General features: G+C 43.6%; 2 protein-coding genes across 2 annotated transcripts; one reads left to right on the plus strand and one right to left on the minus strand.

The window, feature by feature from the left end:
• Window positions 1-38,714: 38,714 nt before the first annotated feature.
• On the plus strand, window positions 38,715-194,500 carry ARHGAP32 (Rho GTPase activating protein 32; the record flags this gene model as incomplete). The annotated part of the gene is made up of 24 exons (XM_082009980.1): window positions 38,715-38,823; window positions 56,988-57,079; window positions 58,135-58,176; window positions 58,551-58,635; window positions 96,814-96,900; window positions 114,694-114,831; window positions 116,954-117,046; window positions 118,728-118,850; window positions 121,038-121,115; window positions 130,004-130,085; window positions 136,382-136,432; window positions 139,073-139,147; window positions 159,680-159,829; window positions 176,494-176,596; window positions 179,790-179,934; window positions 180,633-180,715; window positions 182,677-182,784; window positions 183,765-183,910; window positions 186,181-186,382; window positions 187,201-187,346; window positions 188,245-188,319; window positions 188,884-189,741; window positions 190,395-191,302; window positions 192,248-194,500. Exons 1-24 carry the CDS (start codon window positions 38,716-38,718, stop codon window positions 194,498-194,500), a joined length of 6,231 nt encoding a protein of 2,076 aa, XP_081866106.1. The 5' UTR covers window position 38,715.
• Window positions 194,501-242,827: 48,327 nt separating this feature from the next.
• KCNJ5 (potassium inwardly rectifying channel subfamily J member 5) lies at window positions 242,828-254,422 on the minus strand (the record flags this gene model as incomplete). The annotated part of the gene is made up of 2 exons (XM_082009864.1): window positions 252,622-254,422; window positions 242,828-243,168 (listed from the first exon to the last, which is right to left on the minus strand). The coding sequence occupies exons 1-2, from the start codon at window positions 253,559-253,561 to the stop codon at window positions 242,828-242,830; spliced, it is 1,281 nt and encodes a 426-aa protein (XP_081865990.1). The 5' UTR covers window positions 253,562-254,422.
• Window positions 254,423-288,358: the final 33,936 nt, after the last annotated feature.

Here is a 288,358-nt window from a genome sequence, read left to right on the forward strand (position 1 = left end):
CTTGGTGGTGGTGGTGGTGGATTGAGTCGCTTGTTGTAAGCAGCAAGCCTGGTGGGAGATCAAATCCTCTATTTTTTTTTTTCAAGCATTCTTTGTGAGGTTCTGGTATCAAGGAGAAAAAGCTTGTGTTAAGACCACTGGAAACTTGATTTAACTTTGGCTGGATTTTGTTAGCATTTCATTTGTCTGTAAAAGCTATTGGCATAAAATGTTGATTTAGGGACAGCAGAAGGATGTTGTTAAAACTAAAGCCAGACAGCACTCCTCAACTTTCTCAAACCTCTCTAAGTTTAACAATTGCAAGACTCACTTGAAAAGAAGAGATTGGGGTGGGTTGGTTTGGTTTGTTTTTTTTTTTAATTGTATCAGGGTAAAGGAGTTTCTTACAAAGTGACACCTGGGAAAGGGGAAACAGGACATTTTATGATAATGAAAGGATGAAAGAATGAAAAGAAGAACATGGATGGGGGTTGTGGAATAACTGAAATAACAGCAGGAGAGTGACAGATGCAAGTGGGAAAGCAGGGGGTAATAAGGCGGAGAGCAGGAAATAAGAAAGGCTGGGAACTTGAAAGAGAGAATGCAGTTGAGTAAGAACCTGGTAAAGTAAAGCAATGAAAAGAGATGTTGAATAGCAGGGTAAAGTGAAAGTTAGGTGAGCTTCACGGTTTGACTCATTTGATGTGGCTTAAGGCACACTCGTAACTCTAGTGGAGGAGGAACAATTCTGAAAATGGTGTTTTACAATCTGAGAGCAAGGAAGAGGTCACGAAGAGTCATTGAAGGACATGCTGCAGTACTGTTCAGGCAGAATCCAGCTTCAGTCAATGAAGCTTCATGGTGACCTGACTTAATTATCAGTCCTTAATCTCTAATCTCTAAAGCAGCAGCACACATTGTTTTCTGGTTACATGTGAAGAACCTGGCATGACACTCAATCCAAGCTCTGAGAGGTTACACAGCCATCTTTGCTAATTTTTGAGTAATCATTCATCTTCTGTCTTTTCCAGTTCTCTGCTTTTCACAATGAGGACGTCAGCAATTACTAGCAAGGTGCTTGGATGGAGTACTTGGATGTTGAGTGTGGAAAACAAAGGTGTAACTGCCTTCACATGATTAGAAAGAGTAGAACTGGGAGAACATACTGACGGGGATACCCAAACCACAGTATTTGCAGACTTTGAAGTCTGACAGGCAAAACTGTAGGCCTGTTTCAAAGAGGATCAGTCAGAATGAAAGGAGGATCATGACTGTGGTAAGAACAGGCGGTGACAGACAAGACAAAAATTCTCCTCTCTTTCTCTCCTTGCAGCTGTCTTGGGCGATATTTTAATTGAAAGCTTTCACCCAGGAAGGTACTGAGGTGAGATAGAGGCAGAAGTATTACAATGTATTCCTGTGAGTCAAATCGTGGTTGGGTAATACAAGAAACAAAGCAGCGTATTGCTAGCTGTATGTCTGGGGAAAAAAGAAAACTGGAGTCCTTTGTATGATTGTGTATTTAGATACTGGGTGCACGACAGCTACATGATAGGTGCTTAGTGGAATTCTCACCTTTCCAAGGGGGGAAGCTTGCTGGTGTGCAGGCATGGAGTTAGATCACTCCTGCTGCAGAGGACGGACTGCGCGATTCCATTAGATACTTTTATGGAGCCTTTAGGTGAACTGGCCTGATGGCCTGGGCTACCAACAGTGCTAACAGTTGACATGCATTTTTCAGCTCATATGACAAAAGAGAGGATCAGCTTGTATGTGAAGAGCAGCTGGTTGAGCAGTGACCTCAGGAAATGGGGAATGATGCTCAGAAATGAGAGGGATGGACAGATGGGGGAAGCATTTGAAATTTTTTGACTGCAGTCTCTTCTGGTTATAGATACATGCATGCTCGAGTTGCTTTCAGGATGTTCTTTCTGCTTCCTTGTTACTGCTAACCTCTTGCACTGGAGAAAAAGTTGTTCTCCTAGGTGCTATTCTTCAGGGGCCAAGAAGCTGTTACCTTTGAGGCCTTTGACCCGGTTGCAGTGAAATGTGCCTGTGCTGATTGCCACTTGATCTGTTCCCCTACTACTCAAACCCTTTGATTCCAAACTGGGCCACCTTCTACCACAGAATGACTCAAACGGTGGCTCTCCTTCGCAGGCTAGGCAGTCCAGTTGCATCAACAAACTTTAATGAAAAGGCAGTGCTGTTCTCTTCCCCACGAGTTTTAAAGGTGGCAAAGTTCTTCATGGTAGCATCAGGTGCCTGACCACCTTCTCTTTTTTCCCTGAGCTGGTCTCTGCTTCTCTCCACTACTGAACCTGCTTCTGTTTTCTCTGAGTCTGGAGAAACCCAGAACTTCTGTGTGATAATTACTGTGCTTGCTTTCCTCCCTCATGCCTCTGTTCCACATCCCTCAGGACTTTTTTTGTCCTAGTAGCTTATCTTGCATTTTTTCTAGGCTCAGGAAAAACAGGTTTTCAAGTCCTGATCCAAAAAAATGAAGTGGAAACAAGTCCAAGCCATGAACTACACCTGAGCAGCTGTGAAGCTGATGACCTAGTTCTACATGGCTAACTTCTGAAGATGTAAATATTTAACAAAGTTAGCTGTTTCTTTTGTAATGCAAAGTTTTCTCTTTTTCTGTGTCCAAGACACTTTTGAGGGGAATATGTTTCAAGGACGTGCTCCCTCCCCTGCCATGTTCCTCATTCCCTGGAGGGCAGGTGGCTGAGGTATTGACAGTGCGAGCAGGTGGATTGCACAGACACACCTTGGACACAGCATTGCAAAGCATCTATGCAAGCATAAACTTGTACTGAGCGGCGGCTTGCTCAGACTGCTTGACGGAGGAAGAAAAGCCATGTGGGAATGCTGAAATTAGTCATCTAGCGTAGTGTCTGCTTCACAAGGCTGGTTCCTCTTTACTTCGGAATAAGGTTTCGCTAACAATTAAGTTGCAGGAGTACCTATTTCTTCTACTCCTGGCAGGGGTTCCACCAGTGAAGATTATGGTTTGTGTCTTAAAAACACACGCCACGTGTCCCATGCAGGTTTTAAAGCTGCTCCTTAGCTTCCTCTTCACATATTGTTTTTAGTCAAGCTGAAGTATAAGCATCCTATTGCAGTTTTTGTAGTACAAAATTTGGATAAGGAAGGACTTGAAAGTTTCCAGTGTGGGTTCGGCTGTGGATGTGTCAAAGTCTTTACTGCATTAGCGTTGGGCAGAAGTGCCAGAAAACATGTCACGCTGTGCAGATGCTACTGGTCTTTGCACAGGTACAGCTCTGTGATGGCTCAGCCTGGTCTTAGACTTAGGAGGAAGGTGGTAGGACACTGTCCATTCTGCGTGCTTGCTTGGCATCTCTAGCAATAGCTGTTTTATAGCCTGTGTTGTAACAAAAATTGTATTTGACACCTTTAAAAAAAAAAAAAAAAGTCTTGGTTGGGAGTTGGGGATGTTCCATGTTATGTACCCAGCATGAGAGGAGGTTTTCCTCCACAGCTCAATCTCCCGCTTGCAGTCCTGATCTGAGGTGTTTGCACAGCTGGGTATTTCATTGAGATCCTAAATTGTTTCTCATCTTCTCCTTCCCCTGTTACCACATAGACGTATACTCTGCAGTTTATTTACAGAGAAATCAGTAACATATCTGCAGTAGATTAGTTGGTCATCAAAAGAACAAGGTTATACCAAGGAATTCAGCATGGCAATAACTGTCATGGAGATGTACTAATACATAGCTGTATAAATGGCCTTTGAAGATGATTAATTGTGGAGGTGTGCTGTAGTGGCAATACCCTTGTATTTTAAATAGAGCCTTGAGCATAGTTCTTGTACAGGAGAATGTGCAGGAATGCAAACTCCCTTTTGGGCAGGGATTGGAAGGTGTCTGCTTGCAGCCTGCTCAGGATTTGTGTTGTCTTGATGGGGAAGGCATGGCTTACACCAGCCCTTGAGAAATTCATTTAACCATACAAAAGGAGCGTCTGATGTGGTGAGGGGTTGAAAGGCTTTTACATATGTTTTGTCAGTCAGAAATTGCAGTCTGGTTTTCTCTTTCTTGTGTTGTGATTCACCGAGTCCTTCCGGTATAAAGAACCATTTTTCATATAACATGAGATTGAACAGGCGATGAATGACTCTGCTCTGTGGCTGGGAGAATGCAAATGTCCTGTCATACGCTTCAGTAGAGAGCCGTTTGTGACCTATACCATCAATTAGCAATGAAATAGGTCTCATCTTGGGTTAGCAGCAAGATTTTGTTTTAAATATTTTAGTTTCTTGGTTCCAGCTGTCCAGTTGGTCTTCATGTTTCCTGAACTTGCTTCACGGCGTATTGAGCAATGCCTTAACTAAAACTGTGCTTGGAATGTACAGTATGAGAATGGCATTGCTTCAAGTAGTTTATTCAGAAAAATACATATCTCAACATTGAAATATTTTCTCACTAAATTCATTTGCTTTTGGAATCAAAAGCAGTCCTACTTTGTCTTGTCATGCATACATTATTAATTGCAATCCATTTTTAATTTAATGAAAAATTATGCTAAGAGCAAGGGAGGAAGCTGTCTTGCAGCATCCTTGCTCTTTCTTTGCCTAGATAACCTCAAGCAATCAGAGGTTAAATTTAAAATCCACTCGTGGCATTTTTATCTTTCTAAATGGAAAGGTGTTTAAACTCAGGGAGACTATCAAAGGAGGAGTGAACATATTGGCAGAGGTGACAAGTGGTATTCGAGTTGGATAATCTTTAAGTGGTTGACAGAGGTTTCTGTTAGGAGAGAATTGTCTGAAAGAGACAATTCTTGGTGTAGATTCCCAAAGTTTATTTAGGTAGTAGAAAGCTGAATTACTATCTAAATCTAATTATTGTTCTTGTGAGCTATATCAACCTGGAAGTTATAGTAAGTTGGTCATGAGTGCCACTGTTGCCTAAAGAAACTTTCCAGATTGGAGATTTGTTCTTAAATTTGATTCTGCACTACCTTCTGTTACCCCAAGGATTAAGAAAGAAAATGTTTCCAAGCCCATTGCTAATTTAACAGTAAATTGGAGCTTGCAGTTAGTGCTATCATTCTGCTCTGTTCTCTTAATTAAAAAAAAAAACACACCACAATTTGGGTCAAAATTTTAATTTTGTTTTGCTATTATTATGATAATTTAAGCTCCAAATAAGGATAAAATATAGCTGACTGGAGACTGGATCTTGATCTATGTTAGAAAAACAATCCGTTACTGTCGAAAGTTGTCTCTGAAATAATCAAGCTCATGTACAGTAAAGATGTGTTAGTTTACATCAGACTGTAGCACAGTTTTGAGCCTGGTCTTAGAATCACAGAATGGTTTGGGTTGGAAGGGACCTTTCCAGGCCATCTAGTCCAACGCCCTACCATGGGCAGGGACGTCTTCAAGTAGAGCAGGTTGCTCAGAGCCCCGTCCAGCCTGACCTGGGATGTTTCCAGGGATGGGGCATCTACCACCTCTCTGGGCAACCTGGGCCAGGGTTTCACCACCCTCATTGTCAAAAATTTCTTCCTTACATCCAGTCTAAATCTACCCTCTTTTAGTTTAAAACTGTTACCCCTTGTGCTATTGCAACAAGGTCCTGCTAAAAGAGATGCCTTAAACACCTTTTTAAAATGTGACACTTAGGTGCACAGCAGTGTTTCTTAGTAACTAGTGAATTCTTGTTAGCTGTGCAACAAAATACTTACTTTTGTTTAACTATAGAATCCAGAGTCCTGGTCTTGAATAAAGGCTGTACTGTACTGAAAAATGTACAAATAAGAAGCAAAAGAGTCTCTGGCCTTGGTGAATTTACAGTCAAGTGTAAGGCAACAGGTAGTATGGGACGAAGACAAACGAGCTGAAAGGAAGAGTTGGAGATGGTATCTCTTCGCATGGCTGGCAGTGATAATGTTGTAGAAGCATGAAAAGCAACAGCAGAGTATGATCTTCTGCTGTGCCCCAGACATCTGGATGCTGTTGGTAGTGGATAGGCTAAACTTCCGTGCACCAGTAAGTGTATCTACTCTGCAGTAGTAATTGGATCCACTTATTTGGCAAGAGCATCTTTTGGAGCTGTACAGTAAATATGTTTACTTAAATTTTTCCCCATAGCTACTTCTACTTGGCTGTTCAGCACCATAGGAGACCTTCAGCTATACCAGATGCAATGTAGACAAGATCTGTTGAGTATTTTTGCTTTATCACTTTATAAAATGACCGCTTTGTTTTTGCATTGTTTGTTACTATTTTGTTCAGCTTGGATTGAACATTTGGACTAGCAGCTATGGAGGTGGGTTTTAGCTTCCCTCTTGAGTAGTGGGATATATTCTCTGTGGTTACCTTAGGATGAAGTAGAGTATTTTATTGTGGTACAACTGGGTGGTGAATTTCCAGAGGTTTTCTCACCTTGTGTTCTCATTAATGTCAGTGCTTTGGGGTCCTGGACCACTGTGGAGTTTTGCTCCTGGCTCTGTCCCCATCACCTTATGCAAACACCGTCACACTTGCAGCATGCTTCTGTTTTCTCCTGTCATGAAGTTTGACTTCAGTTGAATTAACCTATCAACTCAAGTTGGAAGAGGTCAAAACCCCAAGTTGAGGGATATAGTCCCTGAGCTGAATCCATCCAGTATACTTTGGTCTCTGGTTGGTTTGGTCTCCACAGGGAACTGGTTGAGAAGGAAGGAAGAGTGTTGTAATAACAGCTGCTGGGCTTCAGGAACTGATGCAATGTCAGAATAGTTTTTTTTCTAAATGGGCATGTTGTTTCCTATTAGTTCTTCTATCTTTAGCTTGTCCCATTTGTGCATGTCTTTGTTTCACCAAAACAGAAAAATTAGCATTGGGAGAAAGGGATTTAGAAACAATCATTAGGCTTTCTAGGCACAGAACGGGTATAACCTGTTTGACTTTGCTCATGCTTTGCCAAGCTTGCATCTACCCCCTCTCCTGTAACTGCTGAACCAATGGTTGGCATGACTGTGTCCTTATATATTAGGTCTAATTAACAAGGTTGTTGTCACTCAGTTATACAAGATTCAGCAAACAACGTTTATCCAACCATATAAAACTAAGAGAAATAAAAAACAAGCCAGACTTGTACTGCCTGTTTTGCATAATTTGGGATTGTGTAGCCTCTTCTGTTGAATTTTAAACAACAAAAAAAGTGGTTTTATTTAGTAAATCTTTAGTCTTTCTAAACTGGGTATCTCACCAAGTCCGAAGAGCATACAGTATTTCACACACCTGAAACCTGCACTTACAGTTGATAACCAAGAACACTCTCGGCAATCCTACTGAGCTGAAAGGAGCTATGTGCAAAATTGGGTACCTTTAGGCTATATTTTGAGTTTCCATGGGCTGTGGTGGGACAGTATCTTAATATACAGCTTGCACATTTGAGCTAGGGCTAGTAGCACCAATAATGTTGGAGGTATATGAGAAATGAAACAAAGTAATAATAATAATAAAAAAAACCCCAACAAACGTGGGCCATTCCCCAGAGGCAAGAATACTTCTACATTTTGTTCCAATGCAGAAAGATTAAAACGACTTAATCAAGGTCAGGCAGCGAGCTAAAGGCGAAGCCAGGACTGAAAGCCAGTCATCCGTCACCCAAGCTTTCCTCGTTATTTGTTAGACCTTGCTGCCTCTTACGGATATCTAATCATCCAGACGGCTGCCGTGGTGGTCTGATGAAAGATTTCGGTCCTTTATGGGATTTGAAAGATGGGTAATAATACTTATTTCCTATCTGTGGTGTGGTGTATAAGGTAGGAAGTGTAATACCAGTTTTGCACCACTCCTTTTAAAAGAAGAACTGGCTGCATAAACACAGAAATAAATTAAGCCTTACGAGTCTCCTCTGGGCACCCAGTAAATATTACCCCCTTTTCAAAAAGGAGGAAGCAGAACAGCAAATACATTAGTGTGATATATCCAAGGCTACACGGTTGGCAGAACTTGGAATAGACTCCGGCTCTTAGGGCTCTTACTGGTCACTTGCCTCAGAGTTGCTTAAGTTTCATTTAGGGCTAAAAACATCCAGGGCAGGTGAGAACAGCCCCGTAGGGCCGGGCAGGGAAGGAGGTGCGCAGGACAAAGAAATCCCTTCCCTCCCTCGCCGCCTCCAGCTCGGGAAGGGTTACAACCGGAACGCCCGTACCAGCCCCGGGACAACGCGGATCGCTGCTGGAGAGGGAAGGCGGAACGGGAGCCCGGGACGGCGGGCTGCCCCGCGCCGCCCCCGCGCCCACAGGCGCCTTATTCCCGGGGAGCGGGGCGAAATCCCGCCTGCCGGCCGCTCTGGGCGCAGACGGCACTCGAGCCGCGTCGCGGCGGAGGCTCGGGGCGGCCGGAGAAGGGGGCACCGGCCTCGGCCCCGTCCCCTCGCTGCTGCCCCGCTCCCCTCCGGCAGGCTCCGAGTGCGCGCCGTGGGTGTGTGTGTGGGGGGGTGTGTGTGTGTGCGCGCAACATGGAGGGAGGGACCGGAGCCGCCGCCGCCTTCACCCGTATCTACGCGGCGGCTTTCACTGCGGGAGCGCTGGGGACCGGGAGCAATCTGGATGAATCGGGAAGGTCAGTGCTATGAGTAAGTCACCCGCGGGTAAATGCTCCTCGGAGGTGCTTTCTCCTCCTTTTTAGTTTTTTTTTTTTCTTTTAAAAACCCCCGTTTTCTCATAAATGGAGTATTAAAACCCTACCGCATGCAGTTGTTTCACAATTGGTCGTAGCTAGCGATGTCTAGTAACAAGGTAGCACATGATTTAAAAAGGCAAGCGTGCCATTTTCACTTAGCAAATGAACCTTCATTTTAATTTTTAGTGTAGTTTTGAGCATATGTATATGTCTGTGTATCTTTTAAGTGGTTGAGTATTTGAATGGAGAAAGGTTAATTCCCTCCTTCATTCAGATTACACTTTGCATGTAGAAAGCAGACAAAGTAAAATTTTGCATCCCGTTCTTCACGTGACAGTGGGCCTTGAGATGTTTTTGGGTAAAGTCTATAATATGCAGCTATTAGCATGACTGAAACTTGAATTTTTTTAATAAAAAATGGAACATATTGTCTCTGTAGCAGGGTAGAGCACATGCTCTGTACTTTGGCTATGTCAAAACAGCAATAGTCGTAAGAGTGCTGAGCGTTTTTTTTTTCCCCCTCTTTCTAATGGATAACTAAGTGCTGCTGATAGGGTATGGGTTTAGGAGCAATAGTTCTGGAGGGCCAGGTTATCATGTAGTTAAAATTCTTGTGGAATGAGACGGTGCTGATTGTCGTCATGGCAAATCATCTCCTTCACCCTAGGCTTGGATTTGTACTGTGGCTGATAGGAAATAAGCCTATCGCTCTTGCAGTTCAATTGGGATTTTCTACTTCAGGGCTGAGAGTGCAGACATATTTACCGGTGAAAAAAAGGAGGGAGTTGGGGAACTAGTATAATTTAAAACTTGCTGTCTTGGGCAGGCTGTTGCCACCTACCTGGTTTACAGATCAAGGCTGTTTCCACCAAACTAAAAGTTATTTATGAGCATAGCTGCTGGAAGCTGAAAACCACAGGTTCTTATTTCACTGTGTAATAGATTTATCAACAGTGTCTTGATAATTTATGCTAACTCCACCCACTTCAGCTTACACTGCTAGAAACCAAAGGGGAGTAGCTCCTACTAGCACTGCAAAATTTCTCTGAAATTACCCGCCTTTTCTTTCTTTCTTAAAGTATTTTGCCTTAGGAAAGCTGCTACTGAATATCTTCTCATTGTTTGTACTTCCCAGTGACTCAGGTACTGTGAGAAAGCTATTTAAGTAATTTTGGTTCCCCTTACTTACAAACAAAATTGTATTTAGAAATTGAACATGTAGAGTGTACTGATGCTGGAGCCCTTGCATTCCCCAACATCCTTGGTGAGAGAAGCAGCCCAATACACGATATATTAGCATCCATGTATACAGACGCACACGTGCTACAGAGGATTTTGTAAACAGGAACACCGTAGGATTTTTGTTTGGTGTGAGTTCCCTTGGGAATGTGTGGCAGTCTGAATGAAAACTCTGATGTGTGTAAGTAGCTGGCAAAGTCTGCGTCTGCAGTACCGGGTCTGTGGCTAAAGAAGAAAAAAGTTTAGTAACGATTCGATACAACCTATGGAATTTTCTTCCAAACGAGCGGCGTATTTCAGGGCAGTCTGCAGGTTAAATATGTTTTAGTTCTGGCTGTGACAGTCCCCCTTTTTTTCGCCTCTTGTGCAGATAGTCCAGAGCATGACAGAACTTCGTATTAGCTTGTTACGGTTGACTCTCTGAAGGGGAGACCTCCTGCCTGTCTACCCTCAGTGCCCCGCTTTTCAGCGTATAAATAAATATTTGTATTGTTTCTTAGAAGCAAGACTTGCATTTAATAGGATTATAGAAGTATTTTTAACTTTATACTCTCAGTCCAGTGCTTCTGACTGATACTTGGAGCACGGAGGAGGTTCTGATTGTTGGTGTAAAAGTAAATCTAGACAGAATGAACTGTGCGTGTTTTCTTCAGGGGGGAAAAAAAAAAATCATTTTCTGAGTGGTACATCTAAGGGTTGCAGAAGCCTTGCCCTACCTGTAGCAGTAGCTTTTTGGCTGGAGGGGAAGAGGGACAGAAAACAGCAGCTCTCCTGAACGTGTGAAAGAGCAGTTGTTCGGAGGGACAGCCGGATCGCAGCACAGAGAGCGGAGCGGCGTGTGTTTGGGTAGGTAGCATCATCCCTAGGCCAGTCTTTGGTGATTCACGTTATGCATAACTGGTTCTGGGTGACTTGGCATGTCACGACGTTACCCCTGCTAGAGCTGCCCAGGGACTGCTGAACCGCCTTTACTCCTGACCGCTGGGCGCCCTTGCTCCAGCGGCCAGGAGCGTGCTCTCTCCAGCCCCCCAGAATGCTTTCCATGGAAAAAATCCCTGAATTTTGTCTTTCAGAAGGAAGGAGCAATTTTATTGTAGCGTTAGTGAGTACGTCCTTCGCAAACCTTGTTCATCTTGCAATAACAAGCGTTATCAAATACACTGTGTGGCACATCTTCAGTATTTATGTCAAGAGTACAAAAAAAATCGTTTAATCCCCCTTTTACCCTTCTCTTCTTGTTGTTTGATACTTTCTGGAAACGTTAGGCCTTGGTATCGGGGACCAGAATGTAATGTTCTGCTTCTGACAGTGGTCAGTAAAGGAAAGTAAACCTCTCATTTTTCACTAATAGTCCTATGTCATAAATAAGCTTCCATTCAGTTATCAGCCTGGAGAAAAGGAGAAAAAACCCCAAAACAAAACAACCCACAGAATAGGTGGTGAAAGGGAGAAGTAAGGTGACTTCGAAATGGTGGATGTGGTGGACTGAAAGCAGAACTGGGACGAGGTCCGAGCTTTCCAGTTGTGAGGGTAACGACCAAAGCAGGCGGCTACTTAGCGGTTGAGTCAGAACAGGGTAGATTTCAATCTGTTTTCATGTAAAACGAAAAAAAAAAGGTAGATGTACACTTTTTGTGTGTTCCTCTGAATTTACTGTATATTGGAAGTAGTAACAGGAGGCAGTGGCAAGGGCTGAGAGCTAGAGCAGCCATCTCCTCAGTTTCCCTCCAATTCTGTTATAACCATATAATAATATATAACCATACTGTTATTACTTAACTGTTTGTTGTTCTTATTTATTTGTTGAAGGAGCTTTCTGTGTACTGTTTCTGGAGGAAAAAAAAAAAAAAGTTTGCAAACAGGGTTGAAGTGTATTTCCAGAAAGCAAATTAAGATATAAACCTCAGCACTTAGGTGCATTTCACACTCATGCCTGCCGCTTAGAGTGGGGATGATAGGAGGAAAAGGGGAGGAATTTGAAGTTTTTACCCTTGCTTTGAAGCACCATTTGCATTCTGGCTTCTCTTATGTCCTGTGATCATTCCTTCTGAAACTGCAAGTGCAAAATTTGTTACCCCAGCACCTCTGGGGCCACCTCAGAGGTGACGTAATACCTGAAGTTCTTCTGTCAGTTGCCTTTTCTTACACAATCCCTAACCTAATCTGGTGTTCTTCCTCCTTTGTGTAAAACAGCAGTAAAAGCTCAATACTCACTAAAATATCTGTTACAATTTTGTTTCAAAGCTGACAGCGAGCAGTGTCTAGTCTGAGATGCTTTGTGGTGGCAAAGACCACACTCGGTGACAAGAGGTGGTGGTCGTAATTTGCAGCACAAGGCTCGGCAGAGCCAAGCGTGACCTCCCTTTGGCGCTCTGCGCCAGGCGCCGCGTACGTGTGCTGGATCATCTGTGTTAGATTATTGTCCTGGCCTCCGCTTGAATTTAGAAAGGTTTGCTGGGCCTTCCGTTCCCTTGCAGTAAGTCCCATCGCTGAATAAACTTCTGAAGCCTCCAGAAGATGACAGTGCATTACTGCTTGTTGGGTTACAGATTTACAATTATTCCAGGTTCATTTTGAAGCTCCTCGGAGGTCTGAAATCTCTCGTTAATCAAACTTGGGGAAGGACTTTTAACCTGACACTTCTCATAATGTTAAAGACTAGAAAGCCCTTGTTACGTTAGCATGCCAAGAGTTCAGCACAGCTCTTTGTTTTTTAATTCAGAGAGTTCAAGCTGGGGGCAATTTTAGCTGGGTGATCACAAGCATCCTAGTGCTTTTCTGAAGTAGGATGATGGCTTCATTGGACATTGGGCTGATACACAGGCGGTGGTAATGGCTTGCTTTCTCTTGACAAATGACTTTAATGCAGTGTGTAGTCCTGATGGGATTTAACCACTCTTAGAGGGGGCAGTTCTGTTGTTATGATTCTCCACTTGATCTGAGTCTCTGGGTGCAACTCCTTGTTGTAAACCAAATGTGACACACTAATGAACTCCAGCAATGTGTGTTTTCTTCTTTTCATTATGTATTATATAGCAATTTTCCTATTTGCAGTGCTATTCAATAGTCAAGGATTTCTCAACTTTTTTTTCCCCAGGGTTTATAAATTAGTGCTTCAAACCTTGTTCAGGATTGGAATGTAGCAGATGAGGTTTCAGCCCTTAAGGAGTGTGTTAACCATGCAAACATGCTTTAATTTCTGGCCACATGTCTTCATTTGTGTATTTCAGAAGGTTTTGTCCTTTTAAAAAGCGAAACTTAACAAGATATTACACAAATGTTTTTCTGAAACATAAATACAAAATTTCCAAGCCTTTTCCATCTGTTGTTCTTTGTAAGTTTTCTCTTACTGGTACTGTAATGGAATAGCTTTACTTACTGTACTAGATAAATGTAATTTTTAAGCATAATACTGTATTTTTTTGCAGCTTGTTCAGTGTCACTGTGCTGAATTCTGTTTCAGGAGTGTAAGTGTGATGGACCAATGCATGTCATGCTTTTTAAAAAAATATTACATAAAGTATCCAACTATTTCAAGTGCATATGCCTACAGTGACCATGTGAAAATCTATTTGTTTTTTAAATAAAGATGTAGTGGGAGAAAAATTTTGGGAACCATATCAATATATACCATGAAATCAAGAGTCAAAAGGTAAATAAAAAGAGCACTAAATGACTTACTAATTTTTTTTCATGGTTTCTGAGCAAATCTCATACTTTGGAGCGGTGGGAAGAGGGGGCTTGATACAATATTTTCATGTTTTCCATTCGTGATATAACAGTAAGGTTGGAACTTAGTACGGCCTCAAACATACAGCAAGCCCCTTGGTACACTGGAAATAAGAGTGAGTTTTGACCTCGGGCATGTAGCCTAGCATATTTGTTCCTGTCTTTGAAACTTAAGACATTCTACTCTGGAAAGTAATGGCAGTAAGCCATCCCAGGTCTTGGAAGACTACCTGTAACATGCTTTCAAAGCAACTCTTGGTAGTGTTTGTCTAGGGGAACATCCAAAGTGTAGGAGCAAATTTGAAGGATTTTCTGAAGTCAGACTGATTTCATATGGTACTCCAGAAGAAAAGCAGACTAGATGGAGTACTTCCCTAAACAGAAACAAGGCATGTGTTGCAAAAAATAAAACAAGAAGAAACTATGACGATTTCTTAATTTGGCACAGATTCATCGGATGCACAGTGTTGACAGCTTCCCTTTAAAAGGGGACTTTCCCAGCTGCTTATGCAAGGGAGCTGCTTACGAGCACACATGAAAATACTTAGATTTCCATAGACTGAAATCTCCATTCCCTGTTAATGATTGAAGGAAACAAGCCTAGTGTAAGAGACCTATTTCAGAAGATGTTTGTTCTTAAATCCTAGTGTTTGTGGTTGCAGAGAGCCATTAAATTCATGCCCAGAAGGTTCACCAAAGCTGTGTTGACTTTTTTTTTTGCCTACAAACTAATTTGTTTAATACTGCCCCGGTTGCTCATAGCTTTTTGCAGGAGCAATATAATGAGATTAACAAGCCTGTGATCGCTTCCATATCTGATACTTAAATCCCCATGGGAAGCTGTGAAAGTGTCAGAGCTCTGCTGATCTTGTATGGGGGCTGCGCTGGCAAAGGTGGGAGTTGTTCTTCGTGTAAGATGTTGTAGATTGGGTTGCTGGGATGATGGAGTAGCTAAGCTTCAGTACGTAGCCTTGGAGCCAGCTTGATTTTAAGAAACAGAAGAGATGCTGAGGCTGCCAGCCAGGGTGTTCATTATTGGAAGGCAAAGACAAACACCCCCCTCCCTCCCCCCGTGATACTCTGAAGAGGGAAGCAAGTTTCATAGGGAGATAATTATGCTACTGGAAAAACTGCTGTGACAGCTCACAGTACCACAAGTGGAGTTCTTGTGGGGAAGAAGCCATGTTACAGACCCATTTCTTCCCTTTTTCTCCCAGTTAGGTATGGTGTACGTGCATGGTGTTGTCCTGAAGCACTTGGCACTTACCTCCTTGCCTTTGCTTTCTTCGCCTGCTTCATGGTAATAGGCAGTAAGTTTGTTTTCAAATGACACAGCCCATAGTCCGATTTGAGAATACAGCTTGACACCCCAGTTGTGTTTTCCCTTGCTTATAAAAGCATTCATGATTGCTTGATTATGAGTGCAAAATTAGAAGCTTTTTCTTAAAACCAAAATGAGGGAGAACTGTGCAAAGCTTTATTTAAAAATAAAAAGCAAAGCCACAGCTCAATATTAATTTTGAAGCAGTGTTGTGTTCCTGTGCTTTCTTTACGCAGTGCCTTTAGTGTTGTTGAGACGTTAATGGTTGCAGTACATGTTTTGTGGAAACCTCCACCAGTCTCCATGTTAGATCTCTCTTGTGTACGCCCATAGCTTACAGCCTTTTCTGTTTTAGTTGCATGTCTGATTTTTAATTATTTTTCCCCAATTTCCCAGTGGTGTCTCTCCACTTGACAAAAATGGCTTCTCTCCAGTTCTTGAGCAGTGGTTAGCTTGGTGGACATGCTGCTTTTTGGCTAGTGTGTAGGACTGATTACTGCTAGGAAAAATGCCTCTTTTCTCCACGCTTCATTGTATGTTAACAAACATTGGAGACACCCGGATCACACAGAAACCTTCTCTGCAGCAAATGTCTCTGGTTTTGAATACATTCCCCCTTTCAAGGGCCTTGACCACACATGGAACTTCTCAGGAACAGCTGCTCACAAATAATTCCAGATGTGGACAGACCCTGAATACAACGCTATGGTCTGTATTGGGCCTGTTTATGCTGACCTTTTCCAACCCCTTTTATTGCTCTTTAAGCTCAGGATTACCTCTTTGCTCATTTAAAATACAAATTCTAGATAACTTTTAAATCTCAAAATTCACACGTAAAAACTGAAGCTGCTTTTATTCATTCCTCTATTCTTTTCTCTATTTGCGGTTGACAAACTGAAGACGCTTTGCTGCTACTGAACTGTCCCACTAACAAGAGCTGTAGGATTTGCAGAGCCGCTGGGTGCGCAAGCCGTGGATACTGGTCTTTGCTGCTCTGCTTACGAATATCTCTGCTTATGAGAGAACCTTGGCCCCCTGAGAGCTAGTTACTCAGTGACACGCTTAGGTCAGAAATGCTGGTATGATACGGCAAGGGAAAATCTGAACTTCTTGGCCACGAGACTTTGTGAAGATAAAAGATTTCCCTTCAACGAATACTGAATTCAGTTTCTTGATTATGATTTTCCTTGTTTCTCATTTCTTTTTCTTTTTTGGTGAGGAAATGTCAGAGCAAAGATAATTATAAAGCCTCTAATTTATTTTCAGATGAGTCAACGTGCAGTCAGCTGAACAACAGAATGTATACTTGACCACATTTACACAGAAAACAGCCAGGAAAGCCACCAGAAAGAGTAGGGCTGGAATTGCTTGAACCTTCTTGGCTGCTTGCTGTACGAGGAAGAGCATGTAGCTATGCCAGCTGGAATGCAGCTGCTCCTTAAATCTGGCACCTAATGTTGAGTCTTGTCAAAGTACATAATGTTGAAGGATCCGGATCACTTTGTTTGCAGACAGCGAGGTATCAGTGAGGACTTGACTTGGAAGGGTGGAGGCAAGGTGCTGTTATGTCCCAGGTCTTTCAGACTCGCTACTTTGAAGATGAAATTTGTGTGGATTCAAAAAGCCACGATGGGTTGATCACGGGCCGAAAAGGAAAAGCAAGTATCCATGTAGACATCGAGTGGTTCCACAGGTTATCGGTGGCTCCGCTGCCATTCAAGCCTGTGCTCCCATCAGCAATCTGCAGCTCTCCAAAATGAGTCATGCTGTCTGGAGTACGATCCTTCCAGAGAATTTGATACCACTTAGTGATTTTGCTATGCACGTTTTCTCTGGATTCTTGTGGAGATAGCTTTAGTGACACAAGTGACATTACTGAAAAGGGCTATATAAATGCAACTTTCAATGTCATTGAGAACAACAGTGTAAGCACATGAATGCTAGTTCACGGGGCAGAAACATCCTTCCAGGCCTTTTCGGTACTTTCTGCTCCTTTAATCAATAGTAAAGATGTTAAAAATACTTGCTGTATTTGGGTGCTAACACAATGTAGCTGTGATGTTAAATTTCTGAAAAACATTACTAAAAGGAAAAAAGTTAAAGTTGATTTGGTAAGCTGTTTTTCTGGATTTTATTTGACTCTCTTCATACCTTGTAAATTATCATGGCAGAAATCAACAGCAGAAAAATTCAGTTTATTTTCAGTTACGCGTCTCCTTTTGTTTTCAGTCCTTGGATCTATGTACAGTGGGGTTAATGCCTTTATTCTTGTGGCAAATAGCACAACCAGGCATCCATCACAGAGTAAATGAGAAGGGGAAAAATATCTGTAAGATCATGAAGTAAATAATTACGTATTTTCTATTTTTCTTCCTTCACAATTGCTTTACTGGCAGGTCTGACTTGCTTTTTTTCACAAATGCTAGATTCAGGAAGGAGGTGAAGTTGGGTGAACGAGAAGGCCTGTCTTAAAACTGTCATGCAGCCATGTCAGGAGCTGCAGTACCTGTGGGAGATAGTAATGTTATTAAAATCACGTGTATACACAATAGTAGAGTGAAAAAGGTAATAGGTAATTACATATGTTATACTTTTTCTTTCCTGTTCTCTCTCTTAAGGGAATGGCAACTCAATTCATTAGTGGAAATGGTATTTTTTTTAATGTACCTATTTGGTGACCTAATGTAGCAGACTGACATTTCATAAGTTTGCAATTGAGTTTGGAATTTGTTTGGTTAAAACATCTCACTCTTGTCACACGTAGAGGGCTTTGACTTTTTCTCTGCCTATTGAAGTTACGTATCTTCTGCCTGTGCTCGAGGCTGGCCAGGGCACGTGGCAATCTCATACGTGACGCGCTTCTCTTTTACGCGTGAGAGGAGTGAAGAGTAACGTATGGTCCGGTGCTGACTCATAGTCCTGTGCTTGAACACAGTGAGTGTAACGCTTAATTTAGAGAATTATTAAGAATCGGAATGAAATCGCCAGGGCTGCCAGAAGGCTTTCTCCATCTTTTTAATTCTAGACCCTCTTACGGCTTCTTCCGGCCATTCATCTCTTCCGCTGTATGATAATACCTTATCCCAGTGCCGGCCTGTGCTAGTTTATACTGAAAACGGTGGGTTTTGCCATTCTTTGTTTTCTTATGGGAATCCCTACCTACATTAGGCTGTGCATATGCAGTCACACCAGAGACTGAAAGACTCATTTTAAAGAAATGCCGATCTACTCGAGTGGCTTTTCATCTACGGTATGACTGACTCTTCAAGCATGCGAAAAGCAGCAGCCAAGTTTCTGAAAAATCACAAGACTGATTTTAAAAATTACGCCTTTTAAGGTGCACTTTGATTTTTTTTTTTTTTTTTTTAATTTGCCCTCCAGTTTGAGTTTTTAAGTGCAAGATAGGTCATGTTGTTCATCTTTCCTCTGCAAGATGATTTAATAATTATAGTGAAAGCTGAGGGTATTTCTTCACTGTTTGCCTCCATGACTGGAGCTTTGAAAATATGAAATGCTGAGAGAATTGGAGTGAAATGACAAGAAATTCCAACACTAAGTCTTGCACATTGTATTCTGATGTGCTTATAATTCAAGGTCATGGCCAGTCCCAACGACATTTATGCAGGTCGTGTAAGTCCCAGTGGTTGGTCTGGCAACAAAAATACTTCTCCACTTCTCCTCAACTCCCTGAAAAACAGCAGGAAAGATATTTTTTCTACGTGTGTGTGTATAAATATGCACATGCTTTTTGTTCCCTCTGAAGGGGATCTTGAGGAGTGCAGCTTTGCACAGAATTGTGTTGCATTGTGGCAGCATCTCCTCTGTGTGGGGCTTTCTAAATAACACACAGAAGGTAGGCAGCTAACTTCATCTTCCCTTCTCGCTGCATAAAGGATGAGTTTCAGGTGCTGGAAGAGGCACTCAGGTAACACTGTCTTGCCCTGCAGAGTTGTTCTTTGTCTCCTACAGGGAAATGACAGCAACATGAATATAAATATTTTAATTATTTCTGTATATCATGTTGAAGCACTGTGAAATATTGCTTTGCCTTCAGAGTATGTACTGCATTTCAGGAACTCCATCTCCACAGGAGCAAGGGGAAGATGAAGTGTTAATCTCACTGATGCAGCAGACTTTGCAAATGAGATTTCCTATCTGATTCCAGCTAACAACTTATCGACACAGGATATGGCATTGGTAACAAATACCCATCGAGATGTAAAAATGTTGAACACCAGCTGATGCCCACACAGGCTTCTTAATTAGTACCTGGCCTCTTTTTAGATTAAGATGTGCCTCTGTATAGGAAAAGTTTTTGACAAATCTCCAGTGGCTCATAAAAACAGAAGGTAATTTTTTTTTTTTGCTTTTCTTCTTGTGTATATGCAAAGTTTTCTTGGTGCCTGCTAAGAAAAAGTATTACCAGGGAGTCTAGATGCACACAAACTGAAAGGCTTATAGGAAAGAGCTTCAAACTGCTTCTTACTGGAGAAAAGTACTTGGGCAATTATAGCTAAAATGTACGATGTGGCATTGCATGGAGTTTTGAGGATGATATATTTCTGGCAACTAACCTGGTGTTACCTGCTAGAAAAAAAAATGGTGATTGTTTGGCCTAAAAGAGATGACAGACATTTCGTACTCAAGGATGCTGTTGTCTGCGCCTGCCCGTTTAAAAACACTGGGACCTGTGCAAGACAATAGTATGCAGTAAAACTGCAGGATATGTAGTGTTCCAGTACACGTTTTTCTAAAATGAGTCCAAAAGTTGAAGAACACAAGCTGGTTACTAAATAATTTTGACCTAGAGCTGTGACGTAGTCAGGGGGGCCCAGGTTAATGCACCAGCTGTGACTTTCTGGAGAATAGATTTATTTAGACCCCGTCGTGTTAACGAAAGGTGCGGGGTTGCAATAATCCTGTGCATCTCCCATGGCTCGCTGCACGAGGGGGAGGAGAGTGCCAAGCGCAGGAGAGGAAAAAGGTACTGGCGGGGTCACTGCACTGAAAACTCCCAGGCAGCGAGTGAGCGTGGCTGCTGTGCGCCGCATTGGTGATCAGCACAACTGCGACGACGTTGCTGTCCTGCGCGGCGTGCTGATGAGCTCTCAGCTGACGTGCCAGTCCCTTTGGCTGCCAAGTCGTGCCTGGGGAGCTCCAGCCAGAGCGTTGAGATGCCTGGCAGCAGAGTGCTCCGAGAACCGTCTCTCTTTGGGGTTTTGAAGGTGTTTTATCACTCATCAGGTTATGGAAATGCTGATCAGCAGGAGTACAGTCATGGCTGCAGCACAGGTAGCAAACAAGAAATACTGGTTTTGGAAATAACTTTGATCATCTTCAGTGCCGTTTAAAGAGGGCAAATCTTGAAATAGAAACTGCAGGTACTTCTTGTTACTTGTTATCTGCCCACTCTTGATAATGACTTTACCTTTGCATGTGTATTTCATAAAAACTGGTAACTATCCTTGGAAAAATACGTATTAGGAATTCAAAGGAAGCCAATAGCCAATGAGTTTAGTATATAGTGCATTAGGATAAGTACAGCTGTAACCTCTGCTGATTCCAGAAATAAGTTATATGCCTATTGATGTCATGCCTCGTCTCTCAAATATCCTTTCCCAAACCCGGCTCACGTATTCCCCCTTGCCCAGCTGACCTAAAACACCCTTTAAGTTAGTTAAATCAGAGAAACAGTACCGATTAATGTTTGACGTTTTCTGATGCTATGTAGAGACAGAACAGGAAGAAAAAACATGCACATCAAGGGACACCTTTTGCCACTATCATAACCTCAGAACTTAATAAAAATGGCACTTCTTACTACCTCTGTAGGCATCTTGAGTGTGCTAAATTAATTGAACCTGACCATCTCTCTGCACAACAGCAAGTGTGTTGCAGCATGCTGGTGGAAAATAAGACATCAGATCTGAGAAAGGGTTTAGTTCAGCGTTTTCCATCACCATTTCTGACTGCATTGCTTTGTGTGTCAACCGTCGGAGCTCGTTGTTTACGGCAACTGAAGGAGTTGGAAGTGGTGTCATGGCGAGAGTGTGGCCTAGCAGGAAGTTTCACGCGCAAACACATTTTGTGTGGTAGGAAATCTGCTATTCTAACAGCGTATGACATCTGTTTGCACGTGCTGGGAAGAGAAAATGATGTCATTTTTAGAGAACGTATTCAGTTACTGCTGCTTTTACAATAAAACAAGAGTGTGCTGAAAGCCTTGGTTATATAATGGGAATACAAATGATACCTATCTCCATCCAAGAACAGAAAAGGTTGTCTTTTTTACTAACTGCTCCCTCCCATAGGTTTTCCAAAACTTAATTGGAGGCATCAGGTCTGGCTGGTATTGCCTATTCATTTCTACATGAAAAATAAAGCATAGCAAACTAGAAGAGGATGTTAATACAGTTTAGAGATCATTTAGTTTTTGCTTGAAGGACTTTTACAGTTAACTATGAGGATCTTAGGAAACTCATGGAAAATGAGTGCCAAGAGTTTTCTTGCAAAACGTGTTGCTAAGTCTTACATTAAATGTAAAAATCATTGGCTATTACCTGATTAATGTGATGTATTTCAGAGATAAGAACAGAGCAACTGATTCTTCTTTTATGTTCTGTTTGACATAAAGAGCAACTAATCACAAATGTTTTTCCAAACAAGGAAAGAACATTAAAAAAAAAAAAAAAAGAATTCCGAACAAAGTTTGCAAAAAAGCATTTCAATGAGCTCATTTGTCTCTGGGAAGGAAAAACCTACAGAGGAGGGAGGGAGCTCTGGCTTGGGCTGTCACATGAAATATGAGTATCTCACTCTGTGAACTGCCCGTGAGCGTTGGGCTGGGGATGAAATGAGAGTTGAGAGGGAGATTCAGGTAACCAAGTCATAACACCGTGGGATGCCACCAGCCTCCTTCTGTGTGAGAGTAGGGAGAGGAGCCTGGCTTGGAAATGACCTTTCTCATGAAACGAGAGAGTCTGAGCTCCTCTCTCTATCAGGCAGAAAGATTTCTAAAGCACAAAAAGTTGGCAGTAGAAAATCCGCTCTGTAAACAGGCCCTGAAACCGTGCTCCTAAGGGACCTCAGCTTTTCTGTCAAGCTGGTAGTTCAGTGCTGTTTCTTCTCCATTTTTATTCTATTTCAGACTCTCCATCTTTCCTCTCTCCCTCTAGGTGTGTTTTTTCCTCTTTGGTACGAAGATTTAGTGACGGTTACCATCTCGTGTTTGTGGCACTGGGGTTTTCCCTGGCCTGGTGACAAGATGAACTTTCTTTTCCGAGCGTTACGGGAGTGAGGCGCGGGCGACTAGCTTTCCAGGACGTTTCGTTAGCTGCTTCTGTAAGCCCAGTCCTCAACAGGAGTCTTTTGGAAGTGCTGTCTGTCGGGCTGCTCTATTCCCTGGAAGTTGGATTATATCTCACAATTTAATTCCTTTGTTCACTATATTCTTACCTTTTTTATTTTTAAACCTGTTCTCTCAGAGCCTTCTCTTTTTGCTGAGTTATTCATTATGCACTAAAAAGTCTCTCTTGCAGGTGCCAGTTCGAAAATCATCATGATTACTGAGACAAGGGGAAAAAAAAAAGCTTGAAGAGCACTGTTTACTGTCATTTTCCTGGGCACTGAAATTAATGTGCACTGGTTTCAACAATATCTCATTGCTTTGGGAAGGCTAATAGCCCGGTCACTTCATTATCCTGCCTTTCTGCACAAGCACTAATGTAATAGAAATGCTTTCATTTTCCAGACTACCCTTTGGGTGCTTGAGACAAATGCTTTCAAAAGCTGATCCACGCTTTTTTTATTTTCTTTGTCAAACTGAGAAAGCTATAAATCTGTTCATCACCTGTCCTTTTAGGTTGGTATATTGCACCTGCAACCCTTTTTAATGTCTTAAAAGTAATCAAACCATATGGTTTCACAGGTAGGTACTTGACCTAATCAGTTAAGGCTTTATTTGTCTATTTATTTATTTTCCCAAGAGGGCATTTTATTACTGACAGCATGAGTCAGGACAATTAAAGGTTGCAGTGAAAGATTCCAGCTTCTGATGTGACGCAGTATGAACTGGAATGAAATGTTACTTTAGTCATACTGAAAAAAAAAAAAACAAACCCGCCAATTAAAACAGCGTATGTGATGTTACCTGTGAGACAGAAGTCTGCCGGTTCTCTCTTCCCAGTAACTTCTTCCCCCCAGTGCACATCTGTGTGGGGAGTACTGGTGAGGAAAAATGTTGTTGTTCTGTGTTTGCATGCAAGCAGGTTGTCAGCATGGAGTTTAAAAGACGTGTGTTGTCCACGGTCACGTTTTATGGAGAGAAAGCTATTACAAAGGAAAGAAGGCAGCCAGGACTCTTGAGTTTTATTCCAGCTTCACTGACTCAGCCAGGGGTAAATTCTTCCTGTGCATTATTTACACTGCCTTTTAAGCAAGGGTAGCAAAAAATCGCTATTTTATAGGAACATGTTGACTTAATTGTGAAGAGCTGTACGGATTAAGTATAAAAATTACTTCAGGGCAAAATTGTATTTTATTCCTGTTGGCCTTTTGAAAGAGGACCAAAAGGTGGATTAGTGGCTGCGTGTCATTTTCAGCAGGCTGGTCCTTGTTTATGAGCTTTGACTCCCAGCCCCTTGGATTACAAGAATTCTGCCCCAGGCGCTGGGGAGGGGTGACTGTTGATACAGGTGTCGGGACGATGTTGCAGATGTTGAGATTCTCCTCACTATGACTTCCTGTTTTTAACTGATTTATTTTGACACAACAGCCCGGGGTCCATCTTGATCCCTCGTTGCCAGCCACTCAGCTGTACAAACACGTGTATTTTCATCCACTAGCCATAAATCCCAGCTTTCCTTGCCTCGGAACAGCAGGGTTTAATTTTTCCTACAGTGGGAATGGACAGTGCCTTGTGTTAGCCATAAAGGGTGGGACGATGGCAAAGCTTTTATAAAATCATTCTAAATACTGTTATCTGTTCAGCTGCCCTGGTCAGGTTTTGTGGCCTTTTCTCCCCTCAGACTTTATAGTTCCCGACTTCAGCCAACATAGCTACGCAGATATATTCTGTTGCATAGAGAAGGTGTTGGCATCCTCTCCTCTCTTATTACCCCGATGCATAAGCAAAATGGTGGCAGAGATACCATGTAGAATTTATCCTGGTGGAACCACGCCAGGGGTGGTTTCTAAAGGCAGAGGAGAAGGTTGCAATAAGGCATGGTGTTTTTTGAGTGATTGGGTTTGCAAGTGAAGAATGATGGAAAAGAATTACGGTTACCTGATACTTTTTTTTTCTATGCTAGCCTTGCAAAGCATGTAAGCAGCTGCTTAAATTTCACTGAGCTTTACCCACGCGGTTGAAGCCGGGCAGCTATCTGAATGCCTTGGTGCTTCACCTGCAGCCAGGTTCCAAGCTGAAGGGACAGTAATGCTTCGGTGGTAATTTAGGAGAGTAGAGGATTAAATGTTCTTGAAAAGCTATTTGCATAAAGGTTTGCAAAGGAGAGAATGAGAATGTGTTCAAACTGAGCAGGGAAATCTGCACAGCTTGACTTGCCTCATCCATCTGGTTGGACTACGTTTTCGATGTGTAACAGATTACATTTAATCTTACCATTTCGGGGAGAGCTGTTGAGCCTCAACAGACACGGGAGAGCCATCCTGTGAAGTTATGCGGGTTTCTCAGGAGAAAACAGAGGAGGTGCAGAAACACTATCTCACCTTCCTGTCCTGACCGCAGTTGTTGGCTTGGCGGGCTGGGAGTCGGGGGGTGACTCTCCTGCTTTGCCACACTCCTGCTCCTTTCCGAGTTTGTGTGGGATTCCCCAGGCTAGCGTTTTCTCTCTGCCAGGTGCTTATCTGACTTCTGGCCTGGCTTTAGCTTCCTGTCGTGTTGCTCATCAGGAAAAGCACATTATCAGCCCAGCTAGGCAGAGGTAGTGGTGAAGCAGGGGTTAAAGCCAGCTCAGTTTCCTGCTCCTCTGCTTGCTCAGGTGTGCTGCAAAGGGTAATAAAGAATGCTTGATTAGGAGAAACAACTTTGTGCGCAGAGCTTATGGGACTAGGCAAAATTCCAGGCTGGGACCTCTTTTTCTCTCTCTTTATTTTACTTTTTTTTTTTTATGGGAGCTGTCATTTCTTATGGAAAAGACTTTCCTATCTGCTGCTATATTTTTTCTATTTTTTTTTTTCCTGCTGAGTCATTGCACAACTCAACAGTCATTTGTGTGGCTTGCTTCCTGGAGTCTTGAATCGGTTTGTCACGTACCTTTCTTCTTTGCTTCTACATTTAATATAACTGCGCTCATTTCAAGCACTTCTGCACGCAGAACCCCTTTCAGACGGTCCCATGGTATCTCTCTGTGATCAGGGTGAGTGAGGCATGTACTAATGGCAGAATTTGTCCTGGGCTTGGTAAGCTGTTATTCCGGTGATAACGTTAACATTTTAAAACTACTCATTTTCCTTAAACAGAGGCAGCCAGTGAATGCAGACATGTTATCTTGTAACTGAGGGGACAGAAAACCTTGTTTGCTTTTGCTTTTTCATACATTGCACTGCTGGCATCTGCTTAGGCAATTAAACACCTTTCATATTTTTCATCTTCTATACTGCATTAGAAACGGGGTCCTCATTTTGTTCTTCTTTGAATAACTTTTCAATCTTGTCTATGAATATGTAGTTCACTTTTCTCCTCTTTCTTTGTCCCCCTTTCCTTATGACTTTCAAATTGGGTTGGTGTTTCAGGGACTTTCATGGCCTGTCTGATGTAAAATTAAAGAGGTTACCTAAAACCACAAAATTGCAAAGCAGTGCAGTTAGTATGTTTTGTTTTAAAAAGGTGAAAATTCCTTGCTGTCATTTTTCCAATTTTAAAACATCTTTGTACTTAGTCACAGGTTGTTTCTGTAACTCTTACGTTTTGTTGTTCATAGCTTGCTTTTAAAATAAAAAAACAAACAAACAAAAAACCAGCAGAAGCTTGACCTCTCCCCCCACCAAGTGTTTGTGTTTCAGATGCTTCCCCCCCAGTTAATTAGAAGTACCAACCACCAAAGCTATTTTTTTTCCTGAGCTCTGCCATTCCCAAAGGATTTGGGTAATGTTGCATGATGAAGCATTGCAGTACCCTTACAACCTCAGGTGCTCAGTTCTAGCATTTGCAAAGTGAAGATAAACGTCCAAATTCTCTTCACTCGGTAGGAGGAGACACACATACACAGCAAAATGGGATATGCAAAAGCCCACATGAAGCTTCACAGTTCAGGAGGTGGCCAAAGTCAAAAGAAGGTCTGAGAGGTCCTGTCTGCAGAGATGCAGACACTGCTGGCACAGGGAAGAGATGTCAGCAGATGGCTGGGAAAAGATGGGGAGCTGCCCCTTCTGGAAATAGCAGAGCCCTTGCACGGCATCTTAGGCTGTTACGGAAACTTTATCGCTGGATAAAAGTGCTGTCTTGAAGGTGGGCTGCATAAGCACGTTGGTAATATTGATCTCTGCAGCCCAGTACTTCTTTGCTTAGTGGTCCTAGTAAGTCTTTCTGTACATAGCTTATTGCTTTCTCTTCCTCTGTCTCTTTTTTGAAAGAAGTTCAGAAGAAGTTATAGGGGAAAGGAGAGGAGGAGATATTGCCTAAGACCTTAGTGGTCAGAGCCACAGATTGGGCAACAACAGACTTTCCTGAGCCGGTGCTCGGAGTGTGTTCTCGGAGAGGGTGCCCTAATTATCTGTTGGTAGGCTGGGCTGGGCTGGGCTGGGCTTCTCTTCTCCATCAGGCTACAACATCTTGTGGCAAGGATTGGATGAGGGGAGAGTGCGTGATCCTCTGGTCTGCACAGGAGGGTGGTGTTTCCCTCTGTCCTGATTTTTTTTCTCCAGGCCCTGATAAGGTGTTTGGTATTTACATGCCTTGGGATAAAAGCTGTGCTGCTGTAAATGGTCTCTGTGGTTAGGAACTGTGAAATTGAAGTCATTTCCTACTTTAGGCTCAGTCTTTCTGTGAAACACTGGACAATTTACTTGAGCTGTCAGTTATTTTGGGTTTTTGGAAAATGGATGGAGGTAGTATTCTCTTTGCTCACCTTTTGTCTGCTTTGATGTAGATAGTCCTTGCCTTGACATTTTATAGTCTTCTGACATATCCAAGCACAGCATTTAGCGTAATTGGGGTCACTAGGCAGTAGACAATAGTGCTTATTATAAGAAGTCCTTATAATATAGGTTACGCATAGTATTTCAGTATTGTGCTCCTCTGCGTAGCATTTAGAGTTAATGTTTTTGTTTTATGATGTACCATCTCTCAGTCTCTCCTCCAAAAAGAAAAATAAATCTAAATTAGGCTGAAGCCTTGGCTAATTGTTCTTTCTCTATTCATCTCCGTGGCAGCAGGAAACCTAGCAGCAGGGCTTCCATTCACAGCAGACATGCGTGCCAGCTCAGATGCTTTTGTACCAAAAATGCATGTGTGGGTGTTGAAGGTACAAATGATTGGACAGTAGTGGTTGCAGCTGTATCCTTGAGAACTCAAGGCAAGGGAGATCAATGATCTCTTTCCTGTATGTTGGTTTTGTGTTTTTTTATTCACTGAAAAAGGTATTTAACTATTGCAAATTATTCCAAACGGGCAAAGTAAAGGTTTTTTGGTTGTTAAAGACTGCATCAGCGCTGGGTCTCTTTGTAGTGCTGGCATCGATCCTGCACAAGGTAGGAATGGAAATGTACTCCGAACCACTGCGACACGTTTCAACCCCTGCAGCACCTTTATCTTCTGGTCTGCATCCAGCTCTCAGGTACTGCTTCCGCTTGTCACACCTACATCTGCTGCGGTGCTGCCACTTCCATTTCCTCACCCCGTGCATCAGCAATGCGAGTAGCAGATGGGTGGCCCAGGCAGAGTTGTCCTGGTTAGTGCTTTTCTTTTCCAGAAAAGAGCCTTGGAATGACACGTTTCTGTACTATATACATCTCTCCGCTGTCGAGAAATAATTACAGTGTGGCTTCACCCATATTCTGCCCGTATGACCCCCACCTAGTTAAATCTGTCCCTCATGACTTACTGTAGTTGTAGGCCTCCATTTAATTCCATTTAGCTGGTCAAGAACAATCCAGTAGCAATAATAACAGTGCAAAGTATTAGTAGTGATCTCTAGATGTAGAAGGGACTGAACAGCCTCCTTTTTGGTGTTGATACCATTGACGCGGAGTGATAGTAGCACAGGTTGGAGGAGTGCTGTTGTAAACACGGTGCAAGGGCCACCAGTCATTGAAGGCTAGTTATTTAAGTCAGAATAGCTGGAGCTACTCTTTATTTATTTGCTTATCCTTATCGTTCGTTATTTATTGGGCTGATCAGGTTCTGGTGTCCCAGGGTTCATTTCCCTTAATTTCCTTGCGAGTATTCAGTAGCAAGCCTACTTTGGATGTTTTTTCCCCTGACTTCTTCCACAGAGTGTGCCATGACCACGCTGCGCGGAGCGGTGTGCACAGCCATTTTGCTGCGTGTTGGATAGATAGGAAGCGTAGCTCTGGGTAGGCGACTGGCTCCGTATGAATTTTTTAGTTAGAGAAGGGATTTCCCTGCTAAGCAGCTAGCTGACTGGACAAGTTTTAAATGTTGTTTCATGTTATGAACAGTTCTCACTTAACAGCATGTGAGGCTAATTGTCACTGATTAGTTGATTGCACTTGATCATTCCATGTGCTGAAAGCATCATTTTTCCAGCATATGTTTCTATGAAGAAAGATTAAATTTACTGTAGCTTTGCATTGGCACTGAACTATGAGCAAATGAGATCAGCCCAGATGAATGTCCTTGGATCTAGGTTTAGGTCATGCTTTGCAATTTTGGGGTATACTTTGATCTTTACAGCATTTGGATTAGCTGTAAACAGATGGGTTTTATTACTGCGTTGCATTACGGTAAATGTTTGGAGACTCCAGCGAAGATCGGAACCGCTTTTGCTGGGCAGTGGGCAAGACATGAGATGAAGGGCTGGCCCAGAAGAAAGCATGATCTTAACAAAGACGACAAAAAAAGGAGGTTGCAAAGGAAGTGCAGGGATCAGGTTTTGCCTAAGAGCTTGGTGAAATGGTACCTGTCTGGCTGTTGTTTGGATGAGGAAAGAGAGTGGCAGCAGTCTGAGCCCTGTTATGCCAGGGCTGGAGCGTCGCTCATTCAGACCACGGCCAGTGGGAGGGAGACACACAGGCGTCCTGCTGCCACTGGCCCGCAAAAATTTCTTGTTGGTGATGCCCAAGTTTAGACTTCTAAGTGGAGTAAGAAGGGCAGGAGCAACCATCCTTTCCCATCTCTCTTCTATGTTGACACTTTAGAGCTGCTTTTAGCCATTTATTAATTGTAAATGAGAGGATAGTACTCTTTTTCCCTACAGGCATTTTCTTTAATACCTTTATATTTGTTCCTGAATCAAACAGAAATCCAAGCCAAGGCTCAGTGATTCTGATTGTGCAGTGATTTCCTAATTCCTTTTCTTATACTGGGCAAAAGTGATAAGAGAAACCTGTTCTTGAGGCTTTTTTTTTTTATTGACTGTCACCGTGTTCGTCTGAAAGAAAATGCTGAGCACCTACTAAAACAATGTCTTTTATGTGTTGCCAAATAAAAAAGCAGGTTTGTTCAGTAAAATATATATGCAAAAGCATGAGGATTCTGTGATTATTTTTATAAAGGTTTTTAATAACTAAGAACATGGCTCAGAGCTTGTAAAAGCTGAATATTCCAAGAACTTATTCTTTTCGTAAAGTGTTTAAAGAAATTTCAGTTATGCAAAACTTGAATGCAAATTATTACAGCCAAGTTCAACAAAGCTCTTGGGTACATGTTCCAGTCCCTTCCAGAGCGTGAAGTACATATCTGTGTACTTACTTACTTATGTACTTTGAGATGGGTGTTATTGAGTTGAGACATAAAACACAACTGGCTGAGACAAGAAAAGCAGTAAATGAAGCTGCCAAAACTATGGCAGAAGAGCAGAATAAAAAGATGCGTCCGTTGACCTCCGGATGCTCTTTGTCGCTTTCAAATTTAGAGAAGATTTATCGAAGGTGGTTTGGGGTTGGTCTTACAGTATACCTATGGAACCATATTTTGTTTTGAGGAAGAGAGACAATAACGGCTTTTGTTTTATAAGTATGGTGTTGGCTTCTCCTGTCCCAGAATCCCTCCTTACCCCTTGATGGATGTGAGAAACATCTCTTCGGTGGTTAGCTATTTGACACCTTGAAGATGCCTGCAGCCTGATGGGTGGTTTTCAAGGCCCTGCTGGCAGAACTACCATGGCTGGCTAAGGAGAGTAGGTCACCCTGAAAGCTGTCCCAAGTATGTCCGAGTGAGAACTACGCAGGGCCCTCAAACACTAGAATATTCACCTGTGGGCTTGAGGGGCTTTGCTTTTGCACCTGAGGGTCAGGTTGTGTGATGTACCATGTGCGTGTTGTGTTATGTCAGGGCTATTAAGAAATCAATTGAGGAAGAAAAAAGATGATTCTGAGATGAGACGGGCTGCCTGTGGTACCTGAAGATATATTTTTGCTGAAATGGGAACTGTCCTACCCAGACTTGCCCATTTGCCCACAGGTTTTATATTCCAGGTGATCTGATCTTGTCCATGCAACTTTTCTTTGGCTGCTCAGAAAATATGGTTCAAACGTTCTTAATAAACCAGACGGATATTTTGAAGGCTGAAAACTCAATTAAACCCTTGAGCAAAGATAGCTTAACTGTCTGACTGTGTTGGAGCTTGTATTAAAGCACGTCCAGAGAGTTGGACCAGGGCAAGAAACCAATATGTTAATCTCTGCAGTACTATTAGCCTTCTCTGCTTCCCTCTGTAGAGGTATATTAACAGTGGAAGAGCTAACATATCCGCTCTGGCATTTTTAAAAATTAATCAAGTGACACTGCTGATTTTAAAAAGATCTTTATTTAAAACTTCCTATCTTTCATTTTAAAAATACGTTTTTCTAGTGCCATATATTCTTAAAGGAAAAGTTAATGAAAAAAGAAGGTATTTTTTTTTCTTCAGAGAAAGAGATTTCTCTTCTGACAGACAGCTGAGAATCTAATTTAAGAGGTGGTGATGCACACCAAGTGATTTATTTTCTTAAAAAAAAAAAAAAAATTGTAAGACTAGAAACCCCAGAGCTAAAAATATGCATGAAGTAGTATTTTCTGACCATGTAAATTGCCTTCTAAAGTTGAATAACAACAGTTAGTACTAAGGATCACACGGTCCATTTGAGACTATCACAGTATGCTGGTGATCTCTATCTCAACTTCCCTGGGTGTAGGTATGGTTTTACCAGACTGAATTTGAAATTTGAAAATTGGAAAAGCTAGAAATTCTGATACTGTAAAGTATTGTAATGCTATCTTTGTAGCTGTAATTTACACAATTTGTTTTTGAAAACAATTATGACCAGTAAAATTGAATTAATCTGTCTTTGTAATAGTGATGATCCTGTTAAGACCTTTATTCCCATGGCTTGGCAAGTTCCAGCCTTTTTTCTTCGGGCACATGTACAAATTCGTGCCTGCAAAGCACGACATTCCTTGAAAGGTGCATATTTACTAAATCGCTGCATAGCAGCAATGAGTTTTTCTTTTTCAACTTCTGCTCACCTGTACTAGTAGTTCTCAGACCCTCGCAGATCCACAGACCACAAGCTGCAAACCACTGATCTAAACTTTTCAAGCCAGACAATGAATACTTCCTTCTTACCGCAGGTAGCGTGCAGAGTAATACAGGGAAATTGAGTTTGCTTTGTGCTTACTGATACTTGAATGGTATTTCATTCAAATGATTTTTTTAAATATTCTCTTATTATAATATACTGTTACTCTGTTAATTTTTCTTGTTCAATGCCTTCCCAAACAATTGAATTTGGCTCCCTAACTACGAGCTTCCATCAGAAGTAGCAATTACAGCTTTCAACTTTGTGGAATCAATCACAGTAAACCATTTAGTTATGCCAGGTTTTCATTTTGTGGTCAAGGATTAAATATAGTCCGTTTACCATTTGTTTATTTATGAGGTGTGTGTTAAGCTGACCTTGTAGTTCTTTTTCTATCTTCACTTTGTATGATCCTTGAGACAGACTTCAGAAATCTTGTTTTATATGATACAGATGGACATAATGTAATCAGTAAGGTGTTGACAAAGCTGATTTAAAACATGGGAAATTAAATCCTCTTTCAGGTCAGCACTGTCAGCCTTCAATTCCCATCTCTTGTTTCATTTTTCCTGCGGCTCTTGAGCTATCTCTGCTTTCCATATTGCACAATTATTTTCTTCCTTTCCGCTGTATTAGGCTTAATTTCATGGACACAGAGTTTACTTGGGAAATTGGATTCGGGGAGGGTATGTGTGTTTTGGTTTTTCTCCATCTCTCTCATGACATTTTTTTTTTTTTCTTTTTTGTATGTGTGTGGTATAAGTTTGAGGTCAGAAATGAGGATGTATCAGTGTTTCTCACTTGACTCCAACTTCTTGCCCAAGCGTTCAGAAGCTTTGGGCCAGATCTCCGTTCTCGTTTCCTAGTTTTTCTGCCTTTCCTCATGGTGATAAGAGTCAACCCATATGATGTCAGGAGTTGTCTTAATTCTGCTGTTGTATATTGTATGATGACATCTGCAGTTCTTTACGTGTATTTTCTTTGTAGCATTGTGACTCCTCATCTTGATCAAGTTACTTTAAAACCCTCTAAGGCAGAGTTTTCAAGGTACCTCTCTGTCGATTCACTGTTGGCTTACCTTTCCATGCCATGGTTGAGAGGTACGGGATGGAATCCTAGAAACTCTGTACTTGATTACATCGGGAGGGACAGGGATGCTGCATCCGGGCTGTTATGCTATGCCTTGAAGGGTTAATAGGCTCAGCATTAGTCTGAGGTTTCTGCACTGTGACTCACCTGTAGTGAAGTCCCGAAGCCTAAAGTAAACCCAGATCTCATTTGTCTACAAAATATGTTGTTCATTCTTGCGATGGTGCCCAGCGGCACTGCTTAATGCTGCTGACTCTTGGACTTGCAGGACTGCATTGCAATTCTGTTCTGATTGCGATCTGCTCGCTCTGCTCTTCTCCTCTTTCTCGAGCAGGATCTGTTAACAGTGGCAACCTGGAGGGTGCTTACTGAGGACAAACATGGTTGCTAGGAGCAAGGAAGATGAGCCAAGTGGATGTACAGTTCCCTGCACATCCCATTTGCAAAGCGGCGCAAAGCTTGATCTGTAGCTCCTTTTTAGTGCCCTGGTAAAGACTGTGTTATTTTGGCCTTTCGTGCAAATTATTTGAGTGGCATAAATACCAGTTTTTATCAGATAGTGTTTGACCCTCGTTGGTTTTCAGTATAGATTTGTGTCAGCACAGGCCTTATTTAAATTTGGCTTTTTGGGTAGGATTTACATCTCACAGAACATCACTTTCTGTGGAGCTCTAAATCTTCTTGAATCGTTGGTTCTGTAGGGCAGAGCTGTGCTTTTACGTTGGCCGAGAAATCTCCAGGCACAACAACAGTGCTATATAAATAATAAATAAACTAATAAATCAGTTACCATCAGCTCTCACCTCCTAAATTGAGGTCAGAAAGAAAAGTCATTTGAGGGAGGAGCAGCAAGGAAAGCTGAAATGCCTGATGTCCCCAGTGGGGAGCACAACCCAAAGATCATGCTTGGCATTTAATTTAAAAAATATATAGCCAGTCCAAAATGAGTATCTGTCAAGCAGACAATTAAGTATCTGATACGAGGAGTCTGACATTCAAAATGCTTCATGCTCCCATGCTAGCACTTAGCTTTCAAACCATCAGGCACCTCTGAAAGTAATTTGTCAACAGCTTCATGTCCTCCCAGAGAAGAGCTATTAATCTGCGTGTCATCAGCATCTAGATGACACCAAAGTCCATGACAATTGTGTTACTCTGACCGCTGGGGGTCTACCAGTGGGACATGGTATGTGCCAAAGAACCTAAATAAGGGGAACACACATACTTGTAGGAATGCCAGGATATATTAAAAGTTTCTGTCCTTTCTCCTCCCCTGTTTAATTTACGGAGTTTTTTCCACAAACCCACTTTTTATGATTCTTTCGCTCTTGTGCAAACAGAAGTGTAGAAACGCATCAAATTTGTGGATGTGGGACTCCTTCAAACCCACAGGGAAAGTTATCGTCTAGTGGAAGTAGTATTTAATATTTACAATATTCTAAACAAACAGTAACTGTAAAGTTTATGGAAACTATGCTGAATATCAATTTACTCATCCTATAAAGCACCTGTGCTTATTGATTCCGGGCGCTTTCTGCCTTGTGAGGCATCGCAATACGTTCCTTAGTGCGTGCAGGTAGGACTTCGTGCTCAACAGCGCAGGACCAGAGAGGAGCCCTGTCAGGAGAGCAGCACTGAAATGCTTTAATTCCTGATAAGCAGATATGGAAATACCATAAACGACGGGACCAGCAAATTGGATTTGAGAACATGGAAAAGGACATTAGCTGTTTTCTTGATATAACTGTATCATGTACAAATGTACAAGCTCTGACTTGAAATCCATCAACTTTTGACCTCACAGAGAACTTTAAAGAATGGGTGCAAGTGTGGGCTGTGCCTTTTGTGAAATGTCCTGTAAACATTTGTTCCAGTACATTTGATTCTCAATTTACAATGAAGAAGGATTCATTCATCTGAAGAGAGATTGCTTAATGGCCTCTATACAGCCAGAACTTTTATTAATATAATGGTGTCAGATTCCATTTGAAGGGCATTCAGAGCTGCTAAGCAGTTGAAGAAGTGGCATTTTAAATAAAACTGTATTTCTGTTCTTATGGCTAATATTAAATTTTGTAGTGGATTTTCAATTATTCACAATTCCCATGAAATAGCCAAATGTAGGCTTTATAGAACAGAGCAGCTTCTTATATTTATTTGGCCTTTAATGTTTACAAAATATATGAGTCAGTGTTTTGTGTGTTAGTGGGACACTAGGTATTTTCCCCTCCTGTGAAAAAGAATCCATGGCAGAAGTAAGATAATTAGTCTTATTACAGCTTGACATGTGTGGTGAATCAGGCATGTGTATGTTGTGCTATTTATTCGCTCTATAAATTAAAATAATACCAAATATACATAATATGCACACATATAAAAATGTGTGCATATGATTATACCTATATATGATATTCCAAGCTTGTCTTGGGTTGAGGCCAGGGAAAATCGCAATGTCTAACTGTTAGGAAAGCCCTTTTCCCCCAGCTGCTGGCTCTAAGGTTTTACGTGCCCAGAGGACCTTTTTCATGATCCCCTCAGTGACTGCAAGCAGCGCGGCTCTTTCCCGGTTACACTGTCAGTGGTTTCTCATTTGGGGGCTTGCAGTGGGGCTCTCAACAAAATACATCTTTGAAAATGAACGGCTGAGTTCCTGCAGAAGGTTCAGGAGATGAGTTGAGGGTGTATGAAGAAATAACGCTTGGAAGCGTTGTTGTAGGCGGACGCCAGTCCTGCAAGTCTTCTCATGACAGCTTTCCCAGGGACCCTGAGCTTTGGTTTCATTCTCCGTGCCATCCTTGAGAACACAGAGTTCCTGTGTGTGAAGTCTGTTGAAATAGCATAGCAACAGGAGAGTCTCAAGTAGCTGCTTTTCTTCCTCTTCTTGCCCCATTCTGGCCCTACTCCTGCCCATGTTTCAGTGCTGCTAATTCACAAGGTTATTTTCCTTCATCCAGGTCAGGGACAGGGAGGAAAAAGCCACTAGAGTTAATATATAAGGGTCTAATATTACCTATAGCATCTTCAGCCTTCCTTGGTCTCTTGTCTCAGATGGCATGGAATTAAATAGTTGCTATTAAAGATTAATAAGGGTTCACAGATGGTTATCAAGTGTTTATAATTGTGTTAGAAAATCTTCAGTATCGTTTCCAATATTTTTGTGGTACTGTGACGAAGTGCTTAATTTCCATCAATAGTAGAATATTGCATTGAACAAGTCTGGCAAATGCTTAAAGAATTGACTGTTTTAAATATGCAATTGTACACGCAGAGCTTTTCTTATTTCCAGTGAAAGTCCAGGACACCTTCAATAGGAAGAATAGTGGGACTGTGTTTCCGGATCTCAGTAGGAAGGGTTTGAGAAGAGTTTTATCATGGAGTTTTATAGCCATAATCAGATTAAACAGCTAATGTGAGTAAATGGATTGCAGTCTAGTAAAAAGGACTGGGTACTATGACATCCATGTTTGTCTACTGGACAAACTGGGTAGAGACCCAGAACGTGGGCCTGATTCCCAATGTTGTTTTAAAATAGAACATACTCTTCTCTGCACTCAGTCTTACCAACACCGGTATTTGAATCATCTTCCCAGGAGTAACTGAAATAATGTTCAGTGTAACCAGGCTAAGCACAGAGTTTGTGTAATCCATAGAGTGTGTTTGTGTACATCTATTTTATAATCTTCATTACCGATCTCTGCCCTCTCCTGTTTTGTAGGTTCTGTGCGGTAAACTTTCTAGAAAGTAAAGCCTGCCTTACACTGAACCTAAATGGCCTGTCAGGGACTTGGTGTGAATGAAGGTCAGTAGCTTTGAAGAAAGCATCGTCAAATCTTGTGGGTGTTACCCACCTAATGGCATGAGGAGTTGTGTCCTTGGGCAGCCCCGTGTTACTGGCAACATTTTAGACATTCAGCAAATTGGCTTCTTGAAAGGAAATCAGATTTCTGATGAGAAATCCAGGAGGAATTGCCATAAGCCTGAGAAGTTGTGTCGTGAGTTCAGTTGTAATCCAAAGCGCTGATAAAGATGTAAATTCAACCTCATTGTTTTCAAGTCTTTAAACTGAGAAAGCTTGCATTTTGATAAGCTGGATGTCTTAACTGTGGTGTAGAAAGCTGGGTCTTCATCATGTTACCCTTCCTTTCATTCCATCGCCCGACGGAATTAGACTAAATGAGGTTCGATGGCATTAGACTAAAGCTGCTGTGGAATAATTTGTTTAGAATCTTTTTGTACAACTGCAGTCTTGCCAAACCCAAACATCTAGAAATCCTGAGGAAAGCCTTATTGTGCCTTTTTAAAATCATGAGGTTGATGTAAAAAAACAAGGACTTCTTTAGTTTATCTCTTGTTTTTGAGTTGCATAATCTGGTTTTCTCAGCAACCAGCAAGTTTCAACGTTAACTTTCATTTAAAATAAGTTGAACCCCCCCGCCATGTGGTGGAGCTGGGGTTGTGAGAAACAGGCCAAATCTTCTTGCTCTATGTGAAGAATGAGACATGAAAGAGCCGCCACTCTTAGCAGCAAATTTTCAGATTTACAAAACTCAAATTCTTCTGAATGCATATGTTGCAAAGGTGCGAATCTCCGATCTGCTGGTGTTGCACCTCTACATTCTAAATAATGGTATTTTCATGCAAATTTTCCGGCAGATGTATACAGCTTTCACTATGTAGGCGTGGTTTTTCTTGCCTCATTTAGGAACAGCCTACTTTCACTTGGTGATGTTTGTGGTGGGAATGGCACATGGAACCATTTAGCAGCATTAGCCTGAGGGTTTATGACTTTTGGTTTTGAGTCCCATATTCTCTGGGATGTGTTTTTTATTAGAGCAGAAATGTGATCACAAAGTTAGGTATAAAATTATATGGGATATAATTTTGTAACTCAGCCATGCTATTACTGTGAGTGTTAATTACTTCATTCTTAACCCTCATCTAGAGTACAAAGGAGAGTTAAACACTTTGGCCCAGGCACTTACCTCGTTGTGGCAAACAGCATGTAGGGGTTTCAGAACTTCAGATCTTGATCTGAAGCAAAGGATTTTTCTTCAGTTGCCTTCTGGTAGATAAATCACTGCAGTTAACATTTAGCGAAACCAGCCCTGCTGTATGCAGTCTTGATTATCAAAATGGTTACCCTAGGTAAATAAATGGTGGTCTACTAATAAAACAAAAGCCTGCCTAAATCTCATATTTAATACAACGCATTTAATACCAGACTTTCAACAGGCCTTTGATACTTCAGGGTCTGCGCCGTAATCCCCGCAAAAGCACGTTTATACAGCCTGCAAGTGCAGTATATATTGGCTTGCTCTGGCTGTAACGACAGCGCTGTCGTAAGGGTAGGCTGAGAAGCTTTTATGAATACTTTTAAAATTTTGATTTTGAGCCTCTGACCTCTGTGCAGGCTTGAAATATACTTCCTAGGGTATTTGAAAGATGGCTCCTTATCTGAAGAAGAGTTTACCTTGATAAAATGAGACTGATTTGAGCACGCCCCTGCAGAATTGGGGCGGTTGAAAGTGCTGACGGGATCAGTAAGAACTATGAGAGCTGATGTTTCAGGCCTTCGGATGTGAATTCAGGCTAAGATGTGGAAAACTGTTTTAGGCAAAACATGCAGTGACAACTAAGGAATCACATGTGTGTATTTATTCTTATAAGGCTAATGTTGTTTGCCTGGGCAATATAAGCAATTTTTGTAAAACGACTGAAACTTAGTCCTCCATATTTTTCTGTATTTTAAGACTTGCAAATTGTGCAGTGATTATACAGAATTATCCATTGATTGGTTAGGAGGTGCGGATTTCTCTCCACCAGATTTATACTCTTGTCCTGCTTGTTTAATGAGAAAGTAAGAGAAACCTAGAAGTCTGTAAGATATCTGGATTTATAAAAGCATTTATATTGTCATGGGAACCACATAACTGAGCGCCATAACAGACTATATGTACAATTACCCAGAAGTTGTCACTGAGTATTAAACCTCTCGGACCTCTTTTCCAGAATGATGAAGTCCTCTGTACATACAGAAGAAGATGACTTTGTGCCAGAGCTTCAGAGAAGCATCCATCCTAGAGAGAGGCCAGACTGGGAGGAGACCCTCAGTGCTATGGTAAAACACCTTGTTGCGTTTCCTGTGTACCTTATTTTCTGTTCTGAACAATCTACTCTTATGTTCTGGTTACGCATTGATTTATATTCCCTGAGTTTCAGATTTTTAAATGGATTGCATACTACTTTTAACAAGACCAAAATACTTTCCTTCCTCTGGCAGTTTGTCTTTTGCAGTCTGCAGAGAGGAGCATGCATAATGCTTCTGCCCTATTAATGTGTGCCCCAAAGCAGGGCTAGTAACCAATTAAAAGGTCCATAACGTCACAATGATTTTCAGTCTGCATTAACCTCTTTTTCAGCAAGACTTTTGAGCATGAAGGGAGCTTTTTGCTAAAAAACATGCTCTTTGAAGCATGCAGCATTGTGGAAGAATAAGATTTTTGGCAAATTGCTCTCTAAGTCTACAGAAATAAAACCTCAGGCTGAAAGCTAACCTACCGTCAGAGGGAACAGAATTGCAGAACAGCCACCGCAAAGGTGCTGTTCTCGGGCTTACAGAAGGCACTACGAGCGAGCAGTGGGCCACAGACAACTGTGTTACCTTGGTGTATTTGTTTTCTGTTGAAATGAGTGAGTAAAGCACCTGCAGTTCCACTTTCCCAACTCCCTCTAGCATTTGCTGAGTTTGGAAGGTCGGATGTTATTTTATTAACAGCCGTATAGGGCAATCTGATTAGGTGGTTTAGTGTGGTTATCTTACCTCACAGAAGCTTGACCTGCCTTGTTTCAGTGTAGGAGTGTCTGGAAGTTGTATCTTGCTTGTTATTTTCAGACTTTCTAAATTGCCTCATTAGCTGAAGAGGAAATTGCCTTCTGTCACAGGCTTTGGGTGGGGGAAGGCCCAAATATTCCAGGACAGCAGTGGTGCTCCTGGGGGGGGCAGTCCAGCAGCACGACTAAGATTACTTGTGATGTGGCACCAGGGACAATTTTTCCCTCTCATCGGATCATGTGGCAGTGGCAGGGCTTCAGCCTGGACAAGCCGTATGTTCTCTGGACTGCCAGCACTGCAGCAGCAGCATGAGAGGTGGGCTAGATTTAGCTGTGCTGCAGGACAGTCAGGTTCATCTGATGTATGGGGCTGAGGGCTGTTCATCCCAGTGGATTATTTGAAGTTTAAGGCACCACTAATATCTGGCTGGGTGATGTGAAATAGATTTTGGATTAGCTGTTCTTTATTACAATGTTCAGAAAATGTGTAGGTAATTAACTCCCTAGGAGCCAGGTATTTATTTTACTTTTAAACAGGGGAACAAAGATAAGTACTATGTTTTACTCCTTTAAAAGCATCATCAAACCTCATACAATACAATGGCAATATTTTGTTCCGGACCCTATTTTCAAGCCAAAAAACCTGTCCCAAAACAGGTTTCACCACCGTTTTTGTCTGCTGGTGTTTTCTATTCTTGTCACTCTCTTTGACTCCTTGCTTATCCACTGCTAATTTTGACTTTTTGCAATTGTCACTTCCTAAGTATGTTTCTTCTCGTACATGGATGTTTTTTCCTTCTCTTCGCCTTGGCCAGCAGTTCATGCCGGTGCTGCCTGTCTAAGAGCACTGTCTGTTCCAATCACTGTTACACAGCCAGCGGTGCATGCTCCCAGCCTCAGCGCGTGGTGCTTCTTAACACCCTAGAGCCAGGAGTCTTGTATAAATCACTGTTTGACACCGTGCTGCCTGTAACCTCAAGGTGTGTCTCAGGAATGTGAGTGTGTAATTCGGTGTCTCCACCTGTAACACAAGTTAGCTGGCATACCTCATTTGTTATTGTTTTCTTCCATTGTTGATTTACAATGAAGGAAAGGTTCACCTGTTCTGGCTTGATACTTTCCCTGTTCTCACAGAATCACAGGATGGTTTGAGTTGGAAGGGACCTTTCCAGGCCGTCTAGTCCAACCCCCTGCCATGGGCAGGGACATCTTCAACTCGATCAGGTTGCTTAGAGCCCCGTCCAGCCTGACCTGGGATGTTTCCAGGGATGGGGCATCTACCACCTCTCTGGGCAACCTGGGCCAGGGTTTCACCATCCTCATTGTCAAAAATTTCTTCCTTAGATCTAGTCTAAATCTCCCCTCTTTTAGATTAAAATTGTTACTCCTTGTCCTATGGCCACAGGCCCTGCTAAAAAGCCTGTCCCCATCTTTCTTATCAGCCCCCTTTAAGTCCTGGCCGGATGCAATAAGGTCTCCCCAGAGTCTTCTCTGCTCCAGGCTGAACAACCCCAACACTCTCAGCCTGTCCTCACAGCAGAGGGGTTCCAGCCCTCTGAGCATTTTGGTGGTCTCCTCTGGCCCCGCTCCAACAGGTCCGTGTTTTTGCTCTGCTGAGGGCTCCAGAGCTGGACACAGCCCTGCAGGGGGGTCTCCCCAGAGCAGGGCAGAGGGGCAGAATCCCTCGCCCCATTCACCCCTCGCCCACGCTGGCCACCAGGACACAGTTGGTTTCTGGGCTGTGAGCACACGTTGCCGCCGCCTGTCCAGCTTTTCACCCCGCAGTACCACCAAGTCCACCTCGGCAGCGCTGCTCTCCGTCCCTTCACCCCCAGCCTGTGCTGATACAGGGGGTTGCCCTGACCCAGGGGCAGGACCCTGCACTTGGCCTCTTTGAACCTCATGAGGTTCACACAGGCCCATTCCTCAAGCTTGTCCAGGTCCCTCAGGGGACACAGCATAGCTTCTAGGAGGATCATCAAGGCTGTTGTGCTCATGGACATTGTTCAGTGTTCAGCTCTATGCTGCAACCTACATGTATGCATAATGTTCCTCTCACTGTGCTAACTATTAATTCACTTTTTAGAACTTGTCCTCTTGCACAGCTCTCTGCCAGCAATATAAAAACCGAATAGTCCAGGTAGCTATAAAAAAGAAATTTAGAGGACAATAAACAAGAAAATTCACCTCTAAGATTTGCTGCACAGTGATTTGGTATGATGAAGCACAGGGCTACATGTAAAGCTACTGAACCTGTATTAATAATGGCTTGGATTTGTGCTTACAGTGTTGTTTTGACCTCATGGTCCTTGGAATACATTGTAGATGGATAGAAAAACCTCACTTGATCATGTTTACTGTGTTGAGTGAATCAAAGTTTCACTTTCAACCTCTGCCTTATGACCAGTCAGAAGGTAATATTTACAAGATGTAAATATTTACAGGACAGTGTTCAACACTGTCAGTTCCTGTTCTCAGTTTAACCAGTGCATCTACTATAGTCTATCTTCCTCCTGACCATTTTAAGCCTCTGATTTTTTTTTTTTTTCCTTGCTCTTTTGCTTCATTTTGCATTTTTAGCAGCATCTGGCTTAGCCTTTTCCCAGACCATGCTCCTTACATGGTGTGTGAGTTTCTCATGGTGGCATAATACATTTAATTTCTGGTTAGTAGTTGTTTAAGTTGCAGACTTCAGGTTTTGGTGTTGCTTGCTATTTCAGCCTCTGGAATGGAGGCTTGCAGGGGCTTGGAGGAGTTGGACATAGCTGTGTTGCTTTCTACTCTCCGTTGCTTCCTGTGGCAGACAGCTGGAGACCCAACTGGGTGCAAGGCTTTGTCACTTGAAATGAATTTCACATTCTGCCAGGTGAGCAAATGCTGAGACTAGCATTTGGATGGAGCGCTTGGGAAATTCTGACAGAGTCGACAGACCTGTGATGCTTATTCATTGCTCTCTTGAACTTTGCGTTTCGACACGTTTTTGTACTTTGGGAAAAGGCGATCTATGCATTCGCAGTTAGATGAACACACGCAAGTCGTCCCTACTTTCCCTCCCCCCTTTAATCCGCAGTATGTTTCAAAGTGCTTATTATTAATTTATACAAGTGCTTTGTTTCCAGAGCATATTCTTAACAAGAAATAAATTAAAAGGGCTTTCTAAATGTATGGAGGTTGAATGTCCTCCCATACTGTAAGTATAAGGTAGGGCATAAAAACTCTGTTTTTAGTATTTCTGTCATTGTCAGTTAATGTGGCACCTGCGTAGCTTTCGTCCTTTGTTTGATACTACTTCTATGGTCTTTTTTACATTTATTATTTGTACTTTCGCTTGTTTTTTAAATCTGCGTTTCTTGTTTGTGTTTTAGCAGAAAAGTAAGTGATTTTCTTTGGACACCTGGTTTGTTTGAGTACTTCTGGTGATTCTTGAAACTTCACAGTAGTTACGAAATCCTGTGCTGTAAATTTTGAGAACCAGGCTGAATGAGAGGAGACACTAGATGGACAGACTTTACCAGAGTTAGATAGTAAGACAGCTGCCTGAGTAGTCTTCAAGGACTGCTGTATTTCGTATTCACCCCTCCAACACATGTTCTGTATTTTTAGAATTTGATCACATTAGGTACACCATTTTTCTCACTGGCTCAGCCTCCTATTCCCACTGCGTTGCTGGCCTGCTGGGTAACCTTCACATGTGCCATTTTTTTTCTTTTCTCCGCTCCAGTTTAGAAAATGCAGTTGATAATACTGACTTTCTTTGTAGAACACTTCTCAATTCTAGGGGTGAAAAGCTGTATTTGAGCCAAACAATATTGCATTATATGGGTTTTCTAACATTTCTAACACTTAAAAAGTGGTTTTTTCCTTGTGAGGTCCTGAGGAGCGCTCCATTTCTATGTTACAAGAAATGAAGCTGTGAAAGAGAGCCTTTATAAAGTATTTTTCATACGAGTCTACAAAAGAGCTGTCCCCAGCCTGTCATTAACTTTAGCATAAATTGATATTTGTACTTGATATTACGTTTACCTTATGTTGCTGACCATCTGACTTGCCCTCAGTACCTCTTTATGAGTTCAGTAAGTTGCAGTGTTTTAAAAGCAGTGTGCTAGCAGCATCTCTCCCCAGCAGGCTGGGGGGACACGCACGCACGCTCTACCCCCATTGCCACCTTCTTCCCTTTGTCTAAATTTTGTGGGGAAGCAGGATTAAAACAATGAGATAAAGATAAAAATCTTTATTTTTGCACCCTGTTGAAATTGTGCTGTCATGGGAAGATACCACCTGAAGCTGCATTAACCTGACAGGCACCGGAGGTAAGGTGAATATACTTGCTCCAAAGCTAGAAATAGGATTTCTTTTACGTGTGTATGTATATATGCGTATCTTAAAATGTAATTTTTGCTGCAGTGTCTGCCACTTCTGAAGCAGCTCTGGGAGCTTTCAAAATATGACTCCCTAAAGCTGTGGTAGGTTTATCTACTGTGAGATTTTTTTCCATCGTGCACTGAGCAAGAGAATACAGGGGATCATCCTGACACCTGGTCACATCCTATAGTCAATGTCTACAAGGATTCACTCATGAGTAGGTCATGGCTGGAGGTGACCAAGGGTTCTTCACCTTGAGGAAATCGGCCTTTCCCACCCCGGTGCACCTCTGAACGGTAGCTTGTAGGATCTAGAAGCATTATTGTCCGTAACGTGGTTATTGAGATGATAGCCATAGTATCCCCAGTGCTACTAGTTTATAACCAGGGTGCCTAGAAAAGCTGTGATGCAGGAACCTCTAAATTACTGATGGGAAACCATTGTGAATCCTTGAATTTGTCAAATGCCTAGGTGAAAAAGAAGGCAGGTAGTTGGCAGTTGGTACACATCGTCTTTTTCGGTTTATGCTGGTGGAATTTTCTTAGGAAAAATACAAGCCTACAAATGTTTTTGAAAGGCACAAAGGTTAGACCCTGTCCTATGAAGTCCCTGGAATAATCTTAGTTCTTACATCAGGCCAGATGGATTCTGAGATCTGTAATATTTTCGGCATTTAATTCTAGATAAGGTAACGTACCACAGCTTATGAAGGTAATAAGGGCTTTTTAATGAGACCTCAATATATCACTCTGTTAAATCTGGGACATGACTGAGGAGAAAACTATTTTTAAATGCACTTTATAAAAGTGTATAGAGATTAGTGAATTGTAAAGGTTTAAAGAAAGATTTCACTGTCCTTTGCAGGGTTTGTTTCTCATTCTTTGTACAGCACTTAGCCCAGTGCTGCCCCAGATCTTGATGGTGGCTTCTGCAAGAACAGATGCAAAAAATAGGAGTATGTAGGGTTTCTTTTAAAATTATTTTTGTTTGGCTTGTTGATTTTTAATCCAAAAAACAACAGGCATGTTTCTGAGTATGTCAGTCTGGACCCAAGCTAACATGAATGCTTCCAGGAACTGTGGCAAAATCTGAAGAACAAGGGAGTGTGTTGACTTGCTTGGCCCTGTTAACTATGGTGGTTTCCAAAAAAGTGGCTTACTGAAATGGTCTCATTTCAGCAACTGAGATATATAAATGTAATACCCTTTAACACATAAAAACTGACCATTTGGACTTTTTATTCCTGTGGCCTACAGCTTTTCATGCTTTGTATGCATATGAACCAACACCAGATTTTTACAGCTGGTATCTGGCTGTGCGCTCTTAAGTACGTGTGCAGACAGTTTTGTTAGGCTGATCCTGTCTTCAGATGGGTTATATGCCATAGACTTCTTTGGAAGAAAGAGCACTTTTGAACTCTGAATGCCTACTGGCAGGTTCTTTTTAATAGCGCAAACTTTCAAGCTCTCAAGTGCAAGGGGAAGTTTTAGTTCATAGGAAGCTGAAGTTCTGTTTTTGTCTGTTGCTTTTTGAACGACTTGGAAAAGTCTGTGGAAATGGACTTTAGATCTTTCTTCATCTAGGTGCTCCAGCAGTTGGCTTCTGGCTGTAAGTCCTAAGAGTCACTGTGTTTCTTAAATGCTATATTACCTTAAAGTTTGGAGGTTAGTTTTGTGCTGATGAAGCTCTCAGGTTAGTAAGTCTTCTGTTAATCTTGCAGAAACTGTAGTATGTCTTCTCTGTCCAGCACTCGGCAGTGTTTTTATGTGAATCGCTGAAGCTTAGTCTGTGGAGCCGACAGGTCACAGGTCACATTTGTTACAAAGATAAGGATGGGCCAGAAATGGGATTTCACATAGTGTGGATAATACAGGCGCTGATACCAGACGAATGTTCCATACAGCACACCAAGCAGTCATCAGGCTGGAATAATATTTTGGTCAAAACAGTTCTGGTCTGGCATTGCACCAGTAACCTATATTTCATTTTCAATTCACGCAACTTGTTTTCCTTGTTATTGCTGCATGAATCAAATATTTTTTTCCCTCGTTAAGCTTTTGGCACGGTATTATATTGTTGTGTATGGTTCTTGCACTCCCTCTCCCCCTTGCTTAGAGAGTCATTTTTGTTTCACAGACTAACTCCCAGCATGAAGCTTGTCCCTGAGAATCTTTGAAAATTGGGACAATCACTTAATTGGCACATTGGCTTACATTTGGGTTTGCCAATTAAATGAGTTCAATTAAACCAGAATGGATACTGTATTTTTAGCAGTAAGTATTAATTTATAATAATGATTTAATTTTCATTTGCTGTACTATAGAAGCAATTGTTTCTAGTTACATTTACTTTCTTTACAGTGTATTTAGTCTTGCCATATTGTGTTGATCCAGGAGCAAAAAAATTACTTTTTGTGGCTTAAAATCTGTGTATATGCAACATGTAGCAAATAGGAAGGATTTAGAATTTGCCAAGGCTGCATCAGTACAGTTTGTTGTACTGATCACCAGTTTTAATGCATCCTGATTTTGCATATCTATCTATTTCAAAGTGAATCCGAAGCACATCAGTAAATACAGCATCTTGCTAAGTGAGATGTTAGGGTCATGCTTTTACACACCACCACTAGTATTTCTTTTATGGGCGTAGGGGATAACGGCAATTAAAAAGATAAAGGTGGCACTGGAGTGTAAATGGCTGAATTTGTGAAAGTTCCCACTAGCCCTCTGCCAAATTACGTAAGTGTCGGTAGGCATAAACATGCATTAATGTACATTAGGCACCTAAGCCTGGGTTTACTAAGGCATTAGGGAGCCTGAGTGCCCGTTTATCATGCTGTGAGTAGACCACCGGGCTCAGTGGTGTACGTGGTACCCGCAGCAGCTGTGTGGCAACGAAGGCCAGCTTTGCTTGGGCTCTGCACGACCTGTCTGAATTTCCTGGATTTTAGGTAAGAGCATCTGAGGTTCAGTTTCAGACAGTTTCATATCCCAATACCTTTTATAATTATCACCCATTTTATACTGGACTGGGCTCAGTCAAGCTGCCTGTTGGTGACGGCACGATGGTGCTGTCCTGGTGGCTGGTGCCGGTAATGCTGTTGTAATTAGCCCAGGTCGTTCGCTGTTGTAAGTTCTGAGAGGCAGCACGAGACGGGCTCTGAAGAGAGGATTACATTGTCATGACCCTCCGCCTCTTCTCACCCTATTCCAAGGGTGATCTCTTTTTACGCATGTTTTGTTGTTGCAATACCAGAAGTGCCACATTTGTTTGAAATGTACTTATTTGGGAGATAAAACTTACAATTTATTTGTCAATCACTTTCCCCTAGTCCCAGCTGTTTAAAACCAAGGTGGAACATCCATGAAGGAAAAGGTGTCTCTTACTTATAAGTGTTTGTTTAAAAATAAAAAATCAATATTTATTGCTGCTTAGTTGCCACAATGCATAAAAAGATGGAGTAGTTTTTGAAGGATTGTCAATAGATTTCTCATCTATCCCCTTCCATTCCCCACCCCCACGTTAATCCCAAGAGGCAAACAAAACGTGTCGGAGTATTGCTTCAGTCTTGCTGAAGGTTTTAGGCATTAATTTTTTTTTTGCCGTTATTCAACCATCTCAATTACAAGGTGATGAACTATTCTCTGAAAATGTTGATAATTGTTAGCCTGTTTTTTTTTATTTAAATCATTCCATAAAGTTCTGCCTTGCTACATTTATATGCGTCACTGCTGTGTCAGCATAGGGCTGCGTGATGTCTACTAGTATTTGATCAAACGCGGAGGCTGCTAGGGCACAGATGATTCTGACTGCAAAACCCAATGTCATTGCACTAGTAATCTTAACGCTTCATCTTTGCTTTAGGGTTGTTCCAAGAAAGCTTGTAATGGATGCTGCAGGGGCTTGCTACCAGGGCTTTTTCCATCAAGTAAGGCTTGAAACTGTTTCTTGCCCTAGAAGCTGGCGTGTCTCAGTTAATTTTCCTCGGCTAGTGTAGGATCCATAGGCTTGTGGCTGTGACGGCGCATGACCTCCTATGAGTAGAAGTTAAGTGTTGGTTTGCACACTTTCAGACTGAAGATCTCTGCTGTTCTGTAGAACATCGGCAAGTTTATCGACTCCGTGGTATCCATGTGGGACTGGCTGTGGTCTTCAGTGCGTTCAAAGTATACCAGGCTTCTCTGCTGCAGAAATCTACTTTAAGAAAGTTTTGTCTTTCATAAGTCCTTCCCACCTCCCATGCTACAGAGGACTGTCTCAGGCCAGTTACGGTGAGAGAGTTGCTGGGATGAAGAGTTGGGAGTTGATTCACTGAGCTAATGTCATTTAAAAATAATCCCTCAGAAGAAGTTCAGCTTTCCTCTTTCTTTTTTTATCGGGATTGTTTCAGTACGTGTGCTGTAGCTGCTAAAACAGTTGCAGTTGCAACGAGAGGAGGTAGGAGAGAGTAACCTGGGCCTGAAGGATTGGGGTGGGAGTTTAAAAACTTGGCTTTACCTCTCCAAGCCAGGCTATCATGAAACTATGCCCTCAGGCTAACAGTGCTCCTGATGCGCCTTCTGTTCCAGAGACTGGAGAGGAAGTTCTAGGGTCTGCGTGTTCTTTATTTGCCCTGTGGCTTGTACCGCAAGCAGGTATGAGCTTGAAAACATCTGAAGGTGCTCTGTGGTATGGTTGCAGAATCAAAAGTTTTAACTTTGTGGCACAACAGTTTCCCCTGTGTTTGTACGCGGCTACCTGACTGCTCTTGGTTTCCCAGTGTGAATAGATAGTCTGGTGTGTTACAGCTGCACACGTGTGTGGGAATGTCATCTTGGTTCGGTTTGGGTTGGGTTTTTTCTCTGTGCATGTCTCTTTGGTTTTTATACCTCAGTGTCTGTTTTTTTCCTTAAGTATTGACCTTTAGGGGGAAAAGAAAAATCCCTCGGTTTTAACTAATAAATGTTATGAATGCAAGATAACATCCTTGGAGGAAGAATGTGCTCGCCATCAGTTCACATTTTTGGTGATGTGAGGAAGACGTCACCATTTACCTTCCTGGTGGAAAGACCTTGCTGCAGCTCTTGCAGCGTACGTCAGGCGTCCTGTTCTCGCCTCACCTGGGTGATGTGAAGTCCTTGCTAGAAAGCAATGTCACCTCAGCTTTGCCAACGAAAATGCCCGTGTTATCTTTCCTGACCTGGTTCAGAGAACCAGCTCATTGAGGCTGAAGAGGGTTTTTGAACAGCTGGTCAGGAATGCAGATTTAAGGAATCCTGCCTGGTTATTGTGACCAGCAGCTGGAGGCTGCTTCAGTGGCTCAGCCAGAGCAGGGTGTGTGATCACAGGCCAAGCTTTCCCAGATAACCCTTGAATACAGTTAATGAACTGACCCTTTTGTTCTGTTGTGCAGAAGTTTATGGACAACTTATGGTATAAATTGCATGTTACAAGTAGACGCATTCTTCACATTACTGTGTTATTGTAAGGGTTTGGAAAACGAGTGTATCATTTACCAGTTTTGTATTTTATGCCATTGGAAACTGCTCTTTATATAAACAAAAAGCTGAGCCCAGGTTGACTTTACGTGCATAAATACAAATTAATGTTAATTCTGCTAGCTGAGATGCTGGGGCTAAATGTCAGACTGCTGTTTTTTCCACCTTATGAGTCCTTTCTGGTATTTTCTACTTTCAGGCTGAATTCATCTCTGTAGGTTTTTGTGTGGTGAGAAATTGCTTTCTACCATAACAACTGAAAGCTCCACATGTCCTTTTATAACTAAGCCATGATTAGGACCCCTTCCTCCCTCTGTGAAACAATAGACTGTAGAAATTGTGCATCAAACAGGGTCTGGGATTTTTGGGGTCTTTTTTTTTTTTTTTTTTTTTTAAGCCAACAAGGAACTGGAATTGACGTATTGTGCTCATTGGCTGTTCTATTTTCTGTGTTTTTTTTCTAAAATTTATTTTGTAGGCTGGACAGAAGAAGGACTCTAACCCCAGCTGCCTTTCCCACGCATATTGTATGTGGGATTTTTGTTCTTAAAGAAAGTGCATTCCTTAGCCAGTATGCTATTATTTGAGGCTATGTACTGTACCGCTGCAGCTCCCTGGGCTGAGATCTTCGTGAATGGTAATAAGGCAGTCTCACTGCTGCTTCGCTATAGCAATGTGAAATCCAAACCTAATGCTGTCAGGTAGTTATCATGCTAATGTTGTCCTCAGTAGCTAACCATTCATTTTTGCTTGGTGCATCTGTTTTTGTCTCTAAAACAAGTGATGGCTGTGAAAGAAAACACGAGCGTGGGACTGTTCTGCTGTGACCACCATCCTTTGGGGGCCATTTGATTCACCGGCAGAGAATCAGTGCAAGTCCCTGCATCTCTTTAAGCCTCGCGTAGGAAATCTTGTAATGACATAAAATCAGCCTGCTTTACAGAGGTGAATTTTGCTCACGGTGACGGTAATACCGCCAGAATAGGTTCATATAGCTGCCACGCTGCTTACTCTGTGTCTCGGCTTCCATGTACTGGGTTAGGTGTTTTCACTTGTGAGCTGGAGATGGTTTTACCCACGTAGCTGTGAGCTAGCAAACTTTATTTGAAAACACAGTAGATGAATAGCTAAGAATTTGTTCTTTGTTCATTCCAGGCTGATCCTTTAAACTATGGATGCCCAGGACTAACTCTGTAATGCTAAGTCTCAGGAATGAGAGGTTTCCCTTAATTTGCCAGCTCATGGCAATGCTTGAAAGTGTTTTTTTTACTTTTTCTTATTTTTTCCCTCCTTTGGAGGGGAGAAGCTGGGAGAAGAAAAAACACATCCTGTGTGGTCTTTTGAAAGAGAAGAATTCACTGTTAACCATGCCATGCAATAAGTACTGGCTAGAACAATTCAGCATTGACAGGGAATGTGGAAAATGGAATTAAAGTCCTAAACTCCAAAAATGATACACATTAAAGTGTCGTCTTTATTGAATGCAGATTTCTTAGACTTGGGATTAAGAATGTGCATAGCCAGTATTCAGTTTCCCTACTGGAAGCACTTGACATTTTTTAACTGGTTTTCCTCTATCACATTTCTCATGTACCATGAGATTTTAAAGGCATCTCTGGCTGGGTAACTGTTTTTCCACATACCACAATCCCCAAACTGAGAGCTAAATTAAAAAGTCAGTACTATCGCTAATTACTCCAGCCGTTCTGGCCTTGAACTATGCCTGCACTTAAGCCAGTCCTACAGCTATCCTTTGGCATGTAGAAAGGATGTTTCTTTGATCTTTTCCACAGGGATCAAGATATTTGCACTAGGTAAGGAGCTAAGTGACAACTTCAATTTAAAAAAAAACCAAAAAACAAAAACCTTTTATAAAATTTAAAAGGTTCGACTGTTTCTCATTTGGAAAAACATCTTTGCGCTTTTCTGTTGGATCTCAAGGCTCTTTCTTTGCACACAGTGGCTTGGACTGCTGTAGTCAGAGGGTGCTAGACCCTTGCACTCTCAAGAGTAAAGTTTACCTAGTGCCTTGCTCCTTTCTGAGTGAGGGTGCATAGCTGAATTCTGCAAATACAGATGGGTACTCAGGCCTCTTGGGTATGAGAACAGGAGCTTGTCCTTGGTTTGCAGCTTTGCATACACTCCAGGTGGTTATTAAATGTGCCAGTGCTGCGCTCTGCCGATCAGAGGGTGAATAGCATGGATATTAATTCTTAAAACGGTCAATTGGGAAATGCAGAGCTGGAGCAGGAGTATTTATTTTTATTTTTTACTTCTTTGGTAAAGCTGCTGTAGTATAATGAGCAGATATTTTTGTTTAAGCTGAGCTCGTCGGACTTGGGTACGTAAACGAGTTGCAATCGCTTCTTCATTCTAAACGTGTCCAAATAACCTTCAGCAGCTCTGAAAAATGCAGCTGAAATGTGTTAAAGTGACACAAACATCCTGTAAGAAAATACTTTGGAAACTCATTTGCATCCACTAAATGAATCAGTGGAAAGTGGTACTATGAAGAACTTGGCAAATACTTGCATTTCCATCATGTTGCCACTGTGCCTCTGACATTTTTGGATGAATGTTTTATTTTTGTTAATTACCATACATTTCTGCATTTCTCACAAAAAAGTGACCCGGTTACAGCCTTCCCGTGCTCAGGTACATTGATTCTTTTTGGGGATAGCACTTGGGCAGATAAATGCTGCAGAACTGGGACCAGTCGCGTGGAGTTATTTGTAGCCACTTGGACATGGTGACTTTCAGTTCAGTTGAAACCATTTTTCCTTTGCTTTGTTGATTTATTTATTGTGGAGAACCAGGATAGCTGTTAGAACATACAAAGTGAGAGCAGAGAGCGCTTTCTTTCCCTGGAGTATGTTAGTGGAGTATGAAGCTGAGCTGAACCATATTTATTCCATCACTGTGCTTCAGGCTGGCTCTTGAGCAGTAATTGGTAAATGCCGAAGGGTGCTAATGGAGCTATCATCTTTTACCTTGTAGTGACCAAGGGATTTTTGTAGGACAGTTTCTTTTTAACGTTGCAAAGTAAGCTCCGCAAAGAAGTTGATGCTGAGCCAGCTTTGGTTAGCTGGTTGGTACCCAAGATTTGGCATAGCTGTTGATGTCCTCGTACATAAACACCCACTTCAGATATTGAACTGGGTATACTGGCCGCTTCAGCTCATCCTCTCGCTGAAGTTAAGTAGATCATTGCTCACCACAGAGTAATGACTTTTACTGAAACAACATTTCTGTTTCCTGCTGTTCTTCAGAGAAGAAGTAAAACTCTAACAAAGCTTGGTTTTTTGGTAAAGCTCTGGGAGGATTTGTCGTGGTTTTTTTTTTTTCCTCTTTCTTTTTTCTCCCCTCCCTCCAAGAACATTGAGGGGTAATGAAGATGATGTAAAGAAAAGACTGTCATGGAAACTAACTAGCATTTTGAATCAGCTCTGCCGTTTTTGGAAACAAGGCCATGTGCTGAAAGAATCCAGAGCAATCCGGTCCCTCCAAACTGGTTTTGGTGAGAGACTGGTGGTAGGAAGATGCAGAAATGTTACTGCCTGTCTAATAATTATTCTTGCTTGTGTTAGCCAGGAAGAGTAGATTTCTGCCTTCAGAAATCCCACTTGAATTCAGTAGCCTGGGTGCAATCCTGTATATGTTACCTTCTTACAGTCGTAGTGTGGAAAACCGGCTCACCAGGTATGGGATTGCTGGAGCTTGGTGGGATTCCACCCTTTCTTCTCGTCTTGTGCATCCCAGTGTAAGTCTGTGGCAGTAGGAGGAGGATCGTGGGGTTTTGCATAGGTTTGATATTCTCCCCTGTTGAGGATACCAAGGCGGAAACTTTATCACATCATGTCCCCTGGACAGTTTTCTTAAATTTTATGTGTATTTTCAAATGCTGCTGCATTTCCGGATATGAGGGAGACAGGTTGGCATGTTTTCTGATAAATGCAATGAGACTTCTTGGGAGAAAATCCTTTCATATTATGCAGTGGAGTTGTTAGAAATAAATTATTTATGACTAAGGTTTTGTGTGCTCGAGAACGTAAAGCTGAAGTTTTCCAAATCATGTCTATAAATAGAAGGACCAAAAATTTCAAGCTTGCAGCTTAAAGCTGGACACCCTGATGTGTAAAAGCTCTCAGATTCCCAGGGAGTTTAGCAACAAGAGTTGAAAACTGCACAAGTGATGTTGGTGCTTCAGGGGTCCTTCTGATACCCACCGAGCAAACGGCTGTGATGATTTAAAAATGGAACCGCTGTCCATGGAGGCGTGGGACAGGCAGGCAGGCGTTCTCCCAAAATCACTTAGAGCAAACATTCTAGTGGGATCTACCTGCCTTGCAACCCATGTAGGTATCGGTTGTAAAATACTGAAGTGCTCAAACATTGTCCCAACCGCTACTAATGCAAGTGTAGTCTTTAGTGGGATTGGGTAGGAGAGTATCTTAGTTCTGAGGAGACGGGTGAAGTGGATATATAGCTCAAAAGCCTTCCACTGAAATGTAAGAGGACTGAGGATCCCGATGAAAGTCACTTGAGTGCTCTGGATCGCGTCCTGATTTGTTTACCCAGTTGCGGACCATAGCAGATTGATGCAGCAGTGACATTAAGCTGTGAAAATTGGACTAAATACTTTGCATAAATAGATTTGCTATGCAATTACTAGGTTTTGACAGAGCAGTGATGCATAGAAAACGGGGAAGTGAGAAGCAACTGCTGATGCTGGCTAGCTAATTTTCAGATGTAAATAATCGAACTGTTTCAAAATGATTTTTAAAATAAACTACTGTGACACAAAGCACAAAAGATGACAAATCTCATTTGGAGTGTTTTGTTTGTATTTTGGGAGGAGGGGTAATCTAGGGTGATATTTTACATGCCAGGTTTTGGATCAAAACAAGTAATAACAAGAATAAAAGTAAAACAAGAATAACAAGTAAAAACAAGAATAAAATGTGCTTTTATGTAGCTATGTATCTTTGGTTTAAATGGAAAGTAGCTGCAGTTTGCTTTGGAGTAACATGGTTTCTAAAATTTCAGTAAGTTTCTTTTTTGCTTGTTATCTACCTATTCACCAAGTTTTTTCTGGCGTTAGTACCTCATACTGAAGATTTTAGCTTGCACAAGATCACCATTCTGCCCTTTTTCCTCAACTGTGAGACTTCTGAGAGATTGTTGTTCTGCAGCAGAGTCCAAGGAGCTCAGATCTAATTGGAAGAGCAACCGCAGTTAATTACTGTAGTGCATCCTTGTAGTCCATTTAAACGGATACATGCTATTGGAAATGGGAGAGGCAGATACCTCCTTCCAGCACCATTTGGACATAACTCAACTGGGAAGAAGAGGATAATGCAACTTTTTCAAAGAGAGATGCTGGCATTTAAGTCTCCTGGAGGTGTGAGTTTTGCCTACGCTGCTTTGAGTCAGATCCAGGGTAGTCTCCACCCACTGCTGCAAACTGGCTTGAAGCCCACGTTTTTCTGTCAGATTTGTTTATCCGTTTTTATATCCCACCAGCTTCTACTGCTGATGGAGAAGAAAATTTATTTTTCTTCCTACAGAAATTCTGTTCCTTAGAAAATTAAGGCAAGCACATCCAGCTTCGCCAAGGAGCAGCTTACAGGAATGGCACATTTATTTGTGTAATTAGTTATTTTCTTATGTAAAAGACCTGTAAGGTTTATTAAATTGATGATCCTCTTAATCTTAAAATTCACAGTGAGGCTCTCAAGTGTCCTATTACATACTGAAGTAATTGTGTGCTTAGTAGCAGTCAGTCAGCCAAGGATAGGTTTATTTAAGGGTATAAATATTGTCCTTGTTTTTTGTCGGCGGGTGGGTGTGCATGTTCTGTACAGCTGTGGGACAATGGAGTTAAAGCGTTGCTTATGTTCAGGGCTGTGAAAGGCGCAACTGTGAGAGTGAGTGTCCTGGCTTCAGATTTATTCAGTGATGTTGAAAGTGGGGAGCTCGCTGCTAATAGCTGCAGCATCCCTTTTCCATGGGCACTGCTGGAAATAACAGGAATTTCTCTGGGTGCAGAGGACGTGCTCTGCTCCAGTCCTGCGTAAGCCGCAGTGGTGTTGGTGGGATGAATGCAGCTCTCTATGGTGTACGTCTATGAGCCAGGGTCATCCTGGATGCCCTGTACGGAGGGAGAAATAGATACTCCTGCAACATGCTTGCTTTTATCCAAATCTAGTTTTCTGAAGTAGGTGAACCGGACCCAAAGTGCCTGTTTCTCTCTGGTGACTATAAAAGTAGCCTCGGGTAGAGAACACAGTTGTAGCTGCGTACCTCTTGCATGTCTGGAGTTGAATGAGATGAATCACCCCCTCGAGCTCTGTTGTTGTTAGTTAATGAATATAAGCGTGGTGAATGATTTTGTCTTATTTACTGCAGCTCTTTAAGATGTGGTGAAGCACATGTAAGTTTGACCCATGCCAAGCTAACAGCTTTTGGACTGATCATCTCTGTTCAGTTATCTTTTGACGGACCAGCTTAGAAGCATTGGTACTGGTCTGGATCAGGGAAGTCGTCTGTTTACTCATATCATTAGAAAATGGATTTGATTTAATACTTTTTTTGTTCCAGGCCTGTAAAAGGAGGAATACTGAAGTGCTTTTCTTCCTCTTGCTTGAGCATTCACTATTTTGGACCTTATTCATGTTTTGCAGTGCAAAAAAAAAAAAAAGCAGAGGGGAAAAAAAAGGCAGAAAAAAGCTCATTCAGCTGGTCTCACACACATCACTAATGAGCTATCTTTGGCCAACAGCAGGGACCATGTTTTTTTCCTTCTGCTCTGTGAAGTCTGTGCTGATCTTCCTGTTTGATCACTGCTCCCTTCACAAAAGCCTCACCTCAAACCCCTCATTCCTCTAGAGCTTAGGGCCTGGTACAGCTAACGGCAAGCGAAACGCATGGTACGGAGTGTTTGAGTCTCCTGTGATGGCGAGTGCTACCCCAGCAGAGCTCGTGGCTTATGAAAAGCAACTGGGGTGGGGAAGCACGACAGCACAAATTAAAAGAAGGGAGTGTGGAGTTCTGGCTTCACTAAAGTAATTGAATTTTAGTGATTAAGGAATTTTAATACGTTCATGCAGTTACACCAATAGCTTCAAACATCTTCTGTAAAAGCTCGCCTCCCACGAATAAGCAGCTCTGTCATTAACTTGATTTTCCACTGTCTGAGCTATCCAGCTTCTTCCAGTGCCTCTGCCTGAATCTAAGTGCACAGACATTTAGAAAATCAGGTACTTAATGAGGAGTATGGAGTTTAGGAATGTATGTTAGACTCCTGCCTCTGAAAATCTCTTTAGAAACCAGAAGCAGTAATGAATAAAATACTGGATCTCACAGTTATTACTAAGAATTAGCAAGGCTCTGCAGCATGGTTCAGGAGGAGATAATCATGGACTAGGTCATAATCCTGCGGTTCAGTTTTTTCCTTGTTAAAAAGGCAGAAGTACGACTTCTAGCACATACACAATCTCAGCTGTGTGTGTACGTATATGTAAACATATGTGCGCTACTGCTTAGCAGGCAGTAGTCCGTAGAACGCAGTCAAATTTTAAGTTCCTTGCTTTTTCTTTCTTCTTTTTTTCAGGCAAGAGGTGCAGATATCCCTGACATTCCAGGGGAGTTGCCGCTCCGGACCTGTGGCAGCACAGCAAGTATGAAAGTGAAGAATGTGAAAAAGTAAGATCAGTGTTCTTGATTCTCTTGTATTTGCTGGGCTCCTAGTTTTCATATCCTGGCATTTAGCTATTGTGCTGCAATCCAGCTAGGACATTCGACAACAATTTTTGATAGTATCTTAATCGGAGCAACCAAAATCCATGCAAAACAAAGTAAATCATAGCTAATGTAGTCTAAAACTGGGGGCATGAGGGGTTTTCTTGGCTCTCTCACCTGTTTCTGGCCAATTCAAGCAAAGCTTGTTAGAGTTTTAAACCTCACTTAGCGGTTTTTTAAAATTTTGTGATTTCTTCCTGAAAGTGTTTAATTTAAAAAAAAACAAATGAACAAACGAAAAACAGATACAAAGAAACCTGAAGAGAAGCCCAGGCAATGTATAAACGAGATAATTTTCCCTGTCTCCTTATGCTCTGGCAAGCTGAACCAGGACAAGTGGGTGGCCTAGATGTATTTTTATTTGATATTTTTTCTCTTTTCCTTTTTTTGCATTCCACCCTGTACCTCTTCATTTGAATGGGTTTTGCTCAATTTTTCTTTTTTAGGGGTATTTTTTTGTGGGCTTATACTACCTATCTCATTCTCTCCCAGAGAATGTAAACCAACTTATTATGCTTGCAGCTAAGATTTCAAACCTCTAACCTGCAAAGGGGATCAAAAGTAATCAATATTACTTGTCTTTGCTAAGAATGCTGACTTGAGGACCAGAACTCCCCAATATTGATTGATCTGTGCATTCAGATCACCTCTCTGTAGTGCTGCGATGCTGTGAGGGAAATAGCTCTTTGTTCTGCTGCTGAGCAGCCAGATGCTGCATCTCACTTCCCACTTATATTCCCGTGGGAAGAGAGAGCTAGATAATGACAATCTCATTGGCTCGCCACCAGAAATATCTATAGGAGTCTATAATAGCTTCAACAGAAGCAAGAGCATGTTGCAGAGCCAGAGGATGTCCCCGTCAGCCATCGTTGTAGCTGGAGACACTTGGGAATAATTATGCCTCACTTTTGAATTTTTGAAAAGGCAAAGGATAAATAGCGTTTGTTCTGCACCCTCAGATACATCAACCCGGGACTGATGGGCTGTGATGCCTTTCACAGGTAAAGTTCTACTTTCCTATGTGTCTCGCGTAAGGCTGTGTATCTGCACTGCAAAAATGCATTTGTAAAGGTAGAGCGGCTTGTCCCTGGACCGTTTCTGAAAGACGTGGGCTTTGGTGTTGATGAAATGCCGCGCGATTCTTTAAGGAGGCAATGATAAAAGCCACTTTGCGATTTAGTTTTTCTTTCTCGCTCAATTCCTTTCTCCACTATTTTGGTGCATCACACCAACAAATCCCTCTGTTCCCTTGGCTTTAGGATGAGAAAGTCGTTATTATTTTAGATCAGTAACTGCATTTTGTAACAGTACTTGATGCTGAGCATTGTTTCAGTGGTTTGCATCTCTCTTATGGTGTGCTTTTGGTGTGCTTCAGGTTATCCTTTACAAAGGGTCATTTCCCGAAGATGGCTGAATGCGCACATTTCCATTATGAAAACGTGGACTTTGGCAACATACAGGTGAGTTTGAGCTTTCTTTTACATACAAAACATCACTGTGTTTGGCTGCCAGCTAACCTTGTGGGGGAGGCAGTGGGAGGACTTCCAACTAAGGTTTGTTTAGTTTGTTGCAAAATGTTCAGTGATAAGAAGTTGAAGCAGTTGGGTCTCTTTATTTGGAAGTGCTTCCTTGTAGTGGGACAGAATCTGTACTCGCCCATGTGGCCATCCCTTTGAGGTTGGAGATGATTTTCTTTCCACTGGATTTGACTGATGTCACTGTTTTAAGACTGCATCAAACATTCATTACTGAGTCATCTGTAATCACTACATGCATATTTTTAGCTTGTGTGTGTGTCTATCCTTAAACAATTGTGTGAACATATTTATGTAAATATAAATAATTCAAATTTTTCCATTCTCGTCATGTTATCTTAGCTCTGCGTTGTGCATTGCAGCAGCTGTGTCATCAGAATACAAGAAATTGCTAGTCAGCCTGAGTTACATTTCTGGAAGTGTGCAGGCTTCACTCCTTTGTGATCCATCGGTCAGAAATATAGGCAGATGCGTTTGTCATTGAGTGGTGCTGGGGAGGGCTGAGAACCAAGAATCACTTCTAGTTTCTCATGAACAGAGCACATCTTGTTCTGTACTTAGAGAAGCAGGAATGCCTCCAGCATCTGCCAGCCTCGTAGCCAAAAAGAGGTTACAACCTTTTCATTTGTAAAACATTTCCTGTAATATAAAGTGAATTATTTACAGCCTTTCATGTTTCCGTACTTGACAGTTTTGCAAGCAGAATTACGCATCCCTTTTTTTCTGTCTCTCTAAAATTCCGACTGAGGAGGAGTTTGGGCCCTGTTCAGGGCTTGTATCTACTATTATTCACACTTAGTGTGAATAGGTCCATTCTGCTGCGCCTTGGCAGACACACACACGCGGGCACGCGAAGGCAGAGCGAGTTAGGCAAAATAGCGGGCTCGGGGACACCAGTGCAAAAAGTCAGTTCTTAAAAACGTCTCTGGAAGATGGGCTGCCACCACAAACAGGAGCAAATGTTTTTTTTGCTCAGGTCTTCTGAGGCAAAACTGTGTTTCTTCATTTTCGGTTTCTGTGTATACAAGTAATGTGACTAATTTGTGTCCCTATTTTTAGTCTCCTGGTAATTTTCTGATTTGACACCACTAACGTTTCAGTCATTTTGGAGAGAAGTTTTATTCTGGAGTAGGTGTGGAGCAGGTTTCTGTGTACACACAGATGTTTTCAGCATCGTGAGTTTTCCTTTCCACCATTCAGAGATACTCAGAACAACGTGCAAGCTAGAGAGAGGTTAGAACCTTTGCGTGGCACTAGTATTTAAAGCATTTTGAAGACAAGTAGTTTAATTCTTTTGTGGGTGTAAGCATTTCTTGGAGTCTTTTAAGGGTGGCAGGGTGTACTCGTAGAGTTGATAACGCTGAGACTTTTGTGTTCGTGAGAGGGAGAAGGAAAATCAGGTAATATATTCTTTCCAGGTTTTCTTCACCTTGTTCTGCCCGCAAACCCGAAGCATGTTCTGGTGGGGAGCTTCCACAAGCAGGAGCTGGTGCTGTCTAGCACTCATTTGTGTGGTGCCATTGCTGCACCTCCAGCTTTCCACGCTCCTGCGCAGTCGTCCTCTGTGTTGTGCTCTCTGGCACTAGCGGCACAGCAACTGCTGTAGCCGGAGGAGTGGTCTGCCTGAAAAACAATATCCGGGGAAGGGTATTGCCCAGGCAGAAAAAGGAACGTTGGTTCTTCGGCCGCGTCTGGCCCCTGAGCTGTTTTCTCTCACAGTGTCTGTGTTGTGAAGCCGGGAGGAGGACGGTGGGCAGCATGGGAGGCGCTGGCATAGAAGTGTGGTTGCGTGTGCGTTGCGGGGTCAGTTCTCTGTTTCCGCCACTGCTACCTCTAAAAAACTATTCACGTACCTAAAGCAAAACATGTGCGTAAATAAGGTGAATCAGGCCCTAAGTGCCTCATATCCCTTCCTTTTTCTAAGCAAGATTTCTGATAGATCCCCATGGTATAATGACTTTTTATATGGATAAAAATACCTTAAGAACAGAGCTTTGCTCCTGAAATACAAAAGGGTAGAGCATTACAGTATTTCCTTAGCAGAAGACCAGTATTAATGGTAAAATAAATGAAAGCTATTAATACAACAACAATTAATTTCCAGACTTAAAAATAGGTTCACACAGGGCTCGTGCATTTTAGTCGAGTGGCATTCATTGGTGGCTCCTTTGTGATGACAAGGTAGACTAGAGAATAGCAGTAGGCTGAAGTGACTGGTAAATGACAGTTTGGCACCTAATAATGAATTACCAAGTTGCATCTGAGGGGTAGTGGGTGTAAACTCCTTTCAAAATCTATTCACTGTTAAAAATTTGCATAGTAGAAATGCAGTATTAGCTGGCTGTGTCAGGAATTGTATAATGCTGTCTGTTAACAGCCTGGCTAAATTTCAGATTGTTTTGTAACGTTTATGTCACTTATAATATGGTCTCATGGTGTAATCGGTATTAATATCTTGGCATTTCACCTCATGAGATAGTTTTAAATTAACTTTCTGAAATCTATAAAAAAGGATTTGTTCTCTTCTTCTCCTAGCACCGTGCTAACAAAACTAGGGGCATTTTGCGATGCTTTTCTCTTCAGAAATGTTCTGCTATACTGCTTTCAAGAGCAATGTGTTTTAACCTTATCCGAGTCTGGCCAGCAAGACACACGTTGCATCAGCAGGAAACCGCTGGTTTACCAGGCAAAGGCAGTTGATGTCAAAACTGTAGTTACAGGATGGACTTTACAGATTGCATCACTGCCAGAAATTCACTGGTATTTTGCTCAAATACCTTACATTTATTAAGACATTTATTTTTTAAGGCTACATCATTGATTTTTAATTTTACAGTGAAAAGCTAGGTTCTGCAGAACAGATTTATTTTAGCCTAACATGGGATAAATATTTAGGAGTCTTGTCAGGAGGAGGAGAATGGTGGTTCAGCCTCGCTATGCTCTGTGTCTCCCAAAGGAGATGTTATTAGACCGTGGCTAGTTTGTGATTACTCAGCATCGGTTAGGTCGGTTCTGCTGGCTTCCTGCTCTCTTCAGCTGCCTTTTCACAGTTCTTGGCTAACATCTGCCTGTGATGCCTCTCCTCCTTTTAGAACATCAAAACTCAGTTCATTAATACACCAAGCAAACGTTGCTTGCATGCGTATTGCCGTACAGGGCATCTTAGTGTTCAGTTACGTGCTGAAGTCTGGATTTGGAAGTCCTCAGCATCTTTTTCAGGTCTTATGTTAAGAAGGGCTCACCACGGGTTTAACTTCTGAAGTGCCTACGTCATCCCAATGTAACTTAAAATAAGTTCACAATCGCTTTCTGAGGCAGCTTATTAAATTTAAGCATGATTTCAGGGTCTGCTAGTTGGAAAAGCTTCCTCCTTCAGGGGCGTGGGTTGTTCCAGCACCGTGTGGCGCGCTGCAGGGAGCTGAACTAACATGGAGTTGACGTGTACGTACTAAACAGTGCAGCGTCTTCCAGACACTCGTTTGAGTTGAAGTTCAGTGCGTGAGCATGGTGCTCAGCCCAGCTAATTTGATTGCACGTTCTAGGTTTTGTGTTTTAGCTGTAGAGCTGCTCAACTCCTTCACGCGTTACTTGAGGAGCTCAGTACAGCGGCTGTGTCACATAGTCTCACTGCCTTGTGAGCTTTAAGACTTGTTAATACATAGGAATTGAACTATTTCAACAAAACCTCTGTATCACGAAGTTATACAGAAGTAGAACTATTTGCCTCCTAACACGGTGCAAATGCGCTTTTTACTTTACTTAGTGCAACGTGCCATTAATATAAACAAGAGAAATCGTGATTAGGTATTCTGTAAATATCTTTACTTCCTGCCAGAAATAAAAATACTTCATCTTCACTTGAAAGAATTAAGAAATTATCGTTAGTTGAGTAGGTTTTAGTAATGGAATGATGTGTCTCTGCTTTCCAGATACTGTTCTTTGCTCCCTGAAAGACCCGTTGGTACAGGACAGAAAGTGCTGTGACACACGTTCGTACCGCTTCAGCAATCTTGCACTTGACACAGATTCACCCCTTCAAACAGCGTGATCTCTGCCTCTCTGTGTTCACGTTTCTGTAGCTCCCTTCTAAAAATAAAGCCCTGTCGGAACAGGATTGGATTACGGTGCATGGAAGATCTTCTCCTTATCTCTTAAGCTTTGGCATCGCAAGTGGTAGGAGCGTGTTATCAGTGGTAAAGGAAGTATTTGAACCAGAATCACTTCCGCCCGTGGAGGCATCAGCTGCCAGGAATTCCTGTTAGGAACTCAGCAATATTGTTTGCTCTTGGAATGCCTTTGGCAAGCTGCAGCCTTCCAGCCAAGATGATGGGCTGCGTTTCAATGGTCTGCGCCTCTAATTGTATTTTCCTGTTGTGTCTTAAGAGTTAGAAGCATTGCAAAGAACAGTTCGGTTCTTCTTCTGTCTTTTGTCAGCAAAGCCTGTCGAGAAGATATTTTTCAGGGTTGTCTTCTTTTGGTTTGCCTTTTTTCTTTTATTTAATAATACTCCAGGGAAAGGGGGTGCTGAGGGGAAGTGTGAACGTGAAGGTGTCTGTGTTAATCATACAGTAAAATTTTTTCCTGAGATGGATTGCAAAGGAAACAAAAATGGTAAAGCCTGGCCAGATGCCCTCCTCTGGAGTTAACCGGGGTAGTTTAAGATATTTCTGCCACACCTAAGAGCAGTCCTCTACATAGATCAGCCAGAAACAACAGGAATGGAGTTCTCCCTGATCTGTGTCGGACAGCTTAGCTCGAATCTCCTTTCACCAGTGATTTTAAACTAAGCCTGCTCACTGCCTTCAGTGTAAGCGGACTTGTTTGTTCCCCCAGCTCTTCCATGGGCATGATAATTTTCAGTATCTTGGCAGTCATGAGCAGGCTGTAATGTCTTTATTTATTCCACTCATTTGCAAAGTGTTTAAAATGAAAAAAATATTTAAGAAGCGAAACATGAAACAGCAGTCCCTGCCCCTCACCCCAATCCCTTTTAAAAGATGGAAATACATAGTAAAAATCAGAAAAAATGGCCTGAAATTTGCTGTGTATTGGTGCTATGAAAGACAATTTTGCTGGATTTTGCTTTGTCCTTACGAATGTATGAGTGGTTATGACATGCATACCCATATCGCATACGAAGTGGTGTTCCTTTTTAGCCTTTCATCTCTGGATGCTGTTAATCTCCCCACAAAATGACTGTGCCACATTCTGATAAATTATGTTCCCCTTCTTTAGACCAAAGCCCTTCCCTCCCATTCCCTGCCTTTTCCATACGGTTTCTTTACTATTGCCTTCTAAAGGGGTAGGGGGAGATGTTGCAAGGGCTGCTTTAAGGATGTGGGTATGTAAAAACAACTATGTTCATAGTGTAGGTGGAAACTGCTTCTATTAACTTAATAATTCCAGCCACAACTCCCTGAAAATTGGCACAGTCTGCTGCCAAGATCAACAGATTTTTTAAAATTTGGAATCTCTAGGCCAAGCTTCTCAATGCCAAAAAAGTTAGGAAAATATTCGAGTAAGTTCACCTCAGTTTTTAGATTCTTCGCTTTCCCAGTCTTGCATCCAACTTGCCACTAACTCCTCAGAAAAATTCTTCCCTGGAACAAGATCACACCTGTGAAATTCCAGCTTGCTTGGTTTTCTTCCAGTGAAATGGGGAGAAATCCAGCATGGCTTTTATAAGCGGAAGGGTAACTTCAAGTGTGGAAGTTCTCCATGAAACTTTACTATTGTTGCTCGCACATTTACTACTTGTTTTACAGTTGTTGCTTGCTGTAGAGAAAGCTAACAGCCTTGTTAGTGATCCAGCTTTAATGGGCAGGACTCGGGTAAATTGTCTACCAGTTATTAAAGCCTGCCTAAAAAACTGGCAGGATGTAATTCCAACTAAGCCGGTCCTTCCGCTGACCCCGTGGTCATCATTGTGCTGAAGGACTTTGCGATCCTCCGAAGGAAGAGGGGGATTGCTTGTGGCTTTAGCTGCTAAATCATTCTTAAAGCATACTATATGCTTTGCTCTCGCTTTCCTCCCCTTGACTGACAGTTGCTGGAATCAATAATTTATAAATCTGTTTTATCTTCTTTGATAAAGTTAAAGGTAATTTGTCTGACATTACTCAACTCCCTGGTTATTGAATTGCTTGTCATAGGGAGGAAAGTTGTTTTTTCTGTTAGCATTTATCTAGGTTAGCTCTCTGTCTGATTCCATGTACGTCCTTTATTTTAAGCTGATCATCTAGGTTTGTAAATGGAAGGGTAGGCTATAACCCACAAATAATTGTTAAAAGCAAATGAGATTTTACCTGTTGATTCAGTTGAACAGGTATTTCTGCTTTTTTTCTTCTCCCTTTGTCTTTGGATGTTTTTACAAGGTTTTGTAGGACGGTTCATTTCTCCACTAGGTGTGTGTCACGGGAGAACCCAGCGCAGTGCTGCTGGCAAATCTGGGGTGCTCTGTTTACGGGGGGATTGTGAGTATTCCCCACTTTGTGTGTTTCTTCTCTGCCTTATTAGTATGAGAAGGATCACTGTGCAAATTTGGATGAGCATTTTCTCAGACTTGGATATCTTGAGATAGGTAGCTTCTCTTAATCGCGCGCTGAGTACTGGCGGGCCAGAGTGATTTCAGGGAAATCGGAGCACACTTGGCTCTTCCTTGCGACTGGGGACTTGTGGCACTCCATTTGAAAATGTTGACCTCCTGCAGGAATCCAGCTTATTTTTTCTCCTCCTGCATTTAACACTGAAAATATAGCAGGCTTGTTTGTGGATTTTTAGTCTTTATTGGTGCATAGTGGCTATTTGATGGCATGAGTAAATCTTAAAAGTGACTGTAATAAGCCCAGCTGTTAACTTTGGCATTGGCCTCCTGCTGTTTGCCACCATCATAAATCATCTTTAGCAGCGTGTCACAGAAATGTATAAAAATTGTTTTAATTAGTAACTGGAACAGAGTTGTGTTGGAAAATTTTTTCTTCCCTGAGGTTTAATGACCTGAAAAAAACAGAAAGGAGTATTATATGATAATTAAAATATATTAAAAATCTGAAAAGAATCCATGGGCTCCAGAAAAATAATCCCTATTTCACTTGTTTCATAGTTTGAAAGAGGATTCAAACCCTCCTGTTTTTGTATATAGTAAGCCATACCGTTAACAGAAATGGTGTTAAAATGCAGCATAATATTGTACTTATAGATCTGCAAGCTTGCCAAGCTGGTGTGATTTTAATAACTAGCAAACTTCATATTGATATGATCCCTGAGATTTACAGAAGCAGGAGTGTGTTTTTATTCTCCATTGAAAGTTTGTCGTGCCAGTGGATGTATTAGCTGTTAAACCAAACATCACTGGGAACGTTTACATTTTGTGTTTGCTGTACCTGCTTACAAAAAGGGTAGTTTGTTTAGTTTGGGCTCATGTGCCAGAATTTTGAGGTTTGATGACAGAGTTGGCAGCTCAGGGGTAGCAAGTTAGGCTACAGATTTTTAAACTGTTCATTCATTACCTTAGCTTTGCAATGGTGTGTGTGTCCCTTTGTCCTGTAGTTATAAATGTTTTCCTTCATTCCCAGGTGAAGAAGCACGGATAGGCTATAGCCTGATTTTGCAAAATTTGTATTTTTGTATTTGCAAGACTCTCTTGGCTTTGAGATCTCGTGCTGGTTAAGGTGTGCCGGGTTGAGCGGACCAGATACGCTCCATCTGTATTGCCAGGCACGCTCTGTGTCCCGCAATCCTGCGGGGACCGTTTGCTCGCGATGGTTGTGTGATCTGGTTTCCAGGTAGTTTCCAGTCTTTGAAAATCAACCCTGCTTTCCCATCTGCTTCACTCAGTAATACCATCTTACGCAAGGGCATGTGGTGTGATGAACTCAAGATTTTTTCTCTCATTATAAAATCAGGGAAGAGTCACTTGTCGCTGTACTCGTGCTTTGATAATCTGTCCTGCAAGGCAAGAAAATGCAGAGGAAAGCACTTGAACTAATGGTATTTAGATACTACATGTTAAAAATGTTGCCTGCACTGTGACAGGATCCTTGATGCAATATGTATAGCTGCACCTGTATCAGATAGGATGTTTCTAGATCTGCTAAGCTGAGACCCAAGTTTTGTTGTTTGTTTTACTTGCAACAGAGATTTGCGCAGAAGATTTCCTGTGAACATAAACTTTCCCAAGGGTCTGGATTCAGACCTTCCTTTTAGAAGGAGAAGCATGCACACAGGCACATATTTTCACCCACACGTACTATTATAATGTCTAGAAGGCATTGGAACACGTTTGTAGACTTTGATGGTTTCGTTATTTTATCCCTTGCTGTGGTGTGTGAGCAGAAGATGGAGGCTTCTGCTTCCATGTCCTGCAGGCTGGGCTCTGACCTCCGGCTCTCCTGGGCGTCCATCCCAAAAAGCTGTTTGATCTCCACTGAGGATTCCAAAGATACCGATTACTTACTTCCTCTAACTTTTCATTTCTGGCCATTTTGTCAACAGAACTTGCAAATTCAGGTTGCTGTTTTCCTCATAAAGCAGTATGGAATTGCATGCTTCCATTATATGTCATGTGGATGTATGATTATGTTTTTTTTAAAGAAAATACTTACACGAAGAAGCACCTGATGCTCTCACTCTTCAAGACTCCCTCTCCTGAAGTATAACTTCTTTTATCTCTCTTGAAACTAACTGAACAAACTTTGATTCTACTCAGCAGTTCTTCTTTCCATCCCTCTACTGTATGACTGGGACATTAAGAAAAACTCAATTACTTGCTGTGGGACATATTTTTAAGGTGCAAGACCTCCACTACTACAATCCTAAATTTTTTCCTTTCAAATATTTAATTTGCCAGAAGGAGCTTTTATGAGAAGCTTGTTTAGGTCTGCATACATAGGTTTAAAGCCCCATCAAATGCTTTTTTGGACTATCGGGGATTGGTTTGTAAGCTGCAGTCAGATCTGACACCTCTAACTACAGAGTGAGCTTTTGGCACCATCACACTCAGAATTATGTCAGTAATAATTTAGAGGGGAGACTGTTGCTTGATAGATACCCACAAATCCAGTATTATAACAAGTTGGAAATAAAAATACACAGTGCCATGTACTTTATGTATGTTCAGGATCCATGAACCGTCTTAAAATTAATTCTGTTCTATTGAAAGACTGATGAAGCTTATAAATATGGTTATAAAACAAATTGCCTAGGAAAACTCACTTTTTGGGTAGGTGGTATTGTCTGGTCCTGACAGTTTATGTTTTGATACTCACAAAAATTCTTATAAGTTACCTTGAAACTCCATGCAGCTGTGTAGTTGCTCTTTATGGTGCTTCAGTGTTAACCTTATTTACTGCAAGTATGACATGTCAAAACATTCAGACTTTAAAATGACTGATTTTGGACCAAGTTCCCATTTACCAGCTTGAAGTAGTTCAAAAAAATCAAAACAACTTCTGTTAATGCTTACAGTGTGAGGCCAGGAATTTACTTTGAAATGGTGGGACATCCATTATTTAATAATTCCTTCTCTGCTACGTCCTGCAATAATTACAGGTGTAGCCACCCTGGAATGGGCAGGGAACCCACTAGGAGCTGGAACCTTGGGGCAGAAAGGATTTGGATGAAAGAAAGGGAAGTGTCGTATCAGGACAAGGGTGCTGCCTTGCTAAGGCGAGGGAAACTCAGGATTATTTAGGCGTAGCGAAGCTGTGAGACTGGAGAAGCATCAGTGCCTGATTGAGTCCCCTTCCCTGCAGTGGCTCAAAGTTTGATTTAGTGTCATGCTTTGCCATTTGTTTTAAAACTAAATAAAGGCTAGCTTGAGTTTGGAAACTCTTTTTGGAGAAGTGAGCTCTTAGGCTGGTGCGTGCGTTTTGAATTATTAATGCATTTTAGCAGTAACACTGGAGCTGTGATGTGCACTTTGCCTGCACCCCAGACAAGCTGCGTTGGTTTTTATTTCCCTTGGTATACGGTCCCTGCATTTCTTTGAACTCTTTTAAGCCTCCCTGTATCCCTCAACTTCTAGCTACTTTAAACTAAGTGGGGTTCAAAGTAAGCAGAAGATCTTTTTAGAGCTGTTGGTGTTGATGCTGAATCAGAGGGCACAGTGAAGCTTTTGTCCTGGAGTACTGCTTTCCTCTCACAAACTGGCTTTAACTTTTCGTGCCTGTCTGATGTCATAAAGATGCAGAACTGGGGCTGTTCGACTCTTTTAGAGACAGTCTGGAAAATAATGTTCCAGTTTTCTCTTTCATGATAAACGAGGAGAGAGAGAACACTTGTATTTTTAACAACAAAATATCCACGTACTCTTACAGTCCTTTGATGTGTATCATATCGATGAAGGTTTTATTTTCCCATTGAAAAACAAGATGAGGATGATGTGTTATGTTTTCTGTTAGGATTATGTGTGTATGTGTCTTGCAAGTTGCTATGATCAGATTAAGGATAAAACAGCCACCGCAAAACAAACTATATCTGCAACAGTGGCAATAATACTGAATCTTATTGCTACCATAACATGCCCTTGAATTAAAAAACCAGGCTGGACTGCAGCGTGGGTTTCAGATAGGCCCTGTGCTATGAGGTACGTACGCGCGTGTGGATACGCCAGTGTTCCGCAGACAGAGGTTCACGCATGTTGAAACGTGCTCGGTTCGATGGCTGAAGACAGTTTGAGTTATGGAAAAGCATTTTGCATCTTGCGTGTGCTCATTTAGAGAAGTTACTGCATCAGTGCTTGCTGTAGAGAAGCGTTTATTCTACACAGAATTGTTGGCAATTCATTGTTTTCTTTTGGAAGCCAGTAAGTTAACAGTACAAAACTTAATTGAAATACCAATATACGAAAGCACAATAAGAATTGAAGTTTTTCATTTGTCCACAATATGGAGCTGCTTGGGGCCTCTTCTGGAAGTGTTCTGCTTTTTGCTGTCATGTGTAAAGTAGTGCTTTCCTGTGTGAGGTCCCCAGTTTGTCATTGTAACCACTAATTCCTTACCTAGTGACTTAAGGACTTGGCCATTAAACTTGAGTTAATGAGCATCGTTTCACCTGCCCGGAGAGGAACGGGGTCCTACTCATTGCTGTGACAGCAGTGTCAGGCCAGGGTGACTTCAGGGCTGCTGCATTAGATTGGTTTGTACTATTACTCTTATCCTCATGGTTGTGTGTTAAACATTGGTAATAGTTGAATCATAAGACCCATTTCCCTTGAAGCCTGCAGAAATTTGGACCACGTGAGGGCTGCAGGTTTATGCCTCTCGGTGGAGAACACGTGTGTCAGAGGAACGAGGTTCTTGCAAGCTTCCGAAGGGTGCATTACAGGATTATACCAAAACCTTTTGTCTTTCGAGAGTGCAATTAAATGCTTAAAAACTAAAAGCCCAACTCTGTATTTGCAATGAGAAGTTCTCAGGTAGAGTCTGCAGGCTGTAGGCTTGTTGCCAGTGTGACATGAGTTGTTCAAAACCCTCTTTCCCTGAACTGTCATCTGGGAAATTGAAAGGTTAAAATACTCTTTACAGAACTTTACTATTTTATCTTCTGCCTCTGGCATCATAGCAGAATTTTATAAATTAAAAACCGGAACAGTTTCAGATCTGTCTGTGACCCTTTATGCTGTCTGCCTCTATTTTTAACTCTTGAAGTCCATACTCTGGAGACAACCAGTTAAGGTTTTGACGCCATTCATGAACTACTTCACGAAAGTAAAAGTCATTCTATTTATGAAGCCTTTCCAAGACAATTTCTTTAATACCTTGAATTTAAGGCATTTTGCTTTACTGTTCTTGCTGCTCTTCCCTGAGTCAACATACAGAAGCTGCATTCTTTTATCTGCGAAAGCATTTTTCTTCTTCCCCTGGGATTTTGGAAATATATATGATGTACTGGTTTTGCCACATGACATAAATAATCTGTGGCAGGCAAGTATTGGGGTAATTCCTGTGTGTACTTGTGTTCTGGAAAATACGGTTTCATGTTTTCCAGTTGGCCTTTCTGTGCCAGAGTTTGCAATACATTTACATCTAACTGCTGGAAAAAAAACAGTGTTAATGAAGTGCTCATGGTCTCGAGTGACACGAAATGTTGAAGGTTGGATGGCACACTGCTGTCGTGCTTCACGATACAGTGATTTTATGTGATCACATGCTATTTTTCAATTGGTGCTGTGTTGTGTAATTCCTGTCCCACTTGCCTGATCGTGGAGGTGCCTCAGCAGCACTGGGGGCAACCCCAGGACCCCAAGAGAATATTTCTTTTATTTTCCTGGCACCTCTCTCCTTCCTCAAGAAGATTGTTTGTTTGACCTCACTGACTAGCTGTAAGTAAGCCTTTTCTAGGGCTGGCTTACCTTACTAGGGCTTACTTAGTGAACTAAGAGTTTCACTTCTAGTCAAAATGTAGCAGGAATCCATCTTTAGTGTCTTGTGACTGACAAGGCCCAGAAAAGCTCTAAAAAACCCCCACCTCCCTTCGTTTTTTGGTAGTCATAAGGTTGCAGTTAATATTTAAGAGCATGGGATGGTTTGCAGCGCAATATAATGAGTTGGATTTTCCCGGTCTGACAGCTCCAGTCTTTCTAAGGTAATGTTGTCAAGAAATAATATCACTCAATTGTAGAATTAGGTTAAAAATTGTGGGAATTTCAAAATAAGTTTCACTTTTCATTAGGGGTTTTTCTGTGCCAGCCTTCAAGTGTACATGTGTCTTTAAGCCTTTCTCAACAAGAGTGAAGAAACTTTTTTGTTTAAAGTAACTTGAGTTTCTCACCTAATTGCTTAGGACTTAAGGTTTCAACATGGTTTTTTCAATCTTTTTTTCCAACTCGTTTCTTTTCCGAACTGAAAATTGGTGACAGTGGTGTCAACTGTTTCCTTCTTAATGGCTGCATTATAGCAGCTTTGTGTTTGCTGAGTAGTGCCTTTCACCAGAATTGTTGAGGCTGGAACCTTATATATCAACCATTATGCAATTTCTGAGTGTGGCTTATGGAGACCTCAGATGGAACATCTAATTTCCAGTCTCTTAAGAGATTTTTCCTCATTGATTTGATTGAGATAAAACTAGTTTTAGAGCTTCAGGGTGTGTTGCTGGAATAATGGTGTCTACGTATCGGTACCCGTATGGACCTCTGTCAAGGTTTTAGCATCTCTGTTTTGGTAGGAAGAATGTTAATACTAATGATAAAGACATAGATCCTTGAAGTTTCCCAGGATGTGGGAATGGGCCTTGTCTCTGTCGTTTGTGTTTCTCTTCTTCAGCACCCCCATCCCCAATTACTACACAGCGTGATCCTAATTGCTGTACATGTGCTAATGGGCATGAGTATAACCATGTGGTTGTATTCTGGAAAACTTTTTTCATGGGTTGAGGATAATTTCTTTAAATCATTTAACTCTTGTAAATGTCATAGAATGTTTTCATCATAAATACACTCAGTCCTTCCTACACAAGGTCTAATTGTGTCACGTAGCTGTATGATTATAACACAGTCTAAAATCTCGTATAAAAACATTGTATGCGTGTAGGAGGAGGGGCTTTTACAGTGCCTTGTCTTAACTGATTTATGCTTGTTCTGCAACTAGTATAAATGTTTCTCTTCAATTTGGGCAATATTTACTTTTCAGAGCAGGTAAGCACCTGCAGTATATAGTAAATTTTTTTTCAATACGTAGAAAATATTTAGTCCTTAGACCTATTATGACTGTTTAGTTACTTGTCAGCTCTGTTTTGAATTCTCTATGCTAGTATGAGTTGTATATTGCCTAAAGCCTGCAGGTACTTCAGGACACCCCTTCCTTCAAAGGAAAAACAGTTGGTGATAGATACTGCAGAAGTTGTTCAGGGCACAGCATTGTCCCCCAGAATACTTGCTGGGGCATCGTGACGTGGGAAGACAGTAGCTAGAGCTGTGAGAATACAGGACGGGTATGTGAGGAGCAGAGGACAAGAACCATGCATGTGTTTACGTACACGAAGAGGAGAAGACATGCAATAAATACAAGCACTGTGATATCCCCTTCGAGTTTCCTGTTAAAGCCAGGTATTTTTAGTTGGGCTGAAGTTTTTATGAAACATTTGGCTAACGGGGGAAGTTTTTGGTTTTACTCCTATAAAAACTTCTTTTTAGAAAATCAAGTTTGTCCATAGAATCTTTGGGTTGGAAGGGACCTTTCCAGGCCATCTAGTCCAACCCCCTGCCGTGAGCAGGGACATCTTCAACTAGAACAGGTTGCTCAGAGCCCCATCCAACCTGACCTGGGATGTTTCCAGGGATGGGGCATCTACCACCTCTCTGGGCAACCTGGGCCAGGGTTTGACCACCCTCGTTTTGAAAAACGTCTTCCTTATATCTGGTCTAAATCTCCTCTCTTTTAGATTAAAATTGTTACTCATTGTCCTATGGCCACAGGCCCTGCTAAAAAGTCTGTCCCCATCTTTCTTATCAGCCCCCTTTAAGTCCTGGCCGGCTGCACTAAGGTCTCCCCAGAGCCTTCTCTTCTCCAGGCTGAACAACCCCAACACTCTCAGCCTGTCCTCACAGCATTTTGGTGGTCTCCTCTGGCCCCGCTCCAACAGGTTCATGTACCTCTTCTGCTCATTTTCCAGCCCCCTTTTCCCAGAATGTTCCCAGAATGGAGTAGTTGAGGGGAAATGCTTCCATCTACCTTATTCCACGCTTTAGCTCTTGCTCGAGTTTTTGTATAAAAATGCATGTGGTGATATAAAACACATGTCAGTTTTGCAGTCTGCCTCTGAAGCCAGCTGTGGAACATGGCCTTTCATTTTTGTTGTTTAAAAAAATAGGGTGGGGGGTGGATTTGAGATGTGAAATTTTAAAACGTTCTTTCTCATGCATGTATGTGCATGTGTGCGTGCGCAAAATCGTGCTTGCACCTTCCCCCCCCCAGCTGAAGTTTGGCAAAGTAATTGGCAAGTAGCTGAAGGTCATAGGCTGTATTTGAAAGCACTGGGAGTCCTGTAGCTCTGTGCTGTGTCTGTATTATATTAAAATGCATTCAGTGGTCAGTTTAGTCATAGACTAACCTTTATGTAAAACTGAGGGATGTAAGCAGAGCTAAATGCCAAAAGCGCAGGGTTTCACACAACCGGGTTTGTACAGATGAGTGGTTGTTGATCTTTCCCACTTCTGGGGTCATGGGAGGAAATGGACTAAGCTTCCCCTCAGCTTTTATCGTTTCCTCCTGCCAGCTAAAGGGAGATTATTTTCCTTCATTTGCTGCTCCTCTTGTCAGCAAGAGAAGTTGGTATTTAGCCAGATAATAAATAACGCTTTTCCTGGGGAAGGAGTTCTCAGATGTGGTTGTAGTAACACTGATTTCCCCCCAACACTGCTTTCTGTCTTGAGCCTAATCCTGCAAATTTTTGCTCAGAACGATGTGGTTTGCATATATGTGATGTGCAAAGCTTGTTTGCTTTTGCTTACAGTCTCTTTCTGAAGCTTTTAAAAAAGTTTTAATGGTGGCTGCTTACCTACTGACTGCTGACGGGTTCACCTTTGTCGCATAAGGATTTTGAAGACCCTGCAGACCAGACTTGCAGTGGAAGTATATACTTGTGCAAATTGGGTCAGCATTATTTACTGTCGCTTATAGAGGCTGCTTCATCATTTGCAAAGGTAGACTTCGTCATCTTGTTGGGCTTACGCTTTTTATCCAAATCTACGGATCCCTCTATAGTTGGTGACAGAGGGGTAAAATGGGGAACGCGTGAAGTAAAGACCAAGTTTTCCAGCGCTCCTGGAAGGTGAGAAAGGCTGATTTGCAATCAGACTTCAGGAACACATCAGGACAAGCTGAAATGCTCTCCTGAGCCTATGGAATTACTGGACAGATGGGTGTGTGGAAAGGAGGCTGTTAGGAGGAGATTGTCTATCACCTATGGGGAGCATTGTTTTGCAGTTTCATGAGTGCTGCTTTTCCTACTTCCAGCCTCCCTTCCATGCTGAGCAACAGGTCCCGCTTGTTAGAAGGGGTAGGGACTGGGGCTGCATGCCAACAGAACTGCTCACATAAACGCCAAGAAGTACAGTTCCTAACGAGACTTCAGGTTTAGTCATGTCCTGCGACCTCCAGATATGATACGAGCAGGCTACTGCCTTCAAGGCTCTTCAGAGTATGTTTGTTTTTCCCTTGTGCATGTGCATTCTTAAGTTTTGTTTACTACTTTTGCTCCTAGGAGCTTGGTTCCTTGTTACTGGTTGTCTATAAATGCAAAATAAGAAATGTTACCCAGCTCAGCCCTTGATTTGGCCTGTGCATTAGAAATAACATGAATACCTCCCTTCGGGTGACGTGAAGGTGAGAAATCGTAGCATAAACCTATCTGCACTCTGGGTAAGAAAAAGTGCTTAGAAAATGTGATAGTGAGACAGGATCAATGACTACCTTAGGCAAATTAAGCTTCTCATTGCCACAATACTCTTCCCCTCATCAAAATTACTGGTTTTCAGGTTTTTTTGTTGTTGTTGTTTCTCCTCCCTTGGAACTCCTGCTGATATTTCAGGTATATAAGGCATTTTTTCCAGTGACTTTGATTCTTATCAGTGTAGGGAAAAAGAGTTAATATTGATTCAGAGGGAGAGAAGACAGAAAAAGTGAGTGAGTAAGAGACTAATAGGCTAGAATGACAGGACTGTATCAATTTTCAGTTCTCTCAGAGGAATAATATGCTTGTTTCCAGCAAATGGAAAAGTAGACTATGACTAAAACTGTCACTGACCTCCCACAGAATTTAATGGATTTTGGAACTCACAGAAGAAAAGGCAGTCGTAACTAACACAGTGATTTTAATGCACTTTTCTTGAAAGTCAGCAGTTTTATGAAATGCCCTATGCAGGAAGATCAAAAGTATATATATCTCCTATAGCTGAAAAAAATAATATTCAGTCTCTTTTTGACTATGGATGAATGCATTTCTCAATAAGGTTAAGCAATAACATATTACAGGTTCTAGGTGGTTTATAACCTTAACATATGTTGCCAGCATATAAAACGAACCTGTTTAAAAATGATGGACGAAAACTGTAAAGCGAGCTCATTCTTGGCCCGTTCAAGTGGCTTTTCTGTGTAAGTAGTTCCTGACTGTAAAAGTCCCTTTCGTACGATGAAGGGAACGTTGCAGTGGTGCACATTGATTGGCAGCAGCCAAAGTAAGTGTCCTGTGTTGTCGGGTGGTAGACAGCAAAAGAAAGGACGCTTTGTTTTATGGCAAAGCCACTTTTCTTTTAAACAAATAAATAGATAGATAAATAGATAAATCAGCTCCTTTAATTTAACTGCCTCTTTGTTTTTGCCTGAAACCACCAAGTGGCTGGTTCCTCTTACGGAGCCGTCTCCATTGTTTTGACACTGTAAATATTCACCCAGTGGTGCTGAGCCTTACTTTCCCGAAGGAACGGGACTACATGAGCAGGAAGATAATTTTGCTGGCGTTTTCCTTAGGAGCCAGAATCGGTGCCTGATCCCTGCGATAATTTGTGGTGCAATGCCATCTAGTGTGCAGAGGACTATCGGGCTTCTCGGACTCTGGAAATCCCTGAGAGCAGTGCTCTTCTCCTTGCACCTAATTCCAGGCTACTGGAACAGCTTTTGCTGGAGATGGTTGTAATAAAATTTTAGCGTCGTGAACTTCCACTTTTCAGAAACTCACCTTTGACGATTGCTCGAGGTTTTTTGGAGCGTGGATGGGCTGGGGAGCAGAAAAAGGCAGGAGAAACAGATCATTTGCCCAGCCTGAGGAGGAGTGAGTGGTTGTGGGCTGATTTTCTATTGTTTTATGTCAGAAATGAGTTTCTGGGGTTTAGAGTGTGTCCAGGCTCAGTAGGTGTTTATATCCAGTTTGCTGTTACTGTTGTGCTTTCAGGACTTACAAAACACAGTTAGGAATCCATGCTGAGTTCAAATCCCAAACGTTACCAAACGGGAGGCTATTCGGATCTGACTTTGCTGTTCTTAGGACCTGTTGTTGAATAGAGTCGGTGCAGGAGAAACGTTACTTCATCGCTCGCGTTGTCTGTCTTCGTTTGTGCTTTGATCTCTTAGTTCTCTCTCTTAAGTTCAGCACATGGAAGAATATAGGTTCTCCTGTCAGTCGGGCAGAAGAATCCTTCCCTCTCTTGTTGTGAATAGTGTGTAACATAAGGATTTGCTTGCAGGTTCGCGTCCTTCTCCAACACCGTTTTTGGTATCATTGCGTGATATCCAAACCGTTTAATTCTAAATACTGCCAGGAGGGGGGCTGTGTCTCCCCAGGTAGTGACTAGACCTCAGCGTGGCAAAGGAGGATTCATTTCTGAATAATCTCTTTTTGGTTTCAATTAATTGTGAAATCAGACTTTAATAGGGTGTGAAATGGAAATAGAGAGCGGTAACACCAGATGCCTTTATTTACATGTGTTAATCAACACAGACACAAACAACAAATTCAAGCTGAGCCATTCATAGAGTTTGAAATGCTCCCCAATTGGCTGGGAACTTTGAAAAATGTGCTACTTTGCAGAGAGGTGGAAGGTCAGTAGCATTAAAAAAAAAAAAAAAAAAACCCCCCCCCAAAAAAAAAAACCAAAGATGCCAGGATCCTATCAGAACCCTGAAGTTACTGTATTTCGGAAATACCAAATGTGGCTATGGAAACCCATCATTACATTGAATTAGCTTTGCTTTGAACAGTAACGTGGAAGATATTTACTTTTCCCTTTTTGAGCATAGCCTGTGGTGTAATGAATAACACACGAGAGTGGGCATGTGTACTTTGTATATCAAAGTGCCTATTTCCAAATGGCTGGTATTATATTCACCAGGGTCAATTAGCCAAGGTGGTTTCCTTTGGAGACAGCCTGGGTTTTTCTTTTTGGCTGCTAGTTCTGAAATGGTAGGCATCGCGATTTTATGGGAATTTGTGTCGGAAGCAAAATTCGGTTTGCAGTTGGAAAGATTTTTTAGTTAACTGTTTAATTCAGCGTGGTGGGGGGAAAGAACAAATACCTGGTGTTGTCTGTGCTGTAGAAAGTAGTAAGAGCAAAACACATCATGTCACTTGTGGCTAATTGTCTCTATTGTTCAACAGAGTGATTTGATTTGGGTTCCTGGGAAACGTGTGGATTTTGATGGTGTTGCTTGGGGATTGGTGTTGCTGGAATATGGAAGATGATTTCTCTAGGAAAGAGATGAGGCAGGTTCAAGGAAACTTCTGCATTCTTTCCCTGGAGAACTTTACAATGGAGAGATGCACATGGTGGGCTGTAAGGCACATTGACTGCTACGCTCACCAGAAAGTAGATTTACACCTGCCCGGGGCCAGGCATAGGGGTTCTGTCTGCGACAACAGGGGCAATATTTCTCTGGCTGTAGGTGTGCAGTAAAAGGAAAGAAGCAGCTTTCCTAGAAGCACAATTTCTTCTGGCAGTGACACGTGTTGACCCTTCTTTGAAACGCTGCTTATGAAAACAGGCCGGTGATGCAGACTGCCTGTAAGAGTAGAAGCAGCCTCCCTAGCTTGAGCTCACGTGACTTACCCATTCGTTCCATGGAAGGCTTCCCCCACCTCCCAAGCTGTTCCAGCTACGGCTGTTGCTCATCACTGATTCCGGTGATACCCCCATTACCAAGGAGGTGAAAGAGGGGAGCCCTATCCTGAGAATTGGCTGTACTTAACAGGTGCATTTGGATGCTTTCCTCACATCATTGCTCCTTGGGTTTTGCTCTTTCTCGGTGCAGTACAGGGCACTGCAGAGATCCTCAGCTCAGTCTGGTCGGGAACAGAAGGGTTCAGCATAATATCCTGTTAAAAGGAGCGGTAGATGGGGACAGGGAGAGTTGTGGCTACCTGGTGTAGGGCTCTCCGCGTACTCGTGGGTGTGCGTGCTCTATACCAGGCAGGTTGTAAAGAGATTCTTCAGAGTTCCTCTAGAGATGTGTGTAAACCTGAGATGTAGTTGAGTTTGTTTCAGCATCAGTATTCTCCATCAAAAACACAGATTTGATGTACCACAGTATATCAAATCCTGCTGTTGTTTCTTATAAAATGGAAAATTATTTCGGAGTTTGGAATACAACCAGGCATTTTATCTACGTCCTTGGCTTGTGCAGGCGATAACTGAACACTGCTGTTTGTAAGGATGCAAGCAATGATTTAATTTAATAAAGTCAATGTAGAGAATAGACAAAGTTGTAGCAGGTTAAAATGTGATTTGTCAGTTGAGGGAGTAAGAACTTTTTTGGTTATTTGCTGGTGTTTCTTTTCCCTGCTAGAAGGAAATTAGCTGCCTGATAGTAATAATGTGAGCAAGTAGCATAACTAGTTTAAAAGGGGGAGCAAAAATTATAATCGGCTTGTCTTACACGAGTAAGATCCTTTTCAGCTCCATGTGCTTATGATTAATAAATGCTAGTTAGCAAAATACATGCGAATCAGTGGTACGGACCACCATTCACACATTCCTCTTGCTTTTACGTGTCGTTTCAGAATGTTCTTTGCCTTAGCAAATCTGCTTCCATCCTCAGAAGAGCTTTTCTTCATTGTTGCTTTCTAGAATCTCTTTGTGCCAATTATACATCATTATAGACATCAATGTTGTGTCAAGAATGGCTTTCTAATTTTATCAGAGCAGACCAGGTGCAGGAGGGAATTGGGAACCAGCTTTCAGATGGGCAAAGAGAGCACGGGACTTGAAAGGCTACTGCTTACTGATTGCCACCCCGTTTTGCACAAAATAAGGCTGCTCTCGATGTGGTTGAGGCTTTACGTTTTAAAGGTGCTGGCTTCCTTCATTAGCTAATGTTTGTTTTCTTCGTGCCATTCAGCACCCCATAGCCTCATTTATTTAGGTGTATAAGAAGCAAATTTTGCCAACTTGTCATGCCTGAAAGTACAGCAGCCAGTGGCACCCTCTGATAAGTTTTTCAGACTTTAACAGAAAGGGAATTTTCCAAGATTTGGGAGAAGCAGAGTTTTGGGGAGTTGGTGGGGAGAGAAAACAGAGTTTCTTTTTTAAGAATGCTAATTTTCAATTTTTTAACAGCTTGCATTGAGCATTTCAAATTCTCTAGGGTGTTTTCACAGCAGAAATAACAAAGAGAAACTTGTAAGAGGGGGAAATTGCTATCAACTGATGAAGAAGAGTTTAAAAGTGTATGTTCCTATACTGTCCTGTGCTATACTTTACTATATTGTACACGTGTGAGACACAAAAACTGGTGAATTGTCTTCACAGCCACATGAAGATGCTTTTCAGGCATCAAGGATGTACGTGTTACGCTAGCACATAGGATATGGACATGTGAGCATGTAAAAGAGGTTAAAGTTTGTTGTCAGTGTAGGCAACAGACGGGGAAAATTGGGAGAATTGCACATGGGCAGGAGAACGGGTATCGGGACTGGAAGGAGAATGGTTCTCTGTCACCTCACTGCATCATAGACTCCACTTGTTAGAGAAATAAATATGAAGAGTGTGCAAGAAGAGACTTTGTTTAAAATCTGTCCTCTGCGGAGTTACACTTCAAATGCGCACTGTGGGAAATTGCTAATGCGTGATGTTAAGGGAACAAGTCACTTCGCTGACGCCGCCAGGCGCGTACGTGATAATTTGCTGTCAGTTTTTGTGCCGGCCAGCCCATCTCGGAGACTGACGGTAGCGTCCCAAGCAAAGTAGCTCCTTCAAACAGAGCACCATCTAGAGGAAAATAATAAAGAAGTCAAATACAAGACAGACTTCTGACATATTCGGGGTAAAAGCTCTTACTGGCTCCTGAAAGATGAAGGCACTGGCAGTAACTTGCACCTTCTGAGAACTGCCTTAATCCTGTCTTACGTGTTCTACAACTTCCCCAAGTTGGACTGCAGAATTAAACTAGAGTTTGGCCAAACGCTGTAATAAAGGCATGAGGTTGTTCTAAGGAACTGTCAGATATTAAGATTTCCATTTTAACCTGTGAGTTCAGAAACATAGATGTGAGAAGAGGGAGCTAATTGTGTTCCATCTCTTCAGTGGTGAAATAAATACCAGGCAAGGGTAGACTGGCTATAATTAGAACCACTTACTTGGTCAGTAATTTGCAAAATGCGTCTTTCTGAATAAAAATGACTAGACCTCGATATTCTGGACTGGCAGGAGTGCTGTGAAATTGCAGCAGCGGTGTTACACGGTGTGGTGTTCGTTCGAACTGACAGTTCTTTGAAAGCTTAAATTACCTTGTACGCTTAAAATTTTGGGCTGAGGGAAGGAGGTGATCTCCTTGTTAGCGGTCATCGGTGCTCAGGTGCTGAGTGATAAAATCCTGGCAGTGAATAATGATCTGCAAAATTTGATTTTGCAGATGCTTAAGTATCATTCACTCTATGGTCGTAGTACAGACCCCTTGGACAAGCTAAGATATTTCGGCTGTTAACAGAAGAGGGAAGATTTTGACAGCGAACTTTTCATCATTTAAATACTTGTTTTCTTTAGGGAATATGTACCGTGAACAGAGAACCGTTGTACCTAGGCATTAGGGCATACATCCTGCATTGATTTGCAGTTTGCACAGCACCAGGGACTGGAGAGGAATTTCATGGAGCTTTAGCTCTGAGCAGTTTGATACCAGTGGAAAAGAAAGAACGATGAGGAATCAGCTTGCCTTAAACTGTGCTGGGTTTCAGGCATGTGATGGCAGTTTGCTGTCTTTTTTTTTTTTCTTTTCTTTTCTTTTTTTTTTTCCTTTTGAGCTGTAGCAGCAGACTTCTATGCCGCGCCTGAGCACAATCCCTGCATGCATTCCCTCCCTCTCTGTTTCTCTTGGCTCTTGTTAAACTCTCCGGCTTGTCTTGTGGGACCTTTCCAATGAGAGAGCGAGCGCGAGAGAAAGGAACACCACTGATTTCTCTACAGTGCAAATTGAGCATGAAATGGGCAGTGTGGAAACGGCTAGCAGGGCTATGGAGGCAGGTCTTAAATGCTATTCATAGGCACGTTCATCTGAAGAAGCAGCGGCACCAGGAAGAGAGGAGTGCGAGTGAACCGAATGTGGGGAGTTTAATTTGATTTTGCTAGCCTGGAGTTCTTGCATTTCGGAGCTGATGCCTGGAAGGTTTTTTCAATTAGCTGCTGGGAAGCTACGGAGAGACCTGGAACTGTTAGGCCTTGGCTAAGGATCCCATCCATGGAAAGAATAGATCATTGTAGCAGGGGTAAGTAGTACACAGCCTTTCGGAGATCCTCTATGCTTGATGTAAGATCCTTTCTGTTTACTGGCACAATATAATAATAACAACGATAAAATAAAAGCAGCTGGACAAATGCCTTAAGGATGGCACCAAATGCTAATGTGACAAAGAATGAATCCGATTACAGTTTAACAGGCAGGCTTTTCTTTGCAGGATGATCAGATGTAGTTTAAAGGGGGAGTTTATTGTGGTTTTGTGTTGACTGTCTTACGTTACAGATTTTAAAGCTCAGGATAATGCAAACTGTGGCTCTCCTTCCGGAGATTAACCTGTGGCCTTTTGAAAGATTCCCCCCCCCCCCCACTGAGGAAGTCAGTCCAAAAGCCCTATTAAATGAGGTCTAAGGAATTAACTGGGAGTGGGACTGGGAAATGTCCCAGTAGGGGTTTCCTACCTCAGCTGAAGTGAATGGCTGTTCAGATACATGTCTTCAAATTTCTAGTGCATCTTCTACTAATTAGAGAAATGAGGGGCCAGTAAAAAAAGGAGTGTATTGCATTTTACGGTACTAGATGTGTTCCAAACTGTTGCTAATAACGCCTAGAACACTTCCTTTGTTATGAGGGTAGGTTTAGCAAAGGTTTCTTTTTAAAATGAGAAGATTTTATAACTCCTTTTGTTTGATCTTTCATGCTTCTTTCTTTAATCCTTGGGATATAAAGTAATATCTATTGATAAACTGAATGCACGTTGACTCTGAACTTTTAGCTGGATAACTTTGTAAACCTTTATTACGTGGTTCTTTTTGATGCAGGTGTGGATGTATGTGAAACATAGATTCGGATAAATCTTTAATCAGGTGCAGGGACACATAATACTCATCTTGGATGTCATGCTGACAGGAACCATATTAAAATATACAGCAGACAGATAAGTTCTACAAGATTACATGCATTTTTCCATTCATAGCCAGTAAATTATTAACCAGACAAAATCAGCATCTGGGCTTTCTAGGAACGACTTTGTCCATGTGCCTACCTCTGAAATTCCTGCCACAGGCAGCTCAGTGCCACTCCAAGCTCTCAGTAAAGTAAGTACATCGGTACAAAGCATCTACAAGACCCCTGCAAAATAAATATGAGAGTTACCATTGCTTCTTCATTTGGAAATCGTCACTGTAAGCTTTTAGGATGTGTTGTAACTTCTCCCTTTGTGCTGGCTCAGCTCCCCTTGCCTTTTGTGAGGAGAGTTGGACTTAAACCACTTCCTATTTCCTGCCTATCTTTGCTCATTGCTTTTCATATGGCCCACTAAGCCTTTTATCCCTTGCACCCAGATTTGCATATGTGAATAAAGGGAATCTCTTTACATACTTTTTTTTCCTCTGTTGGTTGCATCAGGCTGAGGGACGCCCTTCATTTGAGTTTTTGGTTAGCGTGGCAAGTAAGAGCTGGTGATACAGTACCCGTTACTCAAAAATCTTGAGTTTAATGTTTGCCACAAATCAAAGAAACTGAGAGCTTTTTTTTGCGTTTTATTTATGTGTTTGGCTGAGCAGTCAGAGTAAGGAGGACTGTTTGGACTAGCTGCTTTAAAAACACTACACTGTTTGCATGGCAGTGCTTCTTGCACACAAAATTCAGCAGCTGTGAGATTTAAATTAATTATTTGGAATCCATTTGTTTGACTTGGGGCTTTTTTCCTTATGCTGATTCCTTATGACACAATTCCCTCAGTAGCCGTGTTTTCTGTTTGTTTCTTTCTTTTTTATCTTTCACATTTTAAAAGTTAGGGATTTATAGGGAACAACTCGATATGCTCAGGAGATCTAGGGGACAAACTCCTAACAAGTTTATGGAGTTTAGGAAGAGTCAAATCTCAGGAGTTTGAAACAGAAGCAGCTCAAAATCCTCTGCCTGGTCCAGAAATGCTGTTTGCATGGTGTCCTCTAAAAGGCGCCTTCTGTAAAGACACTCAAATATGTGTTCAAACTCTTTTACATCAAAACCAAATCAAACTCCTCTGCTTGGAGCCTGGTTTATTGTACCTGGAGGTATCTGTGCCAGGAATTGCTGCAATGTTTGTAATTATATTTTTGTCAGCAGTATAATATTCATGGGAACCTATACCCTTAGTCATTTAACATGTCCCTGCGATTGCTTTTGTTAAGGAAGTGTTTCATTTATGCAATATTGTTTTATGGAAAACGAATTTGAAAGAGATAACTTGTGTACCTCAAATTTATTTTAATTTCCTGTTGCCTGCACTACACTTACTGCTTTCTCTCCTTTCCTTGTGAGCCTGTACAGCAAGCCACATGGGAGTATAGGCAATGCACTGATCATTGCTTTCCTGCAGCAAGGCTGGCCAGGTATGCTTGGACAGGGTGTCAGTGCTTCAGCATGCTCTACGAAAATACTGAGGCTGAGGAGCAAGACATCGCACATCCTCCTGTGCCTGTCAAAGTGGAATGCTCTGTTTTCTCCAAACAAGAAAACAATCATTTAATCAACAACATGCCATAATAGAGGCTCTGTATTTACTGAAACCAGATGCATTCATGCCTCTGGGGCTGGGCTTACCCTGCAAGCTTTCTTTGCAATAGCTGTGGTTTTGATTTCCATCATAGGTGTGCTAGCAAAACTGGTTTCTTCCTTTGTGTTTTATCCCACAGTGTATCTCTTGGTGGCCAGATGTAGTAGATGGAGTTAGTAACAGACTCTTCATTTATCTTCTAGTTCTTAATCCCCGAAGCACGTGTCTATGCAGCAGAATACATGCATGTTTATTATTCCTGTGCTTCAGGGCTGCTGGAGCCCAGTCAGCATGGTGTTGGATATGGCCTAATAACCTCTCTTGAGGATGACTTTGCAGAAGGAACATGATTGCCCTCACCCATCCATACTCTGACATACGCTCTGGCAGCGATTCCCCTACTGTGGCCACAGTTACTGAATGCAGGGACTTTCCGTGTTGTCACCATGTGTAACTCATTACCCCGTTATACGTCTGGCAAAGTACAGCCACTTTGTGTCCACAGCAAACATTTGTCTGAGAGCCACTGCTTAGTGTCGTGTTTCATTGTTGCCTTCTGAAACCCCAGGGTCTAGAAGTAGTTTCCCCCATGAGAAAAGGAGAAGAAAATGAGATCATCCTGGAAGCAAAAAATCATGCAGGAAAGAAATCTGTGAAGCAAATCTGGTAGTAGTTCTGTGTTTCTCCCACGTCTTCCCAAATGTCATGACAAGTGAGGCAGATTCTGCTTCATACGAAGGAGCCAGAAAATCCAGGTTTCACCCAGCTAAGGTGAAAAGCAGTCTTCAGCCTAGCGGCTTTAATCTAAAAAGTTCTAATAATGTATTGGGTCTAGTTTCTCAGATGGCCATTAGTTCTATAGCCTGGAATGCACAGAAGTTTCTTCATGGTCAGTTCATATAGAGCTTTAAAGGCAAAAGACAAACCCACTAAATTCCAACCAGAAAACCCACAGGTGGCAAATTCAACTTATGGTGCGTTCCAGGATATTATGTCCTCTTTGCCAGTCATCGAGTGCCCGAGGCACTGCTCTGCATGCAGCCGCGTGGAGGGGGTGTTCGTTAGTGTGTTTTTAATAACATCAGATATTTTAACTTCATGAAAACATTCTGTTTTCAGACCCTAAGAAGTTGGTTTTGCCTGATGGAGTCCCTAATAGCTGCATCTAAGAAGTTTTTATGAATATTTCATTGCTTATGAAGATTGACCTTCTTACACATTTAGAGGAAATAAAAGGGTGAGACCGCATGAGAAAATATTTGCAACCCAATACAGGAAAATCTGGGAAAAGTATCTCTGATATAACTCTCTGAGATTCTATGTCTCAAAAGGCTTAGGCATCAAATACACTTGGCTTAAGATTTAAAACAAACAAACTTCAGCAGCATATACATAAGCCACCTGTGTTGGCAGCTGAACCCGGAATCAATGATTGAAAGTGAGATCTTTCCAAGTTGCGCATTTCTGACTGCAGTAAGAGTCAAATTCTGTCAGGGTTACTCCTGATTTCATCTTCAGAGAGGCACGAACTAGATCCCACTGCGCTTCACGTCTGAGCGCAGCATTACAACGGTAGCCTAGCGTGGACAGCGTGACGTGGGGAGGATCCCTACCCCTGAGTGGGCTGGGAGATGTGCAAAAAGACTTCAGCCGTCGTCCAGGCGAGCACATTGTCACCTGGCTGCTCCGATGCTGGGATAACGGGGCCGGTAGCCTGGAATTAGAGGGTAGGGAGGCCCAGCAGCTGAGATCCCTGTCTAGGGAAGGCAGCATTGGAAAAGGAGCACGAGCCCTCAGTCCCTGGAGGTGACTCCTGTCTGGCGTGAAGGAAAGTTACCCTTCAAGGAAGATGTTATACGTCGCCCAGGCAAGTGGACCACCCTGGAGAGAGTTATCCAGGGCCTGAGGGAATTAGCCACGTTGGAGGTGACTTATGATGACCTGGACAACGAGCAGCTATCCAAAATGCAGATGAAGTCAAGTGCACACGACCCATGTGGCGGAAGTTTGTACGGAGCGCACCATCGTCATATGCCAACTCGTTGCCAGTAACGACCTGGAAAGAAGAAGGGGGACCAACGGTGGATGAATTGGCTGGCCAACTCCAGCAATACAAAGAAAATGTCTCCTCCCTCCTCTCCCAACCAGCATGTGAGATTGGAAAGGGTAGAAGTTACGAGGAATTGCTTTCCATCTCCTCTTGCTGTGTGCAACAGAAGTGTAGCACTGGGCAAGTGTTGTGCCTGGTTTCACATCTATTTTGTATTGCTGTTTTGTTGATTAATATTCCTTAACATGCCTTATCTTCTACCATTTGTCTAACTGACTACCTTTAATACTCACAGTGGAACTGTCCTGCACCAGTCACTGTGATAAACTTAAAAGCATCGGGTCAGAAGCTGCTGTATTTGCAGTAGAGTCTTTCCTGGCACGTGGTTATGTGAGCACCCCGTCCCCAGTACCGTGAATTGTTGCAGCTATGCAAATTCTTCCTGACAAGGGGATGCTTCTGGACCTGCGTATACACAAGCTCCTAGCGAGCAACATGTTGTAACCCACGGTGGTGTTCATCACCAAGAAAACAAAATCATCGTTCTCAGCTAGAGTAACGTCAGGGAAATCAACACCCGTCAGCCCGAAGCTGGTAACTTTAGTCAGTGCTAAACGCTGTTGTCGAATTTCAGTCTGAAGCGGGCTACTGCTTGCCACTGTCTGCCGGGGATATTCCTCTGCTTTGCCTGAGCGAGGGCAGTTGCCCGCTCCAAAGGCACGCCACCAGCAAAAACCTCTGGGCAGCGGTGGGAACAGCCTTGTCCAGCACTACATTCTGGAGTCAACCTCTGAATCAGATGCCAAATCCAGGAGTAATGAAATCTCATGAGACGCCCCTCTTTTCTGCCATTTTAAAGTGACGCCGCGTGCCAGCGTGCAAGACTTGAGGCGGAGGTGTGTTTAAAAAGCTGCAGCAGCTAGTCGCACCACAGGAGCTCTGTTTTTCACGTCTTCTAGCCAGCATGGGTGCCCAGCATACTCTCCTCTGTCCTTAAAGTTGTCCTCTGCAATAGTTTTGATTTGTGAAGGAGCTCAAGGAGTGTCACAGCTGCTCTAGCCTCTCTCAGAAGTACTGAGATGCGCAGCGTGCGTGCATGACCTCATTGGAAGCTTATATTAAAAACAATAACAAAATAACCCAAAGGAGACCCGATTTTGTGCATCTAAGGCGTATATGGAATTATTATTGCATCCAGTACGATTAAAGCACCTCGAGGATCCTGCTGTGGAGTTAGTATTTGCCCTTTTCTCTAGCTGAGCATATTTATAAATGACAATAGGATTTATTGGTCTTGAAGGTGAAGCTCAGATGAAGGGATGCTGACTGCTGAATAACCGTGCTTCCATAGGAAGAAATTGTCTGACGTTATTTGCAAGCTTAAAATAGTTCTGAAAGTAACTACAGGCAAAATACACATCCCACAACCTTTTAAATTTACTTAGTGCTTGTACTTGCATAAAATTTGGCCTTCTGAGTACGCCTGCCATTTGATGTGAACTTGTTTCTGCTAGGAAGAGGATTTAAGCCAGCATTTCAGTTCACCTTTATCGCTGGTGTCATCCTTGCATGTTGCAGTGATGTTTTCTGTTGTACTCTGCTCAATACATGGGGGGAAAGAGGATATCTTCATGGAACATCGTGCCTTTTTACTGCAGAGGTGCATTCGAGTTTAGTTTCAGCGTCCAAATACAAAGCTGAACTACGCAGCGAACCTCAACGCCAGTTCTGGCAAACTCATGTGGCCAAAACTAATCTCTGCGGTGCTTCTGCGCAGTTGTTACACACGCACTTCACAAAACCGACTGGAAATTCCGCCGCCCTGGGAACGCTGTGCTCGCGTGTCTCTCGCCCCGGCGCTGATTACGGTTGAGTGTACCGCTTTTGAATTTTCAAAGGGATGATTTCAAATAGCAGTGAAGAAATGGAGTTTCAGATATATTCTTTAAACATGTCTTTCTTGTCTTTCATCATTACTTCAGGATATTTATGTTTGGGTAAAGAAGCCACTCTGTGGGAAATGTTCTTTTCCTGCTCTCAAGCCACAGTTCAGTATGAAAAGGAGAAAGCGGGAGAAGATGAGGAACTGTGTGGGAGTATAATTAGTACATTTAGCAAGACAAATCTGGAGAGAGGAGAAAAAGGCCAGATAAAAACATTTATGCTGTCGGAGTAATTACTCAGAAAATGTTTGCCTGTGTAAAAAGATTTTCCAACCTAAAATTTCAAATCTAATAAAATAATATCTTCAAATATATCAAAAAACAGGTCTTGAAGGTGCCCCATTATAAGACAAACTGATGTAAGTAATGGGCTCAGCTAAATGAAGATGAAGTGATGTTTGAATCACCAGGGTAATTTAGGAGATAGTGGAAGTAATTGTCTATGAGGAAACTGGAGCTAAGAGAGGTAATAAGAGCTTTTTCTTATAATGAGACTGCATCTCTAAGTTTGATCCGTGTTAGGGCTTTTAATTTCTTCAGGATTTGTCCCGATGATATTTGGGCCCTAGAATTGGTTGCCTTTTTTTTTTTTTCTTTTTAAATAAAACACAGCAATATTTCACGGGAAAATTAGCCTCATATTTCTTGCTCTTGGCCATCAGACATACTTTTCACCCAATACATACATTCCAAAGTGATGCATAAAGGTGGCATTTGTCCTGTGGTTTTTCCCCCGTCTGATTTGCTAAATTGCACAAACATCGTAAATTAACGAGAGGACAGACATCAAGGAGACATTAGAAGTGTGGGGGTTTAGAAAGAAGAAAAACCCCTCCATTCCTAATACTGTCAGAAAAAATTATCAGATTTAATAGTGGTTTGGAAACTTAATGAGCTTTTGCTATGGCTGAGTATGAGCGGCAGAAATTTCAGTTGCACGTGTCTGGCTGCTTTCGCCAGGGAGTTAACCTTAAATTCCATCTTGGAAAAACGTAAAAAGATTACCAGGTTTCCTTGGAACAATGACACATCCTTTGCCAGGAAAAGCATCAGCCTTTCCACTGACTTAAAACTCCTGGCGAAAGACACTTCTTCAGCGTTCTTGCCATCTCTTCTCTCCTCGAGGTTTCTACAGATGCACGCAATGAAACCTGTTGAAGTTGGTGCTTGCCCGGGAGGCTGATTCATTGCCAGCTGCCCCATCCGTCCGTGCTGGGCAGCTTGAGCCCCCGTGACCTCTTTCTCCTGCCCGGACCACTGTGCCAGACGCTGCCGGTTGCTTGTGTGGGGTCACGGGTGGACAGGCTGTGGCATAAAGTGAAAGGGGGTGGGGGGTATCTGCTAATGAGGCTTACCTTGCTTGTGCTTTGTAGCAAACCTCTAATAATTTTAATATTATGAAGCATTGCAGTTTCTCTTAATCTGTAGAGAGCAGCTGGACTCTTCTTATGTACTTAATCACTCCGGCCACGAAATGCGGTTTTCGTATGATGAGCACGTGCGTTTGCATTACATTATGCATAGGTAGGTGCAGTTTGTCTGCTGCTTCATAGCACGTTTTGTGGCGATAATCACAGAATCATTAAGGTTGGAAAAGACCTTTTAAGATCATCACGTCCAACCGTCAACCCAGCACCACCATGCCCACTAAACCATGTCCCCTGGTACCACATCCACATGTTTTTTGAACACTTCCAGTGATGGTGACTCCACCACCTCCCTGGGCAGCCTGTTCCAATGCTTGGCCACTCTCTCCATAAAGAATTTTTTCCTAATATCCAATCTAAACCTCCCCTGGTGCAACTTGAGGCTGTTTCCTCTCGTCCTGTTGCTGGTTACCTGGGAGAAGAGACCAACCAAGAGACCTCACCACAACCCCCTTTCAGGCAGTTGTAGAGAGCGATGAGGGCTCCCCTCAGCCTCCTCTTCTCCAGACTGAACACCCCAGTTCCCTCAGCCGCTCCTCATCAGACTTGTGCTCCAGCCCCCTCCCCAGCTCCGCTGCCCTTCTCTGGACACGCTCCAGCACCTCAACGTCCTTCTTGTCTTGAGGGGCCCACAACTATTGCACTTGCATGCAGATCAAACCAAACCACAGGCAGGACTGTGTCTTCAGGAACACCTCGGTGGATTCACCTGCTGTTCAGAGTCAGGGACAGGCACGGTTCTGTCAGCACCTTGGTGTGAGATGTCAGAGGTGCGTCTGACGGCACAGGCTTCGTGATGGGTATGTGTGATTGTACTTACGTTTCGCTGGAAAAGCTAATAATTGCTCCCCGTGGCTTAATATTGTGTTGATTATGTACTAATAGCGTCACTAAAACTTCTTGCACGAGCCAGTCACCAGTGTGCAAATACAGTAATGCATAAGCTATAGACTTTTTGGCTTTCTGCTGGCTCCCAATCAGTGCATCGCTTTCAGAGGAGTTTAGGTAAGAGCTTGGGAGATGCGAAGTGGGATATTGAAATCAGCTCTAACAGGTTGTAAGCTATTCCGCAGGCTGTTGCTGCAGTCTTCCCTGGGGGTGTCCCAGGTTAACGTAGGCTCCGCACCTCTGACGTGAGATGGTTACTCAGTGGAGTAGTTTACGTAAAGCACAGGTAATGCAGGCAGGTTTGGAGTTTGGGAGGAATGGTTCTGCTCCTTTTCTTTGGAAACAGATAGGGAGAAGGTCTGAAGGGTGAAGGAATCAAGCATATTTTCGTCGCCTATAGTTTTCATTCTCTAATTAAGTATCATCTGATTATTTAATGTCTTTCACATTAAATTCTAACCTTAACTCTAATTCCCTTAGGGGTGGTGGGTTTTGGTTTTTTTTCTTTTATTTTCGGGGGGGGGGGTGTGTGTTTGTTTTTTTGTTTTAATTTTTAAGTTTTTTTAGCTGCAGATAAGATTTTAAGTTATAGATAACAACACTATGCAGAATGACTTCTGTCACTGTAAGCAAGGCAAGTTCACGATGTTGGTTATCAGACACACAGGATAGCTTTGCTAAAGCTCTTGTAACCTTTTCTTTAAGTATGTGCTGTTCTGCGCGCCGGCTCTCTGCCAACAGCTGTGTGTTACTTGCTGAGATATGTGTGTGCAAGCGAGGTCAAGAGCTGTTCATGGCTGTATGAAGCAGAAGTTGAAATAAGTTTCACAGGCAAATCAAGTGTATGCTTCGCCCACTTTTCAGACATTAACCTTTCTTCAGGAGAGCTGGCTGATGGAGGTAACATCACTTGGCAAACACGGGAAACAAGGAAATTAAAGCCAGAGGTATCTAGGTGGGCTTACCGTGACATCAGGGGGTCAGAGGCATGGCCAGGAGGAGCAGACACAGCCCCATTGACCTTGCAAAGCAAAGCCAGCTCTTACCTGGTGAGCATTTGGCACTGCAATTTAGTAGCCGACAGTCCTAGTCTTGGCAACAGATTTATGCAGTGTTTTTCCTTGAAATGTTTTTTTTAAAAGTTTTTGAGGCTTGTAAGAGGAGCACACACGAATGTGACTGTGGTATAGAGCATAAAAATGATTGTTTGAATCTCAAAAGTTGTCTTTTTCATTACTTTTCTGCCTGTGGTCACACTGACAAGTGAAACACGCTCATGAAACAGGGCCACTTAAAATCTGCCTCTGCTTTAATTCAGGTCCTCTCTGCGGTCGCTAGCCCTTGCTTTTTGGATCTCCGTGTGGGGAGCATGGCAGGTGCCGTGCGCCTTCCAGACAGGTTCACAGTAGGCTTGGGATTGTGGAGCTTTTAAAGACAAATGAGTCTCTGAGCGCAGATCTGCCAGAGTTTGGTGTGAGGATTATTCTTGGAGGGAGAGCAAAAGGGAGCTTCCAAAGCCACTTCGGAGAGGAGAGGGGAGTGTTTTGTTCTTGTTAACCCCTGTTCTGGAAGATAAATGCACACGCATGGAATTTCACTGTGTAAAACTACCAAACTTTTGAGGAAACTTCTCAATGTGCCATATCATAACTTACTGTCCTGTTTACTTTGTTCTGTTTATCTCTACAAGAGGAATAACCAGTAAATTGTCCTGCGCAGGAGGCTCCTGTAATCGCTGTCTTCCAGCTTAGTAGAGATGAGCTGCTTTTTCTCAGACAGTGGGAAGACCCATGAACTAGAAGCATTTTTAAGCTAGTCCTGCCTGTATGTACAATCAATAAAGCCTTGACTAGCAAGCGCCGCTCTTTTTGGCAAAATTGTACATGAACCAGGTCTGTAGCTTAATTTTGTCTTTCAAGTTACCAAGGTGAGACTGATGCTATTGGAGTGGCTGCCTGCTCCAGGATTTAATACACTCACCAGTTCTTTGTGGCTGTGTGGAGAGAGGCCAGCCTGGAGACTCACCAACTTGTCTCTAGCTGTGTAAAGACAAATTTGAACAATGCCTTGACGCATTTGTGTCAAACATTTGTGTTTCCAGCACTCTGTATTACCCATACACCTGTTAAAGTGCGATGTGTTCACAGGACCATCTTTAAGGCTTTCTTTGTGTATCGTAAAATGTGACCACTGAAAAGATTAGGATACCATAAACCTAATTTGTGCAGTCAGTCATATCTACTTGTGCTAGCTAAGCATACGTATTCCAATAATAAAGGAACCTAACAGAACCTAAGGCATCATAATTGTTTATCAGGTTCAGGAAGTTTGATAGCCATTCTGAATGGGAAAAATGAACATTTCAGCTTATAAATCAAGCCCTATTTAAAGCATGCTGCTCAACGCATTGATCAGTTACCATAAAAGCTATTTACAGATTATTTCAGCTATCTGCAGTGATACTACTCACTGAAACTCTTACAGGGGTATCCTCGAGATCCTGCTGTCTTTGGTCTGTCCTTGAAGAAGATGCAAAAGACTCCCAGTTTGGAGTCAACCGAATTCTGCCAGTGAGTCATGTTCAGAGTCTTCTCAGGTCAAGAGAAACCTTTGCTGGGCGCTCCCTGGATTTCAAATCAGGCCCGGGTGCACCAGTACTTTCTAGAATGTTTTGTTTATAAGGGATGCTGCCGGAGGAAAGGCTTTTAAACATCACATCCATGATTTTTGGAAGAACATTAATGCATGTCTCTCAACAGAACAAAACAAAAATTATGCCGCATGGGGAACAGGGAGCATGAACAAATATTCATCTTCAGGCTATTTTGCTACGAGGACAGCTACGTTACAGGATAAACCCAATAGATTTTCCTGAGTAAACAAGTCTACTCTCTCTGTCTCTCAGTAGGCACGAGACCGGCTGCGGGAAGAGGAACAGTCACTCAGTTAGCTTTTACAACTTTATTCTGCAATAAGACAGTTGCATATATGTAAGGCAATACAGTGGATTTAAAATGTCACTTCTCACTCCAGTGAGTTTGTCTAAATGGGGACGTTCGGAAGCATTGCAGTGGAAGGTAACTATGTGGGTGTAAAGATGATGAGTATAAATCAGTAGGTTAATCCTTGGGTAGGTATGCTCTTTCAAATCAAAAGTTTGCTGTAACTTAGTCGTCCTACACACATGGACCTCATGCCTACAGATGATTCACTTGCTATTTCTGGAGCATTCGTGTATAGACTTGGCTTGCCGTAAGTCCAGACCGGTGTAAATTACAGTATATGTGAGAGAAGATTTGATGCAATTCAACCTTTGTCTTAACTTGACGCGTACCTTTTTCTATCCCGCATTGTATTGCACAGAATCAGGCCTCCAATACGTGTAGGGAGCTGCCGCATTTGTATGTTGGCATTTTCATTGCCTGGCTGCCGGCTTTGCAGGTGAACGGAGTCTGCTGGAGTGAAGTGGAGCCTGCGGTGATGTCCTTCAGCACTGATACACTTAAGGGAGGCAACGCCCAAAATGTCATTGTGGGTTGATAGAGCAGGTATATGGACCCTAAATAAGCACAGATTGAAGGATGGAAACTCTTCTCCATGAGTAGGAAACCCACGTTTAATTGAACGTGGCACCTGACAAACATGGAAAATAATCTCCAGCCATGTCTTAGCTTTCCTTTACTGCATCCTTTGTTATTTTGTTTTTCTTTTCACTGTTAGTTAGTTTCAAACCTTAATAACACTTAAAATGTGAAATTTGATAGCAAAGAATGATGATAAAGTTGGGGGGAGCATGCAAGGCAGGAATAAATAATAGTCATACTTAATCATGTTAATAGCAGCAGGCTACACCCCGTTACACACATAGAAAAGTCACTCTTATGAATCTTAAAATTGCCTCTTTCTGGAATGCAGGGGTTTTCAGTGGAATTCAGCTCACCACGTGAAAGATCCTGTGCAGCAGTTAGAAGGATTTCTCTCTGGGACTGTATTGCACACCAGCCTTATGAGGATGTGTGTAAAAATCTTTAAAGTTCTCACTGGAAAGCTTTACAGAAGAAAGCTGGCTTTGAAGGGAGAATTTATAGGTGGAACGAGAGGCTGTCCAGAAGCCAAAAAAGAGAGTGTGCTGAGAAAGCGGCGCAGGAGAAGCTGCAGCAGTGGCCGAGGGAGACACTTCTTGGGTTTTCTAGAGAGCTGGTTTGTGACGGAGTAAGGACAGTAGCCAAAGGGAGGTGACGCTGGGTGGATTTCGCCTTCAAGAACTTGCACAATGTTTTAAGACTTTCTGTGTCCTTCTAGTTATGTAAAGAGCAGCCTCAGCGAAAGGCTCTTAGGTGTCCCCAGTTAGGTACCTTTTTTTTTTTTTTTTAAAAAAAAAACTGCTCTGCACTGTTAGGCAACAGTGAAGACCAAAAGTGCAAACTTGATTTCTGATACAGATCCTTTGATGGAAAATTTATATTTGCTTGCCAAAAAGGACTGCCACAAAGCAGGAGAAAGTTTTATTTGTGTAACCAGCAAATAAATACACTTAATGCTGTAAAAATATAAGAAATTATTGCTTTCTTTTGTCCAGAAATCTATTTAATTATCTGCAGTCCTGTATACAACCATCAGAAAAGAAATCAGTGTTCAGGAAGTTACGTCTGGTGAAGGAAGAGTGCTGACTTTGTGCGCTCTGCAACTTCCTTACGAAGGGGAGAGAGGGAGTGGCAAACTGCAAAGTTAAATTCACTCTGGGTATCAGTGGTCTCTGATATATCACTTGGGTGTATCAGTGGTCTATGTAAGTGAATTTTGCCTTCTGTCTCCCTCTTTCTCAGGAGGTACGTGCCTCTAACCATGTGGTTCTCAATTTCTCTTGCTTACATTCATGTAAATACAACAATTTGTGATTTTTTTTCTCCTCACTCTCATGTTTATTTCTGCTTTTATTTGTTGCTGGGTTTTTTTGGTCTTAGGTAATCCTAATTTTTTTTTACGGGCTTAAATTTTCATGTACACATTTTCCAAGAGAGAAAGTGTTGTTCCAAAAGATCTTTGTGGGAAAAGTCCTGGGCTCTTCTTCAGTGCTTTCTATTTTTAAGCTGACATCATTTCTGCTTAAGAAAGCAAGCCAGTAACTCTTCTGGCAAGTACAGCACTGTACAATTTAATGTCCATCATATGAGGAGTAAAGACGGCAATGATGGCTCTGTGTGTGCAGAGAGGTTGAGATACCTCATCCTCTTCCATGCACCTTTCAGGGAGTGTTTCATGGTTTTCTCTTCCCAGGGCTCTGCGCTGGATAAGGATCTCTCTTTCTTTTATAAAACAACTTTTTGGAAGACATTTCCTTTTTGTATTTGCTTTGCGAACAGTCTTAATTTGCTTATGATCACTTTTTAATTCCTGTTTTCAGAGAAGATCTTTAAATGTAAATACATTTGAAATAGCGATTATGAAGACTAGTGGGAGTAGCAGGACTAGTCAAGGTGGTTGGTCCGTATACAGGAACGACACAGTTAAATCACTCCTTGCTGCTCTGAAAAAAAGCACATCCTGATGTTGTATTTAATGACTCTCTATGTGATGAATGGTGCCATAAAAGCCTCTGTTGTGGTAAAGTGTTTGACAACACTGAAATTAGGAGATATGTTTTATTCTTTAATGTCTGCCTGCGTATATAAAATACAAAATGAATAGAGCTGGGGAAGGGAATCACTGTTATCTGATACATGAATATTTATAGAGATATTTTCAGTGAACAATTAATTTTGCAGAGTTCTAAGCTAAAGGTTTAATCCCTGGCTTGAACAGTTTACTATGATTGCTTTATTTTTGAACCATATTTTTATTTTTAAACTGTCAGGTGAAATGCCAAAATCCAATGGCATTCCAGGGTCTGCGTAAGCCATGAATGCTGGATATTTTCTCTCTGACACCACCAGACAGACAAGCATTTCCCTGATTCCCCGATACTCAGCATGTCTTGGAGCAAGTTGCTGTGAATGTTGTGCTTCATGCATTATTACATGCCTGGCTTATCCCTGCTCACTGACCTGGTCTTTCTCTCTCCTCTTTTCTCCACCCCTTCCCCGCTCCCTCGGTGTAGCTTTCGCTCCCGGAGGAACAGAATGAAGTAACGAGAAACGGCTGTGAATCCAAGGAACTGGTCTACCTTGTACAGATCTCTTGTCAGGTAAATGCCATGCTTTCTCCCCCCACCCCCTTTTGCAGACTGTATTGCATTATTTTTGGTAACACAGCCTCGTAATATGTCGATACGACACTTTCCTGCGGCGTGTGGGGTTTTTTGCACTTCTTCGCTAGCTCAGTCCTCAAAAGGATGCTGTCTGTGGTGCTGCGACCAGCTCACTCTCAGAAAAGAAAAGGAGCATCGAGGGGAGAAAGAGGAGGCTGTTAAGCACATCATCCTCGCTACAGTTTGTGCCGAGCTGCACAGTGAGTAGCCTGGAGACAGAAGCGTGCGTGCCTGTGCCCGTCAGTTGTGGGGAGCCTGCGTTGACACACGGACGCACCAGATGCACAGACAGAGGACGTACGTGAGGGAGAAAGCTGGCCAGCATTTTTGTTGATCGAGGCGTGCTGCTGGCAGCCAGGAGGTGGGGATTCTTGATCTGTTCCCAGTTACGTCTCCAGACATCTGGTATGAAATGCTTTCACTGCCTCTGCTACTGTGGTATCAAAATGCTTTGGGCAGATGAATCTGCCACTTCGTACCACCGTCAATACGGGGATAGTGATCTGTAAAATGCTACGTAATAGGTTAGCGTATTTTAATATCTTGAATGAAATTGTTGTTTGTAGCAGACATACTGCATTGGCAAATTCGATTGAGAGTTAATACCTGCGTTTGGTCATTTTTCTGGCCTTAACATAGCAGTTCTTTTCATGATTCATCTTGTCATTTCTTGAGTGTCCATCTTACCAGTTTATGCTGAACGTTAATGGGAATCACTGTAGCATCTGTCTCTCTTTTTAAAGCTCTCTATGTGATTCTGCTGACATTTCTCAGGTACTAAAAGGAAGTGTATGGAATAGGCACACCGGTGTTGCCTACAATTGAATCGTGTAGGGTAGGGAGCTCTTTGCTCTTGCGTTGTACCAGCGTAGTGGCATTGGTACACACAAGAGGGGTTGTGAATTTGCGGTGTAGTGGCTCTTCTGCCCGAACTCTGCGCGCACACCAGTGCAGTGTGTTCAGAGGCAGCTCAGGAGCAAAGCACCCTGCCCTGTTTTGAAGGTGGGGCTTGGCACAAGCTGAGCTACAGCAGTGTAGTTAGCGTGATAGAAACACACGAGTAATTCCTCTCTCTTGTGAGCTCTTACGGTGCAAGTACACACATTCACAATATCTATATATTCCCTCTTGGGAGAGGGAAGAGAAGAGGCTGAAAGTGAACATCTCTCAAAATTGCCTGTGTTTGGGCATTTTGCTAGTACAGTTCTAACTCAGCTGTAGCCAGTTTCATACAAAATAATCACTTTTCAGAAAAGCAATCCAAGCTAACAAACAGCACTGCAAAATTTAACGGTGGACGCATGTCCGTGTCCCAGCCAAGGCAGTGCGGCGACCGAGAGTGAGATTTTTTTTCAGGGGACTTTCCTCAGGAAAGAGGAATTTCGATACATTTTGAGTCCTCAGGTTTGGGACTGCATTGACAGTGCTTAATGCAGAGATGAACCTTGTATTCTTTCCTGCCTATTTCAGGTGGACCTATAGAAGTGCCGATATTTTATAGAACAGTTTTTCTCTAACCCTGAGGCATACCGCTTCTGATCTTTCTACCTAACTTTCTGACATCTCTAAAGATTAACGAGGCACCCTCAGGTATAATTGTGTCCTTAAACCCTGCAGAATATTTTCGTGCAGATGCTTGGCGGGGGTGTTTCTGAGCATACTGTGCGGGGATTTGATTTGTGTGGGGACAATGTGGTGGATTCTGTGCCTTGCCTAAGGAAGATGATGCTACTTTGCAGCGAGACTTAACTGAGCTGCTGTCCAGTAGATCCAGAGGCTGTGAACCATGCCCAACTGCTGAGAGGTTCTGTCACCTTCTTTTTTCAGTGTTTTACTAAACTAAAATGAAAACACTGGGAGTTGGCCTCATCTCTTCAAAGGATGGGCATAGAACCAGTCACCTTTTTTCTTTTTTTTTTTTAAGTAATTCTTCTGGCTAGCTAGAACTTCTCCCTGCCCCAAGACTGTGATTCACCTCTCGCGTGTTAGTCTATGTCCCTGTCTCTCCAGATAACTTAGCTGAGGAACTTGTGGCATCTGGATTCAATGAACGGAAAGGCATGGAAGGGACTGCACAGCTGAGCATCATTCTTACCATGAAGATACTTCAGCCCTGACATCTCATGGCCTCTCCTAATGTCCAGGGAAAGATTCCATTCTGTCATGCGTTGGATACCAGCGGTGTCTGGATGGATTTGGCTTCCTATTAGAATTGAATGGGAGGTGTGAAATACCTCATGGAATGATAATGCAGCGGGGAGAGATTTTGGCAGGACGCATCTGTATCAGGCCAAAAATTTGAAGGAGGGAAAAAAAAAAGGCTATGAAACAAATTTCACTTTGCGTGCCCTTTGGACATGCTGCTAGCCTTGGTGTTCAGCCTACTGCAGCAGCTTGCAAAAAGCTCCTTGATTTCTCAGATGGACACAGAGAAAACAAATTCTGTTAATTAAGAGTAAATTGATATAAATTCAAAAGCTTTAAGAAATCTGTGATTTGTTGCAAAAACAAATAGCATGGTGAAGAGCAAGAAGTGAACAGAAGCAAGGGTGTATGGCCATCCTGGCAATTTTAGATTACAGATCTTAGAGAAATAGGCAAAAGCCCTAGTTTGGGGGTTGAATGCATTATACTGCTGTGCCTTGCCCAGTTTGGACTCTGTAGATACAATCTGTGTGTTGTGTGGTCCATAAAAAGGCATTTTGTCATTTCACTCTGTAGCAGACAACAAACCAAAGCTTTTGAACTTTTAAAACATCCAGCTCAGTCTTAGCTGTGTTTGGCAGGCTACGGTTCAGCATTTACACTAAGGAAATTCTATCCCAGTCTTTCCCATCTGTAAGTATAATTTTAGTGGTGCAAAGAGAATTATTGTTTGATGCGTATTTTGCAAAACTTTCCCAGATAAGGTCTGAAAAAAAATTTTTTTTGGAGTTGTATTTGTGACACATTTCTGCTGCAAGTCAGCTTGTGAAATACAAGCTTTGTGTGAGGTTCAGAGGGGTTTTTTTAAAAGTCTCTATTCAGCTTTTCTTCTACTTAAAGACCTCAAAAAATGAATCCAGTTTATTAGCTCTTAAGAAGAAGTGGGAATATAGAGAGGGCTGTTCCAAGTGTTTCTGAAAAGTGGAAAGATAGGATTCTTTTGATTTCTGAATAAATTTGAACATGAAAACTCGGGAATGACAAAGGTAGGGTTTTAAATGTTATTGGAAAGAGCTGATAGTAGGGGGATTTAGTTTTGGTTTTTAGAGCGGTGTAAGTGGATTTTCCTCTTTTCCAAGTAAGATTGCACTGTTTAACTTTCATTTCTAGAAGATAGCTTTCAGGACAGGTACAGTTACTGCTGTTGAAATTTTGCTATTATTAAAATAATTGTAAACAAAATCCCTTTCTGTGATAAAAGAAGGGATGGATCGATGGATGAATGAATGGAAAGAAGAGTTTCAAACGATCTAAAAATGCTTGAAATCTGAGGTGAGGTTTTTGGGAAAAGGAATAATGTTTTGAGTTTGCACTTTTTTTTGAGTCTGAGTGCAGACAGTACGCCACGTGCATCTTCGCTCGGGAGGAAAATGTCTCTAAAGAATGTTAGAGACCTTTTTTTTTGCATAGGGAACAGAGAAACATAAAATCCTGAGAAGTGTGGTGTGAAGACTGTACCTGTGACTCTTCTGAACTCTGTAGACAGTAATTGCAAGCCTTTAACAATAACCACGGTCCTTAAAAGACCCCAGGGAATGTCTGAGACCTTCATGAGTTTATGCTGTACCTGTAGGCTGTGAAGGTCCATTGACAGTGTTTGAATCCTTGCCGAGTTCCGCGGGGATCAGCAAAGAATATGAAAGGTCTGCAACCCATTGGAAAGGGGTTACTCAATCGACAAAAGTAAGAGCCTGCAAAAACGTTGAAATAGGCTAATCCAGCCAGCACGTTTTGTCAAGTTGTAAAGCAGGCTGAAAATGTGCCTTCCTAATGTTTTTGGGTTTTTGTGTGACATTACAACAGCACCTTACCTGCATATGTATTTAAGTATTATAATATAAGAATTGCTAATCTAAGCTCTTATTCAAAAAAATGAAGAAAGAAAGGGGGGGGGGGAGAAAAAAAAGCATGCAGTACTAATTACAGTGTGAGATTTACACTATTTCTACACTACAAACATAATTTTTTGGGTGAAGTTTTAAATGGCAAGGAGAGAACAAGAGACTGGTTGTGAAAATGTTCAATTTCTAAGGGAGACCTTAAACTCCAGCCATCTCTTGTGTTTTTTATTGTTGATTTTCTTTATCACAGGTAGATTGTTGAAACACAAATGACAGGCAGTAGAAACCAGAAATGTCAGACCATGCATGAGTGATGTTTAAAAAAATCTTGGGACTAGATCTCGTGATAGACCCTTAAACACTGACTGGCGCGATCTCAGAACCGAGCCACGCTACCTTCTCTGTTTCCTGCTTTCCATGGGATGAGGCCAACGTCCTGCAAAGGAAGCCTCTTTCTGCTGCAGCCTGGGTAGATTTCTAAGGCTGTTCTCAAAGCAGGAAGCTCTCGTGGCCCAAGCATGGATTTTCTCAATTTTTCTGCTCACGTTTGCGGATCCTACGCTGGCAGTAAGTTAACGCTTCGTTGTTCAGGGTGCACAGTACTTTGCCCTGTTCCTGTGTTTTTGTTCAAGGCAGCCATCGCTCTCTGTGCTGTGTTCATTCTGATTGATAGAATAAGGTCTCTGATGTACTAGATGAAGGCATTTACACGAATACATGCCACTTGTACCTCCCAACTCTGCCTTGCGGGAGATTCAAGCTCGGTATCTTCTGTTTGAAGAACGGTATTTGCAAAACTCTGAAGGCAACCCCATCCAGCGTTCCACGGCTGGAAGCGTGGTTGAAATAATAAGTGGTTCAAGGGCAGTGGAGAGAATGCCAGGAAAAAATGGGATCCGAGCAGGAAGAACAGACAGGACTCCCCATCCTGGGTGGTTTGTGGGGAGAGGAGAGTGGAATATATTTTCACAGAAGCAAATATCTTACTCAGACTACTAACATCTAAAGTATGGTTTGCTGGTTCTGTCTGCCTGTGATAGTCCATACTAAAAACCACAAATTGCTTGCAGTAGGGTTTTTAAGTCAAACATTTGAAAATCTTTTCTATGACTGTTTTTTGTCTTAAAGGCTTGTTCTTTGATATATTAATAGTTTCGTCTCATGTGATTGAAGCTCAAACACCTAGAGAACAGTTACTGAGTAAGTGCTACTAGCATTCCTCCTGTGCAAAGCTACGGTTCTTTAAACAGGTAACCCTACGGGGCAAATCCTAACACACACATATACTTGTGTGTGTTTTATATACATATTAAAAAAAGAAAACCCAAACTCACAACCCAAGAGAAAAGCTTGTCTCATCTTTCATCTTTGTTAATGCTATATATCTATGTGGAGCATCCAAGCTGGATCCTACCCAATGCAAAAGCTGTTTTCAGAGCGTCTGTTAACCTGCATCTCCTTTCTTAACGTAGAATTTTCTGCCTTTGTTGTTTAAAGAAGATTTTTCTAAACACAAGCAGTTGCTGTGTCCTTTTAGCAAATAGTAAATTCAGGTGCAGTTTCACGTGATGCCTGTTGTGGTCTGGCTGCAGTGTCCAGGCATTCTCAGCCCCCTCTTCCACCTGAGCTCTAGTGTCCACGTAGCTGCTGGATGAGTCCTACCAAGGATGAAAACCAAATCCTCCCCGTGGGTGGTGGAATACTTCAGTGGCGGTGCAGCTAAACTGAAGCAGGTGCCAAACGAACAGGCACTGAACTACAAGGGCACGCTCTGATTTCAGAGCGCGCTGGCCGCTTTTTACAAACTGCGATGAGGGACCCGCAGTGTGTCCTAAAGCTTTGTCTGCTCAGAAGGGCTTGGGGACGTTACTCTGCTTTAAAATGCATTAAAATGCTGTTCACCATCATGGCCTTCCCCCCCTAGCTTGTCTTCTGTGCTTTTCTGACACTTGGTACCACTTGGCTGGAGATGACGGCGAACAAAAATGCCTGGAGAAATGTAACTTCCACCATCAGATTTCCCATGAGAGTTAGGTACGTCACGTGCTTGTGAGTTTTTGAAAATCTCTGTTGTGATCCTGGGTATTTATTTGTAAGTCCCTCAAAACTTTTTAAAACCTGACCATAGGCCTTTATGGATTTTTGTAGTCTACCCTTCCAGATGTTCACAAATGTTGAAACTTCTGTTCTAAGCACTTCTCGAGTGAGAAGGGCTGTTTTACATTAGTCAAAAGAAAGCAACTAAAATCCTTGTTTCCACAATGCTAATCCATCACTTGATATTCTGTGCTTGAACGGTTGATCTTAGGTCGTATACTGCATGCCTTCTGCTCTCAAGAGTGATAAATAAAAATGAAGTGACAATAGTAATGTGGATTAATAAAGGGTGTATGAAGCTGGCAAGCAGCCTGAAGAGTGCTGCTGGGCTGTGTTCAAAGCTCAGACGATGCCAAAGCGCTGCCAAGGTGTAGTGTCTTTGAAAAACTTGGGTCTGTTCCAGGCTTTTTGAAAGTAAACTAGCATCTGTAGGGAAGAGAGAAGGTATTGAATTGCATTAGAAGCCTTTCAGGACTGCAGAATTAACATCTATTACTCTGTAGCTGTTATGATAATACTAAAGGATAAATTCATTCATTAATTAGGATGATAATCGTTAAGGACAAGGATATGACTGACTCTTTTTTTGGAGTTTTGCTGCAGAACACTGATTTGGGTAGGGCAGCACTCGGCGTCAACCAGGATTAACGCTGTGGCGTGCTGTGCCCTTTTCCTTTGTTAAAAATACGTTGCACCATACCCTCGGTTCATCGTGGGATTTGTACGTAGCTCTGTGGTCGTTAATTCACACGAGCAGTTTAGACACCTAACAAGCGAAGTAGCGGTTCTGAGGTAAAGAGGATTTTTGTCCTGTTGTCTTTGCTGCCTTTTATCCTGAAGCATGCAGTCAGGTGGTCGGCAGGATGTCTGCATTGGGATCTAGGAGGAAGACTTCCAAGAGTTGTGCCGTTTGCTTGCTTTGGCCGCTTGCGGTGTATTTGTGCCCTGCGGGACTATGGAACGGGAACGCAGAAGCTAGCTGTCGTCTTCCGCGCCGCGCAGGCGCGTGTAATGAGTCCCAGAGCAGCATCACACTGGCCTACAGCGGCATCCGTGTGTCGTCGGGGCTCTGGGGCCTCGTTGCCCAGCTGATGGAACTTGTCCTTCGCTATTCCCAGCCACAGAGCAGATCCAGTACTCTTGTGTGTAAATCTGTTCAGTGGTAACAAGAGATGAAAAATGACTGTAGTTCTTAAACTTTGGTATTTAATTTCTCTATTCATGGCACACTCTGTTTTTTTCTCTATTTAAATATGTATTGTGAAGGAAACGGGGTCAGCATGGTCCTTTCTTGTTCTTGACTTGGGATGCTTGAGATGCAGTAACAGGGTTCTAGCTGTGCATGGATTTTGAACTGAGCGATTTATTTATTGAGCGACACTGCAGAGAGGAACGCTGTCATGGAACCGCTTGTGCTAAAGCACATTCCTGGTGCAAATTTAGGTGCGTTTCAAGCTGCCCCTATCCCCCAAGATAGAGGCTCGCTGTGCTCCGCGTTAATGGCTTGAGCTTTAAACTCCAATAGATAAATGGTCTGGTGAATTTATTGGAGGGTGCTTTTTACTGGGGAAAGAGGGTATCCGAAAATGATTGCCCCAACATAGCAGCCTGCCACTTCATCAGACTTGCATCGGACCGAGCTGCTGTGCAGTTCTTTGTGGAAGGGAATGGCGAGGGATACACGGCAACGGCCACGTTCATGTGCTCTTCAGGTGGTTTTCTGCGATGGAAACCTACCAGCCGAAGTGAACGGTGAGTGTAGCCCTGGTCTAGGAAGGGATGATGAACAAGAGAGAAAATTATTTCTCTAGACTATAATGCAGTATCACAGGAATGTGCTGCCATGAAAGTTTTTTTTGAAGCAACACAAGCTTTTACAATTACATGGTAGTTTGTTAATGTCGTGTTCTTTGGGCATTTTGCCTTCAGAAAGCAAGCTCTGAATTGGAGAAATCAATCTTCCTGTATCCAAATTGTATTCTGCTTAGCTCTGAAGCAGAAAGTGAAAATCACTGTTGAAATCTAAGAGGACAGGATAGTGATTATGGTTTCTTTCTGTAACTGATGCATTTTGGCAGGGCTTCTGATTGTCATGCGGTGCTTTGGAGACAAGGCTGGGCCCAGCCACAGATTGAAGAGGATGGTTGGCTTTATTCTGAAGAGACATTGAATCCTGCCCCATAACTAAGCAAGTGTAAATGCATTGCAGAGGAGCAGTTTGTCTGCAATTTTACTTGTTTTACAACTTCTCCAAGAGCTGGGCTTGGTTCAAATCCAAAACAAGAACAGGATTGTGGTGGATGTTCCTGTTTTTCTTTGCTGCCTTGATGTTTATTCCTTATAGAGAAGCTTAACATGCATGCATTTTTAATAGCAGTAGTACAGTGCCTGTTTACTTGGGAAAGTTGACAGCCCTTTGGGACAGATAGTGCAAAGCACTTTCATCCAGTATCATCCTCTGCAGGCTGCAAAGTTACTTTGATCAGCAAGGAATGTTAAATGACTAATTGAGCATCAGGAGAAAGACAAGGTGCGCAGATACGATGCCTCCGACCTGAAGGAATTGCCTTTAGATAAAGTTCATAGGCCTTGGATGGGCATCTACACTTCCAAATGTGTACAGATTTATTGGACATAAAACGTAGGACAAGCAGGTTAGGAGAGAATAAAAAGAAAAGGCCCCCTCAAGGCACAGAAACCACATCAAAATAAATAGCATGTGTGTAAAGATGCTTTAGCAATAAAGCAAACGTGTCATTTTCATTGTTTGTAGCAAATATTTACTGTCACTAAACGAAGTGGCAAAACTCTGAGTTTGGAAAGTTTTCAGAAGTTAACGTCCTACCAGTTACACTGAGCGCACCTTGTTTAGTTAAACTCTGATGTTCTAAAGCAAATTTGTAATTGAGTTGTTTTGGTAATAAAAACACTGAAGTGTTAAATGCCATTGTCTTCCTCAATAACTAGAGGTGCTTTGCCCAACTGGATTTATAACTGACTGTACATTAAATTAAAAGTAAGTTTTGTTTTAGAGGAATGGGTGACAGAATTCTCAGGGCGAACGTGCCTGAGCTTGCTCCTTAAATCTTTGCATTCAGTAGGACTTTCCTAGAGGTACAGAGCAGGTTTGTGCCCCAAGTTTGTTCAAAACCGTCAAGCAAGTGTTTCTTGTCGCTGTGTGTTGTGTAACCCGTGCTAACCTGACCTAGTTCGGCGAACACCCAGGTCCCACCTCATTCAGCAAGGTTTACGCTCGCAGCGTGAAGCAGCCCGGGCTCAGTTCATTGCAGACTTGCTGTGAATCCCCGAGCTCTCCGCTTGCTTGGCAGGGCCCGGTAGCCTCCAAACTTGAAAAGCTGCGGATGTGCAGACAGGCTGTGGGATATAGCCATCAAGAATAATTGCAAACTGATATTGCAAGAGACTGTAGAGCAAGTTTGCAATCGAAGGCTCCGGCTTTGACAGGTGAGAAGGAGCTGACTTCTTGTTTTCCTAACGATGCATATTTTTAACCAATCTATGGTTTTAAAATACTGTATTTATTTCAAACTTTGTGGTTTACCTTTTTAAAAGACCCCATTAGGGATATTAGATATTAAAGATGGCCTGTCTTAAATATTTCATCTCCTGGGTCTTGGCACTGCTTTTCAGTGTTTCTTCTTAAAACTGATGCACGCAGCTGCCAAAAAAGCAGCTCTTTTTCCATTTTGGCTCCAGCTCTGTTGGCAAAACTTCTCCAAAGCTGCTTCTGTTTCTTGCACTTTCTAAATAATGTTTCACCCTTTGAGCCTCTTTTCTTGAGTTTTGGTCAGCTACATCTTTAACATACCTGCTTGCTTACCTTTTTCCTTGCAGTGCCCATGTGTTTTGTCTCTATAACCCTACCCAAAGGCGTAGGAGCAGGCAGGGAGGTCCCCTCTGGCACCCTCTGATAAATTTGCCGGGGGGATGCGAGGAGGATGGACTCCAGGAGCAGCCAAGGTCATACATGTCCTCGGGCAAGGACATGTCTGCCTGCCACTCTGGGCGGGTAGGTAGGCCACGTAATTCCTTACGATCTTAGTGATATTTTCCAATGTTCACATTTTTTGCTTCATTCTGAGGTGTCAAGGTGAATGGGTTTGTAACAGAAGCCGTGTCAGTACGCCATGTTTTTAATTATTTCCATGCTTCTAATTTTGGGTTATTTTTTAAATGACGTGATAGATGTGTCTTCTGACACGTGGCAACCGTAACTGGGGCTATCAGGGGCGGGGTTCAAACAAAGTTTCTCACTTTTGGACCTACAAAATCTTTTCTTCCTGGCAATTAGTTTTCACAAAAACGTGTCTATGTGCTTTGATCACTGAAACAAAAATTAAAACAATTAAAAAATAAAAAAACCCAGCTGTTTGCTTCAGTGATGTGCCCAAGAAATGAGACTTAAGGAAATTGAGATCTATATCTGTCTAAGCTACTGTTGCTCCAGCTAACCTCAGGCAAGTAATTTTGAAAGTTTTTTTTGTTTTGTTTTACTAACCTCAGGCAAGTAATTTTCAAAGGGTTTTTTTGTTGGGTTTGTTTTAAAGGATAGTGGTGCTCGCTTGCTTTGATGAAACGTTGTTTATTCTCTGTGGTTAAGTGCCGAGTAGATTATAGCACGTTTGGGGCACAGGGTAAAGAGGGCGTTGTATTTAAATCTGCGCCCTGTCCCTATAATCATTGTAAATATGTATGTGAACTCATTGCCTTGCTACCTGTAGGATGGTAGAATTGTAGTTCCCGTTACTTAGCAGTTGGTCTGTTAGTGGCTTTGAAGTATTTCCTTTGTGGCTGCAAGCTCACGTTGGGGTATTACTTCAATTCTCTGAAGTGTAGCCCCATGCTGTGGCCACCCTCCCCTTCACCCCTGTGTGTCTCTGTGACCTGTTGCTCTTCCGGTGTAATTTTACTAAAGAGATGATTGATACTGAATTAAGTGATGACATGTCAGGAGAGCAGGGAATTTCATTCACGTGTTGGCAGTTGTAAATCCTGCTTCAAGTTCATGAGGTGTCTGCCAGACTGCCATTCAGAAACCGGCTTTCTTGTGGGAGAAAAAGTGGTGATTAGGATTTCTAATGCCCTGTGCATGGTATGTATGTCTTAGCCTGCCTTTACTTCGGTGTACCTTTACAAAACCAATTGCTACAAAAGCCTAAGCCAAATATTTGCTGCCGTCTGGATGCTTCTGGCAAAGCTGCTTTTCTGAGTGACAGAGAAACCACTGGAAGGTCGTGGCTTCTTTCAGCTTAGCACCCAGGAAGCCACATAGACCTGGTCGTGGCGAGTTTCCAAAATCGGTCGGAACAACAGGGTAATACTGCTGTCATTCAGACCAGGTCTTGGGCAGCCTTGTGTTCCCACGTGTGTTTTTAGTGTTCCTATCTGTAATTGGAATCGGGAAGCACAAAGAAGTATAATTTTTAAGGGAGAAGAGCTGCAGTGGTTTCCATTAAAATCTCTTTTTTTTCCTGCTGATTGCAATTAATTGATAATAAACTGATAATTAATGCTGAAAGATATTAATTTATTTTGTGGAATAAGGCTATTAAGGATTCACCACATAAAAGTTCTAAGCTTTCTCCTCTGCCTTCCACCTTGCGGTCTGTCCGTACGGACGTTCCCTTCATCTTGTGGTAGTTGGTGTCTCATGGGTCCGTTTCCTGCGATTCCGGCTGGAGCTCGGAAGTTTTAGTGTTTCCATCATTCACATCTTATTTAAAGCTCTCTCCTCCCCATGTTTTATTTTCTTCTAAACATAAGGGCAGCTGCCTGACAGCGGAAGGGGTATCACGCTGCAAGCTGTTGATACTATATTCTAAGCCAGGTCAACTCCAGAAGTGAACAGACATCTTCTCGATGTAGCTGTTACTGCGCCGAGCGCTCATCCCTGCCCAGCTCTGCCAGCTAAAAGGCTCACGGGAGCAAGTGCTAATGTTTGCTGAGATAAATTTATGCATTCATCAGTGGGGTTAAGCTAATGCAAATGTCTTCCAGCTTTAGGAAGAGCCATAACGCAAGTGTTCCCGACCCTATGGTGTGGGGAGGGAAGGAGTAAACTCCTGTTGACGAGTAGTACCAGGAGCAATGAAAGCGAGCATCCATCCGTGGCCACAAGGTGAGACCTGGAAGTGTGCTAGCCAAAAAGCCTTATGCTGCTGGGTGTACGCTTTCATTCAGAAATAAAGTAGCTTTATGTTGCCTTCGTGGAAACTGCCTTTAAGTTTTAAAGATTTATAATTTCCCTGAAGTTATACTAGTACACCAGAAGTCATGAAATCATCCAGGACATGTTGGTAAACAGACTCAAGCTTAGATAAGATAAAGCTTAGATAAAGATAAAGCTACCTACAGTACCAGCTAAAACCACTTCCTGAGCAAACTCTAGGTGGTGGATTTTATCAGTCTTGTCTTCTGTTTTAACTAAATTTCTCAGCCATTTTCCAGCGTGACTTGTAGTAGAAGAAGGGCCGAAGGGTCATGCTGGAATAACATACAGAACCCAAGACCCAGACAGCTGTAAAAGTCACCCACATGGCAGAGTTAAACTTTACTGGTGGATGCTGGCATTCTTCCAGCTATTTAATACATGGTGTTTTCTTACTACAGGGTCAAACTGAAGTGACTTTTGCCATATACTTTCATCTCATTTTCTGGTCTTGATCTCCATGTGGACTGGTAAGGTTCATGAGAGCATCCATGTGATTTCTCTCAGGAAATAAGCATTTGAACCAGAAAAGAAAGGTCTATCCCTGTCTTAAAATAAATACATCTTAGGTGCTACAGAGAAAACATACTCAGACCGTGGGACAGGAAAGTTGTGCGTGCTGGAACTCAGCAGTACCCTGTCTGGCTTGAAGAAGCATTGATGGACAAAAAGGAGTTCTATCTGCACAGATGTAGTCAGATTCAGCTGGAAACAGTCTTTTACACAATGGGGAGAGGAGATCTGTAAATCTTTATTATAAAACTTGTGTATATTTGCTTTCTGAATGGATGATATCACAGATACTGACAGAGATGAAGCCGTTCGCGTCTCTTGCGTTAGCTGCGTGCCTCCAGGTAAGCCACTGACTGTTCAGTGCACAACGGGGGAAGAACTGCTTCTTGCCAGATCCCAACAGTTAAGTCCACATAAAAGTACTCCTGCATGGAACTGGCCTTGAGCTTATGGGAGCCCCTCTTAGAAATGAGTAAGGTTTTTGTACTGGTCAGTTGAAGGGTGTAAGAGATGATGGAGCAAAGGTGGGGTTTCTTAACTACGGGAATGAAAATGCAAAGGATGTTTTAAGACGCCCTCCTCTTAAACTTGCTTTTCCCAGTCTGACAGTAACCAAGCAGTGCTGCAATAAGAAATGTCTTTCTGTTGGTGATGAAACGAACCATCACTGAGCTGCAGCTCTCACGCTGTGTGTTGGGCTCGGGAAGAAAGGGAAGAGGGAGGAATACTGCTGCTCGCTCAGAGCATCGCCACGTGGGGGAATATGTAAACTTCCCCGGCTGCGGCTGCATGTCGTCCTTTGGCCGTTTGACCAGTAGAGCTAAAAATATTCATTGTGGAGCTGTGGTTCTCAATCCTTGTCCTTCTGAATCTTGTCTCCTGTGATGTGAAGCCTGGGTAGCTTTTTATGATCTGCGATCTCGGTATAATGGTTTTACTAATGGAAGGTTCAAACCTCTGGGTCAGAGGAAATTAAATCGTCAGCTCAGTAATCTCTAATCATTTTTTTTAGCATGATATTTCTTCTTGCTTTGATAAGCAGGGAAAAAATAAGAAGCTCTATGCAGCGTTCTGAAATCTCACCAGTCTTTCATCATGCATTTAAGCCTATGCAGCATGCAGGAGTAAGGGAGAACAGATCAAACTGTAACAGGAGTAGGAATGGACCCAGATTTTCCATTTTGTGAGAATTTCCATAATTGTCATGATGCTTTTCATTGTGAACGTTTCTGTAAGATGAAATCCCAAATAATACTTCGATTTTCTTCAAGTCAATAGTCAATTTTTTCTTTTAAAGGCCTTGAAACTATTTTATGGCATTATTGAAATCTTCATTTGAGCCTTGATTCTTTATCTTTTTGAAACTTGCCATACTCAGGTTTGTAATTGAAGGTCTGGATCTGGGAAATCACTTGGCTGTGTGCTTGACTTCACCTCTATTCTTATGTCCCATCGAAATTAATGGGATTTAAGCATGTGCTTCTCTAAATCAGGACCATCAATAATTAAAGAACAGAAAAGTAATTATTGAATTGGAAAATGAGAGGGTGATCAAAAATTGATTTGAGCAACAATTTATGGAAATCGTTAAGAGTGTGAAGAAGGCATTTCTGCCTTATGGATATTATGTGCCTGAAGCACCAGTAATGTTTAGCTTTGCTATAAAACACAGTTGACAACATGAGACCGACTTAACAGTCACTTACTTGTTTCTACTATTTCATTAACTCTTTAAATTAAAAAAAAGAACCCGTTTTCAAAACCCTTCTGGCACTTCAGAATTTGCAGGAAATGGGAGCAAGATGTACAATTTTTATATTGATATAGTGAAACATTGTGGTATTTTTTATATTGAATGAGGTTGCTTGTTTCTGCTGCTTTGGCTCTGCGACTCTGGAAGTCTAGCTGAGAGAATTTAGACTTTACTTTCTTGTGACTTGTACTGGAGATCTCGGGGGAAGCACTAAATGTTGTTCAGTTCCTTCCCAGATTGCTGCAGTGACTCCTTCTTGTAAAGTTAATTGTACCCCTTGTAAACATGTCCGTCTTATTTTTGCTTAAAAATTTATCACTCGGGCTCCAAAGCTGCAAAAACCTTGCTTAATACAACTTTTAGAACAACCTAAAGCATGTATGCTTTTTGAATTTGATTATGGCAAACTTAAAACTGTAGGGTATTAGGAAATATTCACATTTAGGGGGTTGGAATAACTTTCTGCTGGGTGGGAATTTATATTATTGCTCCTGAAACTGTGTTCTGTACTAACACGTCGTATGCGCAGTCCTTCTGAATGTGATTGAAGAGCGGGCAGCCCCGTTCCCGCAAGAATCCTGTGATCCTTTTGCACAAGAGCCTGAAATCCAGGGCTGTGACTGCAGGCGTTGGGCTGACTTACCGAGGAGCGGCAATAGCGGTTCTGGCCTCCAGACGTGTGCCTCTTGCAGAGGAGGTTGCTGCTGCTTCGGCGGGGATAGCTCGGCCGGTTGCTTAGTGGCTGCCGAAGTGCTGCAGTTCTGAGGCGCGGGAGTGGTGGTTCTGGGTTACCTTTCTGCACCGCGCCCGGAGGTGGTTGTTGTGAGTTGTTGTGGAGTTGTTGTGCAGCGTGGGAAGAACCTCCCAGGGAGATGGTTGGGGCAAGAAGTACCACTGCTGTCCTGAGGTAAGCTGTCCCTGCTCGTTAATCCGCTTCCTTGCTAGCTATTAGTAGCCTCGTTACTGTGCTGGCGTAGAATGGGTCTCATCAGAAGCAAGGAGAACGCGTTCCGTGTAGTCCGTGCTCTCCACAGCTCATCCCGCACACCCTGTCACATGGACCGTTAGTTTGCTGACCCCAGCTATTCCCGTCTTGTAAATTTAACTCTTATTCATGGTAAAAAGAGACTGCAAATCTACAGTCCAACATTTAAAATTAGAGTATCGTGGAATTAATGACAGATTTACAATCGTTTGACAAGTAGGTTTGTTATTTGCGTGGGTAGCGTACAAGATTGTATTGAAATGTCCTGCTAAGTGCAGCGGGCAGAAGCAAATAAAGGATTGCAGTGATTCCTCTGTCCGTTGTTTCTTACGTTGGTGACTAAATCTTGCTCAGCTGAAGGTCATACTGGCAACTTAGCAGGAGAGCAAGAACCACTTAATTGCAAAAGACGGAGAAATTGGAAAGGCTATCATCATTCTGAAGATAATTAGACTTGCACGCCTGGTTTTGGTTTTTTCCTTTAGATTAAAAGTAAAGTGACATAACTTATGGCAATTATAAAGCAGCTGTGTCCTGTGTAGGTGTGCCCTCTTTGTAGGCTTGTGAAATATGGGTGATTTCTTGTGATATAAAAGCAGAGTTTATGGGCACAGTACGCAGTCTGGAGTTGTCTTAAATGAATTTGACAGAAACTAGCTAGTACTCTTGACTATCAGTTTTACATTTATAATTGCCTTGCAAGCTTTGGATATGAAAAGAAAAGTGATGCTTATAACTTTCCTAATAAACAAAGGAATATGGCAGAATCGTGATTGGGACGTCGGAGTAGGCCACGCTTTTTTGTAGCCCAGGTAGAGAGGCCGTCGGGTCCGGAACTCCACCCGGTGTAGTACAGCAGATTTGGGATCATGCTTTGCCGCTGCGTTCCCCATGGAAAAGTGAAATGATGCCGCGTCCCCTCTTACACCATGCATTTCCCTGCTTTCCGTACTGGTTGCCAGGCGCCTCTTTGTCACCCTTAATCCTTGGCCTTGGCTTCGAGTGGCCATGAAATCTGGAGCAATCTAATTCCTTCCTCTGACATCTTCTTCCAAGTCCTTGCAGGTCTGTAGGAGCACGTGGACTTGTACAGCACGGCTAACATCGCCTGCATGCTTTGTTGTTTTTCTCATCCCTTCCCTAGGGAGACAACTGCATGTGGAGTGTGAAGCAGAGTGTGTGATGCTGATAGAGATTTTTTTTTCTTTTTAAATATGGCCACGCTCTTGATTTGAGGAAAGACAGACTGAAGTAGCGTTTTACACTTGAAGGTGGGGAAGCTTTGGAGAGATCCGTGGTCACTGAGTGGGTGTCCACATCTGTAAAGCAGGAATAGTCTCATTTTAGCGGCTGCATGGGAGTGTTGAGAGGATTAATGACTGTCCATAAAGTGCTTTGACCTGTAAACTTCTGCATTATTACAACATTTTTTATTGATCATAATAGGCCACGAAGCATTTAGAAGTAGTCATTAGGTATTAAAAGCTTCACAAAGCAAATTATGCTGTGCTGCCACGGTCCCTTCCTTGTCCCCTGAAGCAGTATGCATCTTGTCAATTTTTTAATTGGGGAAATGGTATGCGCTCAGGAGTAAATCTTCAGCTAGTGTTATTCATCAAAGATTGGTTTTTTTTAGCTCAGCTGAAGATTTGCCTGGGGCGTCTGAGAGGAATTTCGCAAGCTTCAACTCTGCCTTCAGATCCCCGATTGTATATTCTTCTATCTGTGTAGAATCTAATTTCACACTATTTATACAACCGTTTTGTAATTGACATTTGTGCAGACACCTTGTGCATGAAAATGCTACAGAGGCCTTGTAAGACAGGTGGAAGTCAAGAGCTTTGGATTGGTCTCGTCATGCTGGGCCACATCCAAGCCCACTGTTGAGTAATTAAAACGGCAACACTGGCAGCTGGGTGGAACATGAATGGCTATCTACGAATCAAAACATGAAAATATTACTAAGGCGCTTTCATCCCTTTCAGATGTTTTGAGAAGAAAGATGGCCAGATCCGTCTGGTTTTTCTGCACTGCTTTTCCTTTTCCTCATCTAACGCGAATTAGTGAGGAGCTCGTAAAAGTGTGATTCTCTCTTCTGTCTCTGCAGGGGAGGAGCTGGATCGTGAAGCGGAGTTATGAAGATTTCAGAGTACTTGATAAGCATCTTCACCTATGTATTTATGACCGGCGCTTCTCCCAGCTCTCAGAGCTACCCCGCTCCGATGCCCTGAAGGACAGTCCGGAGGTAAATTACCGGCTCCGTGAGCATTCACAGCGCAGTCGCCAGCAAGGGCTTGGAAGATATTTTCAAGGATGTACAAAGTAGTTTGAATGCGGCCTGGGTTAGATTTGGAAATTGATGACTAGTAATATGATCAGTCTGGTTTTTCTACCCTTAATTTCCATGATTTAAAGGGAAATGCCCTGAATGAATGCGCTGCTAAATGCGGAATGGTTATTGAGAGTGTCAGGAAAGAAGCTGTCCTGTTAGTACCTTTGATAAGAATTTTTTTAATGTCTTTGGAAACTTTTTCAATGATGTGGCTATTTCCTGACTTAACGTTAGCACCTTGGCATTGCTAGGAAATCATGCTGTTCCAGGGCCACAGCACTGCAAGAGTAATACTGTTTGGAATGCTAGGCTTATATTTATAAAATAAAAATTAAGGAAGCTGGTTTTTAAGAGCATTTGCTTTAGTGCATTTTTTAAATGGCCTTTAAAAAGCTTAAAGAGTGTTTTTTTTCCTACATGAGTAAGAAGTATTTTTCATTTCTTGACTTACTGTCTTCACCTGGAATTTGGTGAGCAGGAATTCCTTTGGCTTCTTGCTTGTTGATAATTTAGGGATTTATTCATATCCCAAATAATCTTCTGGGAAGTAGCAGGTGCATCTCGGCTGCATCGTTTCAGAAGATGTGGAGAGGGAGGCAATGTAATGCATGGCCACGGAGGTTATTTGAGCCAGTAGAGCATAACAAAACTGTTTGGCCTCAGTCTTGTCTGGGGGAAGAGCGCGTATTACGGTGACGGGCAGTGCCCATTGCATCATTTCACAGGTCACGTATCTCTGCGACCTGTAGTTGTATGTTTGTCCCCTACCATCAAGCACAAGTGCAGAAAAATCTTGACAGGCTGCGTCGGAAAGCTGGTGTTGCCTGCCCACGAGATGCGTAGCTGAAAAGGGAAATGAGGAAATTGAGGCCATTCCAAGCAGAATCCATGCAGGATCTATAAAGCAGAATCTGTGTTCTTTCAGTGCCAAGCGGCTAAGGATTGATTGCTTTTGAGCAGCACACAGTGGCTGAAATCAGTACCCCACTGAAGTCTGCAGGGCGTTTGCCATTGCATATAGGAAGTTGATACCGTGGTCCCGTTGCTCATCAGAGACCCTGATTTATTTGTTGCTTTGGTTTAACGCAGGCTATTTCTGAAGAGAATTTAGAGATTCTAGTCTCTTAAAATCAGCAGAAGAAGCGATATTTAGGACAATGAATTCCTGGGTTTATTTTTGAAAATCATATTTTAGGAATTCCTGTCTCTTACATCTTTATTTGTACAACTGATTTAATACGTAGCACGAGGCTGAAAATCTGCACTATATCTGTAAGCACAGAAGACCTAAAGTCATTAAACAGCTCTACTGCTGTGAAACATAATTCTGCAGCTGTGTGGTGTCTTATACTATATGTTTTATTTTGAATTGACCACATTTGAACAGATATTTGAGGAGAACGGTGTTTTAAACAGGCCTACAAACTCTGAGCTACAATGCTGCTTTATAACACTGTCACTGTGAAGCTTTGGAAAGACCTCACTAGCTTCTCTTTAATAAAAGCAAGTTTACTATTCTAGACGGGACATTGCTAAGGTTATTCTTAAAACCCTCTTCTACTATTTGAAATAATAGTGTTTCATCAAAGGGTCAGTCTCAGTTGCCACGTTCTTAAGGATTTGCACTTGCGTGGCAATGGCAGCCGGTGTTTTGTTTTGCTAAATGGTTCTCAGATGTGTTTGATGGCCATAATACAAATGATTTGTTTGTATGTGAAATCCATGAGAGGAGGGCTTTAGATTTAAGGTATCTTAACAAGGGAAATTATGAAAATCTACATATCTTATAAAAGCAACATTACTACTTTGGCAGGGAGCTGCTGCTTTACAGATTTTTTTTGTGTGTAATCATTGTAACACCGTATATAGTTTTCTGCCCTCCTTCAAATGACAGCTTTCCTTGCAAAAGGGAATACATTTCTGTAACACTTGCCTATGGCAATGGATAACTTGTGGTCTCTCCAGGTCTGAAGAAGTCTCTCCAAACTATGGTGTATTAACAGAAAAACTGTGTGGCTGTTTGTTTCTGTTCCAGCTTGTCACCCAGATGCTGATGGCTTACCTGTCACGTCTCTCAACAATCGCAGGCAACAAGATAAACTGTGGGCCTGCTCTCACATGGATGGAGGTACAGTACGAAGCTCAGGTTCTTCTTCGTTTCCTGACCTCAGCAGCAGAGCAAGCCACAAATGTGCTCTCCTGCCTTTCCAGAAAGAGCTGTAAACCTTCCAGACCTATTGGTGTCACTGGAATGCTAGCCTAAAAGCTGTATTTCCCTGTTGCAGGCAGGTAGGTGGCCAGAAAAGTTATAGTACAAACAGAATCAGATCCAATGTTGAGAATATAGGAGCTTTTTTCTCCTCTTGCTCGGATTTTGTCACCCAAAGACATCTCATTCTGCTGATATTCGCAAATAAATGGAGGTAGCAATTCTAGCGAAGCAGTGATGGGTCAATGGACCACCTGCGAAAGTCCAGTTCATGGCTGAAGTCTCTGAGTAACAGGTTGCAGAAAGCACAGATGTTCTTACACTCCTTTTTGGCCAGGCAATACTGCAAGTGTAGCAAGTTTCTAAAATTACTGGAGCTGTCTCTGTTACGGTGTTTGCCTGCGCGCTTTTTTTTTTTTTTTCTTTTCTTTTCTTTTCTTTTTCCTTGCGATAGCTGCAGAAACAATAAATATTATCTGCTCCCGTTTGCCATCATTGGTTAAACAGCTCAACAGAGCCTGCGTTGTGCTTGCAGGGGCACTGTTTGTATACTGTGAATTGCAGCTGCAGCTTTGGTTTCTCTGCTAATGGTCTTCTACCATCTTAAACAATAGACATTATTGGGCAAGGAATGCAGGAAAGAATGGAGCTAAGTGGTCAAGGCCACCTGCCTGTGTCAGCCGTGCTGTTGCTGATGAGTCTGGGTAGAAATATGTGTGTCTTTCCATTGTCTGACGATACTGCTGCACACCAGGAATAGAAACAACTATTATTAGGCTGTTGCAATTCATTTTTAAATGGTTGTGATAAGGATTGAGTGCATTTTCCTGCAATTTTCCCCGCTGATATGCTCCTCACCCTGAAATCCTTTGGGATGAGAAAAATCTTGGAAACCTTCTCAGCATGAAGGGAGGAAGGAAGTTATAGAGAAAAACGAAACTGCAGAATTTACAGCAATCTCTGTGGCCCAAGAGATTGCATTTGCAATAGATTTGCTGGGATACTGAATAAACCTTTCTGATTAACTGAGAATCTTACAAAATTTTACGTGAGCGTGAAAATCGAGGAATTTTGAAAGTAGGTTGATCATTGTAGCAAGGGGTGGGAGCCATGTTTTCTGAGAAGAAATAAAAAGGTCGGAGAAAGTTGAAAAGTGACACTAGTTTTCGGTTTGAGGGCATTTCCTCTACCTCAGGGCCTCTTCTTGAGCATTAATTCCACTTTGCAGAGAATTTTTGTAGTCATTTTTGTATCGCCAGTTTACATACTTCAGGCAAAAGAATACAATTTGGTGTTAAAGGGAGGTGGAAACATTCACTCTCTTGTTACTGTTTGTACACAAAGATGCACAAATACAGCATTTTTCTCATTAGCTGGATGGGGACACACGACCTTCTGAAATACCCTGTGAATTGCTCTTCTGCTTCGTCTCGGTCTCTGCTGTGCCCCGCACGGTCTCTCCGCGCTGCTCTCCTCGGGGGGCCCCAAGCTGTACTGTCTCTGTGAATCAGCTTGAAGTCCCTGCCATGGATGAGCACCAAGAAAATGCCTCCTTGCTTGTCCCCAGCTGCCTCACGGTCTCCTGTGCTCTTTATTTCAGATTGATAACAAGGGGAATCACCTGCTAGTCCATGAGGAATCGTCCATTAACGTTCCTGCTATTGCTGCTGCCCATGTTATTAAGAGATATATTGCTCAAGCAGCAGACGAACTGTCCTTTGAGGTAAGCAATTAAAGGAGCTTGTAACGCCGTGTGTCTCTGTGTGCGTGCGCGCGCATCAACAATATCTTCAGACACTTTCAGAGTGTTTTGTGAGGTGAAGCTTAGAAGATTCATTAAATACTCAATTTGCAATGGGTTGGACACAGGCAGGAGTTCAGTCATCTTTAAAATATAGCTTTACTTGGCATTAGTATCTACTGATTAAGCAGATACTGCCAAGTACTCTAGCCTGGTCTCTGAGCAGCAGCAGAGCCCACAGTGTTTGTACTGTACAGTGTATTAAAAGTATGTTGTATCTGTTCAGGAAGACTGTCCACATATGTGAGTACGTGGACACATGCCAATTTAATTATTCATTGGCCAGTTTATGCAACCTGTGTTTCTGTTAGCAAGTCTCTGTCTAAAACCATTTTCAGAGTTTCTGCTCCCATGAAAAGACCCAGACTGTCAAAGAATTTGATACTTAAAGGGCAGGTAATAATCTAAAACCGTTCTGAAAGTCTTACTTGACGGAGAGTAGCATCTGCTGTGGAGCAAAGATCCGGAAGATCAGACCCTGGAAGTCTTTGGGTGTCTGGCTCTTGTCTGTTCTACTCAGAAAGCAGAGTAATCTTTTATGCTCTGATTGTTTACGTGCAGCGGTTCTATCGATGGAATATTCACAGCATTACACAAAAAAGCGTAAAGGAAAACAGTTAGTGCCCGAAGGAGTTTTTGAGATCGGCTTCTCAGCATGCAGCGCAGGAAGTAAAAATAATCGTGGTAGTCTAGTGCTGCCAGGGTTTTGTTCATATTCAAAATCGAAGCAATTATTAGTATACACCAAAGAACCGCGCTTATCAGAAAGACGTGTGGGTATGTCACCTTCCAGGTGAAAATGCACGTGGTACGGGATACAGGCTCTTTGTCAGTGTCTCAGTATTAATAAAAGCACTGCGATGGCACTCGCTGCTTGTAAATCTCACAGCTCTGTGCCAGCAGGCTAACTTGGCCTTGCAACTGTCACGCGGTCCGACGAGTTGTTATAAGAGATAATGTACAAGCAGGGAAACCAAGGCACGCATGGCTTTCCGAGCTTACGCGCTGAGAAACCTTGGCAGAACAGAAGTGGAATGGGATCGGTTGTTCTGCAGTGATGCATTCTGTTCCCTAACCCAAACTATCTCTTCATGTTTAGGCTGTTATTAAATTCTAATAGGCAGTTGCAAAAGCAGCTGACTGGCACTTGCTCCCCAATCCTGAGGAAAATACCTGGCTTCTCTGCTCGTTGTGGTGACAGCAGTTTCCTTAATGGAAATTTTACTTTGCTGTTGGTTTGCAACTCCCTTGAGGAGATCACTTCCCTATATCTCGGTTATCCCTATCTGAAAAATGGGGGGGTGTTATCTTCTTTGTAAAGCACTTTGAGATCCATCAGTGTAAAAGATCTGGTAAAAGTTGGGCATCACTGTTAACAAGTTGTGCTATGCCTAGCTGCAGTATTTATTTAGGTTCTGCCCCTTTTGCTCTGGCCTATCTCATGTTGTGGTATAGAGGCCACACAGATCTCGATTCCCACCAAGGCAAATTTAGTATTGCTTATACTGATTTCCTTTTGAACTATTGGAGTATTACATTTTTTATGGGAATGAGCAAAGCTTCAGAAAATCTGTTTGTTCTCCTTGATCATTTTCCTTCCTGTTGCCGTAACACCACACCACCACTCCTGTTCATTTTCTAATTAAGAAAAACATGTCATGGGCCAGTTTGTGAACAGCAAAGGGAGCTCTTAACTTTTTGCTGTGAAAGAAAAGAAAAAGACATATGTCAATGCCTACGTACACGTAATAGAGGGCATGTAGTAAAAATTAGTTCAGCTACTTGAAGATATTTTCTGAAGTGTTTCACACCATCACTGCTTACTTTTGTCTGCAGTTTAATCGGGACGTTCTCTACCCTTTGGCAGAGATCCTGCTGCTTTTGAGAATTGTTCCCTTATGAACAGCTGTATCCTGCATGTGGTATAATGCAGTAGCTCTCCTACCTCACTGTTGGATTTTACAAAGGCAAATGTCTCAAGATTGGCATTGGTGCAGTTGCTCACAAGTTTTACATTTTTTTTGCAGTGCTGAAGAATGCAGTTATTTGAGTTGTGCTTTCCTCCTAGCCACATGGCAAGCTGGGATTGATTCTGCCAATCTTTTGCAGGTGGGAGACATAGTGTCTGTTATTGATATGCCACCAAAGGAGCTGACCACATGGTGGAGAGGCAAACATGGATTTCAGGTAGGCACAAGCATCAGACATGAGAGTGCAACTTAAATAAAGGCAGGAAACTCAGCAGTGTGTTTATCGAACTGCTGTGCCTGCACAGTTTACATATGGATGTAAGCAGAGCGTCCCTGCGTTGGTGTAAGAGGACTTCCCCTGTCTCTCTGGACTTGGGCTACAAGCAGACGCGTGGTTGTCGTAGGAAGTCATCTCTCTACCTGACTGTGCGAGTTAGGGGTAGCCATGACCCGTTCATCGACAGCTGGCCTGATGTTAGCGGAAGCTTATGTCGCACCCCCTCCAAGGCAGCTGGCACCGTTATTCAAATCATCCCGTTCCTTCCGCTGTCTAAAACTAGATCGGGCAGAACATAGAGGGTTTGGAGAAAGCTAGTGGGTAAGACACTGCCACTGACTTGGACAAGCCACCCAACTGGCCTGGGCTTTCATGTCTGCATTTATTGTGTAGTGTCAATATTACCAGTCTCTGTAAATGTCATAGCAGAGAGATTTAGACTGAATTTTCAAAAGATGCTAAACATACCTGGGAACTGGGTACCAGAACTTTTGCGTCAAAATGGTACTTTCCCTCCAAAAGACTTGTTATTCCTTAGCTTGGAATTTCTCATTGGGCAATTTAATTAAAAAAAAAGTCTCTGTTTACAAAACAAAACCCAAAAGCTGCTGAGGGTTGGGGTAAATGACTTTCTACCTTCTCACACTGTAGTGTCTCACGCTTCAGCTCCTTTCAAGTAGGAGGGATTTTCATACTGCAGTTGCTGTCTGTGACTAAGGTGGAATTATGAGTTTGTTCTGGAAAGGGTCAGAACTGACCAGACACTTGGATATGTTGGCCTGCAAAGTCTTCTCAAAGTACCTCAGGTTTTCCCTAACAGACATTTCTGTCCCAGATCCAGATTGTGGTTCTGCTGTCGTTAATACCAGGACTGTGTGCAATTGGATCTCCACACACTACAAATCCCATCTGAACAGAGGGTTAGTTATACGATTACATTTCGGTCCGATTAGCCAGAGCACATGAGATACAGCTTTTGTTGGCTTTGTATCAGATGTGGGAATTCAGATAGTATCTCATTTGTAAAATCAGAGCAGCGTGGACATTTGACACCTGCTCTGAAATTAAATTTGTTTCTGGAGTTCACACATTGATATTTCGTGAACAAACTTGACCATTCCTCTAGTTTTGAACTGTGTTACATCTTTGCAGGACTTTTGTTCTGTTCTTAGGAGCCCTAAAGCTGTATTTGCCATACTATCAAAAATTAATGAAATGTTTTAGTACTATTTGGAACGATCAGGCTATGCTGCATTTGACTTCCAAGTGAATCAGTGAAACAAAACTACTTTGTGATCTGTGCAAGAGCGTGGACACTTTGCACAAAGCTGATTGATTACAAGTGTATGGTATCCCCATGCAGGATGTAGATCCCATTATTCAGTGCAAGCTCCCTGCTTGCCATCAGGCTGGCTGAAGCTGTGGCTAGATATGAAGAGCATCACCGGTGACTGAAGACACAAGAAGCAAGGGAGCTCTTTTGCAGTTTGTCACTGCCTTCTGTCTCTCAGATCAGAGCAATCCTATTGTGCTTTCCCAGCATAAAGATATGTTGATGAGCAAACAGCTTGAAAAGGGGTTTGTATCCATGCACAGTCAGTCTACTGACACAACAGATCTGAACAGCTGCAGAAATAGAGCACCGTATTTTGGCGTAACAGAAAATTAGGGGTGGAATAATCTTGGCGTCTTAAATTGTAAGCAAGAGTCTTTCACAATGTGAATGGGATCATGGCCACTGAACCACACTACTGGAAATGCTGCAGCCGTAATATATGTTTCAGTAGCTCTCAGGATGTGTTTGCACGAACGCAGAAAATGAAGTTAGTGTGTTTTAAGAAGTTACTGCCTGTCAGCTGGGACAGGGTAACAGACCATCTGTATGCTCTCCGCTCCTGCTGACTGCAGAGCAAAGCTGGTTAGCTCAGAGGTGGTTTTCAACAGCTGTATCGCAGTTGACAGGCAGTAATTTCATAAGCTATGCTAACTCAGTTATTTCTGCATAAACATATCTCTTCAGTGATTTGCAGAGAGGAGCATTTTTCCTGGGAATTGACAGTTTTTGTCATTTCTTTGAAATGTACTTATCAGAGCTTTTCATTTCCATGAAACACCATCAGCTACCAAGAAATGCAAATTCTAGTGTTGTACAAAGAGGGAGAGGGTTTTTCAACTTGTGTTTCAAGTTTAAGGCCCATAAGCTATGAGTGTACAGAAAAAGTACATTTCCTGTGGTAATGGAGTTTTTTGACCATACTAACTGCTGCAGTGAGAAGAGAATTCAGAGAAAGGAAATTTCTCTCTGATGTTGATACACCAGACCTAGAGCTGTGTTACAGTTCAGTAACTTGATGTTTTTAACATCAGTTAAACGAGAAGTTTACTTGATGAACACGTAAAAAGAGTGTATAGGTGAAAAATGTTGCTATAGTAATATTTATATATATAAGAACTGATGAAGCTGTGCAGCCTTTAAAGCATTTATTACAGGAAAACAATTCTGTTCCCATTTAGGAACGATAGCCATTGTAGACATGATAGCAATCTGTTGATCCAGTCATTTTAATTAATAAAATAAATCAGCAAAGACTGTCTTGCCAGGTAGTTGTGGTTCTGAGAGCAGATAAAAGCAGGAGGTCCAAAGGCCAAATGTTTGGATGGTTTATTTCTGTTACTTCTCAGGTTTTTGCTTTGTGCTAGGAAAGGACCAGGGTTTTATCAAATAGACCACAGCTTACATTGTACATCATGTCTCGATAGGAGAGCAAGGTTTTGCTGAATGTGGAAAAAAAAATTACCTCTCGACTTAAAAGAACTTACCTGGTTTTGTGCATTTAAACCAGCTGCGACTCGCGTATGTCCGGGCAGAAGTGCATCCGTTTCTGCGTGTCCCCCCATTATTAGAATGGGGGGTTCTCTGTGTTGTGCAAAGGAACGAGAGGCAGCTCTACAGGCATCAACAGAAGCGCAGATCTGGTAGGCTGCAAATACGTTCAGTTTCAACTGCAGCTTTGATTCAGCATGGAAGTCAATTTATTCTTTGCCAGCCGGAGCTATCCTTCGGGAATGAATCACCGTTTTTCTTATCCTTCAGATTTCCGCGCTGCAGTTGCGGGTGCCTTTCTACCAATACCCGATCTAACGACTGTGGCACAAGACACTTAATCCTATGCGGAACAAAACAACCCACTAGGCTTCTTATCATTTTTCTCTGGTTAAAGTTAAATGATTTCTAAGACATTTTTCCTCAAGCTTTTTTCTTTTCAAATGCCCTTCGTGAGTCACTGCTTTCATTGTGGGATGGTTGCCTAAATTACAGCCACCTCCACATTAACAGCCTTCCAGCCCTATTTGTTCTCTTCTTTTTCTTCATGCTTTGTCTTTTCAATCGGTAACTGTGTTTCAGACAGCTGAATCGCTAGGGACAGACCCGTTTTTGATGCACAACTGCCTTTTGATGTTCTGAATAATTCTGTCTTTTGGGTATAGTTTCATTAGTTGCGCTACTGCACAACAGCGAGCTACACAGCTGCTAGAGGTGACACAAAGCAACGCGCAGGAGCGTGCGTAACCAGAGCTGGACCAGACTTTTTTTTAACCAGCCTGTGCTTACTTGAGCTTGAACTGGTTGTGAAACTGCAGGCCCTTGCTTTCAAGCCGTGTTCCATGCTGAACTTGAATTTGAAGACTGAATGGATTTCCCAAAAAGGGACGTGTTCAGTCTTGGATTGGTCAGGAGTAAAACTGGCTCTTAGTTGAGAGCTTCTTTTTTTTCCTTGTGTGCATCATTTTCTAATAAATAACATGTATGTGATGTGAACGTAGGGTACCGATTAGTAAAAATGTCCCGGGAAGGCTGAGCACATTTTTGTGGCTAGTGTCACTTCGGAAAGACCAGTTCTTAAGAGAGAGGCCAAATTTCGATTTCTGGTTCACGTGCATTGATTTGGGAAGTCGGTGCAAGAGGCAGCCATCTGGCTGGTGAATGATATCACCTGCAAAACAGGCGATGTGCAAGAGCCCAGCGGACATGTCACCAGTGACGTCATTTCTCAGCCAGATGGCCACTTCCATTTGTAGAACGGCGCCAACTGCAGTAACAGCTTGGCCAAAATGATGTCTGAACTGATATGCCCTGAGTTTCCTACTCTGCACGCATCCGCTCTGCCCGTTTGCTGTAGGCACGCGGCAGAAGTTTGCGCGGGCAGTCGTACGCGTGTGCTGGCGTTTCCCTCGCCGTCCCCAGCCAGCGAGCACCGGAGGAGTGAATGCATTTCTCGAGCTGAGCAGCAGAGATTTCTCACACCTCGCCGTGTGTCGCCTTCGGTAGTGACGTTCAGCGTTCTGCTGCCTGCTAGCTCAGCCGCTCCGGCAGGCAGGAGTGTTAAAGGAAGAGCCTTCGACCAGCCTCACCTACTTGCCCGAAGTAGAGCTGACCCACCCGTCAGGAATGGATAATTAACATCTACCGTCCCGCACAGACTTCTTTTTTTTGTGAATAAAAGAAATTAGAAGAGTTTTGTGGCCAGGATGTTCTTTTTACAAGAGTTCAGGATACGAGGACTAACACTCCTATTCCTCCTATACCTGGTGCCCCTCTAAAATGGGTGGGTGCCTTCTTAACGGGAGCTGCACTGGTACGCCAGCTGTGTTTTGGGAAACGAGGTGAGGCTGCCCTGCTCTCTGCCCTAGCCACTACTATGTAGGTACTTGGCAAACAGCATAGTGAAAGTTCTGCTCATGAAAGCCAAACAAACAATAAAAAGTTGATGTTTCGCTCTTAGGTTTTTCTAGCCTATCATGATTTAAAAGTAAAAGAGAAAAAATTGTGAATGACATTTAACCCGTACTTTAGCCTATGTCAAAACCAAAGAACAATCAAAATGCCTCAAAGTTTCATTTGCCATTTATCTTACTGCTGCTTTCTCATTTGTTTTAATTCCCTCCTCATACACTGAAAATTATTACTGTTACTTTGACTTTTCCCCTTAAAGCCTCATGTACCTTCCAGTTTTAGCAGATACTGGCATAAAAGTGAAAAAAAGATGTAGTAGCTGTTGCAGAAATGTTTGCATATAATGGTAGCCTGTGTTTTCCTCCTTCGGTTAAGGTGTGTAGTGATTTTTTTAACCTTTAGATGACCTTGTATTTATCTAAATACATACAACCCTGGCTATTAATTTTTGTACGTTGCCAAATCCTTTAATCCTGGCTCAAGCTCTAATAGTGCCTTGCTACATCTGTTGAGATTAACTCTTGGACTAAACTCCTTTATTTATACAAAACCATGGAAAGCTTTCCATGGGAGGAAAAGCATCATCTTTTAAGTGGGTGGGAATGAGGCACAATGACCCTGGTTATGACCCTGAAGATGAGCTCTTGGGAATCTTGCAGGAAAAGTTAGAATAAATACGTCAGAAAATGTAAGCTATCAGAACTGTTACCAGTAAGTTAATGTCAGAGAGCTTGTCAACACTGGCCCAAGTAAAAATTTTCTTTCCCGAAAAAATCCCTTATAATTACTAGTTGTGAACATGGCAAAAATGATACATTGAGAACAGGCATAGTATTTTATTTGGGAAAGGTTCTGAGATGTCTAGGAGCAGAGCATAACCACCTTGGGACTTCTTTCATTTCTAAACTCATGTGTAGCATTGTACATTCAGCATCCAGAAAGAGGAGAAACATTATGTTAACAATCAAAGGCAAACGAGCTTTTGATTACAGTGTGGGATTTTGGGTTGGATTTAGATCCACCATTTTTCATTATGATTAATGGAAGGCTGGTGTCTAAGTACTTCAGGTTTCTTTACACATCTCAGACCTCGTGGGCAATTAGAAAAAGTTCTCAAAGCATTGAGAATGAAAGAAACTGTTTCACTTCAGCTATGGAGACTCCCAAATGTATAGTTTGTGTGATGGGGCTGAGACTTTTCACTGGATGTGGACGTTTTTCCTAACTTAAAAATTGTCTCCTGCATCCGTTGCACAGGAAATGTCCAAGAGAGACTCTTAGCTGTAGTGAAGTATTTTAAAACCATATAATGTATATTGTTTAAATACCAGTGCTTTTTGTGTATGTACCAGTCAGCCTGTTTCTCAACATCTAGCAAAGCGGCTTCACTGAGCTATGTGATGCTAGTACTCATGCCAGTTTTCTTGTGCTAACTGGCCTATTTCCGTTCATAAACTGCACAAAAATCACCGCTACGTTCTATAACTGCAGGATATCATCTCCTTGCAAAATTGGCACACCCGGCTGAGTGAGTGGTTGGGTGAAGCCATACGTTATCTTGGTTTTTGGATCGGTTCTTCAGTTGTGTGAGTCACGTGAGCAGAAGCGTAGTGCACGGGCCAGTCTCAATTACAGGGAGCCATAGAACAGAAGCAAGGTCTACTGATCCATAGTGCTGCTCTTATGAGTTCTGTTCCCGTGCTGTCATAGTCTTCACAACAAGCATATTCCAAGTCTTTAACGTTAAGTATGATGGATTACAGTTTGTCCTCTTACTCAGACAAAACGTTGCCTTGCTGGATTTTGGGGGTGTAGGGTGTGGGAAGGAGAAGTTATCTGCTATTACTATTAACTATTGCTTCCCTTAGGGAATTTGGAATAGTTTCAAAGTCTGGAGTGTCTACCTGGACACACTATGCATGCCACTGCTGCTAAGTTGCTTGGATGTTCATGAGTGAAAATCAACTTGGAGTAGAAAGGAGATTATTTTTTTTTTTTCTCCTTGGAGACAAAAGGAAATAGTGTAAGACAAATAAATAGAGAAGGGACTGTGCCAGACTCGCAGTGCTGACTGCCTGGTGGCTCCAGCGAATTTCATCAATGTGCTAACACGACTGGCAGTGGTCCTGGCCCGGTTCTTCTCTGGAGCCGAGCTCGGGGCCCATCGGCTGGCTCTCTGCCATGCACTGTTGCAGCACTTGACCAAGCTGTGGCTGCCTGCAGTGACTTGATGCTTTCAGCTGTCCAAATCACATGCCTGACAGGGGCAGGATATCCTGCTTCTGCCTTGGGGAGGTGTCTCAGAAGGGTGATGGTGCTTGAATTACATGTCACCATACAGAAGCTGTGTTGGGTGAGGAGGTAGGATACGAGACAGAAGGTCTGGAAATACGGACTAAGGATAAAAGTTGCCAGAGGCTCTGGTCTGGCTTGACTTTCGCCTGGGACGAGAGTAGGAAGGAAGACACTGTGAAGTGGAGAGAAGGTTGCGATGCTGGGAAGTGTAAAACTCCCATCTGGCCACATCTTAGCCTGAATCCTTAAACAGTGAAAGGGAAATAATTTCACTCCTCCCAAGATACGGAGACCTTTGAGTAGCGTATGAATTTCTGCAGGCACGTCCTATTTCCACAAGCCGTGAAAACACTCCCCGTACTCCAGTCTTTAACCCTTATGCCTGTTTAGATGATCTCTCCCGCATTCCCGAGTTAGGGGGGATGCAGGGAAAAACGCTGTGTTAAAAGGTCAGTGCAGGAACACTGCAAATTAGCGTTTGACAGTAATCAGTCGCAGGACCTTGGCCCTTGGAGATGTCTTCACTGTCAGTGATGCTGGCAGCAGAGAAGCTGCGTTCAGTGCTTGTCAAAATTTTTGGCATAGCGCTGCGATGTGGTAGCCCAGGGTGGGTCATTGCTTTTGAAGCACCTTCAAATACTTGCTAAGGAGAGTCTTGGCTCTGAGGTTTGTTTCTGGAATATTCTTTCTGTTTCGGCTTGGTTAGCAGATACACGGATAAATCGTAAGGGTTTAGCAGCTTGTGCAGTATGTTTGCCAGCTGTTCTCTCAAATCAGTTTTCAGTAATGGATATGTGGCACTATTTTCCCTTGACCTTTGCTGATAGGGAAACTGAGGCGCAGTGGTTGCTCTGGCTCGTCCATGTTCAGAAGCAGATACGAGAGTACACACCAGGAGCTCTGGCTCTCGCCAGATTTTTTTGCTACATCATGCTGTTTCTTCTAAAAATACTTGTGTATCTTTCTAGTCAAATTGCTGGGTTTTTCTTTAGAAATGTAGAACTCATTTTCCTCTATGTATATTTTATTAAACCTGTTCTCAGTTCTAAGACTGAATTGAATTCAGTCTAACTAAAACCACATTGAACTTTTTTGGCAAGATCTTTAAACACACTTAATTTGAATGCTTCAGGAGTATCACTTATCACCCATGCTCATCAGACCAAGAACACGCGGTAAGGCTAGGACACAGTAGAGAGCTTTGTGCATTCAAAGTGTCTTCTAACTTATCATATGAGAATATGCATTTTTCTTTAGTGGGACTAGACAGACATGCAAATACATTGACTCCTATTTGATTTCTAAAGGAATAAAATGTTAAAATGCTTGTGAACACGGTATTTTGACAGTGAAAAAAGGTCAAGTGTTGGTGAGATTTGAGTACAGATAGTTGAGATGCTAAGAAGACGTCTTGCTGTCTTCATTTATTTTCATGTTGCAGACATGCAGCCAGGTGCATGAAACCCAGCTCAAGTCTCTCTGTCTCTCTCTCGAGTTCCACTTAAGACTTAAGGGTGTGTAGCACACTTGTCCTCTCCCTCCCTGTTGCAAGCTGTGTCGTGTGTACTAAGCTTAGACTTACAACCGTATTTTACAGAACTAATTATTTGGTTTGTAGAAGTTTTGGCTGCATCACTTTGAAAAATTACCGCTCTTGTGCTGGTCATTTTATGTTGGGTAATGTTATGGAGCATCAGACAAGCAGAGTTCGAGGAAAATCTTTAACAGTTGCCACTTCAACAGTTCAGACCTTAAAAACACCATGCTCAGTATTCTGCCTCTCTCTCTTTTTTTACAGGTTGGATTTTTTCCTAGTGAGTGTGTTGAACTAATTAACGACAAAGTTCCTCAGTCCGTGACCAATTCTGTGCCAAAACCAGGTACGTATATTAAGTTTTATGATGCAGTGAAATAAAACAGCGTTATCGTTTTGATGTTCCATGTTTCATATCTCCTCTATACATACCATGTTATACTCTGTGTATTGATCATCCTTTATACATACCGTGTTCTCCTTTCTGTGTGTTGACCATCCACACGTTACCTCTCTCTGCGTAGTTGCCACTATTGAATGTCTTTTCATCGGCGGTGTTCTGTAAGCTAGTATCAAGGTCTATCCCTTGCATGATTTGAAAGACTTTAAGCTTGTAAGGATTTAAGGTTCCTTCAGCAACCTGTAACCAGTGATTCCATGCAACGTCCCAGTTCTTGGTGTCCAGAGAGTGTTGTGTGTCAGGTTTTTTTCATACAGAACATACAGGCGACCCAAAAATATTTATGCTGACTTAGATGGAATAGCTTAATTAGGTACTGGAAGGTTCTGTCAGTTTGGGGATTGATGGAGAAAGTCAGATATAACAGAACTTGGAATCCTAATTGCTTCTGCTCTGGGTATGTGACTCCATGTACTTTCTACTGCCTTCTGGACAGTTTTGTGTTGTGTGAAGCACAGGCAAATTAATACCAAGCTCTGCTGAGGAAGGGAAAAATAAATAGAAAATAAAATCTTGGATGTGATTCTGCTGTCATCCTAGTGGAAGTGATTGCAGTTAGGTGTGCTGGCATAACAGATCTCTGCAGAATCTACTGGTGGTGAACCTTTTCTTTTATTCTTCCAATTAAAAAAAAAAAGCTATATATTCATACCTATAAAGATAGATCTGTATAGATTCGATATCAAGAGATAGCAGTTTGCAGTTGCTTTCTTAAAACGTTATGCAGCTGGCAAGCTGAGTGGGAAAGCTGGTGAACTGGTGTTCTTTTCATCTATTTTCTCTATTTCAATGATGTTCCTTCTCTTGTAAGATTGCTGACCTGAGCATTTAAAACAAATAGATGTGATTCAAAAGTTTGACTTTTACAAAGGGAAATGCATTTTATCAGATCTTGTATTACAGCTTGGAACTTTTGGTTCAGTGGTAGAAAGTCATGAACACCCTAAGCTATCAGCGCACCGCATTAATCTGCGTGCTTCAAAGAGCTGACAGTTTAGGGAAATAAAAGCCCCATGTATCTCCAGCCTTTGTTATTCCTGGGAACAGGCAAATGCATTTGCTAGAATCAGTGTCACAGAGATCACTAGCAATTCAAAGCACTGCAGCAGGTGGTCATTCCACAAATTCAGTATCTGCCTTTTGTTGTTTGAAGTTGATCTCTAAATACTGTGATCGGTCACTTCTGTACTCTATCAGCTAAAACATGTAGACAAGGGCAACTTCAAATCTAAATACAGGCGAGGCTCATGGATACAATCATAAGCAAGTCTTTATTATTAAATATGGCTCAGGCAATTAAATGTCATGAGCTGCTAGCGAGTAGTTTCTTGCTATGCTTTAATGAGAGATAATGAAGCAGCATAGATCAATAGATTCTATTTGGCTTTAACAACACGCTAGGGGGTGGATTTCCTCCTTCAGTCCTGGCAAATGTTTGTTACCAAGTTGATACCAAAAGCCCAAGTCCTATTAAAAGTAGTAAGTTGAAAGATATTGCCAAGTCACGAGGCTGTCCCTGTTAACCTTCCCTGGTTGTTGTTCTGTGAGTACAACTAAAGGCAAAAGCCTACTCTAGAAGAACACTAACGAGCTTTCAGATGTAAGGATTGCTGTTTCTGTAATCCTTCCCTGCCCTTCCTCTGCACACAGAATTTATGATACCATTTCTTTGTAGCGTTATGCTTTCTATTTTTTACCCCTTGGGAAGTAACAGTACTTGCGTGGTGGAGGCAGAAGCCTGGAAGACTCTTCCTTGGTTGTTACAGAAGTTGTGACTTGGAGGGAACTAGAAGGAGTCAGGAAGAAGGTTCCCATAGTTAAGGCACCTTGAATGTGATGTTGGAGAACTCGAGGAGGCTCTCTGTCTGGAGGAGAAAATGATGTGTGAAGTACAGAAGGGGTGAGAAGATGAAGGGGGAGGAAGGCGTTTCAGTTGGCTGGGCTGGGTTACCGCACAGCTGCAGGAGCCGGGTGCCGTGTCAGCACAGTCCAGGAAGGTGGCACAGGGGCAGAAATGAGTTGCCGGAGCACCCTGCGTGGCTTAAGCAGCACGGCTGCGAAATGTGACATTGGATCCTTCCAAGTGGCCCCTCCAGAGCCTCGCTAGGAATTGCATTGCTGGGATAGTGCGGAAGAGCTTGCGTTTTCCTCGCCCATACTCCATGCATTTAGTGCATTCTAATCTATGGCTTAAACTTACAGGGTATTGCTCATACACGCAAATATCCACATCAGTTAATTTTCTCCCTTTACCTACGATTGAAACATCACATTGGCTTTTCCCAAGGAATAGAGACTTTTCTAAAAGGAACCACTTGGAGCTTTTGTCCTTACTCCACATTAGCAGGGTATTTCATCTAGAATTAATGTGACGTTTTAGATTTGGGCTTGATAATACAGTACTTATCAACATGCAAACTTTATGTAGGACCTTTTGTATCTGCAGCATAAAGCTCTTTTGCCATGAAGGAATTTACAAACATAGAACTCCCTGTGTTGTTTAATTGTCCATAGATTTGGCTGGGTTGAGTAGTTTAATGAAAAGCAGATGGAAAGCAAAGAATTTCCTGCCCTGCGTCTTTATGATTTGTAATTAGAGGTTTTGATATGCAGAAGTGATGGGGACAGCATTTTAATAGAACCATAAAATACTGCAGTGGTCTATAACGCAGTACAAATAATGACTGAAGTTCAAATGAAAATGAAGCACAGGGAACGGGAGAGGAGGGTTGGGTTTAAGTGCAAACTCTGTTTTTAGAAACAACATTTTCTTTGACTCTGGAAGTACATGCTTACAGCAGTGATAATGCAGCCGAGATAAACACAAGAAAAGGGACCATACATGAATACTGCCTATTTTATTCGGTTCTGAAAATTCAAAATAGTAAGACAGAATAGTGGTTTTGCCTTGAGTCACCTCTGAAATGTTTGGCAATGAAGCTTGGATGGTCAAAGCTATCATCTCCCAAAACAATGCTAGGGGTAGGTATGCTTGCAGAGACATATATATACGCGTGCGTGATGCACACACAAGCTATCACCTGAAAATTAAGTCCAGTTTCATTATTGCTTAACAAAATAGTTCAGCATTTTCCTTTTTCAGATTTCATACACATGAGAAAGTCACACAAGGAGAAGAAGGGGTTCTCGGGAGGTCTTAGAAGTGACCTGCTGAGTGGTATTTTCCCCTCAGTATTGTACTCTGCCCATGCCTCCATTTTTTTCATGTTCAGTACTGTAAGGAAATGCTTTTTTTTCAGGTGGGATGCAAACTGGTATCCTGAGTGTCTCTATTTACGTAAAAAACATTGTAAAGATTCAGGAAGGTTCATCAAACCCCAGATTTCTTGAGGACTTTCCTTTTCTCTAAGTTCTTCCTGTGTTCTTACTCAGATACAATACTCTTACGATAACTTTTTAGCCTAAATTATTATATTGACTTGATATCTAACATCCTGAGCTCTCAGATGTAAGGATTGCTGTTTCTGCAATCCTTCCCTGCCCTTCCTTTCCACACAGAATTTATGATACCATTTCTTCGTAGCTAATGGCATTTACTGACAATTTAGCTGAATTTCAGTACTACAGTAGGGTGGAATCAGCTTGTATTTATAAAGATTTTAAAGAGGTACAGGAGAAAGGTTGCATTTGAATTTCAGATATTTGGTGAGAAATGAATCTTTTAAATATTCATTGTGCTGCTTAGAAGAAAAAAAATGAATAGCTGTTTTGTTTTTTCCCTTCTAAGTGAACATTTGGGAGTTGCCGGTAGATTGTGGCTGTGTTTATTCTTCTCATTCACTTCTGTCCATCTCCGGTTGGTCTTTTCTGGGACTAGTGTGTGTGTTCATCTTGTCCCCGCTCGTCATTTTGGCATAGTTAACAGCAGCGTGTCTCAGCTATCTGTTTCAGTCCATTCTTTCTCATAATTCTGGATAGTTGTAGTTTAACTATGTTTAAAACCACGTATCACGCTTCACCTCGTACATGCAATTTGTTTCGTGTCTTTTGCTATCAAGTAGCATCTTGCTGTGTACCAAATCTTGACTGCAGTGTGCCTTGGCAGGATAATTTGCTTGAAGGTTTCTAAACATGGTTGCTGCTGGGGAGCATCTGATTTCTGTGGGGAAACAAAGAATAAAGATGCAGTTTGCAGTGGGACAGTTAGAGCTTAAGTGAAGAAATGGGGGATAAGAAGGTAACATTTCCCCCCTTTTTTTTTTTTCCCCCTTTCAAAAAAATAAGTGTTTTTAAAACTTTGGGGGTCATTATCACCAGTTCCTCAGTCTTGCTTAGGACAAAAGAATGAAGAGTCCCAGCAGCTCTGCCCAGCTTTATGGAGGATTTTTCAAATTCCTGTCTCATCCATTTAATTCAGATTTAACAGGAAAATGTACTCTTACGATATGCAACTAAGGACACAGTAAAGGGTACTTGTTAGTATTACAAGCTGTTGTAAACGACATAACTAATAGATTAATCTCGGTCAACACGCCAAATACAAATAATCCACTGAACTTCAGGAGGATTGAAATTTAGGTCTGGATCAAGCAACAGACTTTGTTCTGATCTCCTGAAGACTCTGGTACAACCCTGAATGAATTAATTTTAACTGCAAAAATGCAAACTGAGTTACATTCATTATGTTCGAGCTATTGCAATCATAACACTCTTAAGAGGTCATGCCTGGTTTGAAACAGGCTAGTTACTGGACAAAAAAGATTGGTTGGTTTGGGGTTTTTTTTTCCCCCCCAATACAAATAAAATCAGGAAGAATAAGGTGCAAACAGAATTTACATTCTGCAGATGCCTGGGTTGAACAGCCATTCAGCAATGATGAGGGCATAATGTGTTTATTCTTCTCATTCACTTCTGTCCATCTCTGGTTGGTCTTTTCAAAGTGTTTTTATAAGGAAAATATAGAAAGATGAAAGGTTTGTAATTAGTACCAGCCTTGTTAATCTTATGTAAACAAACCAGTTGTTTGGCGCTGAACATGCAACTGTCTCATTAAAACTAAATGAAAATGTTATTGAGCAAAGAGAGGTATCCATTTCCAGCGTGGAAGCAGACAGGGAATAAACACACTAACACGCTCAGGGCTGCCAGATCTAGTTCTTGATGCAGAAGACAGAAAACGTGCTTTGAATATTGACAGACCTAAGGACCAATCCTTCAAGAAATCATGTTCTCTTAGCTTCTGTGGAGCTTGCGCAGAGCAGTGAGCGGACAGAGATTTCAGGATGAAAGCTCAGCAATGTGAGTGTAAAAACTACTTCTTCAGGAGACTTGGCACACGTCTTTGAAATGTGCTGCGGATATTTCTCCCAGGCTCTGAAAGCCGCCGTGACTCAGCCTAGTGAGCTGAGTGCTCAACTGGAGGCTTCAGCAGGACAACGCCAACTTGCTTAAACCCAGATTTGAGCTGGTCTGATCTGTGGGGAGGTTATTTCCTGGACTTCACGTTTTCTCCTATCCGAAGAAAAAAGCTAACACTTGGGGCTGAGGCAGCAAGAGCTAAGTCTCTGCCTTCTCTGCAATTAGTGATTCTCGGGAAGAACACCTTTTGTCAATAGGAAAACATAGCTCCGAGACAATTTTTTCTTCCTTTTTGCGTAGAATGAAAAATAAGATAAAGCAGTTGTCTGCTTTAGCACCGTTAGAAATGGAGGAAAGCTAAATGCATAAGGAGCCAAATTACGCAAAATACAAATTTACAAATCTGGAAGTTTTCTTTTGTAAGGGGTTGACATTGTCCATCTATATCAAGAAATGTTACACCTTCCAGCCCTGTTTCTGACTCAACAAAGTGCTTGAACATGGGCTTAACCCTAAACACCTGCTTAGCAGACACTGGAAGTAACGCAAACGAATCCTGTGCTCCGCTGTGTTGCTCAGCAGGGACGGGCCTTGTGCTAAAAAGTTCAAACGTGCAGAATGTTTGGAGGTTTTTTGAGCTGGGACATACTGGCTGGGGAGTTGTTGGACCCTAATGAATTTCCAAAGTGTTTAAGGAATAAAGCACCAAACGACTTGAAGGATTGGGTCTGTGGTCCTGTTTTACGCTGTGTATAGCCTCGCTGAGCTTTATATGAAATTAACCCATTTTCTATGGGTGCGTGTTTTAACCAACTTTTTTTTGTTTGTTTGTTTGTTTTCTTTTTTTAATTACACCTTCCCAGTCTCCCCTGCCCACGGAGCCCGTCCAGCGTCCTGGAGCTACTTCCCCCCTTGTACGTTTTCATTTATTCCTTTTCTTCTTCTTTCACTCTTTCTCTCCCTGTCTCTCTGTGTCTCTCTCGGTTTTCTCCTTCTTCCGTACCTGCAACTCAGTAGCACTGATGCTTTGAAGGATATTGAGGGAACCAAAAGAAACCTTTAGTCTAACATGTCTTCTTTTTAAAAGCTCTTTGGACATAAAACAATACAGCAGGGAAACAAAGAAACTGGTTCTAACTCTTTTCTGTTGGAAATGATAGAATCATTCTGACTCAATAAAGCTATAACTGAAAGAAATTAAGTGCCAGGCAACCAAATATGCATGTCAGTTTGAGAGACAGAGAAGTTAAAAATAGGTGATGGAGAGGAATTAAACATGGCTCTGAAAGTCTTCAGAAGCAACGATGCTTTTTCTTTTTAAAGATCAGAAAATGCTGTTTCTGCTTAGCATCTCCCAAAGCGAAACCGTCAAGTTATGTGGGAGTGGCTTACTTATCCAGATGTTGCCATGGTCTTTTTTTAGATGCTGCTAGTGCTAATCTAAACCTCATAGCCATAACCTAACGTAGATAAAATTGCAGACTTGTTTCCATAGATTTAACAGTTTTTACAGTAAAGGTCTCATTTACACATACTGACTGTCCCCGGGATTTTGTTTGGATTTCATAAACCAGTCTTAAAACTGGATACGCAAATACTGTAGGTAGATAAATATATATATATAACAGAATAGATAATATATGTACATATACACATCTATGCTTTCCGCATGCACGTACCCAGTTGCAGCCTGTTGGCATGGAGGCCGTGCGCTGGTACCCAGGTAACGTGGGAAACTGTGTGTGGGTCCTATTCACAGTACTTCCTCCAGGAGAAGAATGTTTTTTGACAGCAAACTTCTCATTTCTGGTGTGAAGACTCAACATTCTGAGCACCTTCCTGAGCATGTGCCAATGTTATCAACTGCTCTCCAGACAGAAGAGAGAAAGGAAGGGGAGAACAGGGTTTGTATTTCAAATATGATCATGGCGAGTGCGTGTGGTGAGGCTTCTTCCACTGCACGTATCCAAACCAACAGCGAGAGCCAGGGAACATTTAAACTCGGTTAGAGTTTTTAAGTATGAAGGCAACATTTATTGCTATGACTGGCTATATCCACTGATAAATAACCTGCCAAAAAAGTTTGGGAGGAGTCAGAATAGTGATTGCTCATAAGATCCAAGGACTTTCCTTTGGGCATACAGGCATAGAAAAGTGATTTTTTTTTTTTTAGGTTTTTTCCTCTTTTATAGTCAAGTTCCTTGAATCCATGAGCCCTTCAAAGTTGCCATTCCTCCTAAGGATCAGTAGCAGTTAACTTCAGATAATAAAGGCAAAAATTTTTGCCCTTTTTAACATGAACACGAAGAATGGACAGATTTCTGGAGACTTGGTGCAACCTGGAAGGCTGGCATTCAGAGTCACTCTCCTTTTTAAGCTGTTTGTGAGGAGGAAGAGTTCAACACTAGAGCAGCTATAATACTTCTGCTCAAAGGTATAAGGCTTATTAGCGGTTCTGCTTGTTTTTCATGTGAAATTAATTTATTTTGACAGCCATGTCCCTTTGTGAGTCATGTAATTGCAACAGAGACTAGAAACTTGGCTGTTGCTGCACCCCGAGCACCACCATAGAGATCATGTGCCACGTCCCTCACATGCCTGAGCGCTCCTCTGTGGTCTGCACTGGTGGTTCTTGTTTATCGTGTTTCTGTGTACCAAAGATCATGGTTACACGTCTTCTGTTACCAGTAATTTAGGAAAAGACTTTATGTAATTTTTCAGTATGGAAGCTTTGAGGTCCTGTTCAGACTTTGCTGGTGTTAGGGGGAAGTTACTTTCTGGGCTCATGAAGCACTTTTTAGACACTGAAATTCTTTTTTGGCCCTTAGCTTCCCCAGATAAAACAAGCTGAGAACTGAACAGGGAGACAAGGGCTGAAATACGTTTTTGAAACTGGGACAGAGTGCCTCTGAAAATGAGCTCTACGTCTTTAGTCTCCCAGACCAGTATTGTGCAAGTTGCAGCTATGTTTAAAATCACTGATTCTTCCATTAGCATTTGCCAACCTAAATTGAGATCTATTTTATATCTTTTTTTTTTAACTCTTTTTACATTAAAAACTCTGTTTATGGTGATATGTGCACAGAATACGTGTGTTTGCACTGGAATGGGGAATTAGACTGCACACACTGTGGTCACACCTGAGCCAGCTTTAAGCCCGGTTGTTCAGGTACCGGTAGCATACACTGTCATCCTCAGCAGCTCCAGTTTTCTTGGGATTTGGGTGTTTACTCAGCTTACTTCATCTCGCCTCATCTTTTTTGCTATTCATCCTGTGAGCATGGCATATCGCTTCACTTAGACTTCTTTTTGCACATAGACATTGCTAGGAAGAATACTTCAGGTCTAGAACAGGCCAGAGAAGCAACACCTTAGAATGTGTAACGCTGAAATCTGGATTTCCTTAGCACTGTTTCTCTAATTGCTGTCTCTGCAAATTAAATTGTTAGTCTCCTGCAGTTTATTCTAGGAGATATTTTCATTTAACTTTGTCCTTTCTTTTGCCTTCTGTCTGTCCCTCTGCCCTCTTCCCACCTGACCTTAATTACGTGCAGATTTGGAGATGGATAGTGTAAAGCCAAGTTCTGCATATGTTACAGAGGCTCTGAACCAGTCCCAGCTGAGCTCAGGTAGAGCCCATTATGTACAATTAGTCTCTCAGTGTCCTAACCAAGTCTAACGCTGTACGTGATAGCAATAACCATTTACTAACAACCTAGGTTTGGTTACAGAAGGTAGATGTAGTTGAAATAGTTTAATAATAATTTTTTTATATTAATATCTGTTGGCTGGAAAAGGCAATGCCCGATTCGAAGAAATCCGCCTTCTCGCAGGTGATTTTCTGCAAGTGGTTTCATTCAGGCCAGTGAGTCTGAATCTTAAGAGTACTGCTTAACAAGACCGGGTCTTGCCGTGCGAATGCTCCGCAGTGCCGGTGGCTACGTGGCTATTAGCCTGTGTATCATAAGTCACCTCCTGGTTTTTTCCACCCGACTGCTGAATTTCTAAATATGTAAAGTGTTCTTCTTTTCCCAGGCTTTCAGTTTGTGCCTCAGAAAGATATATCCAAGGAGTGTGCCAAACCCTGTTTGACCATGTTCTGGAGGAAAGAACTTGCTTGAATAAGAGAGAAAAGAAATGTGGTTAAATACTATAGTTTTATGGCAATGTAATGACCCCAGTGTGTAGCCAGTTGCACAGTGATAGCAGAAAACAACTGTGTTGTGTTGTCATTGTCATGGCAACATCACTAGAGCTTTTCAGAACTAGCATTAGGTAAAATTAAAGTGTTCCAGGGGAACTAAGATGTCTCTGGTGCCTTTTACGTACTTAAATGATTTGATTGTCAGTTATTGAGAGGTATTTGATAACAGACATTTCAATTTTTTGCTTGTTTTGTTAAATCTTACCTGGACTTTTATTTTTCTGGATCTCCCAAGTGCTTTGAAAGAAAATGTAAGTGGAATTTTAGGAGGGACCGAGCAGCAAACTCTGTAGGTTTTGTTTTCCAACAGGCTAGAGCAGGGCTCTAGCATATTTCTGGCAAAGTGCGCAGACAACACGTTGTCCTCTATGTCCCTCTGTTTCATCTAGTCCCTTTGCATCGAGGTTGAAATGAATTTGCAGGGTATCTCTACCTTTCATAGAGATCACCCCAGTCTATCCTTTGGGTAAAATGAATAGGTTAATGGGTATCTGATATTGAAGTGATGCTAATAAATACAGCCAGTCAGAGCTGACTCGGGTCCTCCTGCCCACAACGCTGATGTTATGTTTCAGTTTATTAAGGAGGCTAATGTTTGTGCAATTTGGTGATTTTAAGTGCTTGGTAAGTGGCAGGCATCTTTTCTAATTGTATTTCAACTGATTGCCAATCTTCTCGTGGTTGCCTATGTGTAACGTTCTGCCTCTGCTGAAATCCTGGTCTGTATTTCCATTTTTACCTTCAAAAGTCACCAAAGGCGGATTAATTTTTTTATTCTGCTCCTGTAATAAGTGTTGGATGCTTGCTTTTAAAAAAAGAAATTTTTATTTTGCCAGTAGTTTGCCTCTTGGATACATTAGGAATGCCAGACTTAGTCTTCCATAACTATGTTGCCTTGCTTGCTTTCAGTGCAGTGAATTCTGATAAAGTGCTTATTTAATCTGAATTGCTCCAGTAATTACCTGTTTTTAGGAGAAGGGGATTTAATGCGGTGACTGCCCAGGACTGCGCACAGCTATAAGACATACTGTTGCAGTGCTTAGTCTTTTTAGGTCTTTAAATTCATGTACAGAATTGAAGTACAAATCAGAACTGCAGCAGCATTTTCCTGTTAATTTTTCATTTCCTTGGAGTCTTCCTTTCTCTTTGCTCTCCCTCCCTCGTTTCAAGTGATTCTTCCCCCTTCTTTTCCTTCCCATTTTTTGGCAGAAATAGAAAGGGACAAGAACTGTGGGCTGATCTGTGGAAATGCTGCTATATACAGGATTCATCTGGGCTGCTATGAAAGTCGCACCACAAAGTCTGTGATTCTGCTGGAAAAGTATGAGTTTGAGAGAACAGCTCCCTAGAGCCTGGGTGGTAGGAACAGATACTGGCAGAAACTCTAAATTACAGATCCTGTCTTCACTGGGCAAGTCTGCATGGGTATGTATGGTGAGCATCCCAACAGCAGCAACGTACGTCCTGCCCTGGGTGCTAAGGAGTCGCTCTGCAACCCTGCCTGGGGAGTGAATTTGGCTGAATTTTCCTTCAGCAAAGCCAAGCAGCATCGAGCCGTGTGTTTTCTTTTGCTTTTTCAGCGGTAGTTTGGGAAGAGGAACCAGGCAGGCCTCTACATCTGGGTCTGCTGCTCCAATGCTCCCTTCCCCATAGCAGGGCACGGTAGCCCCCATGGCTTTCCCCATAGCCAGCCATCGAGGCACAGCATTTCCAGTACGATTTGTACAGCTGAAGCTGTGAACTGTCTTCTAAATGCCTAGTTTCCCTTTTGCAAGAGGGCAGGTCTTTGATACGTTTTCATCTAGAGCTGCATGAAAAGCCACCTGAGGTCGCTCCATAATTTATTATTTTAGGAAGCTGCAAGAGAGTTGCAGGTACCTACAGATGCACGTGCCAGTGAACAGCAGTTTTGGGAGTCCTCTACCAAACTGGGACAAGTAGTGGACTTACATGGAGCATATAAACAGTTCTCAAAGTTAAATAGTGTCAAATATTTTTTCTGCACGCTGGAATGAACCTCTGAGTATGGGAACATCTTTTTAGATGTAGCTTGCTATTTTTTAGCCTTTGGTGGCAAATCTAAAATACTCTTCCTGTCCACCTAAATAAAGTCTATAAAACTCAACTAGCTCATAAGTGAGAGACGAAGAAGAATTTCCAGTATTTCAAGTAAGTTCCTAAGGATACATAGCATTAGGAAGTCAATGTATTTTTTTTTCTTCCTCCTTACCTTTAATCCTTTTACAGTGCAGATGTTTTCTGACAGTAGGAGTAAGAACCAAGCGTGTGTTTTGGCAGTATTTTTTAAGCAGCCATGGTTGTGTTTCTTACCCACAGGCTCTATGAGAGTTTTCGGTGATGTGTGCAGTTGATGCCGTATTTGCCATCTGAACAAATAGATATTTTTGTAACGTTTCCTCGGTGCTATGGAAACACGTCTTGATGGTTACCAGGTATTTGCGAGTAAATCGGTTGACATTGTCTTCAAGAGGCCTGGATTTGAAAGCATGTGGAGTTTTCCTGGTAGAGGGGAAGGGATTTGGGTATTCCTGCTGCGTCTGAAGGGCCCGGGGGCAGAGGCAGTGGCAGCTTGGCAGGGCAGGAGACTCCATAGTTTGGAGGAAGACCAGGAGAGAAGTCTGGACTAAACCAAAGGGGCATCTGCAGGCTCTAGGGACCCGGGATGAGGATACAGTTTGGTTCTGCTGTTTCGTTTACATCTTTTTTCTTTTTTAGCTGAAGTAAAAAAGAAGTTTTCTAATCTGTTACAAGACGTGCTTGTCTAAGGCCACCCAACCCCCAAGAAGGGGAGCCTTCGTAATTTCAGAAACAAATGTCATGTGTGCAAAGCAAGTCGTTTACGGGGAGAAGTTGTTGCACATGAGCTTTGCCTTGTACCCTGTGTAATCATTTGCACCAGTGCAAACTGGGTGAAAAAGATGATTGCCGGGTGACCTTTTGGCCTCTTTGTGCTGTATCAGTAACAGCACAGGTGCAGGGCATCAGTGAAGCAAAAAAACCCACAAAAAACCCAACAAAACTGCCCTAAACAGGCAGTCGGCGTGTTGGCACAGCTCTCTGGCAGAAGAGCCCTTTTGTCAACTTAGGTTAAGTCAAGGGGAGTAGCAGAGCTCTGCCAGTTGAGAAACATATCCTGCATCTCCACTGGGAGGCACTACCGGTGTAATTACGGCATTGGAAGTCATCCTCCAGTCTCCTGAAGTCACGGGGAAATGCCTGAAACACAGGTAAAAGGAAGAGACAGATTAATTTCTGTATTCCCTGTAGTGCAATTCCTTCCTTGTGTGTGGTCACTCACGGGCTCCGAGGCTTTCTGAAGAGGTTGAACCCATAGACAGTAGCTTCAGGCTTCCTGAACTTTGACAGGTAATTTTGTGGCAAGTCTTGGCCATGTTTCCTGGGAAATTTTAATTGCAAAAGAAAATGAACAAGCGTGGTGTATGAATCTGTGCACAGTCTGTCTGCATCAGCTCAGAAATGTTCATGTAGATCTTGTGTATTGTGTAGGTAAGAAAGAGATGCATTAGTGTTTCTGTTACAGAAGCATTCACGGTGTTTGAGGCTTGGCATGCTTAACCTTTCTTGAGAGGTTGAATCCACTGAAATAGGATGACTGCTTGTGAAGTAAAGCGGTAAAACTTGGCTGAGCGCAGGGGTGTTGGAGGCACCAATGTGCTATTAATAAGGCCAGCTTTCTTTTCACATGTTCTGTGCTTCTTTCTCACTCTGCCTGCTCTCCACTTATTCAGGTTGGGGGGTTTTGTTATTTTTAAACTAGATATTTTTTCCTTTCTCGCAAGATGTGTCAAAATGGGACTTAGCTCTAATAATAGTTGGCTTGAGCAAAACTCCACAGTTACGCTAAGAGCTTTGAAATCATGGGAAAAAGTAGTTTGTTCTGCTCTGCTTTTCCTCTTCTTTTCTCCTGGATAATTCTGTAAATTAGTCTGGGAGCCAAGTCCCGGCTTAGAAATATTTTCAGGCAGCTTTAACCTTAGATGATAGCACGTAGCTCTGGTCTCAAGAGCATACAGATTTATCAAGGGTCATGCCAGTGCATATCTCTAATCTCCAATTAATACCTGGTCTTGTTAAGTCCACAAAGGCTTGAGCCAGCTACACCATCACCTCTCTGTATGCCAGGGAGTGATGCCTGGCCTCTGACTCTGTCTGGTTATCGCTGTGATGCCCGTAGGGATCAGTGGTGTTGCTACATCTGCAAGAAAGTGTGCGAAACTATAAATTGTCAAAAGTGAGCGGAGCTGGAGAATATATGGTGGCAAATCCTTAATGTTTGTTTGGCTTTCTCAGAAGGTCTCGGTTTGGGCACAGCTGTGGTGTGTGTTTGGGAGGGTCCTTGAGTGAACACGTAGAAACACACGTTGTCTGCTGCTTGGACAAGATCTGTGGCATGTTTCCACCAGAAACCCTACACAAGCAGCCAAGGCAAGACAACTCTTCTGCCTCTCTCAGTCTCTCCATCTCTCTCTGTCCTCCCTCCTTTTTTCCCCCCCTCCCTGGTAGTGAATTTAACTGCTGCAAACTGCAGATCGTAACATTACTCTGGCCTTCAGGACTTGTTTCGCTAGCTCATGAACCAGACTGTGCCTGTGATTAATTCAGAAGACTTTACTGATCTGAAGTTTCATCTGCCGGATCTCATTTAAGAGCTTGTGTCGGTGCCACGCTCATTCTTCTTCAGCATTTAATCCTGTAACTGCAGTGGGAAGCTTGCATCAAATTCTTTGACTTGTTCTCATGGGAACTTGCTTTTGCTAAAGGAAGAGCAAGTCAAAGTGCTCTGTTACCCGCTTGCCTATGTATTGCATCATTCCTAACTCTTGTTTTTACCTTTGTAAATGGAATATTTGGAATATTTGTCTTGCAAACCTAGACAGCCATTGCAGACCATGGCTACGTCCACCAAAAGAGCAAGTCACCACATGATTGCCCGGGTACCCTGTGACATGAGATACTGTTACGTCAAACCTGTTTTCTGTGAGCTCTGTGAATCAAATCAGATTATTTTGAGGTTATCCCATGGCAGTCTATTGCATGGTGTGCTGTTCTCTTGGTTTGGTTTTTTTACCCTCCCACTCTGCTTTCACCTATAACCTTAGTTTCTCCCCAAAACCCTTTTAAAAAAAAAAAAAAAAATTGAGTTTTGTTTATTTGGAGTGATTCTTTTTTTGTGTTTTCAGAGTATTTGATTGCAGGATAAATCTAGCTGAGTAAGAAGCAGCACTGAAAAGTACTGGCTGCCTAACTTCTAATAATGGCTTGAAGCTTCCTTCAGTGGTTAAATTTGCAAAACCCGAAAGTGGACTAAGCTACGGGGTATATTAATAACATTTTTTAGGTTACTCTGCCTTCCCAGTACTTCTGTCTGAAATAACTTTTGGAGGCTAGGTTAAACTTCAGAATGCTTTAAGGACTGAATCTGTGACAAGCCTGTGGACAGAGCCTTTTTGTCTATGATTTCAAATGCTTGGGCTTGTTAGCTGTGTTTAAAAGACAGACATTCATTAGCTTCCTCTTCTGCTCCCCTGCAAGCCGAGGAACGCGTAAGTAGCGGAGGATGCATCTCTTTCACTTGCTTCTGTTCCTTACAATTGTCTGGCAAAGGAAATTAGGAGCAGAAGAGAAAACCCACAGGTTATTTCATTATTTTCAATCAAGCCACTCGGAAGGCAGGCAGAGGGCATCCCAGTATGCTCAGTACGGCGGAGGGCGAAGATCTCCTCTCGGGCAGAGCCCATAAGCTCCAGAGCCGGAGGACTTCTGTCCCTGCGGTGATGTGAACAAGCTCTTTAGCCGCGATGCAGTGCCATGCCAAACGCAGACTTCTTGTTTCCAGCTGCCGAAGAGCCACATCCCCGGTTGCTCAGGTTTCATTCCTATAAGAAAGGTGTTTTGTAACAAGCATTTTTAAGTATTTTTCTTTACAGGAAACAAAGTGCAGGTGGGGGAAGGGTGTGCCATTGTAAACCATGTAGTAAAATAAAACACCTCAAGCACTGTTGATCATCAGAGCAATAATTTTCACAGGTAATCCCCAAATCTACAGTTGAGGGAGCTCTGTATTGCTGGTGAGGCAGCTGCGATACTCCTGCTGTGATTAGCAAAACTAGGGTTGTGTGATCTCTGGCCTTAGTTTGAAACTGTGCACCAGCAAACTGCGTGAACCGGAACAGTTTGTCACAATGTGGTTTATCAGCCTTGTAGGATTCTGCCTGCCCAAGCCTGGCCTACATTAAAAAGCAAAAAAAAAAAAACCTGATGCAGGGACTGTGTGACACATCCTGGGCAATTTTGGCTAGCTGACAGTGTTACTACTCTGCAGTCCTGCATACTGTTTTGCTGTTTTGAATTTTTGCATGTGCATTTTGCATGTAAATTTTGAATAGCGTTGCTTCTGTTGTATTCATTCCCCATTTGTGCTGGGATTTTACCAACTGTTATCGGTGGGTTCAACAGGAAGAACATTCCTGGAATGGCGAGTTGGTAGGAGGAAGAAGTTTTTGTATTCGTAATTGTATGTAAGCACGTATAAAATGGGATTTAGGAGTCATGCTTGGCTGCTAGGGAAAAAAAAAAAAGTAATGTGATAGTGTGATCGTTGTCCGAGCAAAACAATTCCACTGATAAATACCAAGTGTAATAAGTAGCTGTGGAACAAGCCAGCAAAACAATTTTGAAAGTAACGCATTTGCTCGAGGAGAAACTGTGAACACCAAGAGAAATGAGTTTTACCTTCCTGATCTTCAAGATGCCTGCATAGATAGAAAGAGATTCCTCTTTAATCTTGCTGACCCTGAGGTTGTCCACCTTATCTAGTGAGCCCACACTTTAAAGTGTGTGACGGCAATTACCGAGGTTGACAAACTGCATTGCAGCCTGGTATGAACTGAGGAGCTTGGGGTCAGCATGGTTAAAGAGAACAGCAGCAGTCTTTGTTCCTCAAGCGTGCCGTGAATGCAGGTAAGGCCTCCAGCTTCTCTGGCACTAGAAAATGGCTGGAAGGCTTGGCTGAAGTTTCCTGAACCCGGTGGCCCCCGTGGCTTTTGTCCCTGCAGCCGGGTGCTGGCCTTGGCGTGGCTGAGCAGAGATGCCGGTGGCAAAGTCCAGCTACGGTGTGGTGTGCTGATGCAGTCTGGGTTTTTGGAGCTGGTCTGTAAACTAAGTCACTGTAAAATGATCCGTGTCGTTTTGCTTCGTTTTTAAATAGCGGAACTCCCGGAGAAATTTTACTTGAGTTTGTTTTCAGTGATCTGAGCAATGTGGCCACAAACTGCTGGTTAACAGCCACTCAGAGTGGGAGAGGGCATCATTTCTTTAGCACGGTCGTTAGATTAACAGAGCGGACACCGGAGGTGCAAAGCGTGGTGTCTCTGCTGTCCCCCGAGCTCGGGCAGACGGGCTCGCCGGTGCATGGCCCTGCCCTCGTCCAGTCTGCAAGTGTGGACGTGCTTCCATCGACGCGTTCAGGCGCGCTCGACGTCTCTCCCTTCCTGCTGGACATGCCGAGACGGCCGTTTAGCGCGGGCCCGAGGGTTTGCGGCGAGACCCGAACTGAAATGGCGGGGCAGACGTACCCCTAGGCGGGGCGATCTTTAGGAAAGCGGGCCTTGGCCCTTGCCGCGGTGTTCCGCTGTAGGTTGCGGGGCACGAAGGTGCGGTCCCGCGCTGCGTGAGGAGCGGCGGAGCTGCGGCTGAACCGGAGCGTAGCTCTGCCGGCCCTGCTCTGCGCGCCCGTTTTCCTGGAGGTTCTCGCGAGCCGGGGTCCGTCCTGATACCGGGGGTCACGGGTGAGAGGAGCCGGAGGTCCGATGCTCGCTCCCCGGGCCGAGCTGTGCTGTGCTTTCCCTCCCTTTCTGATGGAGCCCCGGCCGCGGTCGAAAGGGCCCGGGGAGGGTGGGCAGGGGCCCGGCGGCCGCTCCCGCCGCCGCTCAGCAGCGCTCCCGGGGAGCAGAACCGTCGCCGGGGAGGGAGCTGGCGCGGGCCGCCACCGGGCAGGGGCTGCGGGAGAAGGAGGCACCTGCGGGAGGTGGAGCCGGGGCGGCGGGGCTGGCCCGGCCGGGGAGGGGCCTGGCGGGAGCCGCGGCGGCGGCCGGCCTCCGCGCCCCTCCCCGGGCCGCGCCGCCGGCGGGGCCCAGCCTGCGGCTCGTCCCTCCGCGGGCGGAGCGGAGCCGAGAGACGGACCCCGGCCGCGCGCCTGGGCTCGGCGGCAGCCGCGGGAGAGCTTCGCTGGCTTGCGAGGCGCCGGGGAAGGTAAGAGAGGACTTCTCTTCTTTTTTCTTACCTTTTTTTTTTCCGCCCCCTCGCATTAGCGCCGTTCTTACGTAAGGCTCACAGAGTGTTTTTCGGTTCCTGAGCGCACTTGTTGCTTAGTAACTTGCCAGCTATTTAATTTGCCGTTGTGGAGAATTAACGTCTTTGAATGAAGATTTTGTTTCTTTCCCGGCAACGTTGCGTGGGGGAGGTGGCGGCTTGGCACCTACCGGGGTTGCGACCCCCCGGGTGGGCGCAGGGGTGCCGGGCTGCGCGGCGCGGCCGCCCGCACCTGCGTGGCACAGGACGTTGCGCCCGGAGCAGAACGGAGCCCGCAGCGGGGCGATGCAGTCCAGGCTCACAAATTACTTCTGCTGTGGAGGGCTAGCCTGGGATCATGTTTTTAGCCAGCTGAAACAATACCTGATACTCGGCCATTCCCAGTGAAGAGGGGATCCCTGGGGATCCGTGCCCTTGGGCAGGTCGCCTGGCTTGGTGTTGGGCTTCTCTTGCCAACCGAAGACTGACAAACGCCGCGTACTCCCCCCCACCCCCCGCTTTTTACTGATCTCTGACTTCAGGTTTCTATTGCACCTTTCTGCTCGCTAGGTCCGTAGTTGTAAACTGTTTTATTGGACTTAAGTCTAGGGTCATGGGCGTGTAGCAAGACGGTGCTGTTAAAGGGAGCCTCTTTCAGGTCTGGGGTGATTTCTGTGAGGATTCCCACGAAAATCCCAGGGGAAAAGAAATTTTGGCTTGCACAGGCCCCCTCCGGCGTGGTCAGGTACGCCCGTACGGTCCTTAGGGTTGCGCAGATGTGAGGTCAGTGTTTCCTGCTCAGATTTATGCCTAGCTCCTAAAGCGGCAGCTGACAGATGGGAATCTCTAGAATTTGAATTGCAATAGATTTTTACATATTGCTTTATCTTTTTGTTTTCTCTCCCTCCCCAGACTGGCGCTCGGAGGACATAGGATGCATTCCTAAGCATTAATGTTATTGATGCTGTTGTTCAGGAGAAGGGGGCTTCCTATTTAAAAATGCTAATCCTTTGTTTGCTGGAGCCCTAGGGCAGTGAGTGCACACTCTGAAAAATAAAATTCCCAGGGAGAGTAGTTACCGTGATTGTAGTAGACACTTTGCAAGTAGCCACGGCTCGTCTGTTCGTATTTGTTCAGAAAACCTCCTAGAAGCTATAGTCCATTTTAAGGACTAAATGCCCTGCAGGAACTTATTATTTATGACAGAGAAGACAGGAGGCCTTCCCTTTTTCCACTCTTCCCTGACCTCCTTTGTTCTGGGCACCACACAGGCATGATAAAAGAGGCTCATTTGAAATCAAAGCTCTGGACTGGTAAGATAAAGGAAAAGAATAAAGCAGGCAAAACAATGCAATATCTGCATTCCTAAGCCTTTGAAAGCAGATTTAGTTCACCGCAAATCCCCAAACGTATTGGGCCCAATTTTCATTTTCTGTAAAGCTTTTTTATACTTCTTTAGCTGTTGAAGGAGGATGTATGGGAAGATGTAATTTTCATCCTCTTTAAAGCTCTAGTATTCTGCCGGTGCTGTATACAGCGACTGTAATGTGAATGAGGCTCATGACCGTTGTCTTCAATATTGTTTTCACTGCAGGTGAGTGGGAATTTTGCTTCCAAAGGCAGAACCATCTCAGGGCTTAATGCAGGTGTTTATAGCTAAAGTAGAAAGAATTTAGGAAGTCAGGGTTGTAAAGAGAAAAAGAACCAGAACGATACCGATCTTGGAAGAGTAGGTCACTGTAATGTGAAAGTAGCTGGTCTGGGCCATAAAGAGCTGCCCTCCGGCTAGTGAAAATGGAGATAGACATCTTTTGTGAAGGGGTTGGGCGAGCAGCTGTGATGTTACTTGTCATACTGGGAGTACCGCATGCTTCAGAAGAGTCCGTGCGCCGAGGGTTGAAGTAACAGCTGTGCTGCGTGGCTTAAGAAAAGGGAGGTAGCCTTTGACCTGAGTCCCCCACTTATTCCAGATGGATTGCTCATGTCCCTTCCTGATGGAATATAAAGGTTCCTTCCCAGTGTCTTCCCAAGGCCTTGCATAAGAGCAAACACCCTCTTGCTCTGGGACTGGGCTCCATCTGCCCAACTCCTAATTATTCAACTTCTGCTGTTTGTTGATTCATGTCAGATCTTTCTTCATTCCTTGCCTCCTCCCACCACCCAGGCTGGAGCGTGCTGCCGTGCAAAACTGGAGTAACTTGACTGCCGCAGTCACTCCGGTTACCCTGGTTTAGCTGATGCCAGGATTGGGCTGAAGCATGATTTGTGTTTGAATGACTAGCAAAGGCTCTGGGCTACGTGCATGTGTCCAAAGTACTTGATGTTATTCAGGGTTGGCTGTCAAGGTTTTGCAAAATCTCCTGCAGCACCGCTACCATTTGTGGCAGAAATAGGAAAAGTGTGGGTGAGGCTCAAGCAGCTGCACTGCAAGTTCATTTAGGCTGTTTTGAAGCCTTTTGATGAAGGAAGGTTACTGCGTGCAGCATACAGCTGGTGTTTGAATAAGGGAGGGCAAAGGCAGTTTGCCCTCAAGTGAGTTTGAGAACAGTCGATTCTTGACTTCTCTGAAGCCATCGCCACTGTAGACGGGACAATAAACGCTTGGTTTAGATGGTATTAAAGGGAGGTTGAGGTCAGCCATTAAGAAACTCCATCTGTAAGGATAGCTAGCAGCTCGAGTAATTATCACCAGAGAATGTGTGGCATTGCCATCACTGCAGACTGTTGAGCTGGAGAAACTTCGGGCAGAGATGGCTGAGGTACAGTTGCACCTGTGCTGGTGTCACCTAACGGGTGAGATGGCATCTTGGCTCTTGATTGTTCTCCCCTCTGTTCTTTATTTGCGAGTAACTGAAGAGTATCTAACACACAATTGCCTGGTTGATGTTGATGCGTACTGGTTTGTTGATTGTCCTGGTTGTCCTTAAAGCCGCTGTACCACTTGAAGTTCAAGCTAAGAAACCTGCTAACACCTTTCATGGGACACAGTGCATCACCTTTGGGGGTTGTTCTAAAATAGGGTTTCTTGTCAAACTAAGGAACTGTGTAAGTACTGGAGACACGTTCAAGTTACAATGTCAAGTATGACATTCTTCAGTGCAAATTCAGGGGTACATGAAGACCTCGGTACATTATGGTGTAGCGTGTGCTTGGGCACGCAAGGTCAAATGATCATGATATCCCAAAGTGAACATGGGTGAAAGACTAACACCGTCTCCCTGATGGACAGGTCTGATGTTTGGTTGTGCTTGGTGATAGTTACCTGAGTCACAACATTATTTTTCAAGAGCATCATTAATCTCCAAGGTAAGTGAGATAAGCAAAAGGACTGCATTAAACTGCTAGAACACAGAGAGGTTTAGCAAAATGTCGTTGAATGGAAAGATACTGTCGGTGTCTCTATTGCTGTTTTTCTCCTAGCTCTACATTTCCCAGTTTGCTCCCCTTGTCTCCCAGTCACGCTGCTGGCCTTGTGACCTCTTTCGTGTCACCTGAGCTGCCGACACTCTGCCTTGTGTGCTAAATGTCCTCATCTTTATTGTTTTGTTTTAAACTCCCACTTGTTTTCCAGTTTTGGCCTCTGATAACTTGTTTCCTTTGAACTACAGCCCCATCTATTATTATTTCCTCACCTCCAGTTGCAAGCCCTCGTGTTACCTAACCAAAGCCCATCCCTGCTGCATTGTCACTAAGACTGTATTAGTCAGCGCTGCTTTTTTTCCCCAGATACAATTGAAACATATTAATAGAATTAATAGCTTGACCTTGTCAGCCCTTGTACCTTTGAAACCTCTCTCCCTTCTCAGTCAGCCTTCAGCTAACTGATTTATATCTCCTACCCATATACTGCTTCCCTCGGGGCAAGTGTGCTGTACTTCAGGGAATTAATTCAGAGATGTCCTGTGGTCTGTTTGTTCAGGAGGTCAGGTCGTATTATCTTAATGGTCCCTTATGGCCTTAGAGTCTACGAAAAGATCAGGCGTATCTTCTTGGTACCAAACTTTGCTATCTGTGGGTAGGTGACATGCTTACACATTTAGCTAACCTTGAGGTTATTGTTCTTATCCAGTTATAAAGAACAAATTTGGCAACAAAGAGCATGGAAACAATTTTTGTCATTGTAAATAGCTCATGGTTCTCATACCCATTTTCTCATTGGCATTAAGAAACCTTCTCCAGACAGTTCAAACTGTCAAAAGTTAGCTTTTGCATGTGCAGTCCTCTTTTTCTGGAAGAGGACTAAATACACCCAAATGCAGAAAAATCTGACAGAGGTTGGTGTATAATCTGGGCATGAAAATGCACCAAGTTGCCGAGCTGGTGGATCTCTGATGCCAGATGTTCCTATGCTAACCAAAATAAGCCAGTACTCCAAGCTGAGCCAAAGATTGAGGTTGGCGAGGACAAGGAAGAGTTGCAGTTTTGTTGAGACCGTTGCTTACAGACCCTGCCCGAAGGATGGCTCCAGAAGCTTGGGCAGATACACGAATAAGTGCAGCTTCCTTATTACCAGACTCTGTAAAGAAGAACAGCAACATCACTTACCAGTCTGAATGACCTACTTTACTCTCCATGGGTATGGTGCTCTTGTGATAACTGGAAATATGTACTTATTCTTGACTGGTTCTTGTCATCATAGTTAATTTTAATGGTTTTTATCTAATGACACTGAAATTAAACACCTTTAACGTATTTTGTGACTTCTTATAACACAGAGGCCAGCCTTAACTGATGTCAGTCTGGCACAAGATAAATGCTGCAGCATCAAAAAGCACGTAGCATGTTTATTTTATTTTTCTTTTCTTTGTAGAGCAAATCAGTAAGTACACATTTATGAAGTTTATTGGAGATAGAAGGGTATTTTTAAACTCTCACATCTATGGAATTTTAAAATCTCTTTCTGAAAATCTTTATCACCAGCGAGGGAGCCCGGTGTAGAGATCAGTGCAATTATTGATGTGATGTAGGTTGGTCCTTCTTCAAAACCAGCGTCCTATTCAAGGACTAAAGGACGGTGCTTGATGATGCGTGGTTCCAGATTCTGGTTGGGTTTTTAGGGCTGTATAAATTAGCTTCCAAAATAGAATCTGCTGTGGCAGGAGGAAAGGAGTAAAATGTCTTGTTGCTAAGGAACATGACAGAGAACTGGGAGATGTGACTCAGTTCTTGGCTTTGTATAATTTCTCTTCCATGTGGGTCCGCAGAGCATGTCTTTCTAAGTAGGAAGGGATGGATGTTAAACATACTGACTGAGGTTTTAAGGAGGGGCTGAGATAACTGATGCTGTTTGGGGAACCATTTGGGCTCTGTCCACTCAGACAGTTCAATGTATTCTGAGTGTTTGCAGAACCGGGAGCACAGGGTTGTGGCAAAACCAAACCCAGCTTCTTGTCTCCTGATTCCTGGTACTGCTCTTTCTTCAAAAGAGTCTGTTGTTGCTCTTTCTCTCCCTGCAGTAGAGTTTAATTTTAAAAGAGAATGGGTCTTGAGGGGCTAATAGCCTGGAAAATTTTTAGCTTGATTTGCTGTTAAATCTCTCTTCAGAGAGGGTGGATTTTGCTTTTGTTTTGTAATACCTAGCAGTGCTTTTTTTTTTTTTTTTTTTTTTTTTTACAACATTCCCACCCCTTTGTCCATGTCTGATTTTGTGCCTGGATATTGCAGTTTGTTCATATATTTTAAACTATGCAGTCGCACGTGTTCTTGCTTTTGACCTTAGCACCGCACTCTCCTTGCAGCGGGGGACGGCTGGGTTCTGTAGCGTGTAAAATCACGGTTAATAATAAAAGCAACAAACACGCCAGCCATGTGCTGGGAATGTGGGTCAGTGTACACCCCCTAAGATTTTCTCTCGGAGTCAAAGTTTACTAATCCTGTACTAGAAAACACGCTGCTGTCAACAATCTTGTGAAGAGGATTTTGTCTAGGCGCGAGTTCAAACACAAAATATTAGTGAGAGCAAGTATTCTTTATTTGTTTAGCAAGGGTTTGTTTTCCCTTGGCCAAAATGTAGTGGGCTGCAGGGGGACAGGCAGTGGGTTTCTGAGGACGTCCTCTAGGAAGCTGCCATTATCCTGTCCAACATACGTTGCTGGGTCAGCGTATGCCTGGACGTCCGCTGAGTGAGCGCTTCCCTTGGAAATGGTGGAATCTCAGGCTTGAAATTTGCTGTTTGCTGTTCTGCTGTTTGTTTCCCCTGGTCTTTGAAAAGAGGCAGGGTGGGTAAGATGGGAGATGCTGTCCAGGGCTGCAAGTGGCTCAACGTGTTGACTGTATTGTAATTTCTTCTCAGAGCCTTTGCATCATGGGGTTTTTCTTACTGAAAGGGGGAGGAGAATGCATACGCAAAATGCATTTATTAAAAGACTTCTCCTGTTTGGTCCCCATGTTCCAAAGCCAAGGAGTCAGGAGCCAGTGCTCTTTTCCATCCTACATTTCCCTTTGTTGCCAACAGTTTGGGCAATTAATTAAATAGTACGTTTTCGAAGCGGTCTCAGGAAGAGTTTTATGGCCCAGATGTGATACTTCTGCAGTTTGGGCTGAGACACGTGCTATGGTTGGACTGTGTTCTAATCTTACGGGTGTAAATCCAGAGTAATTGCATCCCTGCCAAATCTACAGCGGCACAGGAGGGATCAGAAGCTGGCGCTCCATGGCTTGGTCGTGCCGCAGCGAATTCAGCTCGTTTGCCAGCTGAGGGTATAGTTCTGCAGCGTGTTGGCTTTGGCAGGGGGCTTAGCGTAAGAAGGTCCGGTTCCCTGCGCTCTGCTCCGCCACCCCCTCGCTTGGGCTGCCAGAACTGCTCATGCTCTTCTGCTGTAAGAGCACCAAGTTCAGCAGGTTATTTTTAATCTGGGTCGCTGCAGTGATCTAGCTCGCAGTGCAACCCCACAGGCAGGTGTAGGAACGCAACAGGAGTGCCACGATGCGGGCAGCAGGGCTGAGGAAGATGCAGGAGACAGCAGCGTATCCCAGGAGTTCCCCATGAGCTTTTTGGTGGCTTCCCAACATAACCCAGGAAAAGCATGTTGTGCTGAACTACAGCCATGAAATCATCCCCAGCCAAAAATTTGACGCACTGTACCACCACCCCTGGAGGTATTTAAAAGACATATAGACATGGTGCTTAGGGACATGGCTTACTGGCGGACCTGGCAGTGCTAGGTGAACGGTTGGACTGGATGATCTTAAAGGTCTTTTCCAACCTAAATGATTCTATGATTCTGCTTTGAATCAGGACACATTTCTCCAGTAAACAAGCTGCGTAAAGTATATCCTGAAGTGCCTTTTCAGTCTGCGGCATTAGGGTGAACAAGCCCTGCTTTAATGAAGTATTGTTATTTAATAGTTTTTATCAAGGTCAGGGGAATTTCAGGCCTCACTTGTACTACAAAAGCTTGCTGGTGTAGCAACAATGGCATGGTTTGATTGATAAATGTTCCTCGGGGAGGTACAGTGTATGGCAGTTTCCCAAAACCACGATAAACTACCTGGCACAAGTATTCCTTTTTCTTCCCTTCCTTCCCACCGTACAAAGGCTTTGGCCAGCGTAGTTATGTCAGCTCAGGGTGTGATATTTTTTCTCACTCCTAATTGACACATTCAAAATTTCACAAGTAGCCCAACCTCAGGTGGGCTTTTTTTTGTGTTTTGATTTAAAAAAAAAATTAAAAATTTTTCTTTTTTCTTTTTTCTTTTTTTTTTTTTCAGCCAGTCTCACTACATAGGTGGAGAATTTGTCTTTGCTTGTTCAGGACAGGATATTTAGCTAAACCTGCCTTTCTGAGGAAAATTAGCCCCTGCTCCTTCTAGGAAAGCCTTTCTTTCTTGGTAGACAAATTGTTTTATAGCAGTTAAATCTGAGGTGGAAAGTAATATGGATAATTATCATGATTTTTGTTTAGTTTTGTTTGCCTTTAAGCTGGTAATTCAGCACCATCTCTGACTGTAGCAGCCATGTAAAATTGTCTGGTAGTAATGCAGCTTTATCGTCTGAATTTATGTCTATGTCCCATGTTAACCTGAGCTTCACTTGGAGACAGAAACTGTGAACGGTTCGGATTTGTCATATATCCCCACTCTGTTGGCAGGACAACAGAGGAAGGTAGAAAAGGGCTAGTTAGAATCAGAGAGTCATTAAGGTTGGAAAAGACCTTGAAGATCATCAAGTCCAATCGTCGACCCGACACCACCATGCCCACTAAACCATGTCCCAAAGTGCCACGTCTGCACGTTTTTTGAACACAGTTTATTCACATCTCCTTAGTTTGTAATAATTTTAGATTTCCCCCCCCCCCCCCCCCCGGTCTAAACCCTGTGCCTTGATTTCGTAACTTCCATCGTTCACTAATGCTGGGTTTTTCAAGATCAGCAGATGGGTGTAGGAGCACGGGACCACTACTGGTGCTGCAGCAGGAGAGCACTGCTTGCTGTTGCTGGTACTGTCACCGGTGGGACAGCAAAGGTCTAGGACCAGTGTTTTGGAGCAGAAAACATTTATTCTGCAGGATTCTTGGTGGCAACCTTGGCATTGCTGCTTATTCAGAAACTGGTGCTTGCTGTGCTAGCTTCATCTAAACCAAAATGCATCAGAAATCAAATCTCTCTTAGGATGCATCGCTGGTTTGGGGGTCAAACGATGCCAGAGGACTTGGAAGCAGATGGGAAGCATTTCACCTTTTGTTGCTGTTGGCAGAAAGACCACATACCTGACAGCTCCTGAGCTCTTACAGCTTATAAGGGTAGCTTATCCGTATCAGACACCTCTTGGCTTTTTTGTTCTTTTTTATAACCTGACAGCAAAGAGATGACTGCTTGGATTTTCTTGCTGTTCTCTTTTTCTTCCCCACCCAGGTGAAGCCTAACTCCTATCAGTGAATCATTCTTGCGTAGGTATAAAGCTCTGAAGCTGGTTTATCCTGAGAAGCTCTCCTACAGAGCAGGCAGTGATTCAGAGAAGAGCGGTGCAGGGAACTGTTTAACCAAGGAGCCATGAAAATGTTTCAACAGGCTGTTGATAAGTGAATTTCTGGTTACTGAACCTGCTCGGGCATTGCCCTGATGGTGCCTTGGACTGTTGGGCTGATACACTATGGGAGTGTGTTTGTAGGAGTCTACTTAATGATGCAGAAAACAAGATAATTATTTTAACCTGTACTGAGTGACTTAAAGACAGAGCATATTTTCTTGTGTTTTAGAAACTCAGGTCTCCATTCTGGTTAGTGATGCGAACATGTACCAAGCAGAGTACATCCTTGGGTCGTGGCAGTGTATCCATTGCACCTTTTTTGTTTTTAATGCCTGAGGTGTCACCCAAAAATCACTTGCTGACCTGGTCACCAGCATGAGTCGAATTTCTGCAGTACTGGAATTGGATGCATTTTTCTCCTTTTTAAATCTGTTATCTGATGGATTAATTTTTCATTAAGTCAAGCAAAATAACTTCCTGAAGAACTGCATACAGAGTCTGTGAAATGATTCAAAGGAATACCTACGTATTAGTAATTGCTTTATTTGTCTGTTTATTTGACTGTTGTAAAAGGGCGTGTCTTGGCTCTATCGCCTCCAAGAGCGTTATCACAGGAGCCTGAGGGTGCTAATCTCTGAAATTCCACACAAGCCAGGATGAGATTCTGCCTCCGTTTATTCTTGAGCGGGGCTGATCGGAGATGATAAATGAGCTGTTACTTTGATGATGAATACGACCAAAATCTATCCTAACTTTGTTTGGCATGTCAGCACAATCTGTTCATTTATTGTCTGTAATTAAAAAACCCCATCAAACTGAAAACGTTCCTTTAATTAAAGCCCCCACAGCCACAGTTTGTCATGCTCAATGCTTCTGCGTTTTGTTAAATGATTTGGATTTGATGGTTGAGAACGCAGGCATGGGTTTTGTTAGAGGTTTTAGTATGTCAGGTATTCAGATGTATTTGGCTGCTGCAGATCAGTGTGGTGTCACGCTGCTGAGAGGGACTTCATCCAAAAGCAAAACTCCTCTCTACTCACAAAGATAGAATTGTGTTAAGGTCATTGGAATCAGGTTTATCATAAATAGAGGGACTGCATCAGTACCTGGTAAAATAGAAGGTGAAATACTCTGCTGTTTAAAGGGATTAAAACATCATGAAGCATAGAGTGGTGTAACCTTGTTCTTGGGAGAAGGTCTTTCTGTTGGCTGGCTGAAGAATACCCTGTCTGCCTGTATGAAGCACAAATCTCTCTCTCTCCGCGTCCTAGCTTCCAAAGCCACTCACGGAATCAGGTTGTAGTGTAGTGGCACTGAAGAGATGCACCTTTATCACCTTCATTGCTGCTGTTGTTCGTTTGAAACAGCGTTGCTGTGCTGAAACGTGATGGCAGTGCTTAGGGTTTTAGTGCAGGTGAAAGTCAGGGTTGTCCTTCCTCCCTGGGATCCGAGACGGGAGCTGGTATTGCCTCGCGGTGCTGCGGGAGCCTTTACAGCTCCAGGAAGCTCACAAAGCACAACCTTTTATACCTAGTGATTTGTTCTGTTCAATAGAGCTCTTCTGGAGAAGTTAAACTGCTTTTAAATCATGTATACAATGGCACTTTTGTTGGGGAGGCCAGAGGCCTTTTGCTTTCAGAGTGGGCCTCAGGAAGGAAAGTAGACATTGCAGGGCATTGTTCTGCTTCCCGCTCAAACCTCTGCTCAGCCTCTCCTCCCGGTTTGTGTGAGTTTCTCTGTGTCACCCGCTTCTGCTCCATGTTCCTCTCTGTTTCGGTCGACTCTGGATTATGCCCCGTAGCGGGCCTGGGTGGTTTTGGCAAAGTTGACCAACTTCACCGGCATTAACACAGAGACCACGCAGCGTTGTGTAGGGCAATGGAGCAGAGGGTCCGGAGGGATGGCTCCAGAGCTGTGTTCTCCTCTCTTTGTAGACTTCTTTGATTTATTCTGGAGGAGATAAACTGCATCTCTTCAAATCAACTACCTTAGTTTTCTATTAAATAAAACAAAAACAGTAATGCTTTTATCTTGCAAAGACTTGAGAAGACTCGGGGAGCTCATCATGCCCTGGAACGGACTGTGCCTGTGCATCTGCAGCGAGGTTCATTAAAATCGCAGACTGGAAGGGCAGTCTGTAGCACCTAGAGCTAAACATCCTCTAACTTCAGATATTATTACTCATTTGTTTGTTCTGGAGGCACCTAAGACTGCTGGAATGAGAGCCAGTAACAAAGCATTTATTTCTGCTTGTGGATCATATATGATGTTTGTCAATGTACGTGGCATCACTGGTTTTGTAATTTTAGCCTTGTCCATTTTTCCAGAGATGAAAACGGTAGCTCTCAGGTGCTGCCCCTCAGCAGTGCGCCGGGACAGTCCTTTAGTAGACTCCCACCTGAAGCTGCTTTGCAGATAAATGTGTCTTTGTGTTAAATTTTTCCATTACAGCTGTCTCCTGTTATTTCTGCACTAGCCAAGAATTAGAACAAAAGCCAACTCTCTGTTTAGTATCAGACCTTGGAAAAATCTGTTTCTGTAAATAATCGATATTAATGTTACTACAGTTCTTACGTGCTCTATAGAACATGTGATGCTTGGCCTTACATAACTGAGCCAAATCTAAAATCAAGTGGATTTTTTTATTTTGTTGTGTAGTGTCAAAAAAACACGGCAAGCTCATCACCTTCCTTCGTACATTCATGAAGTCGCGCCCAACAAAACAGAAACTGAAACAGCGGGGGATCCTGAAGGAAAGGGTGTTTGGCTGTGACCTGGGAGAGCATCTTCTCAACTCTGGCCATGATGGTAAGAAACAATCCATTCTTGAGTTCTTCCTCTGTCGGGAATCCTGTTTCAGGGTGACGCTATCTAGCAAAGGGCTAGTTGGTACTAACGGAGCAATGTGCAACCAAAATCGATGGCTGAAAGATAAATCGAGGCTAATGCTAATAAGAGGCAAGCATTGTGGTTCGATGTGGGGACACTGAAGATGGATGGAACTACTGAAGATGAGTTTTCAACCTCCTGAAGTCTTCAAATAGGTATTAAATATTTTTTTGCAGGGCAATAAACTTTATTTATGTGTCAATGTCAGTGAAAAATTGACTGGTATGTTAAAGCCATAAGTTTCTCTAACTCGGTACCTTTGAGTGATTCTAGCACAATTTGCAGCGTAAATCCTTCATCTGCCTTTTCCCTTGATTTCAGAATTTTTACAGGAATTAACTGGGTATTATGTTGTGTCACAACTTACTTTTCTCTCCGTTTGTTACGGTGAGTTTTCTGTAGCTCTTGTCGGTCCCTTTTGCTTTCCCATCGGCGGTTTAGGGAGGTAGCAGAGAAGAGCCGTCCATTCCGAGAAAAAATTACATGACTGTTACTACTCCTTCTTGGCTGAACTTTTGTCGCGCGTGCTCTTTCCTACCCTCTCGCAGTGACGACTCCGAGCTGGGCTGCAAAGTCGGGGAGCTACCTGCGTTGCCGAATAGCAGACAGAAGACTCAGATTCTTTCACAGTTCACTAGCCAAGGTTGTTCCCAAAATTGGCCTATGCTGAGGGTTGTTTAGAAAAGCAGCATGGAGCAGCCGTGGGCTGCAGCCGGTTTGCCCAGGGGTTAGAGGCATCAGGAAGTTAGTGCTGGGCGTAGCATTGCTGCCTGGCTGTGTCAGTTTGTTGATCCGTTTTGTATTTTTGCTCCTTGCCTCCTGCAGTAGATTTTGCAGCAGACCTCTTAACGCCAGAGCTGTTAATTTGATTGTCTCCCAGCTTTTGCGTGCAGGCTGAAGAAGTGATGTGTGGGGCAGGAGAGGAGTTTCTCTGTGAAATTTATTTTCAGTGTTACCTCAGACTCCTTGTTCAGATGAGTGCCTTTTGGAAAAGGGACGGTAAAGGGTCGGGAGCCTTTTCGTGCACTTTTTCCAGCTGATTCGGTTGGTAACAGCAATGTGCCTCCCTTGCATGACATGAAGTGTTTTACTACCAGTTGGTGAAATACTATGAGCTTGTTCTTATGGAATCAGGACTGTGGCAAGGCTCATTGGCTTGGTAATTGGAACCAGTAAAGATCTTTATTGCTGGGGCTTGAAAAGCATCAGAGAGCCAGAAACTGGATGGTTTGGAGACAGAAACAGGCGGTAACCCATGTAAGAACTACATCAGGAGTAGGTAATTTACACCACTGGGTAGCTATAGAGCTGGTTTTATATTCTTGCTGTGGGAGCAGTCTTGGAGGTCAGGAGACATGCCAGCAGGGTGAGCTCATTAATGGGAAAGAGAGAATTCTCTTTTATCCCCAGCCCTCCTCCTGTCCGTTTTAGTTAGACACAAGTCAGCAATAATTAAAGCTTTTCCCTGCCCTCTGTGCTGACTTCTTCCTCTGGCTTTAAGGGGTGCGCATTTTATTTTGCAATAAAAGGCACATCCTGAGCTGAACCAAACTGTTCTTACTCCACTGGAGGCTCCTGTTTGACAGTCTCTAGGAGCTCGCTGCTTCTTCTGGTCACTCCTCTCCCATCACGTGCAACTGAGTGGCTGTGACTGAGCTGTGCTAATGAGGTCTCTTCATCTGAGAAGTTCCCAGTCGCTTTCACCCTTGATTTAATAACTCTTCCCTAACTCCCTGGAGTGAAGCAGATCCAATTGGAATGTTGCTAACAGGGGCATGTCTCCATTACGCACAGCAGGATTGTTTTTTTTCTGGGTGATTCAGCTCTCTGACCTGTATTCCAAGTGACGTAATCCCTGGGATTGGTTTTGTGGAGACGTTTCTGGGCTCCTGTGAATCAAGCTCTGTGCATGCACAGCATTTTAAGATGCCCTCATTCTGTAGCATTAACGTTCCGCAGTCTTGGAGCCCGCTGCAGTGCTGATCTGCTGATAAAGGGACCGAGATATCGCAGGAGACCCGAAGTTGAATTAGATAGAGCAAAGATGCGGTCCTGCTCCTTCGCTTCATGACCAGAACATAAGAAAGTATTTTTTATAGGAGCACAGAGTAATGGAGCTGAATTCTGTGCATGGTACCTACTGGTAATGCTTCGGGATTACAACCACAAAACATCTCCGTTCAGAAAAAAAAAAACCACAACACAACAAAAAAAGAACCCAACACATTCATAGATTCATTTAGGTTAATGCTAGTTTTGTTGGGTTGCTGTCCAATACCCAAAAGATTTAGCAGGAATGAAGGAGAAAATGACACTGGTGTTTGAAATGAACTGCAAGGCATTCACGTGCTCCTCAGAAATGCAATATTGAACCAAACTGCACTTCTGTTAAGAATTGTATTAATTATCCGCTTTGGGAAGCTGACAAAGCCTAAATTCTTAAGAATTTACTGTGAAACAATACGAGCAGTCCCAATTTTGCAGTCATGAACATCTGAAACTTTGCTTGTCTTTAAGATAGGAAATGGCGAGAGAGGAGCAGAGCGAGAGAGTAGAAGGAAGAAAAACTGAAACAGGTCTAACGATTTTTTACTAAACACTATGTTGAGGCAGCTGGCTCAGATTGCTGAGCTAGAAGAGTGTATTTGCTGTCGTGTGTCCATACACCCAGAAGGGGATTTACAAACACGGAGCAGATGTTTTACCTACTGCAGTATCTTGTCTTTCTGTGGGCTCAGCACATAATCGCTCTCCTTCTGCATCCGTCGCGCCCCTTTCAAAAGGAGAATAAATGGGCATGGGATGTATGGGAGGAAAGCGATACAGAAACATGACCTCTTACTGCTGTGGAGCAAGAGCCCGGGTGATGCCCTCCTGCAAAGCTCCGTACACGCGCTTGACGTTCAGCAGGCGCCGAGTTCTTGACTAGCAAAGCACTTGCCTCCGTGTACCGGAGTTTTTGAGGTAAGGCTCGCGCTGAGGCAGAGCGCTCTCTCTCCTGAAAGGTTCCTCTCAGGCTGGTGTGACAGAACTTGTGCCTGCCAAACTTCAGGATATATAATATGTCTGTTTACTGGAGTTTCTCCCTCGGGGAGGGTGTCTGGGTTAAGGTGGGATGAGTGGAGCAAGCAGCCTGGCGTTGCTGCTGCCTTTTCATTTTTTTATGAGGATGCACTTTGTCATTTTTTTAATTGACGTGTATGGATCTGAGAAGTAACACTATAAGCAGGTGTAAGAGGGGAGGAAGGCTTTTCACAAACGTTTACAGTAACAGCGGTGGGGATGAGTACTGCACCTTAAAATCTTTCTGTACGCCTGGTGATTCATATTGGGGATTGCCGTGATTTTTGGGCTGGCAACTGTAGACAGGCAGTGTCCTGGGTTTTGGATTGGTTGTTTGGGGTTTTTTTAATTCCAGTTTGTAGCGTGCTGACACTTTGAGCTCTGCGAACAATGACGGGGCCCTTCGGTGGTAGGAGCTGTGCCTCCGCGTGGCGTGAAACAATCCTTTCCCAAAGGCCCTTGTAGACAAGACAGCAGTGAGGGGAAGGAAGCATCGTTGCCCCGATCCTTAGATGAGGATCTGAGTCACGGGCAGATCACAGGATTATTTTTCAAAATCATCTTGTGTTCCAAGCTGTTCTGGAAAATGGGAGTTAGGAGCCACACGTACTCCGGGTCGCTGGGCTGAGGTGTACGTAGGCGTTGCTGCTTCCAGTGAAAGTAACAGCGGTCTGTCTGTTTTGTTCCTCTTCCCTCTCACGTGTCAGCACTGAATTATGGGCTGGTACCTGTAGGAGTAAAACCAGTTTTGATGTGAGGGATTTTTGACTTCTCTACTGGCTCTAAATCTAGCAAAGGTTGTGGTGATGGTCCCTTCAGGTATGGTGGTCTGCACAATACCTCTCCAGTCAGCTGTAGTCACCCAGTGGAGCCCATCTCCATTTCATTTTAGTGCATTATTCATTTGTTGGCTCCTTCTGGGATTTGAATGCTTCCCCTGCCAGTGAAGCGTCATTTGGAAGCAGACCAAGCTTAGTAGGAAGTAGCTGTTTCTGCATTGCCCTGAGAGATGTTCCCAGTTGGTTTGGTGCCGTTGACACCTGCCACGCTAGTTTGTTTTATGGAGCTGCGAGATGCAGCAAATTCAGCATAATACCCGACTCGTGAAAAGGCCTTGTTCCCTTTGCAGGTAGAGAGGCTTTTTTCCCCCTGATTTTTTTTCTCTCCAAGGAAACCAACTAGAACTTAAATTTAGCTCGACCTCAATTAGAAAGGATTGTGCTTGCAGGGGATGTATGTGTGCGTAGTGTGGGAGCTGCTTAAATGCTGCATTGCAGCATCTGTACCATGTCCTCGTTTGAGCCTCAGAGTATTTCGAAACGGAGCGCTCCACAACTTCTGCATTTATGACAAGTGTAGGAGTCCGCAGTAAGGTGCTTGGCAGCAACTTGGTGCCTGGCTGCTCGGAGAGGCCAGCGGATTGCCAAGCCGGGCAGGTTCTTGACCGGCAGAGCACGTGGCCAAGGGTAGGGCTTTATGCAAGGGACCGAGGTGGGCTGGATGGAGCACGACGGGAACGGGGCGGCTAGGCAGTCGCAGATTTGGTGTTGTAGTTGAGGTGATGCTGTTTCTCTCTGGCTTCAGGAGCTCACAGCTCAATCAGTGTCAGTTAGCGGCCACTCAGCCGGGTCCCTCGCCTAGTCAGAGCACCAGGGAAGAGCCACATTGCTGTTCTGGGAGTGAAGGAGTTGTGAGCTGCAGCAGTTGAGGGGTTGCTTTACAATGTACTTTTTATTCAAATACTGCTGGGAGTAATGTGTTGGAATTGCTTGGACTACAGAGGATGGGGTATAAAATACGGGTGGTTCTTTTTCTGTGCTGAAAATGAAATGCCATCCAGAGGGACCTGGACAAGCTCAAGGAATGGGCCCATGTGAACCTCATGAGGTTCAAAGAGGCCAAGTGCAGGGTCCTGCCCCTGGGTCAGGGCAACCCCCGATATCAGCACAGGCTGGGGGTGAAGGGACGGAGAGCAGCGCTGCTGAGATGGACTTGGGGATCCTGGGGGGTGAGAAGCTGGACATGAGCCAGCAACGTGTGCTCGCAGCCCAGAAGCCAACTGTGTCCTGGGCTGCACCCAAAGCCGCGTGGCCAGCAGGGCGAGGGGGGGATTCTGCCCCTCTGCCCCCCTCTGGGGAGACCCCCCTGCAGGGCTGCGTCCAGCTCTGGAGCCCTCGGCACAGGAGAGACATGGGCCTGCTGGAGCGGGGCCAGAGGAGGCCCCAGCAATGCTCCGAGGGCTGGAATAGCTCTGCTGGGAGGACAGGCTGGGAGAGCTGGGGGGTTCAGCCTGGAGCAGAGAAGGCTCCGGGGAGACCTTAGTGCAGCCGGCCAGGACTGAAAGGAGCTGATAAGATGGGGACAGACTGTTTATCAGGGCCTGTGGCGATAGGGCAAGGAGTAACAGTTTTAAACTGAAAGAGAGGAAGATTCAGACTAGTTCTAAGGAAGAAATTTTTGACAATGAGGGTGGTGAAACCCTGGCCCAGGTTGCCCAGAGAGGTGGTGGATGCCCCATCCCTGGGAACATCCCAGGTCAGGCTGGATGGGGCTCTGAGCAACCTGTTCTACTTGAAGATGTCCCTGCCCATGGCAGGGCGTTGGACTAGATGGCCTGGAAAGGTCCCTTCCAACCCAAACTGTTCTGCGAATCTATGAATGTCCCTGTTGCCTGGCACTCGATAAAGACGCTCGTGTCTCTCTTGGCAGTCAGAGTGGAGCCCAGGCTAACCCTGGCGTACCCTAAAATGGTGGTGTCGGGTGTTCATTTCATGAGGTAATCCATACAATTTTGTAGGCTAAAAGCAAATGGTGGTTTTTTGTACCTCTTTATACATTTGCTGCCCTGATACATCATCAGCTTCTGTAATTGGAAAAGGTGGATTTAGAAAGGGCACCCATTTTTAATTGACCAGTTTCCCATATTGAAGGATCTGTACCTCATTTCTGAATTACTAGAAAATAACCAGTGATCTGTAATCAACAGGAAGAGGTATTGCTTTTCTTGCTGAAAAAGTAAATGCCTACGAAAGAGTTTACTAACGCACTTGATTCTTGCTGTCTGTCCTTCCTGTTCTTCCCAGTTCCCCAGATTTATTAGAGATGACTTTGGACAAGTTGGGCAGGATAAAAGAAAAAATAAAATGAAAGCTTAGACTTTCCAGAACTGCATGCAAGATCAAATTATAGCAGATACGGGATCTTGATCCTGTTATATACTGGGCGCCAGCAACAACTGTTTGCAAGGGATGGGTTTATTCTCTTGTGCTGGTTATTATTATGCTCTTCAGATAAGCTCCTTAACAGCGCCTTGGGATTTCTGGTGACATCACAGCGTGTTCTGGGTCCTCCGGCATTATCCTTCCCTCGAGCGATCCCCCGGCTGCAGCTGGGTGATGTAGTTGCCTTTCATGCCAGTTTATCGCAGATTTGAGTCTAGGGAGGACGCTGGTACCAGAACAGAGTAACAGAAGGAACGAGATCTCGGGCAGCATCTTGGCAGGGGTCTGTAAAAATCTGGTTCCCCTTAGCTCAAGCATAAGTTTGGTAATCTATATGTCATCTCTTTGGTTCCTGGTATTAATGTGAGGAGTCCCTTTTACTAGCTAATAATTTTCATCATAGTAAAAGTCTGCCCGGCTGGCTTTGGATCTTGGCCATCTGTGAAGGAAGCCTTGATTTGGAATTCAGGACAGGTGAGTCTTACATATTTCTTAATTTTAGGTTTTCTTGGTGTTTTAACTTGTAGAGGGTATATTTAACCGGTTTCCACCCTCTCTTGCTGCTAGCGAATGAAAGTGAACGTGACAAGAAGCAAAGCAAACTTTGCTGAAAACCAGAAAGTTACAAATATCTACAAAATTGTTGCTTTTTTCCTTCCCTTTCTTTAAATATTGTTTTTCACTGTAGACACAAGGCAGCCCCTGAAAGCCAAGACGTTCCAATTTATGTTCTGAAGGCCCAGCTGAAATCCGTGCTTATGATGTCCTTGGTAGGGAATTGCTTTGCTCCAAGATTTTCACTTCAGAAAGACTTTTTAGCTTTTGCAGAGCTTCCACCAGAAACAGATCCCCAAGCTTTTACCTGGGCCCACTAGAGTTCAAATGGCAAATGGCTGCGTGGCAGCGCAGCAGCCCTGGAGCGCAGCTCCCCAGGTACGCTCGGGATGGTTACGACTTGAATGCTGGCAACCACCTCAACAGGTTTGTTTAAGCGGTAACTTCTTGTTCTTATACAAAGGTTTATTGAAATGCTGCACGAAAAAGGGAGGTCGTGTGCGCTCACCGTAACACTTAGAATGGTAAAATTGGCCACAATCATTACAATGGGCTGAGGAGGATGATGGCTGTGGATGAGGCTGAAGGTTCATTCTGTGGATGAACCCTTTGGGCATTTTTGTACTTTTAGTAGGTATTTTCAGAGCATCCGAGCTGACAAGTTGGAATGTGAACTGAAAAGTTGCAAACCTCCAAGTAGGTTCAGATCTGGCGTCTTGCTTTTACTTCTGTCTCTCTTTTTAAAGCAGTTTTAAAGGAGTTCATGATTAGGATGTAAATCTGAGTTTTGAAGGATTTGTTTGCAATTCTGTTAAGAGTTGTGTGACTTCGGGCAAATCCTTTAAAATAGGGTTCATCTTTCTTACTCTTAGGCATCTAGCAGTTGTGCAGATCTAAGGTCAATTAACTTTGTAGCCCGTTACGGGTGTATCTGGAGGGTGAGTCACCCCATCTACAATAATACAAGTGTTTAAAAAAACCAAAATAAGTGGATCTTAACTTCTCCGTTGGCACAGCAGGAAAAATAACGCATCCTTACTTACCCAGTAAATAAAACACAGGGCAAGTGGAGGATTCATACACAAGGCTACCGCTCACAAATCTGTAGGTATATCTTGTGTTTCCTGACAAGCGTACCTGATGCAGGTGTTGAGGAGACTGGAAAGCTTCCTGTTCCGCCTCCCTTAATAGTATTTTTCTGTGCGCTATGGTCCTATTGAGAAAACTGAAAATAATGGTGTAGTACGTGGCTGCTCATTGTGGAAGGGCAAATCCTACACCCGGAGTATTTTATTTAGTTAACAAGAAATTGTAACTGGCTTGTCAAAGCCCATGAATAAGTTCAGGAGACAGCAGCCTATAGATAGGGAGGACGTGATTTTTCCATCAATAAATTTTTTCCCCTACTTGAAACTTCAAAAGTTGTTTATAAGCCGCGTGCATAGAGATAGATGTAACTTCTTCTTCCTCCCCAAGTGATTTACTTTTGTGCTTGAGAAACCTTTGCCCTGCATGTTGGAGCCCAAACGGACCGTCTCTGTCCTTACGATCCGTTATCATCTCCTGCGTGCGGTATGTTATGCAGTGAAGAAATACTGGACTGTCTCAACACTTTCACTTGCATCTGGGTCCCACGTTTGCCACAGCTCCAGGCACAGACAGTGTAGGGTGGGGGGAATGGTTGTAGAGCTGCATTCTGGGGCAGTAATTCACCCTTCGAGCCCACAGGTAGTGTTAGTCATACCCTTCCACTCATCCTGCTGGCTGTTGCTTCATTTGGCTATCCCTTTTTGTGGGAGGTTGGCGAGATATTGAAACCTGTCAGCCTCAGACATGCCAAAACCAGCTTCCTTTCAGTATTTCACAATTTATAGTAATTTTTTAATCAAAATCCATCTCCAGGGGACTTGGGCAATCACAGACCTAAGCTGTAGTCAAAGTTCTGGCCGGTGAGCTGGAGCCGGGCAGGTGTGGGCTCAAACCCATCTCTCACATGCTTTGTGTGGCCACGGGGAACTTACGTGGTATCTCGCCTTCCATCTCCACACTTGTAAAATCAAACTAATAGTCCGTATCTGCCCCCAAGGTGCCGCAAAGGTAGGCTTCTAATACTTGTGAAGTACTTGGAAGATTAAGAGCTTGATATAAGCATTCAGTAGTATTTATTCAAGTGTTAACACAGGTTGGCATGTTAGAGCCTTGCGAATGTCTGTAGGAAATGAGTAAACCTACCTGTACGTATCCCCTATATTGATGTTGTTCCTTGCTTGGGTTTGCATTAATTTCATAAATGCAAACCTGTCAGCCATTTTGGAAACCGAATGGTGCCGAATTTGCTGGAGCACTTCCATAAATCACGAGAAGCCTGCGCCTTTTAGGTGCCTCAAAGTTTCTTCTGATGTGGTAAGTCTGTGCTTCTGCACACACAAACCCGTGTAACAAAAGATGGATCCAGCAGCCGGCACAAAAGTGCAATAGTTGACCGAAATTGCGGAGGAGCAGAGAATATTCCACTTCCTGCAGATGCATTCTCTGCTACACAAACTCGTTCAACACAAGTTGATACTTTTAAAGGCCAATAGTTTTGAGCTATTTTGGGCAACTTTCCAAACATAACAGGCACTGTTATTGCTTCGCCATCTGCCCTCTGAATTGCTGGAACTGAAGATTATTGGGTACGGGGTTAGCATTACAAAGAGGTGCATGGGGTCCCCGTGGAGAATTACTTGTTTGGGGGAAGTAGTTGCAGAAAGGCAGAACAAGCTTTCGTGGTTAAGAAAAGAGACAATTTCTGTCTCCCCTTCTTTTTTAGCCTGCCTGCAGCTGTGGGAAGAGAAATTCTTTATGCCTGAGTGACCCAGAGGACAGCAGGGAGTTGAAAATTAATTTGCATTTCGAAACACTACAGCTGTAGGGGGAACAAACATGAGAAAAAATGTTGCAGACCGTATAGGAATTGCTTGTGCTCTTATCCCTCCACTCCTAATGCGGTGGATGCTTTTTCCCCTCTCGACTTGCCCTTACTACCTTACCTGTAGCAAGGGTAATTGAGCTAAACAGAAAACACTAGCACACAGTTCAGATCTGAAGCGGTTAGTAGTATCTTTATTCCACTTGTGAATATTTTGTATTAAAACCAAAGAGCCAGCCCCAGAGGATTATGCGGGTACAGCCTGGGAGATGGATGTACAAAGGCTCCAGTCCTTGTGCAGGAAGGTACCACTTGCAGTCCTCAAGTGCAAAAACATCCGGCATAGACATACCCACAACGTCGAGAACGTTGCTGATCTCGCAGGACTCGAAAAACACGGTTATCTACCTTCCTAGCGCGATGCAACACCATGGGATTTATGTTTCTCGGGCTTGAACTTTGCACTTTGTTTTTACACAGTACCTGGGTAAGCTCCCGTCAAAGGCCAGTCTTAAAAAGCAGCGTCTGGTGCCAGAGGCCGTGATTCCACAAAGGGGCCCTGCCTGGTATCTGCTCTGGGAACCGACTCATGGTTTATGGCCCCCTCTTGCATTACTGCACTTTTGCCAAGTGCAAAAGTCACACTTCAAGTAAAAACGTTGCACGTCACCAGGAAATAGCGCAGCTTGTGATAGCGGGCTCGGGCTTGACACAACTCATCAACAGCAGAAATAATTTTAACGTGGGTCACTTCTTGGAAATCGGGAAGAGAGCACCTTGAAGGAAGTTTGCTGTTTGGTTGGTCTCATACTTCTCTCTTACTCCTGGTGATTCAAACGTGCGGACACGGATTTAGGAGTGAGACAAAAGTCCTTAGAAGACAATCTTTTTAAAAGTTTGGTTTATTCTTTTTTCCCGAATGTGCAGGGGATGGCGGGGTCTGCAGGTACGTGTGCAGGCGACTCGCGGGGTGGCAGGGAGCCGCGCTGCGGCGGTGCTCCTTCCGATGAAAAGGAAGTCTTTAGCCTCTCTGTGCCACGCCGGTTTACGCCTTCTGTGTAACGGTCACTGTAAGGTGGAGGGAAAAGGCCCAGAAATGAGTAGTTTGAAATGAGGTTCCGGGAAAAAGTCACAGTCTGAGTTATTAAAGTTTTTTTACTGGTTTGGTTTTCCCCCCCCCCAGGAAATACTTGGACCAAGGTAAAAATAGGAAGAATGATTGGGGTAAAAGCAACTGTATTTCTTCGGGTGAGGATATTCGGGTTAGGGTTAGGTTTTTACGTAACCGCGCGTTAAGATGGCAAGGGAGACAGGATTTATTTGGCTAATTTCAGATGTCTAGAAGTTGTCAGAGTCACAGTCGCAAATTTCAAGAAAGGAGCACGTCCACGATGGGCTTCGCACCTTTTGTATCGTATTGGGTGTTCTCGGGGCGCTTTATCCATCCTTCCTCACCATTTATAAAGGCAGCCTGGGCAATTAAGAGTGAGCTGCCTCCACCTAAGCTTTATCTTATGTCCAATTGTTTCAGTTTATTTTCTTGTGGCTCAAAACACAGCCCTTAACCTTCTGTTATGTTCCTTCACTCAGTTCTGGGATTTTATGTGCTTCCTAAGTATCATTACATGTACTTGATAGCCAGGGTTGTTACCTTTGTTGAGGCGGTTCAGCGCGGCGCTCAGGACAGTTTATTTCATTTTCCTCATTCCTGCTGGGCTGCAGGTTTAGCTTTCCGCGTTTGTTTGCTATGTGTGGAATTCAGCTGAGCAGCTGCATTTCAGCGTGCTACGGTCCATTAACCAGCCAAACGGCCTGGCTTGTGCGGCAGTTCACCTTATCGCCGTAATATTGTGGAAACGACGCTGCTAGAGGGAAGCTTGATGGGAGGCCTCGTTCCCCAGGCTGAACAAATAGTTCTGATTCCAGTAGCGTACTAAAAAAATAAAATAAAATAAAAAAAATAATAAAGCAAGCCTCCCAAAACCCAGGGAGGGAACATTACAAAAGATTAAAAGGGAAGGAATAAAACCAAGAGGATAGGAAAGGAAATGTGCCCGCTTTCAAGATGAATCAAAATGTTCTTCAGAATGAAAACCATAAAACTTCTGCTTTCTCTTAATGGCAAAGAATTAACCAGTTAACGAGCCCTAGGAGATGCAATAAACCTTTCAAGCCAGCTGAGAGATGCTCAGGAACGAGTTGAAAAACTTCCTTTAGCTGCCTTCGTTGATGCGTCCCCATTTCCAGCCTTTTCTGCTTTGTTTCCTGGAACTCCCTGTTATTTAAGACAGCGAAGGGAGGGAGGGAAGGTGATTGATTTTGGAACGGGAGATGTGTACAGTGCTCAGATTCTCATGAAGAGGTAGGTGTTCAACTGTAGCACCGGCTGCTGGGTTTTAGCAGGCTGCAGGCAAGTCAGTGACTTCGTTGTAGAGAGATTATCTGGAGTCAGCGGTTGAAGATGGTATTGCTCAGAAAAGGAGTAAAACCAACAGTGAGTATTAATACACTTGTTACTTGCCTGGGAATGCGGAACTGGAAGGGGCTGTGTGCTGGGCTCAGCAAACACAGGCGCCGATCCTGGGCACAGAGGATTGTTGGGGCTGGAAGAACGTCCTGTGCATTACCCTGTGCTTGTTCCCTCCTCTTTCGCAGAGCGGTGTGCTTGCGGCGGTTGTCAGAGACAGAGTGCTGAGCTCAGGGGACCTTTATGGCTGTTAATACAAACCACCTGCGTCATCAAGTCTGGTTGTTATAATTGCAGGAAACCAGAGTAATTAACTAACATTAATGGAATTTTAGTGTAGGTGCTGCTACATGCTATGAGAAGAAATCTCCATCAGCTTCCTGCTGTGATGCACCTGAGATACCACATTTGGATCTGACAGGTATTTGGTTTGAGATCCAAGAGCCAAAATCAGGCCCTGGACACGGAGAAGTTCACCCCTGCAGCAGGGGAGGGATTTATGCAATAGACAGGCATAGGCGCCTGAGAAAGTCACAACGTGATGTCAGAAGCCACCGTAGGTGAAGGTCTTGGCACACTTCACATTCGCAAAATTAAGTCTTGGCTTGTGCTGCCATCCTGCCATTTCACTCTGGTCGTAACAGACGCTGTTCCCTCCATATGTGTGTATATGCACATACATATTACTCAGTGATCATGCCCCTGTGCTCGGTGCTGGTGAGGCTGCACCTTGAATTCTGTGTTCAGTGTTGGGCCCCTCATGATAAGAAGGACGTTGAGGTGCTGGAGCGTGTCCAGAGAAGGGCAGCGGAGCTGGGGAGGTGTCTGGAGCACAAGTCTGATGAGGAGCGGCTGAGGGAACTGGGGGTGTTCAGTCTGGAGAAGAGGAGGCTGAGGGGAGCCCTCATCGCTCTCTACAACTGCCTGAAAGGGGGTTGTGGTGAGGTGGGGGTTGGTCTCTTCTCCCAAGTAACCAGCAATAGAACGAGAGGAAATGGCCTCCAGTTGCACCAGAGGAGGTTTAGATTGGATATTGGGAAAAATTTCTTCACCGAGAGAGTGATCAAGCATTGGCACAGGCTGCCCAGGGAGGTGGTGGAGTCACCATCACTGGAGGCGTTCAAAAATCGTGTGGATGTGGCACTTGGGACATGGTTTAGTGGGCATGGTGGTGCTGGGTTGATGGTTGGACTTGATGATCTTAGAGGTCTTTTCCAACCTCAATGATTCTGTGATTCTGTAAATGTGTATTTAGCTAAAGGGCTTGGGATTCAAAGGGGAGAAGGAGGTTAAACACGCATGTAATTGTCAGGTGTCATCTTTGTTGCAAAATCAAGTCACCATTCCATCAAAGGGCCTTCAAGTGCAATTATAGTCCTACTTGAATTTCAGTCACTTCTCCAACCATGCAGAATTCCCCCAAAATATCCGTGGTGCCAGCATGATATATTTAGCTTAAAGAACAGATCGTCCTGGTAGCCGGATTAGGAAATGCATAGAACAAGCCTGCTAGAATTTTTTCAGTGTATATTAATTATTCTAACTTTGCCCAAGATCGTCCATGGCAAATAAGTACTTTAGGAAGTGTATTGTTGGTGCTACATCCCTCACCTTCCCCCTGTTCTCCCTTGCCCCTATTCACATTGTCACAACAGGTTGCTGCTCAGCTGAACCAGTACATAAATACCATTCTTACCATGCTGTTTGTTTACGCAGCTAGATAAAACCCTAGAAGGATAAGGCCTTGGAAACATGCAGAGCTCGCTCCCTGGGGCACAGGCCTTCAATTAGGGAGCGCAGGCGGGTGTCCGAGCTGTGTTCATGGCGCGTAGGTAAACAGGAGAGCTGTCTGTAGGCTCCCTCGCGCGGCGTATGCATCACCCTCCTTGGATGGTGTCAGCCTCCCTGCTAGGAATTAGGCTGGTAGGGAACGTGCTACTTATTTATTTGCTCATTTATTTATTTAAGGGGGATCCCTGTTCAGATTCCAGTAAGGACCACGACAATCTTTGGGATTTTGCAGCTAAGCGCAAGCAGATCTTGCCACAACACTTTAAAACTTGGGTAAACTCCTGTACCCAGTCCTTTGGGACTCTTGTGGTCGGGCGCTCGGCAGAAGGAGGTGCCGCTGATGCAGCGCTGAGCCCAGCATCCTCGCTCAGGTCACTGATGGGATTTGTGACCGTTGACCTTTTGTAATGGGTCGGGGAGGGACAGACACGCATGTGCACGCGTCATGTAGGCTTGCTTGGTTCTCGGTGGAACCAAAACGAGCATGAGTCAAGCCTGTCTTGCAAGCTAGGGTGCTGTCTTTTCTCATGGAAGAAAAGAAGCCGCTGTGTCAGCATCTAAAGCCTTGCCCTTTGCCTTCGCTGCAAGGGACGGTGCTGTTCTCATCCCTCTGGTTTTCTGCACCAGTTTATACCTGGCTCACACTTGCCTCCTAACGCTATATTGCAAATGGAAAACACATTTTAGCCCTTTTTGGCAACTGCTTGAGTATGATAAAACTCCTTCGCTGTCCACTTAAAGCCTTAAAAACATTCTTCTTTGAGACATGTTGAATCTTTTTGCGTTAAGGGCTAAGTGTTGTCCTGCAAAAGTGTTTTTTGAAACGGTATTAGAACGTAGGGCCATCTGTTCTGCCTGCTCTCTTCTCAGATGCGTAGCTTTCAGTGTTTTACTGACGACTGACGCACGTTTTACCAACGCACTCTCCCGACGCGTATTCACTTGGTGGTGAGAAGTTGTTGCTTAGCCTGGCTCAGATGCCTAAACGTGTGTCTGGTAGATTCCCAATGCCGATGATCGTGGTGCTACGCTGCAGGAGGTGCCTTTCTTCGGAGCGCAGGCTGAGGTTTCTTTCTGCAAATGTCTTTTGGCTCTATTAGCAGAAGTTGAAATTTCCGTTGTGCCTACAGAAGGTGATCACCTCCGCAGGTTTTCCTGCCCCAAAAAAGCAGCACTTGGTTTCCAAGGCTCTTTCTGTGCCACTGCTTAATGTGCAAGGGCTCTGCCTGCCCTGGAGTCTGCACCTTGCTTTGGAAAACAGAGAGAGTAGCGCGATACTGGAGTCTGACTGAGGCGGCTTTGACTGGTCTCGTCGTATCGTTGGGTATCGCATGCCCAGGGCCTGATCCACTCTAGCGGAGCCCGCGTGATGGACGCGCCACACAGATTTACAGGTTTTGTCCTGTCCTGCGCCCGAGTGCGGAGCAGATGTGCCCTTAGCCCAGCACGCACCTGCTGACTTCCAGGGAACCGTTTAAACTGAGGCTTTTCTCTAGCTGCGTGAGTGCTCGCTGCAAGCCCGGAGAAAAGCGGTGAAGCGGCTGGGGAGGGGAAAGCACAGAGCGTCTAAGCTCAGCGGCACTCAGGAGAACTGACTGGCAGATGGCATTTGCTGCTTGATATAAGGGGGCTTGCCACATGACCTATTCGTACGGCAAACTGATCAGACCCGGCATCTAATGTAAGCATAAATCCAGATCATCGTAGGAGCTGTAGCAAAAAGGCGGTTTGCAGAGGAATCCGCAAGGATCTGAGCTTTTTCCATGAAGATTTGCTGATGCTCACAAGAGCTCAATCCTAATTTTCTTTCTGTATTCAGGGCAGTTGTATCTCTTTTTTATAAATAAAGTAATTTGCTCCTCCTTAAGCTTACAAGGGTGGACAGATAGCTCCGGCAGTGGATGCTGCATGAGGCTGCGAAGTCAACTGGAAGGAGTCAGTTGGCGAAGTGGCTTGAATATTAACTTGACACCTAATGATATCCTCTGGGCTTATTTTTGGGCTTATTTTTTCCATTCTGTCATACCGTGGTCTGTCTGCAGTTTCTGAGAGTGTGGTATGTGGTGTAGCTATCTAAATCCAGTCACGCTCCAGTAGACATCGGGGATGAAATTATCAGTTGTAAAAACTCTCCTGGCCCTGGTGCAGAAGGTAGCATCTCCTTAATGTTTGTATTTGCTTAAACGAAACCAGTATGGGTTAATCTTAAATAGGTTTGAAAACAAAGGAAGTCTTTGGCCAAAGAGAGTGTATTGACTCAATTTTGTAGCTCTTCTGGAATGGAATTTAACACTGCAGTTCTTGAGGGAGTCGTGATGGGACCTGCGCTGTCTCTGCTCCACTAGAATCGCCTTTTTTCAACCTGATTCATATCCTAGCATTTCTTTAAAGCAAAGAACACCTCTGACCAGTTTCCACAGCAACTCCTAAAGTTAAATTTCTTACAGGCTTTCTCCGCTAAGGACGAACTGAAGCAGTAGCCCAGCTGGGCTTAGTTCTTGGCATCTGACAAGACCACAACCTGAACTAGGACGTTGATAACATGCTCAACTAACCAACAACGCTTGTTCTTTAGTCCCCCAGGTCCTCAAGAGCTGCACTGAATTCATTGAGAAACATGGCATTGTGGATGGAATATATCGTCTGTCCGGGATTGCGTCCAACATCCAGAAACTACGGTAAGGGCGCCGCGTTTGACAAACCTGTTTGCCAGGGACGAGCGAGGCATGCGCTAGGTTCGGCGGCTGTGCTCGCAGGAGCCTGCAGTGTGGCGGCTGTGGGGCAGACTGCTCCCAGCAGCTCCCGTGCATGTGTTCAGTCTGTACTCAACGGATGGGACGCTGGCTTTGCCACCGTTTTGGAGCAACGCAGGGTTGTTCAGTAGACTTCATTTTGCAGGAAGTTTTCCTTCAGGATAGAGTATTGGAAGGCTCTGGGATCATGGTGACACTGCGCCGTCACATTTCATTCCCGTTTTCCTCTTGCTCCTGGAGCCCTTTTGAGCAGCTGATATTTCTCCTTGCTGCTCTGGACTCCTGGCATATTAGCAATTAATGGGTAACATGCAGAGAATACTTGCGTAATTCTTGGTGGGTGGCATGGCCGTGCAAAGATGATGAGCTGCGCAGCTGTGCAGGGGAAGGCTGGGCGTGCGTCCTCCCCAGTTAGGAGCTGTTCTCATCCCAGTAAATGGTCTTTATCGTTTCGTGAGGCTGTTTTTCCTTCTGTCATTTGGTATGCTTTTTTCTGATGTGAAGGGACTGAGAGAACCTAGTGGGACGTGCCTCATTCCAGTGTTGATCCTGGGCCCACGGCCTCACAGAGGCAGCAAAGGGGTGTTTTCCATATGAAGGATATCTTCTTTTGTACCAGCTATTCCCAAGTTCAATGGACAGGTTTGAGTCGGTACAGTTACTGTACCAACCCTCGTATGGATGGGCTTACGCTGGTTCAGCTTAATCCTATCTCTCATCAGAGCAAGTTCCATTTTAAAAACCTGCTCCCGAGGCTTTGATATGCAGGCTCCAAAGACTCTGATTGTAGCTGTTGCCCACAGCAGTCTTGGCTGAATAAAATGTTTGCCCTTGCTTCAGTTACATCCCTTTAACTCCCTATTTTGACTTGTGCTGGACCATCTTTCTAATTGCTGCCCTAGTCCATTTTTTCCCTTGGCATTGCTAAGACCTCTTTCTCCTTCTTGGTTTTCCAAAGGTGCTTTAAAAACGGTTTTCTAAAACTTTGATGGTGTAATTCCCTGGTATAGTGCAGAGAATGAAGTGACAGCCTATTTTTCAATTTTCTGAGATGTTCCAAAGACCAAAGGGAGGGAGTGCATGGCATAACTTGTAGACACCATCCCTGTCGTTCATCTAAATCACTACAGATTTTTGCAAGTGTTTGATTAATGTAGGACACGTTGCATTGCTGTAGTTTCCAGCTATATAAACAGATCATTAGGCTTATTTCAAAGCCAGAGCTGCAGTATCCTTACAAATGAGTCACTGTTCTTAAGTTTCACATAGAAGAATTGGATCCCCTGGATTTTTGGTTGGAGAGAAAGTTAGAGAATTTATTCCACATGGGAGATTTACTCCAGGACAGGGGTTGGCTTGCACTAGCCGCCTTGATTTGGCTGGCAGGCAAAACAGAGCGAGTGTGGAGTTGGTGTGTTTATCCCTGTATTCTGGCTCTGGCTTTTTTGGAGTGACTGTGAAGTTGTGTTCTTCTACTGACAAAATCTTCCTTTGGGGTCAAAAGAAATAACACATAGTTCTGGAAACAGCCACTGCAGAGAGAAGAAAGGCTGAAGGTAGTAGAGCTTCCCTTTCTTCACTCCATGTTCTGCTTCTACAGGGGTAGGTCTCTGACACAGCGTGAGATTTATTCCTAGGAGAAACATACTGGGAGTAGCAGGAGTACCAGAATAGGGCAGGATATGGCCGGAGAAATTCAGCCAAGGCTGGGTGTATTTGTATGGGGTGGGTTGGTGTTTTTCCCTGATCTCCTTTCTGAGCTCTCCCTTCTTCTGTGGAGCCAAGTTTCTCTCCCAAATACGAGTGAGTGAGTGGTGAGTCAGAACGTGCCTGAGGGAGCGGTATATACCGAACACTGAGGGTTGTGGCTACAGGCAGCCCGTCACTGGGGGAAGAGAGACCTGTATTTTCTTCTTCTGTCCTGTCTTTGGGGTGAGGAGCTGGGGTGGACTGTTCACCCTCTTGTCTGAAGTAGAGGCCTCTTCTGGCCGCCCCCAGTCTGGCGTAGTATAAATGGCTTCCCTCCCGCAGCCTGCGTGCCTAGCGGGAGGAAGGAGCTCCTTCCCGAAGCTGTAAGGGGTGTACAGTTGGACAAATCCGCCCTGGACAGGGGGACAAACTGCTTCTGTCCCGTAGGCAGAGAGAGGTGAGCTCAGTGTTTGAGCAGTGCCGAAGGCGTGTTTTATCTTCTGTATGACAAATCGCCTGGCTTGGGCAGGGACAGAAGCCAGGGGTGCCGCCACCGAGCCCCCGACACTTGGTTGCAGAGTAGACAGGATGACTCCCCGCGTCGACGATAAGAGGTTTTGGTTTACAGCTTCAAGACCCTCGTAGGGAAACCGAGCTTCAGCTAGAGCAGCCGTGTTCTCGCGGCTCCGCGTGGCCTGACTCACCGCGCCAGTCCTTGCAAATCCGTCCTGCTAATTTGAAACAGCGCTTTCCACGCACATATTGTAGCAGTGAGCCAGCCCTTGGCCTTCTAAGCTCAGCTTTTATTTCATAAATGTTTGTGATTTTGGTTTTTCCCTCTCTGAAAACGAAGGGAATGCTCAGGGATTTTCTTCATGTGGTTCCTGGCTCTCTTCACCCCGTAGCAGAGGCGTGCTCAGCTCACCAGCTTGTCCCCAAGGAATTTCTGCACACGCTAGCTTCCACGTGCAGGAGCTGCCGATGGCATTGCTTTATCACTTCAATTTCCAGGCCTTTGAAATGCAAAGGGACAGCAGCTTTCGTCCAGACCTGTGGGCACTCCTCCTCCGGGCAGCTCCCAGTCACGGCCCTTGGGAGTCAAACTGTCAGATTGTCTCCACGGGCTCGGAAGACGTCCTCTGGAGGCTTTGTGAAAGGCCCTCTTGCAGCAAAAGCGATTGCAGACTAGCCAATCAATCAGTTGTAAAATGAACTGAAAATGCCTTATTAGAAAAAAAAAAGTCTCATTTTAGAAAAAGACAGCCTAGCAGCACCACAGCCATGGGTCGTGTGGCTTTGGTGACTAAGTATTTCTTTTTTTCATGTAAATTGGGAAAGCTTTGCTTTTCTTGACCGTAATTTGTGCCGAGTTTTATTTTCATTCCTCCTTTTCAAACCCCTTTTCCCATTTTTCTGTTCTCATTTCCAGCCACGAGTTTGACTCCGAGCAGATTCCCGACTTGACAAAGGATATTTACATCCAAGACATTCACTGCGTGGGCTCCCTCTGCAAACTGTACTTCCGCGAGCTCCCAAATCCTCTGCTGACCTATCAACTCTATGAGAAGTTCTCGGTAAGTACAAGGCAACGCCTTTCGCTTTCCACTTCAGCGTGACATCATCTACGCAGGTTGAACAGAGAAATACTGAAAAGGATCCAGCAGCAAGCTGAACCTGTCTTCCACGCGCTTTTGTCTTACGTCTGCTTAAGTTGCGGTTTGGAGAGAGGTGAGAAGGGCCTGTCTCCAAAACTACCAGCCTAACACCAGTCCGGTTAGTGCTTCCCGCACACCAAATTCCCACTGCTGGTAGCATCCCACCATTTCAAAAGTGCCTTTTCTGTTCCCCCTTTAGGTTTATCCCATGCGCTTTTGCCCCCCACACCACATTGGTTCCACTGTTGGGGCCCTGGTAGAAGGTTGTTGGGACGCTACCAGTGCTTGCAAGCGTTCCCCTGTCGCTTGCCATTCCCCAGTGGTTTCTCGAACGGGAGTGGCATTAGAAGCAAATGCCACTTGGAGCTGAACGCCCTCTGCAAGGAATCACTCTGTACACTTAAGCTATAAAGTGGCCCAGATCTTGATTTGCGTGGCCTTTCTCCCATGATCTGTGTGCCAGTCTGTCCCCAAGAGGCAGGCGCCGCCCCGAAGGTAGAGGAGAGCAACACGATCCGCCTCGCTCCTGAAGAACAGTACGTTGGCCACGTGCTTTGAGATGCTGTGGCAGCTATCTAGTCTTATTTGCAGCTAAAGCCCTTCCTGCCTTGTTCCAGGACGCTGTTTCTGCTGCTACAGATGAGGAGCGGTTGGTTAAAATCCATGACGTCATCCAGCAGCTGCCCCCTCCTCACTACAGGTTAGTGCAGCCTTTCCTCTGGTTGTAGCTCGGCGCTTGATTATTGTGAGCATTTCAGGCGTGAAATGATGCGATTCCAGTTTTCCCGCTCAAGATAGCCGCCCTGTGCCTCTGCGTATTAGGAGTTGATTTCTGTTTGTAATTTGCTCATTACCAGAGAGACACTATATACTTTGCACAGTCGTATTTGGCTTCCTCGGAAACTCCGTATGGGAGGCAAATAACAGCTTGTTATGTCAGAAGCGGCTGATATCATGAAGGAAATAGTTTTATTGCCGGGGGCACAATACCAGCTCTCAGAATCACAATTCCTAAAAAGTGCAATGCAGCCAAAAAATTGGCTCAGTTTAATTTGGTCAAGTGTATTTTGTCTCCCAATTCTGCTCCCCTGCCCCAGCAATAATAGCGACGCTCTAGAGAATAGGGTGTTTAAAAATCACCATAATATAGACAAACTAATTAGTATTACAAACTAATTTGTGATATATGGTAATGAGTGAGTCTTGACAGAGTATAATGACATGTTCATGGTCTTTCTTTAGTATTAAAAATCATGGTAGGGTATGGTAAATAGGCATCGGACAAAAAAGTGTGGTGATTACAATGTATGTGGAAACTTTATCAGTAACCATTTTAATTATTAGCTGGACCAGTTGTGTGTCTGTGTCCTGCATGGTTTAGATGACCACTTGCAGTGTTTGCAGCTGCATATTTGGCTAGTGGCATCTAATTGTAATAAATAAAAAAATAAATATTGTAATGTATGGTGATTAGCTGGACAATTGCGATGCTGTACCTGAGTGGTATAGATAACTAATTATAACATCAGTATTATGACTTTGAAGAATATTTTGAATTTGAATACCAGTAACTTAGTATATGGTCATTGGTCTTCACTAGTCATAGCGGCTTACTACTGTCTTGCAAGCCAGCGCTGCCTGTGTGGGGCTTTGGCTGAGACCAGGGGGGACACCTGGATGCAAAAGGGTGTGGACACTCTCTTCCTTGCCTCAGGCTTGCTTGAAAAAGGGGAAAAACCAAACCACACTTTAGGTTTTTGCTACTCTGTGAGGGGAAGGTCCATGCAGGTAACTGGCCTTTGGCAGCAGGGGGCTGGAGGTGCCTGTTTTGTTTCCACCGGAAACATCCGTCTTCACTTCAAGCCTTGTCCATTTGTGTGGCATTTTGAGCGCATGCACACCCACACACACCCCAAAAAAAAAGGGGGGGTACACAGAGAGACAGAGACAGGCCAGGGCTGCTGCCAGGCAACAGCGCTGAGGATACATCAGCATTTTTATTACTGCCTTGTGCTCCCTCCTCTGCCTCAGGGGCATTAGCAATAGTGTTGAATATAAATAAAAAGATTTTTTTTTAAATGTGAACCAAAGCCTCTGAATTTTAACCTTGTAGCTCACCTTATAGGCCTGTAAGAAACCTGTAAAAAGTGATTTCAGAAGTAGAACTCAGCTACCATTTGCTGGTTTTCAGTATCCTGGGGTATCTTAAAGAAAGACTTCCCCCCCTTACCAAGATTAACATTCAACATCCTCCCCACCCCACTCTGACGAGCGCCGCAGCGCTATCACGTACAGGGCACAGGGTCTATTTCTGGTGCACAGTGTTACAGTAAAGCAAAGTTCCAGGGCGCTCTGCTTCGAGATCCTGCTGTGCCCGTGGTACTTAGAGGATTCCCATCCACCTCAGTGGTTGCTGAAGCCAGCCCTTCAACAGAGAGCAGATGCTTTTGGACAAACCAGGAGAGAGAGCCCTCACCCCACCCCGCTGTACTTACTTGCTGAAGACAACAACTTTAGCATCAGTCTTGGGGTACATGGTTCAACATTTTTCTTCTGTGAGCTGTCAAACCAAAAGAAAATAACGAGCTGGGGTTTGTTCTGTAAATTGCAGCATGGCTTTGCTTATCGGTGCTGAACATTTGCCCATCTCCTGTTTTCCAGGACACTGGAGTTCCTCATGAGACACTTAGCTCGTCTAGCTGACTACTGCTCCATCACAAATATGCACACTAAGAACTTAGCAATCGTCTGGGCTCCAAACCTCCTAAGGTACTCTTCCCCACCCCCCTTTCAATCCAAGATAAGTTTTTATATTTATAAAAGACAGATAGCTACCTCTTTTCCAGAAAAAAACATAACTTTCAGCAGTTGAGAGAGAGATCTTCCTTTCTTCTAGCCAGCATGCTCTTCTCCCCATCAGAAATTTTACAGAGGAGAAGTTATTCTAAGCAGGGCCTTGAGACCAATGGGCAAGTGATGGAAAATAGCCCCCGCTGGTATCAGTGGGGCCACCCGGCGAGAACAGCCTGGTACTGCTCTGCCTCAGCACCATTCCACTGACTGCAGCTCAGCAGGGGCGAGGAAGGGTTGCCCCCTCCCCTCTTTTCTAGATGACAGTTTCCCCTCTCCTGGTTAGAGGAGACTAGCGGGACCTTGATCATCCAGGAAAATTTGCTCAGTGGCATCACTGATTTCCCATTGCGCAAGTCCCTAGATTCCAATTTGACAGCTTTTAGCTGCAAAAATTCAGACTTCTGGAAATGATCTTGGCTAAATCTGTCCCCGCAGAAGCGGATGGAGATATTCCCCACTAGACGGAAAATCGCGTAGAAGGCCACAGTGAGCTTTGTACAATGCCACTGCATTAAACGGCTGCCGTTCACAGGATCTGGAAAGAAGTCAACAAAAAGCTCCCCACTTGCGGCTACAGACAGTGTCTGTCTCAAGTCTCACTTAACCTCGCTCTGGACCTGCAACACCCTCCTCTTCCTTCTAGACCCAGTCTTCCTCCTGCCATTTCAGTAAGACTCAAACCTGAAATCAAAGTCTGGATACAGAGCACTACAGTTAGGCTGATCATTTGTGTAATGTTTTGCTGAGATTTAATCTCTTAACGGCCCCTAAAGTCTCACTTGCCTGAGCAACTAGGCACAATAGCTCAACACGTGCCGAAGGCTCACCCAAAAGGGAGCGTGTCTTCCCATGTTCTTCTGACTGTGCGCGTTTCATGTAATCTGCCTTTTCTTTAGATCAAAGCAGATAGAGTCTGCCTGCTTCAGTGGAACGGCTGCCTTCATGGAGGTGCGAATCCAGTCAGTGGTTGTGGAATTCATCTTGAACCACGTGGATGTCCTCTTCAGTTCCAAACTCAGCTCAGTCATACGAGATGGAGCAGGTGCGTGTCATCCTCTGCAAGCTTCACCTTGATCAAAAAAAAGGTGGCAGACAGTTAGTGGGTATCTGAGCCTCCCCCAGGACATGTGAAGTATGTTTTTACTATAACCCAGAGGACAGATTTCCAGGGTTATGATGTTAGAATCTGGCAAACATAGCCCGGTTCTAGAAATTGCTGTCAGCACCTTTCTTAGAAGCCCGGGATGCTCTACAGCAGTGCACATCTTAATGTTTGGCTGCTACTTTTATGTCCCCGCACTGAGAAATGGTAAAGAATCCCTTAGATCTTTGTCCCCCCTGCTCCCTCCCCTTCTTTTTAAAACAGTCATCATCGATGCTCCTGCACCCTTATCCATTTGAGCTGTCTGGCAGGACAACACAATGCATGCTCTGTCTACCCTCATCAGCACCTTAGAACATAAATAGAAATGCACTGATTTAAAGAAAGCTCTCTGTACTCAACGTTGACACTAAGAAACTTAGTCTTGCTCTCAACAGGGAATATTTTGACATTGGCTATCCCGGTTATTTCGTCTGTACGGGTTGATTAGCAGGGCCGTCCAGCCACATGGCTCAGTCCGCATTGGCCCTACAGCTGTTGCCCGCTTCTCTGCTCACATTGCCGATTTGTGGCTTTAGGATGAGGAATGAACTGCGACACAGTTGTGCCCAACCCTGGAGCACTCGAGACATCATTCAGCCTTGGAACAACTTAGCAGTTACTTAAGGAAACTTGTAAGACCATAAGTCTACCTGTGCCATTAAAAATGAGCAGAGTTGCACCAGGAAGAAAGTTTGCCCTGTATTTTAGGTCAACAAACATGGGTGCCACAGGCTGTTACTCCTAAACAGCATTAAGTGTGTACCATCTGCTTTGATAACCTGCCCTTCCTACGAAATGTGCACAGTCGGTGCTGTTACCACCACCTGTGGAGTGCAGATAGCTGTTTTTCCAGTATACTTGCTGCTCCCCCCTTTTAAACAAGCCCTCCCTCTACTTAGGCTAGCAGAGATGCTCTAAGTCCAGCTTTTGTTCCTACTGGAAGGCAATTTTAAGTCAATAGGAGCCCGAGGTTAGCTTGGCTGCACAGTAATAGCTCACAGCAGGCTGAGCTCTGCCAGGGGAAGATAAGCATGCTAAGAATCCCAGCCAAATGATTATCCAGGCTTAGAATGGACCATGTAAATTCAGCTAATTGTTTAATGACTTGGTCATTCACATTCAGTGTGCTTTGACAGAAAACTGGCAGGGAGAAGGGTCAGGCTATTTCACAGCATATCAGCTAAGTGCAGGAATACCGTGCTACAGCATGGCAGCATCCTCTACAGTGCTTCCAAGAGCTTCTGTCCTTGAGCACGCCCTCTTGCCTGTACCCACCTGCGAGAGGTGAAAGTGGTATTCCCAAGGCTGCTTTAAGCCGCTCCAGGTTGTAAGGCTGTTGCAAAGGCAGCCGGAACCCAAACCTCACGGGGATAGCATTTACAGCTGACAAACACACACGAGACCACGCACACTTTCTGCAAGAGCTGTGATGCTAAAAGGGTCGTAGTAGGAATGGGACCAACGAGGATGTTGGTGTGAAGCGACGACACGCTTCCCCCACGCCCCTTAACTCATGCGAGAACATAACTACTTGCACAATAAGCAATGTCAAACAAAAGACTGCTGCTCTTACAACAGGCTCCTTGTGCTCCTCCGTAGCAGTTTCCTCTGCGCTGCAAGCTGACTTAACAGACCCTCGCAGCAGGAGGCAACATCAACTACTTGTACAAAAATTTAAATGTTCCTCTCCAAAAACAAGCACGAGCTGTAAAAAGGGCAAGGGCAAGACACACAGCTAGATTCCGTTTGCTACATCCATCTGCCCATGAGTTTGTAGCAGCTTAAGTCACACACGGTATTTCCTGTTGCACTGAGAGGTAGAACCTGGGCATGACTGAAGCCAAGCTTTATAAGAAGAAAAAACATCACTTTCGCATACAGATGAAGCTTAAGTATGCCAGGGAAGGTTTCCAACCCACCTGCTTCCTTCTGCCTTTTCTTTCTTTTTAAATACGCTACGCTGCTCTCATAATTGCGGACTTCTTTTTCCTTTTTTTTGTCATAAACATACCCCTGACAAAATGGTTATTTTGACCACCTCTTTCAGTGGCTGGGATAACAAAGATTTAGAAAAAACACGGCACCTCCCTAGACACACAGACCCAGAGCTTTGATCGCTGTAGCGCTGTTTTCTGATTCTCCCTGTTGCCTGTGGTTTCCCCTTGCAGGGCACAGTTCTTTATCACGGCCCAAGTCTCTGTTGGTGTCCTCGCCTTCCACAAAGCTGCTCACGCTGGAGGAGGCACAGGCACGGACACAGGCCCAGATCAACTCTCCCATCGTGGCAGACAGCAAATACATAGAAGTGGGAGAAGGCCCTGCAGCTTTACAGGGGAAATTCCACACCGTCATAGACTTTCCATCTGAAAGGTAGAGACCAGTTTCCTTTCCAGCATGTATCATAACTGGGGTTGGTTTGTTTGATTATTACAGCAAAAACTTGCCAGTATTGACTTACACTAGTCAATATTGTAGACAACAATACAGACAACTGTAGACAGTTTTCCACCTGCTTTGGACTCTGGGAGGATCCAGCTTACATCAAGTGTCTGGTGGACATAGTTTAGCCATGTCACTTCTGTGCCAGTCCCTCCTTTTTAGCAGGGTTGTCATTTAATCTTTAGAGCCATGTTGTAGGTAATGCCTGTACTAGCCCTGCGCACAGAAATGTAAAGTAAACAGGTTGAACACCTGGAAACATTGGGGTCTTCCCCATTTCAGGACTATTTAATTGCCTGGAACAAATCCAGGTTCCGCTCAAAGCGGAGCAGTTGGACAGACTTGATGACACTAGGAATTAAATATGGCAGGAGGAGGCGGCGAATGTGATTTGTGATTTTACAGCATGAGCGAGAGAGGTTTTTGAGTTCCTTTTATGGCTGCACAGTTCCTCAGCGAACTGGTGCATCTGCCAGCTGAAGAAAAAGCTATCCCTTAGCTGCTGTACCGTGCAAGTATGGAGCCTTTGCTCACCTGCATTGCACCCGCTTTGCACGGTTTGGTAGAATTCACCCAGCCAGGCTTTAGGGCTGAGCTATAAGAATGAAAACATCCTCAGCTATTGAAAAGAGACCGAGTTTCTAAGCTTTGTTTCAGCAGAAACCAGATAGTGCTAATAACAAACAACCGGTAGCAGGAACTAAATGCAGCTTCCCCCTCCAACAACTTGCTCTATTTTCTCGCTCCAGGAAAAGACCGCCCAGCAAGATGAAGAAGTCGCCAGTTGGCAGTTGGCGTTCCTTCTTCAACCTGGGAAAATCCTCATCCGTGTCCAAACGCAAGCTGCAGCGCAATCCCAGCGAGCCCTCCGAAATGAAAGCCATAGCCCTGGCAGGTAGGGGTGCAAATCCAGCTTCCAAAAGCCTGGGTTTTTCAGCACAGCAGAATTCATGTTTACAGTGTGCTTCTATCTCCTTCTAGCGTTCGAGCCGTGCATAGCTGCTTCAGTTAACCGCTGTCCTTCCTAAACGGATCTCGCATTAGCTCAAGAGTCAAACCTGCTAGAGCACACACCTCTAGTGCTTTTCTCAGAGTAGCTTTTGAAAGACAGTGTATGGGCACCGCTATAAGAAGGCTCAGAATAATTCCTTCGGATGCTCTGATTACAAAATAAGAATACAGTTCTGGCTCCCTTTGCTGCTCTCAAAAGACACACAATAAACTAAGTGAAGGCACCGTTCCGCAAACACATTCACCCCGAAAGCTATACCAGCATAACTAGAGAAGGCATCAGGCAACCTTTTGTAGATGCATCCACTGGACATAGTTTTCCATCTCTTCCCAAATTTAAAAGTGGCAACAGTATGTTTTTGCGGTAAAATATACCACAAATCCCTAAACATGAGCCAGCGAGGACTTTTATCCCGTCTTCTCCCTGGTGCCATTTTCAAGTTATAACCCTCGTAGTCTTCAGTATATTAAACACATTATACAAGTGTCCCTTAAGACTGTCTGAAAGGGACCGCTGTAGGCCAGTGTCCCATGCAAAACAGGACCACATCTGTCTTAGACGGTAAAGCACATTAACAGTCAAACAGGATAAAGGTTTTCTTTAAGAGCTTTGGAGTAAAAACAAAAGCAAAAAACCCAACCCCAAAAAGGCACAACTTGTACTCTCAGGACACCAGTACTGTTGCTGGAAACCCATTTGGTTTTTCCTGCCACCACTACATAGCCAAATATAAACCACTTTTACGATTCAGCTTCTCACTGTCTCGGTTGCATTTCCTTAGGTGGACGAGGAGACAGCGGGACTCTTCGCTCAGCTAAAAGTGAGGAATCGCTTACCTCTCTGCATGCTGTTGATGGTAAGACGAAATTGTCCCTACGCTTTTAATGTGCGTGGACTAAAAAAAGGCAGTTTGACCTTACTGACTGCAGATACTCAACAGAGCTATTTTCCACCTCCCTCAGTAAAAGCTGGACTTGCTAATTAACAAAGCAGCTTGCCACTGCCCAGCACAGATGGGTATCACAGAGAAATGCTCTGCGGGTCTTTGTTTTCTTTCTAAAGTAAAAAAGCAACCACCTTGCTTTTGTGTAGCCGGCTCCCCTTTCTGTTCTGAGGTGGAAAAGACAGCATTGGGAAGGAAGCTGCTTTCTGGGAAAGCCTTGGGTCTACAACACACTTAAACTAGTTCTGCTTTTGCACACAGTTTAGTTTCAGACTAGATGGGACCTGACAACTGCTGTAGAAGAGTTTGAGCAAACATAATTAACGGTTACTGCTAAGTGCATTACTTTTGCGTTTAGAGTTCACCAGGTGAGCATCTTGCACGCTGCCTTAAGACTACTTTAAAAACAGCCCTGAACCATCACCTCTTGGACAGTAAGATTTTGACACTAATCCATACATATCTACTCGTTCCTAGGTGAATCTAAACTGTTTCGACCCAGAAGACCCAGGTCCAGTAGTGATGCACTGTCTGCTTCCTTCAACGGAGAGCTCTTAGGAAACATGAATCGCTGCAATTCTTACGACAACCTTCCCCACGACAACGACAGCGATGGGGACGAGGGGCTTATCCACGTTCCTGCCCTGATTTCTCCTCGATCTGCTGAAGACGTTGACCTGAGCCCACCGGATATCGGAGTCGCTAGCCTGGATTTTGACCCAATGTCTTTTCAGTGCAGCCCGCCCCAGGCAGAGTCAGAGTGCCTGGAGAGCAGTACCTCCCTGCTGGAGTCAGTTGGCATAAATAAGGAGAAGCCAAGCCTACTAAAGAAGGATTTAGAATCGGGCAGCCAGTCCCAGACACCAGGCAGTGCCACGAGCTCTGAGCCAGTCTCCCCTTTCCAAGAGAAGATGAGTCCCTTCTTTACTCTGGACCTGAGCCCGACCGACGAGAAGGCCTGCAAACCCCCTGCCTTCTCACCCAAGATGGGGCGAAAGCCCATCAAATCGCCGCCGCTGACTACATCAGAACCCGTCTCCTTCGCACTGCCCAGCCGCATGCCAGAAGCGATTGGAGGAGGGCCCATCACATCCAGAAACTCCTCTGCGTCCAGCTGGAGCAAAGGGATTGGCATCACTGATATCACAAACAGGTCCCCAACCCAGATGTCCTTGCCCCTGAAAAACAGTGAAACAGGGGCAGGGGAAGGAGCCCACCAAGAGCTACAGCATGCCCAGCTAGTGGCTGCTGGCAAACCAGAGTTGCCAGAAGAAGGGGAGAGACCAGTGTCAAGCAGTCAGAATAAGACTGTACCCACTGGACACACACAGCCAGGTACAGTGCTTTTTCCTCCATTCTTTCTTTAAGTTCCAAAGGGGACCTGCTCTCAAATACATCCTCCCCTGCGTGCCTTTTAGGAGAGGGGATTGCCCGTCAGTTCTGATCACAAGTGTCTTGCAGGGCTGTGCAGATCAGTAAGGTCTTAACCTCTGCCTTCTCCCTACATCACACAAATCTCAGATAATTTTCCATAATACTTTGTATTCCACTTTTTTTCTCCCCATCCTGTCATATGTGAAAAATCTATGGCATGTCCTTCTAAATCATTTCAGCCAATAGACCATCTAAGACTTTCTTTTTTTAATTAAAAACCTGCCAACGCTTGAAGAAGGGACCTTTTCGCCTAAAACCTTATGATCAAAATTGTGTAAGGGTATCTCATTCTCTGCTACCTACTTCCTACCTCTCTAGAAATGCAAGAGGAGCCTTTAGACAATCTCTTGTGTTTTTTCCTTTTTGTGATGATCTGCTGTGCTATCGAGCAGCATTTGCAGGTGAGACAGAAGATACAGTGTTTCACATCAGAAGGAATTGCCACTGTGAAAGTGTGGAAAGCATCTATTTTTTTATAATGGTCATTAAGGTTAGATCACTCACCTTACTGGGTAACATAAAATCACTCTCTCTCTCGATTTTCCCCCCATTAGGAGCAGTTGCCCTCGACTCCCCCCAGGATCCTGTTCCCGTCAGTTCTGTGTCTCTTATCCCTCCTCCTCCTCCGAAAAACGCAGCGCGCATGCTAGCCCTAGCGTTAGCCGAGTCCGCACAGCAAGCGTCCGCTCAGTCTCAGAAAAGGCCAGGAGATGCTCATTCAGAAAGCACCAATTACGGAGAGGCTGAAGCTGGCACAGCTCTAGAAAAGCTCCATCTCTCTGCTGGTGCTCCAGACAAGCTCCACCTCTATACCAGTCTGCCCGAGAACCGCCTTCACTTCCAGACTGGTGCACCAGTAGAGCAGGATTTCCAAGTTAGCAGCACAGCCGGGGAGCAGAACCACCCGCCAGGTGCCCCTGGAACCTGGGACCCCCCACCTCTCCACACTGGCATGCCTGGGGACGTGCCTAGTAGCAGAGATGCAGAGCAGGAGCAGTCCAGCTTCCATCCTGGTAAAGCGGGGGACAAAGAGCACTTCCCCTCCCGTGCTGGGGACTGGGAGCACACACAGCACCGTACTCCGGGTGCACTGCCTGACTGGGAACCACCCCCAACAGACGTGTCTGTAGATAAGCCCCACCTCCGTGCATGCATGTCTGGCGACAAGCACCACGTTCCTATCTGCACCGCTGATGACAAACTTCAGTCTCCTCCTGTCGTAACTGCCGGGGAGAAAAGCACCCCGGCTTCCGTGCCGTATCTAACAACCATCCAGACAACGGCGACTGAGCCTAACCGCGGGCCCACAGGTCCAGCCGCAACTCAGGCGGACGTCACCGTTACGGCTGCGCAGCGCACGCTCCCGACCAGCCAGCAGGCCCCGTCACAGAGGCAGGATCACCAGTCAGCAATGGGACAAGTGCCAGCGGCCTCTGCAAAAGCGTCGAGTAGTTCCAGTCAGGTACGTGGACGCACCCCCCCTAGCCTTGCACGAATTTGCGAGCGCAGCATCCGTGCGCGGCTTAATCTGTAATCATAGGAGGCCGAGCTCTGGGAGAGTTGCTCCCAACCCAAATGGCACGAGGCAGGGGATTCACAGGTTACTGGAAATGACAGGCACGGCCTGGCAGGAAAGCAGCGCAGAATTTCCTAAGTGAACACAAGGGAACAACATTCCCATACACTGGTTTTTCTTGGTTTTAAGGAAAAGGGGAAAAAAGCATCCGCTGGGGTGACTGGTACAGGGAATGCTCGTTTAGAAGAGCTCAGAAACAGGTAAGAATTTTTGCATCCTCTCTTCACCGAGGCTGACAATACCCTCTTCCATAAAGCAGGTCAGAGTCCTGCTATGAGTTAAACATGGAAGTGTTCACTCAGAAATGCAAACTGCCTGCTGCCCGTGAAACAGGCACGCCTGCAGCCTGCCTTAAGCACTGCAGCCACATTTAGGGAAGGGATTTACACTACCTGATCTGCTCAGCAGGGCGTGAGGAGTTTAAATCCAGGTGCATATTCATTAAGATAAGTAGATTTATAAGGAGACCACCTAACAAAACAGCATGGGCCACTGTGTAAAAGTTTTAACCTGTTGCTATAAAGAGACAGCCACCTCCAGCCCGCTCTCCAGTTTGATGTTTGCAGAGAGAGCCCGCACAAGCCCCTCGGCTGCCATTTGTGACAGGTCCTGAAACCCCCTAGAGGCACCACGCTGCCCTTGCTGCCAAAGGGAACCTGCACATCTCCTCTTCTACAGCCAGCAGCGCTGACCCTCCACAGCAACCAGAAACCAGGCACAGAAAAACTTCCATTGAACTAATGCATATGAGCATCTCTGAGATTTGAACTGCAGGGGCGGGGCGGGGGGGAAGATTCTTGCCTCTAACTTCTACTGGTTTCTTCCCTATAGGTATGGGGCACAACTGCACCTGAAAAGCCACCTGAGCCTGCTCCTGGTTTTGTCCCAGAAAGCAGTTCTACCACCCGCTGTTCTTCTTCCGTGCCCACGGGCCACCAGAGCCATTTGGAAAAGCCCCGGGAGACTACGAGGGCTCCCCCACTGCACCTGCGGTCCGAGTCTGTCCCTACTCACTCCTCCTACAGCTTTACACCCCCCATCCCACCTGTGAGAACGCTGGAGAGCAAAATTGCTGCCGCCATGCACTCGAACAATACGGATGCCATCAACAACTCCAATTATCACACCTTCCTGTCCTCCTCCATGCTGGCCTCCTCTGTGGAGGAGGCCCTGCTGCCACCGCCACCACCTCCACCCCCCAAGCACGCTTCCCTGCAGTCCGTGTATGTGCCACACCCCAAACCAGAGAGCATCCCTGAGGCCACCGGGCCAGACAGTTACCTGCACCACAAGCCGGCTTCCATCCATCAGTACAGGCCCGAGAGCGTTCCTCCTCACATCTCCTACCACAGCAAGCCTGACCAGCACCAAGCCTACCCTCCTCGGTCAGAGACGCCCACTTCTGCAGGCACTCGCTACAACACCTACACCAACCAAGGGAAGAGCACCTCAGCTCTCCACTCCAAGCCTCGCAGCCGGACAGAATTTGTGTCCTCCATCAGCCCAACGGGCCTGCGTAACACCAGCTACGCCGAGGACGCTCCACCCTACCCCACTATCCGAAGGGTTCAGTCGCTGCACGTCCCCACCCCTGCTGCCTCTGCTATCCGCTCCGTTCCCATTTCGCGGACCGAGGTACCTCCGGACGATGAGCCAGTGTACTGCCCACGGCCCCTCTATCAGTACAAGCCGTATCAGCCCCACTCCGACTACCACGTAACTCAGCTGCAGCCCTACTTTGAGAATGGGCGGGTACATTACCGGTACAGTCCTTATTCCAGCTCTTCCGGATCCTCTTATTACACCACTGCTGATGGGAGTTTTTACGACCTGGACCCGTACAGCACCGTGCGGGTCAGGCCTTTCCACCCCCTGCCCAGCCGAGACTTCGCATCGTACGCCGCCCGGCTGCAAAGCAAAGGCCTGTACCGCTATCCCAGCTTGTCTGCCTACCCTCGGGGTGGCCTCATCAGCCACCTGGCAGGCAAAGAGCACAGCTTCATCAGCAGAGACGTGCCTCCTGCCCCAGACATCAAGCACATGTACATGTCGTGGGACCTCGAGGACATGGAGAAGTACCGCATGCAGTCTATTCGCCGGGAGAGCCGCACGCGCCAGAAGGTGAAAGGGCCAGTGATGTCCCAGTACGATAACGTGGCTCCGCTGCTGCAGGAGGAACTGGGAGGACTGGACGTGATTCACTTGCGCAGCAAGTCAGATCCTGGGAAAACCGGCCTCCTCACCGTGGCGGAAGGGAAGGAGGGGAGGTACCCGGCCAAAGCGGCTACACCTGAGGGGGACGAACGTTACTACGTGCCGCACCCTGAGCCAGAGCTGGACAGAGCCCACTACCACGGGGCCTACGGGAACGGGCAGTCGGAGAAGCCGTCCCTTCCCCAGAAGCAGAGCAGCATCCGGAACAGGAAGCTGCATGAGCCAGGCTGCAACACAAACGAACACAGGACGCACTCACAGCAGGAAGCGATCCATAGACAGCCTTCCGAATCCAAAAACGGGCCCCCTTATCCTGACTACAGGCCCAAAGGTGGCCCAGAGCCCTCCGAGCCCACCAGTTACCAGCACACGGGCAGCAAGTACATCCCGGCAAACCAGGAGACCCTGAGACTGAACCACAAGGAGGTGAGGTTGGCAGAGGACAGGCCAGAGTTGGAGAGGGCTCGAGCCAGACCGACCGCATCCATGGAGAAACACTCCAGAGACTGCTATAAAGAAGAAGAGCACGCCGCCTCTCCCATGGCCCCACCGCCCAAGCCCGAACGCAGCCACAGCCTCAGAATGCAGCACCCCGAAACCATGGAGAGGGACTCAGCCCTCCTCTACCCATACCAAACCCTTGGGAAACGCCAAAGCACTATGACTGTGGTGTCCCAGTATGATAATTTGGAGGATTACCATACCATGCCTCAGCACCAAAGAGGGGGCTATGTTGGAGGAGGGGGGTTTGTGCCCCCCAGTTTTACCCATGTGCACAGTAGAACTTACGCCACGGCCCTTGGCCAGGGAGCCTTCCTCCCGACGGAGCTGTGTTTGCAGAGGCCTGAAACAGAGGTCCACGTTGAGTGAGCTGGTGTGGGGGGAAGGAGGGATAGAGTCTAAGCAGCCTCTGCGGGACAGCGGACTGTTTTATTTTTTCAGTGACAGGAAAAAAAAAAACCACACACACAAAAAACCCAACCACCCTGCCCCGATGCACAAAGCAAACCCACCTTCAGCCCCACCCCTACCAGCCCACCACTCACTGTTTTTATGTAGTAGAGATAAAGCTTTTTCATGTAGTTTTGAGACAACTGGAACGACAGGGCAGGCTGTTGGCACACAGATGTGGCCAGGCAGAGCCAAAAGAGATGCTGCTGGGGCAGGGAAGGAGAAGTTTTTCCTTCCCCAGATTTGACATTGGCAGTTATTTCCTCACCACGCGTCCATGGTCCTGTGCATGACGGACTGTGCATGCGGCTGTTCTCCCTGTGTGTAGTTATGTTGCCCTTCCCACTGCTAGCTTCCAAGAAGGGGTCTCCACGACACGTCTTGGAAGAACCGCTGTTCTGCCCCCTCGGAGGTTACGCAGCAAGAGTGGGCTAAAAGCTGGGCGGGGGGAAGACTTCCCAAGTATTTTCTTCTTGCTAGATGCCATGGTCCTGCCTCTCCCTTGAAAATTATTGCTTAGGCATAGTGGATCTGCTTCAGTTGCTTTGAAGTGGGTGGGAGCCTATTTTGACTTCAAGCCTGTCGAATAGGCTCTGAAGCAAGTTCAAAATACACCACACTCTTTAAATCACTTGCTTAACAAGCTGCTTCTGACTACAAGAAATCAAATTACTTGAAATTTCTCTGTTATAAGCGGAGGCCAGCTACAGAAGCCAAGTAGGGCAGGTTTGCATTTATCATACCAAAAGAGGAAAAAACACAAACAAACAAAACCACATAAAACTACACCAAACCATAGACACACAGGTGGGAACAGCACACTCACTCATTTCATGCCAGTGCCTCTGTGCTGCTAGGCTATCAACAGTCCAGATGATTTCATACCACGTTGTGGCTGGCCAGACAGTATCCTCTCTCGACAAAAAAAAAAAAAAAAAAAAAAATTACTACAAAAATAAAACAAAAGTAATCTCTATATAAAAGTGTCCAGCTTGTAATTTGGAGCCCAACTTACCAGCTGCAAATGACTCTGTAAGTGCCAAGTTACCTGCATGACCAGCTACTTGCCCTGGGCCAGATCTTGCAGCTTTTAGATAGGGAATGCTCCTACTGACCTTAAACTGAAGGTCTACAGGACAGGGCTTTTCTGTAACCTTTAAGTTCTGTCTTGGCAAGGGGATCCCTGTGAAGTTGTGGCACATACAGAGTAGTTACGTGCTGTCTGTGCGCTCTGAAATAGTATTGCCTCCGGTATCGCAAGCGTAGCTCATACCAGTATTCAGTTAGCAGTAGGGACGGAAGGCCAGTGTGTGCTCTATTATACACTAATAACATCATCCTAGGTATTTAAAAGCTTTCCATGTTGTAAAAGAAGCCAGGCAGCATCTCACGTGCAGCCTCTTGGACTTCCCAGGACTCGCTGCAACCCCACCTTATAAATAAAGCACATTAGACAGGGCTTGCAAGCAATACTTGAGACTTAGGAGTTTATTTAAACGTTCACTGATGATTTCCAAGGCCACTCCTGTTCCGTGTGGTTGAAGAACTTCTCTACCCATTTTGAATCTTTAATGTTTTATGAAAAAACCTAGAAGTCCTGCAGTTAGCACACAGCTGTGAAAGTTAAAGGGAACTTAGATGGGTTTTTTTGAACAAAAGTTTCATGGCTATTTCGGGGCTTTTAAATCATAAGGAAAACCTGCTTCTAGTAGCTAACTAACTAGTCCTTTGCTGCTTTTAATCTTGTAGCCTTGTCTGGGGCTGTTTCAGTAACACTACCTTATGGTCCTATTTTATTGTGCAATGCTCTTGTTTTAAGCATTTTGTTTAGAAGAATTGTTCTTACATGTTACAGAACTAAATCTGGCAGTCGGGGGGGGGGGGAAAGAGAGAGAAAAAAAAGAAGCACTGTGATCCAGGTTACTGCAATCTCCTTGTGCATAATTACCAGGTAGAGGGGTTGGGGTTTTTTGTGAAAGGATGCTTTTTGGAATGTTTTCTTTTCAGGAAAACAAAAATACATAAAGAGACCATTAGGTGAGCCACGTTGCGGACCACCCTGTCTACGTTGCTAGCTAACTCCCTAGGAAAGGCTGACCCGTCCAGATTGCTCGGCGCACGCTCGCCCAGGGAGCCCAGGTGGAGGACATGCTCTCTCGATAGAGGTGTGTGTTGTGTGGGGACTAACACCAGTCCTCAACTGTCATCACACCGTCCCCTCACCGCTGCCGGTTACCTGCCAAGGTCTCCAGTTGAAGCAGGGACAATGCGTTTGGTTCAGGCTATTTGGGATTCAGGTAATGAGAGCTGTAGGTCAAACCTCTCTCTCCATGAAAGCCTTAACTCTCCACTCCTGCCCCCCAGCTCTCCTAAACCTCCGTTTTGGCCTTATGTTAACCAGGACTATCCTGCTACTATGAGGGGGCTGAACCCAGCTCCCACTAGTTGTAAATGCCTCTCTTGGATTTTCCTGCTCAAAGCCACTGTCCCCCTCGAGATCAAGTGCCACCCCTGGACAACTTCTGTTCCTTAGTCTTGTGCTACTACTGCCTGAGCCTGGGCCCTGCCGCTCACTGCGCCGCATGAAGTGCCAGGTGCTAAGCACCCTCTCACCCCGTGGGAAACAAAAGCTTCCAGCACCTTTCAAAAAGGGCTTCTAGAAGCACGCACCCACCCACCTAGCTGGCTGCTACAGACAGCCTTCCCCTTGAGAACAAGGTGGTCTCCATTATAAAAAGACAACAGAGCAGAAAACCTAATACCCAGCGTCCTCCCATCCCTCTGCACTCAGCTACAGCGGTGGCTTCAAGGCACTTCGAGGGCTGGAAGCTCTCGGAGAACCTAAACTAACTTCCATACACCAGTGTTGAGCCACAAGTACAAAACAAACCAAAAAAACCCCGCAAGGTTAAGGCACCAGCTTTTCCCAGATGGTAACACAGATGAGCACCTTCCTTGTCATGCTGCTCCTGCCCATGGCTTAAACATCTCGTACGAGTCAGCGGTCGCCCCTGCATCCACCCCGCGCAAAGCCATATAGTGAACTATGCAGTTCTGCTGTTGCACTGTAGCCAATCTGATGGTCCTTAGCATTTTACATCATTAATTGAGTCACAGTAAAGTCAAAACATCCAGCTGTATCTTTCCAAAAATCATAGCAGAGATTAAAAAGGGCATCAGAACGAGGAGGAGAGGTTACACCAGATGTCCAAGTAAGGTGGAGGATCCGGAGGTAAGTTGGTAGTTCAGTTCTTGGTGTCCTAGCAGAGAAATGGGAGAGAGCGAGGAGACAGCCACGCAAATAATACTCTATTGCAAGTCCAGTTCTGCTCAGATGAAGTAACTTACTGCCTAACCTTATCTCCAGCAAGATGAGAAGCAGCTTTGTTCTTCAGTAATTCCCTTATACTTGCCACAAACTATCTGCATCTTAAATTGCTAGTTCTTAAGTTTTCAGCCGAGTTTCTCCCTAGTGCGTGCAAGAGTTCAGGTCCAGTAGCATACTCCCAACTCCAGATTTCCACCTCCGCTTTGGAGTGGAATGCGCAACCTGTAGGAGACCTTCCTTGGCGAAGGGCAAGTGCAGGTGTTCGGTGAGTAACAAGGACCTAGCCCCTATGAAGTCGTAAGTAGCACCGATTTCAGATTTTTGAAGAGTCTTATCAGGTGAAATCTATATGCATACATGACAAAACCCACAACTTTGTGCCTATGTCTTTCCAGAGATCCTCAGTTTATACTCATCATTTGAAGGGGGGGGTCAGTAAGGATTGCACAGTGGTAGTAAGTTGCTAAACGAAACCAAAACCAACTTGAAAACATACTGTTCCTCTTTGACCCCAGAAAGGGACGGAGCCTCACATGTACTCTGCCATTCATCAGTCCCTTGACCGGGCACGGACTGAAGCGATGCGTTACATTTTAGGAAATCTGGATGAGAAATTGTTTTACTTACTTCTGTTAAAGACAGCTTAGGCAGGCAGCTTTTTTCCCAGCGCCTCGTCCTACAGAAATCCAGTGTTGAAAGTCACGGTCTGGTTTAAACAACCATGCTACCTTGGTGTGCAGAGTCTTGCCTCGTCCAGTTGGGGGGAGGGAGGGGGGAGAAAAGGGTTGTTTTGCAGTTCATTTTCCTGCTGTAGAAGACTTGATTTTTCTTTCCCTGAGCCGCATGAGAGAAACATCCCAGAAAATCTTGGGTTACCTTTGGAGTTCCCTTCACTTTAATTTATATAGTGTCCTTTTTTGTGAACTGGTGTAAAATGTATATGCCGACAAGCTCATGTATTTTTATGTAAATATTTTTTGTGGTTTCCCCACTTGCCCTTCTCTGTAAATATTTAGAATTCTCATATTCTTCTCACCTTGTATGATGCAGATGTGGTTTTGTTTCTGTTTTTTATTTGTACTGTAATGCAACAATCCAGACTGAGGTGTCTTGTGGTATTAAACAAAAGCAACAGTCCCACTGAGCTCACACTCAGATGTACAACTTGACAGCATTAATCAAGCCAGGTTAAAAACTATTCCGTTGTGTTTGTGTGTATTTTTGCCTCTGCCTCATTAATTAACAGCGTACTTACAAAAAAAGGGAAAAGCCAGTTTTAAAGGCACGCTTTGGACAGATGCTGGCAGGTATCTCTAAAGACAAAGGAGGAGGTGACTTTGCGTTCATATGCCAAGGCTATTGCAAAATTTCTCACCGTAAGCCCATGCCACTGCTTATCTGTTCAGTTATACCTGTGGCCATGACCGCGTTGTAACAAAAAATAAACCACCCTGGGCTTTTTTAGTCTCCCTTTCTTCTCACTCGCATGACAGCGCAAGGAGAAATAGTTTGGCACTTGGATAGAAGGCACAGGGCAGATTAAGGTAGGACTAACAGATGGCCACCTTGGCCCTTAGAGCTGGCCAGGAGGGATTCCAGGTGCCACGGTAATATTGTTCATAGTTAATTAAGAGCAAAAAGATAATGAAAGAAAGCCAATTTCATACCTACTTTTAGCAGCCTTTTCAACTAGTAAATGTTACATTCTTTAGAACTGCTGCCAGTAATAAAGTCAACCTAATAGTCCTCTCCTTGGACTACTCACTAACACATGTTCAGCCTCTCCAGCTAACCACTCGTGTCCTTGTCAGAAGGGTCCCACCAGCAAGCCGAGCAACCCACTCTTTCTCTGTTGTTTAACATCTGCTTGGCACCAGGAACTCCTGCTCTTCCAGAGCAACGCAGGCAGGGCAGGGCGACCTTGCAAAGGCTGCCATGTAAACCAGGTAGCACACGACATTTCAGTACAAGCAACGCCTCTAACCACACAGGTGCTCTAAAAGCAGCGGGTATCAAGCTGAGGAAACTCTGCTGAGCACAGTCAGAGACATTTGTTGCCACATCTTGACTAGGACCAGAATCAGGCTTTCACACACCTCCGTGCTCACTTTTCACCCCCACTCCTATGTGCCTGATGAAGAGTCATCTGTTAATGCCATGAACACTAAGTTGGCCTTGAGGGCAAAGGCTCAGCGTGGATGCAAACAAAAACCTCTACTCTTTTAAAGTCCAGTAGGCAAAGTCACACCTTAACTAAAGTGATTAAATCTACCCCAAAAGACGCGGGTTTGGTGGGTAAGGGCAGAGCAGAGATTTGAACCCACTGCCTCAAGGAGGACCCCCAGGAACTGACATACCCACACGGTTTAGCCTAAAATGCTCCAAAAGCAGTGCTGTGCCTTCCCAGCCAGCAAGGGCGTTTCCTTTAGTGACCCTCTCAAGATCACACAAGTTACCAGTTGGGTGTTTTACCACACGTCAAAAGAGCACTCTGGGTACAAGCAATGCTGAGGGGGTTGCACACCTTTATTTCTCCTCCCACCACTTTAAGAAAAAAAAAATATGAAAACACTCATGTCCTCTGACAGCCTATCCGGAGTAGCACCCTCGGGGCTGAGATTTGCGTATAGAGCAGACTGGAGAGGGGAGGAGGGTTAAACTTCACAGCGTCCAGGACCAGCAAAACCCCAGCCGTTAAAATTGATTTTTCTGAAGAAGCGCTTCCACCAGGTAGCGCTGTTAAACCACGTTTGCCTCTAAAAGCCACCGTTTTAGAGCATTTAAAAGGATTCTGTTCCGTTCTAGTAGTTTCTATTCAGGTTTCCAACTTCTGATATGTAGGGCTAGGTTTTGGGGTTTTATTTTAATGAAAGAATAAATAAAAAATAAAGATATATTGCGCACTCGGTGCTCCTGCAGCATGCATGCAGTCTCCTAAGGAGCTCTGCTTGTCTCCCTAAAGCAACACCAGCCGGTGGGTGTCACACAGAGCACCCAGCTGCGGCGGGCAGCTTATCGCTAATGCTGAAGCATCCAAACCGAAAGAGCCAAGTGCAGACCCAGGCAGATCACTGCTGCTTTTAAAAGCGGCTATCAGCTGTTCAAGGACTCCATGCCTAGAGGAACACTACAGTATGTTTGCTTCAATGCTAGAAAAATCAGCCAGAAGCAGCAACTGATCTTGGAAAAGCTGGGAAGATGCAAAGCTGCTCAGTCCCTCCCTTGTCTTCCTCCAAGCAGCAAGGATGCCCTGCTAAGATTAATTATCAGACTACACACCCAGAAGACCCCCCCTGCCCAGCTGCAAGCACCAAGCCCAGAGCAAAGCTTACGCAAACACAAGAGTCTCAAGCCACACATGCAGAGTGACGGCAGTGCGCAGGGCACGACTTCCCAGCACAGGACTGGGCGTGAGCCAGCATTTGGTTGCTCACCTTCACATCAGTCAGGGGCTGAGCACCTGCTCCAGGCAGAGCCCTACCCCTGGGTCCAAGCAGAGCAGCAGCACAGCCGATAGCTTCCTGCCCCGTGAAGCGCCCGCAGGCGGGAAGCCCTCCCAGCGGGGAGGCTCTGGTGCCCCCCATGAGCAGGATTTGACAGAGTAGCACAAGAATAAGGGAGGGACACAGGGGGGTCACACAAGTCCCCCAGACCATATTCCTGGTGCAAAAGCAGTGCCTGGTGCAAGACCAACCTGCCATCACCTTGAACAACAGGCTATCACAGATGGCAAAGCATCCTGCCCATCGCCTGGGTCAAAGACCAGCTGCTTCTGAGGGTGCTCTTGTGATATGGGAGCCAACAGCAATAACCAAAACAGATGGGGAAAAGCAATTCTCTCTGCTCCTGTCATCCTCCCAGGGACAGCAGGAGCAAGCTCCCTGCTCCAGTGCTGTCCAGCCCCCTCTCCTCCTTCCCAAACCACCCGTGGGAAGAGCAGAGAGGGCATGGTCCTGCCCCTTAGCTTTGAGCCAGCTCTACATCAGGAACCATCTCAACAAGACCCACCTACCCCTCTGCAATCACTTCATCTCCCTTTCCTGAAGGGGATTTTTTGTACTCTTGGGTACACACATGCAGTGGGACAAAGCCCTCAGGTCAGTTCAGGGGCAGAGTTGGCACCAAAGGACACCATTTAAAACAAGGTTCCTCATCCTGCAACACAGCTCTTCTTCCAAGCTATAACTTTGGCTCTTGGAGCCTCGCAACAAGCCCCAACAAAGCAGGGAAAGCTGAAATCAGCCAGCCCCGCCATCCCACCCAGCTGCAGTTTATCTATCTGCTGTCCTGCTGCAGGCAATGCCTTTCAGCCTAACTGCAGTCTGTGTTCGTGTAAGCTTTTCACGCTGCAGGTCCATGCCTCTGGCATGTCTGAGACACTTAAAGATGCCCATTGCCCAGCATCTATTGGTTGAGTTGCCATTGGATTGCAACAGCTTGAGCAGTCAGGGAGGAAGAGGAATCAGAAACACAAACAGTTCTGCCTTAACACTGTTGGGAAGGGGTGGGGTGTCCTGAAGAAACCTTGCCAGGGATCCCTCGCTGCCTGCTTAAACCCAGGGGGTCGCAGGCTCCAGCACTGCTGCTGAGCACACACAGTACCACTGCAGTTCTGCAGGCAGGCAGCTGTAACTGTTTTGTCCTATGGTGGCACCTAACTACACCCCCACGCCACCTCTTCAGTCATTAATTCTACAGGCTACAGAGCACAAAGTGAAGATGCAACCTGCAGAAAGCACCCATTAAATAAGGAACAGACCACCCTGTAGCAAGAAGAGGAAGGCTTGATGCACTGCACAGTGAAATTAAAGTTGCCTCAACTCCGTCATGAGCATCGTGAACCTTCAAGCTCAGAGCCCATGATCCCTCCATGCCCCAGTGGTCCAAAGTAAATCATCAGCCTCCAGACAGACACCCTTGACTTCAGACATTATGTCTGCACTTTATGGTTCAAATTGGCAGTCAAGACAGGCTGTCTTACAGTATCTGCCTTATCGCCTGCCTGGAAACATCTCACTGCCCAACACAGGCCTCCTCCAGACTCTTCACAGAGCTGGCGTCCAATCTGTCTTGTCTTTACATCTCTCACTGCAGACACCCCCCCTGCAAGTGCTCAAATTTATCAGGCCTCTGCCAGCAGCACTGCGACTTCAGCTCCTAGTCCATGGAGGTCATCGCACAACAAGGGCATGAGAGTTCTCACCAGCTTGTGACAAGAGAAGCCCATCAAGCACCAGAATCACACAGAAGTCTCCTGCTTTACCATCTAACACCCCAGCATTCATCCCAGACATTTACACAGCACCTCACCCCAGTTTCCCCCCCCAGTTCTACATTCACATCAGAGGGAAAAACATCCCTGAGCTGCCACAGCCTGCGTATGCAAACACTCCCCTTGTAGCGGACCCAACACATTCCCTATGTGTTATGCCACCCAGTGCCTCCCCAGCATCACAGAAGAAACTTCACCAGTCTGATTAACAGGGGACAAGGGAAAGAGAAAGGTGACTCTCCCCAGAAGGACAGCATCCTGTGGCAGCTTGACTGAATTTATTAATTGTGGCTGCATATAGTCAATGAGGCTGCCGCCTTTCTGGACAACAAAAAGTTACCTTTCTAAATATCAAAGGCAACAAGAAAGAATCAGATCCTCGCACAAAAGGGCAGTTAACCCTAGTGGCAATTGTATATTTAGAAAGATGCAAGGCTTGTAGAAAGCGTGACAGGTTAGAAAGGGGAAACAGGTTGCACAGAGGACAAAGGGAAGTTTTCAAGTAAAAATGTATTCATCCATCTTTTAAAGATCTAAGATGCTAGAGAATAATATTTGACTCTAGCAAGTGCTAGAATTTTATGCATTATTCAAACTGCATGAACGTTTGAAGACCGGAGACCTGGAAAGCTTCAATGAGAACAAGTCACCTGGCACATTCCCAGAGAGGAAGTGTGGCTGATCTGTGTCATTCGAGTGGAGGCGGCGGCTGCGAGGGTTTTCATGGCTTCTATCTGCGCTCTGTACCTCAGCAGCATACAGCAGCCCCGTTTCCTCCCTACTCCTAGACTAGACAGAAAACCCCAGTGACGTGCTCAGGAGTGGTTTCTCTCTAGATGTATCCCGACCCACAAGCATCAAACGTAACTCAAAGAAAACTAATGCGCAGAAATGCAGCAGCAAAGCAGAAACATGGAAGAGCTAAGTGCAGTAAGAAGGGTAATACAGCAAGCCCACAACAGACATGCAGGTAAAAACCAGGTCTCCTCTCCTCCAGATCTGCCTGCCCTAGAGGGCGAGTGCTATCTCATCAACAGTAAAATCCTAGGAGAACCTCATTCTGCTGCACTTCAAGTTACAAATTCAAACACAAGAATAAGCAAAAAAAAGTGCCAGACAGGGCCAGGTTTTCAGACAGGCAGGCAGCCAGAAGAAATATGTACACAGACCAGGCCTTGCTTCTGAGGCTGGGAAGACATCTGCCTTGCCCCTCTCCCTTCTACCAATGCTTGCCTTTCACTTTATTAGCATTTTTTATTTTTCTTCAGACTTCCTCTGGTTGCTTTTTTGAGGAGGATCTTAATCACCTCACTTAAAGGATTTTTTTTGTTTGTTTCACACCTTTGGCTTCTTTTCTCTGAATCCAATTCAGGCTCTGCAAGCTTTTCACTCTTTATCTTGTCCCAAAAGGATGGGAACTGGACCATGAGCTGTCTCATCTTCTACTGCAAAAGACAGGGATGGTGAAGGAGAGCTGCACAAGAAAAATACATGAATGCCTCCCACCACAAACATGAATACCACGCTGTGCTGGCCATTAATGTTTCACCAATATAGTGAAAGTGGAAGTTTGTTGACAATAATGTATAATGCAACACCTTTCCAACTACCGCTTGCCGAGTAGTATCAGTCGAGTACACAAGGTACATTAGCACGCCACAGAGCAAGAGAAAATGAAGCTGCTCCAAGCTTTCTCACATTTCCCCTATGCGAACAAGTCCTTTGGAAAAGAAAACAATGTTAAAGAAGGACCCCTTTTTATAAAGTGGAAAACATTTTCCTTGATCAGCAAGCCAACTTCAAAAGCAAAACTAAAACACTTTAACAAAACCCCCAATCCACAAACTTCTCCCTTTCACCTCAGGGGTTATTTTCAGCTTCAGGATGAGCACTGTGGTCAGCATCTCCACTCAACAGCGAGCTCTGCCACTTGGAAGGGAGGCAGATCCCCTCGTGGCTGATCCCAGCTGCCAAGCCAGCTTCCACAAGCACCGGGCACCGCCTCAAACCACCACTCCTTTGAGCAGCAGGCACGGAGAAACTACTCAGACATTTGTTCAGATGCATTTTTTGTGTGCCTGACAGGAGACTTTGTGGTCTGGTCTGCAGAACCGCTGAGCACTTGAAATTGCTACCCAGGGCTGAGTGCGCCACGTTTTGAATACCTGAAGGGCTGAGGCTGTGTGCTTGATCGTGTCAGATCCCCGATGTCTGAACTGCAGCTTAACTGAGTAATTTTCACGGTAGGTTTTGGGGGACAGATAGGCCATCAGGAAGGTGGGGAAGTGCCCCTTCTTAAGAGCCAGAGGGGTTATTTACTGTTTGTGAAGCATATAGATACAATAGCAATCGATGCCATAAAAGCCCGTGAGGCTTTAAGTTAATCATTCTTTTTTCCAGAGCAGGATTTGAGTAAGTAATACAGGGACAGACATGACATCACAGAAGAAAAATTATTGAACAGAGACTGAGCAAGTGAACACAATCCATTCCACACACTGAGACAGGTTGGGAGCTTTGGAAAAGCATTATGTATCTGCACAGTTAAAGACCCTCACAATGCATCTATACAAAGGTGCAAATTGAGATTCACCAGAAACCTCATTTCTGGCAAGTCCTAGCTTTTCAATACATCACTTTGTAACCTTCGGACTACGCTTCTTTGTGGGTTTGTATTATAGATGCAACCTCTGCTCCTGCACACACATTAGCATTTTTCCACAGAGCGTGGCTCTGCTCCCACCCTCAAATACAGCAGCCTCAGTGTCCTTGTTCTGGCTTTTCTTTCATCTCCTCTCCTGCAGAATGAATAATGGAGTAGTGGTAAGGGAAAGAAGGGAGCAGACGTGCCCAAGTGGAGTTTCAGACCAGACAGTAAGAAGCTTAAAACCTGAACTAGCCAAATTAGAGGGAAGCTCTGTTGATTTGCATCTACCCACACCACCACCACTGGGAAAGAGGCTCCGTCAAAGACTGATTTAAAGCCCCCATCATGGAGGGGAAAAAAAGAAAACAAGGAATGAGGATTACCTTCCCTTTATTGCCCTGCAGATGTTGTGGTTTTCTGGGTGTATCACTCGCATCCACTGGGATGAAGGGCTGCACATTTCAGAAGGGCCAGACCCAAGCTGCACGTACTTACACACGAAGCTGGAGAGGCCGAGTGCAGGTGAAGCATTAGTGCCCAGAGCACACCAGCCCCGTGCTTTAACCCCAGCCCCTGGACAGGCTCGGCAGTAGCCTTGCCCAGCGTGGAGCAGTCCCACCAAGCCTCACTGCCTACACCGGAGGTTCGCGCAGCGCGTACCAGCCACGTGCCTGGCAGGAGCCCTCCTGATCCAGCAGTTCCTTCATATAAACACCCCGCTCCCAACAAGAATGCGACTCCAAACGTGCCATTCACTAAAGCATTGGTGAAGATGGATTTCAAATGGTGAAGATGGATTTCAAAACACTCCTGTCTCAATCAACCAGGCCTTCCTGGGAAGCAGGTTTCACCCCCATTTTACTGAAGGAAAAACAGAGGGCCAAGCCCAGTGAACTTGCCCGCATCAAGTGGCAAGTTGGACATGGCAACAGGACTCCACTGCTACTACCCAAGACATCGGTTTTTCCCCCAGGGTACTATGCCACAAGCAACTGATTTTATAGTCCTGGCTTCAAACTAGTCTCACGATTTATTCTCGCATGCTGATGTGAAATGGGTCAAACCTACAGACCCTTCAGAAGTTCCTCAGCACTCAGCAAAGCCTGACTCAGGGGGCTGAACATTAGCTTGGCTCAGATGGCACAAACAACGAAGGCACTGTCTTCAGAGGTAATTAAGCAGCTAATCAATTTTGAGAAGCTGAGCTTCTAATCGCTAGCTGGAAGTATGAAGCAGACTTACTGTTTTTTTAACACGCTGAAAAATAGGATGGAGAGCTGTAAGGACCTGTGACAGATGCATGTCCAGCCTTTCCTATTTTGGAGGTTTGCTTTTGTACACTCCCCAGATACACACACTAAAGCATCCTGAACACAGGCTTGATATTCTACAATTGTATCAGCACTTGAGGAATAGAAATGTCAAAGCAATTAAGTTTGAAGAGGTTCTTTTTCTCTCTATCCATTCAAATTCTGTGCAACATTTCTCAACTGAAGCTCTTCTGCAAAAACCTGTCAATATAAAATCCTGATTTTTTTTTTCTTTCTCCTTAAAGAACAGGGGAAGACGAAAAGGAAAAGCTGAAAGCAAGGACTAGAGATGGACAGATGAGCCTCCCCTAAAACTGCCAAGTTTTCCACTCCAAATCAAAATGTTGCCCTTTTAGTAATATGCAGGCTTGTTTCTTCTGGCATTTTCCAATGGAATGACACAGGTTTTATTAAACAAACAACCAAAAACATTTAAAGCCAGCTGCTGAGCTACTTCAGCTGATCACTTTACCTGCTTGCCCCCCAGTTTTGCCAACAGTAAGACAGAGATAAAAAGCCTGCTAATGAAAGGACGATACTGGAGCCTATTTGCTGTTCAGCAACAGGCTCCACATGACACCTGTGAATTGTCTCCTCTGTACACAGAGATTTTCCATTTAAACAATCATTAAAGTGTTTCTCTGAACCACAATCAACAGATGAGGCAACATTCATCTCTTCTGCAAATGAACTTCTATTAGGTGCCTGGAAGCCACCTGCATGCCACTGTGCATACCTCACATATGGCCTAAAACAAGTAGCAAGAAGTCAAATTACTGAGCACCAAAGCTTCATCAAGTCATTTGGCCCAGGGCCACCAACCAGCCAGTAACCATGCTGGAAAACAGCTCGGGAGACCCGACTCCCAAGTATTTCTCCTCTACCCGCTAGACCAAGCCATTAATGACTTGCTGGTTCAATTACACTTTCTGCTCTGTTCTTTCAAGGGTAAATGTTTTCTGCAAAGGGAAATCCATTATGGATCTTTCGCAGGATACAAGCACCATAAGGCAACTCAGTGTCCTTGTGGAAAGGAACAGGAGAGAGACTGTGCAAGGAAATGGCTGACATTATCATTTAGCAGCCTTTTAAGTTTCCTTGGCCTCAACTGCTCCAGCCACATCAAATCCCTCAAATTCCCACTCAGTCCCCCTGCCATGACCTCTGCTGTGGCTCCTGTTTTGCTGCTGAGCCCAACTGCCTCATTGCAAGTCACGAAGAGCTTTCTGAAACCGAGTTAGGAAGAAATGGGTGCACTGTGCATTACATGTGCAGTGAATTATCAATCCACTACTGAAACTTCAAGGAAAGACTGCAAGAAAAAGACATTTCTTCCAAGGCTTCTCTAAGCAGCAATAAATCTTTCAGCTGTCTTCCAAACTAATTCTACACTGCCTTTAAGGGCACAGAGTGGATGAGCTATGGCAGGCTTCTAGGACAAGGCAGATTAAGGCAACCACATTTCCACCCCCCCCTTCCTACAAGGGGACTGCTGAGAGCATAAGAGTAACCCAGCCTAGACTAGCCAATTATCCTGCCGGCATCAGATATCTGACCATCATGCAGGCAGCAGCTGTGCAATAAATAAAATAGCCTAAATTCTTCAAACAGCCTCCAAAACGGGAGAGGATGAGAGAACCAGAGAACTGCAGGAGGCACACGCCAGTCCACCCCACCTTCCTGCTTGGCACCACAGCTGGTCAGCTTTGCTGCCCCACCTGAATGATAACAGCTCAGGCATCTCAGGGATAGAACAAAGCTTCACGCATTTATCTTCGTAGTGCTTGAGGCCAACAAAGTCTCAACATGGCTCTCAATCCATCATTACACGCAGAATCTCACCCCCTGGCCCCCCTTCTCCACTGGCATTTCTCCCAATGGACAAGGCTGCCCACGGGACGCGTACAGCCGCTGCCAGCTGGGGCTGCCTCAGTAACCGAGTCTTGGCTCCAGCAGCCGGCTCTTGGACGGGCGGGAATGCAACAGGCACCTTATGGAGGATTTAAGCAAAGACTGTTGCAGCTCAAAGCCCGAGTTCAGAAAACAAAAGCTTAGGAGTTGAGAGAGACTGCTAGGATACCACCATAGACCCCTTCGCAGGTCTGTGCCACTATATCCCACAGAACATCTGCCACGTCTCCCCCCGCATCCCTTTTCACAAAGAAAAGGTGGATTCTTTTTCTGCAGCGCATTGGCTGTTTCCTTAAAATTCGCATACACGAAGACACTCAAAGTTTAAGATCCCTCCGCTGGCACTACAGGGCATGTGTCTCTGGTCCAGTCTGCTACACGAGTATAAAACTTCTTGCGTCTGTTAAACACGCACCATGGAGAACGCAGAACATGCACAGTGAGGAAACGAACATCGCTAACAGACACCTAAATGCAGACACGATTCTTCTTTCCACCAGTTAAAGCTTGTGGCTAAGAGCTCTATTACAGTATGCACTTTCCCAAACCCACTTACCCACAGAAGCTATTCCCTGCTCAACCCGGGATGATAGCTTTCAGGACTACCCCCCAAAAAATACTGTTTAAGCACAGAACTCACCATAAGACACTGGAAAGATTATTTTCTCCAGTATCAGCTGATCAGGAGGCAGGTGCTTAGTCAGGCTTGTGCTACAGTTTGTTTTTAGTATCAGTTTAGACTAAAACTTTTCACAACATAAAGATGCAACACCAATAGCAACAGGCTCCTCTCAGGTAAGACGCTATTCCCCATATTCCTAAGTTGACGTGCACACAGAGTGCCTTCTTTTGCTCCACAATTACTTCTAGCAGGGAGTTCCACAGCCTTTGGGATTAATAAACAAACATATTACTTTGATCAGGCCAAAATTAGCTTTTTCTTCTTAAATTCTGTGCCATTCTTGTTTTCCTTTTGTATTCTACCACTCCCACTGGCTCAGGGACGTGACATTTCCATAAGATATTTGGTTCCACTGAAACAGATAATTTCCAGGCTGTGGCCTTTCAGAAGGTAGAAGTCATGACTAGCTTTCTTACATATCAATATTTATACGCCCTCTAGTCTTTTCTAAGACAACTGCAGAGCTGCTGCCAGTCCAAGGAGGAAAGGGCAGGAGCTATGGCATGCACATGCCGCTACACTTCCATTAGCACAAATGCAACACGCTGCCAAGATGGGGGAGTATTTTTAGACCAGAGAAAAAGGATATGGGGATTTATCAGAGTCTTATTAATACAAAAGTGACACTGATACACTAGCAGTGTTCTGTTTTCCCTATACATATACAAATTGGGTTTGTTTCCTTCTCTTCTCCAGCTTTTCTAGACAAGGAAATTGATGCTTATCCAACCACTGCAAGGTCTTGAGCAAAGATACCAAGACAGGAGAGCATGGATGTGGTCTCTGCTAGGTCTTAAGGGGATACAAGGCCATCTTCAAGAAGACTACTTTCATTCCTGCCACAGATATCAAGCTGGTCACAAACCAGAGGGTCAGACAGGGAAGCGAGCCTTGGTGCAAGCGTAGCACAAACACACACACTGATGACCCGGATTCACAGACCAGACTTCCATATTCTCTGGAATATCCTGCTCTTTAGAGACTTGTTGACATATGGATGATCAGTTAACCTAAATAAGATTTGCCTAGGTAAACTGGATTAAACTCCTGTGTGGACACATTTATCTAGAGGTAGAAGCAGGCTTCATTTAATTTAGCTTTGAAGTAAACAAGTTAAGGCCACTTTTATTCTGAGTAAGAGCAGCTGTGCTGTAGGCTAGTGTAGTTTAAGTAATCCACTCTAAATTCATGCTGTTAGCTAATTTGGACTAATTTGCACCCAAGTAACCCTGTTTAAACAAGCCTGAGTAAGACTATGGAACAGCATCCCTGAGCTAGCTCCACTAGATGATTCGGAGGCCACCAGTACAGATCTAACATTAACAAGCAGTAGGATCAGGCAAGTTTGGGAACAATTTCAGCTCTTTCTGTGACAAAGTGTCAGTGATCTGCCTCGGTCCTTGGAGGTGAACTCTGAACAGCAGCACCGAGCTGGTAAAACAATTTCTCTGGATTTGCTACTCCAAGTTAGTGACCAGGCAGCATTTGGGCTTTCAGCCCATTTTTCTACAAGAGCCATTTTTGGCGGGGCTGTGCAGACAGATTATTTAACAGAAGGGCAGGGGGGAGGGAAGGAAGGATTTAGTTTCTCCAGAGAAAGCTGCTGATAACGAGCAAAATAAAATACCCTTGAGAGAAAGTGCTTGACAAGAGACTAAGCCGTAGGAATTGCGTTAGCGGCATCGCAGGAGAAAACCTGGATGGAGTTACTGGCTGACATTTGAAAAATGGAAGAGCTGAGCAGACAGTGCCGCGCAAGTAAAACGGCGAATGGAAGAGCAGAGGTGCGCAAGCAGGGAGGAGAAGGCCGGGCTTCGTACACGAAGGCAGCGGCAGCTTGCGGCTGGGATACAGCTCCTCGTCCGCTTCGGGGCCAGTTAGAGAGCAGCTCCAAAAGCAGCTGGTTATATCTCTTTCCCCTTGCATACTTCCACACCCCCGTTGCTTCACACAGAAGCTTATTTCACCAGGTCTGTTTTCAATACAGGCCTATTGCAGCAGCGATTGCAAATATTGAACATATTACAAAGCAATTCATTGAGCTGGAAAGAGATATTATGGAGGGAATTCTATCAAGACAGGATAAGCAGCAACTTGGCTGCAGAGACAGAAACCTATCAGAATATATTATTTGTTTTGTCCCTTTGAGATAATTTATATTTGGTGAAAGAACAAATACAAACACACATAAATATCCAAGGCAGATACTGCACTATCCTCTAAACGGAAAAAACACCTTCCAGAAACATTATCGGTTAACGAGTTTTAAGCTTTGGTGTATTCCATCCATACACTGGCAAAAAAAAAAACAAAAAAAAAACACACACACCAAAAAAACCCCAACCAACAGCCAAGTTTTACTAGAAAGCCAGATCCAAAAGTTAGTTGGAGGGCATAATTTGAGGACAGAAGTCCCAAAGATATTTAAGTTCTAACTAGTTTTGTGGTAACAGTGGCTGGGCAGAGGGGAAGAGAACCTAGTAGCATCCCTGTTGCATGAAAGGCTTTCACAGGAGGCAAATTTTATGAAGCTTCAGAGACCCTGCCTTGAAGCAGAAAACCTCAAGAAGCCAGGCTTCACTATTCCTCTGCTCACAGAAGGGCTTGTTTAGAAGTTAATGTCATTCATCATCTGCAAATCCTTACTACACATGCAATCTGTTTATAAACAGCAATTAAATTTGAACCTATGCTAGAAACTTACAGTTAATGAACTAGTTCAACTTTTGAACTGATTTAGTGAAAGGATCAGTTTTTCCCTAGCATAAACAAGGCCATGGGTTAAGTACAGCTATTCCATCAAGTACAAGCTGGGGGAAAAAAAAAAAAAAAGACAAGAGTGCCTAGTAGTATCTGAGCTAAGAGAATAATTAGTTTTACCTCTTTCTATTCACAAATGGGTTGGAGCAACTTACAGTTTTCTTGAATCTGTTTATAATGGGAAACTTGCAAGATTATTCCTGCAAATAATTAGTTATTGATCTCTAAGTTTGCTTAGGGAAAAGCACTCATAAGCAAGTCAATCTATTATTCAAGCAACATTTGTTGTTTAGGGATTTGTGTCACTGGAACCACATTTTTGGTCTTAATACTGACTAAGCACAACTTCAGGTTTACTTCATGGTTGGGCAGGGAGGCATTTGAAGTCCCATTTTCCAAAAAGAGCCAAAAAAATTTAATTTTTTTTACTGCTTCCAATAAATGGGTTTTTTTTTTTTCCAGTATTTGCTTAAAAGGTTTTGAATGTTTCTTGGCAAAAAAAAAAAAAAAAAAAGCTATTTTATTAATATTCTAGGAACATTTTCCCAGCATTTAGATGTTTCTAACTAATAACAACAGCATTAAGCAAGACCTTTAATTCCTCCTAAACCTGTAGGGCTCAGGGACAACTGCAGATGCACACAACTGGAGACAGATCTTCAATTTCTGCTCCGCTTCCCGCTTCTTATGACAGACATCGCTCTGATCACCAACACCACCCACCCATCACACCTTTCCTACGAAAAGAATGGGAATTTCACCCAATCGTGCAATACAATCTTTTCCCAGTGTCAGGTCCTGGTGTGCTACATGTAGCTGGGATTTTTCAATGCAGCGTAACAAAAAGCCAGCTAATCCTCTCAAGGTCAGTAGTTTCACTAGGAAACTGCTGAGCCCCCACCACAAACTCTTTCTGATCAGCCTCAGGTCCCTTTCCCCAGAGATACATGAATTCGCACTTTTCCCCTGCCCCCATTTTCAAGAAGCATTTATTGCCCTCCGATTTGAGTTCGGGTTGTATTTAGCCACTCCCAGCAAAGCAGAGCAGACTTTCGGTCCACAGTAATTAAAGAGAGGCAAGAACGAAGCAAATTAGCTATCGAACTTCAACAACTCTGCTTCATGCTTCCCTGGCCTTTGCAGAACAAGCTGCCAGTGCCTGATAGTAGAGTTCCACTGGGGGGGCGAGGGGCGTGTATGGGGGTGAAGCAGCCGCACTACAGCTGTGTGCACACGTGGGCGACCAACAGTGCTCACACACCAGCCAGGCACACGCAGGTGAGCAGTTGCAAAGCAATAACCAAGGAAACCAACCGGGACTGACATAAATTGCTGATAATTGCCAGAACAGGCTGGAAAGATCTTGCCCTGCACGGGAACAGGAGCACAAGCAGCCCAACACAAAGCCTACCAGGCAGAGCTCTCCAAGTTACAAAAGGGAGAATCCTTGGGTCTCCAAGCACCCGTGCTGGGCTTGCAGTGGGGAAATGGGAGGAAAACCACACCTACTGTAAGCATTTGTTGTTCTGAAGGAGCAAAGCAATTTTGCAACTTGCTAAGCTTTGCATCAAGCGGTGTTGATCCGCACAGAGGCGGATGCCGGGCAGCAGCCATACCCTGCTCTGGGGCAATGCAAGAGGCGCAGGCGGGCAGGAGACAAGCAGCTTGCTCTATGGCACGTTTCAATAGCAACAAGACCCCCAAAAGTCAGCCCCACACCCTGTGTGATAATGATACCGCATTAGCTTTCCTTCTTGCATATCAAGCATAAAAATTACATTGGAAGTGTTTCCTGCATCAGCAGTGGACACACTGGTGCAGCTGCATTGCCAGACCTTCCACAGCCTTTAAGTCAATACTGCTTTTAGACATCTTATAAAACTACCTGGTACAGCTCTCTCCTGACTGTCTGGACTCCCACGATTTTAAGTGCTACTTGAGCTCCTTCACATCCCATTTCCCTGCTCATTCCGCACCTATACTACAGCAATTCTTCAAATTGCATGCAACAAAAACCTCTAGAAATATTACTTCATCCTGCTGCAATCATAAGAGATGCTAGTGTGAAATGTACTTTTTTTTTTTAAATTATCAAGTCCAAACCCAGCAGCATTTGTTAATGCAAATACCTTCAACTGCCCTTATGCCTTCACCTTCCCTCCTTCCCGCAACTGCAATGCCCATTCTCAGCACCAAGAACAGCTTTAGTGCTTATTACTTTTAACAGTCCATGCAAATCTGTATTACCACGCAATGATGGATTCAACAGAAAACTCCATTTCCTGGGCAAAGGAAGTAAATTTCTGTTTGGTGGTTTAGTTTCTTTTTTTAAAGGCATGTTGTGAAAAATAAGAGCTGCTTTTGGAGAGGTAAGAGATAAATATGCCTTTAAAGAAACATCTTCCTTTGCAAGCCAAATGGGTAAAACATGTTTCGATGTACAACAGCCCCCTTTGATAGTACAGGATGGGATTAACAGCTAGTAGCTTCCACTGTCGTTACTGTCCAGATTCACACTGTGGGATTTGGTCCCTCGACACTGGCCTTCCCTTCCAACACACGAGAGAATCGATTTGCACAATCGGGTCACCAGCGGGATTCACACTTAGATCAGTGTTAGGGTACTCCAGATCCTAAGCTGTGCGATTGCTAACCGGCAGTCACAGCACAGCTCCATCCTTTCCTGCACGTCCTTCTCACAACATGCTGGTTTACCCTTGGCCGAGTCACCACATCTTTGCGCTGCCTTTACTCTCAGGGTAAGATAATCACTTACAAGCATTTTCATACATAACCCAACCCCAACAGGCTCTTGTCTCTGCTGGAAGTTTCAGGAGTACGCAGAATAACCTGGCTCTAGCGCAGGCTTTGAGAGCAGGTAGCACAAAGCCGAAATCTGCATTTCACAAGTAAGTTATCCTCATGTTAGGATGGGCACAGAAACTGAGCTTCAGAGAACTGGAAGTACAGAACCAGTGTATTAATAGGAACATGTGAACTTCTATATAGTTAGTAACATCTTGTGAGGTGCCTTTACACAAGTTGGGTAAGTACCACTAGTTCCATGACAGAGGTGGGGAAACTGGGACGCAGACATCCCCAAGGCCACAAAAAAGCCAGTAGCAGAGGACAGTAATACTCAGGGTACAAGGTTCCCAGGGCAATGCCCTAACCTGCAAGCTACAGCTGCTCTTACAAAACTAATGCTTTATTTCACTACCAATTGACCAAAAAACTGCAAATCCCAACACCGTATAGAGGATTACGAATTACCCGCTAATTCTCACCACAGCTGTAGAAAACTCCAGTAACTTTAAAAAGTCACTACAACCTTAAGGACTGCAACAACTACCTGCTAGAAGCTCTTGTGCCGAGCAAGATAATCACATTGCCTGTCACCAGCATCTAACAGAGCACATCAGAAGATCAAATTGAGAGATCCAGAGTTCCCTACATGGTCAGTCAATGGTGAGAACTGACTACCACAGCCCTTTAACACTATGTTTTGCACTTCCCATACTCAAAGACTATCAAAAGGAAATCGGGCGCTCAGACTTTAAACACCCATAATAAGGCACTCTTAAAAAAACAAAAATTAAAATCTGTACACAAAGCACCACTGTGCTCTAAATGTAAAGTCACAGAACAAACTGAATGAGTGAAGAACATCTCGGACTTAAGCAGCATCCTGGATGCTATTTAGTGAGGTGACACTTTATAATCTTTAATACACTTCTAAAACATGCCCTACTGAAGTCCCTGGTAAATTAAATGGGCTCATTGCCTTGCAATGAAGTAGATAGCTGGAACTGCTACAAAATCACACTGCTTCTCTGCCCCAGATAAGCTTGTCACCAGTGAATTCTTCCACCCCCTTTTTTTCTTCCCATATTAATGCCCTCCATCATAATAAGGGTTCCTACCCACTGCCAAAACTCAATTTACACTATTTACTTTAATGACCTCATTTGTCATCCAAGCATGTGTGTCTACCTCTGGGACAGCAGCCCCGTCAGTCTGCCAGAAGGTCTCATTTACAGTTTGCTCTTTCATTATTATTTTTAAAGATTAAATTGCTTTAATTTCAAGGCAAACAGTCTGGGAACTCCCACAGCCCAGAGGATACCAAGATAAATTCATACATTTGATCAATATATTTTAGGGTTGCATACATCTCAATCCCAAATGACTCGCCCCCTCCACACCACCCCACTGCATCATCCATCTATTTCCATCACCTTTCACTTTGTTATTCCTTTTAATCTTTGCAAGAGAGACACACTGGTTATGACATTTTAATATTGCCATAACATTTCAAGTTGTGGGAGGAATTTTTTCTTTTTTTCTTGGGGGGGGGGGGGGGGGGGGAACGTGATAATTTCCTTCCCCAGTGAATCAGCTCATTTGTCTGTTCTAAATGACACTTTTTTGATCTCACAGCTTGACTACTCCGGAGAGGTATACTCCTTCCGATTCGATTATATTTCTCTCTTACGGTGTGCCTCCAATCCTGACATGCTCAGTAGAATTCAATGTTAATTAAGTCATTTAAATAGGTTAGGGAAGAGCATAATACTTCACATTTCATGATGCCACATGTTTTGTAGAAACAGCATTACACAAACCACTAGAACTACAGCTAGAGGAAGTCTCCAAAAATACAGCATCAAAACCAAAGCAACACAACAATCTGCCATTCAAAGCAAGGGAGGGAGGGACCAGGTATTTGAGAAATTACTTATGTCTGTCTGCAGTGTCTCAAAAAAGGAAAAAAACCCAAACATTCCTCAGCTTGTCTGCAACACCTTTAAAAGGAGATATTATAAGCCATTTTCTTGCTTATGAGTAATTGCTCCATCCATTTGCCTCCTCCCAACTCAGCCTCCAGTCGACTGATGGGGACAAGATGTGGCTTACCGGTGCAATCCTTGCCACCTGCAGTGGCCACTCTTCTGCATTTCCAGTTTGTACAGAAACATTTGCTAGACATCATTTGCAAATCCCAGTATAAAGCTTAAGCAGGAACAAACAGATCAATTGCTAGGAAAGTAAAGCTAGATAGGTGCCGAACTTAGAAACATGTTACCAGTTCCTTCAATATTTAGAAATGCTTTTCCCAGGCTAACAGAAATCTGTCTTTTAACCAAAAAAAGAGAGCACTGAAACTTCCCTCATAACAAACTTTAAGAACTCAAAGTTATTTCAAAGTTACTGAGCACCTATCTCATTTTCTTCAGCTTATGAAACCACATGCCTTCTTCTTTCTTGTTTTCCTTCCATTGCAAACATTTGTCTTAAGTCCCAATAAACATTAGCAAAACCTTTACATCTCCCGTTAGTGATTTCCAATATGCTGATATGTTGCTTCAGAAGCCTTTCCCATGATTAAATTGGTCCCAAACTAATAGTATTTGTTATTTATACAGAGACATCCTTGCTTGGGATGTCTTCTAAACAGACTTCAGGAGGACCATAAGAAATAACATCTTTTCCCGATATATTTGAGTCTGATATAAATGTAGGTATTTTCTACAGAAAAACATGCTTCAGATTTCTCATCAATATTTATATATAAAGCTAAACCAAAATTTTAAAGTTGCTCCTAGACAATATATGATGTTAACTTCGCAATAAAACAATTTTACAGGTTATGTATGATGTATAAAAGCATATAAATATTACTTACTGTCAGATGATCAAGTTTCTGGTATGTAGGGAGAAGATGGAAGATATTACAGCACAATCTTCCCTGGATTCCTTCAAGCCTTTCTCTGGATGATCACATGCAGACAGGAGCAGCAGCAAGGCTGAGGAAAAACAAACAAGAATTGACAACATTAGACCAGCAAAAACATTATTACTGTGTGGTCTAAAATAATTTGCTAATACAGAAGCAATACAGCATCATCAAAGCTTTTAGGAACATCAGGTAGTGCCAAGAAGATGCAAATATTTTAGAGACTGTGTGCTAGGACCCCAAAAAATAGCTTTTAGACTCAAGATTATTTTTCTTTTCCCCCGTTTTCCTTTGCACCCTTTTTTACTTTATCTGTGGAGGACTTGTGTCATTCACATACTCTGTTTGCTACAGCACGGAATGGCTGATGCCCTTGTAGCCAACTCGAACTTGAGATGGAAAAGGACTGCTCACTATTTCTGTGGTAGCTGCTTTCCAAAGAAGCACAGGGGGAATAAAAATAGTAAAGTGGAAAACCCATAGAAATTGCCTGTGAAGCAGGGAAGAATTCCTATTTTTCCTGTTTTACAGGTAGGGAAACTGAGGCATAGGCCACTGAAATTATTGCAGCAAAGCTCTAAAAAGAGAAACAGAGATTGAAAAAGACCCAGAACCGTGGTTTACAAGGAAAGCCCACTCACACAACCTGAATCTTCCTATGATCTAAAAACCCAAGATGAAAATTCCACCTAAGCAGGTACATTCCTGTATAGAGTGTCATGTTTGACAAACTAGACTTTTCCAGTACTCTCTGTCAAAAGAGTTTCCGACCCATTTAACAAGGGGTAAAGGCTCTTTCTGATAGACATGAACTTCTCACGCTTGGCATATTCTGACACCTACTCTAACTGTATAGAGGAATATTTGTAGTCACAGCAGGTAAACGAGCTGTGGACAGGGAACACAACTAATTTAATAGCATGAATTATTTACACATACATTCAGGAAAGCCATCTTGCTACATAGCAGTCCCAGCAGCAGGGATTATTAATTTATAACTCAACTACAGCTACATTAAACAGACCGAGGCTTCCATAAAAAACTTAACTGTGGAGACACAGAAAATATTGCCTAGCCCATCCAGAAAAGTGCAACAGGGTTCCCCTGCAAAGCCTCCGCCGTTAGCCAAAAATCGATCACATCTCTTGGGCAATGAAACAACGTCCACTAGCTTCCAATTTGCATCCAGACATGCCTACTCGTCTTCTGCGCCCATACGAAGCAATGCATCCTAAAGCAGGATTTGCCTTTAAGCTTTCGTTGGCTTCCAAACTAGCATCAAATTTCTCCCTTTCAGAATGGCAATGCCAACACACCTGCCTCCCTCAGCGAGCAAAACCCTTGCAAAGATAAGAGGGAGCACCCCCACTCCTGCAGTCTTCTCACGCACCCCACTGAGCATAGATCTGATCAGAGGCCAAGGAAAAAAAGAGACACCCCAAAGGGAAAACAGGAGAAGCATTTGGGAGTGGGATGCTAGGAATAACAAGAGCTGATGAGAAGCTGCAGAACGTAGGGAGAAAAGCAGGGGACTGGAAATACCCAAGCGGAGAGTCAAGGAGAAGGAAATAGGATATGGAGCACAACCAAAGCAGGAGCTTACAGAGCCAGTGGAGACTGCGGCTATGGGGAATTTAGGCAAAACGAGCAAGGGAAACTAGGGAGAGAGACGGGTCCATTTCCCTCCAGAAAAAGCAATGTAGATGATAAATATGGAGGGAGAAACCTGGTTAGCAGTGAGAAGTCTGAAAACTGGAAATAGCTAAGGAAGAGGCAAGACCGAGCATGGGACAACAAGAGGAGCTCCATGCTTCATAGCACCACTCGGCAGCTTTAACCTTAGCCTTTTAGAGTTAGGTGTTTACATGACAAATACCCACATCATGTCATGCAACCTCAGGACATGGTTTCAGAGACCCTGTTCCTTGGATCAGCTCCTGGCCAGGCACTTCATATTTTTAAATCCTGCGTGTGTGTATTGTACCATCTGCAAAGAAATAGAAGCTGCCAGTCTATGCATGTTCCCGGCACACTATTTATCCTGATAAACATGCTAATGGCTGGACTGCCTGCATCCTCACATGCTTTTTCGCCCAATAGATGGCTGATGCAGCAAATTAATCTTCATACAGTAGGAACTCAGTTCCCGTTAATGACTAGAAACCTTCCGTAATGCACTGGGATCAACATTAAATAATTTCATAAAGTACAACCTCGTGGCAGAGCCGGCTTTGCTCTTAACTCTTTGCTAACGATCAAAGGACTGAAAAGGGCAGGTTGGATTACCTGTTATTGGTGATTTTGAGTGCTGCTGTGTTTGGTGCTTCCTGAGCGTACATAAATGATCTCACATCGGGGCCGGAAGAAAAGGCACCCAAAGGCACTTCAGCCCTACTGAAGAGTAAGGAGAGAGCAAGTGATCAAGCCAGTAAAGCAGCTCTTCCCCTGTCTTGCACAGGTGTATTTCTGGCGCTTTCCAGAAGCCCATGTTTGACCTACTTAGAAATCACTTTGTGGTAGTGCATAAATCACCAGCCAGTGACACACCTCGGGTCAATGCTCCTAAATCCCAAACCTCCCTACACCTGGGCTGAAGAAGCATCCTCAGATGCCAGCACCTAGCAGCCCCCCTGTCCCCTCTCCCTCTAACAAAGGGAGGTGGAGAACCTCTTTACTCCTTGGCCCTAATTAGGACCACCGTGATTTAACTGCATGCAAGTTACTACTAACAAAGCGCATTCAGTGCCACTGTTGTGTCATCCGATGCTATCGGACCCCTGCTGAGGCTAACATCGAAGGCCCTGTCCATAGACCAGGAAAAGTAGATGGCAGTCACAGAGCCTCAATAAATAAAGAAATAAATCCACAACAGCAAGACAACAAGAAAGAATCTACCTATTAACTGCAAATACTAGAAAAGCAGAAAGGTTAATGATCTCAGCAGGGTGGAAATTCTCCTGTGTCAGGAATTTCAAGCAGCATGGAAGGCAGCTTCATACTGAATTTGGGAGGGAAAAGAAGACATGATTGCTTCTGAGTGTCTAAAGGACAGTGGGACAGATGCAAACAGGAGAGGAAGCCTTTGAAAGGTGCTGCCTTTTCAGTACCAAAGAAGAGGAGAAACCCCACAAGCCACTTTAATGCCAGTTATGCCAAGACAAGAGCAAGGACCTACCCTGCCACCCCGTACCTTTTGCTAGAAGCGCAGGCATTTACCCGATACTTGCACGAGCAGGGATTTTGCAAGCCCTTGAGACAACCCAGTAGCTCTGTGCCTCAGGTCTCCTCTCACAGACAGGTCACAGAGGGCGACCAGGCCAAGCATGACCTCTGTAGCCTCTGAGCAGGTGTGAGTGCTATCTCATTAGCTCTTTGGGCCAGGTACTTATTTGTTTCTACAGCACCTGCATAGCCAATAAGTAATTTTTTTTTTTTTTTTTTTTGGTGCTATCACAGCCCTGGTCAGCAGCTAAGGAAGAGGTCAGAGCTCTGCAGAGGGGGCATAGGACTCATAGAAAGTTCTCAGACTCAGAGCAAGTGCCACTACAGGCTTGTTTTGAAACCTTAATCACATTATCTGCCTGCTCTGCGCTTCAGTTTCTCCCTCTTTACAAATGGTGATAGTGACAGCATCCACCCACATAAAATACTTTGAAACACAACATCACAGAACATGAGATACAGGTCATATTATTGCTGCATGCTGTGACCAACACATGCTCCAAAGAATATATAGTTTGTTAAAGGAGGGGAAGGGGCAAAAAGGGGCTTTTTGTCCAGCAAGTCAGTATTGTTAGCAAGAACTACAAGCATGGAGCAGAATATAACTGTTTTAGACTCCTACATGTTTCAATGCAAGGAACAGGGATCACTTAGCAGAGCAAAAAGCATCTATTAACAAAGACACGCCATGCATTTGGTCATTGCCTGGTGCTAATGCAAACATCAGTCACACTAACAATAGGTAGCTCAACTCTAAAACACAGCAAGCGATTTCAAGCATCCGCTCTAAGCGCATGACCTACTGGTTACCCACAGTACAGGGCGTGGACAACCCCTGCCTCAAGAAGGGCACCATCACTAGCTACCCTAGGGACAAACTAATTATGTCTCCTCTGGGACATAAAACCTCAGAAAGAAGCCAACTTTCTTTCTGCATACCAAAATAAGGGCAGCACACAAATTCCTTCCAGATTTCCTTACCTCCTTTCTCCTCCATGGCTGTTGTTCTCTTTCCTCAAAGCAGCAAGGTAGAAGGCAGCACTAAACCCTCCCTCACAAGCACACAGAAAGCTCAAAGCAGCAACTGAGCAGCAAAGAAGTTAAGAGGCACACCAGGTACATCAGTAGACTTCATCACCACAGAACTCCAGCAAAAGAAAAGCTACTTTCTGTAGCTTTTTCTGACCAAATTCAACCCATACTTTTCATCACAGGAAAACAGAGCAAAAATAACCTAGCTACCCCTACACCCTGCTCTCCCAGCGGTAATCAACAGCTTAAGAGAGTCCTCCTGAGTGCTTAGGAAGGGTAACAAGGTCCACCTGGGAGCAAAGCCACATTGCTCCTGCTCATCTCTTACTGGTCAGGCTATGTTGTTGGGGGGGTTAGAGCTGAAATCCACTACAAATAATTCAGTGGGGTTCTTGAGGTCTTATGAAAATATCAACTTAATACCTAGCATCTCAAAAATGAGTGAACTTTTACATGTTTTCTGTTTGTCCACAAAACTATGTGTTGAGAATTCACATTTTCTTTGTTTTTCTCCTATTTTTTCCCTTTTGCAGGGTGCCAGGGGAGAAAACAAGCGTATTTTACTTTTGAGTTCTTGTTCAAGAATGTAAAGAAAACTTGGCAATTATTTTTTCATGAAAACGTCACTTAGGAAAAAGGCAATTCTCTTTCAGGAAGAAATGGTTTCATTAAAAAAGAATGAAAAGGTAAAATGGTACTTCCTAATAAGAAGCTGGAGTCTCTTCTTAATTTATTGAGGAGCAACCCCAGCCACACAAACACACTTTCTTTGTTATTCTCTCCAGTGTCCGCATCAGGCAAGATTCCTGACAGTACTTTTGAGCTACCAGCAGTACTTCGGTTAGGAAAAGAAAAAAAATAATCTGTCTGGCACATATCTGTGTTTCTGATTTACAGTCAGACTTTCAAGACTTAGCCCAGGTCAAAACAGCTCTGTCTTTCTGCCTTATTCAGCAAAGAATGCTGAACTGTGTCCTGCCTATTGCGATTCCAGCAGAGCTATGCCAAAGAGGTATTTGGCTTGGGGAACATATTTAGCATGTTCCTATTCTCATGGTAGCTCTGCACAAGGTAGCTGCTATCAGGGAAAGTTTTTTGTCTAGACAGATGCTAGGAGATGGTAAGTAAACCATTCACCATCACATAACATTAACAGAATTCCTATGACAAGCTCGTGCCATTACAGCTAGGTCACGTCGCCTCCAGACTAGGGGATTTGAACGTGGCAGGATACTTTACCGTACCCATCTGCCCCGGAAACAAATTGCAGTAGGAGCATTTATGGGAGAGATAAAGGATGGGAAGGGTCAGGTTAAATATCAGGAAGTGGCTAATGCATCAGTACTCGAGCTGCAACGGGTGCCACATCCAGGGGGCAAGTGCTGGCTGCTCCAGCTGTGAAATGGGTTAAGCTGGGTGCCTAAAGCAGCACTGCCAGGGCAGTTCCTGCAGTACAGCCACAGAGATGGCCTGTGATTGGCAGCACAAGGGAGGTAAAGCTCAATGTTAACAAGCAGGACCTGGAAGCAATCTCTATCTTCAATCTACAGATGTAGTTCATTATTTCTTTAGCTTAAATTAAAGTCCTTATTTAATGTAGCTGGGCACAATGCCATTTTACCAGAGTGCTCTGTCACTAGCATTGTATTTATAACTGTGATATCAATATGCTCCACCCAGGACTGAAATCCCTTTCTATTTTGAGTTGTGCAAGAAGAGGAGGATAGAGTTCCTGCCCCAAAGAATTTACAATTTAAACAGGCTGCAAGACGGGGAGGAAGGGACGCTGTGGAGTCCCACAGTATACCAGCATTGGAGTCAGGTGGACATAAGAATACGGTCTGCTGATTGAATACATGTTTGCTCCCTCAGTTGCTGACCAAAAAAGTGTTTCCATAAATTTGCAAGTCCAGAACATCCCTAAAGCACTAAAGTCGGGACCATCTGTAAGCTTTTAATGAGCTGTTTCCTTACCCCTTTGGTTTGTCAGTGTCAAACTGACAGCACGATAGTCCTTGCAACGTGCTTCTCTGTCAGCTTCAGAAATGCTGATCTCCCTCACGAGTGACTGAAGTTCTCCCAGCACTTCATTACCAACCCTCCCAGTTGTCCCTCCCCATCAAAGGGGTTTCCTGAGGCTTTGACAACAATCTCCCTGCTTCCAAGGGAAAGCTGTTGCTAGCTTTTCTTGTATGAAATGATTTAAGAGAACTGAAATAGGATTTACGCATAGATAGAAGGAGCTCAAATTTTGCATTCTACCACGCACAGTTGAAGACAATCCCATGTCTCTTCTCTCCATGGGGAAGAGAAGGCCTGCACAAGTCCGCACTTTCAGCCTAAGAGCAGCCTCTCAGAAGATGCTGCATCAGGATGGTGATGCAGACATAGGCTCTATCAATACTTCAGGGAGAGGTTAAGCTGCAATGTGTGTAAACATATTGGAGCTATAATCCTGCTTGCAAAGATGGGAGCGCTGCTACTGGTGTGAAGCTATGTCAGTTCATGCTTTGGTGTGGACTGATCAGACAACTATTTATCCAGGATCTTGAGCAAGGTGGAAGTACGTGCTGCTGCACCTCCTCAAATCCTGAGCTAGCTGGATACGCCCTCCTTGGCCTCGCACACAAATACGGCAATCCCTCCTTTGATTGCGAGACGACCAGAGCCTTACAAAGCAGCTTAAGACAGGGAAAGCTGAGTGCCCAGACCCAAACGGGCCTTCAGGATGCTTGCAAAACACCACCGAGCGTGAATGTGTGCAGACCTGTCTGCACTGTGACAGATTTTCACCATCACTCTTCATCTTTGAGCACAGATTTTAAAGGAAATAAGTAAGCCCTTATTTCCCAGCACTGAAAATTGTCACAGTGTCACATCCAGAGCGATTTCCCTCACTGGAAAATTTTGCGTCTAATGTGCCCCTTGTAATAGTCACTCTGGTGCGCTGGCTATGGAGCAGAGAGAAAACATGCACAAGCATGTGTGCATGATGGAGTCTGTGTGCATGCACAAGCAGATCTGAACACGTTCATACCCCAAATAGCATGGCAACAGGAAACTGTGCCCTTCACACTGTGTATTAATGGTCATTCCACACAGCATGTTGCTATGCAAAACCCAGGAGGGCTGCACGCCGCATCTGTCTAACTCCTAGTGAGCATCGCTTCAGGCAGCTGTTCAAGGGAGATAATTAAAGATGGTCTCCAAATCCATAAATCAAAGAGAGAAAGGCCCTGAAAAGGAGGGCAAAAGGAAGAAAAAAGGAGTTAAAAATATGCCCTGTGCTGTATAATACTCAGATAGGGTCTTTCCAGGCACAAATGTGTTTCAGAACCAGCGTGCTGAGACTCTGCAAGTTCCTTGGGAATCCAGGTGGGGGGAGACATTTAATCTCTGGGTGTTTGTGTGGCTTTGAGTGTTTTGCTCTGCTGTTAAATCGTAGCCCTTCTTTCCTGCATGGCCTGCCAGGAAAAAAGCAGACGACGGTAGTTCCCCAAGGAAAAGCTGTCAAGCTGAGGGGACGTGACTGGCTATGAAAAAATACCAAGGGAGAGCAGCAGGGAGATTTTTCTCTAGTCCAGATACACAGGGAGAAAGCCTCGCCAGTAACAAAGCTCCACATTTGCCTCCCTTATGAGCATTAACATTTTACCAGCATCAGGAAAGTCACAGAGGAGTTGAGAGGGAGATATATTCATAGCAAAGGAGAAACCGAGGCACAAGAGGGTGAAGGTCCACACGTACGAAAATGTTTCCCAACAAGCATCACAAGTGGACACTTATCTGCTATGAAGCAGTACTATGTTAGTTTATAAGTGGCATCTTTCTGGCTGCAGCCCAGGCCTATGGAAAGTCCCTGATTTTGCAGGACTCCCAGATTAAATGGGGGTGGCCTGGGCTCCAGAGAGTCCTGGAATTAATCGCTTTTAAAACGGAGAGGCACAGAGGTTTCTTGCTTTAAGTACTCCAGATGGATAGGCGCTTTTGCAAGCTTTAGACCAAATTAGCTCCCAAAAGTCAGTCAAAGCTCCTCGGGCAAGGATTTTCAGCCTGAGCGTGAGCATGAGTATGGTCTGTGAAGCCCTCAGCACTGGTATGAGGCTCTGGAGAGTAGACAGTGAAACTGGTTGATCCAGGCACATGCTCTGACAGAGGGTTTGGAGAACACTGTCCTTGTCTACTTCTGAGAATTATGCTCTTATTTACCTTCCCCCTTTCCACCCGCCCTAAACCTCTTAACCTACTCTCTCACACTGCAGAGCTGGGGAGCTTTTCGTTAACTATTTCCTACTCTGGTTTCCATGGAAAACAGAAAGGCACATGCACTGTCTCCCAAGAGATGGCAAAAGTGCCTCTGGTCTAACAATTCTACTCACCCTTAACAAATGAGGCCAAAAAGAAAATTTATCAAGATGCAAAACAGGGATTTCAAGTCCATCTGCCCAAGTGACACAAAATCTCAGCCTTTTAAAGCTATATAGTGCTAACAAATTTCCTAGGTGTTTAGATAGGTCCACACTGAGGTATACTTTTGCAAAAAAGGGCAAAAAAGAGACATTAAGACTGTATATTACTAGAATGCTTTTGGGAAGTATAGTAAACTGTTATTTAAAGCATTTGATCTTGCTTTTCCCTAGTGCGAGCCCTAGAATGACACACTTCCCTACTTCTGTTATTTCCAAGGTTTGGGCCAGGGTCCCTACTGTGACACTAGTACCTGTCTTTTCTAATGTTTAATCTCCCCAGAGGCTTCTGCTGGCTCTTGTATAGCATATGATCCACCAGAATGACACTTGAGAGCATCTGAAGTCCTAGAAGTCAGATGCTCAGAGCCTAAAGATGGGGCTGAGGTGGTTCAGAAGTAGGATGCCTGTTTTGCATTCTTAGCAGTACCATCTACTTGAAGACTGATTTTCAGCATCTTTGCATCTCAGCTTCCCCATCTGAGAAACACGTGAATGCATCTAACTGCTCACTCAAAGGTGTCAGAGAAGGGAAAATCAAATGTAAGTCATGTTTGCAAACTAGCACGTGTTTCTTTTCTGTGTAGACATCCATGCAAGGCTTCATAATTCTGCTTTAGGCTAAAATCAGCTCTCTTTTTCGTGGTTTCAGCTGAGCAATATTTGTCCCATGACATATAAAGTATAGAGGGTAGCAGAGGTTCAGGTTCCAAGAATGAGAATGAATGCGGGAAAGACACCAAGTTCTGAGCTGCGGGTTAGATGAGGCCATTTTAAAAATAAAAGATCCTGCTATGCTGTGCATCAGGCAGAATGGTGCGTGAGTCTTTGTTGGGGACAGATTCGGTGGAGTCTATCTGAACTAAAGGAGAATTCTTAATGCAACAGAAGTGCAGCACTCTAAATTTAGATGCGCTATTAATGCTTTTAAAAGCATCTGCATCTATAGCCATGGAGTGTCTGAAATTTCATTCACAGTGTTTGCTCTCATCAGGCCAACTCTGAAACCCACTGAAGCCAGGAGCAAAAATCCCATTGATTTCAACAGACCTGAGGCTCGGCTTACTTTTCCTGTCCCTCCCCATCTTTGGTTGCCCATTCAGTAGATTGCTATGTGTGCCTACATGACAGAGTCTGCAGTTGTTGATACTTGTAATTCCATTTTATGCTTTAGCCTTTCTGGCAGCAAAGAGGAAAGGTTAGAGCTTGCATAGCAGTTGGTTGAGCAAGACAGCAAAATAAACAGCAGGACAAATAGTTGAAATACAAAGGAGATACTTATCTTTTCAATATCAAGTCTGTGAGTCTAATACTCTTTGTTCGTGTTGCAAAACAGGCTTCTCTATTGCACTCCAGCTACATTTACATCAGATGTGCCATATATCATATAATAATACAGACGGGAACTGCGACTTGTCTGGTAAATCGCTTTCTGCTTGTAATATGCTGACGTCTATGGGATGCGAACGTATGAAATCTGTGGATTGAAGGCAGTATTGCAATCTGTAGTATGGCAGTTATACATGAGGGATGTTCATATCAAACCCATACTGCAACTTATTGTTTAGTCAAAAAAAACAACCCCTTGATTTATAAATATTTTACCTGAGAAGCCTGGGTGAAGAAGAACCTTCCCTCTTTAAAACCAAGCACAGACAAGCTTTCCAGTGCCAAAGGATGATCAAAGAGGATCGTCTGGATGGATGCTAGGGCCTCAAGAGCTTCAGCTCCTCCACAATTAAAGCCCACCAAAATCTAACAGGAATAGAGTTCATGCTTTTTCATGGGGTCATTAATAGCTAGTAATCCCTCATTTATTCTCTATTCCAGTTAAGCACGTTATATGATGAGCGGGGTTAAAAACTGGTATTGGTTGTTCTATAAAGAATCAGGAGAGGTGCATTTCTATCAGCATTAAAGAACAAGTTACAAACTCACCTGTCCTGCCAAACTCTCTCCTTCCTCATAAGGTCAAGAAACTCAGACTGATGCATTAATCAAACAATAGCCCAACTCCTGTCAATCACTGCTGGGCTTATCTGTTAGAGACACCTCTTTCTGCCAACAGCCTAGTTCTATTTTTACTGAGCAAATGCTTTCACACCTCAGTGTCCATGTGTGTGCCCAATTCGTGCGTTGTTCACACCTAGTTTACTCTTAACACCTCTCAAGGATCTTGCAGATAGGTGTGAAAGGATCCCTCCTTTGGACAGCCATGTGCTCTGATAGGAAGGGGGAAAACAAATAGGAACCAGAGTTGCTGTCAGCACTTACGGTTATTAAGGGGGAACAGGAGAGGCAAGGGGCAAGGGAACGTATCTTCACTCCACAATTGCTGTCCAGTTTCTCCCTTCTCTTTTTGTAAATAGTTTGGAGTTAAAGGCATGTAAGAACATCCTCTCTGCAAAGGCCTGTATCTTTTGAGCTTATTTCATCCAAGCTGTAACTTTCCTGCAGTTTTCCATGTGCAACAATAGTGGGAGCACAACCCTCTTGCAAGGGCTCACTGTGTCCACTGATAAGTGACCAACCATCTGAGGAGCCAAGTTTAAGGTTCACAGTCCCCGACTAGTAATTTAATTACTGAACAAACTTTCCTGCGTTGCCCGATGTGCTAAAGATTCACTATGTAATCACTAGGAGCACAGAGACTGGGTCAGCTCATCTTAGAGTCTTTAGGATTGCCATGCAGGACATAACATCACTCTCATCCTTCACCAGTTGCTACGACTTCGGTAAGGCGTGTTCAAAGTGTGGCTACTAACCCAACTGTAGTCTTGGAAATATTCCCAAAACATCCATCTCAGTGACAATTAGGTAAGAAATATGAATCCCCTTGATATCAGTTTAGCGTTTTTCCAGTAACTTCCTACTTCATCTTTGGAACGTGCACTATTTAAAGAAAGAGAACCACAGATCTAACTGGGGTGGAAATAAATGTATATGCCAAATATAATTTGACTTTCAAGAATGATCCTAGTATTTGAAACATATCAGTTTTCCCCTTCCACCTCAATTATTAATAGCATAGGCGCAAAAGAAATCAGACACTTTCCTGGGCTGAACCAGGCTAATGGAGGGGTGGCCAACCTGCACCCTGTATGTTGGGCTCGTGAAGGGTATCTGGATGCCTGCATATCAGAACATTGTGTACAAATGCTTTGCTGAATCCAGCCTGGCTGCAATTTACCACTGCTAAGAATAAACACTTCCTAAAAATAAACCTGTACTTTCCTGGCTTTTTTCCTCTATTTGTTTTCTTTCTCTCTTTCCTTCTACCTACCTATCTAGCTATCTTTTCTGCACTTTGTGCAGATCAAATATTCAAAACGACCTCTTCTTTTCAGTGTTATCAGGCTAGGGCCCTCCCAGCACACAGGATAACCTACAGGAAAGTTAAGTTCACTTACTAAAATTACTGATAGCAGAATAGACCATTTTTGAGCCAGGCCTCTGTTTTACAATCGTTTTACAAAGACTATCGTTTCATCCTTGTAACAATCAGTAGACTACGTAAGAAGTGAATCACTGAATTGATTTCAGTCAGGAAAAGGCTGCTTCTTTATGTCAGAATTACAACAGGATGAATTTAGACCCTATTTTCAATTAAAAAACAAATAAAAAACCCAATAGCTCAGAGACTACAGGATACTTGCAGGTAGATGATGGACAACTACCATAATAGCATAAAGTTCAACACCATAAAGTGCTTGCTTTATTGTTACCTCAAGTCAGACGTCTCTACATCCCTCACTCTCCCCAAAAAGAATAGTCAGATTGGCACAAAAGCCATGAGAAATTTAGAAGACTATTGTTTCTTGATCTCCCAGTTCCCATTCTTCTGAAAGGGAAGTTAAAAGTCCAAGGGAAAGTTACCAATCCTCCACATGTCAAAAATAAGGGTGGCTAGTTCTTTCCTCTACCATGGAGAGCAGGGCCAAAATTTTCATCTGCGACTGGTCATTTTGGAAATTCACTTTGACATGCCTCAAGAGAACCCGATTTTCCTAAGACATCAGAGCAGTCTCCTAGTTCACTAGAGCATGAATCTCACAAGTATTGAGTCTATTTTGTATTCAGCTTCTACTATCCCTCATGCAGAGCGACATCAGCTTAAGTGTTCCCATCTCATTTTTTCTTTTCCCACAATTCAGCTCTTTGACATTAGCAATGATGGGGGGAACCCTCTCTGAAATGTATTATTTCACTGAATGGAAACCAACCAGGCTACATTTTTCATGGCCTTTATTTGGATCAATCATGCTAAAAGCTGATGTTGCATTATTTAATCTTTGACAGGCATAGAATTAAGATGCAGGTTTATTCACTTACAGAAAATGTGAGACTAGAATGAGATGATCACTTTAGGGACTGAACCTATCTACTAAGATAGCTGCTTTTCCAAGCAGAAAATGTTAACATTCTTGCCATATTTCTTCCCTGGGTTCTAGTGGCATGAGAGTGGGATTTATTAGAACCTGGAGCAAGTTCATGGAAAAATTATCCTGTTCTTTTCTTCAGAGCAAACAGCCTATAGCTGAATATTCACTACCAAACTGTACTATACCAGGTTTGGTACTAACATAATAGAAAGCACCCTAGATAGCTTATACTCGCACAGGAATTTTAAGGACTTAACGCCTGAGGGCAAGTCAGATTGTGTGCTCTTGTCTGGCTTCAGACCGTTCTATAAAACTATGTTGATTTACAATAGCTGGGACATTTCTTCCTGCAACTTCAGTCTTCCACATACAAAGCACGGTGCTCTTAAAGCTTAGTTACCAAAAGGGCAGAATTCAACAGCAGGTACTCCAAGGAGATTGTTTTTTCATGGAAGAGCCCAGGATATCAGTGTAACTTTCCTCCTCTTGATACACTCACCTGGGTCAGGGAGTGCTCTGCAAGTATTAGGCCATGCCCTCAAATACCATTTAAACCTCTCAGTCATGAAAAAAAAAACTATTTAGCTCATGGCTCTGTAGTGTCATGAATTTCCACTTTACTGGATGACATACCCAGCCACTGAGATTTTCATTACCTTATGCATTGCATACCAGGTCATGAACGTGTCCAAGAAGCACAACACCCCTCAGAGCACGGGAGCTGTGATGGGAAATGGCAACAGCTCTCCAGCGGTCCCAACACTGCATTTTTAGGCTGGGCTCAAGTGACCTAGCCAATGCTTACATATCTGCTGAAGATGCATTTGATAAGGACCAACGTGCTCTAGTAACGAGTGGGTTAATAAGTAGCTATACAAATTTTTTCTCCTCCATAGCTGAGTTACCCCACAATCAAAGCAACAGCCTGTTTTTCAGCATGAATCTTCTCTTCCTACTCAAGGGTCACAGATTGCCAGCCTTGTTTTAATGAGCTGTGTCCCATGAATTTCACAGTCACTTCAAGTCTAATAAGGGAACCCACAGGGGTAGTGTTTTCAATTTGCTCCTCTTTCCTGGAGAGTTTGTACCATACATCACACATAGCAGTTCACAGCTGGTGAGAAAGAAAAGAATTAGCTTGTATTCCCTATACAGGGATTTCATAATTCAGTATTTATTAAGATTGGGGTCCTCTCCTTTGAAAGGCCAAACAGTTTGTTTTACTATGCGTGGGATATATTACATTAATATAGTGAACAACTGCTTCCAGGAAATAATTTAGTGACGGTGTCGAAAAGCCCTGTGCACTATAGAAATATTATGAACAACTAAGAGTCCTTAATACTTTGCCTAACCAAGCCTTGTGCATACAAATTAAACATAATTGGAAACCCTGTTCCCACCATCAGAAGTAAAGGCTACTTTACAACTGAAATGACACCTAAACGTCTAATTTTAATTTCAAATTCACTCTATAAAAGCACAGCCTGATTGTTTTCCTCCCTTCTAAGGAAGGCTTATGAAAAATGAGCAAATCTAAGCTTTACTTAAATGCGTGTGAATGAACGCAGCTATCAGCTGAAGATCACTGCAAAGCAGTACGCCTTGAATATTCATTAATTCTTCAGTCTGATATTCCCTTGTACACAGAGTTGCAAAATACTATTACGCAATAAATAATACCACTGTCACATGAGAAATTCAGAGATCTGTTTTCAACTTTCGACCTAAAACGAATGGGAAATATTCCATTATTTTGGAATATAAAATATATCAGTCTTCCAGTCTTCACACAGAAAACTTTTTATTTGAGATGCTTTCCCTTGACATTTGAAGATTAAGTTGCTTTATTGAACAGAATTAAAGTATTTAATTTTAGTGAGATTCGGTATTAGCTTATGCTTCTCTATTGTCCATTAGTGTCAGAAATGAGCCATATATCTATTTCCAATAAATGTTTGTATTAACATGCTTGTATACAGATTAAGATAGACTATAAATTCAATGTAAGACACTTCACAGTGAAACATGCACAGTGAATCACCAAAAAGATGGAGAGAATTTTATTTTTTTGAGGCAAGAATTTGTTAATTAGCCAGCAAACCACAGGAGAGAACACACGATCTGAGCGAGAGAAAGCTTCTGTTAATTGCTAGGAACCTCCCAAATAAAGAGGACCCAATCTTCTTCTGTCTCTCACAAATATTCCTAACTGTTTTGGGTGTCATTGTGAATAGTCCCTTTACTTGCTTTTTTGCTTAAACTGTTTGAGTTAATGTGATTTTTCAGTTAAATGAGTAAGAAGAGACACCTCTTCAAAGGGTGTGGCAAATATGTTAAGCACGGCTGGAAAATATCAACATGTCTCTCTCCATCGTACCCAAAGGCTAACCATGTGCTCCCACTTTTTGCACAAAATGGAAAGAGTGCCAGCCACACACGAAGTAGGAGGCGCAGAAGGGTTTTCCAGTGACCAGTGGATACCTTCTGGTGTGCTACAAGATACGGAAGAACACACTTAGACCCTGCAGGTCAGCAATGAGGCTCATTTTCATGTACCCACTCTATAATTCCCATCAGCTCAAGGAGATATTATTAACCTTAAACCCACGTTTAATTTTCCATGTCCTTCTGGAAAATCTCAAAATGTCAAGAAAGAAAATTCCCCCTTGTGTTTCTGGAATGACAGTTTCTATTGCCTAGAGAGCAGGAGAAGAACACAGTGTGGAAAACAAAGGAAAACAGCTTTACCTACACTACAGTTAATAAAAATTAAATGTCAAGCAGGACGAGAAAAACTGATGTGGTAATATACAGAGGGCAGGATCCATGAGAGACTCTGAGTAATGAAAAGGTCAGGAGAGCCCATGAATAAAGCCTGAATCGGACAGGATCTAGGGAGGTAGAAAGCTCATCAGAAGACTACAACTGCTCAGGCAATTTAAAGTTTTATGTAAATGGAACAATTACTATTCCAGGTACGGAAACTGTCCTTACACTGAACACTACGTACACCCCATGTCAACCATAAAACAAGGCATAAGCTGATCACATTCCTCGTACGGACTGCACTGTGCAGGGACACAGCTCAGTCGCGGGGATGAAGAGCAATTCCCACTTCTGTCAGTCTGCCCCATGGAAACTGTTGGTTTTCTTGGGGGTTTGGTTTGCACACTCCACCTTCTCCATGTAAAAAGCATATGGGCCTGCAGGTTTTGAAAGTCAGAAATCTTAGAGTTGGCACGATTGCATGGTCGTGCAAGAGCTTCACTCTCCCCTGTTTGAGTCTCCTCTCCAATTCGGTTCCCCCTATCTGGCCACAGCTCTTCCTGGACAAGGCTGGGTCTTCTCCACATCAGTGACCATGCTGATGAGAGTGAAATCACTGGGAAGATGACCTACCCTTCTTTTAAGGGCTATACAATGCCTTGTGACAGTGTCCCACTTCACTGTTTGTTGCATGAACCAACCCAGAATATGAACTAGCTCCAGCCTCAATTAAATTGCAGTCATAAAGCCTCAACTCAAAAAATCAACCAGCTTAAAATTCAGGACATGCTCATGGGCCTTCCTGAACTGGAGCCTAAACAGAAACGACAAACAAAGCAACATGTGTAAGCACTGACTCGCACAGAATCGTACGGGCGGGTCGGTGGGAGTCAGGGATAACACACAAGTTCTCCGAGTCACAGCCCATTGCTTTAGCCATCAATTATGCTGCCTTCTTTAATATTGTCTATAATGAAGCACAGCACTTTGTTCTAGGCTAGCTGTTCATTTACACCAGTTAGGACCAGTTATATGTCCAGTTCATTATTATGATTGTCTAGTATGCGTATTGCAGGGATAACTGCAAGACTCAGCCCCGCTGTGCTAGCCACTCCGCGGACACAACCGGGGCAGTCCCGCAGCCCGCAGCTTGCAATCTCACTGCAAGAAGGCTGAAAGCAGCTGGGTAGGAAAAACAGGCAGGGGAAGCACAGGGCAGCAAGACAGCTATGATTCAATAAACTGACATTGTGAAATTAAATGTGAAAAAAAAATCCTTGTCTCTGCTATTGAAAGGTACTTGGAGAGTTGTTCCAACTGCCCCACAGGATCTGGGGTCCTGGTCCTGCTCTCTCTCCGTTTCCAACTGCTGCTTCAGCCGTGCGGTCTGTCTCTTTATTCAGCTTGGCAGCGAAGAGAAGTTTCGTTCTGGGAAGGACAAACCCCTCATGGCCTTCCTTCAAGGGTCCATCAGGCAATGACTCTGCCTGCCTGCACCTGGCATCTGTCTCTCCTCTTTCTATTCTGGGAGGAAGAGAAACAGCTGAGCTCTGCTACCGTATGCGAGGGAGGCAGATGGGGCGTGAATTCAGTAGTGCTTGTACTGCTCATTTGTTTGGCATAAAAATGACGGACACATGATAGAACAACCCGGAACAAACATGGGGGGGTATGAATACTGAATAGCTTTTACCATCATTAATTTTCCTGTTACTGTGAGTTTTTCTTCTCATCCAGTGATAAATCTGCATAAACATGGAGGGTTATAGTTGTCATCCTGACTCTCATCAGGTATTTTATCTGACAGGCTGTTCTATTTCTGTGCTTTCTTATAGTGCATTTCTTTCACTTTTGGGCAATGGGAATAGGTGTTTCGGTTTCATTGCTTAGTTAGCAGCACAGAAGGATATGTATGCACTACTGGATCTTTGGGTAACAAAGGGGGAAGCATTTGCTTCCTCTATGGGATAGAAACACAGATTCACAGAATTTTTTATTAACCTTTGGCTTTATCTGCATTTAGTTTTGTGAGCTCTAAATCCACGCAGGATTTGAGGACTACGGTAAAAATTTTAAAAGGACCTATTTTAAGATGAGTTTTTTCTGACATGAACCCCAAAAGCCTTCACTGACTGGGACAGTGAGTTAGGTGCTTTCTCAACGTAGCCCATACCTGCTGTTTCTGCATACTTTAAAAACACAATTTAATTCAATCCAATGAAAAGTTCCTTAAAGGAAAATATATTGAAAGAGCAATGGGTCAAAAATATGATGCATTTGCACTCAGAAAACGCAGGCTAGTGTTGCTGAATTTGCACATTGTAACTGCAAAAAGCATGAAAACCTTAAAATATTCCTGCAATGGTCTTATGCTGAATGAGGATATTTCAATTACAAGATGAGGCTTGAAAGAACAGTTTCAATTTTGAATCACCCTTCCTTAAATAACTTGCTGTATTTGGTATTAAATTAGACTTGGTTAAATCCAACAGCCACTCCACATGCCCTGGGTAACAATGGGACCTCATGAGCTAGAGCCACCTCACTGTCCCTCCCGCTACTGCTTTGAACAGACCAACCACGGCTTCATTCAGGAGCCACTGAGCTCTTGCCATCTTCCTTGGCAAACAAACTCCTATTTAGATGGCTCAGCCAAGGCGTTTCCCCTCCTCCTTGCTCACTGTTATTTACAGTATTTGACTATTAATTTAAAGGCTCAGCTTTTTGCTGTGGAGTGCTACACCTGCCCCCCTCTCTGTATCAGGAGCAGTAATAGTGGCTCTATATCAGTGTTGTTCTTGCAGCATTGAAGAGATAACCTGGAGGGTGGGAAATAATGCTATGCTGCACTGATCATCTCATTTCTACTTCCAGGTAAAGAAAGGTCGTTGATTTTCTTCTCTGTCCCTACTTAGAGATGGACTATGACTCAAATGCTTGGTGAAGAAAAGCAAACCTTTACAACCTTTTTACCACTTCATGTCCTGGTTCTGATCTCACTAAACCAACCAAAATATAGCATTAATTCTGAGGAGTTACTCCTGATTTTACTGGAGTTAATTAAAACAGGCTATTTTTTCCACTCATTAAGCTCACCCCACTGAGCTAAATTCTGTATTTCCTTACACCAGTGACCTTCAATGCTTGCTAAACCAGTGGCATCACTGAAGTCACGGGAAACACAGGCTTCAGTGGGACTTTAGTTAGATTTCATGCTTCTTGGGAAAGTAGTTGCATGTTTGTGCTGCCCGGTTCTAGCTTAAGCAGGATGCCTAGACAGTCCTGTAAGGCAAATAACAAACTTCCTCCAGCAAAACTGCAGAATTAGACTTTACTTTTTAGCAGAAGTGATTCCACCAGCACCTGTTGTTCAACACAAGCCACCTTGTATGCATTTTCTTACACGCAATAAAGTCTGAAAACGCAACCCTCCCCTCCATTCCCCGAAAGCACAACCACTAGTACTTAAGGGCCGAGTTCGGGTCTACTAGATGTTGGCAAAGCAGAGGGACCCCCAGGCTCCACTAGAACGTCTGCTCATTTCCCTGAAAGAGAACCATCTCCCTAAATGAGACCAGAATATGGACTTGACTTCTTCATATAATAAAATGCCAACAGCTAGATTTCTCTGCTTTGCCCACCCAGCTAAATGATGGTGCAGCCCTGGAAATGAAGTCTGACTAGTGTCAGTCCAAATATCAGAATTGCAGTAGTCATCACTGTTTTCACTAGTCTTGAAATGGAAACTGCTGCCACTTCCGTGCATGGACTGAAATCTTGCCTAGTTTTCCTGTAACTTAATTAAATATCTTCTCCATCATCCACCAAACTGCTGCTTAACACGTTCTGGCAACATGCCTCTCGTATACTGCAGCAGATACAGCTGGCAATGCATGGAGCTTATCATGGGGTATTAATTACTTGAGCATAAATAACATTCCCTCTTATCTCAGCTTCATGATCTGCTATTTCTGATAGAAATATATTTGTAATAACAAGTGAGAGAAAACAATGAGGGGGTAAATTTAAGCCTAAAAATGAGTGACAGGTCTTGAAATGAGTGAAAGTTAAAGCCAGGCAAATTAAAATTAAAAGTAAAGTAACAGCCTCATTGATTAACCCCTGGAACCAACTACCAAGGAAAGAGCTGCATTTTTCATCTCTAGATATCTTCAGATCAGTCTAAGAAACATACTTTAGTCAAAATGAATAGCCTTAATAAGCATAAGTATAGAAACTCATACAAGAAAAAAAAGGATACAAGGCATACGGGTCAGCTTGACCATACATGAGCACGAGTGAGAACAGCACAGGTAAAAAGCCAGGCCTAGGAAAGCAACTGATACAGTAAAATGACTTGGCTTGCAGGGCTCCCTCCCACTCCAATCCCCAAACCCTGAAACAAAACGGCCTCAAGCTGCACCAAGGGAAGTTCAGACTGGATATTCGGAAAAATTTTTTTACTGAAATACTGGTCAGGCATTGGAACAGGCTGCCCAGGGAGGTGGTGGAGTCACCATCCCTGGAGGTGTTCAAAAAACGTGCAGACGTGGCACTTCGGGACATGGTTTAGTGGGTGTGGTGGTGTTGGGTTGGCAGTTGGACTTGATGATCTTCAAGGTCTTTTCCAACCTTAATGACTCTGTGATTCTATGCTATGACTCTAAAATCAAGCAGAATGACAAAGCCTTTACCGTAAGCAAGTCTCCTTTCCTGCCTCCATTCACAGCTCATTAATTCTCCTGCATTAAAAAGGTGTTTCCCAACTATCCTGTCACAAAGAGAAAAATAAAAGAACAAGAAACAGCTTTTGTTTGCTCAAAAACGCTCAAAAACTCCCATTAATGATCACAGGACAGAAACACACACCTCTGCACAGCTGAGGGTTACAGGATGCATTTGTGTTGTGCAGTGCAGGATTTAGCTGTGTGGTGTTGGAAAACCATTTGAACATGTAGGTTTGCCTGCTGGAAAGGCAACATGTACGTTTATGTCTGTATGCAGGCACCTGGACTCACGATGAATAACACAGTCCTCAGGTGGCGTTTTAAAATGCAGGATTCCGGTATGCAAGTTTGTGTGAGGTGTGTTTGTGAATAACTGTGTGCACTTTGTGCACAGGAACAATAGGGGTAGCTTCTGAGAGCTACTGTCGTGTGTGTGGCAGGAGAGCTAGCTATTTTGTGTACACGTACACTTATACAAGTGGGGACGGATACTGTTGTGAATTTTGCTTATCAGTGATACATTTATAAGGCAGATGTAATTATTCAGTGTTTTAAATATGCATTTTTAGCTTGTTTACTGGGTCCATTATATAAATGTGAATGGTTATGTGTGCATGAATAGTGTGTTTACAGGTTATAAATGTTTCTTGTGGAGCATTAGTTAGTATTTTTGAAAGTACGGAGGCTGATGAGTGTATAGTATATATTGGATATTTACGTGGGTGGACATATCTATGTGAGCTATTTCAACTCACATAAGAGATGCAGACTTGTATTTAAGTGTTCATTACAGCAAAGAGTGGGTCTTTTATGCTTTTATTTCCATGGTTTATTGTCCACGCTCACTTGTGGAACAGCGGGGAAACTGATACAATTTTCAGAGATGACAATTCTGGAAGAGGTTCTCTCTCTTTACTTTCAGGAAATTTCAGTACGCTCACTAAATTAAATCTCTCTTTGGGATACATTTCAGAAGAAGGAGAACACAGGACAGTCCTGGGGCCTGCGTGAAAGGCCAAGGGTACAACTTGATCGCATTATCAAAACCCACATAACTGATTGCCATGCTACATAATTTAAAAATATGGTTCCCCACCTTTTATATATCAAATGCAAGGTACATTCAGCTCTGGAGGATATCCTCCTCCAGATCTGCTCAGCTTATTAAAAAACACAGGAGGATGTTTCTCCTATGCTACAGAAGTCAGGGAAGTTCTTTTGCTACTGCTCACACTGGTGCTGTTTGAAGCATCGATTCAACAAAGTACTTGCGCATATTTGCAAATATCAAATATAGTCCCTGAAGCCAACAGAGTACACAGCTGCTTAAGGGCTTTGCTCAAGAGGGCAGAAATACGCTTCTTGTCTGCCTTCCCATGCATTGTAAGAGATTTGCCCCCCGCCCCACTACACACCATTCAGCAATCACTCTGCTAGCGATACTTGATGCGCGACAACAAAAATTCCTAACGTGTAGGATATACGATTACTCAGAATTGACAGTATTAGGAAAGAGTGGTTTGGTGTGATGAAACCTCGGGGGCAATGAGCAGATGAAAAAACTTTTTGGCTATTTGGCTAGCTTCTCTCTGGAGGGCAAAAACTGCGAAGGAGAAGAAAGATGCAGAGGCAATCCAGTGCCATTTTCCAAGCTCTCTGTCCCTGGCATCACGTAAGGGACCCCGCAAGCCCCTCTCTCATGCTGAATCAAGCTGGACCAGTCAGCTCCTTGGGCAGAGCTCATACCTTCTATCTTCTATCTCAGTGAGGGGCTGAAATCACCTCTGACTTGCACAGATCAGTTACAGTTTTACTTTCCATTACTGTCCCCTACATCAGGAGTTCACTTCAGCTACAGAGTAAAAAGAAAGCTGAAAAACAATTTTGACACATATTTTTTGACACAACATTTTGCAGAGGTAGAGTGAGAAATGAGGGTCTCAGAAAAAGAATAAACCCTTCTAAGAAACTTCTCCCATTTTTCTCCGTTTCCTTGCCTCTGTTCTTCTGAGGCTGAGTATGGAAAAAGAGGAAGCTGAGCAGAAAAACTAAAATGAGACCTTTTTGAAAAATACTACCCTCTCCAAGTCTGCAAGATGCTTTCCAGAACTGATGAGCATTTCCAATAAAGTTACTTCGCTTTGAAACTTACTGTATAACATAATGGTAATTCCTATATCCTGGAGGCCAAGCTGACTGTTGGCTCTTACCATGGTATTAAGTACCACAGAGTCATGCCATGTTTTCTTTTCCACCCCTCTCAGAAAGAAATACAAATTTCTCTTTTATCTACATTATAACATTAGGTCTCTGATTAAATAGGATCTCTGACCTCTATAGATAGTATTCTCCTCTCTGTTTACATGTCAATAACACCATTGCTTTCTATTTCCAGTTCATCTTGTCTCTTATGCAAAATCAAATTAAAAATCTCTAGTGTCCAGCTCAGTCCAACCCTACTACAATGTACGTTTATTGTATACATAATATATATTTATAATATACATGTATTTATTTCATAGATATACACAGAGTCCTTCCTATATGGAAAATAACTCTTGCATATTATATATTCTTCATTCCTTTTTGATAAAGAAGTAATTCTGCAGGTATCTTATTTTTTCCACCAAATTTTGGGGGGTAAAGAAAGAGATTTTCTCCAACAAGCCCATTTTTTTTCTGTGTTGCTCAAATTTCTACAAATTTTTCATCTTGTAGACTAGTTTTCTTCACCCCTTTTCTGGACATGACAATATTCTTTGGGGAAGTATAGTCCTATGCCTACCTCTTTGTAAAGACTAAAATTGTTAACTCAATTTTGTGCTTCAGTGGAATAGCAATCTTAATTGAGCTGCAGCCCAAAGCATGCCAAAAACATTTCAGGAAGATACTGGCAGGTTAGCGTTAGACCTCCAAAGAGAGGTTATTGCTTGCCATTGACGGAGTGGGGAACTGATCCTGGTTTTGGACACCAACTAACGTGCTTGCACTAGCCTAAGCAGATGGCGTCAGTTATGTCAGTGCATGTTCCCATTAGCCATAGGAACACCAGGATCTAAACCTTTATTTTAAATATGTGCTTTACAGAAGAGCAGAGAATTTTGCAAACTGTTACTTAGCCAGTCTACCCACTCCAGAGACTCTGTCTGAAATTCCAAAACATTTCAAACTCCCAGATGGCTACTTACTTTGTTTTAAAATCATCAACCGGAACTGAAACTGGGACATCCAAGCCAGAAAAAAAACTTCACTGGGGCAAGATCTAAACCTTCTCTGATCATGGATAGCCTATGAAATGTGTCAGAGATTCCATGAAAAGAGTACACAACGATAGCAATTCAGTTTGAGAAGACAGTCAAAAACATTGGATAAACATGCTAAAGGTTTGCAGGGAAAGTTGTCCTGTTAATATCTAATATCAGACATTTTGCAGGAAGTAAATCACAATGACTGTGATCCTGGAGGAAAATGCTAAAATCTATTCCTAAAAATCATGAAGGCAAAACACTTCACTACATCCCAGAGAGTTTGGTTTTTTTACTCTTTTATTTTAGCAGTAATAATGTCTACAATACATTGACTCACAAATTAAGTGAAGGTATGAAACCACGTTCTTCATACTGAGATGGGACATTCTGGACCTTTACTTTTTAAATACCCTCTTGAGGGGGAAGAGTTCTGAATGACCAATAAACATCTTTTGAAACAACCAGTGGTGGAAATTTCAATTTTAACAGTGATCATATTTAGTGAGCTTTGTCCATAGAGATCAAAATGCTTTGCAAACAAGTGCAAACCTCAGAACCTCACTGTACAGATAAAAGGGGAGGGAAACTGTGGAGGAGGCACAGTGCTGTGCAGTGACTCGCCAGGATCAAGCAGCAGGCAGCAGAGATCTGGACATAAATCTCAGCTCTCTAACTCCCAGTTAATTCCTGACTCGCCAGGCCACAGCCTCCCAGTAAGAGTAAGTGGGTATCTGCTGTCTAGCAGTTCATGTGTTATACAGGTATCTCTTCTTGCACCTCTCCTGCTGTCCCATTGGCTCCATTCGACCCTGCTGGCTCCCTGTCTTCTTCCTCTTCTTCCCGTTTTGTCGTCTCTGCTTCTCTGCCTCCGCTCAGGAGGGTGGCACTGGAGAGGTGGCTGAGGAGCTGGCCTTCCCGGCGAGACTCGGCCAGCTCTTTGGCACAGCACACAGGCGTGTTGGTCTCGTAAGTGCTGTGGAAGCTGTTATAGTCGACTTCGTAAAAATCCTTCTCCAGGGTGAGGACAGGAGTGAAGCGATGTCCCCACAGCACCTCGGTGTCCATGTAGGAGCTGCGAGCCTGGCAAGTCATCCCTGGGTAGAAACAGAGGGATGTTAAATGCAAAGCCTCCTTATGTGCTCACCCAACCACTTCTTTCATTTAAAAGCACTTCCATGTTATCTCCATACCTGATTGCTCTGGGACACAGAAAAGGTCCTCGCTTAATAAGCCTGACAAAAGCCTCTATCATGAAAAAGCTGAGCACTCAAAGGAAAAGGGATGGATTCATCGCCGCATCTTCAGGCTGTTTCCTGAACCTTGTGCTTACAGGTTTGAAGTCTGGTACCACTAAGCAGCTTCCCTCTGTCCTCACATCGCTCTGCTGAGGTGTTGCTTGTGTGGCCAATACTGACTAACAGTACATCTGGTGAATCGTGCTAGAATGACATCCAACCCTGCCAAGGAAGCTCAAATCCTGACCCACACAGCCCTGAAACAGAATGAAGCACTGCCCTGCACTCCAGCCCTCTTCATCTACAGCAGGATCAGCAACTCCCTCCTCTACTTAGGTTAAGACACCAAATTGTATAGCCAAAAGGTGGAGGGGGCCACAACCCTTAGTGATTTATATGGCAAGCTGGCTTTTAAATATCTCTGGAGGGTTCAATCCAACTGTATTGGGTTGGCAGAACCAAAACCCACAACGTCACACGGTCAAGCTCATAAGCATATTGAATTCCGTGTATTACATGGAATGCACATGTCCAGTGACACATGCAACACTTTGAGAAATTTCCAGTTCTGTTTCAGAGAGTGAAAAGCCAATTTTTCCCCCCAAGAAGATCTACAGGAGTATTTGCTTCTGGGAAGGAACAACAAGTACAGAGTTAGTCACAGCGTTCTAGCGTGCCTGCTTCCTGGACCAGAAGGAACCAGGAAGTGCAGAGGCTGCTATGAAAAATACAATAATGGAAGAAGAAAATTACCCCAGGTGTTTTTGCCTTAAGGAGAAGCTCTATTGAGGTACAGCATATTTTCAGGAAACTATCAGCTTTTGCTTTAAAAGTAAAAAACAGCACAGAGACCACTCCTGCCTGTATGCTTCAGGTGACACTACAATGTGCAGCATCACCTGCCCTGGACTCCTCGGTCCTCGAGGTGAAGACTGGTTAATCTTCGGTCCCTTATAGAATCACAGTGTTAGAAGGGACCTTTAAAGGCCATCTAGTCCACCCCCCCGCAGTAAGCAGGGTCATCTTCCAACTCGAGCGGGTTGCTCAGCTAGCATAGAGCAGCTCAATGCGCAGGCAGCTCGTGGAGTCCTGCTAGTTTTTCTCAGGAGCGCTCTGTCACTGACACTTAACCATACCGTTGGCCTCCCTGGGCAAGGGCTTGTTTTGAGGGTCAGGGCGGCAGGGCTAATCCCGTTTGCTGCTGCTCCCTCACACTGGGAGGCCAGAATGTTAGATAACCAGCAGCATGTGTGTGTATGGTAAAGAGACAGTTAAAATAAACGAGCCCTTTTTCCTTTAGACTGAGCTGGTTTTGCATGAGAAATCACAAAGGCCTTCACGTGTCCCCTCCAAGCTCTGAGCGCTTTCAAAGCTCAGCAAAGAGCGCAGGAGAGGAGACCACTCAGGCTCACAGGATTAGGTCCCGTAAATGAACCAGATGATTCTTATCATGGCCTACCAAGTGCTGCATAAAGGTATCATGTAGAAGTCCCCAAGGCTTCCACACCAAGATGGGGTGTCCCTGCTAAATGTGGGAGCCTGGGGCATCCTAAGGGAACTCCTGCCTTACAACCAAGGCCTGAAATAGCTCCTTCTCTGGGGGGAGTACCTGACACAGTGAGCCTCAACTCCAGAGACACAGTCATAGTTATCTCCTGCTGTAAGTATTCAATTAAGCAAGGAACAATAGAAAGCTTTCAGCAACCAAATACTGCACACCGCCAGCTTCCTGCAGTAGCTGCTTTCAATAACCCCAGGGGTACACAGAGCCAGCGCAATAAGACAACTTGTAATTGCTCCATAATCCCATTCAAATATTCCTTTTTAGCACATGTGCAGTGGTGTTTTAATTGCGTGGGGACATACTGCTTGGCAACTCCTACGTTACCCAGTAAACAGCAGCATTGTCTTTGCTTCAAATTCCATTAAGTGCCTGCTTTGCACGTTGCCCTGTGCTCTCCAGCCTGGTTAATTAATGCATCTGTAATGTCCCTAGCTAATTATTGCTTCAGTAACTGCAAAAAGATGACAGAAGAGGTGTGGAAACAATAAACCTTACTTTTATTAAGAGCACGTGGATGCAGCCACTTTCCATTTGCGTACAATGTGCGCTGTGCCCTCTGTGCTCTGAATAGCGAAGTTTCAGCTCGCAGTGGGGCGGAGTAATTCACTGAAGATCTTGCATATGTGGCTGTGGGCTCTCTGCAAACATCAGCGGTCTCATTGCATAGGCCTTGCTTATCCAAGTCTGTGGGACATCTCGGGTGTAGTGAATTGTTATGTCGCATGCTCATACCCATCAAGAACCACAGCAGCTTTGCCGCTGCTGTTCTACCTCAGCACAGTAGCACTGTCTTGTGCAACCCTACTGCAGCTGCCTGAAGCACTGACATTTCAGGGAGCCCAAGAAATTTGAGGGAGATTTCAACTCTCAGGCTTCCTTGCAAAAATAACTGTAGTATTTATGGACCTGATAAAGGCTTAAAGTAGATATAACTACACATCTTGGGTTTAAACGGTACAGATGTTTGGTATGGTTATAGAGAAGTGGTATTTGGTGTCTTGGGTGTTTCATTTAAATAAGCTTCATGCCAAAAGGATACCCTCATTTCGCCTTTGTCAGTCTAAGTAGATGTGCTTCAAAACTTATTTAAAAATAAAGTAATTGAGATTTATAATTTTCAAGTGTATCATATTTTCTGGAGAGTAAGACCATTAGAAGTTTAACTTTCTCCTGAACAATCTGGTTTAAAAAATGAAAAAGTAAGTTTAATATAAATTTGTACAATCTGTCAGTTGTGGAAAATGTGAAATTATATGTGAAATCTTCAGCTTTCAAGTTTTAGTTACAGTTTTCTCATCTCTTAATTCAGCAGCTTAGCTTTCAGTCGCAAACAAAACTCAATTTTAATTGAAACCAGAAGAAAGTTCGTACAAAGCTATAAGCAGATGCACCAAATTTTCAATAAAGCTGGAACCAGTTCCAGGCTTTTTAGAAAGCTGGAGACCAGAGGACTGTCTCCTGGTTTCAAGTTCTGCAATAAACATTTCATAGAGTTTTAACAATAATTTCATTATAGCAGAATCCTAAGAAGTGGATTTTTTGTCTGTTGGCTGGAGTCACTATATCACCAGATCAATAACAGAGTTTGGGCATGTTCCTGTTTAAGGCAGCCATAGATGCCTTCCTAAATGGCTTGTTTCTGGTTTCCAGTAGATGAAAAGATGCAAAATATATTGGTATGTGTATTAAACCAGGTGTTTCATTACCTTCCAGAACAGAGAGAGTCACCGAGGAAAGACTGGTGTGTAAAATAGGTGTCAGGGAACTCTACCAATAGGGCACTTTTCTGTCATCAAAATCAGTTGGGATCAAGCAGCTTACATTTTATCAAAGACAAAGGAATGTTTATACGTGCTGACAAAAAGCAGTTATTTGATGGCTCACTCAGTAAGGAGCCTGTTTTTTCTGCAGCGTGCTCAATGGGAGTTGCAGATTTCAGAACGTTTCACTGCTTGCAGTGCCACTGATTATGCAACTGGAGCAGGCGCTTCTGGCTCTGCCACACTGCTAGGAAAAGTGGCGATTGCTCCCCATTTCCAGGTCTTGTATACCCTTAGGTTACCAGTTAAAATCAAACTTTGTTAACACAGGCCAAATCTAACTGCATTTGCAGCTGTTTGGTTATCCAGAGATGAACCAGCAGGCTCTCTCCAACTGTTGGAGGATGGATATTTTCATCAAACATACTGTCACAGCCAATACCTTCACTGGCAGTGTACCGGCAGAGGGCAAGGGGACCGCAAAGCATGATATACCAACCCAAGAAATTGCCAGAGTCTTCAGTTTGATCACATCAGCAGTATAGTTGAATCTTTCAGTACTGCCACACGGCCTGAACTTTCTCAGTGGGTAGAGATATCCCAGCCCCTGGGGCTGTCAAGACATTTTTCATCAGCCTAAAATTAACTCTCCTCATTTAAATGCCACAGAGCTCAGTGATTATCTGCTGGCAAAATGTCATGTGGATGCTGACTGTATGTTAGCCGTATTTGCTAGGCTCTCTCTGCAGTTCAGACACAGATATTGCTGGAAGTGATTTCACTTCTCTGTCCTTGTTTTCATACACTATTTTATGCAGGGTGACTTTTCCCCTTGTACTGGATACGTTAAAGCTGCATAATACATACTCTGCTCCTGGAGCTGAGCTCCACCTACACTACAAGAGTACAGAGAAAGAATTGATGGACTCAGAGGTATAGTGACAGACTGATCTAAGTTAGGATGGCAAGGAGTAGTTATAAAAATTTTAAGTTCTATCACTCTAATTAAGCAATACGTGTCTTTAGATTAGCATCAGCATTTGGACAGTTACAAAATTTATTAGTCCTTTTGCATTAATTAGACCAAAGAACACCGTAACCTCCAAAAAGTCAATATTCCTCCAACTTGAAAAGGAATATCAGAAGGTGGGAGCATGGTCCTCCAATTATTTGTGCTTGTCTCCTTTAGAGGAGGACATGTCTGGTCTTGATTCATTTTGATTTTTATGCCAGAGGAGAGTAATAGGATTTTAATTTATCTGAATGCTCTCCAGGCATGCAAAAGCTCGTAAGTACTGGAAATGGAAGGGGGGAAAAAAAAAAAAGACCTTACGATTTAAAGATCTTTGATTCAATTGCCATTCAGTTGCCACCAGGCAGAACCTGAGGCTCACACCGTTTAATTTTAAGCCCCTACAAAGGTATTTATAGTGACTGCAAAGGCACCTAGTTGCCTAGCCTGCCAATGCCTACCTCTGGAGAATTCAGCTCATCAAAAGAATGACTTGAGATGTCTCTCTCTTCCCTGTAATTATATAAACAGTTTCTGTAACAGTTCTGCAAGGTCCTTTTTACAGAAAAGAATACTTATTTATATGCAAAATGCAAAACAAAACAAGACAATGCAAACCAGATGATAAATGGACAAAAACTCCATTTAGTAATTTCACCCTTCCTTTGTTCTCCCATAAAAATCATGATTAATTTCAGGAGGTCTTATGTTGTGACTACTTTTTGTCCTATATTTACAGCCAGGAAATTTTACTGTGTCCTCTGCAAAGGTGGATAAATTGAGGTTCAAAGCAGCTGGTGTTTGCCTATACTGTCACAGGGGCAGGATGAGGTAAATTACTTCTAATCATTAAAACACTTTTTATCACACAGACTCTAAACCAGAAATACATGTGCCTACCTTTTCCTAAGAGTTTACTAAAACTTCATTTAGTGACTTTAGCTCTTCACCAGAACCCAGCTGGCTCTGCACGCACATGGAAGGGGGGCGCCGGCTCTCCACTGCTCTTCTCCATTCCAGCAGCCTTGCTTTACACACTGTGTTCGATTCAGGATCAGGAGGGCAAGGGCAAGAGGTTTGGCCAGCAACAGCCTAGGCCTATTCTGTCAACATGGCTCTAATTTTTGTTGCCACTGTGTGAAAGCAAAAATGTATTCACTTTGCAAACAGATTTTCCACATTCACTTTCTTCTCTTTTATTGCAGGTCAAATTTGGGCCAGCTGATCTTGACAAGTGTCCCTTTCAGATAAGGCAAAAGAGAATTAATTCCCTAAAGTAATCTCTGTGACCAATTCATTAAGTAGGCACTGTGAGTGATGCTGCTGCTTTCAAGATGCCCACGAAGCAGCACTAGAAGTCAGAACACTTGTCATCTATATTGATTTCATCTTTACAGTCGGCATTTCACTCAGCAGTCATCATAACAGGTCTGCCCAGAAACTTAGTCTCCCCTTTGGCATTTTTTAACCTCACATGGAGTCACAGTGCTTCAACTACACTCAACTGCTGATTGGAAAGACCTCTGTCAGTGGCTTTCTGCCTCAGCCAGCTTCATGGGTTAGTTAGTAGAATAGCTGTGGGTCCCTGGAGAGCTTTCACTGTAATAATACAATGTTTATTTTCTCTTTTGGCAAAATAAAAACATTGCATTTTAGGCTGGCTGGTAAGTTGCCTGGGTGTTGCTATTCTTCAGTGTGGTGTTATTTATCCTTTTAAAACTTCAAGTCAACTTGAAAACAAATACATGGTTTTAAACCGCAACGTTTCACTTTGTAAATAAAGCAACTTGTAGTGTTTAGGAAATTCAAGACAACTTGAAAACAAAAACATTGTTTTAAACCACATTGTTTCATTTTGTAAAAAAAACCAATTACTTGAATGTTTCAACTCTTCAGAATTCTAGACTTTGTATTTGAAACCATTTACCACCTTTGCCTTCCACTGGATCAGAATTAAACTGAAATGTCAGTGAGAAGAGTTACTTGTTTGAGAGGAGACAATACATTACATTTGTAATGTGTGTGTGGCTGGTTAAAGCTATTGGTCATAGTTATAAAACTGCTGTCCCAAATGTTTCAGTGAAAAATATTCACACTTTTAGTCAAGACATTGCACTTACATTTCTTTAGTCATTTGTACATTGACAATCACCATTTTGACCTGCTTTCAAAATACCTTAAGAAAAAATATAGCTGTCTTTTCCCCACCACCGCAGGATGCATTCATGGTAATGATTTTCTGTTTTCAAAGTCTGAATGAGTTTCCATTAATTTTTCCACCTGCCAAGAACTGCAGAGCTGAGCCACCTCGGAGACAGCACACAGGACTCGCTTGCCTCTTGTGCCCCACGAACAGAGCTGTGTATGCTGGCCAGCTGTACCTCTGAACACTGTGATGGTGGGTCCTAATTTTTCATAGGGCTTGCTAAGGGAACAAATGGCCCGTCGCATTTTTATACTGCCCTGGACCTGACCAGGCTGTAACAGTGTCATGCTTTAATAGAAGTCACACTGAAAGTAGATTATACCATTCCTGAAAGCAGATGGGGCTTGAACAATACGATAGGAAGGAAAGAACTTGAAGAATTAGCTTGGAGCAAATTTTAAGGTATGGAGTTAGGGATTAATATCCCCCAAACTGCTTTATCAACAGTACAAAGTGTGAGGACAAAGCAGGAAAGCACAAACACTGTGCTTCTGCAAGGCACTTTTGTTATAGCAAAATATCACACCCCGCCAGTTACCATATGTCATTCAGAAAACCATCTCGGGCCTCTGAATCAGATAACGGCATCATCTGACGTCCACCCTGCTCTAAGTTCAATGTAAACTGGCTCTCTGAGCTCCAATTTTGGAATTTCACAGCCTGTCTTCTCAGACCAGAATAATTCATTTCCACAGATGTATGCTTCTTAATATCATTACACGCTGCCCTGTACAATCCCTCTGGGAGAGGACCCCATTTGTAAAGCAATATTATTCCAATGCCATGCTTTTCATTTTGAGGTTGTTATTGATAATGACTTCCTCTCACACACATCTAAGTAGAGGCTGTGCTTTCATAAGAGGAAGGCAATGCAGTAGCTGTTCAAAGAGAATTTGATAGTGTCACTGTGTGATGAGGAAAGAGGCTTTAGACAAACAAGGAACTACATTCCATGCTCAGATTAGGAGGTTCTAGTATCTACTGAATGTTTAGGCTACAAAATAAGCTTCCATTACAAATCTTTGCCTTTGATAGTCTTTTCCACCCACCCCTTCTTTTGCCACATCTCTACAATACTGTGCTGGGAAGGAATATTTGCCTAGTAATGCCAAATGAATTCCACTTCTACAATACAGTAGTCCACCCTAGGTACAGTGTAATCTATACATAACCTCCCGTTAGCTCTGTTTGGAAAAGTCAGCTATTGCTATCCACCTGATGACTAAAGGGAGATACTGGGAAGTTGAATTAGCTCTCTAGAGAGCTGTCTTTAAGAGCAAAGGTCTTGGATGCAGGAATTTGAGAGACTATTTCCCTTTATACCTGGCTGTTAGAAGACTAACAAGGACAATCTTAAGGAGGGGACAATATTAATAGTAAGCAAGGGCCAGAATCTATGACATGGGGTGCTGATACCACTCATATCAAGCCAAAAATCCTTGCTAGTGTTTCAGAGAGAACCCATGCCTCATCAAGACGGAAAAAAATCCAAACACCACCAATGGAAAAAACTTGTGTTCACAGTGCCATCTCGTAACTAAAACCCTTGAACACCAAAGTACAAAACTATAAACTTATAAAAGCTTTTTTGCATCTCTGACTCTTTCTGTTTCCACATCTCTAGATAGCAATTCTCTCCGCAGTGCTGCCGGTAGCCCCATTTCTCGGATTCGACCAAGGCTTGCCACCAACCCCAGGCTCAGAAAGCCTGCCTCAAGGGAGCGTCAGCATCTCAGGGTGCTTAAGCACACTTGCTGTGCTAGAAGCACAGCAGACAGAGCCTGCCAGCTCCCCCTCAAAGCCTAGAATAAATGAATTAGCTCAAGTGGTAAAATGACCCCATGGTGCCATGTCTTTCAGGTGAGACTCCAGAGTAAAAGCATCCTCCTCACTAGCCAGACCCCTGGGAGATACACTGCATCCCACCTGTGGAAAGGAGCGTGGAAGCCTTTGTGGCCATCCGTTCGTTCAGCTTGAGAGGCACATTGCCACCTCCCTTTTCTACACTTTGGAAAGCTGAGGCACACACAACTTTTCCACATTTATTATATATGGACATAGGCTTCTTTCATCGCCTGCCACAAATACACCCATAGGAGGAAACCGGGAGTCAGCTGAGTATATCTCCTAATCTACCCATTACACAGCATTGTTTTATGCTGTTAAACAGCTGCTGGGTTCCAAGAGTCACCAAAGCAGTTTCTGTATTTTTCCTCTTTGAGCTCCTTTTGAAAATATATGTCCTGCATCACATGCAAGCCATTCAGTTTCGGCACATGCTGTTTTACGGGATATAATAATACTTGGGCACTTCCTTCATAGCCTCCATTAAAAAGCAACGCTACAGCAATACCTAAAATAGCACAGTTACAGCCAATTTTTAATACAGAGGAGAAATGGAAAAAGATTTGCGCCATGAATTTTGATCACAGGAAACACGACCACAAGAGACCTCATGAAGTCCTTTAGTCCATTCCCTTTTTTCCATGGATAAGTTCTAAGTGATTACGGACAACTCCTTTACTAACCCCTTCATCTGAATCCTGGACTTATAAAAAGAGTGTGGGACACTACATGAGCTAAAGGACCTACCTTTTAGTTGCTAGTTATCTCAGACTACAATATCCCACCTGAATCAGCCACTTCTAGGACAAATCCCAATATATTCTCAGTCCAGGTGACATTGACAGGAAGATCTTAATGCCAAACTGCACTCCATTTTTCCCCTTCCCCCCCTCAAAATTGTGACTGATTTTTGACAAGTCCTTACCTGTTGCTTCCACCATTCCTTCCAGGATGACCACAATTTCAAACTCTTCCTTCTCCAGTTGGGTGCGGGACATCTCCCAGAAGGGACTTTTCTCATTGATTTCATGCGAGATGATAAGAGGTGACACCAGGAACAATCTGTCGTCTCCAGTGTCAAATCCCACGTTGATGTCCGTTTGGTTCAAGGGAATGAACTCTCCTTCTTTGGTCTGTTTGGACTTAATCAGTTTGGCTCTAATGGAAGCTTCGACAATGTGGGAATTGCGGAGGTCTCCAACCCGGAACATGAGACACAGCTTCTCATCCCTCATGGAAATAACTGCGTTGTTAGAAAACATGAGGGTTTCAGCCCGCTTCTTTGGTTGGCTGATCTTGACAAACATGCATCCCACCATGAATGCATTGACAATGGAGCCCAGAATAGCCTGGATCAGGAGCAGTACAATACCCTCTGGGCACTTCTCTGTTATGACCCTGTAGCCATACCCAATTGTTGTCTCAGTCTCGATAGAAAACAGAAATGCGGAAACAAATCCACTGAGATTTTCAACACAGGGGATCCAGTTCTCATCTTCAAGATGGTCCAGGTCTCCGCGGATATAGGCAATGAGCCACCATATGAACCCAAAAAACAACCAAGTGATGGTATAGACCATAGTGAAGACAAGAAGATTAAAACGCCACTTGAGGTCCACCAGTGTAGTGAAGAGGTCACTAAGGTATCGATAGGTTTCTTGGACATTTCCATGGTGCACATTGCATTTGCCACTTTTCTCCATGTAACGCTGACGTGGCTTCTTACCTTCTGCTGATATGAGGCGGGTTCGGTCAGTGGCAATGGGGGCATCATCCCGGGCCTGTTTGGGAATCTTCTTAGGCTCTCTGGATGTAACTCCGATGTCCATGTCCTGGTTCATGAAGATCCTAGAATCTCCGGCCATGGCTGGGCTGCAGGAGAACAAAGAAATAAAGTTTAAGATAAGAAGAAAACAGCTGAGACAAAAGCCATTTCATTTTACTGCCTGAGCCATTATGACAGACCAGGACAACAAACATTGCAAATATTAATGGTACACTGACAAACCTTGCCCCATGCTGGTACAGGGCTGGAGACAGGCTGATCCTACATTAGGAAAGCTTTTTGCTAGGGCCATGTCTTTCCTCCTACTTTTGTTTTGGGAAACACTTTGAAAGGCTTCAACACTTCTCCCACAACACCCATTTGCTAAATATAATGCTGCATTGAACTGGATGTTAAATACAGATTCATAATACACGGTCTCTTCAAACATGAACCAGCTGCCAGTCACTTTGCTTAATGCACTTCTGGAACCTCAGAAAATACAGGGATGAGCACGGTCTGGAAGTCATGAAATAGGTAAACCTTGTTACAGTTGTGTGGGATTTTTTTTTTTTTTGGTCCTCAGGTTTTTTTTACACCCAGAATTCGCTTGAGATCACAACTAGAAGCAAAGTAAAGATACATTAACGTATATTTTCAAGAGGGACTGGAGCTTTTTGATGCCTCAGGTGCATACCAAGAGAAACCTTAGAGATTAATAGAAAATGCTGAGCACCACTGTCTACCTAAATCTCACATGAGTCTAAATTATGCATGAAGGTTTCCCTTACAGTCAGCAGAGAAAGGCACCTCCAGGGATAATTCAGATTTCAGGTGTGCTGAATCACCTTCTGGAAGTACCCACAAATTATTCCGGGAGCCTGGGCTCCAAATGTGAAATAGGCTTTTAGTTTAGCATCTTGAATTACATGTCTGAAGGTGTGATGAACTCAGGCCTACTGTTAATCAAATCTATCAGAACCCACCCCTTTACTTCATCTGACATTAGATGAAAATACCAGACACTTTCAGAAATGTAACAGACAGCTATTAAAAAGCCCACTGTCAACATGCAAAACCATACTTAACAAGATACAAATAAATAATACAATATGACGGCTGCAATGATTTTTGCAGGTTATAATGTAACATCCTGTTTACTGAGATGATTAGATACTCCTTTAAAAAAACCCACACATGCTCTATTGAAAAATGAGAGTCTTGACTCTGAATGCAGGGCACAGACAAAATCTCTGTGAAAGACTACCTAAGAAGCCTTAGGGATATCAAAGATAGAGTAGCAATATTCTCTATGGCGTTCATTCTCTGCATTGTCCTCTGCAAATCCTATTAAAACGTAACTAAATCTATTACTGCTCTCTCTATCTTTAATCTTCTTATGTGTCTGCGAATGAGAAAAGGTGTAGAGATACAATTAAGAGTATCTTGGGAAAGACAATTTTAAGATTGAGCAAAGTAGCTTCATCTTTTTGGTATTAAAAAGCACAAAGGGTGGGCAGGAAGGAAGCAGAGGCAGGATGAATAAATGAAGCAACAAATTTCCACTTCCATTCTGCTGTAGCCAAGTCTGGTTAACAGCAAAGAATTGCTCTTAGCCCTTGTATAAGTCACCATCAATCATTACTCCAATGAAGCAGCCAGAGCCTGTTGCTGGAACCATACCCGCTGGCTCTGTTCACTAGGGAGCCCAGCCATCTGTCCACAGCACAGTCCCAAAGCTTCTTTTGTGCTGGCAAATTCACCTGGTTTGAAGGGTTTGGGTCAGGGCTGAGCCAGTCCAGCCACAGGAAGGGGTAAATAATAAGGATTAATGAGGCTGGGCTGGTAAGTTAGGAGGAATCAGGTTTGCTGCCCCCACTGCATATGATCCCGGATGTGGGACAGCTAACCCCAGCACTGTGCTGTTCCCTTCCTCAAACAGCAACATCAAGGATTGTGGCAGAATATTAATCCCTACTTCTATTTCTTTCACTTCTGAAGGTAGGACTCCTGAGAGCTGGCTCATGGTATATTTAGATATATCTTCAGCCATTTTCTACTACTTGTTGCAAATTCAAATCTCCTGGACCATTGGTCTGGTTCTCTGATACCTTATGGTGTGTGTCTGTTTACATGCGTGCTCATGGTCTGCGAGATGCTGTCAAATCATAAGGGTACATATGGACTCTCACTTCACAACACGTGAAAGTACATGCCAAGTGCAAGTCAGAACAATCACACACTTGGGTTTTTTCCACTTTAATAGGGAAAGAAGCAACCCATCCACTGACTTCAACAGAATTAGGTACAGAGAAGAACCTCTTCACTTTCTTCTTATGACAATTACTTTTGATCTTTGTTTGCATCGATTAATCTAAAACTACTCCATTTGGACTAAAAAGCTGTTGATCAATCTATGTGTAGAAATGTAAAAACAGGCAAGTGTTACATGTTTTCAATTAAAAAAGAACTGTTTTAAAGATAATTTTGTTATAAAAGTTATATTTGAAGCTGAGTTCCACTTATACTGACACTACATAAGAGAGAACAATCAATTTCTATAATTAATATAATTAATCTATATCATTATATAGAGTAATATAATTAATCTATAGTGTAAGGTTTCATATTTTAGATTCATACCAAAGAGACCAAAAGGATCTTGAAACATATTAAAAAGAACAGAACAGAATAAAAACAATCAAAAAAGCCTAAATCCCTAGAAATATCACTCTGGTGAAGCAGGCTAGAGGGACTGTCCATTAATGAAAGTACAGGGAAACGTGCTTTAACTAAAACACTCAAGGGACTGGCAGCATCACTTTTCTAATACTACTGATCTTTAACAATAGGTCAAGCGAAATCTTTCCGGAAACCTTCAGGAACACCTTACAAGTGGTCCATTAAAGCAGAAGATATTCCTGCTGTATATGAACTTTACTTACAGCTTCAGTGGTGCTACAATTTCTGCTAATATTTAATCTTAAACTCTCCCGTCATAGTGTAAGCATAACCTCAGTATGTGGTTATTGAAAATAATTAAGCAGATGAACCTTTGCATTAGATTCTTTAAAAGGAATAATACTGGTTAGCACAGGTTTGGATGTCTGAAGACTAGCCAGCTTTCTGTTCCAAATGATTTCTGTATTTTTTTTCTAATTCTGAGCAAATCACTGCTTTTTCCTCTGCCTTAATTCCCCAACTGTAGAATTTGTGATACGGATATGAATAGTCTGTGAGATCCTAGGCACAAGAATCTTCTAGGAAATTTGCTATTGTTCCCTTATTAGTTTAACTGCTCTGGGAAACTTTAGCACAAATGACAAGATACTAGAAAAGGAACACTGTACCTGTGAAAGGATTTGGTTAACTCCTTCATCGTGTAACACTGCTATCAAGCATACACATCTTTTCCAGATAATGGTAATTGCGTGCAAGCATCTCACAGAGACTTAGACTTCAGTTGGTAAGTCACTGCTCCCTCCAGCAAAGAGATCTGTGAGATGAAATTGCCTCCTATAGTCACATGCACCGTTCTGGTTCATTGGCATTTACCATCTTTGGTTAAACGAGACCAGGATAATAAAAATGTCACTTTTGTACAAAGCTGCTTTCCTCTTGGACAGGCTACTGCAAAAGGAGATGTGAGTGTACAAAGAGGCTTTTTATCAGACTTGCTGTTGCTCCGCTTTTGCTCAGATGACAGACTCGGGGCAGGTGGTGACATTTAGGGCTCTTAGATTTGCTGAAGAAGAGTCAAGCTGGGGTTAGCTAAGTATCTTCAGGAGGCATTGTTTTGCAGAGCTGTCTACAAGCCCTGCCTGACACAGCTGATGTACCTCCTGATAGCTCCAAGTCTTCAAGGTAGAAATTTGCTGAAGATATTGCAGAAGGTAAAACAAAAAAAGTCTGCAGGAAATATCTGCAAGAAACTTACTTCCCCTGCTGACCACAGTGAGTTTTTCAATTTAAATAATCACTGATCTCGCTTAAATAAATGCAGGATAGGATTTGCTTCTGGAGGGGTCTACACTAGCAAGCAGGAGGAGTCTGAAGACATTAATTTGTCATCAAGTTTGTGTAAAAAAAATAATACTTATTTTGTTTGTTTTAAACCCAATGCCCATGTTTTCTTGCATTATGAGAATAAATGAGCAATTGTAAGTTTAGTAAACCCCCAAACCACCTTCCCAAATCAGGATTCTACTTAATTCTGTCATCTCTTTTCCCAGACAAAGAGTCCTATACCACTCAACAAGTGATCAATACAGCAGTAAATACTAAACAGATCATTACTGGAAAAACTTGACCTGGTTCTTTTGCTGCCTGTTGGCCCACAACACATAAAACAGAGCCTAGGTTACTATTCCCAGATGCCTCTGAGGCATATGTTCTCCTTTGGGTTACACTGCTGCAAGGGAACAAAATTCTTAATTGACAGACACTGGCAACATAGGAAAGTTGGTAGACGAATAGAGCAAATTAAAGCAGTAGCACCCAAGGAGAATAAAAGCATTGATCACTGAACACTGAGTGCTAGTGGAAAGATGGAGGAAGAAGAAATGTTAGGAAAAGATGGCCTTCAACAATCTGAAGATAAATGGCTATTAGATAGGTGCTGACTGACAGGTGGGGCTTTGATTTCCCTGAGAAAGGCATCTTTCCCACTATCCTTTTATTTACTGCCTCTGTGTGACTGAGACTGAACAGTCAACACGAGATTACCTTTTGAGGCATACATACGCATGCGAGAAAAAGAAAGGCAGGTAGATTTTGTGTGAATCACGTCATCTTTCAGTTGTCGGATGTATGAATAGAAATTGTGGTGGCTGCCTCTTTGGAAAGTGCTTGGAGATCCACAGGTGGAGGGAATGATGCAAAAGAGTTATGCTATTCAAAACCAGGGCAAAACATTTAAGGAAGCTACACAAGAAGGGGGACTCACTAATAAACATGTGGTTCAAAAGCTCCCTCATCCAAATAATTGCTTTTCAAAGTGTAATCTCACTCAGAACTGAAGTAGGAAGATGCTTCTCATTTCCTCTTCAAGTTTTCATTAAGTCACAGCCTTGCTTTTTTAACATGCTGACAGGCATGATTTGACAACAGAGTTCCTCTGGGGCGAGAGGAGACACCCACCCACCGGTACACAAAAATGGGTGACTGATGATTAACTAGGTAGCTACTAAAGAAGCAGGAGACTTTGTGCTTGTTACAGAGCTGGGCTGATGACAGTGCCTGTCTGCTTAGAGTTCCTTAGGCTCAGAAATACCGAAACAGAAGGTGTTCAGTCTTTCAAAAGAAAATACCTTGTAAGAGAATCTCTCTGGGTGGGAGCTAATATGACACAAAGACAGACAGAGCTTATGGACATTTGCGCTTTACTTTTATCTGCTAATTACCTCCCAATCTATCCTTCTCCCCAGCAATGCCAGATAATCACAGTTCTAAAACCCCTGAGCCTCTTTCTTTGTCAGTTGTGAGGTAACAATGTGGCCTCCCCCATTCCCAGAGTATCGAAATGTTTCACAGTGTTCAGCACAAGGTCTCACTGCTTTAAAACCTTATTTATTTATTTATCAAGATCTGTGGAACAAGGAAGTGCTCTATTTCCCGTATTTCAAGATGGGCAAGTGAGTCACAAAGACACTGGCTTCTTCCACACTCACATTAGGAGTCTGTGGCAGGGCAGGGCATTAAACCTAGAGTTTCCAAAATCCTAAACGAGCGCCTGTGATCACTGCACCGCTCTTCTTCCATTCCACCAATCCAGCAGCAGTGAATACAGTCCTGATCTGCTTCAGGTGTGTCTAAAAAGTACTCTGAAAAGCCTACATAGCCTGATCTATCAGCATGAATAACCTAGCAAGATTATTTCTGACGCAAGAAATAATGTTTCTGTTCTCTCAAGTAGCTACAGGCTTCAAATAGATTTCCCCCCCCCAACTGTGGATTAAAGTATAAAAAACCCCATACATAACACAAGTTTGCTGTGGCATTAAATATATTGACTTCAGACCAATGCAGAAAAGAGTGGAGAAACTAAACTGTAACGAGAATAGAGACTGGGGTCTTTGGGGTTTTTTGTTTGTTTGTTTCCCCAGAAAAAAGATGAAAACTAGAAAATGCCTTATGAGACATGATAATGACCCCAGCGTACAGGCTATAACAATTTATTGTAGAACAAAGACTGGAGAACATGGAGTTTCCACAACATAAGGAGTATCTACTACCTGACGTACCACACTTCAAATGCATAGGGTGGATGGGAGGATATAATCCATGTAACCTTCAGTCAATCACCTTATACTTCATTGAATTAAAGAAGTTGAGCATGAAAAGTCTGTGTGCAAAAAATGCAATCACAATTTTATGCTCTTAGGTGTTTTTCTTGATTTTGAACAGTCAAATGATATTTTCTTTACCAACAAATAAAGCCTGAAAATAAATCAATTTGATCCTTCCACCTCCAAGGAAGTAACTCTGCCTGAGGCACTCTGTCTCTGTCCTTTTACCCCAGACTATTTTTAGAGGGACCTTATGGCGTCATTGAAAATTTGAGCGTTATCTTTCAACCAACACAACTGAACAAAGAAAAAGGGACACTTGTCCTGATAAGACACTCCTGTTTCTCCTGCTACTGGCTGTTTACACACAGCACACACTGAATATTGGGGAAAGCAGAACCTCAATTCTATGAGAAAATCCTGCCCAAAGAGCACTAACGTTCTTGTTCTCCATTATTTAGCTATTTCACCATTATAGCAACTGAGAATCGCTATGCAATCTGCAGCTGGCTTAAAAAAATAAAATAAAATGGAAAGATGGTAATACCACTACACACTTCTCCAGTAACTTGCATCCAAATGGTTCAAAGATGAACTGACACGCAGGCTCTTTCTGCCCCAAGACATGCAACAGTGCTATTGAACCCCCTGTGCAGACAAGAGAAGATGAGTCACAGAGAGACAAACTGATCTACCAAGTACCAAACTGCCAGTTAAGTGCCAATGCTCACCCCAAATGTCCGAGTGGCTCTCCTGACCTCAAGCTGAACAGAAAGTGGGTGAGTCTTATATAAGACAGTCCAGAGATTTGTGTCAGAACATGACTCCAAAACTCTGTTTGCCTTTTTCAGAGTCTGTAAATAATTGGGCTGGAACCTTCCGGAGATGGAGAATTTTCTCTCATGGGAACCAGAAATGATCCTAATCCTTTATCTCCAACTGAAGAGGAACAGTGGGGGAAAGAACTGAAATAACTCCCCAACACAAACACTGCCAGACACACTTCCCACACACCATAGAAGATACTGGTCACTGGATTGGTCAGAGAACTAGTGAGAGACGCCAGTTTTGTTTCCCTTTGAGCTACTCTATTATAAATCCAAGGTAGTTGTCTACTTAAAAGTAAAACGGTGCAGGAGGAAGGACCCTCAGAATCCCCAAAAGTCAGATGGGAAGATTTTTGGGAGAGGGACAGTTTCTGCCAATTCTCGATTGGTTCCTGAAACTCTCAGGTCAAAACCAAATCAGAGAGATGCTGTATAAAAGTTAGCATGTTATTCCCAACCAGCATGTGGTAGCAAAAAGGAGGACTCTGGGCACCTTTTTGACCAATGCACCAGGACATCAGTAAAAAAATCAGCCACGCTTTTACCTCCCAGAGCCATAAACATGCCTAGGGATTCCCAATGCATTAAATTGCCTGCCCCCTCCAAGGGCTGGACATGCCACTTCATCATCTGGAGGCTACATTGAAAGAGTTCTTTAAACCCTAAGCTGCCTAGTAAGTATCCTAGTTATAAAAGAATTTAATCTTTAACTCTAGGTGCGGATTATAGAGTCACTCCACACATTTCAGGGCTGCTTACTGATCGGTCTCCCCCTGCCCTCTGTATTCCAATGATTGCCACTAATCTGCAATCTGAGCAGTTCATAATTTTTAATGTCTTTCCCTGCATAACTCCTTTACTAGACCTGACAGTGCTTTTGCCCAAGATCAACATTTGACCCCTGGCTTCCCAAATTGTTCCCCAGCAGCTGGTGAGTTAGACAACAGCACATTTCTAGCTCGCACCCTGGCAGGTTTGGGCATAGAAACCTGGTGTTCAGCTGACCTAATACCTCTGCCACTTGTCCTCCTGCCTTCTGGGCTCCTCATCCTTTGCAACCAGAGAAGAAAAGAAGTGAACTGGAAAAACAAACAAAATTGGGTAACTTACTTGCTGAGAGCGGCTCTGCATCAGTCTTGTGCCTTGGCACTTCGTGGGTACTGGACGGTGACAGGACCGAGAGGTAGGTAAAACAGCTGCTGGGAAAGTGTCCGATCCATGCCATCACCAGAGAGCTGGGGTTGTCTTCTGACCCCCGGGCTGCCTTCCTTCTTCCCTCTGCCTGTTATTAGAAAACATTTATGTGGCACTGAAGATTTACATGCACAAGCCCCTGTCCCTAGGTATCCTGATTTCCCTTGCTCTGTCAGAGCCGACTCGGGTGCTCCACACCTCGCCCTCCACTGCTGCAGCACTACCTTTGCCTGTCAAACGCCTGCCTTTCCTTGTCCCTGCTCTCTCCCGTACAAATGAATCCTTGGTGGTATAAAGCTTTTTAAAGGGCTGGGGCAGAGGGGAGGGAGCGGAGAGGACTGCATGTGATGGGGAGCATCATCTGTTCTGAATGAGCAGCGAAGGGAAAGGTGGCGGGAGCGAAAGCGAAGAGGGGAGGGGTTTACGCCGCTGCTTTGCACAGAAAGGGCTGGCTGGGGGGAGAGGCGCGTACGGGATGCCTTAAGAAAACGCAAGGCACCCTGCTCCCCGTCCCCACCCGGTCTTTGCCCTCCTTGCCAGTTCCCCAAGCGCTGTGTGTTTACTTCTCCTCCCCGTGCCTGCTTCTCGGCTCTCCCCTTGCCCGGGTTCTCCTTTCCTGGATGGGCTTGCATTTTTTTAGGGGGTAGGGGCTGTGTTTTTCTTTTAAAATCACACAAACAGAAAGCAGTTCCTGAGAAAAGGAGGACAGGGAGGGTGCAGAAGCTGCACATTTCACGGGGAGCATGTGTGTACATAGTCATTGGCATTATGGAAACTCTCTTTTCCAGGCTGGACCAAGGAATTTGGGAAAAGCGAGGAGGAGGAGGGAGAGGATGATTCCTCTGGTGCTCTTCCCTTGCCTGTCAACCATCAAGCTGCTGAAATGGTGTTTGCTGACTGAGTTGTGTTGTTTGCCTGTGATCCAGCTAGTCCCAGGGAATGCTCTCAAAGCCCTTCAGTGGTTTGCTGTGTTTTTTGTCTTTCTCTTTTTTCCTTCTTCTTTTTATCATTGATAATACCACACTGTCTCCCGAGCTTAGTAAAATATTTCCTCTTCTGAAAAGCAAATGTCAGACCAGATGCATATATGAGATAGATCTGCCTGCTGACTACAGGTTGCTTTCAGGCTTTCTTGCCCTGTTCCCCTAAACCTGTCCCCCCGTCCTCCCTAATTCTCTGTTCCAGGACCACATGCGTTATAGCCCATCAGAAATGCTTTCACAGAAGATTTTCTGGTTAGGAAAAAGAGAACTTGTCAAAACCAAAGCACTGTACAGGAATGTGTCAGTATTGCTGGAATCTGAAGGCTATTTTTTCCATGTTCTGCTTTGAATAACTTCCAAATATTTTTTTTTTTTTTAAATTACAGTATTGCTAATGAAGTATGTCAGCATGGGAATAGCATCTTATTTTACTGTATGGACATTTTGCAACTTATTATTTGCATTCTTGTTTTGGAACGGGAAAAAAATTGAATTAGTGGAACTTCCTGTAGATCAGAAAATCTGATTCCTAACCATCTTAAATAGAGGCTACATAACACCTTATTAGGGAAGCTAGACTGGAAAAATTCAGACACAGACACGCTAAAGAAAGAGAAATAAGCACAGCTTTGAATATCATTAATATTGCACAGGGGAGTGGGTTAAGAAAGCACATTTCTATACACATAGCACTTTTTACCAGTGTTGTTCTTCTCTGATCTGTTCGTGGAGGTTGGATCTGGCCAGATGGGATAGGAATCTGGAGCCAGATGAAGGACTTAGGCCATTAAAAATTAGTTTTGCAGATGTAACTTCTTGTTAGTTTATATTTCCCACATCACCACAGTATGGGCAATGAGATCAGACCAGCCAGTTTGGCTCCTGTTTATAATACATTAGAACAGCACTACCCCATCTAGGTTGCAAACAGCACAGAGGACTAAATTCAAATCAGCAGTGAAACTATTTTCAGTGAAAGTAAAAGTCATGGTAATAAACTGTTGATTAAATCCTGTGAAATTATGTTAGATCTTCTGCCTGCTCATAACTGCTGGGAATGTTCTTTTCAGCAGTATTTATTGTACCTTTCAGGAGTATGTCTATGATACATTAAGTATCCTTATCAAAGTGCTATTTGGGGAGTATATTAACAGTTTTGTTTTGTTTTCTTAATAAGCATTCAAACTTACTTAAAAAGTACAAAACATGAGAGTCAGTGCCCCCTTAAAATCATAATGTTGGCTTTCAGAGCAGGTCAAGTCCCCCGATTCTGCTTCACCAGCACTAAGGACAGTGTCACCTTCATAAAGGCATCAGCTCTCCTTCTTCTTTCATTTAATCTCTTTTAATAAAATTTAGAATGAATTTTTGTGCTAGGAAAAGCTGTCCAGCCAGCAGTCCTAGAGGAACAGAGTCTCTGCAAGTCTGCAAAGCTAGAGTGACATGGTCAGCATTAGGAGAAGCCTTCCTTCCCACCTCCCGCACACGCTTACCCAGTGCATCTCGCCCACGAACCCATTCGACAGCTTCTAAGTGGGCAGGGGTCTCCCAGACATGCAGAGGAGTGGGCTCTCAGCATGGCCATTTCTGTGGTGACCGTTTTCTCATCTTGAGCTACACCACTGCATTGCTCACATGCAAGAAACGGCACTGTGTTTCATGCCATGTAATTAAAAATGTTTCCACATCTTGAGCAGACTCCTGTTTCTTCTGACATGAGTGAAACTCTGCTAACAGGCACTGCCATCTGCTGGCACCATGTCCTTCCACCGATGTCCCTACAAACACTGACAAAAGTGGGGCACAGTGAGTGTTAACAGCGGAATCTGGATTTTCACTGCACCCACTAATCTGTGAAGCTGCAGAAAGCCCTGTTTCCAACATCTCACCTGTATTAGGTGGAGGGGGGGAAAAAAAAAAAAAAAGAGAGAGAGACCTCTCCCCTAACGAGATTTGTCAGTTCATGAGCAGCATATAATTTTGACAATCTTCTCTCTTTGCCACAGCTCTGCCAATACCTTATGCACTTACACAGCACTGTGCTGACACCCCTGTCCAGATAGCAGCTCGGAGGAGAGAGCGGGATTGCAGCGCTGATCTGAAGATGCTGCCCAGCACACACCGTAAGTATATTTGTGTGCTGTGGTTGCTGTCTGTCACAGGGCCTGATGCACCAGACAGATTACACAGCACAGCAAAGGCCCCAGAAAAGAGAGCACTTGAGAGGTACCTGCTTCAATCAACGTTAAAGGCCTTTTAGGAGCCATTTATTTAATTGCCAGAGAGGTAGTACCTTTTACATGGGTTCATATGAGTACATGCGTCTTGGTAGATTTTGCTTCCTTATTCCTACACTGTAAACTAGTGCATTGTTTCACATATGATTTCAATAAATATCTTCCAATTTGTACTGATTAAAGACCAGCCAGATCTGAAAACAGTTTTTCATTTGGAAACTACACTTCAGTGAGTCAGTGACATCAACCTGCCCTTGCCAAGGTGGTTAAAAAGGTGTCAGTGGCTTCACAAGTTTGAAATATGTTAAAGAAATCCAGGGATCAGCTTGCTGCAGAAGGGCAGATTTAATACAAAATGGCAATCCAGTTCAGGCATACTCTCAGGCTAGTAAGGAAATGCAGAAGGATTGCTTCTCTGAGTCAGTAACACCACAAAGTTCTCTCAGTGTTCGGGATGAGAGTCTCCTTAGGTAATGCCATTTAGGATGCGCTAGTCCAAGTCTGAACAGCCATGCTGTTTCCTTTCTAACTGATGCAAGGAGACAGGTAGTATCACAAGGCATCTAAATTAGACCCTTACGCTAGAATGGGGTGAATGATCTAGTTCCAGGAGCGCGTAGATACAAGTATTCTTTTCAGTGCACCATCTTGACTTTCTGGGGGTGCTCACAAGCTCTAACAGTTGTGCTTCACTGCTCAAAGGATGTACAGGGCTATTTCCAGGGGTGCAGTTATGGCAACTATGGAATGCTTAGCTTCTGGATTTGCAAACAGAACAACAAGATGTGGAAGAACCAACTTTAATCTCATTTTGGTATAACTAAATAACTCTGAGGGCATTATGTATACAAAATGCTTTCATAAAACAAACAGTTCGAATTTTTGCCAGTTCCTATAGAATGCAGAAGGGCAGTCCAATTTTTGAGCTTTCGTGAACCAAATGGGGAGTAACCTCCACTTCCCTGAGGTTTCACTGCACATAGCTGAGGCAGCCCCACAATAAGCACAGACTGGCCCATGACATTTATTAATGTCCCAAAGGGACAGTCTTCAATCTGAAGAATCTAAAACCAGCAGAGGCTGTCTTCAGCTTTGCATGTATGGAGAGGAAAGGGAGCAACAGTGCCTTCAGGAAGTGTTTTAATTTGTTGTGCAATTTGATCTCTGGAACAAGAGATGTCTCTTTCCATTAGTCAACTATTAACGTACCATCCCACTAGAAGAAAAAACACAGTTGTAAGAGCCAGGGCTGGAAACAGCTTCTAAGATTGTCTCATCCACCTCCACTCTTCCCTGGCGCACTCAACTGAACAGGAGCAGAGCTTTCAAGTAAAGCTCTGAGAATTTAGATATGACAGTCACCCACTCCGTCTCTACTTCCTTTTGTGTTTTAGGGCTTGTTCAAACCCCAAACTCAAAATGAAACTTGGGAAGTGGGAACAGAGGCAGACAAGGGGAAGGAAAAAGTTTCTGTAATAAACCCAAACTCCCCCGCCTCTGTTAAGCATGTGTGGAGGAGTCTGCTTGCCATTTCCTTTGATATGATAATGAGGAGCTGATGCTAACCTAGGGAAGGAGGCAGCTCTTCTCACAGCTATATGGGGCTACTGCCTAGCACTGATTTGTGCCAGCCAGCACACATCCCAAGTCGTTGCTATCTTTTAACTTCTGGATTGCCTGCAAGTGTTAGTTCAGTTCTTAGTGAACTGCTGTTACAATTAACACTAATTAAGCTCTTGTTTTGCAGGTACAGCAGCAGAACCTATGGCTGAAGGGCACCCAGAGACTAAACTCCCTGACGAGGCCCATGGCAAGGGGCACTATTTGAGTGTGTGTGAACTTACACATGCGTGACAACTCTGCTGTGAAGAAACTACCACTCCAGCTTCCAGAGTGCCTGGCTGTTCGCTGTCTGTGAGCTTGGAAACAACAACAACAAAAATACAGTAGTCATAGCATACCGCTAATAATGGCAAATTTATGAAAACAATTTCTGTGCTAGGCTGTCAGAATTCAAAGCGATTTCTGACAAAAGCAAATGCTTTGGTTCTTTTAGGAGGGAACCTTATTGCATTATCTTCCCTCCTAAAAATGTACAGCCTTCCCTCTGCAGAGAGGGATGGGTGCATAGAGGATGTAACCGGAGAGGTACAGTCTATTTCTCAAACTCAGCCAGTAAGAAGCCCCTTGCTGAAAAAGGATCTCACCTCTAGCTTGTGTTTTTCCCAGCAATGGTAAGAGACAGACAAGAGGCAGAACCAGCGACTCCGTCATTTAACTATGAGGAATCTAGCAGGGTATTTAGTTGATTCCAAGGGATTCCACAAATGTCTTTGCATGGGAGTGTAATACTCTAAATTTTGCATTTGGGCACCAGAAGGAGCTCACACTTGAAGTCCTGGATTGTCACGCTCTGTGAAACAACGATCCACTGAACATCACAGATCAATGTGACATAAAACAGTCACTTCCAGGATATTCTGTGGTTACTTAGCAGAAAGCACAATCTACAGGGCAAAAATAATATCCCAAAGAGAGATTTTAGGCAATGCACATCAGCATGTCTAGTTTATTTAACTGGCATATTTTAATACTACTTGCAATCCACTCTTAGGAGTTAAAAGCAACTCAGCATTTGTTATAGTAGGTCTCACACGTCATAGCTCCAAGTTCACTTCAGGATTCTTTTCATCTCTATTCTGGCTGCAGAAAAAGTGAAGCCCACTGACTAATGAATTCTTTTTATTACTGTTTCATCTCACGTGTGTGCAGACCAGCTAGTCGCCCTGGGGACAAAAGGCCTCTATTTAGCCACAGATGGGTACTGTGTGGACAGCCTTTCCCCAGGGCTGCCCTTTCATTATACCCCAAGAGTATTCAGGTGACTGGACAGAGCAGCTCTGGAGCAGAAGGGGTCTGTTAGAGAGGCTAACCAGCACCATGCATGATAGACAGATTAGCTGGTAATACCCAGGCAATTAACCCTTGGCTTCTCTCTTTCAGTTAGTGTCGGCTGTGGAGCTCAGAGCCTCATCCCTTAGGATCTGAGTGATGTCACTAGGGATTTAAAGCTTCAGTCACAGTTAACCAGGGCTAGATTTGAAGTAGAGATCTAAAGGTGAAAAATCTTTAAGCCCCATTTTAAGTTCACACTATACACAAGCCCTCAGTTTTAGTGAAGACTAAACAGTACCTTGCACTAAGGATCCTTTTGGTGTGAGAAGGGTAGTGGAAGGGTCCTTAAAAGCAGCAAAACATGAATTGCTGCTGCCATAATAGAGCAGCACAGTGGTTGCTGACCATACATGACTGCAGCAGGCCCCATCTGTCCACTCTCTTCCTCCCCTGCAAGGGCTGGAAGTGCTCTACCAGAGGATTTTTTTGCTTTGTCAAAATTCCAGCACTTCAGCTGGGCAGTGGATCTCCTCTACAATTAACTTTTATTCTCTTACATGCAACCGATTTTCAAGACAATTTCTGAGATGCATCTTACTACAACAACTACTAGGGCGTCTTTAAAGACAAAACCAATTGTCCCATTCCTCCCCAAAGTGTCTACGTCCGGTAAGCACTCTGCATGGACCTGTTAAATTCAAGACCTATGACTGTTCATTAGAAAAATCTCAGTAACAGTGAGGTAACTTCTGAGCTCTTGGATTTCCACATAATTTGCTAATATTAGGAAGATTTTCAGCAGTTTTTCAGTCATTTGGGAGCTTAAGAGAACCATTTCTAGAATTTTTTTTCCAGACCTTGCAGCAGCATTCAGTATTTATAAGGAATTCCCTGCATTGGTAGCAACAACTGACAGTTACGAAAAATAAGTACACTATAAAATGCATTAATATTTTAATTCTGCCAAAGACTGCTAGATGAAGATATTTCCATCTTTTGCCTGACTGGTTGATGTTTAGTTCAGGCAAATAACTGACAAAAGGAAATATATCTATGAGGGAAAGAAGAGGGCATACAGGAACTCACAACAGCTGCAGTAAAAGATTTTTCTGTGTCTACACAATAAATCAGCAGCAGAATCAGGAAAAGAACCAGTCTTCTGGTTTCTACTCCAGCCACTTATTCAGGGAACCACACTATTATGCACGCCAATATTGTTACAGGATTCTGCGGTACCTGAATAAAACTCTTCCCCATCCTCCAAATAAAATTTTGAGATTGTGCTGAATCTAGGCTTTTCCAGAAAATTGCAAATAACTCATGTTTAATGATGCAATGGAGAGAATAGATAAATCTTGATATCACTGTAATAAAGTGCCTTTTTATGAACACTCCTGTATGCTCACTGCCTGACAATACTGGACATGATCCAGGTCTGTTTACAGTGCCAGGACGTCTGTGTCCCTGACTCCTGGCGCATCTGTACATTTTGTTCTTGGCATATTTGTATCTATGGAGCCAGCTGACCTTGAAACTCTCATCAGAGGGGAAAATAAAAAAAATTTTAAAAAAAATCAGCAGCCAGAATGCCTACCACCCCCTATATATTTCATCGTTATTATCAGAATATTTTTCCTCTGTTCAGTTTGCACAGACATGACATTCAATAACACTGAAAACATTCTTACAGTCCCTAGAGAGGCCTGTTCAGAGTAAAACCAAAGGAAATTAAAGACCTATCAAGCAATCCCCCAATACAGGGTCATAAATATAAAACTGCAGGCAGTGACTGGCTAAAGCACTAAGGACAAAATGTGCTAAAACTGACTTGGCTCCCTCTCTTCCCGCCTTCCCCGCATTCCCTACTCTGCGAGGAGATGGGGGTAGAGGTTCTCCACCGCTGGTTATCACTGCATATTCACATCAGAGAGGATGAAGCATTTGCCGTGGGACTAACAGCCATAGTGCGCCGCTTCTGTGACAGCAAGGCTTTGCAGCCATCTCTAAAAATACACACCTCGGACTGCAGCCTTCTGCTGCTACCTGCCATAACAATGCTGTTCCCCCAAGCAGTGGATTGGCGCGTGATGGGACATGCTTAGGCAGCACGCTAGTGTGCCTAAGGCAGATGATGCTACAGACTATGGGATCTGAATTCCCCAGAAAAACGAGCGATGCAGATGCCTGCTATTAGTCCTGCCCTGTTCCTTTACCTTCTTGACAGATGGGCTGTCATGCCTGGAACACAAACTGCATGAATTACTTTTGGGAAACCCTTAATTTGGAGACCTTGAAGTGCTTCCCGTCCTGCTGAAGAATGAATAGATGAGTCTTGCTGTGACCTGCTTTACAATGGTATGAAACCATGATGCAGATCAGTGACGAGGACCTTTCAGGCAGTCCTGAGAAAGAGATTGCGCTGCTGAGACACCAACCGGGTCCTCTGCAATATTCAGAGTCAAACTTGTCTGGAAGCACGTTGAATTCACTTACATTACCATGCTCACTAGAGCGCTCCCTCACATGCTGTAATTTGTGCAGCAACAGCTCACTAAAGTCGCAGCAAACTGTTGGATTTACCCTGCAGACATTCAGTGAAGCTTTCCTTTCTGGTTGGATTTGCCTGGGGCTAACTCCTTTGCCACTCGATGCACCAACTCAAAATTTCAGTTCTGCCTAGTGCTAAGACTGTACAAGAAAGGATGCTTTAGCCAAATGGATCAAATTTACTTAGCTTTTCTGTTAGTCATGAAATTCACCCACTGTTTGATATATCTGAGCCCGAGATTAAGGAGATCAGTGTAATCTCAGGCCATTATAAAACTTTCTCAGCATGCAATATGACCATAGAAATAACTCAGATGACTTGACGAGTCACCCTGCTCTCTGTTGCAAGAGCAGACATAAGGAATTTTTGACTAGATTTCCCGGAATGTGCCAGTGTAAACGAGGCATAACACCAGAATTGTAGACATGTCAAAAAGCATAAAAATAAGTTTTCCCAGGAAATATGATGCCATATGGACATGGTCTTTGTTCTGGTGAGGCTTTTTCAGTTCCCCAGGCTTTTCTATGTCATAATGTTTCCTAGCAAGATGACTGGGTTATGTCATCCCAGCACTTTAATTGCCTTGGGCTGTGGTGTTTTCCACACTAACGATACGACTGGAACTTGCAGATTCAGTACCTTCCCATTCACAGAGAATTGATTCATCTGTGCTGACAGCTTGCATACACCTTGTCATGCAATAAAGTTATTGAAACAGAATTGCCAGAAAGGCTACGATTGTTGCTTTGGGTGATTTATCCGGGACTTATTCAGCACTCTGAGCCAACGCCAAGAAAATTCTCTCATGTACCTAGACCAGATGTTTTTCTCATCTGAACTATGTTAAATCTGAGATAAAACTACTAAAGCCAACAGACACATAGCGCTACTATCACCCTTGTTTTAACTCAGAACAACATTCCTCTCTGTGTCCACCCCATGCCCAAAAAAATCAGCAAAACAACCACAGCTGGACAAAAATTTCAGCCTCTCCGATTTCAAACGTTTTGCTGTGCAAAATTATTTTGGCATATAAGAAATGTTTGGCTAATTTTTTTTTTTTTTCATTGATGACACTAGCCCTAATTTAAAAAGGAAGATGGAGCTTTGTGGTACTCGGCCAGGTGTGGCATGAAAATGCTAATAGAATTGCTTAATGCCAAAAGCTTCATGCCCGCAGTCCATCTTCTTTCATCTTTTAAAGAGATTTTTCCATAGCCTACAGTGCCAGCATTACCTCCAGCAGTCCCTGCTCAGGCCAATAGAGGGTGATGGGCAGCCACATTGGTTCTTTACTCTCAGGGGTAAAGCCACACATCTCTCCGAGACATTACTTAACCATGCATCCCATTTGCAAGAAAGTACAAAAGGTTAAGTATGAAGCAAAAGCTTTACTGAAATAAGGTCTTTCCCCATAGCTTTTTCGTGGAAATGATACATGCCAATCTGAAGTACTTTACCCCTCTATGAGGACTATATACATGCGTTTACAGTTTTAAAAAAGTATTTATGAGTTACGGTGCAGGACAAGCAGGTTTTGGCACATCTACCATTTGCAGAAAAGGCTGTGCGATACTGAGGTTCATCTCAGTGTGGGTAATGGAGAACTAGAGAAAAATCTTGCTACAAGAAATGAAGGTGCCTGCCTGGGCATAAATCAGGTTCCTCTTCAGAAAGCACCTCACGGCTCTGTGGAATTACACATGACAAAAACACATTGTGAAGGCGAAACTTCAGCACAGATTCCAGTCTATGGACACATTACAAGAGGAAGGACAGAGGATTGTCTTCAGCTACCTAACCTGGTCATTGACTCTGTTATGGCATTGTCAGGTCAAGAGAGATAAGGAGCCAACCTCTTTCAGGCTTGGCTAAATTCCTGCTTCCTATTCCAGCACTAAGGTAGAGGCTCCCTGCTGCCCCTTGAAGGCAGCTGCGTATCACCCAGGGCAGCCTGTCCAAAACTTTACTAGGAACAGTCCAGCTAGAGCTGTGCCCACTGTATATCACTGCACCTCAGAGACCATGTTTTTTCTGCATGTTAAGCCTTACATACATGGAGACACACCACTGACCATTTTCATTGCTCATGTAAAACTAGCAGGCTGCAGCTGATACTTCAGGCTGCTTTCTATTATGAAACATGGTAACAGCTCTGTGCTATCAAGCCTGTTCTTACTGCCCTCCCGAGTGACTCGTTTTGATGAGTTCACTCATCTGTAAAACAGTCATTCTTTACATGGCTATTTCTAATGTCTTGACCTTCAAAAGCAAGGCCCAGGGTTCTTGTGTGATCATCTAGTAAATGTACTTCTGTAAAGAGAACATGTAGCCAAAGTACCTGCAGTTCTTTGCTGGGGCAAAAAAAAAAACCAGGATGCTTCATTTTTTTTTTTTTTTTTGATAACAGCAACAACAGAATCAGTGGTAACTTTTAAAGGTGAGACTGTCAGCCCACTCTGCCGCCCTTAGAAACAAGGACAAAGTTACCACCCAGCTCTATTGCTACTAGTGGTAAAGGGTCAGGTGTGGATTTACCAGAGGGAGGGCAGGAACCACAGGGGCTATAGCTCCCACTGCCTACACAGCATACATACTCTTCAGTCACGCTTGCACCTGCTCAGAAGTACAGCCTTGGCTCCTGAATCCAGCTCTCCACACAAATGCATTGCCCAAATTTCACAAGGCCCGGCTCCCTGGGACTGTGAACTGAACTCAGACAACAATCAATAACCCTTTTCCCAGTGCTCAGAAGAAAGAGCATAATACATGTAAAGAGGATGTGCTGATTTCTTCACTAGCCTGTCCTATGTCTGTGTTGCCTCAGGGACCATATTCCTACTCTTGGGAAATAACTAAATAAACAATCACTCCACACAACTTGCTTACTTCCTTTAGGCCACCTAACACTGTGGGCTCCATCCAACCTATTAGCTGCAATGGCAATTCAACAGAGCTCTAATTCTTTCAAGCAATATGGTCTCAGCTTTCTTCATGACTCCCATGAGAGATCAATGCCTGATTCAGTGGCTCAGGATATCAAACCAGGCTTTCTACCTTGCTTTACCTTTCTCTGCCTTGGTTACCACCCCTGAAAAATAGAATGATGACGGCTTCCTGTATCTCTCTCCCCCTCCCCTGCATTCCGAAAGAGAGGGTTAATTTAATTTATTAATGCTGATAGAGCCCACGGAAACTCACAGATAAAAAGACTCAATGTGAAGCAGAATATAATGTTCTACCTTGCAGAAATTTTATGCTTTACTATTTCTTTTCAAAGCACCTACTGATATTGCTAGGCAACTGGGGTGTCATCCAAAATAAAAACAGTAATAATAATAAAACAAACAAACCTTGAGTTTAACAGTCTATAAAATACAGCTGAGGGCTGTCAGGTAAACAGACAGGGGATGGAATGAATACCTAAAGCTGGAAGAAAGAGAAGGATAAAACGGTCAATTGTCAATTGATCCAAAAAGTAACCTTAGAGATACACCCCAAGGGGGACACGACATCCATCCAGAAGGCCCTGCCTCAGAGGACACCAGAGGCATGGTAAAATTTGTGAGCTTCTGAGGAGCAGCAAGATCAACTCATTGGACTGTCAAGGGACCTTAAAGAATGGCTTTACAAGGGACGGTCACTGTTGTGCAGGGAATAACAGAGTGTTGTACCTGTACAGAGCTCTTCCTTTCTTCATCTGCAAAGTACAAAGGGTGGAAAAGCTGAGGCACAGACAACAGACTTGCCTAAAGTTCATATTCAGTTCTCCAGAACCATGTTTCTCTGTTCACCAGAACTAAAGTTCGCATTCTGTTCTCCAGAAACTGCTTTTTGCTGGCAATATTTAACACAGCCCCAGAAAGGCAACTGTAAGTAAGTACAATATACCCTAATTTGCTTATTCCTGTTCGTATAGCTGCTTTCTGGCAGACAGGAGACAGTCCCCGTGCAGGTATGCCTGGCTGTGCAGCATGTGCCACCTCGCTCCTTATCAAGCTATCAGGTTTGCTCAAGCAAGCAGGGTATCACATGCTCCAGAGAAAGCCTTTGGCTAGACACATCTGTGCTCACAGCTAACCTGGACTTGGCAGCCTCAGGGGCTCTCAAAGTTTGATGTAGGGACAGCCCCTGGAGACCAGCATTTTAGTTGTTCTCAAGTGCATGAGATGTTTCTTAAACTTCCACAAATACCTTTTTAGAGCTTACAGAAGCATGTTTATTCAGAAAACAATGAGATAGCAAACATGCAGAGGATGAAACAAAATGTGATCCCATTGTAAAGCTTCATACCATTTGATCAACTGCAGCTCAAAAAAACCCCTTTGTTAAAGCACAGCATGTACCTGAGACATCTGTGCTCATTCTTCTACCAAATTAATAAACATCGTCCCTGAGTTGCAGCTAGTTACCACTTTTAATACAATCATATAAAACGGAGGGATGAGTACTCTAATGTCTAATGCAGAAGCCTGATGCTACTAGACAAACCTAAATGAAAATCTAGAAACAAAACTTCAAGAGGTGTTGACTGGTGACACCAGTTGTTCAATGACTTCATATGCTTTCCTTTATACGGTGTTTTAAATTTCTATTTTCCTAGCTTCAGTTAGAGAAAAAGATTTCAGACACCCCTGAGTCAGATGCCAGTGTCATAGTTCAAAGCAATCACTAGGTTGTAGCATCACACACTCATGTTTTCATCACAGATTGCCTTGCTTAGGACTGCAGAAGAGAAGGGGCAAGGTGACAAGGCCACAGCTGCCAGTATAAGAATATGCTGCTTTCTGCAGCAAAATAGACAATAAGTCTTATCTGTTCCTCTGTATGCTTAGCTTAACTTTTTAAATGGATGATCCAGTGACTAGAAAAAGGGAAGTGACTCATGACTTAATACCCCCCACTGTATTCCGCACAGGCGATTACACACCCTCTACCCAGCCAAGGGCTCCTCGGAGGTGCCGTTAGCTCACTGATCCCGCCGCCCTGCTGCACTGTGCTGGCAGGCTCACTCTCCAGCAGCTAAACAGCCTTGTGCTAAACACCCAGCTTACTACAACCAGGAAGGAAAGAAGTGCCTTTGTTGCAGTCCACCCATGCCCTACATTTTCAGGGGAAGTAAGGACTTCTCTGGCACTAAGCTCCTCTGCCAAGCAGCTGAATTACAAGTAAATACAAGTAATGAGCTTTACTCCTTCCAGTGAGAAGTTAGCATCGTTTCCTCCATAAACAGAGTTGCATAAAACCCACTTTCCTCACATGGCATTATCAGCAGAGGTGTTCTACCTTGCAGGCTTGCCAGGGGACTCGGCCGGATTCTATGCCACACTGCTTCAGGAAATCCTTATTGCTGTTCCAGCATAACAACTTAAAGACAGTGCTAAATTCTTGTCACCAATTCCCTGTGCTTTCTGCAAAGTCACAGAAAAATTAAGTGTGTGAACGTGTCTAAAAGACACACAAAACAACTCATCAATGGGCAGCCAAGTTTCTCTCTCGTGCTATGAAGTCACAGGTACCGTTTGCCCCTCTCTCAAGCCCACCTGCACTGCTCTGCAAAGAAGTGGGAAGATAATACGAGACCTCTGTTGCTGTTCAACTGCTGACACTGACTTCAAGGGGTTAAATAACACGTCTCCACCTTTCTGGATTTCCACATGCACTACAGCCAACTTTGTTCTTGAATTTAAATAGCCTATGCATTTAAATTTTGTCATTACAGTTAGAAAAGGAGGCCAAGGGCTTCAACTACCTGCTGTCTAAGAATAAGGAAGGCTGAAGTGATTAGGAACCTTTTACTTTCATTAGTAGCCATGCTTGAAGGTGCTGGAAGGGATGAGGGATATAATCAGAGTCATTTGTGATACTCTTCTTCCATTTCAGACACTTGCCATCCTAGATTTACACTTTCCTCAAGCTTATCTGCATGCTGGCATGCATGGCTATTTATTTAAGGAAGGGTGTTGGTGACACTCCCTGCTAAGAGGAGCAAAACCCCAGTTGTCCTATGTTCGTCTCAGCTGTGATGGTGCTTGTTCACAGAAAAGAAAGTTTGGGGAATTAATCTCAACTGTACATACATCAGACTGAATATTCAGTCTCCTGTTACTACTATACTCACTGCTACATTACTATCTAAGAATACGCTCAGCATTTTACTCATACAAAATGAGACATAACTGGAAGGACAGAATCATCTCTCCCGGGACATAAGAATAAAATTGCAATGGATTTCAAATCCCTCCCCTCGGTAAGCACAAAGTAAATAAGTACTGGGAGGCTGCCAGCCTAGCTACACTGAGGTTAATGAATAAACAACTGCCTGCAGTACTGGCTTGCCTACTATACTTAAAATATGTATCTTTGATTACATCTTAGGGAGACCTCCTCTTCTATAAATAATCATTCCAAAAGATAGAGGCATTAAATCTTTTTTTCTTTGACAAAATGGAGATTATCAACATTTATCTAGAAAAGCTGCTATTAGGCAAACAGGCTTTTCACAGAGGACTTGCTTTTTATAGAAAATGTTGACTTCATTGTGGAAAAGAGAGCATTGAAAAACAAGAAAAAATTGCAAATATAGCAAGGGACATTCTGAAAATGTTAGCTCAGTCACACCTTGTTTTCCCCATTTCTTCTTCGTGGGAGATACTCTCAAAGCATATATTTCCAGGAAAACAACAAAGCAAGCTCAGAAAAGGGGAGACCGTTGTGAGTTAGGAGAGCTGCTGGCATACCGAGGTCAATTCTGAAAATGGGATTTAATTGCTTCATTATGGATGCATTTTTGGAAATGTTATCCTAGGTGAATAAAATAATCAGTTAAACACAGTAGCCTAGATTTCCAAGGGTGTCTTGGGTGATTTTTGAACATCCATCATGAGAGACAATAAAGAGAAGTCACTCTGCATTGTCCTTTGTGGGAATCTCTGCCATTTAAGGGGTCTCAGACAGAGTACCTAGGAGTCATTTGTCACTTGTGAAAATCTAGGTCATTTACTCCCCTCCTCCTGCTCTGCTTTTTCATGCCAAATATAGAAAGAATTTTCTGGCTTCAGACTGAATAAAGTTGTTAATTACACTCTTTCCTAAAAACCTGCAATTGAAATTCACTTGGGGAGTTCCTGAAAGCTGTGGAAAGCTATTCTTTTTTATAATATTCTTTTGACATGTCTTAGAGGAAAAAGGAAGAAAGCCCATTTGCTTTTAATTTCTCAGTTTTGAGGATAATATTTAACAGAAGTAAATCCCTTTAAGGGCTCAACTATGCTCTTTGAAGCTAGTGGGGAAAAAATCCCATTGAGTTTCATTGCAGGAGAACTAGCTTGCTTCTTTGAAAAATTATGTTGAACAATCTGCAGTACGTTGTGTGATGCAAAAAAATTAATTTGTGCCATCATGAACTACCAATAGGTGAAAAGGACAGATTCCTGCATGTAGTAGGCACGGTATAAAAATAAAAAGATTATTTTAGAGTATACCACATCAATTAGCTCCTGGTAAAAGTATCTGGAGCGGTTCCATCGTCAATTCCTGGTGCTATAAAAGCCTATATATGCTGTTAGTGATACCAACACACCTGCCTCACAGGAATGTTAAGAGGTGTAACAGATGGATTAACATGCTTTGGAGATGAAAAGTGCTGCTTGAGTATTATCAAACTTATTAATAATGATGGAGCTATTAAAACAATGGGATGGCTAATAACAGAGCTTAATTCCTTTTATCAGTGCTTTTTGTCTTCAGAACACTCTGGGGCAAACACGTCACTGAGTCACAAAGCTCCTGTTGGTTTCAACTGTGTGAACAATCTGGCTCTGCCCAAGCATTAAATATATTTTTTTAAACATACAAATCCTCTTCCCAACCTTCTCTAAGACTTCTAAGTTTATATCTAAGTCCTCTCACTTAGGAGAAGGGTGGGCACCTCTACAAGGCAATGCATTCTTAGATGCCTGTCTTAGAGCAAGAAGAAATGCCTTCCAGACCCGAGAGGAAACCAGAAAAATTATCTTGATTAGACATCTAATTTTTATGTGCCTATAGGTAAATGGGATGATTCCAGGCTTACATCACTCGATCCCTTATCAACAGGATGCAAAGGCACTCTACCAACAGATTGAGAAATACAGGAGATGGACATTTCTTTAAGCTCCGAGAAGACAGTAACGCAGAGAGAGTAACAGCAACTTGACAGCAGTGAGTGAACTCCTGCAGTGCTCTGCAAAGAGTTCAGATGGACTCTGGGTTTCAGCTCAAATCTAGAAAGGAAAATCTAAGCAGCAATTTGGGCAAGGACACACACATCTAATACAGCACAAACCAAATAAATCAAACTGCAAAGGGTTTTACAGAATATGCGAGGTATCAAGAGGCACCTGGTTCTTTCTAAAACCACACTGCCCATGCAAAGAAAAGGCCTGATCCTCGCAAGTAGTTAAGACACTTCTGTCGTGCTTGTACTGGTGTGGTGGGGCAACAGACTCAGATGTTGGTGACACTAAGAGTAATGTCAGCTTCTTCAGGTAATATTGCACTACCTTCCCCAACTTGGGCAGCTCAACACTTATGCTGTATTTTTTATCCATCCAGTGGCCCTTCCTCTGCCTTTCACGTACAATATATAAACCAAGCCACAATGTTAATGAGCCATTGCATATAGATGAGCTGGCAACCAGTCTGAGCTGACACAGCCACACATAAAAGCCAAAGAGGGCCTTAGGCTCTCTTCCTTTGATACACAAGCTGTTGGACTAAAGCATTGTGGAAATTGCATGGTCTAGGGGACACGAAGCCTGGCAGTTTTTCTCCCACTTCCCTTCTACAGTCACCTTTACTGCCTAAGCCACAAGGTAAGAGGCTCAGTATCATACTGTTTTCTTAATAGCTGATGAGAAAATCCAAGATATTTCCAGTTAGACTGTCCCTTCTGCTTCCTTGCACAAAATTGTCACCTAATAACTACAGCAAGGGAACCGGAGACTCCTTTTTTGTGGTACAGGATGTTTGGATTCTAGTCTGCTTACTCACTGGCTTACCTCTCCTTAGGCAACCCTCTTCATAGGTCTCTGCTTCAGTTTCTGCTGCCATAAACCAGGCTACTGAGGCTTTAGAAAACATTGTCAAAGCAATTCTCTGCATCTGCTGTAGTCATCCCAGATGCAGAAGGCAGAAGGTGGCAGTTCAGGCATCACTCTTCTCTGGGAATGCTGAGTGGTATTTCTGACAGTGACCTGGGGTTGGAAAAGCCTCAAAGCATGGCTGTGCAAACTAGGGTGGGATAAACTGATACAAGTTTACAGCATATTAGCTGCTGTGCAGCAACTGCCAGTACTGTTGTTTTAAGCCTGTGTTAGTACCAGTCACCCTGTCTTCACCTCATAGTTACTTAAGGGCTAAACATGTATACCCAGACAGTTAACAAGTAGCAGCTAACGATTTTCACAGCTATACCTTAAGTTCAATGTGTTTCAGTTTCACAGCACTAACGTGCACATGACAGAAGTTCCTTACATTCAGATGCACGGAGATGCTCAGAGGCTACAGTAATGAGTTTCTCAAAACTACTGTTAAAAAATATAACCACCCTTAAATTATCTTCCATTCTGGGCATGACAACATGTAGTGAATGGTTCACTTCCTTAATCTCACAGTCAATTACTTTTCTCAACCCATATAAACATCAGCAGGGAAAAAGAAAAATCTGCATATATGTTAGTAATAAATTTTAAAATCAGGGCATACCACTTAAGGGTTGACTTGTCAGAAAATGGTAATTAAAAGTGTTCCAGCTGACAGCGCCCCTTTAATGAATTATTAGTAATGTTCTCTGAGAACATTCGATGAAAGACATCATAAGACTTCTTACTTAAACAAACCAATTTTCTGCATGATGCAACTTCACTGCACAAGAGGGAAAAAACTGCCGTTATAGAATCAAATTACAAAAATAACAAAGTAATGGTTTGAATGATCAGGAAGTAACAGGTACCCCTTCTGTACTGATTGCCTCTATTTCCTATACCACAGCCTTTTCCTATAGGTTCTTATCTAATAACTGCCACTATTTTCTTAAGTTCTGTTAAAAAAGCCTAATAAGGTGTAGCGTAAAAGAGTTTTGGTCATCAGTTTCTAGCTGTTAACAAGCGTTATACGTACATACTACAGGGACCAGGCAGCTCAGTTTTAACGCAGGCACAGCAGTGTCCAGGGACTGATCCTTTCAGCTAATACCTAATCACACCAGAGGCTTCTGGGCAGCAGAACATGCATTACACAAACTTCAAAATAGTCGGCTCGTGCTGGGCAGTGTCAGCAGCAGCAAGCACACTCTCCTTCTATGCACAGTCTTATAGGTGCCTTTGCATAAGAGCCTCGGCACACACCGATACATCTGATTAGACATAATTTGCTGTTGTGCATACCAGCACAGTTCGGGCTCCTGGATCCTGACCCTGCTTTGCTGTGCTCCTGACTGCGGACATGGGAGCTGAATAAGGCAGCACAGAGCACAGGGGTGAGGAGGTATACGCTTGAGGTGGATGAACAGAGGGCATAGGACTCTGGGACTGGGCTCTCAGGTTGAAAAGCAGAGAGCAAGCAGCTGGGGGGGAGTGTGTGAGGACTTGGAAACACAGCCCTATTTAGTGGGAGCAACATGTGCAGTGGGGAAGGATGAGGGCAAAGGGCACTAAGTCTTAATCATGGATTTGTATTTGGGTGTGAAGGAGATGGGGGCTGGGAGGTGGTGAGACAGGTGGTAGAAAAAGGCTCTCGTGCCTCATTTCCTTTCACTGAGTTTCTTGGTGGTTTCCAGCTCCATCCAGATCCGTTGTTTGTCCTTGGCTCTTTGAGGAGAAATGTAACAGAGAGCAGCTCTGGGAATTCACATTTCTTGGCAGAAGTTCTGTGGACCCACCCCTATAGCTGGTAAGCAGTGATATTCTGGGGTAACTGGGTGGTTCTTGAAGAGGGGTGGACATGATGAAAGCACTTTCCAGGCACGGAGTTCAGAGCATCCCGCACCTTGTGTTTCAACTGTTATCAGCAGCTCACCTTAACACTCGCTAACTAAGGTGCATCCTTAAGTCCCTGGACCACAGTGGGAATGAGAGGAGTTTGGCACAAGAATGTAGATTTACCTTCCAAGCCAGGTTGCTACAGAAGCGCCAGTTCTCTAATCCCTCGCAGCACAATCCACCAAAAGACATTCTAGCACTATACGCCCTGAGGCTCTATTTCTTGTCTGTGAAACAAGGCTGTAGTTCAGCCTGCATACTGGAGAAAAGGAGCTTTACAGTTAAGATTCAGAGGTTTTTGTTAGCCCACCCTGAATGTCTTCACAAGTCTCTTCTACAGAACAGGTAACTTGGACCACATTCAGGCTGTGAGTGGCTGATGAGTTTGCACGCTCCACACTGAGTGCTCACAGAGGTAAGATGGGTTTATTCGTTTGATTTTACAATGCAGGGTTTTGACATGTGAGCATGCTTTCTTTACAGCATTCCATGATAAATGCAAAGTAATTTAAGTTGGCTCATACTTTAATAAACTCTCTCAACTACCTTCTGTGCTATAGGGAGAAGTGTACACAGAGTAACCATGGAACAGGTAACAAACAGCAAGATATTGTTTGAAGCCCTAGGAACTTCTGTCCCAAAGAGTAAAACAAGCAGCTATATGAGTGATATTTGCATCATAGGATATAGCTACTGCGATCTGAATGGCCACCCTACATGTCAATGTTTGCTAATATCAAGAGATAAAACAGGGAAGTTAATCTACTTCCTTTATTCATCTAAAATTTGGAGGTTACATCTAATCTTGTCACCCAGATTGCTCACACAACCTGGTGGTGGACAGGTGAGATGAGATGCCATGAGGGACAGCTCCTCCAGTCCTCACACACTCTAACTCTAGTGTCCCTCCAATTAGATGCCTAGGCTTTTCTAACATTTTCAGGGGTAAAGTGAGGCGCAAGTAAATCCTTCACAGGGTTTACACCACTTTACTAGGACTCTGGAAATCTCAGATGACATCCTGAGGTCTGCTACATAATTGAATTCTGCATGAAATAGAGCAATCAATACAAGATTTTTTAAAAACTTGTTAATATCTGAGATAAGAGCCTCACTTTTGGAAGTAATTTAGCCCCAGGTTCAAATTGGGCACTTAACAGAAGCAGAAATTTAACTCAAAATAGGAGTCTTGGTACCTAGAACTGCTTGTGTAGCTAGCAAGTAGCTTACACAGGTAAGTTCGAGAAGAGTAATTGGATGGAAGCAATTCACCTTGAGATGCCAGTTTCCGATGGCTGAGAGGAACTCTGAGGCACCTGAGCTACTAAAGTGGGCACTTCAGTAAGTTCCCTCAGCTTGGTGGAATGAATTGACACCATAGAAAATTCCGACAAGGCTGAAGCTCCTAAAATAATGGGAAAGATGTGAGATGCCTGTGCAGGTTAAACTGTATTTCCAGTGGAAATGAGACAGTAGGCTATTTGTGAAGGGTATCTAATAATTCAACAATCTTGTCACTTTTCTGTCCGGTTTTGTCTGGAACATAAGGACCTCCTGAAGGAAATGCATTAGGTGCTGAAAAATAAGAGGCAGAAAGAGCACTTGATGATGGTGTAATTTAAATACAAAGACTTGCACAGCATGGAAACTCATAATAAATCTAAATTTAAGACTTCCATTTGCAAAAGTATCTGCAAATTGGTTTAAGATTTGTCCATCTCAAAAAGCCATAGTATATTCCCCTCTGTCTCACTCCTTGCTGAGACTATTAAGATACTACACATGCAGAAGCTCTTCTTCTTAGATAACAACCAAGTTTCTGCCAAGATAGCAATCGAGCATCTCTCGGTTATACTCTCCTAAATCTGAGCTCCATTAAAATTCTGTCCACAGCAACACATTCAAGAGGTTCAAGGCTTTTTGCAATCATTGAATTTATCCATGCAACACCGTAGTTTAGCTTCCATCTTACGATTAGATGGGGAAACAGACACAAAGGGGAGAACACTTGTCCCACAGAACACAAAAAAAAAATGTGAAAAGCCTGGAACTGAGCTCAGATATTTGGACTCTCCAGGGAATACATTATCATTTGACTATGCTTCCTCGGTCCTGCAGCCAGAAGCCTTCTTATTAGGGCAGATTAGTTTGTTTATAGGTTGAGACACAATACACTCACTAAGTTTACACTTTGCTGCAAAATCGCAAGGCATAGAATGTGTTGAATACTGGTCTCTGACCTTGGTAATAAGTTGACTTAATTGGATTTGATTTTTCAAATGTAACTTCTCAAGTCAGCCATAAACTCTGGAATTAGCATATCACGTCTCAACTCAGGAGAGATTTTAAAGTAGCATAAGGAGATGAAGTCCATGCCCAATGAATTTCAAATTACACTGAGGATGAACTCAGCCATATGCATGTCAAACTAAAATTGTGCATGCTCTGAGTGCATCAGGCAGCAAAGTTATTAATGGCTTACACTTGCTATTAAGCATGCAAAGTAGCTATTTTGCACCCAGTTTGTTCATATGTCTCCTCACATCAATGACTCATGTGACGGGTCAATAATTCACTCAGTGCATACTGAAAGCCAAGAATGTCTTGCAAGTCAATTACATTTATAGAAATAATTAGGAACACAAAAGTAACAGAAGGATCAGAATAGAAAAGGCTCTGCTGGTGAAATACTACATACCCCAGGGGTAGCAGACTCTGTCACTGTCTTTAGATTTGCAGCTCGTGTTCATCAACACCTTCAAAGGGCATTGTGCATGCCCCTGAAAGCAGAAATTAGCCTTAGAAGGGACAATTTTGAGTTTTAGTATTTCAGGGAATCATCAGGTACTCATGTAAGTAAAAGCTACTTGCTTCCTGCAGGAGATGTTAAAAAAAGTAGGACATTAGGCAAATAGCTGCTTACTGAGATTTGATCCTCAAGATTTGCTCCTGAAATTTGTTTAGCTTTCATGGCATTCAATTGTAATAAATCACAGGAATGTTTTAACCAATCTACTAGGCACAAGCGGACTCTAATTCAGATGGACAAAATTTGCTTCATCAGACCTTGTATGAAAGAGCACCAAAGGCCTTTAATACCTCTCACTTCAGCTGGAAATCTCTGAAGTCAGGCTTTTTCACAACCCATGTCTTGGGATCGCAAACTGACCTTAAAAGGCATGGCAGGGGCTGCAGGCTATGCTATACATCCCTACAAGAGTCACTGGCACAACAGCTTTTACCCATGTCACCATGCAGCAGCCAAGAGCTGAGGGAAGGAAACTATTGCGATGAGACTGTAATGGGACAAGATGTATTTAGACAGCTTGGTGAACATCACAGAAATCAGGCTTCAGGAACCAGAGGTAGGACAAAATCTGTCAGTTGAAGTCTGCAGTGCTACCAGCCCTTGTGATCAGAATGCTATATGATGAAAAGAAATCTTCCAAACTACTGGCGTCTGATACTCTTATTGTTGAACCTCAACTGATTAAACATGCAGCATCAGCCAGCAAGTGCCAATCTACCTTGCAGCTGCCATATGACAGACTTGCAGGCCCAGTGAGCAGAAAAAAGAGCATGGAAGATCAACAGGTAGCAGATGATGTGCTTCAATATAAGCTTAGCATGTCAGATGGACAGATACATAAAGAAGCTCCTGTAGGAGAGAACCTGTACCATCCAAAAGGGTACAAGAAAATGGGCATCTGCTCAGGAATGCAGTTAATCCTTTCCCTTTTTAACAATTCTATGGTTTCATCATTGGTTTCTTTGCTTTTTACATATACAGTAAAAATTAAGAGGCTACATTATCAGTCAGTCAGCCAGCATGGATTCACCAAGGGGAGATCCTGCTTGACCAACCTGATAGCCTTCTGTGATGGAGTGACTAGCTGGGTAGATGAAGGGAGAGCAGTGGATGTGGTTTACCTTGACTTCAGTAAGGCTTTTGACACTGTCTCCCATAACATCCTCATAGTGAAGCTCAGGAAGTATGCGCTGGATGAGTGGACTGTGAGATGGATCAAGAACTGGCTAAGCAACAGAGCTCAAAGGGTTATGGTCAGTAGCACAGAGTCCAGTTGGAGGCCTGTAGCTAGTGGTGTTCCCCAGGGACCAGTACTGGGTCCAGTTTTGTTCAACATCATCAATGACCTAGGTGAAGGGTTAGAATGTACCCTCAGCAAGTTTGCTGATGATACAAAACTGGGAGGAGTGGCTGGTACACCAGGAGGCTGTGCTGCCGTTCAACAGGATCTGGACAGACTGGAGAGTTGGGCAGAGGGGAACCTCATAAAATTTAACAAGGACAAGCACAGAGTTCTGCACCTGGGGCGGAACAACCCCATGCACCAGCACAGGTTAGGGGTTGACCTGCTGGAAAGCAGCTCCACAGAGAAGGACCTTGGCGTCCTGGTAGACAATAAGTTATCCATGGGACAGCAACATGCCCTGGTGGCCAAGAGGGCCAATGGTGTCCTGGGGTGCATTAAGAAGAGTGTGACCAGCAGGTTGAGAGAGGTTATCCTCCCCCTCTACTCGGCACTGGTGGGGCCTCATCTGCAGCCCTGTGTCCAGTTCTGGGCTCCCCAGTTCAAGAGAGACAGGGAACTTTTGGAGAGAGTCCAACGGAGGGCTACGAAGATGATTAAGGGACTGGAACGTCTCTCGTATGAGGAAAGGCTGAGAGACCTGGGGCTGTTTAGTCTGGAGAAAAGAGGGCTAAGAGGGGACCTTATCAATGTCTATTAATATCTGCAGGGTGGCTGTCAGGAGGATGAAGCCAGTCTCTTTTCAGTAGTGCGCAGTGGTAGGATGAGAGGCAATGGGCACAAACTGCAGCACAGGAAGTTCCACCTCAACATGAGGAAAACCGTTTTTACTGTGAGGGTAACAGAGCACTGGAACAGGCTGCCCAGAGAGGTTGTGGAGTCTCCTTCTCTGAAGACCTTCAAAACCTGACTGGACGTGTTCCTGTGCAACCTGCCCTGGGTGATCCTGCCTTGGCAGGGAGGTTGGACCAGGTGATCTTCAGAGGTCCCTTCCAACCCCTACTGTTCTGTCATACATTCTCCCTCACAAATGCTCCCATTCCCTATGTTACCAGCTGTAGCTCGCCTGACTGACTACAGCAATCAGGGTGGTTCTTTATACTTCTAAGGTAAAAAGGAAGTCCAAGAAAATTAAGTCCAAAATGCCTATTAATGGAGAAGAAAAACCCTAAGAACTAATAGTAGAAAAGACCTCTCTAAACTACATATGTGGAATTAGCTTATGAGACTACTAGTTACTAAAGGAAGGGGACCAGAAGTGCTGAGTAATAAGCAGCACAGAGCTTATGTTGCAATGTAGCATGCCTTTAGTCTCTGGCAGAGACACACAAAGACAGAAAACTACACACAGTTCAGTGACATAAACTACCCAAGGAGAGCGCTACACGTGTACACACACTTTCATCTTAACAGAAAGCCTTCCTCACTTTGTTCTTTGTTTACCTTAAGAAAGGAATAAAGTATGAAAGAACTGCCTTCTATATGGAAAAAAATAGCAATAGTTTGTGTTTATAGCACACCATTGGTCCTGACAGATCTCAAAATACTTTATAAGTGACAGCTGTGTTCAGGGATCATTTCAGTTGCTACTGAAGGAACATGCTACTCTAACAGGGCAGTCCAAGAGTTGATTTGTAATTAAATAACCCTCTACATCATGAAAAACCATTCTCAAAATTAAAATAGCCTCACAGCTGCATGTAAGGTAGTGGAATTATTCTTATTTCCTTTGCAGACAGGGAACATGAGTTAGAAAGCAATGGAAACAGTTTGAGACCACAGAATCAGGACTACAGCTCAACAACTGCCTGTTTCCAGACCAATGAGTCTAACTTTCTTCTCTTCACATCCTTAACCATTTCAGGTTAAGCGGCAGGCTGCAGCTACATTCTATCCTATCACCTGGTACATCTCCAATTCTGTTCTCTCACAATCCTACTATCTGAAATGCTCAGGGCTGGGGTTCCCACTAGGAACCTGGCAAAGCAAGGATTCAAATCTGACTTATCAAGACCAACATGACAGTCCTATCTACGCTGCTATGGCTGGTTTATTGGCAACAAAACAGCACAGCATAGTGTTCAATAGAAATCAAAGTCACCGATAACCACAAAAGACTGGGATACTGAAATTACAGCCTAGATGAAGGTAAGGACTGCAATAGGACAGTGCTCTTAACACTGCATGAAAATATTCCCAAACTGCTGAGTAGGATAACCACCCACTACACTGCTTACCCTGCTGCTATAAGCAGGTGAAAGATTGCAGCAGAGCAATGCTACTGCAGTGTGCAATTCACACCATGCCATGCATCTGGTCAGAGCACCAACAAGCTATGCAAAGCCTGTATCATAAAAACAGTGGCAGAATTCAAAGAACTCTTCCTACTGCAGTATCATCCAGGTTAGGTGCTCATTTGCCTTTCTGTCACCTTCCTCAGGTTCACACAAAGGGAGTATTACAGACCTGACAAATAGTAAATCAAATCCTGTCTCTAAGGCTGAGTGAGCATGCAGTGTATCACCACACAGCAGGGCTAGCAGGGCTGTTGTAGTCTGTTCTTTTACGGCGTCTCCCCTCTGGAGCTGGAACTGGAACTGGCAATTCCCTGTGATGTGAACTACTGCAAGAAGGCTTTATATCATGGCAACACTTGCTTTCTTGCTTATGTTCCTTTAGCACTGCACAAGAGTGCAGAGAGCGCAACTTCATGCTTTTCTTGTGCATTGAGTAAGCAAGAACCTTTATCCAACCACACTGAAAGCTGTTGCAACAGTGCTAAATGTTTTCTGTCGGCAATCTTCCCCACACCCACAGCTGGGTTCCTTTTGGGGAGGTATGAAGCCACTATCA

This window comes from Phaethon aethereus (assembly GCF_964289735.1).
Source record: "Phaethon aethereus genome assembly, chromosome: 23".
NCBI lineage: Eukaryota > Metazoa > Chordata > Aves > Phaethontiformes > Phaethontidae > Phaethon > Phaethon aethereus.